General features: G+C 43.2%; 8 protein-coding genes and 1 long non-coding RNA gene across 24 annotated transcripts; 5 read left to right on the top strand and 4 right to left on the bottom strand.

Moving 5' to 3' along the window:
• The first annotated feature begins 22,826 nt into the window (after positions 1-22,826).
• On the top strand, positions 22,827-25,166 carry PATE1 (prostate and testis expressed 1). The gene is made up of 3 exons (XM_046015955.1): positions 22,827-22,898; positions 24,085-24,298; positions 25,033-25,166. The coding sequence occupies exons 1-3, from the start codon at positions 22,827-22,829 to the stop codon at positions 25,164-25,166; spliced, it is 420 nt and encodes a 139-aa protein (XP_045871911.1).
• Positions 25,167-46,274: 21,108 nt separating this feature from the next.
• PATE2 (prostate and testis expressed 2) lies at positions 46,275-47,757 on the bottom strand. Its single transcript, XM_046015954.1, has 3 exons — positions 47,646-47,757; positions 46,731-46,859; positions 46,275-46,411 (listed from the first exon to the last, which is right to left on the bottom strand). The coding sequence occupies exons 1-3, from the start codon at positions 47,755-47,757 to the stop codon at positions 46,275-46,277; spliced, it is 378 nt and encodes a 125-aa protein (XP_045871910.1).
• A 29,538-nt stretch (positions 47,758-77,295) lies between these two features.
• Positions 77,296-79,465, top strand: PATE3 (prostate and testis expressed 3). Its single transcript, XM_046014674.1, has 3 exons — positions 77,296-77,344; positions 78,700-78,822; positions 79,341-79,465. The coding sequence occupies exons 1-3, from the start codon at positions 77,296-77,298 to the stop codon at positions 79,463-79,465; spliced, it is 297 nt and encodes a 98-aa protein (XP_045870630.1).
• Positions 79,466-119,934: 40,469 nt separating this feature from the next.
• On the top strand, positions 119,935-130,266 carry HYLS1 (HYLS1 centriolar and ciliogenesis associated). Of its 4 annotated transcripts, none has more exons than XM_046017297.1 (3): positions 119,949-120,047; positions 127,315-127,430; positions 128,979-130,266. In XM_046017297.1, exons 2-3 carry the CDS (start codon positions 127,417-127,419, stop codon positions 129,904-129,906), a joined length of 942 nt encoding a protein of 313 aa, XP_045873253.1. In that variant the 5' UTR covers positions 119,949-120,047; positions 127,315-127,416; the 3' UTR covers positions 129,907-130,266. The 4 variants fall into 4 exon arrangements, with proteins under 4 accessions (XP_045873256.1, XP_045873253.1, XP_045873257.1 ...); XM_046017299.1 differs by lacking the exon at positions 119,949-120,047 and adding an exon at positions 121,664-121,683; XM_046017300.1 differs by lacking the exon at positions 127,315-127,430 and having other exon boundaries at positions 119,935-120,047.
• Positions 123,847-132,145, bottom strand: PUS3 (pseudouridine synthase 3). 2 transcript variants are annotated; one of them, XM_046017296.1, is made up of 5 exons: positions 132,070-132,145; positions 126,368-126,792; positions 125,689-126,254; positions 124,610-124,800; positions 123,847-124,468 (listed from the first exon to the last, which is right to left on the bottom strand). In XM_046017296.1, the coding sequence occupies exons 2-5, from the start codon at positions 126,740-126,742 to the stop codon at positions 124,161-124,163; spliced, it is 1,440 nt and encodes a 479-aa protein (XP_045873252.1). In that variant the 5' UTR covers positions 126,743-126,792; positions 132,070-132,145; the 3' UTR covers positions 123,847-124,160. The 2 variants fall into 2 exon arrangements, with proteins under 2 accessions (XP_045873252.1, XP_045873251.1); XM_046017295.1 differs by lacking the exon at positions 132,070-132,145 and having other exon boundaries at positions 126,368-127,275.
• A 1,253-nt stretch (positions 132,146-133,398) lies between these two features.
• On the top strand, positions 133,399-152,509 carry DDX25 (DEAD-box helicase 25). 2 transcript variants are annotated; one of them, XM_046016129.1, is made up of 12 exons: positions 133,399-133,498; positions 134,139-134,205; positions 134,457-134,498; positions 134,977-135,112; positions 136,629-136,721; positions 136,807-136,909; positions 138,359-138,473; positions 139,482-139,659; positions 147,094-147,331; positions 148,420-148,582; positions 150,558-150,746; positions 152,244-152,509. In XM_046016129.1, the coding sequence occupies exons 1-12, from the start codon at positions 133,436-133,438 to the stop codon at positions 152,303-152,305; spliced, it is 1,449 nt and encodes a 482-aa protein (XP_045872085.1). In that variant the 5' UTR covers positions 133,399-133,435; the 3' UTR covers positions 152,306-152,509. The 2 variants fall into 2 exon arrangements, with proteins under 2 accessions (XP_045872085.1, XP_045872084.1); XM_046016128.1 differs by lacking the exon at positions 133,399-133,498 and adding an exon at positions 133,557-133,621.
• Positions 152,510-173,888: 21,379 nt separating this feature from the next.
• Positions 173,889-184,231, top strand: VSIG10L2 (V-set and immunoglobulin domain containing 10 like 2). The gene is made up of 12 exons (XM_046015953.1): positions 173,889-173,979; positions 175,439-175,789; positions 176,029-176,304; positions 178,122-178,397; positions 178,951-179,199; positions 180,119-180,379; positions 181,707-181,997; positions 182,401-182,697; positions 183,381-183,503; positions 183,806-183,830; positions 183,940-183,992; positions 184,134-184,231. Exons 1-12 carry the CDS (start codon positions 173,889-173,891, stop codon positions 184,229-184,231), a joined length of 2,391 nt encoding a protein of 796 aa, XP_045871909.1.
• A 1,054-nt stretch (positions 184,232-185,285) lies between these two features.
• On the bottom strand, positions 185,286-284,836 carry CDON (cell adhesion associated, oncogene regulated). 11 transcript variants are annotated; one of them, XM_046014872.1, is made up of 22 exons: positions 283,867-284,262; positions 282,831-282,950; positions 280,524-280,632; positions 249,107-249,234; positions 247,249-247,521; positions 245,663-245,812; positions 244,676-244,819; positions 243,753-244,040; positions 241,583-241,852; positions 234,832-235,182; positions 228,627-228,916; positions 226,741-226,915; positions 224,608-224,736; positions 221,297-221,500; positions 219,280-219,461; positions 218,605-218,710; positions 213,798-213,920; positions 210,228-210,449; positions 207,910-208,190; positions 204,722-204,801; positions 189,666-189,940; positions 185,286-189,062 (listed from the first exon to the last, which is right to left on the bottom strand). In XM_046014872.1, exons 4-22 carry the CDS (start codon positions 249,183-249,185, stop codon positions 188,899-188,901), a joined length of 3,786 nt encoding a protein of 1,261 aa, XP_045870828.1. In that variant the 5' UTR covers positions 249,186-249,234; positions 280,524-280,632; positions 282,831-282,950; positions 283,867-284,262; the 3' UTR covers positions 185,286-188,898. The 11 variants fall into 11 exon arrangements, 10 of the variants coding, with proteins under 10 accessions (XP_045870828.1, XP_045870830.1, XP_045870832.1 ...); XM_046014874.1 differs by lacking the exons at positions 280,524-280,632; positions 283,867-284,262 and adding an exon at positions 284,692-284,836; XM_046014876.1 differs by lacking the exons at positions 280,524-280,632; positions 283,867-284,262 and adding an exon at positions 284,349-284,537.
• On the bottom strand, positions 190,303-195,368 carry LOC123948238. Its single transcript, XR_006819940.1, has 3 exons — positions 195,070-195,368; positions 191,826-191,852; positions 190,303-191,733 (listed from the first exon to the last, which is right to left on the bottom strand). It is a non-coding gene; the product is annotated as an uncharacterized LOC123948238 (long non-coding RNA).
• Positions 284,837-288,358: the final 3,522 nt, after the last annotated feature.

The following is a 288,358-nucleotide window of genomic DNA, read 5'->3' as shown; positions in this document are numbered from 1 at the left end:
TTAATACTGCATTTCCTTCATTGAACGTCGTAAGAGCAATTTGGGCCTGAAGACAGAGTGACATTTAGAAAAATCTTAATGACTGAGAGGCCTGGTAACATTTAAAATATAATTTGATTTGACCCAAAATGACTTTATACCCAATTCTATGTAAAATATCAGAGAGCTTACTTCTTTGTTACCTTTAATTGTTCACTAAATGACTCAAGCTTTTTAAAAAATTGTTTTAGAGCACTAAATATCTACTGTGTTTGAAGTCTCTTGAACTGATACATACGCAAATTTAATGATCAAACCACCATTCATAATAAAAGGCAGCACTTAAATTTTTTAAAAAAATCTTTATTTATTAATTTTATTTTAGAGAGAGAGAGCAAGCATGAAAAGGGGGAGGAGTAGAGGGAGAGGAAGAGACAGAGTCTCAAGCAGACTCCCCACTACGGAGCCCCACACAGGACTTGATCTCAGTACCCTGAGATCGTGACCTGAGCTGAAACCAAGAGTCATATTTTTTTTTGAGATTTTACTTATTTATTTGACAGACAGAGATCACAAGTAGGCAGGGAGGCAGGCAGAGAGAGATGGGGGAAGCAGGCTCCCTGCTGAGCAGAGAGCCCAACGTGGGGCTCAATCCCAGAACTCTGGGATCATGACCTGAGCTAAAGGCAGAGGCTTTAACCCACTGAGCCACCCAGTGGCCCATCATTTAAATTCAGAATCTAAATTTTTTTGACCTTTTAAAAATTTTATTTTTATTATTATACAATGGCTAACAGAACATAATGAATCTAAATTTTAGATGACTTGTACATATATATATGTGCAAAATAGAAAATACTGCTTCTAAGTATTTTCTAATATGCTTCTAAGCAGTATTTTCTATTTTGCTGTAAGCCAAATTAGAAGCTATTCAGCTATACTTGTCGTTGTTCAGCTATTTCTTTTTTTTTATTTTATTTTTAATTTCATTTATTTATTATTTTATTTTATTTATTTATTTGTCAGAGAGAGAGAGATCACAAGTACGCAGAGAGGCAGGCAGAAAGAGGGGGGAAGCAGACTCCCCACTGAGCAGAGAGCCCAATACGGGGCTTGATCCCAGGACCCTGGGATCATGACCTCAGCTGAAGGCAATGCTTAACTGACTGAGCCACAGGCGCCCCTCACATGCCTAGTAAGTAGGAAGAGTAGCAACAGTTTCTGTTCATTGAGTCATTACAGTGTTCCAGGCACTGTGCTGGGATCCCTCTCTTTTAATTGCCACAGGATAATACAAAGGGGATATGTAACTTCCATTTTACAGAAGAAACCTGGAGTCAGGGTGGTAAGTGTCTCCTGGCTCAGAATCCTGCAGCAGCACGTGTACGAGAGCTGCTGCCTAGCCCGGTTCTGTTCGAAGTCAAAGCTTGTGCCCTCCACCACTTGGCTCCCCCACCTCAGTAAAGACGACACGGGAGTGAGTTAGAGCAGAGCCTGATGGCTGTGCTGAGGCAGGAAGGGAGGTCTGGGCCAGACTTAGGAGACCAGGGCTGTCGGAGGGAAGGAAGGGAAGCCAGGACTGGGCCACAGTGACAGTGGTGACAGCGTCAGTTCTCTGGGAACCCTCACGGGGCACTCATTTCTGTTTTTTATTTATTTGAGAGAGAGAGCAAGCACGAGTGGGTGGGGGGGGCAGGCAGAGGGAGACGGAGAAGCAGACCACCCCCTGAGCAGAGAGCCCAACGCAGGCCTGGATCCCAGGACCCTGGGATCACAACCTGAGCTGAAGGCAGACGCTTAACAGCCCGAGCCACCCGGGCACCCCAGGCTGCTCATTGCTAGGGTGTAGAATGAATGTGGGCACACCTCTGTCACTGACCTGCTGTGCACATTCTACAAAGTTAATGAACCTCTCTGACCCATAATTTTTTCACCTGGAAATTGGAGGTCCATAATCTCCTTGCCTGGAGGGGTTATGGGGTGATGCCTAAAATCACCAGCCCAGCATTTGCCACAGGGTTGATAAGCCCCAGCAGATGCCTGTGCTTGATAGCTACTTAAAAGCTGTGAACTCGGGCTTCACATTCACGGTGTAATGTGGGAGGTGGCTGAGGTCCGGAGAAGACAAGTACTTCTCTGGGATCTTCAGGACTCATGAGAGAGGTGGTGTGTGGTTCTGATTCCTGCAATCTTCTTCAGAATATGTGGTCTTTTTTTTTTTTTTTTAAAGATTTTATTTATTTGATAGAAGACACAGTGAGAGAGGGAACACAAGCAGGGGGTGTGGGAGAGGGAGAAGCAGACTTCCCGTCAAGCAGGGAGCCTGATGTCGGGCTCAATCCCAGGACCCTGGGATCATGACCTGAGCAGAAGGCAGATGCCCAACAACTGAGCCACCCAGGCGCCCCAGAATATGTGGTTTTTAATGCTAAGTCATACAAAAACCAGAATGTGTCCCTTCCCACTGTCCCCATCACGCCTCCTCAACCCACCCAGCCCCCAGAACGCAGAGGATGGTCTGTGGGAAGCCAGGCTCTCTCGTCAGGCCCTCCCTGCTTCTGGGACCTCTTCAGGCCTAGAGCGTCATCGACCTGGTGGGGTTTAAGATCTGAGACATTTGAGAAATGATTCGGGCACTTGGCCAGCACCTCTTCCCTGTTATCCGGCTCCCTACTGCCACAGCCCAGGAGTTTCCAGGCACATGGTCTCTTTGTTGCTTAGACTTGCTGTCATCATCTCTTTGGGGCCTTCAGGTGTCCCAGTGTAGACTCCCCCTTTTTCTCACCCCACCTAGACTTGGGTTTTGGCCTCCAGCCAGAAAAGCAGAACCAGACGGCCAGGCTGGCTGGGGCTTCCTTGGGCCCGGATGGCACTTCAAAGTTGTGTCTCGTTCCTTTTCCACCCACAGTTCGTTTCTCTTGGGCCTCTTGGCTCTTAGGAGACAGTGCGGGTGGCAGTTGAGAGCGACGGCATTTCTGGACGTTGACATTTGTTCAGGAAGGACGGGCAGGATGCCGCTGGGAGGAGATCCCCGCAAATCAGCCGAAGAGGTCAGGCTGCACTGGGGCGGGCTTGAAGGGAACGCTGTCCTTCACGTTCAAGCTGTTGCAGTAACTTTCATTACAGCAAAAGAACACGTTTTTCTCCTTGCTGGTGATGCGGGTATACTCCACACATCTTTTTGGGCAGCCCAGGATGGAATACTGATAGAAGTATTCTGTAGAGTCACAGGGAGGCCCAGGTGAGACTCGGAACGTGAGGGCATGTGGGACTGTCCCCTGAGGCAGAACCCGAGACTTGCAGCCCCTCCGTACCAGGGACAGACAGTCTCCTTCTGGGACAACTCGCCCGGTCCCCAACACGCCCACGCCCTTACAGCAAAGGACCTGCCACAGCTGTACTGTCTTAGGGTTCGGTCACTGAGTATCAGGGATGGATGGGGATTTGGAGGTCAACCGTAAAACCTGATCATTGTGTAGACGAAGACATTTGAACTCAGAGAAGGTGAGTAACATGCCCTAGACTACTGAGTGGGTTAAGACAGAGCTGGTGAGACTAGACAATTCTGACTCCAAATCTAGTGTACCTGCCCCTCCCTTTTTTTTTTTTTTTTTTTTTGCCAGAACAATCATAAAATTCGATCTCCCGTCGCCCTCCTTCTTTTGCCCTCATCTTACCGCCAGTGAAATGTTGCGTATACACTTCTTTGGTCTGGCATGCAAAGTCAGGGTATCTGGGTCGACAGGAACCAAAGTTCCTCCTGCAGTTCTTGCCAATGAATTCATCGCAGGAAGTGCAAAGTTTCCCCGTAAGATCTGGACATAATTGAGAAGCATAGGATGAGACCAAGGGATGCCAAGTCATGGGGGCGGCGGGCAGGGGTCATCACTGCGAATGTTGAGACTGAGGCCACGACCCCTGACTCTGCAGATTTCCCTCATCCAGCCTCCGGGGTCTATCCCTGCAGAACCTGGGTTTGTCAAGAATACAGGTTTTAGGAGTCCCACGGTTATCAGGAAGCCCTCTCCCTTCTTTCCAGCATCAGCCTATAGCTGTGGCTTCTGAGGGAGACACTGATATTGGCATTTCTTGCTGGTAGGGATGGGCTAGGTTGGCTGAGAGAGAAGAGCCAGGGCCCAGTGGGGGAACAGAAGGAGAAAGATCTCTCTTCTGAATTATTTATCAAGACTTGGGTCTTAGTGGAAAGAAAAGGTGACGTAGCTCTCTAGCTTGTCTATCTGTCGACCCTAGGAATTCGGCATCATCCTTCCCCTCACACTGTTCCTAGACTGAGAGTCTGGTGAAGCTCTTGGACAGCAGCTCTAGAAGGGTCCCCAGGAAGAGTTTCCATGGGGTGGGGGGAAGGGAGTTTGTAGCAGCCAGAGAGGCTCAGGGCCCAGACCCCCTCAACACTGTCAGGACTTGCTAGGACATTACTCCCCGAACCCATCATCTTGCCCCCTCTTCCTGCCTGCCATGGGACTCACCCTTTGTGGAAGGCCAGCCCAGAACCAGGAAGACTCCTGGGAACAGGAGGAATGGGAGCCAGTCCATGGATGTTGGGGAAAGGAAGGTGAGGCAGGCAATCAAGCTCCAGGAAGGGTTCGGCCATGGAGCACAAGCCAGGATGTGGGATGGAGAAGAAGCTGCTTCCTACTCTGTGAGGTACGTCCTGGACTGTGAGAGACGCAGGTCATTCACCTGGACCGGAGGCCCTGCCTCCGAGAGAGTGGGCGTTGTGCTTCCTCTCCTCGCTCCACGGCCAAGGCAGGGCCTTGGCCAAGAAAGATGCACAGGCAAAGGGTGACCTTAACTCTCAAAGGAAGGCAGGATAGCAACCACCTCATCCCAATGAAGGCAAGGGGTCTCCATGAGGCAGAGATGGGAGCCACCTTCAGATTCCTCAGTTGCTCTCTTAATTCAGCTTTCTATGTGTGATGCTACCTCCACTGAGGGGGGTACTGCCCCCTCTGAGTCCTGGCATCGGGCTTTGCCCCACAAGCGTACAAGGGCACGGCATACTCCTGTGTTGCGCTGGATTTCTTGATTCAGCCAAATCACCTAACACGGTTCTAGGATAGATTACTTCAGAGTTTCGTGGTATAGTCTGCCTAATAATCAAAATCTATCCAGAGGAAGAATTGGTCACCATTGACTAGAAGAAGGAAACAACAGTTTATGGAGGGGCAATTACATAAAGAATTGCAGGATTTGACTAAGCAGAATCAAGATCAATGGTGTTCTATAATGAGAAAAAGGTATGTGTGAAGTTCTAGAGATGGGAAGCTATTTCACAGACCAGATGCTTTTCTCAGAACACCTTTACCTGGTTTTGGTATTAGGGTAATTCCAGCTCCATTAAAGGAGTTTGGACAAATGAACTCTCCAATTTTCTGGAAGGCTTTTTCTGGAATTAGTAGTATACCTTCCTGAAACGTTTCAGAGTTCACCACGAAATCCATCTGGGTTTCCCTTGCGAGGATTTTAACTATGAAGCCACTATCTTTCATGGACCGAAGTCTATTTCTGACTTTTGGAGTGTCCTTTGGTAGTTGGAGTCCCTCAGGACTGCCATTATCTGGCACAATGAGCATCATACGAGTTTTCCTTACTATAGATTGCTTTGGTGACGACTTAAGATAATCTGTTGGCTGTGTTTGCAACACAGAGAAGGTGCTTAGAAAACTAGTCATTTTTTGGGAAAGATTTTATTTTATTTTATTATTTATTTATTTATTTTTTTTGAGAGAGAGCACAAGGAGAGGGAGAGGGAGAGGCAGAGGGAGAGGAGAGGGAGAAGCAGATCCCCACTGAACAGGGAGCCTGACACGGGACTCGATCCCAGGACCCTGACGTGATAACCTGAGCTGAAGGCAGACGCTTAACCGAGTCTCCCCCACCCCAGACGTCCCTATCGTCATTACTGTGATCTACTAAGAAAAGGAACCACTGAAGACAAAAAAAATTCTCTAGGTTAATTTTATATTATAGAATGGCAGGAATTCAAAAGATTCAAATACTAACACCCAAGAGGAATGAAAGCATTAGTATTGAACCCCAGGGGCTTTTCATTGCTCCCCTCTGCTCTTCTCTGAGCTAATATAATCTTTTAAGCAGCAAGCAATCATCTTTTCTAAGGCTGCCTCTCTACCCCGCATATGGGTAAGTGTCAGGTAAGTCTTTTCCGGCCGCTCAGGAGGCCGGCCCGTGACCGGCTCTGCCCTCTGGTGGCTGTAATGAGGAGTTGCAGCTGAAACGCGGGTGTCCTGCGTTCCGGTGGAGGCTCTTCCAATACCTCTGCCCTGCTCACAGAGCCCTTGGATGTGAGGAGCAGGCTAAGTCACACTGCGTGGGTCCCATGTGTCGTCTGGTTCTGGAGGGCCGAGGTGATTCCTCAGTTAATTCTGATGGAAGGCTTGCAGGAAAACTCTTGAGACATTGACCCTGGCTCCCTGAAGCATCTTTCCGCCCATTTCACGGGTTTGGAAATGGAGGCTAAGAAAGGTTAAGTGATTTGCGAAAGTCAGAGTACTAGGGAGCAGAGCTGTGACTGCGGCTTGGGCCTGTCCCCAAACTCATGCAGTTTTAATTAGTTAATTTATTTTTTATATTTCAGCATTATAGAATTATAATTGACAAATAAAATTGGAAAATATTTAAAGTGTACATCATGGTAGTTTGACATATATTAAATATCAATATTGACATACATATATATATAGATAAATATAGATAGATATTTACATACACACATTGTGAAAGAATTTCCCTATCCCCCATTTAGATAATTAATAGATCCATCGTCTCACGTATTTATCTTTTTGGCAGGGCAGAGGGGGAATGTGAGAACATTTAAGTCCTATTTACTATCTTGGAAAATTTCAATTATACAATACAATGTTGTCAACCAGAGGCTTCCTGGCTTACATTAGATTTTCACACCTAATTCATCTTATAGTTGAAAATTTGTACCTTTTTACCAACCTGTCTCTCTTTCTCCCTGCCCCTGGCAACCACTTTTCCAGCCTCTGTTTCTAGAAATTAGATATATATTTTTTTAAGACTCCACATATAAGTGGTACCATGAAGTGTCTGTCTGGCTTATTTCACTCAGCATAATGCTCTCAATTTCCATCCTTGCAGCTCTTTCTTTTTTTTAAAGAGAGAGAGAGAGAGGGAGGGGAAAGGGGGAGAGAGAAAATCTCCAGCAGACTCCCTGCTGAGCATAGAGCCTGATGAGGGGTTTGATCTCATGATCCTGAGATCGTGATCTGAGCCAAACCAAGAGTCGGACATTAGACTGACCGTAACTCCCAGGTTCCCCAGCATCCATGCAACTTTTATTTTTTTTTAAGATTTATTTATTAGAGAGAGCAGGAGAGGGGCAAAGGGACAGGGAGAGAATCCTTAAGCAGACTCCCCACTGAGTGCAGAGCCCAGTCCCAGGAGATCACAACCAGAGCCGAAATGAAGAGTCCAATGCTTAACGGGCTGAACCACCCAGGCACCCCTGTCCACGCAACTTTTAATTACTATGCTGGATAACGTGTGTGCAGTGATGGGTCAGTTTCTCCGACACAGCAGGGCTCATCTCAGCATTTTTCCTATTTGCTCTACATTGGAAGCATCTGCTGTCTGAGTAGAGGTCAGTCGGTTGAATGTTGAAATATTTTGGAGCACTAAACTCTGCCAGGAAAGCCAGAAGGGCTGGTCCGTGTGTAGGAGACCAGGGAAGTGCACCTCGTTATCAAGGCGAGGACACGGGATCAGCCTGCTTTAGTTCCTGAGAGGGGAGGCAGGGGCGGGGGCATGTAGCCCATGGGGTCAGAAGATCCTCTGGTGAGCCAGGCATTCTGCATTTAAATCCTTGCTGAACCTCTTCATAGCGCTCTTGATCTTGGGCAAATTAGTAACTTCGCTAAGTTTCGGTTTCCTGAACGGTGAAGTGGAGATGTTAATAGTATCCACAACACAGGCTGGTTGGGATGACGGGATGAGTTAATACACGGAAAGCTATGCGGGCAGCTGCGGGCGGGCAGCTGCGGGCGAGCATCTCGTGTTTCTAGTTGCCTTACAGTGGGCTGGGGACAGAGTAAAGGGACGCCCCACGACGGAGACATGGTGTGAAATCTGGCGCGACAAGCAGGCTCAGGCTGAACGGCTGCATGAGATGGTGTCCCGGGGGGAGGACCGCACCGGTGGGGTTGCAGCCCGGAGTGGAGCGCTTCTGGAAGTCTCCCACCCCACTGCACTAAGCACCTTGCCCAGCTCAGGAGTCTGGGGATCAGGGATCATCCCTGTTTCCAGACAGAAGCTAAGGCTCTTCATACACAGAAGAGCTGAGATCTGAGGCACAATCGATCTGCTTCTGCTGCGTGGGCTCTTATGGTTGGGGGTTCAGCCTTGTGAGGTGCTGAAGAGGCTCGGCACCCTGAAAGGAAGACCCTCTTGAGAGGAGGGTGTGGGGACTTGCGGAGAAAGCCGAGCAGTGTGGGGACTCTTGTCTTTGGAGGACACACCCCTGCTTTGTCACACTCTGCCCCATGGGGACCGGCCACGGGCTGCAAGGCAGTCTTCTGTGTTTCGTCCTGCAGTGACCCTCTTTCTCCTTGGGGCCTTTTAAGTATGATTTCTTCAATAGGCCTCTTTGCTTGCACTCTTCTCTCTCCAGATAGGAGAAGGACTGTTGTCATTGCCCCAAGCACGAGGAGTCCCCTCCACTTCCTGGAGGGAGCCCAGGGCTCTGGCAGCGTTGCTCAGCATGGCGGTGAGGGGCGGGCTACAGCAGAGCTGAGGAGACCAAACCCCTGGGTGCCAGGGGTCAGAACAAGGGTACATTCTCTCGTTGGCTCCCAACCCCAAACCACTGGGGGCTGTGACAGGCTGGTTATTTCAGGGGTGAGGAAACAGCTCTGAGAAGGTGTGCCCCGAGGGCATGAGGACTCTCAGAGCCCCATGCTGTTGGGACCACACCCTACCATCTCTTCAGTCTTTGACATAATTTAGGGCGGTTGGGGCACGCTTGGGGGTGGGGGTGGGGTTTCAAAACCCATTACCTGGGCACAACCCGACCTTACCCCAAGCCCAAATCCCTCCCCATCTCCTCCTGTTTATGGCAAACCTACGCCCTGAGAAGATGAGGGGAAAACATGCGGCCATCTATAGCCAGAGAAGTGACTTTTCAGGGATCCAAGTCTGGGGTTTTCTAACCATCTTTGTACTCAGGACTCGAAGCGTGTGTCGGAATACAACAGCCTGCCGAGAATCTGGGGGAGAGGAGCAGTGGGGCTCTGCCCCTTTCCCAGCCCTTCATGGCTCCCTCTGGACCCCAGAACTCAGTGCCATCTCCCTAAACTGTTGCTGTGGCTAAGAAAGAAATCTGAGAAGCTGATTCATACCGAGGTGTTTTGTTTTTTTTTTTTTAAAGATTTTATTTATTTGGCAGAGAGAGATCACAAGTTGGCAGAGAGGCAGGCAGAGAGAGAGAGAGAGAGAGAAAGAGGGAAGCAAGCTCCCTGCTGAGCAGAGAGCCCGATGTGGGACTCGATCCCAGGACCCTGAGATCATGACCTGAGCCGAAGGCAGCGGCTTAACCCACTGAGCCACCCAGGCACCCTTTTTTAAGGTTTTTTTTTTTTTTAAAGATTTGGTGTTTTGTTTTTTATGATTTTATTTAAGTAACCTCTACCCCTAACATGGGGCTCGAACTCACAGCCCTGAGATCAAGAGTAGCACATTCTACCCACTGAGTCAGCCAGACGCCCCCTCCCCCACGCCTCAAGGTGTTTTTGGCACAGGACTCCCCAGGGGTATTCCCATGTATTTAATACATAGTTAGTGAAGAGCTCAACACTCCAGAATTCCGTGTTAGGGAACACACACAAACGATGGTAACTTTTAGCCCAAAGGAGTGACTGCGGGCGATGGGCCTGGTCCTGGGTCATCTGGGCCCAACCATGAAATAGTCATGAAAATAATAATGATAAAATAGTGACCACACCCTGGAAAGTCATTGTGTGTCAGGCACTGGGCTCGATTTTGTATGTATTACTTCATTTAAGTGTCATAACAATTTCATTATTATTCCCTTTTCAGGTGAGGAACTGAGGCTCAGTGGTGTTACTCTCTCAGGTAGGTGTCATTTCTTTCTTTTTTTAACTTTTATATTTTTTAAAATTTAAATCCAAGTGACCAACTGATATTACATCATTAGTTTCAGGTGTGGTGTTCAATAACAGTGTCATTTCTAGTCAGTGGTGGAGGTGGGATTCATACCCAAGTCTGCTTGATTCCAGGCTCGAACTTTTAATCACTTTGAATGGGGCGATGGCCATTTCAAGGGTTAGCAACGGCTGAGGTGGAGGTGGGCCCTTTAGAAGGATTCTCTGGGGTATCCTCTGGGCGTGTGTTGAGAGCAAAGGAGGGAAAAGCTCTATCGTGTGAATTATACCACGGGGCTTGATGCTTACTCTTTTCACGGCTTTGTCTTGTTTCTATTTTTTTTTCTTCTCCTTGCTAGTTTTACTTGACGTCTTTTAAACATTTTTGATTGATAAGTATAGGGTTTGGGTTCCAAGGCATGATTTGGCTCTCACTTTCCACAGTGAAGCTTGAACAAATTGCTTAACCTTTTTTTTTTAGCTCCATACTTTCAGAATAAAATTCTTATTTCCATAGCCACCTCATAGGATTGTTTTCAAGGTCAATCATGCAAACAGATATGCACAAGCGTGATCTCACTCTGCGCTGAAACTCTGCCCCATCACTAGCGGGCTGCCATATCACTGTACTTGGCTCAGTTAATCTCTGTGCCTCGGTTTTCAAAACAACATGTTTAAACCACTACTTGCCGCGTGGTCCACAGAAAACATCGATCCTCAGAGGACACATTAATCTGTCTGTAAAAAGCCTTGCAAATACAGATATGGAGTGTGTTTAGAAACGTAACTCCTCATTATCCTATAGCCAAGTGCACATTAATTCTAGTTACAAAAGGTTCAGCTCATGGTGTATTACCATGATTTTTCAGAAGTGCAGGCAAGTTAGCTGGGCACCGAGCTCAGGATCTCATGGGGAGAAATCCAGGGGCCAGCCAAACGGAATTTTCATCTGGAGCTCAAGGTCCTCTTCTAAGGTCATTCAGGTTATTGAGAATTTGACTCCTTGCAATTGCAAGAATGGGGTTGAGGATGAACATAAATGAATAAATAAAATAGAATGCAAAGCCAGTCCGTCCCTCACCAGTGTGAGTTTGAGAATCAGTGACTTGAAGGGTAAGATTTCTCACGGTTCCAAAATTATGTGAACCTAAGTTTCTTCTTACTTAGCTGATAATTCTTATTTTGGTATTTCTACTTGGCTCTTCTTCCTCTAATACCATAAGAAGAGCTCCGGACATGACGCGTTTTCATCTTTTGCCTCACCTCATCCGTGGATGGATTTTGATTTAGGTTCTTAGAACCTGGAACACAGGTGGTGCCTCTATATTTGGGCCCTCAGAAGTTTGTAGATTTCAACGACCAATTTTGCACCGAAGCTCAGAGTCCAAATGTAAAGACTCACAGCCCCACGTTCAGACACCAAATGATGAAGTTCTAGAATGTACGTGAGGTTTGGTGTGGAGAGGTCCAGAGCCAATGACCAAGAAAGAATTCTTGAGACATCTTTGGTGCAAAATGGTGGTTTATTAAAGCATGGGGACAGGACCCATGGGCAGGAAGAGCTGCTGCCTCTATTTTTTTTTTTTTAAGATTTTAGTTATTTAATTGAGATAGAGCATGAGAGAGAGAGAGAGAGAGAGAGAGATCACCCACACTAGTGGGGGAGGGGATAGAGGGAGAGGGAGAAGCAGGCTCCCCACTGAGCAGGGAGCCCGATGAGGGACTCGATCCCAGGACCCTGGTATCATGACCTGAACCGAAAGCAGCTGCTTAGCTGGTTAAGCCGCCCAAGAGCCCCATTTTGTTTCTATTTTACTGAGGTTTAATTATTTCATTTAGCCTGGGGTTGGGGCTCAAGATCTCTCCTGCGACCCTCCGGCATCTTGTTCTCTTGGCGGGCTTCCCTTCCCCTTTCTGGGGTATTCTCTTCACCTTCCTGAGCTTGTTTTGCCTCAGGGTGGTCACTGTGAACTTGAGCGGCAGGTTGATGGGATGGCCGGTCATGGGCAGGCATATTTACACCCACCGTGACCAGCTTCTTCCTTAGCCCCAGGCTCAGGCTGTCCCGTGCCTCAGTGTTACACTGTGGCTCCCAGTGGACCAGGACAGAGGGATTGGGATGTAGGGAATGTTTTCTTGAGCCATTGCCTCAGGGTTTCAGTTAATTTTCATTGCCCGCTCCCAGCCAAAGGTGCGAACCAAATTATGTTTAGTGAACTGTTAAACTAAACCCACATCTTCTGACCTGATGTGGGAGAGAGTTGACATGAGCTCTCCCTCTACGTGGGCATTACAAGAAATATCTGCTCATGGGCAACAATCAATTCACTTGGGTTTTGCGAGCCCCTACCCATGGCCCAGCCCCATCCTAGGCACTCTGGAGAATGCAAGTGAACATAAGCCCCCAGAATTGCAAACAATCTAGTAGAGAAAAATGAGGCTAGATGGAGGAAATATTCCCCATGCTAAAAGAGTTTTCAGTGCCCCGAAAGTATTTTTTTTTTTTTTCCAGTGGCAGCTCCCTTGAATCTTAACCACCTTTCCAACAAAGGACAGGATAGCTTTACAGAGGTGGGCGATTGGGGAGCCATATTCATGTTGGGGGGGAGGCGGGGAGTGGAAGAAGGGGAGGAAGGAATATTCGGGAAATACAAGGTACTGGGAAAGATGGAAAGAGAAGAGTGGGGGATGGGGGAGCAGACTGTGTGGAGGGTGTGATGTCGGTGTGAGATGGGATATAACATCAGTGGTCTGACTTTGGACATGTTGAATTTGATGGACATGTTGAATTTGATGGAGATGAAGAGATGGCAGAGGAGGGTTCAGGGAGGGAGCATACAGAGGGTATTAGAGCCAAGAGAAGCAGTCACTGGAGGAGATAATTAATAGGGCAAGAGGACCAAGGATGGAGCAAGCCCTATCATGTCCATAACCTCAGGTTTTTGGTGCTGAAAAGAAAAAAATAAAAACCTGAAACTCAAGGGGTGCCTGGGTGGCTCAGTCAGTTAAGCGTCTGCCTTGGGCTCAGGCCATGGTCCCAGAGTCTGGGGATGGAGCAGCACATTGGGCTCCCTGCTCAGCGGAAAGCCTGCTTCTCCTCCCTCGGCTGCTCCCTCTGCTTCTATCTCTTTCTCTCTGTGAAATAAATAAATAAAATCTTAAAAACAAACAAACCATGAATCTCAAGCCACTAGGTATGATTATCATTATTACTATTACTTCCGGCAGCGGTGCTGCTCTGGGGGTTTGGGACAGCGGCCACGCAGCCCCCCCCCCCCCCCCCCCCCCCGGAAGAGAGGATGTGCCCGATAAGCAGGCTTTGCCATCTGGCTTCTACCTGGAGCTGGGGGGTCTGCCTGAGCTGCTCACAAAGACTCGTCCTGGAGGAGTGTCCGTGGATGTGTGCCTGCGAAGGGCCCTCCGAGGGGCAGCCTGCACCAGGGACCATCGGGATCAGGGACGTGCCAAGGAGACGGTCTCCAACCTAACACGCCATAAAGCCAAGTAGCGGTGCTGAGTGGCAGGAAGTGGGACGGAAGACACGCTGGAAAGCCGCTGGCAAGGAGCAAACACCAGAAAAATGAATTGATAATTAAAAAAACCCAAGAAATTGATTCAAAACATGCCCCATTATACCTGGGACACTAGACTTTTTGGCTTTTGCAACCATTTTGAAATTATGGAGACGTGGGCACCCCGGGGGATCTGAGCAGAGAGTCCCTCGCAGACCACCTTTGGACATGCATCCCAGACTTCCGTCTGGGGGAGGAATGTTTCTGGGCCCAGGACTGGGGTGTGGAGGTATGACAAGGATCTCCCCTGTGAGCCTACATCCGCAGGAGATTTCTGAGACATGCTCTTTCGGGTCTTGGACCTGCAACATTTGGGCTTATATCTAAGTCTTTGAAATGATAAGGGCTGTTTTTCCTTTTCTTCCTGGAGCAGAAGGTGTCTTCTAAATGTACCTCTTACTCCTCCCCCACCGACCTCTGAAGGGCGCCAAGAGTTCAGTGCTCCTTGTTCCCTCTTCTCATCTGATGAAGCTTTTCACCTCTCCGCTGCTGCCCTTCTGGACTTCAGTGATCAGAAACCACCTCAGCTCAGGGCCCCGAGGAGAAGACGTTCTGTTCCTCTAACCCCAAGGGCATTGTCCCAGGCTCTTCCTGGAACACCGGTCCTGGGCTTGTCAGGAGGACATGCCACTGGGCTAGTGTGTCCACAACCCACCTCCCCCTCCACCCCGGCTGGCGCTACCTGAACCCCACTCCCGCCCCCCAGCATTATCACCCTCCTTCAGAGCCAGGATCCAATCGGACCTCCCCCCGCACTTCCGGCTCTGACCACCTCCCTGCCCCCGCACTTCCGGTTCTGACCACCTCCCCGCCCCCGCACTTCCGGCCCTGACCAGGGGAGGCGCTTCTCTCAGGGCTCCTCTTCTTGACGTCATACAATCCCCCCTTCCACAGATTTGTCATGGCGCTCCTTGCTCGGCACTTTCCCTCAGGTTGAAGTGCTTAGAACCCCCTCTCCTCCCGGCTCTTAGACCGTCTTCCTTCATCCCCCCACGCAGCTTCCGCGCCCCAGCTCTGGAATCACAGCCTTCCTTTCCTCCAAGGAGCGGAGGCAGAGCCTTCTCCAATCCAGGGCTCGTCAGACTCCGTTCCAGGGGGCTGAACTCAGTACACGCTTCCACACTGAGGAAACAACGGGCCCGGGTGAGCGACAGGAAGGCCAGGTGGGAGCGGAGAAGGGAAGGGGAGTCGGGAGAGCACGGAGGCCAACAGAGAGGACTCTGTCACTGGGGTAACGGGGAATGGCAGAGGAGGACGAGTCCACGCCAGGCTGTGTTCGCGTCATGGCTCTCAGCTGTGCTGTGGGGAGACACCGCAGTCAGAGGAGGCGTCTTGCAAGAGGAACAGTCACACCAAGACCTGAAGTTGGATGGACACTTTCTTAAGGAGGAAGTGGGGAAAGCACGTTCAAGAGAGAAAGGAGCTCCTGCCCGGGACGAGGAAGGTTCTCCACCATGTGAGCCTAGGGTGTCAACTGGGAGGGGCTGTCTACAGAGGGGCAGGCGGCAGACATCACCCCTCCGCCCTAGGAGCTTCCCGGGACCCCTCAGGCTTCCCCACAATGACCCAGGGACTCAGCTGTCTTTCTTTCCTCTCCAGACTGCCACCACCCTCTGCAGCCCGCCGAGATTTTCTCCACTTATGCCGGGCCTTGACACGTCGAGGTGTCCTCTCCCTACCTACACTTTTCAGTTTGGGAATTTTCCTGCCAATCACTTCAAACACAGGAACAGTGCAGGAGTTTTGAAAATCTTCCCACTTTCTTACAATCTGTGAAACCTGCCACCGTCTCTCCACAGTTGGCCTCGATGGCATCATGATCAGGAGGCGGACGACCTGGATTCTCCACTTGCGGGTCATGTGACCCTGTGTGTGTCCTTCAGCCTCTCTATCTTCAGTCTTTGCTCCAGGAAAAAAAAAAAAAAGTAGTATCTCTCAGGAAGAATTGCAAGGACTAAATTAGTACACATAAACTATTAAATTGCTTTTAAATGTACCTTTTGAAGAGACACGGAAGCAACATCGTGGAAACAGCGGGGTGGGGTGGGGGGGGCAGCGGAGTTCCGAAGGACAGTCCCTCCACAGAAGCCTTGAAAAGAGCAAAAATTGTCAGAATCAACCTTGTTTAAGGTTTATAGAAATGGGGAGAAAGATGAATCACAATAAGGTGGTTTAAACACGGAGAGTTTTGTGGCATTTGAAACTTAGCATTCGTCCCCGCAGACTTCATTCTTGATGTGGGTAACCTGGTTCCAGAGGAAGCAAAATGATCTTGTTGTCCAAGACTTGTGTTTGTCTTGAACTTTCTACAATTGTCTTTATTTCACCTGACTTGTAACTCTCCCCAGGCATATAAGCAGCTAAGTGGAGGGTTTTCCTTGAACACGTTGAAAGGTAAAGGGACAAGCTCTGGTTACTACCTGGCAGGAAACATTAGGGTTAAGACAAACAGCAGACATGCCAAAAACCAGGGAGGAAAATCTGGGGAGAGAGTAACTTTGGGGAATGAGCTTCAAAGCACCCTCCCACATGATGGGGGGGGTGTCTAGAAAACCACAGAAACTTCCAGAAGAGGAAAGACGTGAGAAGAACCTAAGACTTCACATCCCTCTGATCTGTAGGCTCAGTGCAAGCAGGGATATACAGAATGGATTCATGATGCCAGTGGTTGGAAAGGCAGGACATGCTACCCTTTGTTGGTCTAATTCTGGTATTAGAGACATTATCCGAGCACTTCAGTACTCAAGGCCATTCTGATTCCCCATGGCTGTTACTGTCATTACTGCCTGATTTTAATCCCTCCACCTTGAGGATGGGCTGCTAATCAAAGCTTCTACAGGACAGAAATTTGGACCCATGTGACCCCATTCCTTGTCCTCAAAACTGAAAACCTTCTATGAGCTTTTAGATCAAAGTGTGGAAAAAGATTTATCCTTCCCTGGGGCTTGGGATTTCTTGTTAGTGAGCCTTTAGCACCTGGGGGCAGCATCAGGGCCCTACAGAAATCATATATGAACAATGCAAGGAAGAATTATAATGAGACTCATGCACAAAACACCTTTTGAATCCATTTTACTAAGGTTAGATTGTGCATGTTGAAATGAACTCATTCAAAATGTAGAGTTCAGTGAGTGTTGACATATGTGCTCCACTATAGCCACCGCCCTCGTCAAGCTGTAGGACATCTGCATCACCCCAGAAAACATCCTCAAGCCCCTTTGCAGGCAAAACCACTATCTGACCTCCTACCCTTGAACCACTGATCTGCTGTCTCTAGAAATGTCACTAATTGTTGACTGCATCTAAACACTTGGGTCTAGATAATGTTTTTTATCCTAGAGGAAGGAAAAATATGTATGTTCACACGAGAACCTGAAAAAGACTATTCATAGCAGCTTTACTTGTATTAGTCTGGATTAAACTGGGGGGGGGGGAAACTCAGATTTTCTTCAATGGGCGAGTGGATAAAGAAGCCGTGGTACGTTCATATGATGGATTACTATTCTGCAATAAAAAAGAATTTGATACACACAGCAACTGGACAGCTCTCAAGTATATTATGCTGACCAGAAAAATCCAGTCTTAAAGGATTGCGTACTATATGATTTCATTTTTGGAACACTGTCTGAGCGATAACATTATGGTGATGGGGAAGAGGTCAGTGGTTATCAGGCTCTGGAGTTGGAGTGTCTGAGTGTAAGGGATGGGGATGGAACCGTTATACATCCCGATTTGGGTGATTATTTCAAAAATCTATACCTGTGACACATTTTCATAATAGTATACACCAAAAAGGGGCACCTGGGTGGCTCAGTGGGTTAAGCCTCTGCCTTTGGTTCAGGTCATGATCTTAGGGTCCTGGGACCGAGCCCCACATCAGGTTCTCTGTTCAGCAGGGAGCCTGCTTCCTCCTCTCTCTCTGCCTGCCTCTCTGCCTTCTTGTGATTTCTTTCTCTCTCTGTCAAATAAATAAAATCTTTTAAAAAAATAGTATACACCAAAAAAATGAGTACATATAAAAACATGAAATTTGAATAAGGTCCATAGTTTACACTTGATTTTAGCCAAAACGCAAGAAGCCTTTTGTATGAATGAATGAGGGACATAGTTTGGTTAATAGTATTGTACCATATCTATTTCCTGGTTTGTAGAATGAATTATGGTTATTTTTAATGTTTCGCTGGGAAAGATGGATGAAAAGTACACAGACACTCCCTATTATATTTAGTAACTTCTTGAGATTCTTTTCTTTTTAAGATTGATTTTATTTATTTAAGAGAAGAGACAGAGACAGCATGAGTGGAGGGGAGGGGCAGAGGGAGAAGGAGAAGCAGACTCCCCCCTGAGCAGGAAGCCTGGCATGGGGCTCGATCCCAGGACCCTGAGCTGAAGGTAGACACTTAACCAACAGAGTCACCCAGGTGCCTCTCTAAATGCAGATTTGTTGATGGCATTACTGTTGCCTAAAAATGTCCTTATTCCACTTTATTCCTGAAGAACCTTTTCCTCTAGATATGGAATTCTATGCTGGCACTGCTCTATTTCCAGTGTATTGAAGATTTCATCCCCCCAATTTCTAGTTTCTGTCGTTCTGATTGAGAATTCAGCTGCCAGTCAAACACTCGTTTGCAGCTATTATGTTAGTTGTCTTCTGATTACTTTTTAACATTTTATCACTGTCTTGGACTCTCTGAAATTTCACTGTAATGCTGTATTTGAAGTTTTGTCTTGCTTAGGATTTTTTCAGGCTTCTTGAAACTCTTGAGTTGATGATTTCCGTTGGTACTGAAAAGTTCCCAGCCCTAAAATTCACACAATGGAATATGACATAGAAAAAGACATGAGGCTTCCTACAAGAACAAGAACAATTCCTAGGATGCGTACCGTTTGATTCCATTTATATCAATATTCAAAAAACAAAACAAAACAAAAATATAGTGTGGTGGAGTGCCTGGGTGGCTCAGTCGGTTAAGTGTCTGCCTTTAGCTCAAGTCATGATCCCAGGATCCTGGGATGGAGTCCTGCGTTGGGCTCCCTGCTTAGTGGGGAGCCTGCTTTTCCCTCTCCCTCTGTCCCCTGCTCGTGCTCTCCCTCTCAAATAAATAAATAAAATCTTAAAAAATATATAGTGTATAAAACTATAAAACCAAACAATGGTTAAGTTCCATAATGAGAAAGGATGTTTCCCACTAGATGAGGAAAAAGGAGAATGTAGTTAGGGAGGAGCCCTCGGTGTGGGGAATTTTCTGTGGTTTTGGCAATATTTGATTTCATGACCTGGCTCATGGTCAGTGATTTAAGATACGCACTTATGTTTTTGACACTTTCTGGTATGTGTATTTTATTTTTTTCATCAGTATAAAATATAAACTCTGCACACATACACACTCCCTCTCACTCGTTCTATCTCTCTCTCTCTCTCTCTCTCTCACACACACACACACACACACACACACACACACACACTCACACACGCACAGGAAATAAGGGGGAAATCTGGCCAACCGGTCAGGGACAGTCTCTGAACCCAGAGAGATTATTTTTGTAATCTGAAGGATTCATTTAAATAGTATGTCACAAGGCAATACAGAGAGCTTTGTGTCACCATGGGAGTGCCCGAGGTTTTGCAAAAAGGTCTCTAAGCATGGCCTCTGTGTTTTGATGACTTTCCCATGGAAAGCACACAAGAGGATTCCCTAATTTCTCCTTAGCTGAGGTCACCCTTTGAGTGAGTTCTCCCAGTGAAAGATAGGTTTGTTGAAACAGTGTGTTGAAAGTAGAGGAGTTTTTTTTTGTGTGTGTGTGTGTGTTTTAAGCTGTAAACCATAAGAGGAACAATGGGTAGATGAGTGGTTATGTCTGTTCCCTTGGGTCCTAGCCTTGCCCTTTTAGTCACATTGATGTTCACGCTCTCTTCTCCATCATAGGAGGGAACCATCTAGGGAACTGTGGATATATTGAACAGAAAGCCTTGGGGATCGTGAGTCTCATGATAGAAAAGATAGATAGATAGACACGTAAAGTCTCCCCAGATACACTCCTTTTATGTTCTTTCTTGGACCTGCTCATAGTGTCTTTTCCTGTTTTCACATCCCTCCATAGAGGAGAATGTCTCTGATTTCATCTCGTCTCAGTTACCAAAGGCTGTGCTGGTCACTGGCCTGAAGGAAAAGAGACAGGCTGTTCTGATCGGACCATTTTCACAAACGCTGATTTAGAAGAAACTGTCCTGTCCCTGCTAGATCACTGGAACAAGTCCTGTGGGTGCTGGGAAGAGCCCAGGACCCTGAGGCCATTGGTGCTACACCAGAACAGTAATTGGAATTCTTCACTTTGTTGAGACGCCTCTGTGTGGGATCTGCCTCTGTGGAGGTCTTATTCCTCAGATGCCGGCGGTATTCACCTGCGGTCCCATGAACCTCTTCAAAAAGGCTATTATATTGAGTGTCTGGGTGGATCAGTTGGTTAAGTAACTGCCTTAGGCTCAGGTCATGATCCTGGAGTCCCAGGATGGAGTCCTAGGCTCCCTGGGCTCCCAGCTCCACAGGGAGTCTGCTTCTCCCTCTGACCTTCTCCCCTCTCATGCTTTCTCTCTCACTCTCTCTCTCTCAAATAAGTAAGCAAAGTCTTTAAAAAAAATAAAATAAATTTCAAAAAGTCATTATGTGAAAATATCTTAATTACCAGTGATTTTCTGGATATTGTGGCTGTATTCGCTGTGCAGAGTAGATCCATTTCTTTTAAAAATAGTGGTAACTTGGGGGACCTGGGTGGCTCAGTGGGTTAAGCGTCAGACTCTTGATTTCTGCCTAGATTGTGATCTCAGGGTGCTGGGGTGGAACCCCGTGTCATGCTCTGCACTCAGTGATGGGGGGGTCTGCTTGGGGATTCTCTCTCCTCTGCCCCTCCCCCTCCTCATGCACGCACGTGCTCGCTCTCTCTATATAAACATCTTAAAATCTTAATCTTAAAAAAATAAAAATAATGATGCCTTAGAACTGGAAAGTGAGTTTCCATTCAAAAAACATCATTTTGTTTTTTCTGACTTACATGAAAACACTGGAGAGGCAAACCAAAAATGCTAGTCCATAATCAAAACATAATCAAAACAAAATAAAAAAAAACAAAAATCATAAACAAAAAACATAATCAAAACAGCTTCTAACCAGACACATAAAGACACAATTAGGCACCTACCTTGTCGCTCTCAGAGTTGAGTGGTTGGGCTACTCTTCTGGACTAACAGGTGGGCCCCCAGGAGTCTGTGGTGGTTAGAAGGGAGAGCGTCATGAGCAAGAGATTGTGACAGACTTACATAAACCCTAGGGCAATCGGCAAAAGGGATTCATTCCTGAATACTGTTAAGTGACAGGTCTGAAATATATGACATAACATGAATTATGTGGGCTGCTTTAAGAGGATCAGAAAAGAACTAGGGGCACTGAGAAAAGGAAAGAGGGGGCCCAGTAAGAAAATCAGGTATCATGGGCTATTCACGCTGGAAGGATGATTTTGAGGAGACTTTCAGAGATAAGTAAGTCAATAAAATAGGGCTCAGCTGTAAGCTAGGAGTCCAGGTGGATCACTAAGGCTGGGAGAGGAAAATTCTGCTTGAGGAGAAGTGGTAGAACCGTAGCACAGGTGTGTCATCAGGAGAAGAGACAGTTTCTAATGAGGCGGAGGAAGAAAGCATTTCCTCCTTTCTTGTGGGCTGCCATTAGCCAAACAATGAAATATGGAATTCCTAGTAGGTAAAGAAGGGAGAGCTCAAAAGGTCAGAGAAAGGAACGTAAAGACGGAAGAGAAGATGCTGAATTCCAGAACAATGGGAGGAGGGAAAGGGAAAGATCTGTTTGTAAATATGCAGAACACAAGAATCAGTGATGTCGTGTGTGTGTGTGTGTGTGTGTGTGTGTGTGTGTGTGTGTGTGTGTAAGGAACACATATTTAATGGTCTTATTTCAAAGCTTCACCAGGGTTCTAGGTGCCCTGGGGAAGCAAGTTAACTAGTTATACTAATAACCTCCAATATGTCATGGAGAAAATCTCCTCCATACACATATCACTCTTATTGTTCCCCATGTCTCCAGCCAACATCTGGCTTAGAACACGACCCACTATGCTTCTGTAGCCCTAAATTGTGCCCCATTGCAATCTGCTTCCTTCTGGTTGCTGTTTCTCTCCCTCTATTGTTTTGCCCTAAGCACGGGCGCAGACGTTTCCCTCAATTCCTTTTGATGACAGCAGAGACGAGGCTTCCACCTGTTAAAGGTATAAGAACAACTGAAGGAAACTACCAGAAAACTTAAAATGAGATACTAGGTGTGGCTGTTTCTAGAATCCACCGGCTCAATCCCCTCCATGGGACTTGTACCTCTAGCCACCTCTCTGACCGAATACCTAGTCCTTCTCAGAGTTGGGGTAACCCCCGCCCCCCTGTACCTGGCCTGGCACCAAGTGGGAAGGACCAGCTTCCCTGGCTCCAGGAGGAATCTCAGACCTCTGTTTCCTAACAAAATCTCTCTTAGTACCTGGGAAACTTCAGGATGGGAAGCAGATTCCTCCTCAGCTCTTCAGGGTCTGCTTTGTCTCCGGGTGACTGAGTGTGAAACTGGGAATCCTCTGTCGGTGTCCCGGAATCTTACCTTCCACCTCTCTTCTCCACTCCTCATATCTATGCCTTTTTAAGGGTCTATGCTCAATGCCCTTTCTGCATTGCCATGATTTGCGCTCATAGACTCTTTTCAGCTTTAATGAGCACCTTGGCATAGGAGACTCTGAATCGTAACCACCTAGCTCTGACTTACCCTCATATTTTCCCACAGTGTGGTATCATGAAAAAAAGAAAAAAAAAAGCACAGAACATGGCATCAACCATCTTGGGTGGTCAGACTGGAATAAATCAGGTCCAGGGAACTTTCGGGTCCCTTTTCTCCCCAGTTCTCCAAAAAGAGAATCTACAGAGTCACTGATTTCCCTAGGGGTGGAGTACGCCTTTCCAGCACCTTCCATGGTGTCCCCACCCCTCAACCCTCCCGGGGAAGCCCAGCCTGGCAGAGGTATAAATAGGCACCTGGCAGCTTCCTGCCCTAACCCACTCCTTTCTCTTTTCAGAATGGACAAGCCCCTGCTTTTGGGACTCTCCGTCCTGCTCGGCTGCATTAGGAGTGAGTCTTTGGGATTGGCGGTTGGTGTGGTGTGTCCAGGGTAGGGAACAGGTTAGAGCTCCCATGACGGAGGGAGGGATTCCGAAGGGAGCCACGTGATCGCTCTAATACCATGCCTTTCACCTCCAACGCCTAACATCCCTGGGACCTTCACCAGAGGCTTCATCTCCCCCTTAGAGGCGGAAATAGGGGGATTATAAAGGAATTGAGAAGATTTTCATGGCAGCTCTGAGGCAGGGTTTGTAAAATGAGGTCTGCAGAGCACGTATCTTTCCCCCCAACAGTGCTGTCTGGGTCACTGCATGACAAGGAGCACGCAAGTGAGTAGAAACAGATCATGGTGTGGGAGGGGGGAGATGGGAGGAGGGAGGAGAGAGGAGATGAGCCAGGCAGAGCGGGCACTGGGTGTTGAAAGGAACCCAGAGACAGACCTTGAGTTTCTGTACTCAGCAGCCTCTTACAGCAGGATGGGTTGGGCTGGGGGTTGATTTGCTGTTTGACAAAACAACAGGAGCTGCAGGTGACCAGGGGACAGGGTGAGTTTGCTCAAGGGCAAGTCAAAGGGAGAGGCGGGAGTGGATATTGACTTTCCGGGTACCAGTTGGCTAGACCTACCCGGTGGCAACTTTGTGAATTTCAGACACTTTTCCCCTTTGTCAGCTTCCAGGCACAGGTAGCTAAGCAAGCTGCACGGGTCAATTACAAAGAAGGGCACCAGAGGGGCACGGGTGTGTTTATCTTTCTCCTGTGGCCTGTGCTCTAGGCCCCAAGAAGGTGAAGGGAAATGAAAGAAGGAGGAGGTGCAGAGATGCCAGGAGGCAGGTGCCAAGGCTTTGGAGGGACAGAAAGAGCCTAGACTGGTCCCAGGTGAAAAGCACGGTCGGACCCCATGTATTATAAGCATCACAGGGACCCTGTAAGAGTCTAAATCTCGGATGAAATTGCAGATCGCTTTTGTTTCTCCTTGCCAGTACAGTCCAGGAAATAGTTATCAAGGATGCCCATTATTCCAGTGAGTATGAAGAGGACCTGATTATCTCCATCTTGACTTCTTTCTTTTCCTTGCCCCGCCCCCTTTCTTTCCCCTCCCACTCCCCCCCCCCCCCCACCAGCCCAGTCTCCCCAGACTGTAAACTCCATTCCCTCTCCTGGTGTAGCCTCTCTTAACAGAGGCAAATGCCTGTAGTTCCTGGGTCTCTGTGAAAGCCTTCTGGACTCCGAGCTCGGAACGGGGAGGTGGGCGTTCTCGTGGCAGCAGGAGCTCGCTTCTCACTTCTGCTCCTGGTTTCCCGGCCGAGGACAGACCTGGTTCAGTGCAGGATGTGCCACCTGCAGTTTCCAGGAGAAAGGTGTTCCAGAGGCAGAGGAGTGTGCACTGCTACAGAAGACGAGGGCTGCGTGACTGGGAGGATTTCCAAGAGTAAGTTGGGGGACGGGGGTGCGGGAAGCTGAACGGGAGACATAGGTGCCATGGAACAAAGCAGGGACCTTATTTTGCCCCAGGCAGCCCCAGCCCTGGGATGCTTGATCTCTCTACCCCTATCACAAGCCATAATGGAAAATAGATGGAGGAGTTCCCCCAGGGGTGGGGATCTGCAGCTGCTGAACCAGTAATGTGAGAAGCCTGCAGAAAGCAGGGAGACTGGGTGGGGAGGAGAGGGGAGGCAGACAATATGGCCAGTGGAGACCAGGTGCTTGTTGGAGAGGGGATTCCAGCTCCTTGTCTGTCCCTGCCCAGACCTCCATGGGGTGGTTTTAAACTGTGAAGATAGAAGGACCAGTGTCAGCAACAGACACGAGCTAAATGGCCCTCTCGGTTTTCCTGCAGTTCGTGCTAAGCAAAACCTTGGCATTTATACCCCTGACTTAAACCAGTGTTAAGATTCTCCACCGAAACATCCAGCTTTGGAAATCCCTCCGTTACTGCTGTCACCCCCTCCCCACCCCCAAGAACTTTTGCAAACCCTTCTGCCACTGCTTTCCTTCTGGGAAGTCCTTACCTGGCAACATGTTGCAGTTCTGCCTGTTTGGATAACAGAGACTTGACCTACCTACAAGGCTGTTCTGGTCTGCTGGTACGGTCTGCAAAGAAGTTTCTTTGCAGAAGCCTTTTTGCTAACCTGTTCCCCCCCCCCCCCCCCCCCCGCCCCGCAGAAGATGGGACTCTGTGGTTAACCTTCATGGGCTGCCTGAAAAACTGTGCTAATGTGGACAATATAACATGGAGTGTCTACTTGGTGACGTTCAGGTGCTGCAGGGCCTCTGACTTATGCAATGAAAACCTGTAGAGGTTGCGTGTCCTCTGAGGGCTCCAACCTCTGGATGACATTATTGTCTCAGCCTCTTCCTGAGGATTTCCTGGAAAGCCACTGTTTCGGATCGCAAGCACATGGTTCTGCCTTCTGCCTGTGTAAGAAAAAGTCCTCTTCTTTTCTAGATTTTCCATCTTGGTCCCTGGTGGTTGTGGTGATGGAGTAGAGGGAAACGAAATACTTTGAGAGCAAGACCAGTGTGTCCCGCAGGTTCTTACAAAACCTAGTGCTTTCACTGTGTACCAAAGCTGCTTCAGAATAAGAAGACAAGAGATGTACGCGTCTGACTCATGATTTTTAGCTCTAGTCAAGATCTCAGTGTGTTGAGATCAAACCCTGCCCTGGGCTCTGGGTTGGGCGTGGAGCCCGCTTAAGATTTTCTCTCTCCCTCTCCCTCTGCCCAGCCCCCATCACGTGCTCGCTCTTTCACTCAAAGAAAAAAAAAGAAGAGAAAAAAAAGTAAAAGAATGAGACTGAGAATAGGTCAGTTCTTTTCCCGACTTTTTGCCTTCCTACTACAGTAGGCTCTTTTCTTCCCTTTTCTTTTTTCTTTTTTTCCTTTTCTTTCTCTTTCTTTCCTTCTTTCTTCCTTGTGTTTTACTCTCTCAGTATTATCCTTCTTATCATACTCCCACTAAAGCCCATGACCCTGGCCTCTCGGGGAGGGAAGTAGCAAAATGAAAAGAGATAGCTTGGGTCTTCTTGAATTTTGTTCATGAATGCTATTCCCAGAGTGAGGAGAAGGGTAGAGTGTAGAAAGGAATTTGCATCAGGAATCCAGAAGAAAACAAGCTTTTCTGCCGTCCAGGAATGAGACTGTCTTTGAGGTCGGGAGTCGGAGAAGAGGAGAGGGCATCTAGAGGGGTCTGGAGGTAGTAACTTGCACCCTGCTTGCCTGGCAACCTCACAGGAAGGCATCAACCCCTAGATATGGGACAGCTGCAGGATACTGCTAAGGAGATGAGACCAGAAGCAGCCACACAGATATTCCCATGTGTCTAGTGTGCATGGAAGAGGCTGGAATTGGTGGGATCTGAGCAAGCCATGTGAGTCTGGCCACTGGATGTGTCAACAGTAATCTCTGTACAGAGCCATGCCCATGAGCAGATGCCCCCGCCCCCGACTTCACGCACACTCAGGCTTTCTACCCTGCATGGTTCTAGCACCCTGGGAAAAATAGGAGTGGGAAGGAGCATGCTCACAGATGGAGACTGATTTCTAACAAACTGGTAGGAGGAGCCCTCTTTATTTGATTATAAAACATAAGCTCATTTTCCTATTTTTGTTGAACTGATGATAATTTGTAACTGTCACACACATTTTAATGTTTAGATTCGATCAGGAAGAGTCGCTTCAAGCTCGCTGCTGTCTCCTTTCAATATTCTTCATCCTTCTTGGAACATTTCCTTATATCTGCCTCAGCCAAATGTTCAGGCTCATTTCGCACTTTCCCTCTAGGAAGCCCTGCTTCTTTTCAGTGGGAACGTTATTTAGAAACCAAAATCTGGGCGCTAGGTATGCACGTGGCCGCTGGAGTGTCACTGCCCTTAGGGCTTCGTCACGGCCGAAATTGAACACACGTCTGGATGTACACATGCAAGTGTGCGCGTGCGTGAGCAGCCCTCCCCCCACACATGCGCACTTCCACCTAGAATTGATTCTAGTTTTTCTTTTTTCTCTTCCCATATCTATAAATCCTTTCTACAATACTGAGAAACTGGGCTCCTATCATCCTCAATACATTTCTTGTTTTGTTATTCCTCTCCGTACAAGACTGAACTCCCATTGCTACCACCCGCCTTGGACTCCAGCATCCCCCTCCCCCTGCAGATTACTCCAATGTCATCCCCACATGCAAATACCCTTCTGGCAACTTTCAGGGGCCATATCTTTTTTGGGTCACCATGTGCCCCATTTACATCTCAGCATTCCTTACCAGCCTGCCACGGCTGTCCACCACACAAGCTGCCCTCCTCACACAGCTTGGACTCCAATGACCAACACTAGACCAAGTGACACTTGCTCAGTCCACTCAGTCACCAACCGCCGTGTTCGCCCCCATCTACCACCACACCACTCTGCAGGGACACTCTCCTCACCAGAGCAGACTCTGACAACCTGCACCACAGCACGTGGATGTCGTCCTCACCCACTTGGGCTTCCAACAGCCCATGTTGCCCCTATACCCAGTAACCTCCATCATGGGGATCTATCTTGCTCAGTCCATCTAAAAAGCCATCTAAAATGGCTTTTAGACTGAATTCTTAAAGAAAGAAGCTGAACATTTAAAAAAAAAAATCTTTTTCTGGGGCACCTGGGTGGCTCAGTCAGTTAAGTGTAGGACTCTTGGTTCCAGCTCAGGTCATGATCTCAGCGGGGAGTGTGCTAGAGAGTCTCTCCCTCTTCCCCTCCCTCCACTCGTGTATGTGCACACCTGAGAACTCTCTCTCTCTCTCAAATAAATAAATCTTTAAGAAGTTTTTTCTGTGCTGCTTTTTCATAGTTTCTATCATTTCCCTCATTTCTTTTAGTTCACTTTGAAATCTCACATTGAGTTTCTATCAATTTTGCAGCCATGTTTTTCTGGCACCCTTCTGTTTTCTGTAGTTATGGTGTTCAGTGCACTTGTCTTGTAACATTACATGGGGTTTATGTGCAGTTCTTTTATGTCAGACATGTTTAAATTAAATGTGTTTTTCCAGAAAGATCCCTATGTTGGGTCTGGCAGTGGACGGAGTGGGAGGGGGTTCCTAGCTTCATTTCTTCAAGGCAGTAAAAGGGAAGTACTTAAAATTTTTCATTTCTCCAGAGCAACCTCTATAGTGATTTCCAAGTGTTGCTACCTGCAATCTCCTCTTCCACCAACATTCGAAATTTGTCTTATAACCTTCGCCTGGATTTCCGGCTCAACTTCGCTTCTACTGACTGTTCCTTTCTTCCTTGGAATGGAACTCTATGTTTGTGGGAGGAATTTCAGTGGCATATTTTCGACGTGTCTGAGATCCTTGAGGGCTGAGGCCACCCGAGCAGATCTTGCTAGCAGATGGCACTTTGCTTTTGCTGTCCTAGCTCTTCTGCCTTACTGATGAGAGGATTTGTAGAGGTTTATAAACCACGCTGCTGTCTCTCACTTGTCCCAACTGAAAGACCACAGTCCTACCTTGATGGTCCTAAGCAAAATTTAAAATCAGCCCACGAAGTTGGAGGCAGGTGTTCTCAACTTCCAGACTCGTAGGCTTTCCCCAGTCATGGCTTACACGTGTTCTTCCAGAGGCTACTTCCTCCGCCTGAGGGCCAGTATCAGTCTGTGACAGAGTTACAACTACCCAAAGTGCCGGAGGAACAAGTAATGTTTATGTTTCCGGTTTTTCTTCATCACCGTGAGTCTCTGGAGAGACTCCAGAATAAATCAGGCAATCCGTATGTCTGTGTTGAATACTTACAGAACACATTTTCAAATATTCAGCAGTTTTTTTTAGAGCTCCGTCCATGGGAAAACATGAGATCAAACAGTGAGCCCCAGATCCTATAACATGTCCGTGTAGGGTATATCATATCTCTGTATGAGGTTCCGGGGCCGGCCTCCTGGTATTTCAGTCCAGTCATGACTGGTGCAAAATTTGTGAGCAGAACAAAAGTTCTGTGGTGTGGTTTTCTGAGAGCTTGTCGATCATGAACACATTTCTATTGGGTTTCTAGGATTTTACACACATTTCTATGAAGGAAACCCTGTTTTCCTACGATGGAGGAATAATCCTCCAGATTTCTAGTTCCATACAATTGGTTTGTCTTCCTTCGATCAATTTTTCCTGTCTCAGTCTGTCTCCGAGTAAGGAATCCAAGGAATCTTTGGCCAGAATGAGTGTTCTGGACCAGAATCTGGAACTAGGATCCATGCTCAGAGTCTGTCTTTCCTCATTGATTCTTCTATGTCCTATCTTCTCCACCTCCAACCACCACCACCAATTGCAAAGAACAGAGATGTACTCCACTTGGGCAAGAAAATTAGGAGGTGATGGGGTATTGTAAATGGGGCAATAGGGGAGTCAGAATCTCATGGAAATCCAAGACGGGAAACATAATAGTACGGGCTCCGAAAGATTGGACCTGGAGGGCCAGTCTGGGTATGATGAAGCACTGGGGGCTTTGCCACAATGTTTTATGAAGCTTTACTTCACTCATTGTGCTAGTGAGTCTCCAGCTGCCTGTATAGTCTTCCTACTACTGGTTACCTTCTCCACCATCTGTATTGTTTCCCTTCTCTAATGTGAAGTTTCCAATTTTGACTGGTTTGGGACCATTCTAGGCACTAACCATACATCACAGTAATTCCCCCGTGAGTCCCTTCCTTGTTGGAAACTACTGCCAGGATCTCCATTCCTTCCATATCAACGAATTAACCAGCCCTGAATGGACGTGTCTACCATATATTTTACTTCTCAAGATGCTAAAGTATAATACGCCTGCTAATGTGACACAATTTGGGACAAGCATATTGCAAATATTTCAAAATTAATTTGTATTTTAAAATGTTTTATTATAGCTATGCAAATCCAATGTGGTAGAGAACAATAAGCATTTATAAGCCTGGATCCGGAGGGGAATTACTAAACCTGGGATAATATTATATTTGTATACACAATTATTCAGATAAAAAAATAAATATAATAGTTTCTGTAGATTCTAACACATAGGAAGGCAAATGGGGCAAAAGAAAAGTTTAACCTAGAGTGAGTGAACAATAATTTAGGGATTCATTTTTGTTATTTCAGAGCTTATTATTTTGGTTAGAACACTAGAGTGAAGTTTGAAACTTTGATCTCGCCTTGACATAATCTATTGCAGGGTTGTGCCAATAAATACTCAGTTTTTTATCAATGGGTTCATTGAGTGCAAGGTAAAATTTAAATCTTTTTCAGGACTGGGTGGTACAGTATTCCTCACATGCCAGGAGACAGAGTAGTTGGCCAACAATGAGGCCCTGTACTTATCCTGATGGACTTGGCTATGGCCATGAAAGCAAGAGAAGATCGTTGGAAACATGGTAGCTGAGGGCTATGTGTTAGGTGGAACTGTGGCGCGTACAGTTTCCCCAAATGGTGGCAGGCACAAAGACTCTCTTGTCTAGTTCACCGACTCTTCTTTCTGTGGAAGTTTGAATTCCTCACTTCACGTTTACTTTCTCAAGCCTTTGTTTAATAGAAGCCCTTCCTGCCCTTCACCAAATACCTCTAGCCTCCCTCCCCAATTTTTCTTCTAAAATATCTTGTGATTTCCTTTTCCTATTTCTATCCAGAGTACTTTCTTTTGATCTTTACTCAGAAGTTATACCAGAAAAATACTCTGTTCCCTTTGCCAGAGATTTCCCCCCAGGTTTAGCGTCAGAACTTGAGGACAGTTACAGATCACCAAGCAGTATCAAGTGATAAAGACAGGGGAACCCGAGAAGAAGGCAGAGATTGGGGGTTCCCATTTTCCTCTTAATGAAAGCACTGACACAGGAAATATGGAGCTCCCATGGGTAGATCTACTAGAACAGATCGGAGAGGAGGGTCTGGATTTTGAAATAACGTACAATGATGTTGCCATGGTGTAAGGGAAGGGCAAAGATTGCTGGCAGAGATAGTTTAAGTTCATCCACCATTTAAGTGTTCTGGTTGGATGTCATCATGCATAGTGTAATCTGTATCTTCTCCATATGGCACTGACCTTTCCAAATTATCCTTTCCAGTGTTACACATGGATTTATCATTGCAGCAATATGTTTCTTTCAGTAAGTCATGGTATACTTGGGTCACTCCCTCTTGACAAATTTTACAAGACAGTTTTGTAAGATGAAACAGGTATCTCCCTAAAGAGAGAGAAAAAGCAGATGTGATCACCTTGCTTATTCACACATCTTCTTGGTAATAACGTCTCTCCAGAACCTCATTGGTTTCCTGTGGATAGGAATGAACCCCAAATCTGTGCCTGTGTCTCAGTCTCATCTAGGTCTCTCTGGACAGGATCAGACAAGAGACATCTGCTTTCCACATAAACTCTACCCCTGGTTGGTGTATGGAAAACTCCTCTTTCCCCAGTATCTCCCATGGTCCCAGACTCCAGGGAAGGCAAGCACCACTGATGATGTTTTGTGTCTCCCTTTAACCCCTGCTTACCTGTAACTCGATTCCCATAGTAATAGTGCTCTGTGGTACAACTCCTGTTGTACAGCAGGAAAAAATTAAACTTCCAGCAGCGTTTCATTTTACTACGGCATTTGAATCCATCAAAGAAATCACATTCATGGCAAAACCGAATCCCTAAAGAAATAGAAGAAAGACTGAAAGCAGGGCACTAGGGAAAGGAATTAGGCTTCAGAAGCCTACCCACTATCAACATTTATACCGGTGAGGTGTAGACCTCACAAGAGGGAAACTGACACCCTTCCCAGTTCCTGCCTGGGGTCCTCACTCCCTTGAGTGGGTGACAGCTATGAATCCAGGGATTCAAGCCTCCTCCTCACTTCATGCAAGGCTGGGGAAGAAAAAAGACACAGAGCAGTGAGTGAGGAGAGTGGAATATTTCAGGGAGGGTAGAGAGACGATGTTGAAAAAATCAGGAGTATCCCCTCTCATTGCGGCATTATTTATCCAAAAACTGCAAACCAACTGCGCCATACACTTCGAATCTGGGCCATGGTCCTCTGTGAAAAGAAGAAGAAAAATTCTCCTTGAGCCATTGTACAGCAGCCCAAAAGTCAAGGTTAGAAACCACCTCCCTTTTCTCCCCACATAGGCTCTCGCCACCCACCCCTGCCTCCCTCACCAGGCTTTACCTTCATCATGGTCCATGAAGACCACTGTGAATGTGCCCAGCAGAAGCAAGTGCAACAGTCTGGAGCCCATTCCTGAGTCAGTCCCAGTGGGAGGCTCCAGCTTTATTTATTCCCATCACCTGCCCTCAGGCATCCCACTAGATCACGGAAACATAAATTTCAGATTAAGCCTCCTGAATCCTCTCTACAATGTTCCCAGGAGAGGGTACATTATGTCTGCGTTTGCATGCCTCTAGATACTCAGAACTCAGCCCAACCAGACGCCCCCTTTCATTTTATTAGATCCAGCGTGAGGTACTCATTAATGCTGGTGGAGAATCTCTCTCGCTAGTACCTCTTCACTTCCCCCGTAGTTCTGGATGTTGGCCTGCAAAGAGTGTGTCTGACCCCACGTCCGCAAGACAGCTTTTCCCATACGATAGAGCTGGGATCACTGAGCATCTGTGACGGAGCTGCTCAGGCCTTTCAGGTAGAAGCATCCTGGACACTGGCCTCAGGGCGACCTCCAACGGTACTACCCCCCCACCCCCCACCAAAGTGGGTCAACAGGACCAGAGCCTGGGACTCCAGATGTGGTCCGCCTGCCCAGCGTAGCAAGCTTCCAAGAGACGGATCGGACAGTTCAAGAAGCGGTGAAAAGGTTTAGATCTGTGTCCCTTGATCTTTATTCATTAATTTGTCCAAAGGACACAAAGACCAGAAATGATTACCGTGGGAGAGACTTACATGGAGAGTGACGGGGAGAGAGGAAGACGTATTTGGATGAGTCACTAGAAATGGAGCGTGAGGGAAGGAAAGGAGCAGGGAGGCCTGGAAAGGAGTTTTCCCATCAGTTCTCTGCCTTTGCCTCCCTCCCTGCAGATGGCGCCCACAGGTGTCCCTCCCTCTTTCATCCACGAAGTGTAGTTGATTAGTGAGGCTAGCCAGTGCACTCCCAGCAAACACGAAATATCTGTATGTATGCGCAAAGTTCCCTGACTGCGCTCGCCCTGTCCCTTTCCTGTTTTCTCCCACGTGTTTGGCCTAGTTTGTCATTTAATGGCTTTTCCTTATTTATGTTTCTTGTGTCTTGCCCTCTCAAGGACGAAAGTGCCATGAATGCAAGATTTTTCTGTGTCGTGTCCACTGCTCTCTCCTTGGCACCTAGAAGGATGCTTGCATCTCTCAGATAATCAAACTCTCTGATGAAAACACGAGTGTATTGTGTTGGACTTACCCTGAGAGGCACAAAGGAACGGTCCCGCCATACGGACAGCCCCTAATTCCCAGACTGCAGGATGACCGTCCTTGTCTACCTCGCGGTTGGTGGCCACCACACAGAAGACAGGCATGGATAATGGCAGCTTCCTGTCTTGGGGAAAGAGTGAGCGTGGGGCCCATTTATCTTGAGTGGGCTCATTCCCAGAACCAGACGCACGCTACCCCAAGTGTGATCCCCCACATAATCTTCCCTCCACATCTGGGATGGAAGGCGAAGGGTGCTACCAACTTACCATGGGATCTTAAACAAGTTTCACCCTTCTTTGTGCCTCTGGGACCTCACAGGTGGGAACAAGGACTGCCAGAGGTACATCAGATGGAGGTGTTGGGACTTAAGAAATTCACATATGGAGCGGCGCTGGGGGCTCAGTCGGTTAGGTGTCTGCCTTCGGCTCAGGTCAAGGTCTCATGATCCTGGGACTGAGGCCTGAGTAGGGCTCCCTGCTTGCCAAGGGAGTCTGCTTGTCCCTCTCCCTCTGGCCCTACCCACCAACACATGCACGCGCGCTCTCTCTCGTAAAGAAATAAAATCTAAAAAAGAAATAAAAACTCATGTATGGATAATGGTCAGGAAGACCCTACTTGGTGTCAAACCTTCTTCGGGCATGTTATGCACTTGATTTCTTTGAATTTTCTGAACAAGCACGTAGGTTAGAAAGAATGGACCTCATCTTCCAGTTGAAGCCACGGGCACTTGGAGGAGAAGTATTTTTCCCCTGAGAACAAGGTGCCTACCTGTTGGACTGGGTGGGCCGTTATCTTTCCATTTTACCATGCTGTTTCCTTCTTTTTATAATCTGGAGATGGGTTCCCAGGCCTGGGATGACTGTGGGGAGAGACAAAGGAAGAACAGGTAAGAAAAAGTCTTTCTCCATAAAAAAAATTAAGTAAAAAAAGAATCTCTCTCTGCTGGCAGAGAAAACATTCACAAATGAACTCCCCCTAAAACTAGGGCGTCCCATAAGCCTGGTTGGGATCTAAGACTTATGAGCCACTGTCCAAGTAATTCCCATAGGGACCACATTCGTGTGTCTTGCATTTGGGCAGTGAGAGACACAGGCACCAATCCATGGACAGAAGTTCAGAGGGTCTGAATTGGGAGACCTAGCTTCTGCTGGGAAACAAAGGACCCCGTGTTCTCACAGGAAGGATGCTCTTGCACCAGGATCTGGGCAACCAGACATTAAAATCGGCACTGAATCCCAAAGTTTGTGCAATGTATCTCTCTCCTGTGTTCATCAGGCAGCTTTGAACAACATTCTACGTGGAAGAAAAGGAACAGAAATTGTGGAAATATGCCAAACTACTAAGAAGTACATAAAACTCCTTCGTGCTTCCAAATCTGAGGAAAACTGTGGACAGGTGCCATACCTCCATGCAAGAATTCTTCTGTGCAGATACCACAGGTTCGCGTTCATAACTGTCATGGTTGACGTGGTATGTGTGAGTCTGTGATTTGTTATTGTGGGAAGGGCTCCTGTCACCGAACCTGTCTTCCCCTCTAGAATGCGAGGCCCAGTGATGGCGGGAGATTCCGGAGCTGGTCTCCTGGTCAATCCCTTTAAAATGGTGAACACCCGAGTCTGCCTTCCAGACTGCGCCAGAAGCTTTGGCCGCTGCTTAGCCCCTCAACCCCTCACCTGAGGATCTCCGTGTGGGCCCCAGACTGACCTTGGACACCTGTGGCCACCTGTCCCTCCCACAGATAGAGACGATGTGCCCTGTAGCCATCTTTTCCTCCCCGCTCCGTGTCTGAACCCCTGGAAGCAGGTTCCCAGCCCTCCCCCGTCTCGGGGCTGAGAGTCTGCACCTTCTCCTCTTCTCCTCTCCTCTCCTGGCTCCTATTCAAAGCCTTTCCACTCTGCTGCCCCTTCCTCCATGGGAGGTTGTAGGACATGCTGTCCTGCTCCTGCGCTGCCCAGAGGCTCACCCTGGACCCATGCCCTATGTCTGCAGATGGAGGAGAACCACATTCGGCTCCTTTGTAGTCAGTCCCAGGGTGGGTTCCCCTTGTCCCTGTAGGAGGACACGTGAAAGGGCAGGGGATGCGGGGGAAAAAGAAAATAGAAACAGAAGCCATCTCTGCCCCACCCAAACCCAAAGAATATTCCGTGCATTCCACAATAACCTCTTCACTAGTTCTGCCAACCTCCAACAAGCACTTACTTCTCCTATAGTACTATAACTGGTTCTCAGTACAATGTCATTTCCACACTAGGCCCTGGTTCAAATCAATCATCTTCTGCCCAAAATGCCCAAAAAGGCATTTTTGTTTTGTTGATTGTTTCCTTTGCTGTGCAGAAGCTTTTGATCTTGAAAAAAAAATGGGCAGAAGATATGAACAGACACTTCTCCAATGAAGACATACAAATGGCTATCAGACACATGAAAAGATGTTCATCATCACTAGCCATCAGGGAGATTCAAATTAAAACCACATTGAGATACCACCTTACACCAGTTAGAATGGCCAAAATTAGCAGGACAGGAAACAACGTGTGTTGGAGAGGATGTGGAGAAAGGGGAACCCTCTTACACTGTGGTGGGAGTGCAAGTTGGTGCAGCCACTTTGGAGAACAGTGTGGAGATTCCTCAAGAAATTAAAAATAGAGCTTCCCTATGACCCTGCAATTGCACTGCTGGGTATTTACCCCAAAGATACAGATGTAGTGAAAAGAAGGGCCATCTGTACCCCCAATGTTTATAGCAGCAATGGCCACGGTCGCCAAACTGTGGAAAGAACCAAGATGCCCTTCAATGGACGAATGGATAAGGACGATGTGGTCCATATACATGATGGAGTATTATCCCTCCATCAGAAAGGATGAATACCCAACTTTTGCAGCAACATGGACGGACTGGAAGAGATTATGCTAAGCGAAATAAGTCAAGCAGAGAGAGTCAAGTATCATATGGTTTCACTTATTTGTGGAGCATAACAAATAACATGGGGGACATAGGGAGAGGGAGAGGAGATGGGAGTTGAGGGAAATTGGAAGGGGGGGTGAACCATGAGAGACTATGGACTCTGAAAAACAACCAGAGGGTTTTGAAGGGGTGGGGGATGGGAGGTTGGGGGAGCCAGGTGGTGGGTATTAAGGAGGGCACGTATTGCATGGAGCACTGGGTGTGGTGCAAAAACAATGAATTCTGTTATGTTGAAAAGAAATTTTAAAAAAAGAAGAGAATATGAACATTAGAAAAAAAATCTTTAAAAAAAAGGATACTCACTGGGTTTGACAAAAGAATAGAAGATATCAGTAAGACCATTACCACAGAGACAAAAGAGTTAAGAAAGAATCTATCAGACATGAAGAGCACAATAAATGAGATTGGAAATGAGCCTGATGCAAGGAACAGCTGACTGAAAAAGTAGAAGAACTAATTAATGACCAGGAAGACAAAGTAATGGAAAGTAACGAAACAGAACAAAAGAAAGAATTATGCAACATGAGAATAGACTTAGGGAACTCAGTGATTCCATCAAACATAAAAACATTCTTATTATAGTAATCCCAGAAGAAGAAGGGAAAAAAGAGGGCAATTATTTACTTGAAGAAACAATATCTGAAAACTTCCTTAATATGGGGAAGGACACAGACATCCAGATCCAGGAGGCACAGAGTACTCCCATTGAAATCAGTAAAAGCAGGCCAAGACCAAGACATACAAGATATGTGTCCTGAGGCAAGGGAAATAAAAGGAAAAATAAACTATTGGGATTATGTCAAGATAAGAAGCTTCTGATAGTGAAGGAAGCACTCAACAAAATTAAAAAGGCAGCCTACTGAATGGGAAAAGATATTTGCAAATGATATCTGATAAAGGGTTAGTATCCAAACTGTATAAAGAGCATATAAAACTGAACACCACAAAAATGAATAATCCAATTTAAAAATGGGCAGATGACATGAATAGACATTTTTCCAAAGAAGACATACAGGCGGCCAGCAAACACATGAAAAGATCCTCAACATCATACATCATCAGGGAAATGCAAATCAAAACTACCATGAGATATCACCTCACTCCTGCCAGAATGGCTAAAATCAACATAAGAATCAATAGGTATTGGTGAGGATGTGAAGAAGGAATGCTCTTGCACTGTTGGTGGGAATGGAAACTGGTGCAGCCACTCTGGAAAAGAGTATGGAGGTTCCACAAAACGTTAAAATTGCACTACTAGGGATTTACCCAAAGAATACAAAAATATTAATTCAAAGGGATCCATGAATCTCGATGTTTATCTACCATAGCCAAGATGTGGAAACAGCCCAAGTGTCCTTCGATGGATGAACGGATAAAGAAGATGTGATTGGGGCACCTGGGTGGCTCAGTGGATTAAGCCGCTGCCTTCGGCTCAGGTCATGATCTCAGGGTCCTGGAATCGAGCCCCGCATCGGGCTCTCTGCTCCACGGGGAGCCTGCTTCCTCCTCTCTCTCTGCCTGCCTCTCTGCCTACTTGTGATCTCTCTCTCTGTCAAATAAATAAATAAAATCTTAAAAAAAAAAGAAGATGTGATACACACACAGTGGAGTTTAGTCACAAAAAAGAATGAAATCTTGCTATTTGCAGCAATGTAGATGGAGCAAGAGAGTACTATGCTTCATAAAATGAGTCAGGAAAGACAAATGCCATATGATTCCACTCGTATGTGGAATTTAAGAAACCAAAGCAAAGAGCAAATGAACAAATGAGCAAAAGGGAAAAAAAGAGAAGGAGGCAAACCAAGAAACAGACTCTTAACTACAGAGAACACACTGATGGCTACCAGAGGGGTGGTGGGTGGGGGGATCGGGGAAATAGGCGGTGGGGATTACGGATGCCACTTGTGAGGAGCACCAGGTGTTGTATGGAAGTGTTGAATCACTATATTGTACACCTGAAATTAACTTTAACACTGTATGCTAACTGGAATTTAAATAACAACTTTTTAGAAAGCCACAAAGCTCACTGTTCTTTCCAAAAGTCAGTCTTTCTAAAATAAACTTCTCAGAGTGTTGCAAGCCTGTGGTTAATATCCAGAGCTTGAAAGAAGTTGATTTTGGCCATTGTTGCTAGTGTTCTCATTGTTTTTATGGAGAATCACACTATTGGTGATTCTTACTCTACCAGTCTGGAAGTCCTTCTCAGGACAAGCTTCTGAAAGAAGGAGAAAAGAATAACATTTTATTTGCCAGTTTGGTTAACTTTATAGCCTCCTTGATGAGAAGGTAAGATATTCAATATAAATAAGAAGTTTTATTTATTTTCTTAAAGATTTTATTTGAGAGAGAGCAGAGCAAAGAGGAGATGAGCAAGAGAAAGGAGTTGTGAGAAGCAAGAAAGCCATGTTTTAGGCAGAAGGGACAAAAACCGGTGGGAAGATTTATCTCAGACATACCCACAACAGGCTGACCTTCTACTTTCCAGCGTGGGGGAACAGCCAATATGTAGTGCACAGAAGCAAGAACTCAGGGTGCCTGGGTGGCTCAGTTAAGTGTCTGCCTTCAGCTTGGGTCGTCGTCCCAGTGTCCTGGGATGGGGCCCTGCATCAGGCTCCCTGTTCAGCAGGGAGTCTACTTCTCTCTCCCCCCTCAACTGCTTGTGTTCTCTCTCTCTCTCTTGCTCTGCTCTCTCAAATAAATAAATAAAATCTTAAAAAAAAAAAAGAGAGAGAGAGAATCTGCCATACAACTGAAGAGCATTCACTGAACATGGTATGTGTTAATTTGCCATTTGTTGCTCCAAAATTTCAAAAGGAAAATAATTCATATATAACTTGGAGGTTTTGAGTCCTGTGAAATAATATTTTCTGCAATGCCATATTCTCATAAGTTATAACTATTAAATTCCCACTTTATAAAATATTTGTCAAGTGAAAAGAAACTACATAATCCAGCTATTGATCGGTTTATTGTGATGGCTTCTTATTGATACCAAAGAAATGTGACTTTAACCTCAATAGATTGTCAAGAATATCTCATATATTACTTGTCTGGAAAATCAAAGTAGTTGGCTCTTATAAGAACTATATTAATGCTTCCCAAAAAATTAGTTCAAGAATGAATGTCTTATTTTCTGGGTTACTGGGCAATTTAGTGGAATTGTTAATGAAAGGGATTCTCAGACCAATATTGAATGCATTCTGGCAGTGCCTTTGCAAATTATTTGTTCTCCATAGAAAATTTCAATATCTGGGGGTGCCTGGGTGGGTCAGTGGTTTAAGCATCTGCCCTTCGGCTCAGATCATGATCCCAGGGTCCTGGGACTGAACCCTGACTTGGGCCCCTCCTGCTCAATGAGGAGTCTGCTTCTCCCCCTCCCTCTCCCCTCCCTCCTGCTCATGTTCTCTCTCTCTCTCTCTCTCAAATAAATAAATAAATTTTTCTTATTATGTTCAGTTAGCCAGCATATACTTACCAAAAAAGAAAGAAAGAAAACTTCAGTATCTGTAAGACTCAGTTTCTGCATCTGGGTCATAAAGACAATGAAACTACCGAAGTGTTTAGGGAGGTTGAGATGAGATGTATGTATATATTGCTAAGCACCTGAAAAGTGCTCGAAATATTCTTAATTATTACCTGGCTCTTAGAGCAATGTCAATGATATCAAGGTTGGTGTGAGTTGGCTTTACACATACCTACAATGATAAATGGAACTGAGGAAAAATTGTGGTAGTTCAAGGGCTTTGTATTATTGACTCATATTTCATCGGTACCTTTGCTATGCATGTGACATGAGTGATGACTTTTTATCTGTTTTTAATGAGCCTAGCAGATTGCCAGTAGCATTATAACTCAAAATAAAGCTAAACAATCTTCTATTTTGATGTCTCAGATTCACTGAATAATATAGTGTTATCCCATTTAAACTCTTTATATTCATTATTTAATTTTAAAAATAAAAATCAAGCCACACACAGACTGCTCTGATTTGTGGGGGCAAGCCACACATGGACTTCCCTGATGCATCACACTCTGGGAGGGCTCCCGGGGAACCTACCTGTGTTCAGATGGGCCAGCTCCGTAGCTCGCTGCTTCTACCCGCACCTGCTGCTCTCCTATTTCTATCCCCTCTAGAACTGGTATGAGCAGGGGGGCACAATGCCCATTTAAAAAAAGAAAAGAAAAAGAAGAAACAAGAAAGAAGGACAAAAATATAAAGTACCGGGGCACCTGGATGGTTCATCGGGTTAAAGCCTCTGCCTTCAGCTCGGGTCATGATCTGGGAGTCCTGGGATGGAGCCCCACATCGGGCTCTCTGCTCGGCAGGGAGCCTGCTTCCTCCTCTCTCTCTCTCTGCCTGCCTCTCTCCCTGCTTGTGATCTCTCTCTGTCAAATAAGTAAATAAAATCTTTAAAAAAATTTAAAGTACCCATCATATTACTGTTATAGGAGTTTTTTGGTCAAATGATTCCTTATTATATTTTTCATCTCTCTGTTGAGAGTCCCTACTCTTCATTCATGTGTGTCTTTTGCTGTAGGTTTTTGAGGTTATTTATAACAGGGCTTTTAAATTCCTTGTCTGTGAATTCCAACTTGGGTTGTTGCAAGGTTTTTTTATATTGATTTTCTGAAACTTTTCCCATGACTTCACTTCCATAGGAAAAGAAAATAAACTTATGCCAGAAAAGTTTATCACTCCATGTTTAAAACTACATAATACATTAAAAATGTACAATTTTCTACTATTAAAATTTGATAAGTAAAAGAGCTGATTGATAAAGAGGTAGTAGATTTTTAAATGAAAATGGGATCAAACTAAAAAAAATTATTTTGATTTTTTGAACATACTGTAACATGTTTTCAAATTAATAAGTTTGTATTGATAATTCTATCACTTCTAAGGATGCATGGTATTTCAGTATATGGATGTATCATATTCGATTTGGGCAATCCTGATTGTTTTTACTTTTTCACTTTTATTACAACACTGCTGTGACGCTTGTTTCCTCCATGTGCATTTTCTTTATCTTGCTTCATTCTTTCCCCAACATTAAAATTACTTTCTCATGATTTGTTTTTAATTGGGGTATAATTGATATACAAAATTACATTAGTTTCAGGTGTAAAATATCATGATTCAATTCTTGTATATATTGTGAAATGATCACCACAATAAGTCTAATATCCATCACCAAGTACACAATTTTTTTCTTGTAATGAGAACCTTTAAGATTTACTCTGTTAGCAACTTTCAAATACGCAAAAGAGTATCACGAACTACAGTCACCATTCTCTACGTTAGATCTCCATGATTACTTGTTTTGTAACTGGAAGTTTGTAGCTTTTGATTCCCTTTACCCATTTCATCTATCGCCTACCCTCCATCTCTGGCAACCACCGATCTGTTTTCTTACTCTCTGCATCTATGAGCTTGTTTTGTTGTTGTTGTGGTTTTTCTTTGTTTTGATTTTAGATTCCACATTTATGTGAGATCATGTGATATTTGTCTTTCTCTGTCTGACTTCTTTCACTTAGCATAATGCCCTCAAGTTCCATCCATGTTATTGTAAATGACAAGGTTTCATTCTTTTTTATGGCTAAATATTTCATTTGTATATATATATATATATATATATATATATATATATATATATATATCACAGCTATAGATATAGATGTATGTATGTGACTAATAAAGTTTCACAATGCCCACTTAAGGAATTATGGGCTCTTGGTGTTGCCAGTTGTTCCTGATTGGCCCTTTTATGTATGTGAATGTATACACACAGACACACAGACACACAGACACACACACACACACCCATTTTGTATGTGGTCAAATCTGTCAAACTTGTTTTGTGATTGATGTTAGGATTAGAAAAGCTCTATTGCTAGATTATATAAATATTTATAATTGTTTTTAGTATGATAGTGAGTTTAGAATAGGAGAGCACTTGGGGATTGTGTAAATGTTATATCCAATTCCAGCTGTGTCATTAACTAGTTGTAACAAACTGTATTTTCCAAAGATGGCTGCAGCAATTTCTCCCATACCACAAACTCTCCTACAACTTTGCTACTCTTCAATCACAAAGTGGAACTTGCACACGCTTATGACTCACCTATAGCCAACAGAATGCTCCAGAAGTAATGATGCATGACTTCCAAAGATAGCCCATAAAATGTGATACAATTTCCACGTTGTTAGAATACACACTTTTCTTTAGAGCCCTAAGCTTCTGTTTAGGAAGTCTGGAGTCTCCATGCTATGAATGGGCCCAAGAAACACGAAGGGTCGGTATGGAGGTATTCCGACCATCAGCCCCCGGTGACATCACAACTTTTACCAGGGTCAACTGTAAAGACGTGTGAGTGAAGACACCTCAATATCATTCCAGTGTCCAGTTCTTGAATCACCTCCTGACTCTGAGTCTTCCCAGTTGAAGTCACAGACATCAGGGAGCAGAGACAAGTTATTCCCACTCTACTTTCTGAACTGTGACCATAGTGCCAGTCAATACAATAGTATTTTTATTCAGGAGTGATAACTGGAAAACCATGTGACACTTGTCAAATTATTTGTCCATACTTGTCAAGTTATCCAGTGAGCATCTGGGAAACCCATTTTTTCTTCAGGTTTCTCATCTATTAAATTGTCTTACAATAATAGCTACTTCCTAGGGCCTTGTGAAGATTAAATGAGATCATACATGAAATGTACTTAACATGTGTCTAGCAAACTCTAAAAGGTCAAACAGTAATAGTCATGACAGTATTTAAAAGTCAGGTTTTTTGTTTATTATGCTTAAATCTTTTATATATGTGAAATTTATTTTGGTCTAATGTGTAAGGGTGTATGAATTATTTACCAGTCAGCTCCAAGTTAACACTTAGATTAGTAGTCAAATTACCACCTTTTATTTATTTTTATTTTTTTAAAGATTTTGTTTATTCATTTGACAGACAGAGATCACAAGTAGGCAGAGAGGCAGGCAGGGGTGGGGGCAGGCTCCCCGCTGAGCAGAGAGCCCTATGCGGGGCTCCATCCCAGGACCCAGAGATCATGACCTAAGCCAAAGGCAGAGGTTTAACCCACTGAGCTGTCCAGGTGCCCCAAATCACCACCTTTTAAGATATATGTGAAGAAAATTCTCCTGCATCATTATATGCGCAGATATGAGAGAAGAACGTGTGTGTATCAGAGGAGCGATACTTGGGGGTGGTATCACGTGGATAAAGAAAGTTTCACCTAGGTCTTACTGTGTTCATTTGGGTAAGTTGGAAAATGGAACTAAGAAGAAAATCCCAAAATGGGACGAGCCAAAAGATAATCTCCAAGTTTAGAGCATTTTTATCTAGGCGGTAAGGAAGCCCAGCAAGAAAGAGTCTACTTATTCACAGGAGGAGTGCATTTAAACCCTACACTTACATGTCACTCCTAGGTGTCAAAATGTAACTTCATTTTCTAACCTAACTTCATCTTGTTTTAGAGTTCCATTCCTAGTGATGGTGGAAAACATTTGGTCTTCTCAGCTCACAGTTTTGGTGGCAGGAAGGGGGTGGAAACAGAAGCAAAAGATGTCAGGCAAAAAGTGTTAACAAGAACATGGTCTCAGCTGGAGATGGGATTTAGTCAAATCTTGTGGAAGAGCTCTGGAGCACATAATGTGCCCCAGACTTAGTCCCATTGTGATGTAAGGAGTCAGCCTTTTATTGGGTGAGGTCTGTGCTCATGTTGGGAGCTTAGCATCTGGGCAAGGCAACTCCCATTTAGCAGAGGGCAAATCTGCAGAGTAGTAAACAGCTCTGAGTTGCCCTGAGCCAACACTCAATGCAGCTGGATGGCAGAAGCACTGGTCAGCTAGGAGGATTGGGGCAGGGCACCAGAACCAAATGAAGGTCATTTACTACATTAAAAAATTTTTTTTGATGCTCTGATCCTGAGAATGCCAACATTTGCTCTTGGGCCGTTGAGGAAAGATTTTATAGTTAGAACCCTCTTCTTGTTCAACAAAGCCAAGCTTTGTCCAAACAATGATGCACAAATATTTTTAAAGTCTCTTTCGAGACCCAATGCAAAACAATGATATCTCTCTCTCTCTTTTCCCCTAGACAGGTATCTCCCATTCCCAATGATTCAACGGGTAAGTGAGCCCATATACAAGTAGGAATAAAAATATGTTTTTTCCCTAACTCAAAATATCCATGTTACTTTGGCTTTTCCAATCTGCTTGTCCATTTTTAAAAGGTTGTCTTCATGTCTTTCTTCATTCTGGCTCCATAAAATCCCAACTGAGAATTCCTCAGAAAGGAACATATTCTCAGACACAGAGAGCATACCAAACGACTTGAGTAGAGGGGTGGTTGGTTTATCGTTACACATTTCACGTGGCCTAATGAGGGAGGAAAAAGCTTATGGAAATCTGGGACCAGGAACTTCAGTGTGCCTCATAAGGAGAGAAATGCCAGAGTTATTCTGTACCCAAGGAAGCTTCACCACCTTGGCCACACTCCACCATCAGTGCTACTCCATTCCTCTCCGCCTGTTCACTCCACTCAGTGTCTGGGGGCTTCTCTTCCCATCACTACTAACTTCTGTTCTCTGATACCCTTTGTTTACTCATAACTTCATCTTATCTGGGAACTAACTACAACCCTACCCATGGCATCTCTGTTCGTTTTATTATCTTCAACTACCATGCCATCTGCTTTATTATTCACATTTTCCCCTTCATTCTTTTTCACCCCCTTCATTCTTATAAGGAGCGCTGGCCATCCTTGCACAAGGTCTCCATTCCCAATTAAATCACCTAGTTCAATCTGGTCACGTGGCCAGCCACGGCCCTGATAATTCAAGCCAATTTCACCCACACCAAATTCTCTCTCAAATCTTAGTTTCCACGGTATTATGCTGAGTGAATGAGTGAAATAAGTCAATCAGAGAAAGACAATTATCATATGATCTCCCTGATATGAAGAATTTGAGAGGCAACATGGGAAGTTTGGGGGGTAGGGAAGGAAAAAATGAAACAAGATGGGATCGGGAGGAAGACAAACCATGAGACTCTTAATCTCACAAAACAAACTGAGGGTTGCCAGGGGAGGGGGGTAGGGAGAGGGGGGTTGGGTTATGGACATTGGGGAGGTTATGTGCTATGGTGAGTGCTGTGAAGTGTGTAAACCTGGCGAGTCATAGACCTGTACCCCTGGGGCTAATAATACATTGTATGGTGTTTTTTTTTTAAGATTTTATTTATTTACTTGACAGACAGAGATCACAAGTAGGCAGAGATGCAGGCAGAGAGAGAGGAGGAAGCAGGCTCCCCACTGAGCAGAGAGCCCGATGCAGGGCTCAATCCCAGGAGCCTGGGATCATGACCTGAGCCGAAGGCAGAGGCTTTAACCCACTGAGCCACCCAGGCGCCCCTAATACATTATATGTTAATAAAAAATTAAAAATTTAATTTAAAAATCTTAGTTTCCACAAACAGAAAGGTCCCTACGATTTCCCTTAATGCCTCATCCCTATGCCTGTCCAATTTTCTTTCTGCTTGAGATTCCTCTCCTCCAAGAGCTCTGAAGAAAGATATGGCTCATGGTGCCAACAAATTGGGAAGCCAGAGTTTTCCTCTTTTATCTCCATAACCCATGGGTAAAAGGAGAGCACCAGGAGATATCAGGGCTAATCCAAAGAGAATCTCAACTCCAACCAGAAGAGTGGATATAGATGAGCATAAAGTATGATCACAGAGTTCTCAGTACAAGTTTGGGATTTCCAATTCTTTGCATTATCAAATAACCAGTTCCACACTCAATCCTATTTGTGGCAACTCTCTTTCCATCATAAGGAAATCAAACTGCCAGATGTGAGCAACAGGTATTTGCAAAAGGTCAGCCTGGTCTAGTCCTCCATCATTAATGAGACTCACTACTCTCCACTCTCTGTCCTTATGACTTTCACCAGCTGGCTTTCTCACTCTCTACCCTTGGTTGGAAGAGGAGATCCAAGTACAGGTTTGGGGGAAGAGATAAAGGGAATGGAGAGTTGAAGAATGAGCCAGTCCAGGGAAGCTGCTGAGCTAGGCCCCCTTAGGGAGGTTGCAATAGTTACTATGTTTGCAACAGATGAGCTCTGTCCTTTTTTCAAAACTCAGGAAGTTGAAATCCTCGCAGTTGGTCATACATGACAGTTTAGAATAATAGTACATACTCCGCCCTGAGGACATGAAAGAGAGAGAACACAATTATAATGACTCCACTTTCTCCTATCATGTTCCGAGGAATAACCTCTCCTCAGAGCTTCAAGAGCCGTTTGCTAAGCCCGAATGAGCTACAAGGCCGAGTCTACTCATGATTGACCAGACAATGGACTGTATTTCCCCAAATGATAAGAGACGTCAGCCTTTCCTTTACTCAATATTGTCTTGGGGAATAATCCATTTTTGCCCTCCCCTCTACAGGACCGACCTGTCTTCAGCCACCCACTCCCCCATGCACAGGTGGTTATCTCTCGGCCACTCTCTACCCCACGTTACCTTTTCTTGTAAGGAAGTAAATGTTCTCAACAGCACAGGACTGTTGGTCCTTTAGGGTGCAGATCTTCATGGTGTCATAGCACAACCCAAGATGGTATTTTCCACATTTATAGCATGTGTTGGTAATCTCTGCCAGACACAGAAAGAGCTCTTTAAAGGATGGAGTCTGAAGAGTCTCCAGACCTGTGGGTTTCTCTATAGGAACTTACTATTGCCTGGTGGTTCTGAATCTTTCTTTGGCCATTGACTCCTGTGATAATCTTGTGAATAATAACTTATACAGACATGAATCAATTATTGTATGTGATCTCAAAAGATCAGAGTTCCCAGGAAATTTATCTTTGGGCCCCTTATTTTTTTTAAGGTTTTATTTATTTATTTATTTGACAGAGAGAAAGACATCACAAGTAGGCAGAGAGGCAGAGCAGAGAGCCCAATGCAGGGCTTGATCCCAGGACCCTTGGGATCATGACCTGAACTGAAGGCAGAGGCTTAACCCACTGAGCCACCCAGGCTCTATGGGCCATTATTTAACCTGATGATCTCATACAGTCATAGGGGAAATGAAGCAAAGAGATTTCAGCTTCCTTACTCCAAAAAATAGACTAAATTAGTCCAAAACGAGATAAAACTCCCAAGGTTGTTGAGTAAAAATGGATTACAGCCCTCTCTGAAGTTTGAGAGGTTTTGCTCTTCAACATGTCACAAACGACCTGTTTACAAAGGATTGTAGACTAGTCATAGTTGTACCTTTCAGTTGTTCCTCCAATTCACCTGAGGGAAAAAAAAGAAAAGCCTTCTTTGTCATAATCTCATACACATCTGCCAAAGCCCGAAGAGCCAACTGTGGAAACTTCCCCTTCCCCCGCCCATCTCTTAATCAACAACAGCTCTCCCTCTAACTTCAGGACTTACCCTTACTTGAGCAGACCAGAAGGACTATCCCCAGCAGAAACACAACAAACATCCTGGAACTTTTGTCATGTACAATTTCCCGTGGGAAGCACTGGTTGATCTCCACCAGCATCTGTCCTTGGGCTATTCATCCAAATCACATAATCATAAAATTTCAGGGACAGACAGTAACTCAATGTTCCCAGAACTAAGCCACCAATTTAAGTCTCACTACCCCAAAGGGATCTATTTTTTTTTAAGATTACTTATTCATTTATTCGAGAGAGAGAGGGCATGAGCAAGGGGGAGGAGTGGAGGGAGAGGGAGAAACATATTCCCCACTGAGTAGAGAGCCTGATGAGGTCTGGGTTTGAGGACCCCAAGATCATGACCTGAACCGAAGGCAGATGCTTAACCAACTGAGCATCCCAGGCGCCCACCCTGTCCCCACAAGGCATCTATTTAAAAATTGCCCTGAATGATAAGATCAATGGTACAATTTATATAATTTATAATATAATATAGAATTATATAGAATATATTATGATATATAATATATAATATTGTTATGTTATATATATAACATATAGTATTTATATTATTATATTTATGTTACTTTACATATTATCACATATAACATAATAATCTATATTATAATCTAGAAATAATATGTACCATACTCTAATATATAATATACATCATGTATATAATTTCTAAGCCTTGTGCTTTGCAAGTAGAATCAAGTTTCTCTCCTACATTTTACCTTCCAGGTATTTCAAGACAGGATTTGGACATCTAGTTCTTTTTATCTCTCTTCACTAACCTGGTCACTCTCCTCAGAACAATTTCAGATTTGTCTCTATCCAATGGAGACTGAGACACCAGGAACAAAGCTCAGACTCCAGGTGTAGTCTGGATGTGGAGGTGGGAGCACTGGAGTATCCCTTTCGTGGTGGAGGAAAGGGAAACTTCAGGAAAAGGGTGAGGGAAAGGTGAAATTTGTCAGGTTTGCCCTCAGGTGTTACCAACTAACTGACTGATATTTTCATAAATAATTTCTAGGGATATACCAAATGCCAGTATCCCAGGAAGAGAAGAGGCCAAGCAGCCAGGACATGACTCGGTGGCCTCATGGAGGCTAAAGTCTAGTCAAAGACATCAAAAGGACACCAAGCGCAGTTGGCTAGGAACATCTAGGTGAGGGACATTCAAATGTGACTGCCTGACCAGGGAAGCTTTTCGAGAAGAAGGGGGGTTGAGCAGGACTTTGAGGGCTTGCAATGTGTTAGGTGGAAAAAGTGAGTAGGGACAGGCACCCAAAGGAACAGATATGTCAAGAGTACCGAGATGTCAAAGAGCTGTCACACGGTGAGGAGAGTGGGTCATGTGTCTGCAGAGACACAAGTGAGCCAGAGACTCCGGCACGGAGACACAGCTTGGTAGACATGATGGCACGTGGGTGAGGAGAAGGGCTCAAGGGGACACTGCACTGGTCTTGCTGCTGAGACTCCTCATTTGTAGGATGAAGTTTCTTGCTCACTACAGTTCGAGATGTCAGTGAAAAAAGCCCTTTCCCAGAGTTGGGAAACCTATGAAAGTACGAGCTCCTCTGCACCAATTCTGAATTCTGGAAAGGACGCTTCCCTCAATCCCAAATCCTGACTCTGCTGTTTGCCAACTTTGTGACTTTGCGTGAGTTCCTGATGTTGAGACTAACTGTCATCTCTCATAGGATTAGTATTAGGATTATATTCAAGTTTGTGAAAAAAAAGAAGCTCATATTTGTTAAGGCCCTGGAAACTATCAAGCACTAACTGCCTGTGCAGTGCTTACAGTTCCATGGGCCCTTTCGCTAGGGTAGGCGTCAGAAACTTCCATTATCAGGAGTCATATACAAGAAGGACATCTGGTTAGGCAAGGCATAGGGTAGTGGCTAGCTGTGGTTCTGGCATTCGAGGGGCAAGAGCCTGGCTGTGAGGGGGGTACCAGGAGCATCCAGTCAAGGGTTAACTTTCAATAAGATGGACATTTGGCTTTGGGTATTCAAAAAGGTGGGAAGTTAGTAACCATCTCTTCTAGAATGGACCTTGACGATAGAAAGTCAGATTCAGAACTAGCTCTAATTTGCCTTGCGCAAGTGAGCAGCAAGGACCAAGCTGAGTACTGACTCACTGAGACTGGGTGAGAATTGGGTCCATTCTTACAGCTTAGGGTATGCTCCGTATGCTGATGACATGCGGTTTAACAACTCTGTCTCAGACCCCTATTCTGACTTCCAGACTCCCGTCTACAAACACTCCTTCCACTTCAGAAGGCTCAAGTACCATAATTTTAGGCTACCTCAAAATGAAACCATAATCCTTCTGGTTCACTAAATCTGCTCCTACTTCATTGTTTAGGGGTTCAATAAACCTGGGAAGAATTCCTTATAGATCCCTGTGCCTCACCCTCAAAGAGAATCTAACAGGAAGTCTTATCCATTCTACCTACTAACTTCTCACATGGGTTTGTTTTTCTCTGTCCCGCCGCCACTACTCTAATCCAATCTGTCTTCATCTCTTGCCCCGTCCAAGGCAATTTTCTTTTCTTTGCCTGTCTGCTTCTATTCTTGCCCAGTTATAGTCAATTCTCTATAAGGGAGTCAGACGGCGCTTTTACAGGTCCTAGATGCTGCACGCCTGCTCAAAACCTTCCAGTGACTTTTCATCACACTTGGAAGAAAATCCAAAGCTCCTCCCACGGCCTGCAAACTCTTCCTTATTCTGAGCAAAGCCACTCTCCCTCTTATTTCCTACCACATTCCCCTTGCTCACTCAAATATCACTGCCTCAGTCCTGGTAAATCTTTTTTTTTTTTTAAGATTTTATTTATTTACTTTAGAGAGAGAGAGAGAGGATGCACATGCACAAGCCGGGGGAGAAGTAGAGGGAAAGGGAGAAGCAATCTCCCCACTGAGCAGGGCGCCCACTGGCCGCACGGGGCTTGATCCCAGGACCCTGAGATCATAACCTGATTCCAAAGGCAGATGCTTAACCGACCGAGCCACCCAGGTGCCCCTTAGTCCTGATATATCTTTAGAAAATGTCAACATCCCTCTCCATCCTTTTTCTTGCTTTACTTTTTAATAACAATTCTCACTACCTGACCTTTCACACCTCTTTGGTCACTTGTTTGATTCCTTGACTAGAACAAAGCAAGGACTTTGATTTACCACTGTACCCCAGCATCTGGAGGCTTGGAATGTAGGAAACACCCCCCAAATATTTGTGGAACATCCATTCTTGCATTCATCAGGCCATTCTCACAGAACAACCAGGTTAATCAGACTGATTTTCTTAAACTATAGTAAGGAGATGAAAACAAGGCTCTTTCTTTTCTTTTTTTTTTTTTAAGATTTTATCTATTTATTTGACAGAGACAGATACAGCAAGAGAGGGAACACAAGCAGGGGGAGTGGGAGAGGGAGAAGCAGGCTTCCCGCTGAGCAGGGAGCCCAACGCGAGGCTTGATCCCAGGACCCTTAGATCATGACCTGAGCTGAAGGCAGACATTTAATGACTGAGCCACCCAGGTGCCCCCAAACGAGGCCCTTTCTAAGTTCCAGCTAGGATCTGAAGGTATTTGTAGGTGGCAAGTATTTCTACATTTCAGAGTGAAGTGTTGTGCTACTTATGCAGATTTACAAAGGAAATAAATGACAACCAGTTTCAATGGACCACCTAGATGGTATAAAGAAATAAACACTAATGTGTCAAAGATAACAGGAGAGGAGTTTTTATAGTCTTGGGGGGGGGGATGCATTTCAACTTATGGCTCAAAATATACAACCATGAAAAAATTTCATGTTTGGCTACATTAAAAAACTTTCTGAAGCCGGGAGTGGGGTGGGGAACTAACCACTAACTCATAAGCAAAGTCCAAATAACAAATAAGCAACAAATTACAAAATATTTGCAACTCCGAACTCAGACTGAGGGCTAGCTCTTCCTGTTATACAACAAAATCCTAAAAATGGACTAGAAAAATATTAACAATTCAATAAGCAAGGTAGATGGATAATGCTAACATTCGCTCACAGAAAAAGGAATACAAATGGTTCTTCAGCATATAAAATGTGCTGAGCCTTACTCATCATTTGAGAAAGGTGAACTGAAACTAAACTCAGATATTATTTTAACATTACGGATTGGCAATCATCGGAATCTGTTCCGATAACACCCAATTTAGGGGTGTTACACTCGTACACTGTACGAGTAAGTGAACACATCAGTGAGGAGGAAAATGACACAGCAACTATCAAAATTATCCAGATCTAGTGATCTTACCCAAGTCCCTCTGTGGAATTAGCCTTGCACATCTGTGAAAAGCTGAATACACATAGTTCTTTACAATTTGATAATTGCAAGACTGAAAACAACTTATACTGATCTCATTTACATGTGACATCTAAAAAAAAGGAAGTCAAACTCATAGAAATAGAAAATAGAATGGTGGTTTCCTGGGGCTCAGGGTGGGAGAAATAGGGAGGTTGGTCCAAGGGTACAAGCTTTCGGGTATAAGATGACATTCTGGGGGTCCACTAATGCAAACTCACGGTTCAGTTAAAGACATTCTTGTGTCTGCGTATTCCCGAAAGTTCAAAACCGGATCCACAGACTTGATCAAACTCAGATTCCATCTCTTTGGCAAGATAGTAGGTGACGTGTTGTTGTTTAATCAAGGGACAGAATATGTCTGGGCTCCTCTCTATGTTAGCGGCCATTTATGCTTTTTTTTTTTTTAAAGATTTTTATTTATTTATTTATTTGACAGAGAGAGAGAGATCACAAGTAGGCAGAGAGGCAGGCAGAGAGAGGAGGAAGCAGGCTTCCCGCGGAGCAGAGAGCCCGATGCGGGGCTCGATCCCAGGACTCTGAGATCATGACCTGAGCCGAAGGCAGAGGCTTAATCCACTGAGCCACCCAGGCGCCCCCCATTTATGCTTTTTATTTAGATCCATAATTCATCAGGTTTTCAAAATGGTGATATTTATTTTTTTTCAAGTTTTTATTTAAATTCTAGTTGGTTCACATACAGTGTCATATCAGTTTCAGGGGTAGAATTCAGTGATTCAACACTCCCATACATCACCCGGTGCTCATGACAAGTGCCCTCCCCTCTGGTAACCATCAGTTTGTTCTCTATGTTAGGGTCCGTGATCAAAGGAACGAGACTGACACAAAGCGAAAGTCAAGCAAAGCTTTATTTCGCGCCATGCATGGAAAATCAAACCAACCAGTCGGGGCCGTCTCTTACAAAGAGACAACGATGACCAGGACACCGACCCAGACTACTTCCCTTACAGGATGATTCCCCCTACCCGACGACTCCCACTACCTGACAACAGCCACTACCCCATGGCTCCCCTACCCGACCACGGCACTCCTGGCTGCACTGCTCCCCAACCAGGATGCTCCTGCAGCGCTACTCCCTGGCTCATGAGGCCACTCCCCCGCGACGCTCATGACGCTCCCTGCAAGGCCGCTCCCAACGATGCTGCTCCCGACGACTAGGCTTCCCCTGTGATGCTGCTCCCGATGCTGCTGCTCCAGACGCTGCTGCTCCCAACGATCCTGACAATCCCTACGCTATCACTCCTACACTACCTGCCTCACAGACTAACCTTTATAGAGGTGGTTGAGCCCAGCCCACACACAGGTGGCCAATGAGACTGCAACACATAGGGAAAACTGCACAGTCAAGCACGGTCAGGAATACGGGTGCCCAATTGAATTTCAATCCACCATAGTAAATATATGTGCGCCCCACCGATTGGACATCTCCATCCGGCTGGCCCGCCCCTACATCCAGGGCCTGCAAGCAAGATCCTCCAGGAGGGGCAGGGTCAATCCAAGCCCACAACAAAAGGGCTCCCTCTGGCCAACCAGGCCCTTACACTCTATAGTTAAAAGTCTCTTTCTTGGTTTCCCTCTCCTCCCCCCTCCCCACATCCCAAACATGTTCACTTGTTTCGCTTCTTAAATTCCACATATGAGTGCAATCATATGGTATTTGTCTTTTTCTGACTTATTTTGCTTAGCATAATACTCCCTAGCTCCATCCATATCATTGCAAATGGCAAGATTTCATTCTTTTTATGGGTGAATAATATTCCTTTTGATTATAGATACCACATCTTTGTATCTCTTCATATGCTGATGACATTTGGGCTCTTTCCATAATATGGTTATTGTAGACGATGGGCTGCCTGTATCCTTTCAATGACTATTTTTGTATGCTTTGGGTGAATACCTAGTAGTGCGATTGCTGGATCATATGATAGTTCTGTTGTCAACATTCTGAGGAATCTCCATACCAGTTTTTACAGTAGCTGCACCAGTTTGCATTCCAAAATGGTGATATTTAACCTCCTGACTCATTTTTTGTTGTTAGCAGGAATAATTTCATAGAGACGTTTTCCTCATCTACTATTTGGTTATCCAGTGGTTCCATTCGTATGGCTTCTGATTACTCCCCAAAAGTAACCAATTTTTTTCTAATATCATTTTGAACTCATGAATCCAAATATATTTTATCAATCTCAATATACGACATTTCTTATCATTACTAAAGCTTAAATGATCACATCTTTATGGAATCCATTTGAAGTTGTCTCTGTTTGACCCTTGTGCTGTTTGATAATTATCCTGTTACGTGGAATGAAAAGATGTCCCAGTTATCTTGTACGTTGATTGCCCCAGACTCGAAATTCAAGAAATTCTGTACTTTTGTAGTCAGAGAGGCTATTTCAAGACCAGAATCTTCTTACTTCTGAATTGGTCATTATTCCTTTATTATTCCCTTATTCCTAAAAATTTTCTGGGAATAAATAGATGTCAAATGCCTTGTGAGTACCAACTGATATTTCTAATTCAAATACTTTACTTCTTTTATTTTATATCTCTTTTGTTTCACACTGTAAATTCTGGTTCTCAAGGACACAGAATAAAATTAGAATTATATATAACATACGTAGCATAAAATTATATCTATATGAATTGTAATATTGGCATATACAAAATAGAATATACTTATAATCAAATAGAGTTAGAATATTCCATAATTAATTATTTGCTTTATCCCACATTACACATACAACAGTCTAAACATAACAATATTAATACTACCACCACCAATTCTGGTTACTAAAATAGATTCAGAATTTTGCATATGCTCTCCACTTTTCAACCATCATTTAATGGTTGTATTTCTTCGTAGTGATTTTTTTTTTAAAGATTTTATTTATTTATTTGACAGAGATCACAAGTAGACAGAGAGGCAGGCAGAGAGAGAGAGGGAAGCAGGCTCGCTGCTGAGCGGGTAAGAATCAGAAGACTTACATTTTGATGAAGTTAAATTTATAATCTTTTTCTTCTGTAATTTGTGCTTCCAGGTTCTGTTATAGAAATCTTTGCCTACCTGCATGTTGTGAGTATTTTCCCCAATGTTTTCTTTTAGTAGATTTATCATCTTAATTTGTACATCAGTCTAAGATCCATTTGAAGCTATAGTTAGTTTAATTTCTGTACAGTGTATAAAGAAAAAGTTACATCTTTTGCCATATGGATATCTAGTTTTTTTAATTGATTATATTATATCTCTATCCTGGCCTAGAGCCATTACATGCTATCCTCTCTGGCTTTTAATTTTCATTGAGTCTTTGTTCTACTAGCAGGTTAACACTGATACTCCACCAGTAATCCATATGTTGAGCTCTCGCTAGTCATTTCCTTAATTTGAAGCATTTTTTAATGGATTCTTTAGAACTGGCTTATGGGATTGGTAATTCTGAAATTCCTGTATGTTCAAACACTGTATGTTCTTTGCACTTGAAAGTGAATTTTGCTAAGTACAGAGTCCTTGGTTCACATTTTCTTTCCTTACATACTATAAATATATTACTTCCTTCACAAAGTACTGATTAACCATTGTAAGTTATGGACATTGACTTAAAAGCTCAAGAGATATGTTTTTCCTTTTTTTAAAATTTGGTGATTTTACAAGAGTATGTCTTGATGTTGAGTCTTCTAAGTTGCTAGCACGAACAACAAAGTGTGCTGTTTCAGTGTAAAGTTTCAAGTCTTTTAAAAAATTTTTTTAAAAATATTTTTATTTATTTATTTGACAGACAGAGATCACAAGTAGGCAGAGAGGCAGGCAGAGAGAGAGGAAGGGAAGCAGACTCCCTGCTGAGCAGAGAGCCCGACTCAGGACTCAATCCCAGGACCCTGGGATCATGACCTGAGCTGAAGGCAGAGGCTTTAACCCACTGAGCCACCCAGGCGCCCCAAGTGTCAAGTCTTTTAAAGTCATTTCAGGAAAGTGTTTTATTATGATTATTAATTTTTAGTATTCTGTTCTTTTTCCTTGGTTTTCTTTTTTTTAGGAGCTCCTATTATCTGTATATTGAACTTTATTTTATTTAAAAAATTATAACCTTTTATTTTTAAAAAAGATTTTTATTTATTTATTTATTTGACAGAGAAAGACATAGCAAGAGAGGGAACACAAGCAGAGGGAGTGGGAGAGGGAGAAGCAGGCTTCCCGCTGAGCAGGGAGCCCAATGCAGGGCTTGATTCCAGGATCCTGGGATCATGACCGAGCTGGAAGCAGATGCTTAACCACTGAGCCATCATGCGCTCCCCAAATTAAAACCTTTTCAAATCTATAAATCTCTTCATTTCTTTTAGATTTAAAAATATCTACCTTTTTCACTTTTTACTTCTCTTAGGTCAATATTTCACTATTTATGCTTCTATTCTTCAACTTTGGTTAGTAGAGATGGTGCACCATGGGTCCTGAGCATCACAGTGTCTTCCTTTTGGGTATGCCAAGATACAAGGCCTTGGCCACGCTTTTCTCAGGCCATTGCTCAAGGTTGTTTTCGCAGAGAAAAATGTTGAAGATTGAGGTAACATCTTTCCCAGGACAAAGAGCAGACTTGTTTCCACTTAGCATATAAATGGTTGATTCCTCAAGCTCAGTGTTCCCCAGCTGTGACAAAAACCCATGGGCGGGGGAGTAGCATCTACCTGGGGCTCTGCTACACAGACTGCCCTGTGGGCCTCAGGGACCTGAGCCACATGGCACTCTGATTTCTGCTCTCACCATGAGAATAAAGTCCTTTGTCAACATCTTGCTCCCAGGAAAATGGGCGGGGGGCTGCTGCAGAAAAAAAAAAAAATAAGTAAACATGTAGACTACAAAAATCCCACTTTTAGGATCATAGTATAAAACTGTAAGCTTTTGAATCAGCACACGGACTAAAACTAGAAAAGGCCTTTGTCTCTGACCCAAGAGTTTTGTTTCTCCTCCCAGCTTCTCTAAAACAAGAACAAACCAGCTTGTTAGCTTGCAAGTAGGGTAAAATCCCAGACCCTTCACTGTTCTTGACAGCCTAGGAGATGAGGATGAGATCATGACCGGGGACATGGCTTTATGGAAGATGGACAATGGCACCCACAGGATTGGGTTAAGAGAAAGAGAAGACGTCTTGGGGTCCAGCAGCAGGTGCTCTCACCTCAAGTGGGGGGAGGTAAGGAAACCCCCCTTCTCCTAGATGTTTGCTTACTTTTCTATTGCTGCACAACAAACTACCACTCACACAGTGGCTTAAAACAGCACAGATTTATGATCTCAGTTTCTGTAGGTCACAAGTATGGGCACATGGGGTGGGATTCTCTACTTAGGGTCTCACCAGGCTAAAATAAAGGTATGTGGTTCTCATCTGAAGCCAACAACCAGTGAAGAGCTCAATCTGTCAGCCACCAGATGAGCGAGCTTGGAAAGGGGTCCTCCCCAAGACGAGCCAGGAATGACTACAGCCTGGCCAACACTTCATTATGTCTGCGAAAGACTCTGAAGCCAAGGACCCCGCTGAGCCACAGCGATTCCTAACCAAAAACCTTCAAATAATACATTTTGTTGTCTAAGCCCCTAAGGTTTGGGAATTTGGCTATGCGGCAATAGGTAGTGAATATATTAGCATGTACGGGGACAAAGGGAGAAGACTCCAGAGACTGGGAATTATGTAGGAGTGAGAGAGGCAGGTCTAATAGCGAGACAAGGTGCCAGAGAGGGAAAAGCCTCCCACTGCTCCAGCAGCCCCTGCAGACAAGCTTCTCTTCCCTCTGCGTGCACCACACTCCTGAGCAGACAGCAAAATCTCCTTGCAAGGGCGTGTGCGCACGAACATGTACACGCATATGCGTGCGCGTGCGTACGTGCATACGCGGGTGCGTGCGTGTGTGTGTGTGTGTGTGTGTGTGTGCGTTAAACAACATGGTCTTTTTCCTATAGGGGAAAAAAAGCACCCGGATTCAAATGGCAGGATTTGGGTAAAACTTGCAGTGGGGCCCAAACAAGGCAGCTGGGCGGGAAGCTGTTGCAGCTAGCGGCGGTCCACTCTCCGCCTCTGAGCCCGCCACACTAATGGCCTCTTTGAGCTTCGGGCACTGGGAGTGATGATTGTCAGTTGGAGCTTCTGGCAACAAAGAAGCAACAGCCACCGGGAGATACTCCTTGAAGATTTGGATTTGTCACCTCCTTGACACGGCTCTAGCCCTTCTGAAAGGCAGCTCCTGGCCTGCTCCAGAGGGCTCATGAAAACTGAAGCCCCATCCAAGGGAGCCTCGTGATGTATTTTCTGGCCTGATACTCACATGGGGGAGTGAGTCAATTCAGACTCAATAACTCGGTAGGTGGGCAGGCCCCCTGTAGGCCTCACTCATCAAACGAAATGGTATATTCCTGAGACATGGGAGATATTTTCTCCTCAACTGTGGCTGACCTTTGCATTTTTGTGATTTTAAAGAATTTTTTAAAGAATTTTAAGATTTTTAAGAATCAGAAGACTTTTGACTTTTAAGAATCAGGAGACCTTTGTATTTTTGTGATTTTTAAGAATTTTTTAAAGAATTTTAAGGTGTTTTTTTTTTTAAGATTTTATTTATTTATTTGTCAGAGAGAGAGAGAGAGAGAGTGAGCACAGGCAGACAAGAGTGGCAGGCAGAGGCAGAGGGAGAAGCAGACTCCCTGCCAAGCAAGGAGCCCGATGCGGGACTCGATCCCAGGATGCTGGGATCATGACCTGAGCCGAAGGCAGCCGCTTAACCAACTGAGCCACCCAGGCGTCCCAAGAATTTTAAGATTTTTAAGAATCAGAAGACTTACATTTTGATGAAGTTAAATTTATAATCTTTTTCTTCTGTAATTTGTGATTCCAGGTTCTGTTAGAGAAATCTTTGCCTACCTGCATGTTTCGAATATTTTCTCCAATGTTTTTCTTTTAGTAGATTTATCATCTTAATTTGTACACCAGTCTAAGATCCATTTGAAGTTATATTTAGTTTAATTTCTGTACAGTGTAAAGGAAAAGTTACATCTTTTGCCATATGGATATCGAGTTGTTCCAGCACAGTTTGCTGGAAAGACTACTAATTTAATAATTCACCATTAAGAGGATTTTTATAGATACTCTTTATCTTTTTTTTTTTTTTATATATTTTTTTTTCTCATTTTATTTATTTTTTCAGCGTAACAGTATTCATTCTTTTTGCACAACACCCAGTGCTCCATGCAAAACGTGCCCTCCCCATTACCCACCACCTGTTCCCCCAACCTCCCACCCCTGACCCTTCAAAACCCTCAGGTTGCCCCAACCTCCCACCCCTGACCCTTCAAAACCCTCAGGTTGTTTTTCAGAGTCCATAGTCTCTTATGGTTCGCTTCCCCTCCCCAATGTCCATAGCCCGCTCCCCCTCCCCCAATCCCACCTCCCCGCAGCAACCCCCAGTTTGTTTTGTGAGATTAAGAGTCATTTATGGTTTGTCTCCCTCCCAATCCCATCTTGTTTCATTTATTCTTCTCCTATCTCCTACCCCCCCATGTTGCTTCTCCATGTCCTCATATCAGGGAGATCATATGATAGTTGTCTTTCTCCGATTGACTTATTTCACTAAGCATGATACGCTCTAGTTCCATCCACGTCGTCGCAAATGGCAAGATTTCATTTCTTTTGATGGCTGCATAGTATTCCATTGTGTATATATACCACATCTTCTTTATCCATTCATCTGTTGATGGACATCTAGGTTCTTTCCATAGTCTGGCTATTGTAGACATTGCTGCTATAAACATTCGGGTACACGTGCCCCTTCGGATCACTATGTTTGTATCTTTAGGGTAAATACCCAGTAGTGCAATTGCTGGGTCATAGGGTAGTTCTATTTTCAACATTTTGAGGAACCTCCATGCTGTTTTCCAGAGTGGTTGCACCAGCTTGCATTCCCACCAACAGTGGAGGAGGGTTCCCCTTTCTCCACATCCTCTCCAGCATCTGTCATTTCCTGACTTGTTCATTTTAGCCATTCTGACTGGTGTGAGGTGATATCTCATTGTGGTTTTGATTTGTATTTCCCTGATGGCGAGTGACGTGGAGCATTTTTTCATGTGTCTGTTGGCCATCTGGATGTCTTCTTTGCAGAAATGTCTGTTCATGTCCTCTGCCCATTTCTTGATTGGATTGTTTGTTCTTTGGGTGTTGAGTTTGCTAAGTTCCTTATAGATTTTGGATACTAGCCCTTTATCTGATATGTCGTTTGCAAATATCTTCTCCCATTCTGTCAGTTGTCTTTTGGTTTTGTTAACTGTTTCCTTTGCTGTGCAAAAGCTTTTGATCTTGATGAAATCCCAACAGTTCATTTTTGCCCTTGCTTCCCTTGCCTTTGCCGTTGTTCCTAGGAAGATGTTGCTACGGCTGAGGTCAAAGAGGTTGCTGCCTGCATTCTCCTCAAGGATTTTGATGGATTCCTTTCTCACATTGAGGTCCTTCATCCATTTGGAGTCTATTTTTGTGTGTGGTGTAAGGAAGTGGTCCAATTTCATTTTTCTGCATGTGGCTGTCCAATTTTCCCAGCACCATTTATTGAAGAGGCTGTCTTTTTTCCATTGGACATTCTTTCCTGCTTTGTCGAAGATTAGTTGACCATAGAGTTGAGGGTCGATTTCTGGGCTCTCTATTCTGTTCCACTGATCTATGTGTCTGTTTTTGTGCCAGTACCATGCTGTCTTGATGATGACAGCTTTGTAATAGAGCTTGAAGTCCGGAATTGTAATGCCACCAACTTTGGCTTTGTTCTTCAATATTCCTTTGGCTATTCGAGGTCTTTTCTGGTTCCATATAAATTTGAGGATTATTTGTTCCATTTCTTTGAAAAAAAATGGATGGTATTTTGATAGGGATTGCATTAAATGTGTAGATTGCTTTAGGTAGCATAGACATTTTCACAATATTTATTCTTCCAATCCAGGAGCATGGAACATTTTTCCATTTTTTTGTGTCTTCCTCAATTTCTTTCATGAGTACTTTATAATTTTCTGTGTATAGATTCTTAGTCTCTTTGGTTAGGTTTATTCCTAGGTATCTTATAGTTTTGGGTACAATTGTAAATGGGATTGACTCCTTAATTTCTCTTTCTTCAGTCTTGTTGTTGGTGTACAGAAATGCAACTGATTTCTGTGCATTGATTTTATATCCTGACACTTTACTGAATTCCTGAACAAGTTCTAGCAGTTTTGGAGTGGAGTCTTTTGGGTTTTCCACATATAGTATCATATCATCTGCGAAGAGTGATAGTTTGACTTCTTCTTTACCAATTTGGATGCCTTTAATTTCTTTTTGTTGTCTGATTGCTGAGGCTAGGACTTCTAGTACTATGTTGAATAGCAGTGGTGATAATGGACATCCCTGCCGTGTTCCTGACCTTAACGGAAAAGCTTTCAGATTTTCTCCATTGAGAATGATATTTGCGGTGGGTTTTTCATAGATGGCTTTGATAATATTGAGGTATGTGCCCTCTATCCCCACACTTTGAAGAGTTTTGATCAGGAAGGGATGCTGTACTTTGTCAAATGCTTTTTCAGCATCTATTGAGAGTATCATATGGTTCTTGTTCTTTCTTTTATTAATGTGTTCTATCACATTGATTGATTTGCGGATGTTGAACCAACCCTGCAGCCCTGGAATAAATCCCACTTGATCGTGGTGAATAATCCTTTTAATGTACTGTTGAATCCTATTGGCTAGTATTTTGGTGAGAATTTTTGCATCTGTGTTCATCAAGGATATTGGTCTGTAGTTCTCTTTTTTGGTGGGATCCTTGTCTGGTTTGGGGATCAAGGTGATGCTGGCCTCATAAAATGAGTTTGGAAGTTTTCCTTCCATTTCTATTTTTTGGAACAGTTTCAGGAGAATAGGAATGAGTTCTTCTTTAAATGTTTGGTAGAATTCCCCTGGGAAGCCGTCTGGCCCTGGGCTTTTGTTTGTTTGGAGATTTTTGATGACTGTTTCAATCTCCTTACTGGTTATGGGCCTGTTCAGGTTTTCTATTTCTTCCTGGTTCAGTTGTGGTAGTTTATATGTCTCTAGGAATGCATCCATTTCTTCCAGATTGTCCAATTTGTTGGCGTAAAGTTGCTCATAGTATGTTCTTATAATTGTCTGTATTTCTTTGGTGTTAGTTGTGATCTCTCCTCTTTCATTCATGATTTTATTGATTTGGGTCCTTTCTCTTTTCTTTTTGATGAGTCTGGCCAGGGGTTTATCAATCTTATTGATTCTTTCAAAGAACCAGCTCCTAGTTTCATTGATTTTTTCTATTGTTTTTTTGGTTTCTATTTCATTGATTTCTGCTCTGATCTTTATGATTTCTCTTCTCCTGCTGGGTTTAGGGTTTCTTTCTTGTTCTTTCTCCAGCTCCTTTACGTGTAGGGTTAGGTTGTGTACTTGAGACCTTTCTTGTTTCTTGAGAAAGGCTTGTACCGCTATATATTTTCCTCTCAGGACTGCCTTTGCTGTGTCCCACAGATTTTGAACTGTTGTGTTTTCATTATCATTTGTTTCCATGAATTTTTTCAATTCTTCTTTAATTTCCTGGTTAACCCATTCATTCTTTAGAAGGATGCTGTTTAGTCTCCATGTATTTGGGTTCTTTCCAGCTTTCCTCTTGTGATTGAGTTCTAGCTTCAGAGCATTGTGGTCTGAAAATATGCAGGGAATGATCCTAATCTTTTGATACCGGTTGAGACCTGATTTGTGACCCAGGATGTGATCTATTCTGGAGAAGGTTCCATGTGCACTAGAGAAGAATGTGTATTCTGTTGCTTTGGGATGAAATGTTCTGAATATATCTGTGATGTCCATCTGGTCCAGTGTGTCATTTAAGGCCTTTATTTCCTTGTTGATCTTTTGCTTGGATGATCTGTCCATTTCAGTGAGGGGAGTGTTCAAGTCCCCTACTATTATTGTATTATTATTGATGTGTTTCTTTGATTTTGTTATTAATTGGTTGATATAGTTGGCTGCTCCCACGTTAGGGGCATAGATATTTAAAATGGTTAGATCTTCTTGTTGGACAGACCCTTTGAGTAGGATATAGTGTCCTTCCTCATCTCTTATTATAGTCTTTGGCTTAAAATCTAATTGATCTGATATAAGGATTGCCACTCCAGCTTTCTTCTGATGCCCATTAGCATGGTAAATTGTTTTCCACCCCCTCACTTTAAATCTGGAGGTGTCTTCGCGTCTAAAATGAGTTTCTTGTAGGCAACATACTGATGGGTTTTGTTTTTTTATCCATTCTGATACCCTGTGTCTTTTGATTGGGGCATTTAGCCCATTAACATTCAAGGTAACTATTGAGAGATATGAATTTAGTGCCATTATTAGCCTGTAAGGTGACTGTTACTGTATATTGTCTCTGTACCTTTCTGATCTACTACTTTTAGGCTCTCTCTTTGCTTAGAGGACCCCTTTCAATATTTCCTGTAGAGCTGGTTTGGTGTTTGCAAATTCTTTCAGTTTTTGTCTGTCCTGGAAGCTTTTGATCTCTCCTTCTATTTTCAATGATAGCCTAGCTGGATAGAGTATTCTTGGCTGCATGTTTTTCTCGTTGAGTGCTCTGAATATATCATGCCAGCTCTTTCTGGCCTGCCAGGTCTCTGTGGATAAGTCTGCCGCCAATCTAATATTTTTACCATTGTATGTTACAGACTTCTTTTCTCGGGCTGCTTTCAGGATTTTCTCTTTGTCACTAAGACTTGTAAATTTTACTATTAGGTGACGGGGTGTGGATCTATTCTTGTTGACTTTGAGGGGGGTTCTCTGCATCTCCTGGATTTTGATGCTTGTTCCCTTTGCCATATTAGGGAAATTCTCTCCAATGATTCTCTCCAATAGACCTTCTGCTCCCCTCTCTGTTTCTTCTTCTTCTGGAATCCCAATTATTCTAATGTTGTTTCGTCTTATGGTGTCACTTATCTCTCGAATTCTCCCCTCATGGTCCAGTAGCTGTTTGTCCCTCTTTTGCTCGGCTTCCTTATTCTCTGTCATTTGGTCTTCTATATCACTAATTCTTTCTTCTGCCTCATTGATCCTAGCAGTGAGAGCCTCCATTTTTGATTGCACCTCATTAATAGCTTTTTTGATTTCAACTTGGTTAGATTTTAGTTCTTTAATTTCTCCAGAAAGGGCTTTAATATCTCCAGAGAGGGTTTCTCTAATATCTTCCATGCCTTTTTCGAGCCCGGCTAGAATGTTCAGAATCGTCATTCTGAACTCTTGATCTGACATATTACCCATGTCTGTGTTGATTAGGTCCCTAGCCTTCGGTACTGTCTCTTGTTCTTTTGTTTGTGGTGATTTTTTCCGCCTTGTCATTTTGTCCAGATAAGAGGATATGAAGGAGCAAATAAACTACTAAAAGGGTGGCAAAGACCCCGGAAAAATGCGCTGTAACCAAATGAGAAGAGACCCCAAATTGTGGGGGGGAGAAAGGGGATAAAACAGCTTCTGAAAAAAAAAGAAAAAAAAAAAAAAGAAAGAAAAGAATTTAAAAAATAAAACAAATAAAAAAATACAAAAAAGAAAGAAAAAGTATATATATTTAGATGAACTAGTCAAAAAATGTTAAAAAAGAAAAGGGTAAAAGTTTTAAAAAATTTAGCAGAAGAAGAAAAAAGAAAAAAGAAAAAAAAATTGAAAAAAGAAAAAAAAATTGAAAAAAGAAAAAAAAATTGAAGTAGCCGCAAGACTAAAGAATCATGGGGAGAAAGCCATGAGTTCCGTGCTTTGCTTTCTCCTCCTCTGGAATTGCTCTGCTGTCTTAGGAATTGAATCTGCTTTCTTCTTGATAGATGAACTTCGTCCTGGCTGGATATTTTGTTGATCTTCTGGGGGAGGGGCCTGTTGTAGTGACTCTCAAGTGTCTTTGCCCGAGGCGGGATTGCACCGCCCTTACCGGCGGCCAGACTAAGTAATCGGCTCGGGTTCGCTTTTGGGAGCTTCTGTTCCCTGAACGCTTTCCGTAGAGTTCCGGAGGACGGGAATGAAAATGGCGGCCTCCCAGTCTCCGGCCCGGAGGAGCCAAGAGCCTGGGGCCCCACTCCTCAGTGCGCCCCCAGAGGACAGCACCCAACCACTCCCGTATCCCCAGCCTCTAGCCGCGCTCGGAGCTCACCCAGCCCGCGACCAGTTCAAGGTAACCCCGAGCTGAGAGTTCAGTCCTCGGCTCTGTCTTGGCAGCCGGCTTCTCCGTTCTAATAGCTGCGAGCTCTCCGACACTCCGACACCCCCGATCCTTCTGTGACCCTGCGGGGCCTGGGGCCACGCTGGCCCCGCGTGGGCTTCACCCCGGTTTAGCCCCTGGAGCAATGTCCCTCAGTGGAACAGACTTTTAAAAGTCCTGATTTTGTGCTCCGTTCCTCCGCCGCTTGCCGGGAGCCGGCCCCTCCCCCCGCGGTCTATCTTCCCGTCGTTTTAGATTCACTTCTCCGCCAGTCCTACCTTTCAGAAAGTGGTTGATTTTCTGTTTCTAGAGTTGCTGTTCTTCTTCTCTTCGCTCTCCCGTTGGATTTGTAGGTGTTTGCAATGTTTAGATAAGCTATCGAGCTGATCTCCTGCTACCTGATGTAGTCTCAGGCTGCTACTTCTCCGCCATCTTGACTCCTCCCCCGATACTCTTTATCTAATTTAAAAGTTCTCTTCTACTGTTATCTGATGATAATTTTATTATAAATTGATATTCCATTTTATCATCATAGTTTTATTTTTCTTCTTCCACGAATGTGGACAATTAAATTGATTCCTTCCTCTAATGTTAAACAACTCTTGTATTCCTGAAGTAACTCTACCTGGTCGAAGTAGATTATCCTTTTTGCATGTTATTGAATTAAGTTTGGTAATGTTTGTTTTGGAATTTTGCATCAGGGTTTGAGAAATCGTCTGAAAAAATTTTCTAACATTCTTATCGTGTCAAGGTTATCTTGGATCCATAACACTGTTAGGTTTTTTCCCTTGATATTTGAGAGGACTCACTGGTAAAGACATTGGGGACTACGATTTCCTTAGCAGTTATAATTATGGATCCAATTTCATCAGTAATAATATTTCTTCTTTTGACAGTTTTCACAATTTTTTTTCCAAAAATGTTGTGTTTTGTGAAATTGCTAAACTTGTCATTATAGATAGATTGTTATACTATCCTCTTTATTTTCTTTCCAATGTCTGCTGGAAAGGTAGTGATATATACCTTCTTTATTCCGTTACTCTTTTTTTAGTTTTTTGCATTTGCCTTTTTACAAATCTTGCTTTTAAAACTGATTATTCATTTATTTTAGTTGAAGTAGAGTTGACATGCAAATGTTGCATTAGTTTCTGGTGCACAGTGTAATAATTTGACAGGTTGATACATAATGCCAGCTTCACCAGGGTGTAGCAGCGACCACCTGTCACCATACAGCGCTATTACCATACCATTGACCAGCCTGTGCTGTGCACTAGATCCCGTGACTTATATTCATTCTGTGACTGGAAGAATGCACCTCCCACGTCCCTTCACCCATTTCGCCCACCTCTATTCCTGATATGCTTATGTTTTGTTTTCTCTCCATTTTTATTCATTAAGAATGCGATTTTCAAGGAAACACATTTAGAATTTGTTGATTTTGTCTTTTGAATATCTACCTCTGCTCTTCTCTTTCTTTTCTTACATTTTTGCCAGGTTTGATATGCTCTCCTTTGTCTAGCTCCTTGAGGTAAATATTTAGATCGTTAGTGTTCTGTATTATTTCTTTACTACTATATCCATTTTAAGACTATCAACTTTCCTTTTCGTCCTGTTTTAGCTGCTTCCCACAGTATGAATGCCACACGTTCACGAGCACTCACTTCAAATTATTTCTAGTTTCCATTATAATTTCTTCTTTCATCCGCCAGTAATTTAAAGGTTCCTTTTGTTCCAAACAGTGGGGATATTTTCTAGTTTTATTTTTGTAATTGATGCATTTCTTAATTCCACAATGGTCAAAGAACATCCTGAATTATTTCAATCTTTTCTGAATTTTTACATCTTGATTGATCATCCAATTTTGGTAAACATTCAACATGCGCTTAGGAAGAATATGTACCCTGCCTTTGTTACATGCACTATTCTGTATATGTCAACTGGTTCAAGTTTTACCACCCAGATAACCTGTATCCTTACTGATTTTTATATGATGGTTCTATTGGCTAGTGAGAAACGTGTAATAAAATCTCCCCTAATGAGATACCTCATAATGAGATGAGAAATAATATCTAACTCCCTTATTATTCCTGCCATTCTTCGGTTTTCTACATTCTGATGACATGTTGTTAGGTGTACAAATACTTTGAATTATGATATCTTCCTGGTAGGTTAACTTCCCTCTCATTATGAAAAGTCTCTTTTCATCTCCAGTAAGGTTTCTCACCTGAAAGTAAATTTTTTGGATATTTGTGTAACTATGCCAGGTTTCTTTTTCTGAGTCGGGGTTTTCATGATATGACTTTTTAAAATCTTGTACTTTCAACCCTCCTCAATCTTCTTGTTTTTGATAGAGCTCATAAGTAGCACACGGTTGGGTTTTTGAAAATACCATCTGACAATCTTGGACTATTAATTAGAATATCTAATCTTTTTGGATTTAATTCAGTTACTGGTGTATATAGAAGATTTTCCTTAGCACCTATTTTTTTTTTTCCTATTTGAACTGTTCTAGATTCTTCTAAAATTTTTTCCTGGACTTCTTTTGGATTTCTCAAAAATATTTATTATTTCATTGTACTTATTTATTAGCTATACTTTTTATTTAAACTCCTCTCTAAATTGTTACCTTGATATTACTGCTTATATCTTTGACTTATTACAGAAAACTGCCAATTATTACCTTTCCCACTTCACCAGTAATACTAGGACCTTAGCACACGTTCATGTAGGCCTACCTGGCTTTTGTTTTGTTGTTGTAATTACTGAAACACGACACCGCCAAGGAATAATCAGTGAGACTGGAAGATATGCCAAGAGTAACTTCCAAAACTGAAATGCAAAAAGAGAAAAAAAATGAAAAAGATAGAACAGAATAATCCAGACTGTGAGGCAAATAGAAAGGGTATAACATACATATTGGGAATACTGGAGGAAAAGAAAGAGATAAAGGAATGGCAGAAATATGGCGAGTAATGACTGAGAATTTTCCAAAATTAATGAGAAACACCAAACCACATATTCAGGAAGATTAGAGAGCACCATGCAGGATTTTAAGAGATAGTAATAAGAGACAGCTGCTCCATGGGCCACAATTCTCAGCCCTTCTTCCCTGCGGTCCACAGTGTTCCTGTGCTCCCCCAGTCTTGGAGATGCTCAAAGCGCAGCAGAAGGTGGCTCTACAAAGGGTATCCCAGACCTCGGCTCCCGTGGTGACCACCGTGATCATCACAGAGATAAAGGGGGCGTTATAGACTTTTAAATGTGTCAATTTTCCAGGAAGACATAACAATCCTCAGGGTGCATGTGCCTTGCCACAGAGCATCACAGGCAAAAACTGCTAAAACTGCAAGGGGAAATAGATGAATCCACCGTTATCATTGTAGATTTCAGCACCCCTTTATCATTAATGGGCAATCCAGTAGGCAGAAATTCAGGACATAGCTTAGTGAATAGCACCAATCCACACTTAGATCTAATTGACATTTATAGAATATCTTATCTGTTGGATAAGATAATGGAGATAACAGAGAGAATACACACTCTTCTCAAGCTTGCATGAACCATTCACCAAATAGACATATTCTGGGCCGCAGTACCTCACTACCCATATTTAAAGAATACTAGTCTATATAGTGTATGCTCTCAGATCTCAATGAAATTAAACTAGAAATCAGTAACAGAAAGATAGCTAGAAAAAACAATCCTCAAACACTCGGAGATTAAATAACATACTTCTAACTTCCTTATGGGTCAAAGAAGAAGTCTCAAGAGAAATTTAAAATATTTTGAACTAAATGAATTCAATTCAAATGTCCATCAACAAATGGATAAACAAATTGTGGTATGTCCATAGAATAAATATGTCCAGGCAATATAAAGAGATAAACCATTGACTCAATAGTGTGGATAAATCACACAAACAATATGCTGACTGAAAGAAGCCAAACCAAAAATAATCACTTGCTGTGTGATCTCAATTTATAAAATTCCAGGACATGCAAACTGATCCAAAAGTACCAGAAAGCAGCTTAGTGGTTGCCTGCAGATGCTAGGAGGAGAGACGGAGATGGGAGAGAGGCATTACAAAAGAAATTATGAAGGGTCACATGGAAATCGCTAGACCTGATGAATATGTTCGCTGACTTGATTTGGGTGATGATTTCACAGGCATGAACATGCCAAATATTATCAAACTGCAGACTTTAAATAAGAGCAGTTTTTTGGATATCAATGATACCATAATAAAGCTATTACGAAGAAAAATATTTTAAAATAAAACATAATGTATTTTTTTTTTTTTAGATTTTATTTATTTATTTGACAGAGAGAGAGATCACAAGTAGGCAGAGAGGCAGGCAGAGAGAGAGGAGGAAGCAGGCTCCCTGCGGAGCAGGGAGCCGGATGCGGGACTCGATCCCAGGACCCTGAGATCATGACCTTAGCCAAAGGCAGCGGCTTAATCCACTGAGCCACCCAGGCGCCCCAATGTATTTTTAAAATCATCGAGGGACATATGGACATTTTATACTCCAGATATGTTACAAATTAAAAATGTTTTTTAAAAAAATTGAACTACAAGAGGGGAAAGAGTTTTGTCCTCAGACAAATGAACCCATCTTCAGCACTTCTGTGACATTTTAGATATGATTTATACCAGAAATATAGAAAGCATAAAACATTGTGGGGGCACCTGGCTGGCTCAACTGGTGGAGCATGCGACTCTTGATCTTGGGGTTGTGAGTTCGAGTCCCACATTGGGTGTAGAGCCTACATAACATAAAATAAAAAAATTTTTTTTAAATATGAAATAGTGTGATTCCTGGACTCAACATTAATGTCATGAAGATAGAAATGACTTTCAAAAGATTTCTGGGGTATTTCCAGATGACCACAGATTTCTGCTTTCAAGTAAACTGACACAGAATTTTGTATTTCAGTTCCATTCTGGCAGAGCTTTTCCCACAGCACTTGAACATTTGCAAGGGGAAAAAAGGGGAGATACTGGTCAAAGAGTACAAACTTAGAGTTAGAAGATGAGCAAGTTCTAGGAACGTAATGCACAGCATTGTGATTTCATTACTTGAAAGTGGCTAAGAGAGTAGATGTTAAATGTCCTCACCACTAAAAAGAGATGGCGATGATGTGTGACACAATAGAGTCATTAGCTAAGGCCACCATACTAGTTAGCTAACTACCACCATTGGGTTGTATCCTGTTGCACTATCTAAGTTTATCAAATCAACATAGTATAGACCTTAAAGTTATGCAAAGTTAATGTTAATTATATCTGAATAAAGTTGAGGGAAAAACATACATTTGCAAGGATACTGGCCTCTACCTTCTTCATTTATATTGGCAGTTTAGCCAAGAAAGCTTTGATTTTTTTCAGTAGCTCCCTAGCAATAAGTTCAGGACTATATATGCAAACATATATCACATTCAGATGGTTAAGTATCTTTGGAATGAGCCACGCCATGAATAAAGTCCTCTTTTTCAAAATGTTCCAGGGTAGGTTTGCTTTTTCTTGAATAAATAAACAAATAAATAAACCTTCTTTATCAAAATCGGTACTAAAGTTTGCCCTGTCAAAAGCCAGAGAACTTCTGTGTGTTAGAGAAGATTTTCTTATTTTCCAAAAAAAATATTTTTTATTTTTTAAAAGATTTTATTTGTATATTTGGCAGACAGACAGAGAGCCCGATGCTGGGCTCAATCCCAGGACCCTGAGATCATGACCTGAGCCAAAGGCAGAGGCCTAACCCACTGAGCCACCCAGACGCCCATCCACAAAAATATTTTTTAAATGTGATGATTTAGAAACTTACTTTGGATAAAGTTGATGACTCTTTCAGCTGATGACAGAATTTCTTTCAGAGTTTTTTGAATAGTCTGTTGTCTGTTGTGCATGTCTGTCATAAAATCGAGTGGCTAGGATGTAAAGAGATTCATTTCTCAAAGAAGTAGGAAAACCAAATGGTTACCAAGCATTGTAGGAGTTCCATCTGTGAAAAGGGAAGAGAAGCTTTTGTTTCAAAGTTCTGCATGATAGCGCGCCTGGATGGCTCAGTGGGTTAAGCCTCTGCCTTCGGCTCAGGTCATGATCTCGGGGTCCTGGTATCGAGTCCTGTATCGGGCTCTCTGCTCAGCAGGGAGCCTGCTTCCCCCTCTCTCTCTCTCTGCCTGCCTCTCTGCCTACTTGTGATCTCTGTCAAATAAATAAATAAAATCTTATAAAAAAAAGTCCTGCATGATAAAACCACCTTTTTATAAAAAAAAAAATATTTTATTTTTATTTATTTGAGGGAGAATAAGTGAGAGAGGGCATGAGAGAGGAGAAGGTCAGAGGGAGAAGCAGACTCCCCAAGGAGCTGGGAGCCCGATGCGGGACTTGATCTCGGAAGTCCGGGGTCATGACCCAAGCCGAAGGCAGTTGCTCAACCAGGTGCCCAAAACCACCTTTTTACCATTGCCAAAAAGTCACTGATTTTTGCAATTGCCAAGAGACTCATGATTTAAGAATTCTTTGACAGCTTCAGCATGCACAGAGCAAGCAAAACCAAAAGGAAAAGGGAAACTGGCAACATTGAAAAAGGTTCCTTTAGTTTCATCCACTGTAAAATGAAGGAGTATGGCAAATGTGCCAATTCCTCAATGGCTGCTTCAAATTTTTAAAGAAATATCAAGTATCCTATTTGAGAAGGAAATGTAGTATGGATTTTTTTTCCCTTTGTTGCAGTCCACAAATCAGTGCCAACATGGTTCACTAAAGTTTATCCAATATAAGTGGAGCTGCTTTCCATCCAACAAGCTGGTAAGAAAATGTATGGAAGCCCCAAGAAAACGGTTTTGTAAAATGGCATAGCTCCATTTAGAAATGTGCCAATTCTTTTTTTTTTTTTTTTTAAGATTTTTTAATTTACTCATTGGGGAAAGAGAGAGTAGGCATGGGGATGGGGGGCAGAGGGAGAGGTAGAAGCAGACTCCCCACTGGGCAGGAGCCTGATGCAGGGTTTGAACCCAGGACCCCGAAATAATGACCCGAACCAAAGGCAGATGCCCAACCCACTGAGCCACCCATGTGCCCCAGAAACATGCTAACTTTTTCTTTTCTTTTCTTTTTAAAAAGATTTTATTTATTTATTTGACAGAGAGATCACAAGTAGGCAGAGAGGCAGGCAGAGAGAGAGGGGGGAAGCAGGCTCCCTGCTGAGCAGAGAGCCCGATGTGGGGCTCGATCCCAGGACCCTGGGATCATGACCTGAGGCGAAGGCAGAGATTTAACCCACTGAGCCACCCAGACGCCCCCATGCTAAGTTTTTCAAACTGAGCTTTCTTATTGGGAGAAATTCATAATTTTCTGGACAGACAGAAGTGAGATGCACTTTCATTTTATCTGGCTTCACACTTGCATTCATGAGAATATTTACACACACATACACACACAAAAACCACTATGGCCTTTGTGTTCTAGTAAGTTCAGAGATGCAAATGAAAACATCTAATTGCTGTTCTTTCACTTCTATTAGTACTAGCCTTGGATACTGCTAACATTTTGCAGTTTGTTGCCAACATTAAATATGGAAGGAAATGATAAATTTCCTTTAGACTGTAGGAGCCAAAAGCAGGCCACCCCAAGATGGGCTACTTTGGCGTGAAGATTATTTTGAGTCAAAAAGCAATCCATCAGTGGCTCCTGGGTGGCTCAGTTAACTTCTGCCCTTGGCTCAGGTTATAACCTCAGGGTTCTGGGATCATCAAGCCCCATCTCAGGCTCCCTGCTCAGTGGGGAGTCTGCTTCTCCCTCTCCTTCTGCTCCTCCCCCCAATTCTGCTCTCTCTCAAATAAATAAATAAAATCTAAATTTAGAAAAGCAATTAATTACAAGCCAGCAGATTCAGGAAAAGTTCTTTACCTACCCCTCAACTGCCTAAAAGAATTTAGATGCAGGACCTGCTCCAGGAAGAGAGCTATCACTGTAGATAAAAGTATAGTATAAGAACTAGGCATGGTAGATGGGGAGGAACCTAGCCCTCTATATCACACTGTTTCTGAGTAGCCCAGCAAACCTCTGTTTACCAAATATTTGCTCTTTATTTTTTATGTTCCAGTAAATTGCATTCCTTTCCTCTGAAGTCCCAGACCCCTATCCCCTTCTCCTTAGTTTGGGTGGACACATATACCTTATATTGCCTGCCTGTCTTTGGGATTTCCATGTCTGAGTGGATTCCCCATATGTATGCTATTAAATTTGATTTTTCTCCTGTTTATATGTTTCATGTCAATTTGATTCTTAATTGGGCCAAAAGGACCTTGAAAGGGACAGAAATTCTTGCTCCCTGACAAGAGGTTAATGAAGAATATTAAAATTTTCTATCAAGGTTCATAGAACCCACGAAACTAAGAAGACACTAGACCCCATATTAATAAATTTTGTTCAGGAATGAAGATAAGGTACTAACAAAAATCTCTTACTCACATGTATAAGATCAGTCCATAAACCTGAAAGGGTTTTGTTTTTTTTTTTAAACTTTTCTTTAGGCACTGGGACTTTTCATCTAAAACATTAGATTATCAGCAATATTGCGAATGAAGTCAGAATTTTATTTTTATTTATTTATTTATTTTTAAATTTTAATTAATTAATTTATTTTTTTCAGCGTAACAGTATTCATTGTTTTTGCATGGAGCAATATGTGCCCTCCCTACTTTTTTTTTTAAAAGATTTTATTTATTTATTTGACAGAGAGAGATCACAAGTAGACAGAGAGGCAGGCAGAGAGAGAGGGGGGAAGCAGGCTCCCTGCTGAGCAGAGAGCCCGATGCGGGACTTGATCCCAGGACCCTGAGATCATGACCTGAGCCAAAGGCAGCAGCTTAACCCACTGAGCCACCCAGGCGCCCCTGTGCCCTCCCTATTACGCACCACCTGGTTCCCCCAACCTCCCACCCCCACCCCTTCAAAACCCTCAGGTTGTTTTTCAGAGTCCATAGTCTCTTACGGTTCGCCTCCCCTTCCAATTTCCCTCAACTTCAGAATTTTAGTGACATTGATCTATACTCGAACCACATCTGGGCTTCTTGCTAGACCCTGCACCACCAGGGTGTTATGAGGGCTCCGTGGAATGATCTAAGTAGAAGCGGCTAGCCTCGTGTATAGCACATAGCAAGCACTCGATAAATGTTGGTTTTGTTCTTCTTTCCTTCACCTCTTTTCCCACCAGCAATTGGATATGTGAGGGTGACTTCCCTGGGACCCGCAAACAGGCTCCTCTCCACCAGATTTTTGAAACAATCATTATCTCACACTCTAGTCTCCATACACACTCTGGAAAGCCACTGCTTGGGAGCCCAGGAACAAAGTAGCCAGCTTCTGACTCTGTGCCAAGGTCCGTGTCCCAAAACAAAGGGCAGAATTTAGAAGCACAAGTTAAGAGGTTGCTCATCTGTGGTATCATCAAGAGCTCAGTTACCTACCCTGAAGCCAAGAGAGACCATGAATATGAGGACACAATGTTCTGCTTTCTCTTCCTCAGACCAGGGCAAACGGCTTCTATGCTGAGCAGGTGGCTGTCTTGTCACAGAGTGTCTGTATCAGTGGGAGAGTGGAGAGTGGTATCATGTGAGGTTTATCCTTCATTCATTCCCTCCTTCGTTGAGCCGTCATGGTTCGGCACATCATCATGTACCAAGCAAACTGCTCGGTAAGGAGAACAGAACTTAGTACGCATCCTCATGATTCACATTATGAAATCTTAGAATGTTGAAGTTATAAGGGACCTAAGAATGGTTGAAGTCTAACATCACAGATAAATGGCTCGCTCAAGATGCCATGAATTACACAGTAATCCACCAAAGGTCTCCAGACTCCTAGGGAAATCCTCTTTCCATTGTACCACACTGCTCCTAGTGGGTTCTAATAGTTATTCTTTCCTATGTCATGCTAAATGAAGAAGGAAATTGTTTTCAAGAGAAAATCTGATGGATGAGGTACTGGGAGAAGATGAGGAGAAAGAGGATCCCAGTGTTTGGGCAGAATTGCAAAATTTCACAATCCTAACCTGAAAGAATCTAATAGAAAAGAGATTCAAAACTCAGGGGGCCTTTCAGAAAGCATCTGCCAAGGAAGAAGAGTAGACACTGAAAACCAACTGCAGCTTAACCTAGAATGTACTTTGCTTCCTTGGCTATGATTTTAGAGTCGTCCTCTTTAAATAGATACAGCAGAGAAAAATGGGTGTCAAATAAAACTCTCTGATAGCCTTGTAAACCCAAGCACCAAAGGCTCAGGGTTTTGCCTTCTTGATAAGCCTTTGGAAAGTCCTGAAAAATGCCATCCGGTTTCTAAGATGCTCTCTGTGGAACCAATTCCCTAAGGCTTTTGGCCCTCTTCTTAGGCAAAGATGGGCTCCATCATATTGGGTGGTCATAGAAAAAGAATACTGTAAATTCTGTGCCATTTGTACTAAGATCTATGTCATCCAGTCTTCACCTGATGTCTAAAAATGTCAGACTTGATTTTTTTTTAAAAGATTTTATTTATTTATTTGACAGAGAGAGACACAGTGGGAGAGTCAACAGAAGCAATGGGAGAGGGAGATGGAGAAGCAGGCTTCCTGCTGAGCAGGGAGCCTGATGCAGGGCTTGATCCCAGGACCCTGAGATCATGACCTGAGCCGAAGGCAGATGCTTAATGACTGAGCCACCCAGGTGTCCCTTGGTATGTTTTAATGAACACATTGTTCCTACAAGAAAGAACATGCCATGAAATTAGCTCTGTATGGAAGATTCCTAATATTTCTAGCCAAGGTGCTATCAGCTCATAGGCAGGTTTAGGAACCCTAGAATGCCAAGACTAGTTTTGTTTCCTGCCACTTTACCTGTCGTGAACCTTTACTGAGTTAACTTTTAGAGAGTCATAACTAAATCATAGGAGAAGCCAGCTGGTTTACAACTTGGTAAAGATCGTGTTGTGTGATAATCCTAAGAGGGACTTCATAGCCCTGCAGAATAAACAGTCTCTGGCTGTGGAGAACAGATTTCTGCTAAGGTGTAGGGGTCCTAGGCTGAGAATCAGAAGTTCTAGGTTGAAGGTCCAGCTTGATCATAGATTATACATCATTTTATCTCTTTCACTCTGTTGTTTCTCCCCCAAAGGGTAAGGAACTACATGAACTTTCCTGACTTATCCATTACTCTACTTTCACAGATGGGACTGTGCCTGGCACACAACAGTTCCCAGTAAATGTTTGCTGAATGTATGAATAAATCTCCAAGAGGGCACCTGGGGGGCTTAGTTGGTTAAGCATCTGCCTTGGGCTCAAGCGTCATGATCCTGGGTTCCTGGGATCGAGCCCCACATCAGGTTCCCTGCTCAGCAGTAAGTCTTCTTTTCCCTCTTCCTTTCCCTCTGTGGTCTCTCTCTCTCTAATAAATAAATAAAATCTTAAAAGAAAAATCTCCAAGAGGTATTGAATCAAGGTGGTATCAAGTGTGGTCTCCACTCACTATGTAATCATGGGTAAGATGTTAGACCTCACCAAGCCTGTTTTCTCCTCTGTAAAATTAGGATAAGAATGATAATATCATAACTATAATAATAATTACTAGGAGAAAGATTTTATTTAAAAAAAAAAGTTAACTTAGGGGCGCCTGGGTGGCTCAGTGGGTTAAGCCTCTGCCTTCGGCTCAGGTCATGATCTCAGAGTCCTGGGATCGAGCCCCGCATCAGGCTGTCTGCTCAGCAGAGAGCCTGCTTCCCTCTCTCTCTACCTACTTGTGATCTCTTTCTCTGTGTGTGTGTCAAATAAATAAAATCTTAAAAAAAAAGTCAACTTATAAGCCAGAAAAAAAAGTTAGCTTGATGTAAACCCCCGCATTTACTAATTATCATTATACTTGCTATGGGGTACAGAGAAAATAAACTTGAGCTTCAAGAGGAAGCCTTGGGTGATTGGTTGCCTTTAGGCATGAATAATCCTTGCCCTATCGTGCAGGTTTTGTCCCTTTAGCCTGAAGAGCCGTCCTTGCGGTTCCTGGCTTCTTCCTGTGCAAGGGACTTCTGGCTCAGGATGGACAAACACTTCTTGATGGTTTTCTTCCTTTTCTGCTTCATTGTAGGTGAGTCACAGACCTGAGAAGTGGACTCCAGAGACCGGCTATAGGGAGACCCTGGAAAATCTCCATGTACTGTAGGTACCCATGGAGGGCTAAGCTTTGACCGCATTTATGAGGGAGGAAAAGCCATTCTCCAGAATGCTCCTTCTGTTTTACAGGCCATCTTTTCTGACCTTCTCAGCATTCTGTCCTTCCTCACCAGGGGGAAGGAGAGGGGGAAAGCTCCCATGTGAGCCCCTTCCCCACCAGCCTCTGTGGCTGCCCTTTTCTCCATTCTGTCCCTACCACTCCCCATAATTCAAAATCCTAGCAAGATTTTCCTGAGGATATCCTTTCATTCATAAATCTGTATTCCATTTGCTGACAGAGCTGGTCAGTGTATAATGGATAATTTTGTAGTTTGTTTTAGTACCAGTGGCTTTTGATACCCTTATCAGGGACTTTATACGAGAACAAATGATTATAGGAAAGGAAATACTGGATGCTCTAGAATCAGAATTTTTTTTAAAATGCTTCGGCTGCTGTCTTAAATTTTCTGTACCTTTGATTGCTTATCTGAGAAATGGGGAAATAGTTACAAAGCTTTTGTCATGATTAAATCAGATACAAAGTGAGAGAGCATGGCCCGAATGAGATGCTCAATAAAGGCTACTTTCCTTTCGCATTTGGGCTTTTTGCTTGTTTCTTTTATTAACCTGTATTTCAATGAGCTCACCCCACCATGCCATGTCACTAACTAGTCATAATTCATGAGGACTTTACACAGATTCAGTTGGAAGATTACGGAGTATATTCCCTAACAATATGTAAGCAGCAAATGTTAGCAACACTAGCTTGGGTAAAATATTTTATTTTATATTTTCTTTCTTTATTTTTATTGTGTTATGTTAGTCATCATTAGTTTCTGATGTAGTGTTCCAAGATTCATTGTTTGCCTGTAACACCCAGGGCTCCATGCAATCTGTGCCCTCCTTAATTTGGGTAAAATATTTTAAAGCCGTCACCCCCATTATTATACTCCTGCCTGCCTACAGTGCTGTCAGGTAGGCCATCATTAATAGAACCATTTTAAAGTTGGAAAAAAACAATGCCATGGAGGCAAAGTCATTGCTCTAAGTTACCTCAGTTAAAAGGACTGAAATAGGGACCAGAAGAATCCTTTTCTTCTCACAATGGCATTTCTCTTGGATATGAAGTTGGTAAGAGCTCCCAACTGTTTACTACATGCTCTTTTCCCCACCACCAGCTCTTCATCCACCCCCTGTGCCCCACCTTCAGCTCCCACAATCCGGTTGAGATAATTCCAGGTCCTTCCCAAGTTCCCCTGGTCTCGCTCACTGCAGCTCTCCACTCTCCAGCAGCGACACCACTGAAGTGCATGACGTGCCACCTTCGCACACGGACAGATCGCTGTAGAAGAGGCTTTGGTTTCTGTGTTGCTCAGAAGCATGAGTCCTGCATGACTTTACAGATCTTCCAGGGTGAGTTAGAGGGTCAGGGGAGGTACTGTGAGATTCTTGGACATTCTTAGGAGAGTCAGCAATTTCGTATCTCAACTCAGGCTAATCCAGAACAGGAACCGAAGAGCAGAATGTCCCTGAGCTCAGGTCCCTGTGCACGCAGACAGAAGTGGTTGGGGGAAGATGAGATAGGAGGAAGAAGAGGGGGGTTCTTTGTTCCCAGTAAAACTAACCTAACAGATCTGAACTCTGAAGATACTAAAGCACTAGTTGCTGATCTTCTACCAGGAATAGGAATGAAGCAGCTACCTCTGTAGCTGGTTGATGGTTGTTAGGGACCTCAGGCAAACAACCATGAAGGGGGCCAGTGATTTCTATGTCTCCCTGCCTCTGTTCTTTTGGTATGTAGAAGCTGTGAAGCCATCCCTTAACCTACCCTGATGCCTAATTACATTTTCAGACAGGACTAGTGCTAGGTTTGACCCGTTTTTACAGAACTTAGATCACTGCATTATTTTCTATGTTCTTTCTTATTACAGATAACATTCTGCAGTTATCATATATGGTGTGTCAGAAATTCTGCAGAAATTTGACTTTTGATTTCAACAATCGGACTTACATTCATGAGTGTTGCAAGCAAAATTTTTGTAACCTCAAAATCTAAAATATTGGCCCTCCAGAGGTCCCACTTTAGAATGATGTCAATGTTTCTCCCCTTTCATGCTCTGTGCGCCCTTGCTTTCCTGCTTACCCATCCTCGACGTACTGCAGCTCTCTTCCCTTCAAGTGTCATCTTTCCTGATGCTTCCAGCTTGGTTTCTACCTTAGTCAGAGGATAATGATCCAGAACAACAGATTTCTCCCATGACAGGGAATGGCATTACCATACTCCAAGAAGCCTGTCCCAAGAGTCTCCATACAGCAAAATTTAAAACATGACTGTTCCCAAACCTTATGATTAGCTTAAATTAGTTGAGGCAGACTAGAAACACTTCAGCTGAAAATTTCACAAATATTTGGATCTAAAATTCCCATTTGTTGCTTACTATAATTAAGCAGAAATAGCGGCAAAATGGATGATGGACAGCTGAGATTTTCCTCTATGGACACATTATTTTCCAAAGTAGACAGTGTTCTCTTCAAACTCAGTTATGATTTCCTTGGCCTTTGCAGAGTGCATCCATTTACAATGTCAGTACAAATCAGAAAATAAGGAAATTCCTGTTTCTGTGATAGTCACAGCTCGCACATGGCCTCTTGTAGGTCTGTCAAGATGTACAGTCAAGATACATCACAACTCTCCCTCGTCTCCTAATCTTTCCCTGTTCCTTTCCTCTTTTGCTATCCACTTCCACTATCACCTCCCCAGTCACCCACACAATTGCCGTACAAATCCTCCCTCTCTGAATACTCAAGTCACTTTATGGGTACTTTTTGTGACTCTCTCAATGAATCATTTCTCTGTTTGTCTTCTTTGTCCCAGTATGTTACAGATCACAGCAAGAACAGATTTTGTGTCTCACTCATTTCTACTGCCTGTAACTGGCCAGTGAAAAGTGTTCTGTGTTTAACTGAAGGGCCAGTAAGGTTGATGAAATTTTCCTTGTGCATCTGTTTAGTTTACAGGACTTATGATGCTTTTATGCTTTTTCAGGCTGCATACTTATCTTCTTGAGTGTACTAGGAAAGGTAATTTCTACTCCCTGCCAAATAAAAAATGTTCACTATACCATGTGTTTTCCTTGAAGGTATTATGCAAAAGACATTTCTTTTTATGGAACCCTTCAGTATTCAAATACCTTTAAAGATTTTTTAAAATTTATTTGACAGAGAGAGAGAAAGAGAGAGAGAGAGAACAAGCAAGCACAAGCAGGAGAAGTGGCAGAGGGAGAGGGGGGAGAAGGTTCCCTGCTGAGCAGGGAGCCTGACATGTGGTTTGATCCCAGGACTCTGGGATCATGACCTGAGTCGAAGGAGACGCTTAGTGACTGAGCCACAGGCGCCCCACCAACAATTATTTTTTATGAGACTCTTCCAAAATTCATTAGCTAATCTTATTTCAAAATTCATAATCAACATTACCGTAATAAAATAGAAATGCAAGTTTAGAAGGGGTAATCTGACCCAATTCTATAGGAAACATCTGAAGGCATAGGTTTTCCTAGTTTTAATGATGTGAAGATTGATCACATAAATATTTTTGTTCTCAGATTTATTTTATACAATATAAAGTTCCCCTTCAATCTTTTATCTGACAGTTTTAGCCTCCATTGATTATTATTAACTAGATCCAATATTCATTATGAGTTGAAATATAATTACTTTATCTTCTTTTGGAGGGGAGGGGCAGAGGGAGAGAGGATTTTAAGCAGCCTCCACACCCAGCACAGAGTCCAATGTGGGACTCCCATCTCTCAACTCTAAGATCATGACCTGAGCTGAAATCAAGAGTTGGATGCTTAACCAAATCAACCACTCAGGACGCCTAATTACTTTATCTTCTTAATTGAAGTATAATTCATATATAATAAAATAAACCTATGCTAAGAATACAGTTTGCTGTGATTTGAGAACTACATAAACCTATATAACCACCATCCCAGATGAAACACAGGACATTTCCATTAACTCAGTAAGTTTCTTCAGGTAATCACCCACTCTCAAAGTTACTGTTCTTCTATCACCATCATATAATTTTACCTGTTCTTGAATTTATGAAAGTATACACAGGTTTCTATCACTCACCAGATATTTTTTAAGATTAATGCATGTTTTTGTTTACCTCGAGTTTCTTCTTTTTTTGTATACATACATGATATTTGTATTATGTATACATACATATACATACATAATACATATACATACATAATAATTTGTATACACACATAATATACATACATACATATATGTACACATACATAATAATTGTATACATACATAATAATTTGTACACATACATAATAATTTATTAAATCAGTTCTTGTGTTGATGGACATGAAGTCGTTTTGAGGTTTGGACTACTGTAAATAAAGCTACTACAGACATCCTTGTGATAAGAATTTTGGTGGACATATACTCATTTCTCTTGAGTATGTAAATAAAGTAAAATTTACAAGTCATAGGGTAGCCATATAGGCATATACATAATTTTGAAAGAACTTGCCAAATAGCTTGTGAAATTGGTGATACAATATATAGTTCTACCAGCACTTATATGAGAGTTCCACATACCTCCCATCACCAATTATTATCAGTCATTTAAATTTTAGCTATTCTAGTGGTTGTAAAGGATACTTTGCATGTTCCTGATAATTAATGGAATTCAGCTGTTTTATACACTGCAGTTAGAAAATAATTCATGCATGTTTCCTCCTAATACTTACATTTAAATTAACACTCAAATTCTCCATTTGGAATTTATCCTCGTAAGAAATTGATCCAATTTAATGTATTTCCATATAGCTATTCGATTAACTCAACAACATTTATTTAAAAGTTCGTATTTTGGGGGCACCTGGGTGGCTCAGTCAGTTAAGCAGTTGCCTTTGGCTCGGGTCATGATCCCAGGGTCCTGGGATTGAGACCCACATCAGGCTCCCTGCCCAGTGGAGAGTTTGCTTCTCCCTCTCCCTCTGCCTGTCCCTCTGCCTACTTGTGCTCTCAATCTCTCTTGTCAAATAAATAAACAAAATCTTTAAAAAATAAAAAAATAAAAGTTCATTTTTTTCAACTAATTTGAGATGCTCCTTTCATAGTACATTGCATTTTTATTAGCACTAATACTAATTCTGGGTCCTCTACAGAGTTAAATTTTTCTATTCATTACCTCTATCTTATAACATGCACAAAGAAAAAATTCAAACTGGATTATAAATTGAATATGAAATTTACACAATAAAACTAGAAGAAAACATAATATGCATTTATAACTTTGGAAGGGGCAAAGGTTACTTACTTAAACATAACCTAAAAAGCAAAACCATTTTTTAAAAATGATAAATTAGACCACATTAAAATTAATGATGTCCGGGGTGTCTGGGAGGCTCAGCCATTAAGCATCTGCCTTCTGCTCAGGTCACGATCCCAGGACCCTGGGATTGAGCCCTACATTGGGCTCCCTGCTCAGCAGGAAGCTTGCTTCTCCCACTCCCACTCCCCCTGGTTGTGTTCCCTCTCTCGCTGTGTCTCTGTCAAATAAATAAACAAAATCTTTAAAAAATAAAAAATAAAATTAACGATGCCTGTTCATCAAAATGCATCTCTAAGAGAATAAAAAGGCAAGATAAAGACTTAGAGAAGATATACATCTTCCATAGAACTTGTATCCAGAATATAAAAATAATTCTTACAAAAAGCTGAGGGAATTTATCACCACTAGACCTGCTTTGTAAGAAATGCTGAAAGAAGCTATTCAAGTGGAAATGAAAAGATGCTAATGGCATCTTTGGCTAATGGCATCAATGGCATGAAAACATACAAAAGCACACAACACGCTGCTATAGGTTGATATACAATCACCCTTAGAAAACTCCAGTAGGATGGTATTTTAACCACTTAACTGTAGTACAAAGGGCAAAGGGAAAAGCATTCATACAACTGTAGCTACTATAATTTATTAATAAATACACAGTATTAAAAAAGGTAAATAATAACATCTAAATAAAAAAGGGGGAGTAAAAGGGTGGGGCTTTCATAGAGAAATCAAAGGTAACCTGCTATCAGCTTAAACTGGACTGTTTAATCTACTTGACACTTGATCTCAGCAGTCAGACTTATATGCAAAAATAATGCAACTACAATTACTGTAATCAGTAAGACTCAAGCACAAAGCAAAAACCTATAGTAGAAACACAAAAACTAAAGAAAGGAGAGACAAAGCAAACAACCAAGGAAAATTACCAATTTACAAATATAGGCAAAGGCAGAGGGAAAAAGAAATAATATAAACACAAAACAACCAGAAAATAAGTAGTAATTGTTTTACTATTAATAATACTAGTAACAGTAGCATCAGTAAGTCTTTACATATCAATAACAACCCTAAATGTAAATGAATTGAATTCCCCAGTCAAAAGACACAGGCTAGCTGAATGGATAAAACAAGACCCAATTATATGCTGTCTGTAAGATACTCATTGCAGTTTGGCTTTTTTTAAAGACTTTATTTATTTGATAGACGGAGATCACAAGTAGGCGGAGAGGCAGGAGGTGGAGGGGGTGAGTATGGAAGCAGGCTACCTGCTGAGCAGAGAGCTCGATGCGGAGCTCGGAGTTCGATTCCAGGACCCAGAGATCATGACCTGAGCTGAAGGCAGAGGCTTTAACCCACTCAGCCACCCAGGCACCCCGAGACTCATTTCAGTTTTAAGGACACACATAGGTTCAAAGCAAAGGCATGGAAAAAGATATTCCATAGAAGTGGAAACCAAAAGAAAGCAGGGTAGCTATACCTAGATTATACAAAACAGACTTTAAACCAAAAACAGTAATAAAAGTCAAAGAAGGTTAATACATAATGATAAAGGAGTCAGTTCATCAAGAAGATATAATAATTGTAAATACATACAATCCTAACATTGGAGCACCTAAATGTATTAAGCAAATACTAACAAGGAGAAATAGACAACGATACAATAGTAGCATGGGACTTTAATACTCCACTTTCTGCGTTGAATAGATCATCCAGACAGAAAATCAACAGGTAAACAATAAAACTTAAGCCATACATAGATGAAATTGACCTAATAGACATTTATAGAACATTCTATGCAACAGAAAGAGAATAGATTCTTCTCAAGTGCACATGTAACATTCCCCAGGATAGACCATATGACAGGACATAAAACAAGTCTTGGCAAATTTAAGGAGATTGAAATCATACTAAGTATGTTCTGACCACAATGGTATGAAACCAGAAATCAGTAACAAGATGAAATTGAAAAATCTACAAACATATGGAAATTAACACATTCCAGAACAACAAATGCCTCAAAGAAGAAATCAAAAGAAAAATTAATAAGCTGACAACCAGCAGAAGCAAAGAAATAGCAAAGATCAGAATAGAAAGAAATGAAACAGACAAGAAAAATAATTTTAAACTCACCAGAATTAAGAGCTGGTTTTTCAAAAACATAAACTAATTGACAAACCATTAGCTGGACTTAAAAAAAAATAAGAGAGAAGATTCAAATAATAAAATCAGAAATGAAAGAGGAGACACTACACTGATAACACAAAAATAACAAGAATTATAAAAAAGACTACTAAGAACAATCGTATGTCAACTAATTGGTGAACCTAGGAGAAATGGATCAATTTCTAGAAACATACAACCTACCAAGTCTGAATCAGGAAGAAATATAAAATCTGAGTAGATTAATAATGAGTAAATAATAATAATGAGTCAGTAATCAAAATCCTTGAAACACAGAAACCCCAGGATCAGAGGGCATCACCAGCAAATTCTATGAAACATTTATTTTTTTTTAAAGATTTTATTTATTTATTTGAGAGACAGAGATCGCAAGTAGGCAGAGAGGCAGGCAGAGAGAGAGGGGGAAGCAGGCCCCCAGTCGAGCAGAGAGCCTGATGCGGGGTTCAATCCCAGGACCCTGGGATCATGACCTAAGCCCAAGGCAGAGGCTTTAATCCACTGAGCCACCCAGGTGCCTCTCTATCAAACATTTTAAAAAGAATTAATGTCAATCCTCAAACTCTTTCAAAAAATTAAAAAATTAAAATTAAAAAGGAACATTTCCAAATTCATTTTACAAGAGCAACAATACCCTAATACTAAAACCAGATAAAAACACTAATAGAAAGGAAAACTAATATCCCTGGCGAATATAAAAATTCTCAACAAAATATTAGCAAACTAAATTCAACAGCACGTTGAAAGGACTAATCATATAACCAAATGTAATTTATGTCTTAGATACAAGGATGGCTCAACACTTGCACATCAATAAATCTTATATACCACATTAAAATTAAAGATTGAAATCATATGATCATCTCAATAGATACAGAAAAAGCATGTGACAACAGAATTTCATGAGAAAAATATCATCAAAAAAGTGGTTAGAGAAGGAGCATACCTCAACATAATAAAAACCATACATGACAAGCCCCCAGCTAACATTATACATACAGTGAAAAATTAAAAGTTTTGTGCCCACTCTCATCACTCTTACTCAAGATATACTGAAAGTCCTAATCAGAGAAATTAGGCAAGAAAAAGAAATTGCACTACTGGGTATTTACCCCAAAGATACAGCTGTAGTGAAAAGAAGGACCATCTGTACTCCAATGTTCATAGCAGCAACGGCCACAGTCACCAAACTGTGGAAAGAACCAAGATGCCCTTTAATGTATGAATGGATAAGGAAGACGTGGTCTATATATACTATGGAGTATTATGCCTCCATCAGAAAGGATGAATACCCAACTTTTGTATCAACATGGACAGAACTGGACGAGACTATGCTGAGTGAAATAAGTCAAGCAGACAGAGTCAATTATCATATGGTTTCACTTATTTGTGGAGCATAAGGAATAACACGGAGGACATTGGGAGATGGAGAGGAGAAGAGAGTTGGGGGAAACTGGAGGGGGAGATAAACCATGAGAGACTGCTGACTCTGAAAAACAATCTGAGGGTTTTGGAGGGGTGGGGGGTGGGAGGTTGGGTGAGCCTGGTGGTGGGTATTATGGAGGGCATGTATTACCTGGAGCACTGGGTGTGGTACATAAACAATGAATTCTGGAAACATGAAAAGAAATTTAAAATATTTTATTTATTATTTGAGAGGGAGAGAGAGACAATGAAAGAGAGAGAGCATGAGAAGAGAGAGGTCATCGGTAGAAGCAGACTCCCCACTTATCAGGGAGCCCAATGTGGGACTCGATCCCAGGACTCCAGGATCATGACCTGAGCTGAAGACAGTCGCTTAACCAACTGAGCCACCCAGGCACCCTGAAAAGAAATTTAAAAAATAAATTAAAAAATTTAAAAAAGAAAAAGAAGTAAAACATCAGAAAGGAAGAAGTAAAATTATCATTATTTGCAGACGATGTAAACGTATATATAGAAAACTCTAAAAGCATAACCAGAAAGCTATTGGGAGTAAGCAACAAATTCAGTAGAGTTGAGGATATAGAATCAACACAAAAATATTAGTTCCACTACCATACTAACAACAAAAAACATTTAAAAGGAAATAAAGACAACTATTTCATTCATGATAGCATCAAAACAAACAAAAAATACTTTGGGATAATTTAAGGAAGGAAGTGAAAAATCTGTACAATGAAAACTACAAGACATTGATGAAAGAAATCGAAGACATAAACAAATGGAAAGATATCCCATGTTCATGAATTATAATATTGTTAAAATGTCCATATATCCAAAGCCATCTATAGATTCAACACAATTCCTATCAAATGCCAGTGGCATTTTTTAAAAGAAACAGAAAATCAATACTAAGATTTGTATGGAACCACAAAAGACCCTGAGCAGCCAAACCAATCATGAGAAAGAAGAACAAAGCTAGAGGCATCACAATTCTTGGTATCATATTATACCATAAAGCTAAAAAATAAGAACAGTATGGTACTGGCATAAAAACAGAAGAACAGACTAATAGAACAGACTAGAGAGCCCAGAACTTAACTCCTATGTTTATGACCAATTGATATTTGACAAGGGAGTCAAGAACACTCAAAGGAAAAAGTGTAGTCTCTTCCACAAATGATGTTGGGAAAAGTAGATAACCACATGCAGAGAAATGAAACTGGACCCCTATCTAACACCATTCACAAAAATTAGTTCAACATGTATTAAAGACTTAAACATAAGACCCAATACTTCAGAATACCTGAAAGGTGCTCAGGTGGCCAAGTGGGGTGGAATCCTAGGTGAAATAGTGTGGTCTCAGGATACTCAGGGTCACATGAAGACTAGGGGTGTTTGAGCTGGCAGAGTTCCCAGGCATTGGAGTGGGGAAGCCGGCTGCAAACAGTGAGCCCAGGAGTGGGCCCTCGGCTCAAATTTGCCGTATACTATGAAGCAGGGCATGGTCGAGTGACTGCTCTCCAAGAAGGGGCCCAGGAAGTAGCAAAATCAGTGAGAACCCTATTATTCCCCCAGGAGGAGCAGGGTAAGTTGCACTGCAAGAGTCTGCAGAGTTTGGAGACTTGAAATGGGGTCCCACATCTGAGATACAAATGCTCAGTCACAGGCTGGGTGAGCAACAGAGTGCAAATGGAGACCAGGGAGGCAGAAATTATTGCATTTCCCTGAATGCAGGCTGGGGAGTGGGGCCCCAAGTTCTTGGCTATGGGGCTAGAGATTGGGAAGTCACCATTTTCATTCTCATCCTCTAAAGCTGTGCAAAAAGCCTTCAGGGAACAAAAGCTACATAGAGCAATCCAGAGCAGATTAGTTAGCCTGGCCCCTGGCAAAAGCAGTGCAATTCCACTCGGGGTAAAGACACCTGAGAATCAAAGCAAAATGCCCATCCCCCAGAAGATCAGCAAGAACATGTGGCCAAGACCAAGTTTGCCACTCAATGAGAACATCAAAACTCCACTTCTGGGTAATATAGCATAGAGAATTCATGGCTTCCCCCCACAATTCTTTAGTCTTTCAATTTAATTTTTTTCTCTTTCCTTTTCCAACCAATTTATTTTATCAACTCTTTTTTAAAAATCTTTTTTAATTTTCATTTTTACAGTTACATTCTATCCTTTCATCATATTTATTTTTGTATATGTATAGGTTTTTCCTTCTTTACAATTTTGGGATGCAGTCTCTTCTAACAAACAGACAAATATACACCCAGAATTTAGAGTATAGCTCTGTTCTCTTCACCTGTACAATCATATTCTCTGTTTTCTTTTTTTGTTTTGTTTTGTTAAAATTTTTTAAATTTTCATCTTCACAGTTATTCTATCCTTTCAATGTATTTAATTTTATTTCTGTATATACATGTTTTTTTTCTTTAAAATTTTGAGATGTAGTTTCTTCCAAAATACACACAGGATATATTGTATTGCTCTGTTCTGTTCACCTGATTATAGTCTCTCTTTTCGAAATTTTTTTTTCTTTTTGTTTGTTTGTTTGTTTGTTTCAGGTCTCTTCTGCTTTGTTTCATGTATATGTCTCTGGGGTTGTTGGTGCCATTTTAGTATTTTGTTCTCTCCTTTACCTATTCTCTTCTGGACAAGATGGAAAAACTCACCTCAAAAAAGGGAGCAAGAGGCAGTACTGACTACCAGGGACCTAATCAGTATGGATATAAATAAGATGTTGGACTAGAGTTCAGAATAGTGATTATAAAGATATTGGCATGGGCTTGAAAAAAGTATAAAAGACACTAAAGAAATTCCTTTCTGGAAAAATAAAAGAACTAAAATCTAATCAAGTTAAAATTTAAAAAGCTATTAATGAGATGCAATAAAAAATGGAAGCTCTAACTGCTAGGATAAATAAGGCAGAAGAGAGAACTAGTGATATGGAAGACAAAATGATAGAGAGTAAAGAAGTTGAGAAAAAGAGAGATAAACAAGTACTGGATCATGAGGGGAGAATTTGAGAGATAAGTGAAACCATAAAGTGAAAAAATATTAGAATAATTGGGATCCCAGAAGAAGAGGAAAGAGAAAAAGAGAGAGACAGAAGCGAGCAAATTATAGCAGAGAACTTCCCTAACCTGGGTACAAGTAAAGGAGGCACAGAGAAACCACCTAAAAATCAATAATAAAATAAATAAATAAAAATAGGCCACTAAAATATAGGTCAATACTTTTTAAAAAATTTTTTATTGTTTTGACATATAAAATAAAAATAGGTCAACATCCCAACATGTAATAGTGAAACTTGGCAAATCTCAGAGACAAAGAAAAATCCTGAAAGCAGCTCAGGACAAGAGGTCCATAACCTAAAGGAATAGAAACTTTAGACTTGCAGCACACCAATCCACAGACACTTGGCAGGACAGAAAGGATTGGCATAATATATTCAGGGTGTTGAGAAAAATATGCAGCCAAGAATACTTTATCCACCTAGGATATCATTCAAAATAGAAAGAGAGATAAAAATCTTCCACAACAGGGGCACCTGGGTGGCTCAGTGGGTTAAAGCCACTGCCTTCGGCTCAGGTCATGATCCCAAGGTCCTGGGATTGAGCCCCACATCAATCTCTCTGCAGAGCAGCGAGCCTGCTTCCTCCTCTCTCTCTGCCTGCCTCTCTGCCTAGTTGTGATTTCTCTCTGTCAAATAAATATTAAAAAAAAAAAATCTTCCACAACAAACAGAAACTAAAAGAATTTGTGACCACTAAACCAGCCCCACGAGAAATATTAAAAGGGGTCATTTAAGCAAAGAGAGAGCCCAAAAGTAACACAGACCAGAAAGGAACATAGACAACACAGAGAAATATTAACTTTACAGATAATACAAAGGCATTAAATTCATATCTTTCAATAGTTATTCTGAATTAAATGGATTAAACGCCCCAATCAAAAGACATAGGGTATCAGATGGATGAAAAAAAAGCAAGACACATCAATATGATGTCTGCAAGAGACTCATTTTAGACAAAAAGACACCTCCAGATTTAAAGTGAGGAGATGGAAAACCATTTATTATGCTAACGGACATCAAAAGAAAGCTGGGGTGTCAATCCTTATATCAGACAAATTAGATTTTAAACCAAAGACTAATAAGAGATGAGGAAGGACACTATGTTATACTTAAAGGGTCTATCTAACAAGAAGATCTAAATATTGTAAATATTTATGCCTCTAACATGGGACTAGGCAATTAACTAAGCCAATTAATAACAAAATTAAAGAAATACACCAATAATAATACAATAATAATGGGGGACTTTAACACCCCACTCACTGCAATGGATAGATCATCTAAAAAGATCAATAAGGAAATAAAGGCTTAGAATGACACATTGGACCAGATGGACTTCACAGACATATTCAGAGCATTCCATCCTAAAGCAACAGAATACACATTCTTCTCGACTGCACATGGAACATTCACCAGAATAGGTCACATCCTGGGTCACAAATCAGGTCTCAACTGGTACCAAAAACCTGGGATCATTCCCTGCATATTTTCAGACCACGGTGCTTTGAAACTGGAACTCAGTCACAAGAGGAAAGTTGGAAAGAACTCAAATACATGGAGGCTAAAAAGAGTCCTACTAAAGAATGAATGGGTCAACTAGGAAATTGAGGAATTTTTAAAATTCATGGAAACAAATGAAAATGAAAACACAACACTTCATAACCTTTGAGATGCAGCAAAGGTGGTCCTTGTATTGCTATTGTATATAACAATATAAGTATTGCTCTTGTATATAGCAATACAAGCCTTTCTCAAGAAGCAAGAAAGTTCTCAAATATAGAACCTAACCCTACACCTAAAGGAGCTGAAGAAAGAACAGCAAAGAAAGCCTAAACCCAGCAGGAGAAGAGAAATAGTAAAGATCAGAGCAGAAATCAATGAAATAGAAACCAAAAGAACAGTAGAACAGATCAATGAAACTAGGAGCTCGTTCTTTGAAGGAATTAGTAAGATTGATAAACCTCTGGCCAGACTTATCAAAAAGAAAAGAGAAAGGACTCAAATTAATAAAATCATGAACGAAAGAGGAGACATCAAAAACATCACTGAAGAAATACAATTATAAGAACATTTTATGAGCAACTATGCCAACAAATCAGGCAGTCTGGAAGAAATGGATGCATTCCTAGAGATGCATGAACTACCAAAACTGAAACAGGAAGAAATAGAAAACCTGAACAGACCCATAACCAGTAAGGAAATTGAAGCAGTAATAAAAAATCTCCCAATAAACAAGAGTCCAGGCCCAGATGGTTTCCCAGGGGAATGCCACCAAACACTTAAAGAATAATTATTCCCTATTGTTCTGAAGCTGTTTCAAAAAATAGGAATGGAAGGAAAACTTCCAAACTCTTTCTATGAAGTCAGCATTACTTTGACCCCAAACCAGAAAAAAAAAAAAAAAACCACCAAAAAGGGGAATTACAGACCAATATCCCTGATGAACATGGATGCAAAAATTCTCACCAAGATACTAGCCAAAAGGACCCAACAGTACATTAAAAGAATAATTCACCATGACCAAGTGGGATTATTCCTGGGCTGCAAGGGTGGTTCAACATCTACAAATCAGCCAATGTGATACACTACATTAATAAAAGAAGGGGCAAGAACCATATGATCCTCTCAATAGATACAGAAAAGGCATCTGACAAAGTACAGCATGCTTTCTTGATTAAAACTCTTCACAGTATAGGGATAGAGGGAACATACCTCATTATCATAAAAGCCATCTATCATAAAAGCAAATATCATTCCCAATGGGGAAAAACTGAGAGCTTTTCTCCTAAGGTCAGGAAGATGACAGGGATGACTACTTTCACCATTGCTGTTCAACATAGTACTAGAAGTCCTAGCCTCAGCAATCAGACAGCAAAAAGAAATAAAAAGCATCTGAATCGGCAAAGAAGAAGTCAAACTCTCAATCTGGAGAGCTGACATGACAGTCTATGTGGAAAACCCAAAAGACTCCAACCCAAAATTGACAGAACTCATCCAGGAATTCAGCAAAGTGCCAGGATAAAAAATCAATGTACAGAAATCTGTAACTAACAATGAGACAGAAATAAGGGAAATTAAGGAGTCAATCCCATTTACAATCTGCACCCAAAACCATAAGATAATTAGGAATAAACCTAACCAAAGAGGCAATGGACCTGTACTAAGAAAACTATAGAACACCCATGAAAGAAATTGAGGAAAACACAAACGGAAAAACGTTCCATGCTCATGGATTAGAAGAACAATTATTTTTAAAATGTTTGTGCTACCTACAGCATTCAAAGCAATACCTATTAAAATATAATCAACTTTTTTCACAGAGCTGGAATAAATAATCCTAAAATTTGTATGGAATCAGAAAAGACCCTGAATAGCCACAGGAATGCTGAAAAAGAAAAGCAAAGCTAGTGGCATCACAATCCCAGACTTCAAGCTCTATTAGAAAGCTGTAATCATCAAGACAGCATGGTACTGGCACAAAGACAGACACATAGATCAATGCAACAGAATAGGGAACCCAGAAATGGACCCTCAACTCCACGGTCAACTAGTTTTCGACAAAGTAGGAAATAATAGCCAATGGAAAAAAGTCTCTTCAAAAAATGGTTTTGGGAACATTGGACAGCCACATGCAGAAGCATAAAACTGGACCATTTCCCTACACCATGCACAAAAATAGACTCAAAATGGATGAAAGACTTCAATGTGAGACAGGAATCCATCGAAATCCTAGAGGACAACACAGGCAACAACCTCTGTGAACTTAGCCACAGCAACTTGCTAGACACGTCTCCAAAGGCAAGAGAAACAAATGCAAAATGAAATATTGGGACTTCATCAAGATAAAAAGCATTGCACAACAAAGGAAACAGTCGACAAAACCAAAAGACAACCAACAGAATGGGAGAAGATATTTGCAAATGTCTCATTGGATAAAGGGCTAGTATCCACAATCTATATAAAGAATTTATCAAACTCAATACCCAAAGAACAAAAATTCCAATCAAGAAATGGGCAGACGACATGAACAGAATTTCTCCAAAGCAAACATCCAAATGGCCATCAGACACATGAAAAAAATACTCCATACCACTCAGCATCATGGAAATACAAATCAAAACCATAATGTAAGACCACCTCACACCAGTCAGATTGGCTAAAATTAACATGTCAGGAAATGACAAATGTTGGGGATGATGCAGAGAAAGGGGAACGCTTTTACATTGCTGGTGGGAATGCAAGCTGCTGCAGCCACTCTGGAAAACAGTATGGAGGTTCCTCAAAAAGTTGAAAAGTTACACTACTGGGTATTTACCCCAAAGATACAAATGTAGTGATCCGAAGGGGCACCTGCACCCCAATGTTTATAGCAGCAATGTCCACAATAGCCAAACTATGGAAAGAGCCCAGATGTCCATCAACAGATGAATGGACAAATTAGATGTGGTATATATACAATGGAATACTACTCAGCTATAAAAGAAATTGAAATCTTGCCATTTTCAACAAAATAGATGGAACTAGATGGTATTATGCTAAGTGAAATAAGTCAATCAGAGAAAGACAATTATCATATGATCTCACTCTCATGTGGAATTTAAGAAGTGAAACAGGATCATCAAGGTAGAAAGGAAAAAATAAGATGAAATCAGAGGGAGAGACAAACCATAAGAGACTCTTAATCATAGAAAACAAACTGAGGGTTGCTGGAGGGGCGAGGGGTAGGGACATGGGGAAACTGGGTAATAGACATTAAGGAGGGCATATGATGTAATTAGCACTGGGTATTATATAAAACTGATGAATCACTGACCTCTACCTCTGAAACTAATAATATAGTATATGTTAACTGAATTTAAGTTTTTAAAAAACAAGACAAAAAAATAAAACTGACCCACTGGAAAAAAATAATATGAAAAAAACTTCAAATGATGTAACTGGAATTAAGAATACTAAATAAGATTCTACAGGTTTACTTACCCATATAATGCTTCATTTACCTATTTTAATTAGTTTTAAAATAATTTAATTTTAACAAAGGGAAACAGGAGAACTTCTATAAATGGATAAAATAACTTTCAAGCGTTAGAAAAATAAAAATGACATTTTTCTAAAAAAGAAAAAGAAAAAAAAAAAGGAAACTAAATTGAGCAAGTAACTTACGAATTAGGAAAAAACATTTTAAGCCATGTATCAGATAAGGGGTCAATATCCAAAATCTATACAGGACTCATACAACTCAGTAACAATAAAACAACTCTGGCATCTACTAAGAACCTAATACATGCCAGGCAGCTGATATTATAATCTTATTTCTTTCTTGGAACAACTCAGTAAAGAAGTTAGCATTTTTATTTCGTAAGTAAGAAAACTGGAGTTCTGAGATGTTAAGAGAATAGTCCAGGGCCATTTGATGAGATAGGAACAGAACTGAGGTGATTCATATTGGGATCTTTGGCTCAAAACACATCACTGTCTCCATGCATTCCTAAGAAAAGAAAAGAAAGAATAAAGAAAAGAGAAAATCCCACTAAAAAATAGGCAGAACTAAACAGACGTTTTTCCAAAGAAGATTTCCAGTGGTCAACAGATACATGGAAAAGATGTTGAAATCACTAATCATCAAAGAAATCTAAACCACTGGGCACCTGGGTGGCTCAGTGGGTTAAGCCTGATGGATGCTAAGTTGGATGCTTAATTGACCGAACCACCCAGGTGCCCCTCCCAATAAAAACTTTTAATAAGGGGCGCCTGGGTGGCTCAGTGGATTAAGCCGCTGCCTTCGGCTCAGGTCATGATCTCAGGGTCCTGGGATCGAGCCCCGCATCGGGCTCTCTGCTCCGCAGGGAGCCTGCTTCCCTTCCTCTCTCTCTGCCTGCCTCTCTGCCTATTTGTGATCTCTCTCTCTGTCAAATGAATAAATAAGATCTTTAAAAAAAAAGTTTTAATAAGTTGATGATTCCAATGCTACTTAAACATTTTCAAAGTATAGATAAGAAATATTCTTTTTATTAAATAATATCCAAATCCAAATGAGTTGATGTAATATAGACCATTATAAAAAAATCTTACTTTTTTCTGGCTAACAACATAATAATAAAAAAAAGAATTGGAAGAGCTTGTCATTAAAAAGACTTGGTGATGGAAAAAATAGTCTAGTCTGACATAAAAAACCTCACTTATAAACATCAATTTAAAAATCTTTGACAAGGTAGTAGTTGACAGATTTCAAAAACAGGTAAAAGAATAACAAAATGAATTATTTCAATTCTGTTGAGTAACAAACCATTCTAAAAACTCAGTGGCTTAAAATTATAAATTATTTTCCTGTGTGTGAGAGATTTAGGTGATCCTGATTTGCTCAGCTGGGCTCTTCTGCTAATCGCAGACCAGACTCATATGTCTAGTGGGTAGCTGGAGACTGGTTGATTTAGCCTGGCCTTGGTTAGGGTAACTGAGCTCTGCTCTGTATGCTCATCTTCTCCTAGGACCAATAGACTAGCTTAGACATGTCTTACTCATGGCAATGGAAGAAGCATAAGAGAGCATTGTGTAAATTTAAGGTGTACAATGTGTCATTTGATACATTTATATATTACAATATAATTGCCACTGAAACATTAGCTAACACGTTTGTTATGTCACATTTTATCATTCTTTTTTTGTGGTAGGAACAATTAAGATCTAGTCTCTCAGCAATATTAAAGTTTATAATACAGTATTGTCTAATCCGTGAAATCACTAATTTTGCATTAGATGTCCTGGATTTATTTATTTACTGATTTTATGTTTGTATCTTTAAACAACATCTCCTCAATTCATCCACCCCCTAGACCCACATAACCACTTTTCTTACTCTGTCTCTTCTCACTAGTTTGGCATTTTTAGATTCCACATGTAAGTGAGATCATACAGTATATGTCTTTCTTTGCCTAATTTATTTCACAAAATGCCACCAGGTTTCCTGTTGGGGTGCCTGTGTGGCTCAGTCAGTTAAACATCTGCATTTGGGGTGCCTGTGTGGCTCAGTCAGTTAAACATCTGCATGATCACCAGGTTCCTGAATCAAGCTCCAGTTGGGCTCCCTGCTTAGTGGGGAGTCTGTTTCTCCCTTCACCTCTCCCCCTGGCTCATGCTCTCTCCCTCTGTGTCAGATAAATAAATAAGTACAATCTTTTAAAAAATGTTTAAAATGAAAATGAAAAATAGTTTCATCCTTTGTTACAAGTGGCAGAACTTCCTTCTTTATCATGGCTAACAATATTCCTGTATGTGTTGAAGGGGGTAAATATCACATCTCTTATTTTTCCATTAACCTGTTGAGGAACACAAATTATTTACATAGCTTGGCTGTTATAAATGATACTGCAATAAACATGGGAGTGCGTATATTTCTTTGATATCCTGTTTTCATTTCTTTTGGATATATACCCAAGAGTGGAGTTGCTGGACCATATGGTAGTTCTAGTTTAAAATTTTTAAAGACCTCCATGCTGTTTTCGATAGTAGCTGTACCAATTTACATTCCCACTAATGCTGCCTAAGAGTGCCCTTTTTTCTCCGCATCCTCAACACTTGTTATCTGTATTTTTCTTAATGATAGCCCTTTTAACAGGTGTGAGGTGATAACTCATTGTGGTTTAGATTTCTTTCTTTTTTTTTAAAGATTTTATTTATTTATTTGACAGAGAGAGAGATCACAAGTAGGCAGAGAGGCAGGCAGAGAGAGAGGAAGGGAAGCAGGCTCCCTGCGGAGCAGAGAGCCCGATGCGGGGCTCGATCCCAGGACCCTGAGATCATGACCTGAGCCGAAGGCAGCGGCTTAATCCACTGAGCCACCCAGGCGCCCCTTATTAAAAGTTTTTATTGGGAGGGGCACCTGGGTGGTTCGGTCAATTAAGCATCCAACTCTTGACTTTGGCTCAGGTCATGATCTCAGGTGTGGGATGGAGCCCCATGGTGGCCTCCATGCTGGGTGGGGGAGCCTGCTTAAGGTTCTCTCTCTCCCTCTCCCCTAATCCCCCTAAAAAAAAAGTTTTTTTTGAATTCTTCTGTGAAAACATACAGATATAGTGCTTTTCTTGGGAGGTGACAGGAGCTCTTTTATAATTTTTTCTATTTTTTATTTTTTTTTAAAAAGATTTTATTTATTTATTTGACAGAGAGAGATACAGTGAGAGAGGGAACACAAGTAGGGGGAGTGGGAAAGGGAGAAGCAGGCCCTCCACAGAGCAGGGAGCCCAATGTAGGGCTCGATCCCAGGACCCTGGGATCATGACCTGAGCGGAAGGCAGATGCCCAACAACTGAGCCACTCGGGTGCCCTTTTTTTTTTTTAAAGATTCATTTTTTTAATTTGAGAGAGAGAGAGATCAAGCACATGAGTGGAAGGGGTAGAAGGAAAGGGAGAGAATCTCAAGCTGATTTTGTCCTGAGCGTAGAGCCTGCAGCAGGGCCTGATCTCAAAGATCCTGAGATCATGACCCCAGTAGAAATCGAGATTCGTTCACTTAACTGACACCACCACCCAAGGACCCCAATTTTCTCTATTTTTTAAAACAGAAATGAGTTTCTGTAGCCTTTCTAATTCTGCTTGGGACAGTTTGGGTAAAAACTCCATTTTCCTAGAAAATTAGTTATTTCAACTAGATGTTTATACATCTGTAAACTAGATGTTTATATTCATTTGCATAGATTATACAAATTAATTTTGAAATTTAAAGCAAATATTTAAAAAAATTTCCCTTTTGGATGTTTATTTCTCCTTTGCAATATCTAATATTCTGTATTTGTACAGTCTCCTTCTTAAATAAGAGGTTAACTTTGTGATTTGCTTATTTAGATAAACTTTTTAATTCACTTGTTGTATTTATTTCCTGTTTTCTACATGTGATGGAAATATCCTAAGGTATGGGTTATACCCAATGAGTCACCTCTTGAATGTGGGCAGAACTTATGACTTGCTTCTAACCAACAGATTGTAGCAAAGGTGATGGAATATCAAGCATATTATGTCACATTATATAAGACTCGATGTTAGCAAACAGGAGAGAGACTCTCCCACTGGCCTTGAAGAAGCAGTGATGTAAATTAACTATGGGGAGAGCCACGTGGTGGGGAACTATGAATGAATGACCTTTTGGAGCTGAAAGAGGCCTCAGCCAACAGTCTGAAAGAAAATAGGAAACTCAGTTATACTATTACGGAGATGAAATCCACCAACAGGCCAAGAGAGTTTAGAAGTGAATTCTTCCTAAATTAAGTTTTCAAATGAGAACATGGCTCCTGGTCTACCCCTTGACTGCAGCCTTTGTGAGATTCTGAGCTGAGGATATGAGGATATGATTCTCCCAGCTAAGCTCTGTCTAGACTTCCAACCTATAGAAACTGCGAGATAATATGTGGCAGCCATAGAAAGCAACATGGCCATATGGAACGAATACACTACCTCTGAGTTTCTGCTTTTACTTATTGCTAGTTCTTAACTTTTTTCTGCTTACTTTGTTCGTGGTCTGCTATTTTGAATTGAGTGTTTAATTAACTTATTATTTTTAAAATTTTTGTGTATTTAATTCTATGAATTTTCCACTGATAAATGCTATAGCTGTATTTCATAGGTTTTGATATGTAATGTTCTCTGTTAAGAAATTCTGCATTTTTTTCTGTCCTGCATTTTCCTATTAAGAGCTCCTTGATAACATCTTTCTATATTTCCAGATGGTGGCATCTTTTTGGTCTTATTTTTAACTTCTACTTTATTGCATGTGGTAAGTGAATATTGCTTATATGATTTCTATTTCCTGGAATTTATCAAGTATTTCTCTGAAGGCTTGCAAAGATTTCCCAAATTTAGGTAACTGGAAAACCTCATCAGACTTCACAGAACACACTTATTCTCTAGGAACATCCTTATAGTGCATACTGAGTAGAGTTTTATCTAAAGACTAAGGATACAGTGCAGCAAAAGCCGAAGAGGACAGACAAGAATTGGGAAATCCAAGAGACATTCCATGCACAAGCTCCCAGGAGTCCTCATTTACATACAGACTGCTCTCTGTCACGGGATTGCACAAATCAAAATCCTGTGTCAGGAATCTCAGCGTCAGGGCTATTTTAAATAGAAGTTCTTAATGAGGGTGCATGCAGTTGGTGGGGAGGATGGCGTTATATCTGTAACCGTGTGATCAAGCCAGGCTGGAAAACAGTTTATTTAGATCAGTAAATAAAATGATGCTGGGAGTCACCAGGGGAGTTTCAGGCTTTAAAGAGCACATCATAAAGGTTTTTATCCTGGCCAAAATTCCAAACATGTACTGAGAAAAATATGAACCTTCTACAGTTCAGATGTAAATCAACTCTATCCTCCACAGGGCAAATATATGTGACCAATCTTTGTAAATGTTCTGTGTGCATTTGAAAAGCCAAGTTCTATATTATCTGGGTTCAGGATTAGATGTAGTTTTATAAGATCTATCTTAATAATCATGTTGTATATGTCTTCAATCCCCTTGCTAATTATTTACCCACATGACTGATGATTAGCATGCATTTCTTTTTTTCATCGTACCTCCTACAATTTCTATAGGAGAGTTGTTAAGAAAAGTCATTGCTCTGGTATTGGCTGCCTGTTTTAATAATTTATATCTTTATGGTACATTAGTACCATAGTACCATAGTAATAAAGTATATTATCTCTTTTGATGATTTTGAGCCCATAAATAGGCTCATACTCAATATGGGTTTTTAATATGTATTTTCCTATTCATTTATATTTACACATTCTGAATTGTTTTGACTTGGTCATATTTCTAAATCATCATAGAGTTGGATTTTGCTCTGTTTACTAAACTAAACTCTTTTTAATTTGGCTGATATGTTAAGTCAATGCTGTTATATTGTTTTATGGTGTTTGTAAACTTGTGTGTATCTTTTCTACTTTATGTTCTATTACCATTTATACTATCTCTTTTTCTTTTCTTTTTTCCCCTTAAGTTTATTTATTTAAGTAATCTCTACACCCAACATGGAGTTTGAACTCACAATCCTGAGATCAAGAATCCCATGCTCTTCAGACTGAGCCCACACTATTTTAGGGGAAGGGGCAAGTATTATTTAAGATGTGCATTCCTGTATGGTTTAAGATCTTTTTTTAAAAAAATTTTTTAAATGTTTTTATTTATTTGACAGAGAGAAATCACAACTAGGCAGAGAGAGAGGAGGAAGCAGGCTCCCTGCGGAGCAGAGAGCCCGATGCGGGGCTCGATCCCAAGACCCCGGGACCATGACCCAAGCTGAAGGCAGAGGCTTTAACCCACTGAGCCACCCAGGCGCCTCTGTATGGTTTAAAATCTTAAGCACGAATTTATCCTCTGTCTTCTCTCACATCAGTCATGTTATCTAGCCCTCTTCCAAACACCACTGTAGTATCTAAATTTATGTTGCCGTTATTACACAAGTCATTTTGATTGCAGCAAATTGTTTCTTTCAGTAAGTCATGGTATACTTGAACCATTCCCTCTTCACAAGGTTTACACGACAGTTCTGAATAACGATACAGAGCTCTCCCTAAGGAGAGAAAAAAAGCAAATGTGATCACCTTGCTTAATCACACCATCTTCCTAGCAATGACATCTCAGAACTTCACTGGTTTTCTGTGGACAGGAATGAGCCCCCAAAGCTGTGCCTACACGTCATCATCTCTCTAGACAGGACCAGACAAAAGACATCTGCCTCCCACTCAGGCTCCACACCAAGTAGTTTATGAGAATTTCACTTTCCCCAGCCTCTCCCATGGCCTCAGTTAACCCTCCACACCTTGACATCAGGGAAGGTGGACACGACTGGTACAGTTTTGTGTCTCTCTATAACCTGCACTTACCAGTAATGCGATCATGATAGTAGTAGTGATCTATGGTACAACTCCTTTTGTAAATTGTTAGATTGACTTTCCAGCACTTTTTCAAGCCAGTGAGGCATCTGTATCCATCAAAGTGGGCACATTGATAGCAAAATCGAACCACTAAAGAGAGGAAATTTTAAAGCAGAGCTCTAGGTTAAGTAATTCAGCTTCAGAAGCTTATCCCACTATCAAGTTACACTGGCAAGGTGTAGACCTCACAAGAAGGAAGCTGACACCCTTCCCAGCTCCTGCCTGGGGTCCTCACTTCCTTGAGTGGGTGACAGCTATTACCCCAGGGAGTCAAGCCTCCTCCCTCCTTCCCAAAGGCTGGGGACAGAAAAAAGACACTATAGCAGTGAGTGAGGAGAGTGGAATATTTCAGGAAGGGTAGAGAGACAATGCTTGAAAAAACCAGGGGTATCCCCTCTCATTGCGGCATTATTTATCCAAAAACTGCAAACCAACTACACCATACATTTTGATGTCAGGACTCGGTTTCCTATGAAGAGAAGAAGAAATCTCCTTAAGCCATTGTACAGCAGCCCAAAAAGTCAAGGTTAGAAACCACCTCCCTTTTCTCCCCACATAGGCTCTCGCCACTCACCCCTGCCTCCCTCACCAGGCTTTACCTTCATCCATGAAGAGCAGTGTGAATGTGCCCAGCAGAAGCAACTGGAACATCCTGGGACCCATTCCAGAGATGATCCTAGAGGGAGGCTCCAGCTCTATTTATTCCCATCACCTGCCCTCAGGCATCCCACTAGATCACAGAAACATAAATTTCAGATCAAGCCGCCTGAATCCTCTCTACAGTGTTCCCAGGAGAGGGTACATCCTGTCTGCGTTTGCATGCCTCTAGATACTCAGAACTCAGCCCAACCAGACGCCCCCTTTCATTTTATTAGATCCAGGGTGAGGTACTCATTAATGCTGGTGGAGAATCTCTCTCGCTAGTACCTCTTCACTTCCCCCGTAGTTCTGGATGTTGGCCTGCAAAGAGTGTGTCTGACCCCACGTCCGCAAGACAGCTTTTCCCATACGACAGAGCTGGGATCACTGAGCATCTGTGACGGAGCTGCTCAGGCCCTTTCAGGTAGAAGCATCCTGGACACTGGCCTCAGGGCGACCTCCAGCGGTACTACCCCCCCCACCCCCCGCCAAAGTGGGTCATCAGGACCAGAGCCGGGGACTCCAGATGTGGTCCGCCTGCCCAGCGTAGCAAGCCTCCAAGAGACGGATCGGACAGTTCAAGAAGCGGTGAAAAGGTTTAGATCTGTGTCCCTTGATCTTTATTCATTAATTTGTCCAAACGACACAAAGACCAAGAAATGATTACAGCGGGAGAGACTTACATGGAGAGTGACGGGGAGAGAGGAAGACGTATTTGGATGAGTCACTAGAAATGGAGCGTGAGGGAAGGAAAGGAGCAGGGAGGCCTGGAAAGGAGTTTTCCCATCAGTTCTCTGCCTTTGCCTCCCTCCCTGCAGATGGCACCCACAGGTGTCCCTCCCTCTTTCATCCTCGAAGTGTCAGTTGATTAGTGAGGCTCGCCAGTGCACTCCCAGCAAACACGAAATATCTGTATGTATGCGCAAAGTTCCCTGACCGCGCTCGCCCTGTCCCTTTCCTGTTTTCTCCCACGTGTTTGGCCTGGTTTGTCATCTGATGGTTTTTCCTTATTTATGTTTCTTGTGTCTTGCCCTCTCAAGGACGAAAGTGCCATGAATGCAAGATTTTCCTGTGTCGTGTCCCCTGCTCTCTCCTCGGCACCTAGAAGGATGCTTGCACCTCTCAGATAATCAAACTCTCTGATGAAAACACGAGTGCATTGTTGTCAGAGTTACCCTGGGAGACACAAGGGAACGGTCCCGCCACACGGACAGCCCCTAATTCCCAGACTGCAGGATGACCGTCCTTGTCTACCTCGCGGTTGGTGGCCACCACACAGAAGACAGGCATGGATAATGGCAGCTTCCTGTCTTGGGGAAAGAGTGAGTGTGGGGCCCATTTATCTTGAGTGGGCTCATTCCCAGAACCAGACGCATGCTACCCCAAGTGTGATCCCCCACATAATCTTCCCTCCACATCTGGGATGGAAGGCGAAGGGTGCTACCTACCTGCCATGGGATCTTAACAAGTTTCACCCTTCTCTGTGCCTCTGGGACCTCACAGGTGGGAACAAGGACTGCCAGAGGTACATCAGATGGAGGTGTTGGGACTTAAGAAATTCACATATGGAGCGGCGCTGGGGGCTCAGTCGGTTAGGTGTCTGCCTTCGGCTCAGGTCAAGGTCTCATGATCCTGGGACTGAGGCCTGAGTAGGGCTCCCTGCTTGCCAAGGGAGTCTGCTTGTCCCTCTCCCTCTGGCCCTACCCACCAACACATGCACGCGTGCTCTCTCTCGTAAAGAAATAAAATCTAAAAAAGAAATAAAAACTCATGTATGGATAATGGCCAGGAAGACCCTACTTGGTGTCAAACCTTCTTCAGGCATGTTATGCACTCGATTTCTTTGGATTTTCTGAACAAGCACGTAGGTTAGAAAGAATGGACCTCATCTTCCAGTTGAAGCCCAAGGGCACATGGAGGGGGAAGTATTTTTCCCCTGAGAACAAGGTGCCTACCTGTTGGACTGTGTGGGCCGTTATCTTTCCATTTTACCATGCTGTTTCCTTCTTTTTACAATCTGGAGAAGGGTTCCCAGGGCTGGGGATGACTTTGGGGAGAGACAAAGGGAGAACAGGTAAGAAAAAGTCTTTCTCCATTAAAAAAATAAAATAAAATTATAAATAATAAAAAAAAAAGAATCTCTCTCTGCCTGGCAGAGAAAACATTCACAAATGAACTCCCACTAAAACTAGGGTGTCCCACAATCCTGGTTGGGATCTAAAACTTACGAGCCACTGAGCCACTGTCCAAGTAATTCCCATAAGGACCACATTCGTGAGTCTTGCATTTGGGCAGTGAGAGACACAGGGACAAATCCATGGACAGAAGTTCAGAGGGTCTGAGTTGGGAGACCAGCTTCTGCTAGGAAGCAAAGGACCCCGTGTTCTGACAGGAAGGATGCTCTTGCACCAGGATCTGGGCAACCAGGGATTAAAATCGGCACTGAATCAAAAAGTTTGTGCAATGTATCTCTCTCCTGTGTTCATCAGGCAACTTTGGACAACATTATACATGGAAGAAAAGGAACAGAAATTGTGGAAAGACGCCAAACTACTAAGAAGTACATAAAACTCCTTCGTGCTTCCAAATCTGAGGAAAACTGTGGACAGGTGCCATACCTCCATGCAAGAATTCTTCTGTGCAGATACCACAAGTTCGCGTTCGTAACTGTCATGGTTGACGTGGTATGTGTGAGGCTGTGATTTGTTATTGTGGGAAGGGCACCTGCCACCGAACCTGTCTTCCCCTCTAGAATGCGAGGCCCAGTGATGGCGGGAGATTCGGGAGCTGGTCTCCTGGTCAATCCCTTTAAAAAGGTGAACACCCGAGTCTGCCTTCCAGACTGCGCCAGAAGCTTTGGCTGCTGCTTAGCCCCTCAACCCCTCACCTGAGGATCTCCGTGTGGGCCCCAGACTGACCTTGGACACCTGTGGCCACCTGTCCCTCCCACAGATAGAGACGATGTGCCCTGTAGCCATCTTTTCCTCCCCGCTCCGTGTCTGAACCCCTGGAAGCAGGTTCCCAGCCCTCCCCCGTCTCGGGGCGAGAGTCTGCACCTTCTCCTCTTCTCCCCTCCTCTCCTGGCTCCTATTCAAAGCCTTTCCACTCTGCTGCCCCTTCCTCCATGGGAGGTTGTAGGACATGCTTTCCTGCTCCTGCGCTGCCCAGAGGCTCACCCTGGACCCATGCCCTATGTCTGCAGATGGAGGAGAACCACATTCGGCTCCTTTGTAGTCAGTCCCAGGGTGGGTTCCCCTTGTCCCTGTAGGAGGACACGTGAAAGGGCAGGGGATGCAGGGAAAAAGAAAATAGAAACAGAAGCCACCTCTGCCCCACCCAAACCCAAAGAAGTTCGAAGTTCCCTGCATTCCACAATAACCTCTTCACTAGTTCTGCCAACCTCCAACAAGCACTTACTTCTCCTGGCCCTGTTCAGTAGGGAGCCCACCCGAGAGTGGGATCCTCTGGTCCCAGGGGTGTCCAGGAGAAGAGGGAGACTTGCTGTATTACAGGGCTCCCATCGTGCTCCCACACAGGCAGGAGGAAGGAAGTGTGAGATGGATATCCAGTCCCATTTCTTCTCTGGGACCATTTCTTCTGCATGTGACAGCAAACCTGAATCACTCGCAGGCCTGCAGGGGACACGGGATCTGGCTGACTAGCTCTCCTGGCCTGCAGTCCCCCTAGGCCTGCCTCAGACCCACGCTCCCTCTAGCCGCTGGACCCAGCCCACAGCACTGCTCTGCAGGCCTGGGTCTCACCCCAGAATCTTCTGTCCTCCTCCCCCATACTCAACTCAAATCAGCCTCCTGACCTAGCCTCCCTTCTCCCCTTTAACTGTCCGCCGGACTTTCTAACTATAGCAGCTTGGAAGGTACCATTTTCTGAAATGGGTCAATGAGTTGGGCATAGAAGCCACAGAGTCCCATGTCTTCCTTTTATGCCTAAGAGACGAGACTGAACTGAAATTCTGTCACAATGTCAAGGCAGAGAGAGATCCTGATCCGGGTCCCCTCAGCTGTCAAGTCAGGGATCATGTGTGACTGGTCACAGAAGCAAGGAACAGGAATTCGGGGTCAGACATGGACTCTGGGTCACCCCTTCTCGTTGGTTCAGCTCTTACCATGTACACCACTTAGGACCTTAATTCACCTAACATAGTTGACAGGGGATCGATTGTGGAGAGGCCGTGGGTAATGACGGGCTTCTTCACCAGGACACCCCCTAAAGCTTTCTGCGTTATCCCCTTTCTTGAGGCTCTTCCTAGATGGAATCAGCAGGATCTCAGTCACCAAGGCAGGGAGGGCTTTGCCTTGAGGCCATTCCCTGTTCCACTGCCCCAGCCTCCTAACGCCTTCCAGCCCATTGCTCTGGTCGTTGCCCAGCACATTTCGGAGTGATGAGCACAGGATAGGAGGCTCCGATCAGTCACTCCCTAACAGCCATTCTCATCCAATTTCCAGGCCTGCGGACTGAAAATTGTCCCTATTATTACAAACAACATGTTCTGCCCTAGGGCACAGAGACCATTTAAGAATCAAAACTGTTCATGCACTCTGGAGAGGCAAGTTCTATAAATTTAAAGCAGCTGCTTTGGAAGCTTTTGGTTGCATAAAAAGTCTGGATGGTCTGATAACCACTGAGTCACAAATGTTTATGTAACTGCAAGAGTTGTTCCCATTTCTACTTTTCAGATTTGTAAGGTGAGCATAACGAATCCATCTTGCTGCCTCCCTCCTTTCAAAGAGAATATTAAGAACATCGAGTCTTAAAATGTGGTTAAAAAAATATCAGTTTCAGAATTTCAGCCAAGTCTTTTTTGCAGCCATGGGTTGGCAATCGACCACCAGGGACTCTGTTGCTTGAAAAAGATAGGATCCACCGAGCAGGGAGCCTACTTCTCCCTCTCCCTCTGGCCTTCCAGCCCACTTGTGTTCTCGCTCTCTGAAATAAATCTTTTTTTAAAAGATTTTATTTATTTATTTGACAGACAGAGATCACAAGTAGACAGAGGCAGGTGGGGGTGGGGGAAGTGGGGGTGGGGGAAGCAGGCTCCCCGCTGAGCAGAGCAGGACCCTGGGATCATGACCTGAGTGGAAGGCAGAGACTTTAACCCACTGAGCCACCCAGGTGCCCCTAAATAAATCTTTTTAAAAGAGAAAAATAATTACACTAATTATAGTAGTGCTAGTAATTATGTTAATTCAAAAAATAATTATGCTAACCTCATAGGGATTTTGTGACAATGAAATTTTTTTTTTTAAGATTTTATTTATTTATTTGACAGAGAGAGAGATTACAAGTAGGCAGAGAGGCAGACAGAGAGAGAGGAGGAAGCAGGCTCCCTGCGGAGCAGAGAGCCCGATGCGGGGCTCGATCCCAGGACCCTGAGATCATGACCTGAGCCGAAGGCAGCGGCTTAATCCACTGAGCCACCCAGGCGCCCCGTGACAATGAAATTTGATGATTCATGTGAATGGTTTAGAATAGTGTCTACTACAAGAATATGTTCATTAGATGCTTATGATTAGTACAACTGACCCTTGAACAACGGGGAGGTCAGTGGTACCAACCCCCCACACAGTCAGAAATATGCATTTAACTTGGACTATCCCAGAACTTTACTACTGTTGACTGAAAGCCTATGGATAACATAATAGTTGATTAATACGTGTTGTATACTATATGCATTATATACTGTATATACTGTATTCTTACAATAAAGGTGGAAAAGAGAAATGTTATTAAGAAAAACATTAAGACGACAAAATACATTTATAGTACTATAGGTATACTTGTTGAAAAAAAATCTGTATGTAAGTGCAGTTCAAACCCGTGTTGTTCAAGAGTCAACTATACAACCAAAGAATTCCAGCAAGTGGCTAAGATCTAGTTGAATAAGTGAGTTCCAGTAGAGCTGAAGCTAACATGGAACATCAACATTTAACTGGCATAGAAGTGAAGATGTTAATACAACTCCCCTTTGCTCTCAAATAAACTTGCAAGAGAAGCCCTCTAAAGGAGGGTTTACCACATTGAGATACCACCTGACACCAGTTAGAATGGCCAAAATTAGCAAGACAGGAAACAACGTGTGTTGGAGAGGATGTGGAGAAAGGGGAACCCTCTTACACTGTTGGTGGGAATGCAAGTTAGTACAGCCACTTTGGAGAACAGTGTGGAGATTCCTGAAGAAATTAAGAATAGATCTTCCCTATGACCCTGCAATTGCACTACTGGGTATTTACCCCAAAGATACAGATGTAGTGAAAAGAAGGGCCATCTGTACCCCAATGTTTATTGCAGCAAAGTCTACGGTCGCCAAACTGTGGAAAGAACCAAGATGCCCTTCAACGGATGAATGGATAAGGAAGATGTGGTCCATATACACAATGGAGTATTATGCCTCCATCAGAAAGGATGAATACCCAACTTTTGTAGCAACATGGACGGGACTGGAAGAGATTATGCTGAGCGAAATAAGTCAAGCAGAGAGAGTCAAGTATCATATGGTCTCACTTATTTGTGGAGCATAACAAATAACATGGAGGACATGGGGAGATGGAGAGGAGAGGGAGTTGAGGGAAACTGGAAGGGGAGATGAAGCATGAGAGACTATGGACTCTGAAAAACAACCGGAGGGTTTTGAAGGGGTTGGGGGGGGGTGTGGGAGGTTGAGGAACCAGGTGGTGGGTAATAGGGAGGGCACGTATTGCATGGAGCACTGGGTGTGATGCCAAAACAATGAACACTGTTATGCTGTAAATAAACAAATAAAAAAAAAAATAAAGGAGGGTTTACAAGGAGCACAGACGCAAAGCCCGGGGAGGAGAATCGTTCCCAGATCAAGCCACTGAGGTGGTCAGCCCTGGGGCAGAGGGGCAGCCAGAGTGACAGAAGCCTCTGAGACCTGGATTAGACACTGCCTATGTTCCAAAGCAGCTGAAGACAAGCCCTTAACCACCCTGCGATCAGTATCTGGCCTGATCAACAGCAGCAGATATATTTCTGACCACTTATCTGAGAGAGAAAAAATTCTCTGTGTAGTTATTAAGGTTTGAGAAATGGTGTTAGGTAGGCAGATGAGAGAAGGCAATGCATACAGCACTGAGAAAAGTGATGGCTAATGGTTTTCACAGTAAAATATCATTATGGAAATTTAGATTTCTGAAGAGCGCAGATAATTTCTCACTGTTAATCTGGGAATATAAGGCTTAGAACTGACATCCTAGGCTTAAGCTTAGCTTTCTTTTTTTAATGTAATTTTTTATTTTCTTTTACACGGCATTGCATTGTATTTTTTCATCATAGTAAGTATACTCTATAATCCCCATTACTCATTTTCCCCATCCCCCAACTTAGCTCCCCTCTGCTAACCATCAGTTGGTTTTCTAGTTAAGAGTCTGTTTCTTAACTAGAAACAGTTTCTCCTTTTTTCCTTTGGGCATTTGTTTTGTTTCTTAAATTCCACAAATGAGTGAAATCATATGGTACTTGTCTTTCTCTAACTTATTTTGCTTAATATTCATCCCAGCTATGCCCAAAGAGACCTATGGCTGTTTACCAAGGGAACTGCACACTGCGGAAAAGGAAATATTCAAACCTTTCAGGGACTACTAGAAACTGGCTCTCAATTGACACAAATTCCAAGAGACCCGAAACATCACTGTGGCCTGCCAGTCAGAGCAGGAGCTAAGGAAGGTCAGGTAATCAATGGAGTTTTTGCTCCTGTGGGTCCCTGAACCCTTCCTGTGTTTACTTTTCCAATTTCAAAATGCATACTTGGAATAGAGATACTTAGCTGTCAGAATCTCTTCATTGGTTCCCTGACTATGGAGTGAGAGCTACTCCAGGAAAGGTCAAACAGAAGCCATTAAAAATGCCTCCACCTAGGAAAATAGTAAACTGAAGTTAAATCTCGGGAGAGACTGCAGAGATTGCGCCAACATCAAGGATGTGAAGGATACACAGAAGTGATTCCCACCACATCCCCATTCAACTCTCCAAACTGGCCTGTGCAGATGACAGATGGACGTGGATAACGGCAGTGGTTGATTATAAGCTTAGCCAGGTGGTGACTCAACTGCAGCTGCTGTACCAGATGCGGTTTCATTGTCTGAGCAACTGAACACATCCCCTGGAAGCTGGGGTGCAGCTACTGATCCGGCAAATGTTTTTTTCTCCATATCTGCCCATACGCCCACCAGGAGCAGTCTGCTTTCAATTGGCAAGGCCAGAAATACATCTTTACTATCCTGCCTCTTGAGTAAAACAACTCTCCAACCCTATGTCAGTTTTGTTCGTAGGGGATCTTCATTACCCTTCCCTTCCAGAAGGTATCACACTGGTCCTATTATAGTCATGACATAATGCTAATTGGACCTAGACAGCAAGAAGCAGCAAGTACTCCAGACATATTGGTAACACATTTGCATGTCAGAAGGAGTAAGTCCAACAAAAATTCAGGAGCCTTCTAACTCAGTGAAATGTCTAGGGGTTCAGTGATATGAGACATGTTGAGATACCTTGCAAGGTGAAGAATAAGTTCATTGTTTTATCAGGGCCCTCCTATAAGACAAAACTAGGTCCACTGGCTTGTGGGTGTCCTGGATTTTGGAGGCAACATATTCCTCATTTGGCTGTGCTAATCACGCCCATTTGCTGAGTGACCAAAAAGCTGCCACTTTTGAGCAAGGCCCAGAAAAGAAAAGGCTCTGCGGCAGTTCCAGGCTTCTAGGCCAGCTTCTCTGCCCCAGGGCCATCCGATCAGCATATCCAGCGTTACACAAGGTGGCAGAGGCAGACAGGGATGATGTCTGGAGCCCCTGGCAGGCACCTACAGGTCAAGTTGGAGCACAGCCCTCCTAGAACTTCGGAGCAAGACCTGGCCATCCTCTACAGATAACTGCCCTCCTTTTGAGAACAGCCCTTGCCCTGCTGCTGGACCTTAGTAAAACTAAACACTTGACCATGGGCCACCAAGATTCCGTAAGGTCTGAGCTGCCCAGCACAAAGTGGGTGGTATCTGACCCACCCGTTGACTTTTAATCCTTTCAAACTACATTTACACAGTTCTTCTGATTTTGATCAAAATGGTTTAACAGGGGCCTGATTTACCCTCCTGCCCAAAGCATGTTAGAAAAGGAATAGATTACAATACATGGCTCTCAAGGCATTGGATATGAGGCAATGTGATTCCCGAGGCATGGAAAATAAATGAAGTCAGCTCTAAGACAGCTCCAGCTTCTACCTGCAGAGTTCACAGGCTACAGAAATGTGCCTGAGTTGAAGAGACAAAACTGACAGTTTGGGAAGACCAAGGTGGCCAGAGCTCACAGAGGCGGGAACTAGAAGAGAGAGTACACAGAGAACTCTGAGATCTGGAGACAATCCCTCTCAAGTAGTCAGCTGGGTACTGATGGACACACATGAGGAAGCTATACAAAGCAGGCGAAAGCACCACAAAAAATCACCCTGCTTGTTTCCACAAGCCAGAGGGAAAAGAAATCCACACCAAGACACATCAGAGCTGACCTTCGGAAAACTAAAGACAAAGGAAAAAAATTTTGAGAGCAGTAAGAAAGAAATGACATTTTCAATTCAAGTAAGAGATTCCTCATCAGAAACTATGGAGGCTGGAAAGAAGAACATTTTCCAAGTATTGCAAGAGAAGAGCAATCCTGTATTCAGCAAAAATACACTTTAGGAATGAAAGCGAGAAACGAGACATTCTCAGATGAAGAAAACTAGGGAGAACATGTTGCCAGGGGACTTACCCTAGAAGAATGGCTAAAGTAAGTTCATAGGAAATGCTGTTCTTGGAAAGTCAAGAGGAAATAAAAATTACATGGATAATATAATAGACTTGGTAAGAGAATACATGGATCAATATAATAGACTTTCCTTCCCATTTGAGTGTTCAAAATTCCATTTGACAGAGAAAGCAAAAATTATGATATTGTCTGACATGGTTCTTAATGTATGAAAAAGGAAATATTTAAGACAATTACATTATAAATGATGGGTTGCATTATAAAGGGGCATAAAAGGAGGTAGGTATTCTATACTTCATTCTGACTGGTAAAATGACAACACCTGTAGACAGTGATAAGTTATGCATATATAATACCTAGAGCAACCACCAAAGAAGCTACAGAGAGTCACTCAAAAACATTACAGATAAATCCAAATGGAGGTTTCAGTTCAAGCTGGTGATGTAGTAGGATCCTGTACTCAACCTGTTCCCACAGACACACCAAATCTATAACTACATATGGAAAAAGATCCTCTGAAAGAAGGATCTTTCCTTCTAGTTTCCAAAACTAGCTGAGCAGCTCCCACACACTGGGTGAATGAGAAAAACAAACAAACCTGAAGTGGTAGGAGAAGCTGAGACATGTCACAAATGCTCCCCTCCTCACCCCCCACATAGTGACCTATATTCAAGAGGGCACTCACTAACCCAAGTTTCTCCTTGAGGAATGAAGGGTTTGAACCATACACCTGATACCCTGACTTTAAAGACCTGCGTTGAATGATAGTCCCCAAAATATCTGATTTGGAAAGCCAGTGAGGCTGGCGTCCATAAGACCCACAAGGCTATCTGAAACTGAGAAATACTTAAAGAGCTCGTGCAGACTCACCCACTCTAGAGCCCAGTGCAAAGGCAGCCAATGGCAAAGTATCAAGACATCTGGAGAAAGAGACTTACTTGCTTATCTTAAAGCATCTGCCTGATGGGAAAGCTTCTGATTTAGCATTCAGCTATGGACCTACTGAAACACACACCAAGACAGATGCCTATAGATACTCTCTTTGTGCCAATCCTCTGCCTTGCTCCAGGACATTGGTATCTCCTGGATAGAACTTGTACTGTCTTCCGGTGCCCTGATATTTGTACCTGCTGCCAAGGGGACATCTCTAGATTGCCTGGTAGCCAGTGACTTACACTCGTGGGTCCCACCGATTGTAGAAAGATTTCTTAACTGGCTACTACCTTCCCAGGGCACAGCAAAGAGGCAACAGAGTGAGCTGCTCCGTCTTTCTGTGAAAGAGACCTATAAGCTTATGTTCATAGCTATGGCCTAAGGAGCAGGCTTCTAATTAAACACATATCTAAGGGCTGACTCTAATCCTTTCCAGAGACCTTAGAGGGGAGGCACTTTCTTCCTGTTCTCCCTCTGCTGTACTATTCCAGATCATCGGTATCTCCTGGAGGGGAGTTAGTCTACTTGACTGGTATCCCCACTCTGGGATTACACCTGGTTGCCTGGCCCTGGTGGACAGAGGAACTTGTGTTCATGGTCCCACGAGACTGTAACAAATGGAGAGATAATTCTTGGGAGCTACCAATCTCAGGGCACAGCACAGAGACAGTGACCAAAGATATAAACATCAGAAAAAGATTTTAAGGAAACAGAGATAAGTGGTCAAAATTATGGTCATAAAGACCCTCACTAGGTTTGACAGAAGAATAAATGAACAAAGTGAGAATTTTAACAAAGAGATATAAACTATAAGTCACAGAGTTGAAGAATACTATAATGCACTGAAAAATACATCAGGGATCCAGGAGCACACTGGATAAAGCATTAGAAAGTATCAGTGGAACATACCCAATGAGAACAGCAAAACAAACAAAACAAATTAAAGCAAGTGAACATAGCTTAAGAGACTTATGGGAAAATACTGAGCAGGCCAACATTCATATCACAGGATTCCCCAAAGAAGAGAGTGAGAAAGGGGCAGAAAACTTATTTAAAGAAATAATGGCTGAAAACTTTCCTAACCTCAGGAAGGAAAAAGACATCCAGATCCAGAAAGCCAGAGTGTTCCAAATAAGATGAACCAAGAGACCCCACCAAGACACGTAACGAAAGTGTCAGAATTAAAGACAAGAAAATGTTAAAAGCAGTGAGAAAAAACAATTTGTTGTGTAAAAGAGAAGACTATTGGCAGATTTCTTAACAGAAACTTCACAGACCGAAAGAAAGTGGCACAATCTATTTAAAATGCTGAGAGAAAAAACCTGCCAACCAAGAACACTTTACCCAGCAAAATTATCCTTTAATATTGAAGGAGAGATAGAATCTTCCAGATAAGCAAATGCTAAAGGAGTTTATCACCACTAGACCAGCCTTGCAAGAAATGTTAAAGACTATACACTAAATGTATGATCCATAAAAGGGAAAGCTGATAAAATGGACTTAATCAAAAGGTAAAACTTTTGCTTGGTGAAAGACCCCTATTAAGGGGGTGAAAGACAGGCTACAGAGCAGAAGAACTTATCTGCAAACCACAAACAACTGACCCTTCGACAACACAGCGGTTAGGGGAACCAGCTTCCCACACAGTCGCAAATCTGCCTGTAACTTCTGATTCCCCAAAACCTTAACTAGTAATAGCCTACTGTTGGCCAGAAGCCTTAATGATAACATAAACCACTGATTAACATATATTTTGAACATTATATGCATTATATACTGTAGTCTTACAATAAAGTAAGCTAGAGAAAAGAAAATGTTAAGAAAATCATAAGGCAAATATACTTACAGTACTATATTAATATATATATAAAACAACCTTACATCATCAGTTGACCTGAATGGTCTAAATCTGTGTTGTTAAAGGGTCAACTGTACTACATACTATCTAATAATACAGTCAGTTTTTATTTGGTAGACACGGTGCTAACATGTGTTTCCCCATTTAATTTTCATAACAACCTTATGAAGGAAATCAGATTATCATCTCCATTTTAAAAGTGAGAAAATCGAATCAAAGAGAGGCTATATAACTTGCCCAAGTCACAGAACTAGGGAGTGGAAGAGTCAGAATTTGAGCCCAGATAATATGACCTCAGAGCCTACACTCTTAACTACAATGCTATACCCTTCCATATCATTAAATGTGTTACAGAAGGAATCTGAAAATTAAATAATTAGGGCTGAACTAGTGATGAGTAGTAAAAAGGAAATGGAAGTGGAGAGATCAGGCTTTAAAAGGAAATAAATGGCAGAACTTGGTAACTGTAAGATATATGAGGATGAGAAAGAGTAAAAAATGATCACTTCTTAAGTGTTGGAAGCCTGGGGAAATGATGATACCACTGAAAGGAATGCGGTATCATAAGGGTGAATCCAGAGGGAAACAAAGAATAGTATTTTAGATATGTTGTATTTGGGAAGACGAAGATACTCAACTAGAAATCTTAGTACACAGCTAAGATCAATTTTAGAAACTTGTAAAGAGGTAAGAGTTGGAAATAAAGATTTTGAAATTATCTCATATAAAATTAGTGGAAGCAATAAAACTATTAAACTCTCGGGGCACCTGGGTGGCTCAGTCAGTTAAGCATCCGACTCTTGATTTCGGCTTAGGTTATGATCTCATAGGTGAGAGACTGAGCCTCATACCGGGCTCTGCACTCAGTGGGGAGTCTGTTGAGATTCCTTCTCCCTCTGCCCCTCCCCCTGCTCGCTCTCTCTCAAATAAATAAATAAATCTTAAAAACAAAACAAAACAACTATTAAGCTCTCCAAGGGGGAGACAAAGGACCATGCTTTGGAAACCTGCAACAATTGAGAGGCAGAAGGGAGATGAGAGGAGAACCAGGACAGGGAAGTCTCAAATTGTTCACCAGATGAGTTTCAAGAAGAGAGTAGTCTTTCTTCTCTTTTCATTCTATATTCTGTCCTGGAAGATCTCATTCTCACCCATTACTTTAATAACTATCCACCCACATGTAAATATTACAAGGCCATAACTTGCATCTAACCTCTACACTCAGATTTCTAACTGCCTAATCTTACCTCCACCTGGATGTCTCAAGGGCATCTCAAATTCACCATGCCCAAAATCTAACTGTCTCTCAAAATATGGTCTTCTTCCAATATTCCCTATCTCAGAAAATAGCATCCAGTTGCAAAACCTAGAAACCTACAAATAATCGGTGACCTCTTTCATACAACAACCCCAGCTAATTCATGGTCACATCATTTAGGGTTTTATCCAGTAAATCTCTCTATCTGCCCTCTTCTTGCTTTCTTTGGCTATTAACATCCTAACCTAAGCCACAACCATCTATTACCTAGAATACTGCAACTGCCTCCAATTTGGACTTCACATAATCTTGCCCTTCTCAAATCCGTTGAAAGATGAAATTTCAAATCCACACCTGAGTATGTCATAAAACCCATACCAATCAGAGTTTCCGTAGTTCTTACAATAAAGATCGAATTCTTTGTCTTGGCCTACGTGACCTACATAATCTGGCTCTTGCCTCCCTTTCCAGTCTCATCTCTACACTGTTTCTTTGCTGTTCTTTTTTCAATTTCTTTAATCTTCCAAGCTTCTACCCCCAACAGGCCTTTGCAAATGCTTTCCCTCTGCTTAGAAATCTCCTTTCACCCCCCATCTATCCCCTCCACGACATCTCCCCTACTCACCCTTTAGCTCTTTGTTCAATGGCACTATGTTAAATCTCCTCTTTATTAGATGTTTTTGTTAGACCATTTGCCTCTCCTTAGCACTGAACACAGCTGTAATTTTATAATAACCTGTGATTGTTTGATAAATGTAATTTTCTTCAATCTAACTGGAAGCTTATTAAGGGAGGGGGATCATGTCTTTTTATTCATCATCAAATCACTGAGACACATAGTACAGCACCTAACATAGGTATTGTGAAACCAAATAAAGGATATGTCATTTAAGATGGAGCTGAGAGGCCAAAAAGGGACGGTCTCATGTCCTACCACTACTCACTGTCAATTGTAGATCCCCAATAAGAAGAGATGTACCTTGCAGCCAAAAGAAGCAGCCTATACTTGACTACCCCAGAAAAAGGAAGGAGGCTTTTCCTACATGGCTGGCAACAGCCTAGCCAATGAGAGACTGCCACCACTCAGCCAGTGAAAATCCACAATACTTCAAATTTCCAGTTTACTCCAATAAACTTTTTGCTTAAAAGAGCCCTTCCCAACTTCCTCCTTTTCTTTATAAAAGAACATTCTTCTCCTTTGTTCTGTGTACTTGCCCATCATTTTGCTCTATCTTGCATGTCCTGAGTTGCAATCCCCTGCTATTCCTAAATAAACATTTTTGGTGGCAAAAAACCTGACAGTTTTACTTTTAAGGTTAACAGTGTTCAATAAATACTTACTGAATAAATTATCAAACATTCTCAAAAAAAAAAAAAAAAAGAATGGGAAATGAGCAAAACACCTGGAGATGACCATTAAGAAGAACAGTCTGAATATAGTGATGAGGGTGGAATGCCAGCAATGAGAACAGGGACAGGCTGGACAAGAGGCTGGCAGAAGGGAGTGGGGGAGCAGCATCCAAAGAGCTGTTTTCATTTTGCTTTTCTTTAGGCCAGTGTTCTATTTCCAAGACTAAACAAGGACCAACTGCAGATGTCAGAGACCAGAGATAATGAGTCTACAGAGACCGCTACAGTTGAAGGAGTTTGAAAATGTCAACAAACAGGTGAGGTAAGCAAACATATCACAAAGGAGGGATTAACTTAAGCATGACAATATAACCAGTTGAAAGTATTATTTCAAGGCAAAGATAAAACTGCTGCTGGGTTAATAAACCGCTAATCCTAAGCAGGAAAAGCATCTGAACGAAAGCTGTTATAACCAAAAGGTAAGGAAACCATATTAAACTGTGTCAATCAACAAAATCCAGATTATGGGAAACTCCATAGGACCAACAACATGGTTCTCTCAACAAACTGCACAAGAAGGGAGGAGGAACTTATAAAAGAAACTTAAAAGATCAGCCAATCACAACACATATACTTTGTTGGATCCTGGTTCAAACAAGCAAAGTAAAGAAAAATGAGACAAGTAGAAAATTGAACACTGGCTATTTGATGATATTAAGGAAATACCTTAGCTATTTTAGGTGTGATAATAGTACTGTGGTTATGCTTTTAAAAAGTCCTTTTTTAAAAGTAATCATATTGTAATATTTATAGATTTTAGATGCCTGATACTTGCTTCAAAATGATACAAGAGGAGGTATATGGATAGTGATATAGAAGCAACAAGACTGATCATGAGTTAATAATTATTGGAACTAGAGGCACCTGGGTGGCTCAGTGGGTTAAGCCGCTGCCTTCAGCTCAGCTCATGATCTCAGGGTCCTGGGATCGAGTCCCGCATCAGGCTCTCTGTTCAGCAGGGAGCCTGCTTCCCTCTCTCTCTCTCTCTGCCTGCCTCTCTATCTACTTGTGATCTCTCTCTGTCAAATAAATAAATAAAATATTAAAAAAAATAATTATTGGAACTAGGCACTAAGTTCATGGGGCTTCCTTACATACGATTGTTTTTTATGTGTTTTTAAGTTTCCTTTATGTTTTTAAGGACACTATGGTTTTTAAGAATAGGATTTTCTTCCATATACTCAATTTTAGATGGCCTTGGTTAAGGTTTCTTATCTGGGTTCAATGGATTTCAGAGAATCATGAAGATTATTAAATCAGATCTAGGCAAAATTGGAGCATGAAGTGGTCCACCAAAACACAAGGATTGAGTTGAACAAAAGATACCACTTGAAATATGACAGGAAATAGATCCTTCAGGTTGTTATTGATTAAAGGTTTTCAAAGATCAAACTTTATCATAAAGGATAACAAGAAGATAATTGATGGTGGAGATAAGGAGCATGTTGAATGATCAAAGCAGAAGGTAAGAAAAATGACTGTGCTCTTGTTTTCAAGACAGATTAGGGAGATTTGATGTCAAAGAAAAATCATGCAGGTATAAGACGACCAAACTAGAACAAGGGATATTCACTCATGAGGAAAGAAAAGAATGTGTGGTACATATTGGAAATCTAGCCGGTAGGGTCATTCAAATCTTTACAACCTACTTTCTGCCATCTTGTTTATTCCTTTTTCTTACCCCCGCAACAAATCCAAAGTGACTTAGAGGTCGTGCAAAGGCCCCGACTAAGGGGGGAAAGTGATGGGAGAAAAGGATTAAATATTATCCGCTCCCTCTCACTGAATCCTGGGTTTAAGAAATAATATAAATTTGTCAACCGGCACCTGCCTGCTTGTGTGAAGTGGGACACAGAACGCTCAGCCTTGGAGGGCGACTGTTCAGCTACGTTTCAGGGCAATGACTAGAACAACGAGTCGTAGGGACCGCTAGGGATTTTCTTTTCTAGATCTCATCCTCAGTGATTCCCAAGGCGGGTACATATACCAAAATCATTTTTGTTTTTAAAGAATAAGATATGGGAAGGGAGTAGACGGGGGCATTCCGGAGGAAAACCGCGAGCGCTGTTCTAACAAGAAGTCAGTGTGGCTGGAGCACGGGTGCTGACGAACGTCGGTAGGGGCAGGACCCACGACAATGGGTCCGCCAGCCTTGGGAGTCTCGGAAAGCACTCAGTGCGGTCTGTGTTTTTAAACAGAACCTGCGTGGGTCAGAACCCAGGTGGACCGTCTGAAGAGGCGGATCGCTGGAGATGGCGCCAGCCGAGCTCGGAGAACCTTCCCTGCCGACGCCACCCACCACGGCAGCCGTCCGGAGTTGAGAAGGGTGGAGACGCCGTCCACTCAGGTGGATTGAACGCTAAGGCCGCCCCTGCCAAACCCCAGCTAACTAGCCGTTAACGAAGGTTACAAAGTCTCCTCCTTCCCTACCCGTGCGCCTGAAAGCGACGCAGACTCGGTTCCGGGTAACGCCCCGGTACAACGAAGGGAGAGTATTCCCGAATCCACGCCTCAGCTCCCGGGCTTCCTCCCGCCAGTCGGGGAAGGACAAGAGAAAATGAGCACCAATCAGAATGTAGACATGGAAGACGACAACCCTCACAGCCAATAGGAAGGCTAGAGGGCGGTACCGAGGCCTCGGGTTCGCTCTTCTGGTTTAAACTGCGCCTGCAGGGCGGTTAACTGAGGCCTCGGCGCGTGGGCAGGCTGTGCGCCTGCGCGAGCTACGGGACGCTAACGGAAGCCTGCGGAGCTTGGCTAGCCTGGACTCCGTGAGGCGAGCGGACCTCGGCGGGGCAGGTAAGCCAGCAGGGGCTGGAATGGGGGCGCACCGGCCCGGGAGGGCCGGCTGCTCGCTGCTCTGGAGAGGTCGGGTTTTGAAAAGCGCGGAATGGGAGTTTACACCCTGGCGGGGCTGGGAAACGCCTGAGATCCCTGCTGAACCCAGGTTTCTGCTCCCCAAGGCAGGTGTAAGCTCTGTCGTGCTGTGCCCTTGGCACGTCTGAGCCCCTCGAGGTCACCGTGGGCGCCCGCTGCCTGCCCGGTGGCTGCGGCGGCTGCATATCGGTGGCCCAGAGGGCGGCGGGGGGCGGTGCCGCCGAGGGAGCCACTTCCCCCGAGGCGGCGAGCATCCGAGGCGACAACCACGCCCGGGGCCAGGTGGGCACACGATCGTCTTTGTTGTCGTGCGGGGACCAGAGTCTTCCCAACCCCTGGTTACGCCCTTTGTGAACTTCTAGGTGTCACGGTACGTGCACCTCTCTCCCTAATGAGTTAGGATGGCGTGGAAAAATCGAAGAACCCTATAGTCCTACCCCAGGTGAAAATACACCTTTTTTCGGATTATAAAGTTATACAGCCCCATTGTTTTTAGAAATAAATCCAAGTACGAACATACTTAAAGAAAACCTAGATAATCTTTAAAATATAAGCTGCTCTATCTTCTATGTGAAAGTTTCCCCCTAAGTAAAGGGAAAGGATTATCACTTTGTATTAAAAAGAAAGAATTTACAGCTACCTGTGGGCTTTACTAAGGTTTATACTTCTTATTTACGAATATACATCTTCATACATTCAAGAAAAGGAATGAGGTGTGCGTACTTTAAATGCAAAGAAGATAACAGGTTAATCACTGTATATATAGTACATATGGCATTAAAAAAACAAGACAAAACAAAACAAAATGCTCTCAGGGCTTCTGTGTTGGAGATCTTCATAGCCCGGGCAGAGTCCTATTTCATTTTTGTCCCTGCTTTATTTAGCTCTTTAGTAGGTAGTTTTGTATTGCATGAACATTGAAATAAATGGTGTAATACTTCTCACAGACCACCATTTTATTTATATATGTATGTTACATATAAAATATATTGCATGTTATATATTCATATATAATGTGTATAATCTCGTTTAAACTTCACCACCTATTGGAATAGTTCCATTTCTCCAGTGAAGAAAGGAAGATCTACCTATCAGTTATTAGTCCCTATCTTGAGCCAGAAGCTGAAATTACAAATATTACTTCAGATAACTTAGGTACTTTTGCAAAGTTACATTTTGGGATTCATCATTGCTTCATCTATGATGATTGGACAAAGTTTATCTGTGGTAACTACCAAAAAATATCACTAAGTGCTTATTCTACTAGATTTTACTTAATATATTAAGACCTTGATCCTCTAACTCCTTTGCCTCTATAGAATCTCCCAAGCATGGCTTTTAGTGTTTTTTGTCCCGTGTATCATTTCCGTAGAGTTGATTTTTTTGTGTTTTTTTTGTTTTTAGATTTTATTTATTCATTTGACAGAGAGCGCACAAGCAAGGGGAGTGGCAGGCTTCCTGCCGAGCAGGGAGCCCAACTCAGGGCTTGATTCCAGGATCCTGGATTATTACCAGTTGCCCAAATGACTGAGCCACCCAGGTGCCCCTAGATTTGATGGTTGTTTTTTTTTTTTTCCTTTTTAAGATTTTATTTATTTATTTGACAGGCAGAGATCACAAGTAGGCAGAGAGGCAGGCAGAGAGAGAGGAGGAAGCAGCCTCCCCGCAGGGCAGAGAGCCCGATGCGGGGCTTGATCCCAGGACCCTGGGACCATGACCCGAGCGGAAGGCAGAGGCTTTAACCCATTGAGCCACCCAGGCGCCCTGAGTTGATGTTTTTTATAAATAGTGATTTCATAAACTCTGTTCTCTTTCCAGGATTTTCTTTAACTTGAAAACTAATGGCAGTGGAGGGACACTGAAATAAGGTGGGAAATTGAAAAAATGAAATGTTTTGGTTTGTCCTTACATCAGAATTAAAGGAGAAAGCAATACTTTAAGAACATTCAGGGCATTATGAAATGTTGGCAAATCAGGTTCCAAAAACCAATGACCTGATTCAAAATCTAGATGACCTGGATTGTGCAATTGGCTAGTAAGAATAGTTATTTAGTTATTTTGTACCACTATTTTCCCATCTCTAAAATGAGGATCTTTTCCAGTTCCTACTCTGCTAGAATGTAAAAGCTATGATGTGTCTTCTTCAGTATGACAAGGTCACTTGACTTTTCTTACACTATTTTACATTTCTAAACCTGAAAGTTTTTCAGTGAAGTCTTGTGTCTTTGGCCCACTCACTACTAAGCTTCTGTGGCACTTACAAAGCATCAGTTAACTCTGTACATGTTATTGATATTCTTTGTAATTGTCCCATATGTTTTCTTAGCTAGCAGCTTGAGGGTATAAACCATATTTGTATCCCTAGAGTTTTGAACCTAAGTAGGAACAATTTGTTGATTGGTAAGACTTTGAATCTCAAATATACAATATAATGCATAAATGTACAGAAGTGTTACACTCTGCAGTGATGAAAATTGAGGCAAAAGGTATGAGTTCATTTGATGTTTATTATTTTAATGGCTATAAGTTCTAATGTATCATTTTAAAAGAACTTTGAACTCTTGAGTAAATACTGGTGTTAACATTTTGAGGGTTACTTATCATCTTTGAGAACAAAGCCCCACCTTATTTTCCTGTCCCTTGTGTCTTAGATGTGCTTAAGTCTGAAACCTAGGTCTTATCCTGAAAGCCACCCTACTTTTGAACCTCAGATTTACTCAACCATAAAACCCTGTTGCTTCTCCTTTCTTAATTTCAAAATTCATCTACTTCTTTCCATCCCCCTTAATATAAATCTGGTCTAGGCCACCATCTAATTCCTTGATTATTCTAACAGGCTCCTACCTGGTACCACTGTCTTGCCCTCTTCTAATCCACACCATAACCAGAGCAGTATTTCTGCATCCCTGCTTGTATTTTTTTCCAGTGGCCTCTCAAGATAAAAATCTAAGCTTTTATCAGGAGGCCTACAGGACTCTAGAAACATGACCCCTGCTCCTTTCCTAAACTATGCTCTTGTCAGTGTCAAGCCATACTCCTGTATTTACAATTACTTGCAGGCAAATGCTGCTCTCTCTCATGCTTTATACAAACTGCATCTTCTGCTTTGGACACACTTATTCTGCTTCTTTATTCCAACTTTAACTGGCTCCCCCTTGTTCTGCAAGATTTAGCTTGGAATTCCCTTTTTAAGAGTTTTCCTTAAACCACTGTGCCAGGGGGTGGTAAACTCATTGGTCTATTTTTATATGGCCCATGAACTAAGCTAAGAATGTTTTTTTACATATGTACAAAGTTTTAAAGAAGAAAAAGATGGGGGCACCTGGGTGGCTCAGTCAGTTAAGCATCTGGTTTCTGCCCGGGTCCTGATCCAGGGTCCTAGGATCGAGTCCCACATCGAGCTCCCTCTCCCCTTTCCTGCTGTTCATGCTCTCTCTCAAATAAATAAAATCTATTAAAAAAAAAAAAGACGACTCTGTAACCAAGACTGTTTGTGACTCACAGCACTAGACCGATAAGCCTTGTAAGCTTTATTCCCTTAGGTCACTTTTATGTAGTAGTGTGCCTTTTGTAAACAAATGTACCAAATATTTAACTAAATTTCTTACTTTTAATTTCTCTCTTAAAAAATAAGACACTCAGGCTAAGCTCTTTACAAGAATTCAGATGAGTAATGAATATCTCATTGGTTTTTTTAAAAAGACAGCATAACAGACACTTACAGAATCAGGCTTTAATAAATTTGAACACAAGGCACAGGTTCCCATGTGTATGTAAAGTCTCCATTTCACAATTGCTTTTTGCATCTTCTCTTAATCCTTTTGGAGAGGAATGAGAATGTTTGAACTCTTATTCAGGCTAAACCTTCCTTTATAGGGCTTAATAGTCTTTGGGTTTGCAGGGGGATGGTTTTTTGGTTTCGTTTTTTCAAAGAACTAATCATCTGAATTTTAGGACTTGGAGTACATGCTATGTTGTATTTCTTTTCTGTTCACCTACCACTAGCTAGTTCTTGCCTCCTAGATCCTGTTAGAGTTAACGGATGCTTTTAATTTCTGTATCAACACAGACTCTCTTTGTTGGTTTCTCCAAAAGAGTATTTTCTTCCATTGTATCATCACAGTCCCTTTTGGCTTTTGTTTCTTCCTCGTGGAATAAATGTGGATGCTCGATGCGTCCCCTACGTACAAAATGCTGGATCCGGGATTCTAATCCTTGGCATTTAGGACGATCCATTAGGGGTTTATATGTGCGCATTTTCACTCCTTCTACAAAGGCACTGGTCTGCTTTATGACAGAGGGCTTAACACTTCTCCATTCTATCACTCCATCCATCTTTGGTCCTATAATATATACAATCAGATATTACATGGATGCATACCACAATAGAATCTCCTCGAAATGTTATATAACCTTCCTCCCCCCATAGCCCATATAACTTTAGTTCTAGTAAGTAATTGTATCCTAGGATTTTCCTGTCATACCTGTCCCACAGGGTACTGCAACGGAGTCCAGTCCTTGTAGCATGCTATACAACATGTGTGTTTTAACAGCATGATTAGCCCATAGTTGTTGTAGATGGGTAACATTGAACTCCTGAACCTCCCGGTCATAAATCCACTTGATATTTTCAAATTTACAATCATACAAGACTAGAGGAAATTCTACAGCCATACTAGAGAAGAAAAGAGATAAGAAACGAGAATATGAAAATACACAGCAGCCATCTAACAGCCTTGTATTTTAAGAAGAAAGTTGGGGCGGGGTAGGTAATTGGGTTAAAAGGAGGGGGGAAACTTCATCAGTATCGAGTAAAAGATAAATTAAAAAAATGACCCCTCACCTTGAACAACTTATAATTAAGAGAAAGAAAAAACAACAAACCATAGATCAACTAGTTAGGCTTGATCTGTATTAGGGTAAATTTCAGTGGTAACAGGTCACCTACAAGTGAGCTGACTTGTCTCAACCATAATGCTATGAAATTATTTTTTATATTTTTCCAAACTTGTTAATTTTCTATGGTATGAAGTAAAAAGTAGATTTCATTGCTTAGGAATGAATTGTTGGTTGATGTGACTTCAGCCTGCTCTCAAAAGAAAAGTCTGACTATTCTTCCCATCTTTCCTACCATTTCCAACACTGAAAATTGGAAAAATTCAAAAGTACAATAATGTAAAGCAAGGAAGATTTAATATGAATAGTTTGAATCCTTACCTTCAAACTTCACCAGAATCTAAAAATAATACCTCTCAGCATAAATTCAGGGGAAAAAAAATTTAGAAGTGAAAGTTACTTTATTTAAGGGGCCTGGTACCAACACCTATTTCTTACTAATGGTACAGAACAACGAGAGAAGATAAAGGTAGCCCTACTGCATGTTTATAACATTCTACAAAATAGATTAAATTCTTCATGAAGACAAAATAAGTGACCTAGTTAATCAGACAATTGTTGGGAGAGGAAGATATGTTAACCTTTAGTTATATAAAATGTTTAATATATTTAAAAATATTCTAAAGGCAGCAGTTGTTTTGGTTTTTTTGTTTTGTTTTTACCTTACCTGTACTGAGGTTTCTGGGGGTTTTTCTCTACGTTCAGGAGCTCATCAATAATCTCTGGCTTCTCCATTCCTTGGCCAATCAGAAAAAGGATAGCCATCATACAGCGGACTTGATGATAAAGGAATGCCTGGCCAATCACTTCAAACTGACATAACTGGAAAGGTTCTTGCCCTATCTCCTCATCCAGGGTCTGGCCCACTAGCTGTACTTGAGCAGACAAAATAGTCCTCTGAAAATTTATAACTCCATTGGCTACGTCCATTTTACATAAGTTCCTAAAATCATGTGTGCCAACGTACTTCTGAGCTGCATAATTCATGGTTACAATGTCTAAATCAGCCCGAGGGAAAAAATAGCGGTAAGTCCGCTCCAGACAGCTGAACCTAGCACTGAAGCTAGGTTCCACAGGGGCCCAGGCCAGCACACGGATGTCTGGAGGGAGTACCCGATTGAGAATGTGGGTATAGCGAATCTCTTTAGCAGCATTGCAGACGTCATCTTTTACATTACAATCCTCTGAAGCCCTGCCCTTCAGAAAGTGAGAACGAAGGTCGAGAGAAATCACCTGTGGAATTAAAGGAAGATGTTTGTTTTGGAGACACAATCTGAATTCTTAATATGTAACACCTAGAATATGTTGGTGTTGCTGGCTTTGAGAAAGAACATAGTGGCCCTTACCTGTCCGAAGGCACTAACTCCTTTGTCTGTTCGCCCGCACCGGTGATAGTTGGACGTCTGTCTGCTTTCTACTAGTCGAGTCTTTGTTAGAGCCTCAAACAGTTTCTCCTCAATTGTATTGTTTGTGTTCTCCTGACTGGCAAAGCCCTGGTATCCCCAGCCCAGATAGGCTATCTTTAGGGCTACATGTCTTCGACCATGAGCACTGAAATCAAATGCACGCTTAGCTTTTCCAGCTGCTAAAGAATTTTCTCTCACATTTGAATCTTTGTTATTGGCCTGCTCTTTTTTAAGCCTTTGTACCTCCTGCTCCAGTTCTTGTACTCTTTTTAGGAGTTTTTCAGTCTGGGTTCTATCTATGTCATTTTCAGCCATGATAAGACAACCAACCCCAGGAATAAAGGAATCATATAGGTCCACTCTGCCTGAAAAGAGAGTAAAAGGACACAACAGTTTCAATGTGAATTACTTTGGTGATGTCAGTATCATTCCATTATGTGCAAATAGTACCTAAAATTTAATGCCTAAAAGATATATTTTGCTTCTGTCCAGGGAGATAAGCATTGGCTTAATTATTGTGGGTTGATCATCCACAGACATTCTTCTTTTCCATCCTGTCTGGCCAGTTGACAGGCGAAAAGGAAAGGGGGGATTAAGAAATAGTCAGCTGGCGCTGTTGAAGTTTAGTCAGAATTTAGGGAAAATGTCTGTAGATCCCATTTCTCTCTCTCCTTCATTAGCTGAGATGATTTAAGGACTGATGTTACTGATATTTCTTCCTTAAAACATTTCCTTCTTATTTTTCATTATACTTGTCCAATCTTTCTAATCATAAAACTGTTCATAAAGAATATATGTCTATTCTTTTTCTACTAACTTTCCAATATTTCAGATAAAATTAGTAGCTTGTATGTTCCAACATCTAATACTCAGTTCTGTCTTTAAAGGTGCTACAGTAGACTAGCCTGATTGATGAAACTTATCAATGATTATACTTCATATTAGAAATAAAGCCTGAAGTCAAGATTTTCCCACTCTAAGCAATTTTGATGGCAGAACAAAGGTAATAAACATCACAAGACTTTTTTTTTTTTTTAAGTCAAACTGAATTTATATTTTGTAACTCTAGCAGTTAGAAGAGTCAGGAAAATGTAATTAAGATGTTGAACTTTCTGCTGCATTTCAAAAATATGGGGACGAATATACTATATCCTTAAATCTAGGACAGTGCTAGACAATCTATGACTGACAGTCACTTTAGTTATGGACTGTCTCCAAATCTCTGCTAAGGCCATGTTATCTAATTCTTGGCAGCTCATTTAATTTTTGGCCTTTGAGAGTTTCTTGTATCTATGATGATTAAAAGTTTAAATACAAAAAAAAAAAAAACTAAAAGCACTAGAAGAAAATCTTTTTTATAGTTTTGTAATGGGAAGAGCAATTCTAAGTAAGATCCTGCAGAAGCACAGAAACTTGTAGAAAACCAAAGAAATGTGACTACCTAAAATTGAAAGTTGGACAAATAAAATCAGAAGGTAAACAACAAACTTGGAAGAAAAATAATTACCGCAAAGGGCTAATTTTTTATATGTGTATCACTGCTTTTCTGATGGTTTTGGATTAAATCACTCATAATTAAAAGCAACCAAACTGCCTGAGTTAGGCTTCCACCTCAACTAGCCCAAGGTTACACAGCTAGTAAGTGCTTACTAGCTGTGTAACCTTGGGCTAGTTATTTAACTTTTCTATGTTCCATGTTACACATCTGTTGAAAGTAAATAATAAGAGTACCAGTTTCTCACAGGTGAGGGATTACATGAATTAATAAATGTTAAGCACACAGAAGAATGCTGGATATATAATGTGCCCCTCTAAGTGTATGTCTATTAAGCATTATGCCCAATGTCATGTAGTCACAAGTTTTTTGTTTATTTTTTTTTAAGATTTTATTGAGAGAAAGAAAGTGTGAGCAGGTACAGAGAAAGAGAATCTCAATCTCACCCTGGGCAGATGAAGGCCCTGATCTCGTGAGCCAAAACCAAGAGTCAGACACTTAACCAGCTGGGCCACCCAGGTGCCCCAAGTCACAAGCTTTAATGCCAGAACTGACCTGTCCTGTCCTAGGAGCTACTAAAGGTAGCAGGAACTACCAGGCATTAGAAAGTGGGAGCAAGGGACGCCTGGGTGGCTCAGTGGGTTGAGCCGCTGCCTTCGGCTCAGATCATAATCCTGGGGTCCTGGGATTGAGCCCTATGTCAGACTCTGCTCAGTGGGGAGCCTGCTTCCCTTCCTCTCTCTCTCTCTGCCTGCCTCTCTGCCTACTTGTGATCTCTGTCAAATAAAATCTTAAAAAAAAAAAAAGTGGGAGCAAATAAGAAGAGAGTGGAAATGAAAGCAGATGATGGATTCCCTGCAGCCGAGTTAATCTTCCTACAAACTGCTATCATATTACCCTGTACTATAATCTATATTTTATTTTATAACTCTTACATTTATGATTGCCTTACCCATTCTTTCTCCATCTGACTACAATAAAATAGTACACAAAAAGGGAATGAACAATTTGAGAACTGGGAATTACAGAAATCTGATTGGTATTTTTTCCTTGCAGAAGGTCATACAGTGAAGGGGAACCAATGGAGGAACTCCCGGGACCCGACGGACAAAAATGGGCCAATATGGATCCAGAAGAACGAATGTTGGCAGCCGCTACAGCTTTTACCCGTATCTGTGCAGGGCAGGGTGAGGGAGATATCAGGAGAGATGGCCAGCCTATCCAGTATGATCCCTACAGTAAAGCTTCAGTAACCCCAGGAAAGCGACCTGCTTTTCCTATGCACCTGCAGTACCCACATGTAGAAAGTAATGCCACTTCAGAAACAGTCTCCGAGGCCTCCCAAAGACTCCGAAAGCCAGTGATGAAGAGAAAGGTGCTGCGAAAGAAACCAGATGGGGAAGTATTAGTGACGGATGAGTCAATTATCAGTGAATCAGAGTCTGGTACAGAAAGTGATATGGATCTCTGGGACTTAAGACAAAGGCTGATGAGTCTACAGTTCCATGAAGACAGGGAATCCCCAGCTGACATTTCACAAAAACTTAATCTACCACATGAGTACCAAGGAATTTCCCAAGATCAGCTCATTTGCTATCTACGAAGAGAAGAAATGGGCCCTCCGGCTTATGAACAAGACCTGATTGTTGCCAGCCGACCCAAGTCCTTTATCCTCCCAAGGCTGGACCAGCTGAACAGAAACCGAGGCAAGATAGACCGGGTAGCCCGATATTTTGAGTATAAACGAGACTGGGACTCAATGAGGTTACCTGGTGAAGATCATAGAAAGGAGTTACGCTGGGGTGTCAGAGAGCAGATGCTTTCTCGAGCAGAACCCCAGCCCAAACCTCAGCACATATATGTTCCAAACAATTACTTGGTGCCAACTGAAAAGAAAAGATCTGCCCTTCGTTGGGGTGTTCGTTGTGACCTTGCAAATGGTGTCATGCCCAGGAAGCTTCCCTTCCCTCTTTTTCCTTCTTAAATATATTTTTTTTAATCTCTTTTATGGGATTGTTTGGGGGTAACCTCGTTCTTTATCTCTGTCCTTCTATTTAAATAGAAACAACTAACTTGAAAGCCCATGGAACATTACACAGTAAGGACCTCACCCATCATTGGTCTTTCCTAGGTCTTTATCACATTGGTGTCAAATACCACTTCACTTCCAAATTACCACTCGAATCCATTAATTGTAAGAGAAAGCCACAGACCTACTCTTTCCCTTTGTCAAGATAGCACTGTTTCTGTTCTATACTGTTTTTAATCTTTGGCCAATGTGAGCTGCTGTTTTTAAAGTTGCTGAGCATTAAGTTTATTCATTAAAGAATTGGGATTTTGTGAACTTGATCTTATTTTTAATAATTAATACTTCCCAAAGTAAGATAATCTCAAAACTGGCCATGACTCTGCCTCCAATCATTCTCCCCATCATACTCTCACCATGTAAATATCAAGCCAAAGGAAAGGAACAAAAAATCTCCTTTATGTACACAATCCTAAAGGAATGAAGAAAAGTAACAACATATCTCCATTACTAAAGAAACATAGTAAATTCGGAAGATTAAAATGCTTTTTAATCGATACTCAATAACCATATTATATGCCATATAGGATTCTAACCGAAGTTTTATTTCAGAATTCAATAATTTATTGCCCTCCAACTGTCTTTTCTAGAATGCAGTGATTTTTACAATTTGCCACTGAGATTTTCTTGCAAATTATGCCTGTCACTCTAAAAAAGAATTTACTAACATCTGGAACTAGATGTAGACACAAATACCAAAATGAACATGGCATATTTGGGTATGGACCAAAACACTAATTCTGTTCACCTTAAATTGGATCTATTCTTGATGCTTCTAATCCAGTGAGGAACATCTAAAATCTAGAGGTTGTGTTTTAGCACTTGAAGCCATTAGAGTGAGAGCAAAAGTAGTCAGCTTGTTCAAGGGAAAACAGCTGTGTAATGTAGAAATGAGTAACTTTGACCATTACTACCCGCTAAAATATATCTTCTCTGTAATACTTAAGCTACATCATTCATCCAGTTCCACTGCCAGACATTTATTGGGAAAGAAATTGTGACTCAAAGATAGATGTAGGATATGCTCGCTGCAAATAAGTAAAAACCGCAAACTCTCCAACAATAGTGAAATGATTAGAATATTAGCCATTGAAAATAGGGGGAAGCTAATAAAATGCAAGTTAAATGAAAAAGGCTGTAAACTATACGATCACACGTGCACATACAAAGCACAAGGGAAAATCTATAGTGGGATTAAAGGTAGTTTTTATACTTTTAAAAAACTTAAAAGCCACATTGCATCTTTATGTGCAAATTTCACCTAAGACCTACCTCCTTTATATCATCTCAAAGCCCAGTAAGTACCAACACAAAAAGTTTCCAGAGATCACCTAGTTTAACCATTATTTAACCAAAGAATTAGTCCAAAGGGCTTAAGCAAGTGGTTAAGATCTGTGGCGAAAAGAGGACTTGAGCCTACAGAGCTTCCTCCAACACACCACAGCATGCCCTAAGCCGATCTAACGCTTGCATTACGAGGAGGGAACTGGTGTGTGCGCTGAGCATCGACTGTAAACATCAGCTATGGCTGGAGTTTCAATAACATTTTTTTGAAGTTAAAAGATTTAAATCTCAAAATATTAGTAACGAAGTAAGAACGCATTTTCAACGATAAACCTTATTTTAAACCAAAGAGGGAAGGAGCAATAGCCAAAGGACCAGGAGACACGCACTTATTACCAGTAACTGAGAAACAATCGCGTGGAAAGCAACCTCCCAATTTGAAAAAAGTGGCCACGCCTCCCTCCCCACATACCACTGGAATCCCGACCTCTACTAGTATTTAGTTTTATGAGCAAACAAGGGACAGCAGAGACTTAACTCCAAGTCCAAGGGCCCTCTAAGAGTCGAACTAAATTCCTACTGTTGTGAGCTTCTACCAGGAGTTTCAAAAAGCACCAGATACAAAAACAGGGTCCTAAGCAAGATCCCACTTCCACCTATCAGTGCTTTGAAAATCAAGGTATGGGAAAGGGGAAAAAAGGTCCAGCTTTTTGTCCGTTTATCCGCTCCTCTTTGTATAACCCAGAAAATAATTCATCCCCAAGTCCCCTTACTTACCTTCCGGTTGTCGACCACGCAGCTTTTAGCGAGACCGGAAGCTGTCTCTTAGCGTCTTCAGCGCGCGCTCCCAGGGTCTCATGGGAAATGTAGTCCACCCTGTGGGAAATGTAGTTCCAAGAGACGGAGGTGCAGGCTTGACGCTGAAATCTGCCTAATATTTTCTAGTTTGGCCACTACTTCTCTACCTCCAACAAAATAGAATCTAGGGTCTATGGTAATACAAGAATAAAAGGATAAAAATTCCAGTGCGATAAAATAACGGAAAAGCAGTTTTTCAAATGTATGCTATCCTTATATGAAAATTAACATCAAAGAACCCGGCCCGATTTTACAACTTAGTAGAAAGTTATCATTGTGAGACAAAAACATTTGCTACTAGAATCCACATGGGAAGTCTGAAAAGGAATTTGATTACCCTCAAAATAAACGATTGAGGTGCCCGAGAGTGACCCAACGGAGTTGGGGAGTCTTGCTTTCAGCACCACGGAGAGATCATAACTAAGTTTTTGGTTTGTGGGTTTTTGAAGAGATGCTGATACAAATCTCAAGATTCCAGGCAGAAAAACTGAAGAAATCTAGTTCTTTTGTGCAAATTTAGCAGTCAGTAGCACAAGGAATCTATGTCGGATTATCCAGATACGGGTAGGAGGTGGAGGTTGTACCGCAAGGAAAACAGTTATCTCAAGACTGCATTAGCAAAAGGCACATACCAGAATTAAAATTAAAGCAAGCCGGCGTGTGGAAACATCATAGGTGTTAGAACAGGGACAAGAGAACTTGAACTTTACCTCCTTTCAGCATCTTTCGCATTTGAATTAATTTGCCAGCTGAAACTCACCAATTCTGACCCTCTACTTTCCTATGAAATTCTCTGGTCTTTCCGACATCATGTAGTGTATAAGCGGATATTTCGGGGAAACATGGGCAGGGATGCTGGAAGCCACGGGGCGGGAGCCGGGAGGGGGGAGGGTCCGGCCTCATCGCCCGGAGAAGGTGTTGGGTAAGGGAGGTAGGACTCCCGAATCAGTGCGGCTTACAGTCTCAAGCTGTTACTGGCTTAGTAAAGGTCAGGAGCAGGCGAGTGTTCACTACACTGGCGCCGCGTGGCGGGTTCCTGACCCCCGGCGCCCACGCGCCGCTGCCAAATTTCTGCCTCTGAATTCTCCTTCTCCCACAGCCCCCACCTCCTCTCCTGGCTCCGCCCACCTCCCTGGAGCTCGCGCGCCTGCGCGCCGCGTCGCGGGTGGTCGCGGGCGCGTCAGCCCGCCCTCGGAGGAAGCCCATTGGCCGCTGGCTGGAGCCGGGCACTGCCTCGTGCCGGGGGAGGGCGCACGTGCTGGGGGCGGGAGCTGCGATCGCGGCTATGGCGTCGTTACTTTGGGGAGGCGATGCCGGGGCGGCGGAGAGCGAGCGGCTGAACAGTCATGTAACTGCCGCTGAACTGGGGAGGGCAAGTGGGCGGGGGTCAGAACCGCACTCCGAGAGGGAAATCTGCCGGGAAGGGCGGGAGGAGAGAGCCCCGCTAGCGTGTGGAGTGGGGTGTCAAATGGTGTGTGTGTGTGGGGGGTGGGGGGGGATGTGGCAAGGATGTGGGGGAGGGCCGGGGCAGGAGACCCCGAGAGGGACGCAAGACCTTTGGTTTGAAAGGGCGAAATGAAGACCCCTAGAAGTCCCGGGAGAGAAAGGAGCTGACAGTCCCAACTAGACCTTGGAGTTTTCTGCTCTCCCAATTTGACCATTGAGCCTCGGCTAGCTTCCATCTTACCGACCACCGCGCTTTGCTACCCACCATCCCTTCCTCGTGCTGTGACCCCCAAGGACTGCCACACTTAGGTTAGAGGACTATAAAGAGGCACTTAAGGTACAGGGGCAGCCGGAAAGTCTCCTTCGATTTTTAGCGTAATTCATAGAGTTGACCTATTCCTGAAAAGAATCCAGTGTCAGAATTAATTCCTGACACGGCAAAGGAAACAGTATTTGGGTGGATCCCTCCCTGCTAGGGGGAAGCCCTGGGCTGCTTGGTGACTTGCTTCCTAATGTTGGTTGAAATTTGTGTCTTTCAATAGTTTTCAAACCTCATCCATCCCCGGAAGAACCTTCGGGGTATTAAGAGTACTACAATCCCAAACATAGGTGAGTGCTATTAGATAAAGCAGACTGGTCTCAATTAATTAAAAAAAAAAAAACATTGCTTTCCTCAGGTCTGTGGCAACTGAAATGCCTCTGGGTCCTATTAACTGTCAAGGTGCTCCCCTACCTTCCCAGTCTTTTAACCCAGCCCTTCACTGGATGACCCTTGCTGTCAGTGCATACTGTGGAGATGGTGAGAGATTATACACTTTACATTTCTGTTGGTATTTATTGTTTCTCTTCCATTCTTTTAGATGGTTCTATTAATAACACGGAAGAAGATGATGAAGATGTAGGTAGGAGATAAATTTATTCGCATGTGAACTGGCACTCATGATTTTCACAATGTGAGCAAATAATATAGTCTCAATTGGAAAAGAACCGTCTTTTGTTTTCTTTATAAGTAGTGACTATCAGAAGAAATACTAAATTAGGATTAGCCATATTTCTTTAGGGGAAGTTGAAATGGAATATTCAGGAATGGACTAAGAGTTTTCAGCTGGCAAGGAAAAATTAGTTCTGGTGGTGATAGAAGTAGGCTTGCTTAAGGTCAGAGGTTGGTATAGCAGCAGAATATAAGAAACCAGTTTCTTCTCATGTAAAAAGGAATTCTCAGTGTTACGTCATTCTAGAACCTCCTTTTAGTGGAAAGATGAGAGTAGGAGCAGTTGCTTGATATACAGTCTCTGAATGGGAAGGACCAATTTATTAGATTCATTTGGGAGGCTGGATTTTCTCCTGCAATATCATCCTTTTTAATTTTTGCTTTTCTAGTGGATTTGGCAGCTAATTCACTCTTAAACAAGTTAATCCGACAGTCCTTAGTAGAATCCAGTCACCGAGTTGAAGTCTTACAAAAGGATCCCAGCTCTCCACTCTACTCAGTGAAAACGTTTGAAGAGCTGCGGCTGTGAGTACTTTTACTCATTTATTGTGGGAAAATGCCAGAAAGAATGGTACCGAACAAAGTAATCTGCTAAAAATAAAAACTCTCAGAATCCCCTTAATGTTCTAATATTTAATATTAAAATGAGATGCATACATTTCGCATGCATTTGAAATATAATTCAGAAAGGAGCAGTAGGATACCTGAGTGTGCAGCAAATTGAGAACATCTTGATGGTAAAATATTCTAACCTTATGCTAATGGGGATAGCTAAGCTCAACACAGCCATATTGCTATTCTCCATACCGTAATACAGATACAGGGACATGATGGCCCAAATATCTTCCCTCAGCCCCTTTAGAGGAGTTAGAAGCTGTTACCTTCCTAATTATATTTTGTTTCAGACGGTATTAAAATGAATAACTTTCCCAAATTGGTTTGCTTTTTCGAGGAATCTATCAACTAGCATTAAGGAACTGCATTTTAAGGAAGAGTTACTAATAGGGACTTATGTAGAGGGGAAAAATCCAAAACCCTAATGCCCCAACAATTTCTAAATGAAAGAAGAAGCCTACCTGTGATTAACAGTTGGCAGCCAGTAATCTGCCAAGTAACCAAATGCAAAACGTACATGTCATTGAAAGTGGGAATTTTCCAACCTATGTCATTTTCTGTTCTTTCTGCCAACTATCATGAGATCCCAGGAAAGATGCATTTAAAAATGCTGGCTCAGGGGTGTGTGAGTTGCTCAGTCAGTTAAGCATCCAACCCTTGATTTCAGCTCGGGTCATGATCTCAGTATTGTGAGATCAATGAGCTGTCCATTGGGGTCTCTGCTGGGCATGGAGCTTGCTTAGGATAGTCTCTCTCTGCCTTTTCCCTTCCCCTACCCCACCTGTGTGTCTTCTCTCTCTCTCTCAAAAAAATAAAATAAAATGTTGGCTTAGAAGGATGAGGTAATATTGTGTCCTCTGCTCCTAGACAGAATTGATGTTAAGAATTACCTCAATAAAACTTTGTCTTCTCTGAAAATTGCTATTAAAGAATCAAAGATTGTCATTCATTAAAAAGAAACAGTATGGGCCTCTGGCTGGCTCAGAAGAGCATGGGACTCTTGATCTTGGGGTCATGAGTTCAAGCCCCATCTTGGGTGTAGCGATTACTTAAAAATAAAATCTTAAAAAAAAAAGAAACAGTAAATCTGTTTTCTGCTTGTGTAGAAAATAAGACTCTTCTGGCAAATTGATATACTTCTATCAGATGAGTTTTTCCTTTTTTGCTTGGTTCAACCAAAAGTTCAATGTTAGGCTTTTAATACTGTCCTCAGCCGAGGCTTATAGCATAGCTTATTATTTGAGTGGTCCAACTGTACAGGCACAATTGTGTATGTTTGGGAGTCGAGGTGTAAATTGTTTATTTCTAAATACTGAAGCCCCATTGTAGAGTGGCTTAATTTAGAAATACACCTTTTGAGTCTGTATTTCTGAGGCTACTGACCAATTGTAGGCTTTAAGTGTGGGCTTTTTCTTTTTTTTTACAGGAAGGAAGAGTTATTAAAAGGGATCTATGCAATGGGATTTAACAGACCATCCAAAATCCAAGAGATGGCTCTTCCTATGATGCTGGCCCACCCGTGAGTTTCCGGGACGGTGCTGTTCCAACTTGGTTTTTAGTCTCCGGTATGCAGTTTATGCCCAGGTGTCTCTTCTTTTCTACAGACCCCAGAACCTCATAGCCCAGAGCCAGTCTGGAACAGGAAAAACAGCTGCTTTTGTCTTGGCAATGCTAAGCAGAGTCAATACCTTGGAATTGTTCCCACAGGTAAGGAAAGGTTGAGGGAGAGAGGGGAATGCTTGCAGTGCCAGAGATATTTTAGTAGTGGGTGATATTATTGCCATGCTATGATAGCATGTAGAATAGACATTCCTTCTCAAAATCACAGAGCATTGGGCAGCAGGATGGAGCGGTGGTGGGAGCGCAGGCTTTATAGTTGGACCTGTTCCAGTCCCAGTCTCTCTGCTTACTACTAGAATGTCTTAGGTGAGTTAGTAGGTCTTCCCAAGTCTGTTTCCCTGTCTGGAAGGATAACATCTCTAAAGGTGTGGATCATTCCTGACTCTGAGCACAGTGTCTGGCTTGTTGAGTGAATGAATGCCTCATAGACTTGTCATGTAGATGAAATAATGTACCTCTTTCACACTGCACTTGGCCTGAAGTGAGCATTCACGAGTGGTGGCCATAGAGCTGTAGGACCAAAGCAGTACCCGGTCCGCCGCCTCCTGTTGCTACAGGGGAGACTGAGGCTTGGGCAGGGAAGTGTCTCGCATCAGGTCACAGATAGCCAAGAGTGACTGAGCAGGGACTGGAAGTGCACTTGCCCTTCTCTTAGTCTAGTTTCCACTTTGGGCAAGTGTCTGGTGCTCTTCCCCTGTGTCTCCAAGCTGTGCTCATCAGCTCATTTGACAAGCTGACTACCTGAGTATTGACTGCACCCCATGCAAAGGATTCCTTCAGGAAGTTTACAGTTTGTCAGCAAATAAGCTGGGGATGTGGAAGACTGGTGCCTGGCATATGAAATTTTATGCTTTTTTAGACAGGCTCACTGAAATACATATTCAGGGTTTGGTATTATGAATAAAAAATTTTCAGGAAAAGCTGTGCTTGAACCCATGTTGAATAATGTGTGTGGAAACAGTTATTAGCACTTTAGCTATGTTTTCCTGTCCTCTGTATCACAGATACTTAATTGAAGCCCATAAATGCGTTAAGTATCGCCAGTTTCTTCCATCAACGTCTTCATTCCTCAGCAATCACCAGATATAGGGGCTGGCAGTAACAAAGGGAGAATTTTAGGAAATATTCTGCCAGAGGTGTGTATAGTGGATTGGATCAATCAGGCAGACCTTTTGTAGCAGGGAAGAAGTGATAAGGGTGACACTCTAGCAGCGATTTGCCTTGCATTTCCTTCTTGATTCCCAGCTTCCCTACACCCCTGCACACAAAAAAGCGGGATCTGTGGTTCTTCCTAACTCTTTAGAGAGGAATATATAAAGGTATTTCTCTATCCTTCAGCCCCTTTTCTCCTTCCATACTCAACATTCACCTCAGATCTATCAGCTGCTAAATTGTGTTCAACTGAAAATACTTTATTCATCCCAAATCTCCCAGTTTCGCACAAAACTTACATCTCCCTGTATGAATTTTAACTGTACCTCAGATTTGCGTGATGGCTTGTGTGAGCCTTGCGATTTCCTCTTCTCTCTCTCACAGTGCCTCTGCCTAGCTCCTACTTATGAACTGGCTTTGCAGACTGGTCGTGTGGTCGAACGGATGGGAAAATTCTGTGTGGATATTCAAGTGATGTATGCCATTCGAGGGAATCGCAGTATGTACCAGTAGGCCAGGCCTGGCGGATTTTGTAATTCCGGACTCCGCCACCAGCAACCATATTCTGTACCTTCTCAGCTTTTGCGTCTCTAAAATGGGAGCCATCACAGCACCTGTGATGTGAGCTGTGACTGGAATTAAGTGAACTGATGTAGAGGCAGCACTATGTACGCGCTTGGCACGTAATAAGGATCCTGTACATGTTAGCTGCGTCATTTCCACATCCTGCAAGATGATGGCTTTTTTTGAGGCTCAGGTTTTTTGTGGGGTTTTTGTTGTTGTTGTTGTTGTTGTTTTGCAGAACAGCTTGTATGTTTAACATTTTCATTAAAGTATTACATGTGCATAGCAGGAAAAAAAAGACCTTTAAAACAGAGAAGGTCAGAAGATAAAGGTAGGAGTTGTTCTTCCTCGTCATTCAGAAACCTGTTTCCAAGGATAATAGTTTTATTCACAAGCTCCGTGGTTTGCTTTCTTTTTTCAGTTCATACACATGAGGATGTACATGTATGTATTTGTTTTTGTAGAGTGTTTATGAAGATGGGAGCATTTTTTTTCATAGTGTCTAAAAAAGTACATGTTTTGGACATCTTTCTACATTCATGGATATAATCCCACCTCATTGTTTTGACTAGCTCCATAGTATTCCACAATTTATTTAATGTAACCCATTGATAGTACTGTGCTTATTTTCCATTTGGGAATAGTTGGTAGGTCTCCCACAGTTGTGCTGCTGTTTCTGTAAGGTGATGGGATTGCTGAAGGATGGCTTTTTCACTGACCATGGGGCAGAATCCAATGGCAGGACTGTTATTACTCTAAACCTAGAAACAGGGGACTTATCCTAAAGCTCTGCAAATACAAACCCTCAATGACCCTCAGGGTTTGCACTTAGAAAATCATCACGAAATATACTTTCGCTTCACAGTCCTGTTGTGTGGTCCCAAGTTGTGGACTGTGAGGGTCCTTTGCATCTGAAGGAGTCTTTCAACCCTTTTCTCCCCAGTTCCCAGAGGCACGGACGTCACCAAACAGATTATAATTGGCACTCCTGGGACTGTCCTAGATTGGTGTTTCAAGCGAAAATTAATTGACTTGACTAAGATTCGTGTGTTTGTCCTGGATGAAGCAGACGTGATGATTGACACACAAGGATTCTCAGATCAGAGCATTCGGATTCAGAGGTAAGTTTCACATTCACCGTTTTTCTTCCTGGATCTTCCATCTGGAGGGGGAGTTTGATTCATCTGCTGCTCCCAGGTGTCTTCACGGCTTGATTCCCTACTTCCTTTGCTTTAAAAATAAACTTGGGAGTTCAGTTTTTTCACCAGCTCATTGGGCTCTTAGACTGCTATCATTTCCCCACTTCTTTAGTTTGTCTTCTTGTCTGATTGGTTTTGTTTTCACTGCAGGCCTACACATGGAACCCACCAAATTGTGCCACTAATTTTGCTGTTAAGAGCAAAAGTCTAAAGAGAATTTATTAAAGCCTGCACAGGCTGCCGTGGAGAGTAGAGAACACAGTAACTTTGAATCAGGAGCCCCATGGTCTAGTCCTGATTGTGCCTCTCATTTGTCAAGTAACTCCTGTTGTTTTCCTAGGCCTCTCTCTCAGGATCACCCAAGGGCCTTAAAATTACACATTATCGGGCCTAACCTGAGCCTTACTGGTTCAGAATTTCTGGGAGTGGGCTCTAAGGATTTGTGTCACTTAATAAATTCAAATAGTACTGAGGGGCACCTGGGTGGCACAGTGGATAAAGCATCCGGCTCTCGGTCTTGGCCCAGACCATGATCTCAGCATCTTGAGATGGAGCCTTGAGTTGGGTTCTATACTGAGTGCAGAGTCTGCTTGGGATTCTCTCTCTCTGCCCTTCCCACTCCTGCCCTGCCCCAAATAAATATGTAAATTTTTCAAGAAAAAAAAAAAAACAAGAAACAAGCAGTTTTGAAAGACCTGTAATGAAAAACAGTGCCGCTTCTAGAGAATCTCTGTTCTGGTATTAATCTTCATATGTTTAAATAGTATACTCAAATGGCTGTTTCTTAGTGTGTCAGTGTCTGCTGACTGCTAGTTTAGGAAGTGGGAATCCGGCTCTTGGGTTCCACCACCCTTCCTGCGCTTCTGTTCCCTCTGCCACCTCTCTGTGCTTACCTTGTAAGAGTTGGCTACCTTAATAGTGTTGTTATTATTAGGGCATTATAAATATTGTTCACTGTCATGCAGTGTATTACTATAATTATGTTTTTTCCTTATAGAGCTATTTCCCCTAGAATTAATAATTGCCTGTTTTCCTTCATTTGGTTAGTATGACTGGCTAGGGATACTTAATTTTTCTCTGCCTATTTCATCATACGTGTTTTAATTTCAGTGGTATCTCCAAATAGGCAAATACATTTAAAAACTCCATCAATGGGGCACCTGGGTGGCTCAGTGGGTTAATCCTCTGCCTTTGACTCAGGTCATGATCCCAGGGTCCTGGGATGGAGCCCCACATCTGGCTCCCTGCAGGGAGCCTGCTTCCCCCTCTCTCTCTGCCTGCCTCTCTGCCTACTTGTGACCTCTCTCTCTCTGTGTCAAATAAATTTTAAAAAACAAATCTTAAAAAAAAAAACAAAAACTCCATCAATGTCTTTTTTCCTGAAACTCTCCCAAGCTCTGTCCAGTTTCAGTCTGGACTGGTTGTACAGCTGTCACTATAGGTCTTGGAATCTCCCGTTTTCTGGGTGCTTTTTCTTGGTTACTGTCAGTTTACTCAGTGTTCGGGAGTATACTCTCTAGTCACTTCCTGAAAAGACTGTTAGGAATTTCACTCTCCATCTCCCACATGTCTGAAAGTGTCTTCATTGTAGCTGTAAATCTGATCTTTTGATGGACAGTTTGCTTGCATGTGGAATCCAAGTTAATTCTTCCAGTAAATTCTGAGTCAGTGTTGAAAACAAAATTTTTTTAAAATGCCATAATTAATACTGTCAGTTCCCATGTTGTTGCTGACAAGTTTAATGTCATCCTGATCCGCAAACTTTTGTAGGTAATCTGTTTTTTGTCTCTAGAAGCTTTCAGAATCTTCTGTCTCCACTGTATTCTAATATTTCTCAGTGATGTGCATTGGTTTGGGTCCTTTTCTTCTCATCCATTGTTCTAGACACATAGTGCACCCCTCCTCTTTATTTGCAAAATTTGTGCCTCCCAGATCTGGGAAAATTTCTTAGGTTATTTCTTTCCCTACAGTGACTAGCTTTTTAAAGAGCAGAATACAGTCATTGCAGACAAAAAAATATATCTATGTAATAATATAATATAGAAAAAATAGTCATACACATGTGATATTAATATAAAAATATGGAAAGTACATGTTTCTTTTAAATTATATATCACCCTATATTTTCTGTTACATAAATGCTACTATTTGGGGCACCTGGGTGGCTCAGTCGTTAAGTGTCTGCCTTCGGCTCAGGTCAGTATCCCAGGGTCCAGGGATTGAGCCCCACATTGGGCTCCCTGCTCAGTGGGAAGCCTGCTTCTCCCTCTCCCACTCCTCCTGCTTGTGTTCCCCTCTCTTGCTGTGTCTCTTTCTGTCAAATAAATAAAATCTTTAGAAAATAAATAAATAAATGCTACTGTTTAAGCAAAACAACAGAACTGGTTAACAGTGGCAATTAGTCATAATTATTAGTACAATTGGTTAAGTGAATAATATGTATGAGAAACATATAACAGTATTTTACAATGTCATCTTTGATAGCAGTTTATTTTAATCTCTTTAAATTCGTTATTGGCTACTTAAATTTTGTGCTCTGTGCCATTGTATATAATACAATAGGGCTAATTAAATAGCTCTTACCTGTGTTTAAAGACCCAACCAGCACAGTAAGCTGTTTCTACTCTTTTCCTTTCCTCTTCTAGTAATAATTCTCTGAACTACCTACAGCCGCCTTTTTTGTATGTGGTGGGAAATTTTACTTTGGACCGTAAAATTCATTTTGCTGACTCCTGCTGTTCATCCAATGTGCTGTGCTCTCACAAAAGTGTTCAAGCATGGACTGTTTAAGAGTTTACTTACTACCAACACCAGGTTTTCAAACATGCAAGCATTCGTGTCTAGCTTCCTAGAAATGTTCACATCCGCTCTCTGTCTGCAGGCTTGTTTGGTAGATCAGCTGTTTGTTATTCAGATCCCTTGTGTCTGTAAATCCACCATTTAGGTTCTCCGCATCTAAAACGTCCGTCGTTTTCAAACGCTCTGAAGTACATCAGCTACCATTGCGATTCTCAAGGAAAATGGTGGTGAAGCATGAAGGCGATTTAGGCTTGTGAAATCAAAGATGGATTCTAAGTAAGTTATAGTTTATAGCAAAGGAACAAGAAAGTCTTGTTCAACTGGGCTGCCCTTTTCTGGTGACATTTTTTAGTCCTGCAGCAGCCTTATTTCCTAAAAAATGAGTAATTTTTTTGCTACGAGTATTTTGTAGGTAACACTAGACAACTCAGGGGCAAACAGTCTCCTGAAAACAACTTCACAAGTCATCACACAGTTTTGGAGAAACAGATTTTACTACAGTCATTTACTATGATCATCTCCTCCTTCCCACCTTCAGCGTATTTTCAGATTAGAGAAAGACTTTCTTTTTGTCTCATACTTTGAAAATATGACTTTATGACTGAGTAACTTTTTAACTCCTTCCCATGGCCTCAACAGTGATAGTATCGTACAGGAAGACATCCAGGTGACTCTCCAGGTGACTCTCTCCTTCCATTTCCATACAGGTAAAAATCATACTAAGTACCTCTGCAATTTCTGAGGAAGCCGAAAGTAAGCAAAAACTTTGATAACAAAAGCTCAGTATCACAATTAAGCAAATGATTCACCTTCTAGAAGTGCTGTGCACAAAGCATGCGGGGTATTTAGGTGGCAAGATCTTTTCGTTTTCTCCGAGAAGTTTATAGACTGAGTGGAAGCTGCCAGAGTTTACATTTGCACTGTCTGCCGCACATGCAGGCAGTCGAGCAGAAGCTAGTTTGTATTTGGATGTGATATCAGCAGTCTTCTGTTTCAGATTTTCTGTGTCTCACTAAACCTTCATAGAAGTCAAGAAGATATTTTTTGTTGCTGTGATTTGACATAGCACCTGGTATAGTGTACAAAGTATGACCACTGGTAAGATCTTCCAGAATTTGCTCTCCACTGAACGTGGTAAGGCATCCGTGGTCAGAATGTCTCCATTTGTTCCCCTGCAGGACATTTCACTTGCAAGCACGGAAGCACGCGTTGTAACTTCACTATTTCCTAGAGACAGCAAGGGAGGAATGCTTAACTAATGCATGTCTCTCTGGGCAGGGTGGCCAGGCGGGTTCAGCATCCCCTGCTTCCAGCTGAGCACTATGTGCCTTCCAAAGGCAAAACAACTTTGAATTTAGAAGTGTTGCCTGTCTCATCCTGAACTTGGGAGGTTCAGTGTTCATATATACTTTCCATGTCTCCTTCCCAGCAAGCCTTGCCCTCTGTTCTTCCTTCCTGCGGGGCAGTGGCTCTGTTTCTAGTATTTACCTCTTTCACCCAGTTGAATGTGTCCTTCTGTCTGTCATTAAAATAACACAGTTGTTTGACCTTCTTTTCCTGTCTTGTCTGGATTGCCCTGGCTTTCTCTGTTCCTCTTCTGTAACTTCCTTTTCTTGTTACAGGTGTAATATGCTGCTGTTGTCTCTCTGAGAATATTAATTCGAATATTTACAATTTTTTTTCTGTTCTCAACATTGGCTCTGAATTATCTTAAGTTTCTCCTTTTTGTCTTTTTGCTCTGTCTCTCTTGTGGTGGACCTTCCCTCCTTGTATCTGGTGATTCTTGGCTAGCCTTTCATAACCTATGGTTGAGAACCAAGAAGCTTACTGGCAGCTCTGGGTGCATGGTTGGGGCTTGTGACTTGGGCAGCTCCACCTACGATGCTCTTTACTTGCAGGTTATTAGAACTATGGAATGTCTCTCATCTCCTCCCTAGGAGACATACACTTGGTTGCTGGCCTCCTGGGAGCAGGGCCAGGGAATGGGCTGCATATTCATATGCATATTTTCACTCCCTATTTTCAGCTCTCTGCTTTACTCTCACCTTCTGCTGAGGCTGGCATCCCCAAGTCTGGGATTTCTGCACAGAATAAACCTCTAGTCTCCTACTTGTACATGCCCAACTGCTTGAAATAAAGTGGGATCCAGCTATTCCTTATACACATTTTCAGCCAGATTTCTTATTTAAAATGGTTTTGGCCAGGGGCGCCCAGGTGGCTCAGTCGGTTAAGCATCTGCCTTCGGCTCAGGTCATGATCCCAGAGTCCTGGGATCGAGCCCTCCATCAGGCTCCTTGCTCAGTGAAATCCTGCTTCTCCCTCTCCCTCTGCCTGCCACTCCTCCTGCTTGTGTTGCTCTTTCTTTCTCTGTCAAATAAATAAAATTTTAAAAAAATATATTAATTTTGGCCAAAGATCAAGTGAGACTCCCTTCTTGCCATCCCTTACCAGTAAGTTGGTATATTTACGTATAACTGAGAATGAAAGACTCAGAATTCCAGGAAAGACCCAATAGTCAAAAATTGCTTTCACTTCAAGAGAATATTAAGTAATAACTAGGGATTTATGGGGGTTCCTGGGTAGCTCAGTGGGTTAAAGCCTCTGCCTTTGGCTCAGGTCATGATCCCAGGGTACTGGGATTGAGCCCCACATCGGGCTCTCTGCTCAGCAGGGAGCCTGCTTCCCTTCCTCTCTCTTTCTGCCTGCCTCTCTACCTACTCGTGATCTGTCTGTCAAATAAATAAATAAAATCTCTAAAAAAAATTAGGGATTTATGTTGCTTGTTCATTCCTCCATTGTTGATTTTCTTCTTTTGCTTAAACAAGATTAAATCATAGTATTGTCCCATAGAAATATAATGCAAGCTACTTGTGTAATTTTAAATTTTCTAATAGCCAAATTTTTAAAAAGGTGAAATCCATGTTATATTTTATTTAAATATATCAAAAAATAGCATTTAGCAAGTTATCAATTTAATCAATATAAAAATCATTAATTAAATAGTTTACATGATTTGTCTCATCCTAAGTCTTTGAAATCCAGAGTGTTCTGTAGAATAGCCCATGTTTCCTTTCCTGGTGTAATCTGTGTACATTGTCTTTTTGGCATGAAATGTCTCAAGCCTTGGGATGCCAGTCGTGGTGCCAGCTTTTTCCAGATGGAGAACCGTGATACAGTAGATGGCCAAGATGTCCCCCGTCCCTCCCCCACCCACTCCCCCCCGTCCAACACAGCAAGCTAATGCAGAATTTTCCTCGTAACTTCTAGCACACCACCCCTGCTTTCTCTGGCACCTGGTGCTCAGCTCCAAGAACTCTGAGACGTTCTGAGGGAGCCACTACCTTTGCATTTCAGTCACTGTCTGCATCACCGTTTCCATCTGTACTGCTCACGTGATGGCGTCATCTGCTTTCTCGTTTACCATGCTTTCCCGTCTTCCAGAAATACATGAGTTATCACATCCACCAATTTCTCTTCTTCCGTTCATGTTGTGGATTCGTGTCTTTCTGTCTCCTTACAATCATACTCGTGGTACGTGGGAAGCTGGGAAGGTACGGCTGTAGACAGTCTACCGTAGTTGCCCAGAAGTCCGTCAAATCGTTACTTGGAAAAGCTCCCCAGACAACCCACGCCCCAGGCTTGACGTAGTGCCTGGGAGTCACTGGACTTCATGATCTCCCCACTCTCCTTTAACACTAACACCCTATCTTCTAGATGCTCTGTCTTCTCAAAAGTGGTGATTTCTCTCTGGTGAAATCAGATTAAGTTAAAATTTGTTGATATATGCAATATGTTCAGAGAAATACATGAATCACAAGTATACAGCTGAGTGAAAAGTCAAAGAGGTTGGGTTCATGAGATAATAGCCCAGACCAAGAACTAAAAGTTTACCGGCACTCCAGAGGTCCCCTGCGGCTCCTTTCCTATATCCCCAGCCTCCGCCTGCCCCCCTCTCTGCTGCTCCTCCCCAGGGTTAACCTCTGTTCTGACTGCTGGCTTCATAGATTCATTTTGCCCATTTTTAAACTCGCTGTGAATCAGCCCTGTGTTTGCTGCAGGTTCAGCTCACAGTTTGTGTGCAGTAGCATTTCCCCTGTGTTCCCCTTTTGTTTCTATCCAGGTCCTTCCCATCCTAAAGAGAGTGTGGCTGTTCTTTTTCTCCCAAGAACTCTAACACCTGCCATTGAATGACTGACCTGTTTCCTTGCTCCCGTTTCACTTTGTGTGAGACGAACACCATGAAGAATACCTAGACGGACACTCGGGGCTCCTGACTCTGCCTCGCTTAGGAAGAAAATGGGCATGAAAATACGTATCCAAAATACATATCTGATCTTTGCTCTTCAGCTCCACACTCAGCTCGTGTGTGTCTTTTCAAATTCTTGGTGGCATAGAGGGGCAGAACACATGGCCCTTTGCACAGGGGTGGAACTTGTGGCAGGCAGCCACTCCTCCGCTGACCCCCGGTGACAGTGGGCAGGACATGCTTGAAGCCCCCTCCCCCCAGGAGAGCAACAGGGATGGCTGCGGCTGACGATGTCTTCCCTTCTCTTACAGAGCTTTACCTTCTGAGTGCCAGATGCTCCTCTTTTCAGCGACCTTTGAGGACTCTGTGTGGCAGTTTGCAGAGCGAATCATTCCAGACCCTAATGTTATCAAGTTACGAAAAGAGGAGCTGACCCTCAACAACATCCGACAGTATTACGTGTTGTGCGAGAATAGGAAAGACAAGTACCAAGCCCTGTGCAATATCTACGGCGGCATCACCATCGGGCAGGCCATCATCTTCTGCCAGGTAACCGTGCTGAGGTCTGTCCTCGCTGTGCCCAGACTCACCTGCAGGAGCGGTGGGAACAGTGACGCTAATAGGGGCCAGAGACCCAGGCACCCTCGTCTGCGCTTTGGGTACAGGAGCATATTTAATCTTCAGAACCACTTGGGACAGAAATGAATCCGTATGTTATGGGAGGAACTTAGAAAGATGAAGTTACGGAATAGGGACTTCAAGATGACGTTAAATAGAGGCCTTCCTATTTTAGAAGGATTGCTTCTGACACTTCCCCATGTAGGTTGATGTTCATTGTGGGGTTTTTACAGGTTCCCTCCATCAGATTAAGAATATTCTTTGCTAGTTCCTGACTTACTATGAGTAAAGTAGCCACTCAGTCACTCACTATTAATATTATCCTATTTTTATTTTCGTATTTATTTTTTGCTCTCCAACATGTTTCACATTCACTTCTTGGTTTTATTTTCTCTCTACCACTTAAACACTGTAAGCTCCATGAGTGCAGGACCTCCTCTGTCTTACTTTCCTAGTCCCACTAGAATTGGCACCCACTTAGCACGGGGACAGCACTGAGAACATGCTTGTAGAATAAAAGCAAGCTTGCTTCTGCCACGGCCTAGCCTTGAAAACCTTGGGCAAGTGACTTCATGTTTTTAAGCTCTTGGTTTTTTTTTTTTTTTTTAATTTTTTAAATGAAATGAGGTACCTGTTTCATCATATTGTGGTGAGAACAGTGACCGTAACACATGTAAAGATCTGAGCGAGACACCGGGAGATAGGAAGCACTCTTACAGTGCCTAAGGTTGTCTCTACTATGTTATTCCATTTTGTCATCATCCTACCATGAAGTAAGTGAGCATTTTATTTCTGCTTCATGGCTGAGAAGCCAAAGCTCCCGCAGGTTGAGAAGATACGACCCTGAGCAGCACGGAAGGTGCCCCATTCGAAGGTTCCTCTTAGGGCTTAAGGGAGAGGTAAAGCACAGCTCCCAAGCAGCCCTTTCTGGCTTCCCCGCCGTGCCTATGTGAGCATGGCAAACACAGCCAGTCTGCTTGGACGTAGGGTGCTATGCTGGGTTTTGTGTTTTCTCATAGACTCGTCGAAATGCTAAGTGGTTGACTGTGGAGATGATGCAGGACGGCCACCAAGTGTCTCTGTTAAGCGGAGAGCTGACCGTGGATCAGCGAGCCTCCATCATTCAGAGGTTTCGGGATGGGAAAGAGAAAGTTCTTATAACAACCAATGTCTGTGCTCGAGGTGTGTGTGTGTGTGTGTGTGTGTGTTCGTGTTCAAAGTCGGGTTTATTGTGTGATTTACATATGATAAATCTCACTGATTTTAACTTTACAGTGAGTTTTGACAAACATACAGAGTCATGTGACCATCACCATAATCAAAGTACAGAACACTCCCCTCTCCCTCCAGAACTTGCTTGTGCTCTTTTGTAGCCAGCCTCTTCCTTTTATCATCTGACCCCTGGCTACTACTGGTCAGATTTCTGTCTCTATTTTTGTCTCTTTCAGGATGCTGTATAAATTAAATCACATAGTAGTCAGCCCTTGTGTCTGACTTATTCCACTCAACATAATGCTTTTGAATTCATCAGTGTTGTGACTTACATCAGTAGTCCAGTCCTTTTTGTTGCCGAGTAGTAGCCATTGAATGGGTGTACCACAATTCATCCATTCATCAGTTGGGGGGCATTTAGATTATTAACAGTTTGGGGCTATTTTGAATAAAGCTATATAAGTATTCATATATAGGTTTTTCAAAGACCTGTTTTCATTTCTCTTGGATAAGTATCTAGGAGTAGGATGTCTGGGCATACGGTAAATGTAAACTGTCTTCCAGAACGACTACCTCTTTATCCCCACTAGCTGTGTTGGAGAGTTCCAGTTCCTCCGCTTCCTTGCCAGCAGTTGGTGTTGTCACTCTTTTTAATCATTCTAGTAGATGTATGTGGCATCTCATTTTGTGTTTAACTTGCGTTGCCTAATGATGTTGATCATCTCGGAGGTGTTTTTAACTTTAAAACTATTGACTACTGAGGGAAAAAAATTCTTTGTTTTTTTCAAGAGACAGTCCTTCTTACAGACTTTATCCTTCCTGTACTCTTGCCTAGACCCCATACTCAGACAGTGTGTCCTAATTCATTCTTCGTTCACCAGATAGAGGTGGGGAACTGCCAAGCTATGGAGCTCAGAACTGTGGAAGAGTAGCCTGAAAAAAGGATGAGGTCCCAGCCCCTTGGGAGCTCAGTGTCTAGATGCTTGACTGTCTAGACCAGTGCTGCTCAATAGAACTTTCCACATTGATGGAAATAATCTGTTCTGTGCTGTCCAGTTGGTAGCCACTGGCCATATATGGCTAGTGTAACCAAGGAAATGAATTTTTTTTAATTAAAGTTGGATTAGCCATACTGGATGGCATGACTCTAGACCTAGGAGGAAAGAGGGCACCAGGAGCTCAAGGAGGACAAGGATTGTGACCCAGACAACTTACTGTGCCGGAGGATGGAGGGTACTGGGGGATCACAGAAGTCTTCCTAGGGAACATTAGATGTGAAAGTTTTTGAAGGAAGGGTAGAGAATCCAGTTGGGTAAGAATTGACAGTTTGCTTGGAAAATGGCAAGACCATATGGCTGTAGCATTGGATCTGAGTCAGGAGAGGAAGAGGTGAGACTTCGGGTGCTGGGAATCTGGAATCATTTGTACTTCGTCCTGTGCAGTTGGGGCAGTTGGGTCCTGAACACAAGTGTTCTGGACGTTGTCATGATGACTGTGGTCAGAGAGATTAGAGGAGAGAAGAGGGGGACCCAGCTGGAAGTTGTTGTAATGGTGAGACAAGGGATAAAAAAGACCTGGGTGGGAGGATGGCCAGGGCATGGTGCAGAGTGGGGTTCCAGGAAGGGTAGGGGACACTAGATGGGGGGGCTGCTGGGGACTTACACAGCAGGAACAGAGAGGAGGCTGTGGCTCTGTGGGTGCTGAGAGCCCCTTTCCACAACACACACACAACTGGCTTCTACTGACACTCTTAAATCGAGCATCCTAGACCTACAGTGCAGGCACACTGCCTGACCAGAGTATCCACTTCCATGATGGAAGACCAGGTTTTATTTGTAAATTGGGACTGTTACATGAGAATTCATTCCCTTGGCAGATGTGGTTTGTGAATAGCTATGTCCTAAGGAAACAGTTGCAGGACCCTACAGTGTTTCTTCTTTTCTAGGGATCGATGTGAAGCAGGTCACAATTGTCGTGAACTTTGATCTCCCTGTAAACCAAGCTGAGGAGCCAGATTATGAGACCTACCTTCACCGCATAGGGCGGACAGGACGCTTTGGGAAAAAAGGCCTCGCCTTCAACATGATTGAAGTGGATAAGCTGCCCTTGCTCATGAAAATCCAGGATCACTTTAGTAAGTAGCGCCTCTTGCCGTGGGACCCCTGGATCCTGCTGATGTTGACACGATGACGTGTGCCACACACCTTATGCCCAGAGGCTTAGGGTAGCTCGGGGGCAGGGAGTGGGAGACTTCTAACTCACAGTGCCAGAGTTCCCACAGTGAGACAGTTGGTGAAATCATCCATATATACTAGCTGAAGAACAATCCAAAAGTCCGGTGGAATGAGTGTGAGTTCAGGTTTATGTTACTGCCCACTGGAGGACCTGGGGCAGCTTTTCACGTCCCATAAAGCACCAACCAAAACAAAGTAATAAAGTCCTTTAGGATTATATTCTGTCCCCAGCTTCCTCTCTTATTTACATTTCTCCCTTCCTCTGGCCTCACCCTAACAATTAAGATTTGTTAGTTGAATTCTGAGATCTGCTGTCCTTCCTCCAGCCCCCCATCCAAGCGAGGCAGGCTCCCCGATAACCTGCTGGGGCTCCCGGACTGGCGGCTTGCCCTCTGACGGAAACTGATGGAAACTAGAAGGGTGACCTAAACTGAGGAGTCCACCTCTCAAATTATCCCATGCCCCAAAGCCCGTGGATATGGCTGGGGAGCAGGGGAAGAGGAAACCCAAATGACCCCAAGTATATCTTCACCTTTTGGGGAAAATCGTACTTAACTTTTGTGGGAAGCAGTGGACACTGTGCTGGGGGAGTGCACAGAGGCACGTGTATGCAGTCTAGAATCAGACTGTAGCATGTCCAGGGCCCCCTCAGGGAAGCCGATAAAGCACCCTATGGTAGGAGAAGCAAGGAGGGTGAAGAAGGAAACTTACAACCCGACCGCTCTTGTGATGGTAAGCGCCATATGACCTAGTCTTGGGAAGCGACCTCAGTGGAGGAGCCTCAGCCCCTCTCCCTGTTGGAACGCTGCACCCCATGCCCCCTCACACTCACCGCCGCCCCACCCCCACACAGGTTCTCTTCATCCTTCCTAGCACGAGCAGGCCCCTTCCCATGCTCCCCTCACTTTACTCTGGCGTTTTTCCTACCCAAGCTGTCCAGACACGCATGTTCTATTGTTTGGTGCACTTGATGCTATTTTAGTCAGTACGGATAGGTTATTTTTTTTTTTTTAAAGATTTTATTTATTTATTTGACAGAGAGAGAGATCACAAGTAGGCAGAGAGGCAGGCAGAGAGAGAGGAGGAAGCAGGCTCCCTGCAGAGCAGAGAGCCCGATGCGGGGCTCGATCCCAGGACCCTGAGATCATGACCTGAGCCGAAGGCAGCGGCTCAATCCACTGAGCCACCCAGGCGCCCCCGGATAGGTTATTTTGATACCATCTCTTCCTTAACTGATCTTGAGAACATTCCTCTCTCAAGGCTTTCCATGCAAGGGGTCACAGGAACACATATCTGCGAAAGTGTCACTGTCTTCAGAAATTCAGAGTTGAGTGAGATTTCATTGATATTTCATTCAGGCCCTGGGCTCAGACTGGTTCCATTCTCTCTCCTTCTAGACAGCAGCATTAAGCAACTTGACCCTGAAGACATGGATGAAATTGAAAAGATTGAATATTGAAGACAGAACTTTGTTACTTGTGAAATATCTTAGTTTATGTGAGAATGTCCCAGTGGGTTTTGAAGGTAACTTTTCTGTTGGGCCTTTTTCAAAGTGAAACTGTTAAATATGGCAAAATAAATGTCATGGTAGCCTTAGTCTTAAGACCTGAGGTCTTTCAGGAACCAGATTGGTGTGAAGCACATGATCTTTTTGAATAAAAAAGCGAGATTATTTCTTATTCTAATCTCATTTACAGGTAAACATCTTTGTGTGGGCTCCTGGGATGTCGCGGGACCTCATTTCTAGACCTGAGCACACTGCCTCCTGGGAACACGTTGGGGTGCCACGAGATGGCAGTAGAGCCTCACTGGTTTGGGAGTGTGAGCTAGCGGGCGAAGCAGCCTGCGGGGGGGCCCCCCCCCACTCACTCCTGTCCCTTCCCCCAGGCAGGCGTGCTCAGGAAGGCGGCACACGCGTGCAAGCACGCACCTCTTAGGCGGGAGTGCAGGGTGAAAGCTTCAAAAAGTCAATTTAAAAGAAGACATTTTGCTTTTTTAATGTTTCAGCTGACCTACAGAATGTGGAAGTATTTCCTCTGCTTGGCTTCTTAATGTCTTCAAAACAGAGCAGATTTAACCCATCACCAGCCATGTAATCGCCTCTGAAAATGTGGCTTTGTTATAGGCATTTTTTCAAAACAGGTGGTGGGGGGGGGGACCCATTTGCCTTATTAAAAAAGTAACATTTCATTCAGGGTATATCTGAGAATCCCAGACGTTTTCCTATAAGTCCCATTGCGATGCTTTTCATTTCTCACATTTGCTGCTAACAAGGGAAACAGTGGGCTTGAGGAAACCGGGGAAATTGATACTCTCCCTGAAAGCTGGAGCGCGTCCGCGGCCTGCAGCTAGAGAGCCCCAGCCCTGCTCTGTCCGGCCCCAGAGAGCCCCACCCGCAGCGGTCATCCCAGCCTGGGAGGGTATTTCTGGCATATCTGTTCTGGTATTCCACGCACAGAGCTCCCTGCCTAGGTTTTATCCCCGTGAGCAGGGCTCAGAAACACATGAAAACCATCCAGCTGCCTCACTCCCCGGCAGACAGACACCAGTGAACGGGAGAGGAAAGAGATGTTACAGCCGTTCTCAGACCTCAGAGTAACAGCAGCCTCAGAAAAAGCCAGTAGGGTAACAGACTGTGCCCACGGAGGGAGGGGTGTGCAGGTCACTGGTGCAGCTCAGAGGAGGGGCCCTGAACACCAGTCCAGCTGGCTTCCCAGAGAAGACATCCTGTGTTCTTTTATGAGAGAGAAATCTGTATTGAATGATGCCTTTGGCCACGTACTCAGCATCGCTCTACACTTATCTAACATGGGCCCAGTGAGGCGACCTTCCAGGTCCAGCTCACCACCACAATTACCTGGGGAACTTGAAAAAAACATAGACTCCATCCCCCGTGCAGAAGAAGCCAGAGCCTCCAGAAATAGGGCCCAGAGGTGCAGCCCCGGGGAGCTGAGGGCATAGGGAAAGCAGTAGATAAGAAAGATCACAGTCTCAGCAGGTGCTCCGTAAATATTTGTTGAGTAAATAATTCTTTGCCATTTCTTCATTCCCTGACATTCTTCCCCGATGTTTTCCATCCAAGGTTTGAACCGCAATTATACGGCACAATATGACTGAGCATAGGAAGTATATCAAGACACCCTGTTCTCTCTATCTGAAGAGTCAGTGGGGCCGTGCACATACGCAGCTCCACACTGGGCCCTTCTAAAGGAAACTTTGCCATTGTCCTCTCCAGTCCAGATCTCCCATAGACGCTCTACCGGTTATCCTCACAAACGTCTCCAGTGATTTCCATTTGGCAACTGTTCCCACCGGGTCTGCAAATAATGGGCATTCTTTGGCCTTCCCCTTTGCCCCTCTCCTCACATTCCTTTGTCTGGACACCTAGGAGGCCGCAGAGCCGTCCTGTGTTCTATGCACATCACAGCTGTCTTAACACTAGCTGTCTGGTGTGGTGAGTCAACAATCTGAAGGCCGTTCGTTGGGGTGCGGCTCCTTGCTGGGAACTGCAAGCAATTTTCACATCTCCGTGCACAGCCTGGCCAAGGTCATCTCTCAGTTGATGCCTGCCTGAGGAAGGAGTCCATGGAGAGGCAAGGAATAACCAGATGATTTCAGTGCATCTGTGCGCTGGGTTAATCAGCTGTGTATTACTTGGCACCAAATACTAAACCAAATCCATTAAGTTGATCTTGGCCGGCATGATACTGTTAGCATATTGAAATTCACAATTACGTAGAGCAGGGCTGTGACTCCCAGTGGGAATTGTGAGCGAACACCTTGCCTGGGGCACAGCTCCTATGATGTTCGGTGCTGGATGGAAGGCAACTATGAATAATGGGAAAGGCAAACGCATTGGTCATAGTCTGGTAGGATGTCTGACAGCCCTTCTCAAGAGACGTTATTGCTTTTGGTCATGAGAAGGTGTTGATCCCCCTCAGCAAAGCTTGGTCCCAATGAAAGCCACTGGCGGTCTCTGCACATGTGATCTGCAGTGGAAAGTCTTAGAGGATTGCTGGCGGAAGGGGAGATGAGCAGGACCTTCCCAGCTCTGGGGAGAGAAAGCTGGTTGGGTCCAGCCTTTCTTCTGCTCTTGGTCCTCTGAGAGGCTCGGTCTCCTTCCCTTTGATTCAGGGAGGGACTCCACTGGAAAGAGGACCCGAGCAGAGACGACAGAGCTGTTGCACTGGAAGGTGAAATGGGAGTTCAGAGCAAGGGCCTTTCCGTGGGCCTGCACTTCTTTGCCCTCTGAGCTCGAGGGCCTTCCTTTGCTCTCTCCTGCTGTGGTATGGAGAGTCCACGCATGCTGATCCCAAAGGCATGTGGGGTCCAGCAGGTGGGCCTGTGTTAGTTTTACCACAGGACTAACGGAAGAGTTGAGTCCTCTTAAATCCTACCTCACGCCAACACTGCCCCGCCATGATGGCAGGGAACCATGTGTTTTAAAGATACTCATCACATTGTAACCCATGGACTATGAAATATCTTGGTCTTGCTTGAAATATCTCAGGCTAGAAATACCAACTTTCTGTTCTTGGAAGAATCCAAAAACGACTCATCCCAGAATTTTGTGTACTTTTTTTAACCCATGGCTGAGAGGAGAGTTAGACCTTGCCCTTCTTACTTCTGTCTGCTGACCCCGTGGCCCCCTAATGTTTTCAGTTCTAGGTTCTGCATTCTCCTGGGCTCTTAGCTGTCTTGTGCTCCCTGCTGTCAAAGGAGGGATGGGTCAGCCAGGCTCTAGCCTTCCACGTCCCTCTCTCCCACCACAGCTGTGCTGCCTGGTGCCCCTCAGAGGCAAGCTGTCAGAGTCATGGTCTTGAGACACTGCCCTCTTCCCCTAATTTTCCCTATTGCTTTATGTCTCAGTCTGCTTGGGCACCATAACAAAATACCACAGACTGGATGGCTTAACAGAAATTTCTTTGCTCACAGTTCTGGAGGCTAGAATGTCCAAGATCAAGGTCCAACAGCATTCAGTTTCTGGCAAGCATGCTTGTCTGCCTTCACACGATGTCCTCATGTGGCAGGGAGAGAGCTGGCCAGTGTACTCTCCGGTGTCTCTAATCCCATAATCCCACCACCAGAGCCCCTCCCTCTTGACCTGATTCCAAATATGGTCACACTGGCAGTAGGGCTTCAACATAAGAATTTGAGGTAGGGGTGAGGAACAAACATTGTATCCTACCTGCCAAATCACACTTTGCAATCTATCATTTTTAAATTATCCATATTGATATCCAAAACATTCCATTCACTGTCATTTAAGAATTGGGGTGAGGAGGCTCCTGGGTGGCTCAGTGGGTTAAAGCCTCTACCTTCAGCTCAGGTCATGATCCCAGGGTCCCGGGATCAGTCCCTGCATCAGGCTCTCTGCTCAGCAGGGAGCCTGCTTCCTCCTCTCTCTCTCTCTCTCTCTCTCTCTCTGCCTGCCTCTCTGCCTACTTGTGATCTCTCTCTCTGTCAAATAAATAAAATCTTTTTTAAAAATCTGGGGTGAGGTTGAAGCACCATTATCCTTTTATAATGTAGTTTCCCACCCCACCACTAAATAGCCAGCTCGTAGACCCTTCCAGTGTAAGACAGGGAACACACCAGAGATGGGATGATGCTTGGTGAAGAGAAGGGACGTTGTGTCCGGAAAACTTTCAGAGTCCCCACTGCCCATGTGGAGCTGTCAGCCCTCCTCCCACAGTTAGTCCCCTTCAACTTCTACTTGGGTTAGAGACAACCAGAAGCTCTAATGTATTAAAAAAAAGATGAGCATTGAAAAGGTGACTCCCCCACTCTTGTATTCCAGAAGAAATGAAGGAATTTTCTAAGTGAGAATCTTTACAGATCTAAAGTCTTTAGTCCTTAGAGGGAAGGGTGGGCAACTATCTCACTTCTTTGGAAATTTACCTTTGCCCATGATTTTCTTCTATTCAGTAGAATGGCTATGGGTTTCTATAGAATTTCTAGAATATATTTTTCATGAATGGGGATAATGTCTTATTTTTTTGTGAAAAAGCACTAGTTGAGGAGGGGCAAGCAGACTCCCTGCTGAGCAGGAAGCCCAACTCAGGGCTCGATCCCAGGACCCCAAGATGATGACCTGAGCCGAAGTCAGATGCTTAACCAACTGAGCCCCGAAGCGCCCCTAATGTCTTATTTTGAGCTTGATAACATGTTAGGAAGAATGATGTGGTTTCACTCAAGTCCCGTAGTTTGTGATTTGTGGAGGGAAATGACTGACCAGGACGCCCCACTTTTTGTGAGGTTTAGAGGCATGGTCAAGTATAACAGCCTCAGGCATGATTTAGAAGGCAGAGCCTGAGCAGGCTACTTTGTGAAGTAGTGAGCTCCCCATTCATGGGACAACTGTTCAATCAATCAGAAGCCTCCATTACGGTCACTTGCAATGGAGACTGTACTTCTTGTGCTTGAATTAGCTGGGAGTTTGGAATACGATGATCTCAGAGGCTCTGTGCATTCTAAAATACCATGTTTCCATGACTGCACACAGCAGAGCTATACACATGGAAGACCATGAGCCATAGAAGCCTTGCACAGAGGAAGACTGTTTTCCAGAAAGGAAAAGAAAATGGAGTGATTAAGTTCTAACTGCACCCTGTCTTAACTTGCAGATCCACTGGCCTCTTCCCCATGTGACAATCTCTCTATGCCTATCTTATCAACTCATGCAGAATGTGGATTACTTTCACTTAATATTTCTAAAAGCGATAAAACAGCAAATAAAAGTAATAGGGGGAAAAATACCAAAAATACCATTAATTCATCAGAACAATTATCTTGATGTAGTCCTTTCCATCTTAGTATGACTACTTGTAGTTAATCATAGTGCATATATGTTAGGTCTCTTTACTTGAAACACTCAAGTGTTTTTTCCTATCGCTGCATAGTCTTTGGAATTATTAAAAATGATAATTGACCAGACTATTCTGTCCAGTGAATATATCACAGTGCATATTCCTAGCTTTGTTGAACATTTATGTGGTGTCCAGTTTTTCAACATACTGTAATTATAAATAATGCAGTAAATCTTCTTGCCCATTATTTTGCATTATTTCTTGGGACAGAAGATGTTCAGTTTGAGTATTAGGTAAAAAACAGGTGCATTTTTTTTTAAAGATTTTATTTATTTATGTGACAGGCAGAGATCTCAAGTAGGCAGAGGCAGGCAGAGAGAGAAGAGGAAGCAGGCTCCCTGCTGAGCAGAGAGCCCAATGCGGGCTCAATCCCAGGACCCTGGGATCATGACCTGAGCTGAAGGCAGAGACTCCAACCCACTGAGCCACCCATGCGCCCCCAGGCGCATTTTTATGGCTTTTAGTAGATGATGGCAAATCGCTTCCAAAGGGCCAAAACCACACCAGTTTATACCGTCCCTCTGATTTTGCCTCACCTTACCAGCAAGCAGTATTTTCATTTTCAAATTACTAGGTGACTTTTTCTGGTTTACAAGATTGGATTTTTTAAAATATGGTTCATTGTCTGGGAAACATCTGTCTTTTGCCCACTCATCTTATGCGAGCTTAATGTCCTTATCAAGTTGTGTGAAATACATTCACAAATTGATTTTTCCAAATAAAGATATTAACCATTTTTCCTAAACCACATCTTCCCAGTTTGCCTCTTTTGTTTATATTATGGCTTACCCACAAAATTATCTAATTTTTATAGTGGAATACATCAATAATTTTGTGAGTTCTGATTGCTGGTTCTAGAATGTTGGCACTGCTCTAGAAAATATTTGGTCTTATTCTCCATTATTATTGTGATTTTTATCTTTAAAAGAGATATTTGACATTAATTCATCTGAAATTTATTCTGGTGTGAGGCATATCAAATCGATCACATCTTCCCTTTTTAAAAAATGTTAATAATTCCAACACCATTTATTGAGAGAGCCTTTCCTTTTTCCATTTTCTTCTGATATTTCCCTTATTGTATTAAATTTCTACACATCTGTGCACATTTTTAAAATTTTTAAGATTTTATTTATTTGTCAGAGTGTGAACGAGAGCACACACAAGCAGGCAGAGGCAGGGAGAGAAGCAGGCTCCCTGCCAAGCAAGGAGCCCAATGCGGAACTCGATCCCTTGACCCTGGGATCATGACCTGAGCCGAAGGCAACGGCTTAACCAACTGAGCCACCCAGGTGCCCCACATCTCTGCACATTTAATAGGATTTTGACCACCTACTTAATTCCAGGTTTTTCTTGTGCTGGTTCCACAGTTTTAAGTATTGTTGCATGATGTGTTTTTAAGGAGTTGTTCCTCCTCTTGGTTACTTGTTCCTCTCATTTTTCAGAAGATTACTTGTTTATTTGGAGAGAGAGAGCAAGCGTGTACTCATGAGCAGGAGTGGGAGGAGCAGAGAGAGAGAGAACCCCAAGCAGACTCTGCACCGAGCCCTATACAGGGTTCCATCTCACAACCCTGGGATCACGACCTGAGCTAAAATCTAGAGTCAGACACTCAACCGACTGAGCCACCCGGGCACCCCCTCCTCATTTAAAAAAAAAAAAAAAATCACTACCAGTTTTATTTTTTGATAGTAATTTTAGATCCATTTTATCAACTTCCAAAACACCCTCTGGATTTTGGTTTGACTACATCCATTTAGCAGTAATAATTATTCAGTCCACACATTAACTTGTGGAGAATTGACATCTTTGCCGTATTTAATGACATGGTAGGTCTTTTCTGTCTCAATGTGCAGAAGCATGCTAGGAGTGCAGTCACAGAGGGACCGGGCATGGCCTGGGCCGGGAGGCTGGGATTGCTGGAGGGCACAGGTGTTGAGAGGACTCCCTGGGCTGTACCTGGGCTGGGCCATGCAGGCCTGCATGCTGACTCGGCTGCCAGAGAGGGAGTCCAGGCGAGGGAGACCGGTGTACCCTGCGGAGGTCAGGATGCCTGCATACTCCGTCTGATACCTGGAATATTGTTAGCCCATTCTGTGCCAGGGCAAAGCCACTTTCCCTGCCATGGCCTCGGCCCCCGAGGATTCATGCAGTTGTAAAACCCTCTTCACCTCTGGCCCGTGTTGGTGGAAGACCCCACAGTGCCATTCCTGATTCACCTCTGCTAGACCACGAAGCGGGAAGGCCGAGACCCTTCTCACAGGTCCTATGGATCCCAGCACCCGACCGAGGGCCAAGCCCTCACAGGTGTTCCTTGCCGAAGGGAAGAAGGGGTGTGGGGAGGCACCGTGCAGCCCCAGTGCAGAGTAGAGTTCTGTCCTAGCTGATGCATTTGTGTGCACCGGGTCTCAGCCTGCGGGGCAAACAGAAATCCCCAGGAGAATCTGCGGCTCTCTGAAGAGCGGGTCTGGACGGTGCCTGTGCTGTTTGCAGACCTCACCTTGAGGAGCAAAGTTTTAGAACTATGTGGGAAAGTTTTAGATCTATGTGGGAATTCTTGGCTGGAAAAAAAAAAAGAAAAAAAGGTGAGTTAGGGGTGGGGGTGGCTAGACTCCTGGTGACCCTTGTGCTTTCAGTGTGTACAGACAAGAGACACAAAGTCATTTGGTACATTATCGGGATGGTAAGGTTGTGGGACTTTCTTCTTCTTATTCTTTTTTTTTTTTTTAAGATTTTTTTATTTATTTGACAGAGAGAGATCACAAGTAGGCAGAGAGGCAGGCAGAGAGAGAGGGGGAAGCAGGCTCCCCGCGGAACAGAGAGCCCGATGGGGGGCTCATTCCCTGGACTCTGGGACCATGACCTGAGCTGAAGGCAGAGGCTTAACCCACTGAGCCACCCAGATGCCCCAGGACTTTCTTCTACATGTGTGTACCTTTAGAATGTTTGCAAAGAATAAAAACTATAAAATAAATATTTTAGTGAACAGGAAAAACAAAAGTGGTTCTTCCTGCACCCACAAAGGATTAGCTAGGCCACACCACTCACTGTCCTTTCTCTGGGTGACTGTCCTCCCGAGGCATGCTTTCTTTCTGGCTAGGGCGGTTTTCAAACAGCCTGCTTGGGTTTGCTCTCGTCTGGAAGCATCTGAGGCTGTACCCCTTGCCTGAGGGGTGAAGATGCAGCCTTTAGAGATGTCAGAAAATCCCTCGTTCCTCATCTAGGGTTAACCCGCAGCCATACCCAACGACCAGTGACGCCCTCCACACCCACCGAAAGCACGAAGGAAAATCTCTGTGTTAAAAGTTTGCCTTTCTTACTGGAAGAATTTTTATTAGGCCAAAGCGTTGACAAGTTTGTCATTCCCAGAATCTGCTAACACCCTCCCTCCGTTCCCTTCAATTTTTAGTGCTTTTCCCCTCCTCATTTCTAGAGGGGAGGAAAAACTGTCTTGAACAAGCAGAAAGTTTTATCCAAGGTGTTTGGCAATGACTCCATGTGCTGGGAAAGATTTATGTCTCCGTTCTCTGGCACTGCCTAGTGTGAGCTCACTTAAAACAACTGAATAAATGAGTTCACTTTATCCTGTCAAAATGGAACTGAGGGCGGCATGGTACCCAGCTGGGGTCCACGGGGACCCTGAGGCAACGTTCATGTCTCAGTCACTTGTGCTGAGCTCAGCCGTTTTTATGTCTGTCTGAGATCATTAAAACGAGGAGGGCAGGGAGCAGAAAGACCTGTGGAATGAATGGTGTGATGGAAACACCACTCGAAGCCCACAGGGCTCAGCCAAAAGCCTGAATTTAGGGGTTCATTTACAAGACTGCCTCTCTACCCATCTTGTCTCCCCCATTAGGGCCCTGCAGACAGGAGCAAGACCCATTGGTTTGACCAGAGTTCCTTGAAGGGGCTCCCAGAGAGGGGTTTATTCGTGCTAATGGTCACAAGAGTATTTGTTTCCCTTAAGTCCTATTTTGTCATTCCTGCAGCCCTATGACAGTTAAGACTGGGCCCGTTGAGACAAGGCTTTAGTGTAGAAAAAGAAAATGGATTCTGCCTTGGGTGCATTGTCCAGGCTAGGCTCAGGTCAATCCCTTTACACAGGTTGGGGCTGAGGATGCTTTGTTATTAACTCCAGGCAGCTGCTCCCAAAGGAAGTGTGGTACTGCTTAGTCCCAGGCAGAGTGCAGCTGGCTAGGTGGAGGGCCCAGGATGGGCCTTCGGGGAAACCACTGCAGTGACCCTCCACTCTCCCCGATGCTAGGACTTGTTCTTCCTTCTAGAGTCCTCAGGCTTCAGCCAGAGGGAAGGGTGGTTTCTGTCTTAGGCTGGGAACCTGGGACTATAATAACCCCTAACAATTTCTTGGTGTTTAAAGGTGGCAGCATGTGTCCCCTAGACTGTAAGGGGACCATAAGGGTGTGGGGATTGTACCTTCCTCCAGAGGAAGAGAGGTGAGGGAGGAAGGAAGGAGATCTTCACAAGTCCTGGGAAACTGCCATGGGAACATAATAGTGCCATTTTATAAATGTGGAAGCTGACAGGTTGTGATTTGTATGTGTAAATATATCCTTAACTCTATTTGTTTTTCCTTAAAAATGGAACTAGTTTGATGTGTGCTGGTTATATTTTTCCAACATGCATTAAAGTGCAAATATGCATGAGATGAGACAAAAATTGTCACGCAAGCATCACCCTGGATGCTGCCCAGAGCGCCCTCATCCCACGAGGACAGTGGCTCTCATGACGCGGTGCAGGGCCGGCAGCATCAGCATCCCCTGAAAATGTTTCAGAAATGCAGATTCTCAGACCTTACCACAGACACCCTGAATCCGAAGCTCTAGGAATGGGGCTCAGCTAGCTCTCTTCTCAAACCTTCCAGGTGATTCCTGAGCTCACTGAAGTTTGGGAACCACTACCCTGGAGTGTTAGACCACTCAGGAACATTCTTGTTGTGTCTCCTTTGCTCTCACAGTGTCCTCATGACCGCAGAGCACACGACAGCCCTGGGATGTATAAAGCATAGATGTTAATTCTGACCCTTTCACAGCTTAGTTAAGAAAGACAAGCAGTATGATATCAACCAATACCCACATCAAGGAAGACAATGTGAAAGTTACACATACAGGTGCAGAGAGAAAATGATGACTCATTTCTCTCTGACTCCCTCTGGTCCATATTCAGAACTGACAAGTAGGACCTAGGAAAGCAGCTAGCTCCCCATGGTTTAGAGCAGTTCCATCTGGCAGAACTCTCTACAGGGATGGATGTTCAATATCGGCATGGTGCTGGGAGACAGTCCTCCACGGGTCTTTTGCATTTCTGCACATTTTTAAGAATGACTACCTTTTTCTGGACAATTTTCAAGAACATTTGTGTAGCTGACAGTCGTGAACAGTAGAGATAATGTCTTCCTCCAGAGCAAGAAAACAAAACAAAACAAAAAAAACCAGCCGGGTTCCTGCGCATTATAAAACATTTGGGTTCCCGAAAGTGGGGTTTCCTCTCTTGTATTGCTACCCACTGTGTGTACAAGTATCAGGCGGCGCTCTTCGTGAGAACCAGAGCTCAGGAAACCAGAGCAAGAAGATGCTGATACTCTGGCTTCCCATGTTGCTGTAAATAAGAAAGCCCTTTCTCTTCTGCCAGCATTGGTGAAACTTGTTAGCTTGCACCTAGGGGAAGATCTGAGATCCTGCACCCTCCTCAACACATTGTCCAACACATGTGGCTACTGAGCACTTGTAATGTGGCTAGTGTGACCAAGAAGCTGAATTTTTAGTTTGAGCTCATTTCCTCCCCTCGTTTTATTGAGGTGTAATTGACCAAAAAAGTTGTATATATTTAAAGTGAATGTGATGATCTGATCTAAGTATATATTGTGAAATGAGCACTGTGAACGAGTTAATTAACATATTAATCATCTCACATAGGTATCTTTTGGTTTTTGGGGGGGTTTGGGTTTTCTTCTTTTTTGATGAGGACTCTTAAGAACTACTCTCAGCACATTTCAAGTATAAAATACAGCATTATTAACTATAGTCGCCATGCTGTACACAAGCTCCTCATTATAAGTTATATATATTCTGAGGAATATATATTATAAGTTATATATTCTGAGGAATATATATAACTTATAACTATATATATATAATATATATAATTTATAACGGAAAGGTTGAACACTTTGATCAGCATCTCCCTATTTATCTCACTGTCCAGCCCCAGGCAACCACTATTCTACACTGTTTCTGAGTTGGACTCCCCCCGCCTCCTTTTTATAGATTCCACATATAAGATTCCATAAAAGCCATACAGTATTCGTCTTTTTCTGGCTTATTTCATTTAGTATAATGCCCTCCAGATTCATCCGTGTTGTCATAAATGACAAGATTTACTTTTTTATGGCTGAGAAATATTCTATTATATATTTAGAGTGCCTCTTCTTTATCCATTCATCCCTCGATGGACCCTTAGTTGTTCCCATATCTTGGCTATTGTGACTCAGTCTGCAGTAAACATGAAGGTACAGATAGAACTTCGAGATACTGATTTCACTTTCTTTGGATGTATACCCGGGTGTGAGACTCATTTTTTTAAAAAGATTTTATTTATTTATTTGATAGAGAGCACAAGTAGGCAGAGAGGCAGTCAGAGAGGAGAGGAGGAAGCAGGGTCCCCACAGAGCAGAGAGCCCAATGCAGGGCTTGATCTCAGGAACCTGGGATCATGACCCGAGCTGACGGCAGAGGCTTTAACCCACTGAGCCACCCAGGCACCCCAAGATTTATTTTTAAATAGCCACACGCAGCTAGGGTCTAACCTATTGGACCGCATGGCTTAGAAGGTTCAGGTCTCAACCAGCCTGACCCGGTGGAGGGATCTTCGACATTGAGAGGGAGCTGAGACTTAGAGCATTCTCTAGTTTCAGTATTTGAGTGCTGATGATTCTGTAGCTCTAGGGGGAGTAGAGTTTTTTTTATTGCACCTGGAGGGGTTTCCTGGTACAGCTCAGAGGTTAAAAGAAAGAGAAATTGGGGCTGAGTTCGAAGCTTGGGGTGGGGAAATCGTCTTGCTCTAAGATTTATCTTTTGGAAGAGGCGTGGAGGCTAGAGAGGACACGGCCACAAAAGACAAGCAGAGCAGTGGCCCTTAAAGAATTACCCAGCCCTTCCCTCCCTCCTCCCCTCGGCTTGAGAATATTCCCCCATCCACCCCTGGCTGGTCACAAACCCCTCGGGGGCCTTTTCAGCTCCGCAGGCATCTGCCCCCTTACCTCCTGGCCCAGAACAATCTCTTCTTTGATTGCTGGCTCAGGCCCTGCTGACAGGTCAGGTCATACATACCTAATCAGGAGGAGCCAGGGCCTGAGGGATGATAAACGGGGCTTCTCATTTCAATAAAGTTTGTGCAGAATATTGGAAACAGCTGTGGGCCTTGGTTGGCGGTGTCAGAGCCCGTGGGGACCTGGTGTTTGCCAGAGGAGGGTTGAAATCGGGAAACACCAGGGCGGGAGTCCAAAGGGTGCTTTGGAACCAGAAGGCTGAGAAAGCTAGGGAGCCTAGTTCAAGGCCAGCTCCTGCAGGAATCCCAGGCTTTGGGGAGGATGGAGAGCACTCTGGAATCGGAGGACTCGGGTCACACCGGGCAGGTCTGGGTTGCCCACCAGACATTTATTCAAATTTATGTGAATATGTCATTTATTTCACAGATCCCACCTAGATTTCCCTGCAAGCTGCTTTTCTCACCTAACGTCATGAAAATCTCTCCAATGTACTTTTTCTTAAATTGTGGTAAAATATATACAAAATTTACCATCTTAATCACTTTTAAGTGTACAGTTCACTAATGTTAAGGATATTCACGTTGCCATGCAATGGAACTCCAGAATTTACCTTGTAAAATGGAAACTCTGTACTCATTCAAGAACTTCCCATTCCCCTTTCCACTGCAGCCCCTGGCCGCCACTTTTTTCTTTCTTCCTTCCTTCCTTTCTTCTTTCCTCCCTTCCTTTCCCTCTTTCTCAAGATTTTATATATGTAATTGGCAGAGAGAGAGAGAGAGAACACAAGCAGGGGGAGTGGCAGGCAGAGGGAGAGGGAGAAGCAGGTTCCCCTCTGAGCAAGAAACCCAGTGCGGGGCTTGATCCCGGGACCCCGGGATCATGACCTAAGCTGAAGGCAGAGCTTAACCAACTGAGCCACTCGAGCATCCCAACCACTTTTCTATGAGTTTGACTACTTTGGAGGTTGCTAAAGTAGAATTGTACAGTATTTCTCTTTGTAATTTACTCTCTTTGGTAGTTGCATAACATTACAGCATAGGGACATACATCTTATCGTTCAACCACTACTAGTATTTTTGCCCCAGAAAAAGGTAAATGCTATCAAAAAATTTTATGTGTATCCTTGCATACTGGAGTTTGCTGCCCGTATGTATGTATGTATTTATTGATTTTTCTATAGGATAAATGACCAGAAATGTAATAGCTGGGTCAGAGAGATATGTACTTTTAGGTTTCATCCAGATCCCTTTTCCAGAAGTCTGGGTAATTCCCATATTCACAGCTGTGGCTGCTGCTTCCCCCACATCTCCACCAGCCCTGACCCTCCTCACTCTTTTGCTATTCTGATGAAGGAAAAGTGGTGTAATGCTTTTATTTTTTTTTTTAAGATTTTATTTATTTACTTGAGAGAGAGAGAGAGAGAGCACATGAGAGATCATGAGCAGGGGGCAGAGGGAGAGGGAGCAGCAGACTCCCCGCTGAGCAGGGAGCCTGATGCAGGGCTCGATCCCAGGACCCTGGGATCATGACCTGAGCCGAAGGCAGATGCTTAACCAACTGAGCCACCCAGGTGCCACGTTTTTAAAGTGTACATTTCTCTAACTATTGCCGAAGTTGTGCGCTTTTCCCTAAATGCATTGGCTGTTTACAACAGAAATACAGATGTGTCATATTTGTATGCTTTGTCCATTTTCCTGCTGACTTATTTCTCCTTTTCATCGTGTGGAGGAGCTCTGTGTGTTACTGATACCAACTCTCTATTGCTAGTAGATCCTGAAATATTGTCTCCAGTCTGTAATTTGTCTTTTGACTCCATGTGATCTTTGAATCCTTTGAAAATTTAAAAAGATACACATCTATCTCTTTCTCTCTGGCTTCTGGATTTTTTGTCTTGTTTAGAAAAATCTCTTCAAACCAGACATTGTATAAATATTCTTCTAATGTTTTCCTCGTTAAATTGTTTCAAACAGTGTTTAAAATTGTTTTAAAGATTTCCCCATGAAATTGTTTAAATATGGAGAACAACACAAAATTGTTTTACGTGTGTAAATTTAAATACATTTAAATCTTTCATCTATTTGAAATTTAGTTCCAGTAACTTGTGAGGTACAGAGATGAAGCTTGTTCTGTTTTTTTCAGGGAGCCAGGGGTGCCTACATAATTTATTAAAGAAACCATCCTTTTCCCCACTTTTATTATATATTATCCATATGTGCTGGGGTAGATTTCGGGACTTGGTTCTATTTCTGTCCCCTGGATCTATTTATCTTGTCCTTTCCCCTTAGTGTATGATTTGATCACAGTGATTTTGAGTCAGTGTTCCTCAGGCTGCTCTTACCTAAATATTTCATTGTTTTCATCGTTTCCATTACGCAAGTCCTTTCCAGCCATCACAGCTTGTGAGTATCAGTAACTTTTCAAGACAAACCAGAGTAAGTCCAGGAAAGCCTGCTCACGTGTGCTTTCAGGAACCAACCACGGCAGAGGCCAGAGGATGTTAGATGAGCACCTACTATATGTCCTGCTCTTTTCCGTAAAGCTGGGGCTGGAAGGCCAGAATTTTCCACGCTGCAGTGACTAATAATAATTTAAGGTTCTGGCTCTTCAGCTTCAGTCCTGTTCTCGATACACTGCTTTGCGAAGGTGGCCTCAAGGCCTGAGAATCCCATTTCTGCTTTGCCTGCTGTTCCCTATTCGATCCCTGCGACCAAGCCACTAGAGGGAGGCTTGCCGGCCAGAAGAGAAGGGTGAGCGTGTTTGTTCCCTTTGCGCCTGAGTGCTCCCTGTAAGCAGAAGCCTGGCCACCTTCGCCCCAGCAGCTGGCCCGTCCCAAAGTAGCAGCCGAATGCTTGCAGACTCTCCGACGCTCACGGCTTCACCATCTACCATGCACCCCACATTCCTGCTCCAGGTGCCCCTTCCTCAGAGGTCTGGGCGCAAGCCCCCGGGGTCCTTCTTTCCCACGCAGAGCCTCCTCCGCAGAGCTCTGGGTCCCTCCTCAAAGGCGTAAGGGCTAGTGGTTGCAACCTCTTCGTCTGGTTTCCCCAGGACCCTTGAGCATTCTCTGGTTACCTCATGAACAAGCGTATACCTAGTTAACAATTCTTTATCCTTTTTCCAACTGACTGGTGTGATTTCTGTCTCCTGACTGGACCCCAACTGAGATAGGTAATGGGGAATGGAAGTTTTCTGGGGGCTGAGGGCTGCTTCTCTTGGCTGCCCTGCAGGGAACACCCCTCCCTCCTCCATTCCCAGAATTATTTGGCTGCTGGTTGTCAAGGAGACGGCTGACAATTTCCAGTTTGCAGGCCTCCCTCTGGAGCTCTACAGAGACATTCTGGAAACTCCCTACTCCTTCCTCCTCCCCAGCCAGGGAACTTGGAGAATCTCGCCAGGTTTGGGGGGCAGGGCTTGGGAGCGGGAGAGGGGAGCTGACCAGGGCTGCGGATGGAGAGAGAGACAAGCGGTTTCCTTGGGCCCTGGCATCCTCCACGGACCCCCGGTGCCTGGCGAGCTCCCCTGGCCCTGCCCAGACAGATACCTACTGGGTCCAGACAAGGCCGAGTTCTCCAACCAGGCCCTGAGCCATGAAAACCTGTCCTCCTCTCGTGACTCCAGGCATAGTGGGAGCCCCATTGCTAGCTAGGGACGGGGAAGAGCCTGGAACCTTTTCTGGGGAGGAGCCTCAGCCATTCCTAAGTTCCTGTCACTGTAGCAGGGAGCAGCACACACTGACGCCTCGTGTCACGGCCCCAGCTCCAGTCTATTTCATAATAGTAACAGCAGCAACATAACAACAACAACAACGACAACAACAACAATAATAATAATGGCAGTGAAGTGGGTATGAATCTTGCTCTATTAAATTCAAATAAAGCTGTCACCATTACTGGGGCCCTGCCCCCACCCCAGATCCCCATCAGAATCTTTGAGACTTATGTACAAAGTACCAAAAACAGGGAGCCGCTTCTAAGCCGGGGTCCGTCGTGGTTGCTGCCGACCTTTTCACTGGCTGAACTTGGGGGGACTTTCCATTTCTCTGCCCTTGTGGGTCACGGGCCTGGCCTCTCGAGGTTCATCCTCTTCCAGGAACCCAGGGACCTCTGACCTGTCCCTAAACTCAGGGAAGTCTCTTCAACTGCCACCAGAGGCGTGCTCCTTACTCCTTCTTACCACTTCCACGGGGAACACCTAACACAACTTTCAGTGACTTCATGCGTCTCAAAAAATAAAAAATGTGAACTTGGGTTTGAAGCCCCTTTGCAGTCTGCTCTACAAACATCCTCGAGGCAATGCAGAACCTAAGACTTGGCTAAAGCTTCATCCATTTTTGCAGAAGTCTTGTAGGGCAAACACAAGACACCATGACATCTCATCCTGGAATGTTTCAATATTAAGAAAAGGAGAAACACTGTCTTACATCATGGCAAAACCATGATCTCACAAAACAGAATGAATAACCTTTTTCTAGTGTTGTCGTATCAAGAATCAGCCTCATTTACAGGGAAGACCTGAGACTTGGAGCGGAGAAGGAACGTGCCTGGGGTTCCCTTGACTGGTGGGCCACAGAGCCGGGATCTGAACGCTGACCTGCCTCCAAGCTCTGCTCTTTCCACACCCCCGTATTTGCATAGTGGTTTCTGCTTTGCACCTCCCCTCTGTGCACCCACTCCTCCAGCTCTTACAACAGCCCCAAGAAGCCCCTGGGCCAACGTGACGACCCCGTTTTTAACAGATTGGGAAACAGAAGCCCAGAGCAATGAGGTGTCCTGCCTGCAGTGGCGCAGGGGGTCTGGCTGTGAAAGTCTCCTTGGCAAAGCAGACGGAAGGAGGGTTAGCTAGGAGACAGAACAGGCACGGAAACCAGGCCTCATTCCCATGCCCCAGCGAGGCCTCTAGCCACCATTGGTAACCTCAACTTCAGCCTTCCCTGCCTCCCTGCCTCCCCGTCTGCCTCCCCTGGTCTGTTGGTCTCCCTTTCTTCACCCCTCTATCTAGGGCCTCATTCATTTCCTCTCTGGTCTCCAAAGAGCAGTTAACAAAGTGACTAAGCAGTGACCCCTGCCGGGCCCTCTGTCCCTCTTGCCCTCCCCCTCCTCCTCTCAGCCAGGAACACAGCAGGAGCCATGTCGCTGCGGAGCCTCTGGCCCATTTCCTCTGCAGCCCTCGGCTCATCTCCTGCCCCGGTTCCCGAGGGCCTCCGGTTGGCCTCTGACAAGGCACACATGGACACACATGGAAAAGCCATTTATTTCCAGGAACCTCTGCCTCCTCTGCTCCGGTCCAGCTGTCCCCATCCTTCCACCTTCTGCTCCCCCAAAAGCTTGAGGTTTCAGACCCAGGATGCAAAATGGTCACAAGAGGCTGGAGAAGCGTGACGCACCACTGCCCACGGTGAGGCCGAAGTCTGCCCAAAAGGGAGGCAACGGCCGGGAAACCTGAGCGTTCATTGTTGCCGGACCACTACCTCCTCAAGAGACCTGGGGAGCCCCCATGGAGCTGCCATTTCCTCTCAGAATGTGAAGTTTCTGTCCAGACTTCCTCGTGGGCCTGCGTGAGGACTCAGGGACTGGGAAGTAAATGTTAACTGGACGGATGAACAAAACTCCAACGCGGTGTAACTGAGAGAGATTTGGGGCCTTGTCAGAGAGGAAAGGGATCTAGCCGTTCCATGGGCCCCTGGCCAGCCCCGAGGGGACAGTCTTGGTTGGGGACCAGCTGGAGAATGCCAAGAGGGATGGAGCTACAAGGAGTGCAGGGGAAACGGAGGGAGTCCAAGCCCGTTGGCAAAATGTGCAATGCAGTGCTTTCGCATGGAGTGTGGAGAACACAGCACACGCCCGGAGAGAAATGGTAACTTGTATTATCATTCCGGTAGAGAATGAAAGGACTGCACATGCTGTTTCAATTTTCGAATGACTTTCATTTGGAAGAAGGTTATGAATTGTTTTGCCAAGTTTCGGTGAAAGAACTCAAGCCAGAGATTAGAAGTATGAGGGAAGCAGATTCCAGTTCACCGTACACAGAAAGCGGGCAAAAATGAACATTTGCTGAGCATACGCAAGGTGCCAGGGCTTACAAGACGCTGGATATGTGTGGTCACGTCTGATCTCTCCAACAGCTTGAAGGTGTGGTCAGTATTATGTCCACTTGAAAGATGAGGACGAGGAAGCTCAGGACCCGTTGTTTGCCCAGGGTCACGCGGCTACTGCGGTGCACACCCAATGCTGGTCAACAGGAGGGCTGAAGGGCGATCTTTCCAGAAGGCTGCTGACCTCACCCATTCAGAGCCCTCAGCCTGGTTCTCCACAATTTCCATTCAAACAGCTCAAGAGGCTGGGTCCCCACATCCATCCTTGTAACCTCTTCTCTCCTGAGCTGAGCTGAGCTGAGACAACTCTCTAGGGTTGGTCTCTCATCGTTCCTAACTGCACACCATCCCCTCTTCCTCCCTCCAGGATCTCCCAAAGCAACGAGGCAGGAGTTGATGTGAGCCCTTGGGACCCAGGTAGGCTGTGGATGGAAGCCCCACCGTGAGGGGGCCTGCATTCACCTGAGAAGGAGGGGAAGATGGGAAGTAGGCACCCAAACCTGGGGAGCCTACAGCCTCCCCTGCTCCTGGGCTTGGACACTGAGCATGCCCAGAGCAAAGCACAGAGTCAGGGTGCCCTGGCTTGGCCAATACTCTTTGGGAAGGAGGAGAAGGGAGAAAGAGAGCTGTCCTGCCATATACAACATGGAGCGTTGCACTTAGCAGATGCTCAAGAAATGTTCATTGAATTAATTGTTGACATTCTTCAGGTCAAGGTGCATAAATAACTTTAATAGGCAGGTGCTATGTATGCGTAACTTCATTTACTCTACTCAGGAAAATAATTATAGGAAGGAGGAAATGGAGGCACAGAGGGGATAAGTTACATGCTAAGATCACATGATCATGGAGAGGCAAAGCTATGTTCTGACCACTGTACTTTCCTGTCTTTCAAAAATGGAAGACCTTGCGTCTCCTGGCTCCTGAGCTCCCACAGCATCAGACACAGGAGACCTGGACCTGCTTTCCCATTTTGGTCATGCCTCCTCTTCCCTTCCAGATGGGACCGCAGCTCTGCCCTCATGGGATGAGGGGAAATGGTTAACTTTATGTGTCAACTTCACTGGGCCACGGGGTGGCCAGATATTTGGCCAAACATTATTCCGAGTGTGTCTGCGAAGGTGTTTCTAGATGAGATGAACATTTGAATAGGTGGACTGAGTAAAGCAGATTGTTCCCCCCCGGCCCCCGCCCAACCACACCATGTGGGTGGGCCTCATCCAATCAGTTGAAGGCCTGGGTAGAACAAAAAGTTGACCCTCCCCCAAATAAGAGAGAACTCCTCCTGCTTGATTGCTTTGAGCTGAGACATCAGGCTTGGACCTGGGCTGAAGCATCAGCTCTTCTTGGTCTAAAGCTTGCCAGTCTTCAGACTAGAACTTACATCATAAGCCCTGCTGGGTCTCCAGCTTGCTAACTGCAGATCTGACAGTAAATCTCTGTCTACGCACACATCCTACCAGTTCTGTTTCTCTGGGAATCCCAATACACCTTCTTCCCTGACTCTCCCTTCCAGAGTCTCCCTTACATGGGAGCCTAAATCCCAGGGACCACCTGCCGTTCTGCTCAAAGCCAAGTTAGGAGGGAACAGGGGTTTGGCATGGAAGAGCCTTGGCCGTGGTTGAATGAGAATGGGACAGGGGTCATCCACAATCCTAGGACAAGGGAGAAGCCGAGAGAGCCACAGTGGGCCCCTCTGAGCCCAGGAGGAGCCCGTGGGGCACTCAGCTCCGACAGCTCCTGTCCCAGCTGAGCCCTGATGAACCTGACACCAGACATCAGATCCCCCATCTCACTGGGATCTGGGGCTCTCACCTACACCCAACACCAGAGGATGGAAAACTGACCTCATGTCAGGTTGTCTATCAGAGACGGCCAGGGCCATGGGACAGCTGGTCTCCATTCCAGTATCAAGGGTCTGCGCCTCGTAGATCAGCTCTACTGGGGACACGAAGGAGGGCACGCCAGCTACATGCTGGGCACTGTTTGCCCGAGTGTGTGCATGCATGCGTGCAAGTGTACGTGTGTCTGTGCCAGAGAGAGAGAGAAAGAATTTTATCAAACACCTAAAAGTTTACACAACAAAAATACACAGCTTGATGAACTTTAACCTCTACCTAAGGCAAGAAATAGGACACTACTGGCACCCAAGAAGGCTCCCCTAGGCTAATATAAGGTTTTCACTTAATACCCACAATAATCGTTACAGGAAAGTAGGTATTGTTATCCCCATTTATCTGCAAAGAAATGAAAACTCAGGTTCAGAAATTTCCTGATTTCACAGTCGGTCAGTCAAGCCCTGACTTTGTGTTTGACCCCCGAGGCCCTTCCACCCTCTACCAGTTTCTCCCAATAAAACATGAGCAAAACACAAGGGGGGAGGAAGGGCATTTGAAGGTGTGTTTGAATCTCCTCGCCCCTGAGGTCTGCAGGACTGCACACCGGGCAGGTGGTTGGACTCACTGAGACTAGGGCCTTTTTCAACTCTATGCTCGGTGCCTAATTTTATGCTATCATTAAAATGAAAATGCAGGGAGCTCAGGGTGTGTCCCCTAGATCTTTCCCAGCCAGGTCTTGCCCTCCCCAACTCTGCATTATGGATGGAGTGAATCATCTGGTAAATAATTCACTTGTCATCGGGCCAGCAAAAGTAACAGGAGAGCAGGGAAAGGGTGGCAGAAAGCTGAGGTTGGCAACCCGAGCCAGACCCCCAGTCCTTCCGGGGCCTGGCTTTTGCTCTGGAGAGAGAGCACCCAAGTGTCAGGCAGGAGCCCCAGGTGGACAGCCACCCAGGGAGATGAGTCCATGGAGAGGTCCGAGGGCTCTGCACAGACCGCTCAGCCTCCTGTTGCTGACACCCCTCTGCCTTCTGCATGTAGGGGCCTCAGGTGAGTGATGCTCCGGCCACCCCGCATGGTAGACAATTCCCCACTCGCATCCTGCCATTTCTCCCGCTGCCTTCTTTGGGATCTCCCTTAAACACTTGTGCGGCCATTCAATGAAGTCCATCAGCTTTCTTTATCCGCTAGGGCTTAGCCAGCATGCCCTGAGCCACTGCTCTGTGCCAGGCAGGGGAGGCGGGGCCAGGGCCCAGAGAGCACACTAAGTTACCCTCCCAGGGCTGGGGTCATCCTGTTGGTGACTGTCGGGTAGTAAGCATGTGCGACATAGTCAGAGCTGGGCTTCCCAGCGTTCCCTCCAAAGTGGATGGTCTTCACGTTGCCGAGAGCACTTGGGAGACCAACAGTCTAGCTGAGAGATGCTAGCAGCTTGGGCCGGAGCAGTGTCCACAGAGTTGGGAAGAAGCAGCTTCTGGGTTAAGGGTTCTACTTCTTGATCAATGGGGCGCCAGAACTTTGCCCTTGCCCTCCAGCTCCATGCCTGGCTCCCCTTCTCTCTCCGGAGGAGCTGGGAGCAGTCGGGGAGAGCCTGAGATGGGCAGCCAGGGTCCACTCCCAGCTCGACCACCTACCGTGTGGCTTGAGACGAAGTGACTTCATGCTCAGAGTCTCTGGGGGATGTGATTACCGTGACAGTTAAGGTCAACAAGTCATGCGTGTGCAGGACTTTGCACAAATGCATTCAACAAACGGCTAGTGTGAATCATTCCTGCGCCTTGTCATCTGAGGCACTTACCATCGTCCGTGTGTGCTGAAGCTCAGCACGTTAGAGCTACCAGGCCACAGGGGACAGGAGAACACAGGACTCAGGCACATGCCGGGTTCCATGCTAGGTCCTGAGCAGAAAAGAACCGCATAGACTGAAAGCTCCCCGAGAGCAGGGGAGGGGTGGCTCATTTGTCCTTGTAACCCTGGTGCCTGGTATGGGGACAGGTGCCCCATAATTAGCGGCTGACAACTGCATGCTGGCTGGGCTGCCAGCGGGCTGCTGTCATCTTCCCGTTGCTGCAGTGGGTCTGGACTCTCCCTGGAATCTTTATGCAGAGACACACCTCCCCCTCCCCAGCCTGAATTGCCGGTGGCCATGCAGATCTCCCAATCTTGGGCTGATCATCAGATCGACTTCTGGATGTTTGTTGAAAATACAGATTCCTGGGCTCTGACGCCCTGGGGATGCTGACTCTGTGGTCTGGGGTGAGGCCCCAGAGTATATATTTTTATGAAGCTTCTGCAATCGTCTGATGGCACGTGGGGATGGGAGCCTCGGCTCCAGTCTGTTCCCTGATCTTGGTCAAGGACCCCCGGCCGCCGGCTCCCATGGCACAGCTGGAGAAGAAACTCCAAAGCTCGCCCAAACCCACTCCAGGAAGGAGGCCGAGGGCCCAAGGAAGGGAAGCAGGAGAGCCCAGGCCAGCCCAGACGTCCTGCATTGCTGCTCTGTCCCTAGGGCCGCCCCACCCGACCCACCGAGCCCCTGACGAAGAGGCCACGTCCATCCAAGGAGTGCTGGGTGGCTCCGTGGAGCTGGCCTGTGGCTCCGGACTGGCCCCTCTCGTGGTCTTCTGGAGCTTCACTCCCCTGGGCTCGCTGACGCCCCGGCCTGTGGCTGTCACCAATGGAATGGAGTCCAAGGTGGAGGCCGGGGCCTTGGCTCTGGGGGCCGTGAGTCTACGGAACAGCAGCCTGGTGCTGCGGGAGCTGCGGGAGGGGGCCCGAGGCCACTTCCTGTGCCAGGCCCTGCACGCGGCCGGGGGCCCGCTGCACACCACCTACTCCTACCTCGCGCTGGCCGTGCTGGGTGAGGGGCCGAGCTGGGACGGGTCTGACCCGAGTGGCCTTGCGTGCTGCTTTGCCTCTACTTGCATGTGCCTCCCACTGCCTTGGGCCGGGCCCGGGTGCCACAGGACCTTGCCCCCGGGGAGTGAGAAAACCTGGGCTTGCAAGGAGGGGAGGGCCAGGGCCCTGTGGGCAGGCCTAACCCCCAGCCGGGCCTGGGTCCGTGATAACAAATGCAGGGCCTCTCCTTCCTCTGGCCAGTGCCCGTATCAAAGCCTCGGGTGAGGCTGAGTGACCTGTCCCCCGTGGAGGGGACCTCCGTGGTAGCCACATGTGCAGTCCGGGAGGGCACAGAACCTGTGACATTTGCCTGGCAACATCGGGCACCTCAAGGCCAGGAGGAGGAGCTGGTGGAGGCGACGGAGCGGTGGCTTCGGCTAGACCCGGTCAACAGGACACACCTGGGCTGGTACACATGCAGTGCCCACAACGCCGTCAGCGGGCTGAGCAGTGATGGCGCCTTCCTTGATGTCATCTGTGAGTCACATGGGGGGTGCCTGGTCAGGGCTGGCACTTCCCCTCCCCTCTGCACCCTGCTTCCTGACACGCCTTAGGGCCCCCTAGCAGCACCCAGCCTGCCGAGCGGCTCCAGCAGCGAGAGCCTCAGGGCACTGTGGGCCCCCCCCATCCCCGGATCAGACATGGAGCTACTACAGGAGTTCTAGCCTTTTCCAGGTCGTGAGCCTCCCTTCCCAGGAAAATGCACCTACATTCGGCGTCACAATTTTACCCGTGATTATGGTAAAAGGGGTGGTCCGAGGAGTCAGCCTTTGGGTTGAGCCTGAAGGCCTCGCAGGGACCAACTGGACCCTGGGGAAACCAGAAGGAGGGACACAGTGGACAGAGAGGGCAGCAAGCTGGTCCCAAGTCAACAGTTGAGAACCTCAAGGTAGAAATCAGAAGTCTGTCTTTAAAGTACATGAAGAGGGGCGCCTGGGGGCCTCAGTCGGTTGGGCATCCGCCTTCGGCTCCGGTCATGACCCCAGGGTCCCGGGATCAAGTCCCACTTCAGCCTCCCTGCTCAGTGGGGAGTCTGCTTCTCCCTCTGCCTCTTCCCCTTCTCCTGCTCTCTCTCTCAAATAAATGAATAAAAATTTTTTAAAAAATAAAGCACATGAAGAGCAAAGGATTACTTTTCAGAACTTACAAGGAACTCCAAAACAAGCAATGAGGGAGAACCTAATACAAAAGTGAACAAATGACCAGAGTAGTTCTTTCAGGAAAGAGAACAAATAAAACTAATGAAATTTTGCAACTCAAAAAAGTAATTTAAAAATGGATTTAGAAGTTTGTGTGAAAGGAAGAAGACTAGGATGGTCTAGAGCTGCACTGTCCAACATGGCTGCCATTCCCGGGGCTCAAGCCCTGCAGATTTGCCTGAACCAAACAGGTGTGCTCTGCCTACCAAAGGCACACTGGATTTTGAAGACTGAGTCTAAAAAAACAAACAAACAAAAACCAAAAAAAAAAAAAAATCACCAAAAAATAGCTCATCAATAATTTTTATAACTGATTATACATTGAAATGATATTCTGGAGTATTGGGTTAAATACAAAATAGTATTAAAAATTATTAACATCCATTGATGCTGTTTTGCTTGGTTGGGTTTAGCCATTTTCCTTTTTTTAAGATTTGGAAATTTATGATTGGAAAATTTAAAAAGATCTGTGGAGCTGTTGGACAATGCTGATCTAGAGGATTCAAAAAGCCAGCACTCACGCTGTCTTATCTTGTGGGTGGTGGTTTGTGGGATTGCGAACTTAGGACCACGGAGGAGACAGGCGAGCAGTTCTTGGGAAAGACAGAGAAGAACGGCAGGCAGAGGATACAGTCCTTTCTGGGAGTCAGGAAGACGGGAAAGAAGGGAAGGCAGTGACCCAAAGAAGTGAGGAGGGCTGGCTCTGGGACCATGGTCGGGGCATTGTCACACACTGTGTTCTGCCCTCTCCAGTCTAGAGGAGCCAAGCGGTCCCAGGAAGCCCCTCCACCCTGTCTGAACCGGGAAGGTTGGCGCCCTACCTTTCTCCTACCTAGCCAGCTCTTGCTGTCCCCCTCCCTCAGTCCCTCTGGGAAGCCTCCCACAGCCTAGGGAGCTTGCCTTCACGGACCCTGAGCACCTACATTTGACTGGACTTATGGCCCTCAGACCCTGAGTTCCTTGGGGTCCTCGCCCACTGGTTGACATGATGGACGCATAACACAGGCTCGTTGGATGGTCAGTACAACCAAGATTATACGAGTGAGTGAAGGAACGAAAACAGGAGAGATGAGACAAGTCTTTCTTGCCCTCCAGATGGTCCAGACAATCCTGTGATCTCCGTGGAGCCACTGGGCTTCAGCGAGGAGGGTTTCTGGGCCAAGGAGAGGGAAGAGGTGACCCTGAGCTGCCTAGCCGGATCCAACCCCCCGAGTCACTACGTGTGGCTCCGTGACCACACTCAGGTCCACACCGGGCCTGCCTACACCATCGCCAGCGCCACACGTGCCCACACAGGCCTGTACACCTGCCTGGCCCGCAACAGCCGCCTGGACACCCGCACCCAGGCCAGCGCCAGGCTCACCATCTACCGTGAGTGTGTGGGCGGGGGCTGCCGTAGCCCCACGCCCTGTGGGAATCAGCTTGAACATTGTCGGGGATGGGGGTCAGGGAGCCAGACGGGGTTGCTGAGCAGGGGGAGAGGCTGTGAAATCTGTGGGAAGGGGCAGGGAGAGGGGAAACCCCTGACCCAATTTGGACCTTGATCCCCAAATGATTCTTCCCATGGCTTTGGGGACTGAACTGAGGCACAGAGAAGGGTAGAGAAATGACCATGAGGCAAAGTACACAGCAGCAAAAAGGAGACTGGGCAATGGGGAACCTACCCAGCTGGGGGCTTCCAAGGGCCCCTGGGATTCCTCAGGGGCTCCAAACTCTTGCTCACCCCCTCAGCCCCTGCCCCCTAACCTGAGAGTCCAGCTCTTCGCTCATCAGCAAAGAGGAATCCATCTTTCCCCGCCCACCCAATTCTCCCTACTTCTCCTACCTTCGCCTTGTGGCCACCAGGCCCCCAGCTGGTCCTGGGGACCACAGTGTCCCAGCAGCGACGTCTGTCCAGCCCATCCTCACCCACTTCTCCACTCAGATCCCCCTGAGGGGCAGCCCTCCTGTGCTGTGCTCGCCACCCTTGGGGCTATGACCTTGGTCTGCACCTGGCCTGGGGGGCTTCCAGCTGCCCAGCTGCAGTGGGAAGGGCCCCAGGGAGCCGGCCCTACCGGCCTCAGCAACATCACCTGGAGTCAGCCTGCCGCCCAGCTCCCCAACGGCAGCGTTTTCGTCTGTGCTGGCCAGCACCCAGCCCTGGCGCTGCCCGCCCTCTGCAGGATCACGCTGTGTGAGTAGACTCAGGACACAGCAGGGCGCTGATGTTCCAGGTGTGGGCAGGGGCCGGGGAAGCGCCCTCGAGGAGCCCTGGGATCTGGGGCGGGGCTCCAGATCAGAGACTCCAAGACTTGCCATGAACAAGGAGGTGGGCAGCACTCAGCTCAGACCCCCCTCCTGACTACTTTCCCCCCAGCCAGGTCTCCACCACTTTGCCGTGTCCTCTGCAGTTTGGGCTTGGAGCCCTGTGGCATCCGCCTGTCTCTCAGCCTCCAGGGGCAGCAGACGGTCATTGACCTTAGACTACCACCGCCCTCTTGCATGTTGCTCTTGAAATGTGCCTTTAGCTTTCTCTCTGCCTTGGAAACTTCTACCCACCACCCAAGATGAAGTTCAGATACCATCCTGTCTTTAAAGTCCTTCTGCCTGAAGCCCCCGAGAGTTTGTTTTTGTACCTGTACTCGAGCATTCATCAAAGTATATTGTAATTGCTTGGTGCCTGTTCCCATTGCTCTGGCACATGGTCAGCCCTCCGTAACTGTGAGTGAATGAAAGAACGAATGAGCGAGCGAGTAAGGCAATAACTGAAGGAAAGAGGGGCACCTGGGTGGCTCAGTTAAGCATCTGACTCTTGGTTTCAGCTCAGGTCATGATGTCAGGGTCATGAGATCTGAGCCCTGCATCGGGCTCTGCACTCAGTGGGGAGTCTACTTGACAGTCTCTCCCTCTCCCTCTGCCCCTCCTGCTTGTGCGCTCTCTCTCTTTTTCTGAAACAAGTAAATAAATAAAATCTAAAGGGAGGAAAGAAAAAGGGAGGAAGGATGGGAGAGAGGGAGGGAAGGAGGGAGGAAAGAAGGGAAGAAGGAAGAGGTAGGGCTACAAAGCCCTTTGTCCTCCTGTACAGCCATGCTGAGCCATTATTCCCTGTCCAGGGGATCCCCTCCAGAGCCCCACTTGCTGGACCACAGCCACAGTCGGAGACCAGTTCATCATGCTGAGCTGTGAGTGGCCTGGAGGCCAGCCCCCTGCCGTGCTGAGCTGGCTGGATGGGCAGCAGCAGCCCCTGGATGGCAGCAGCCCCTCGCTGGCTGTCCACCTCCTGCAGGCCCAGGAAGACCTGGCTGGCCGAGAGTTCACCTGCCGGGGCACTCACCCACTCAGGGTCCGTGACCCCCATTGCCAGCTCCAGCTGGGTGAGTCGAGGCTGGTGGCTTGGTTCTGGCCGAGGTGCGAGAGCAGCCTCTTTGGAGTCAGGAGGAGGGACCCTGGGGGCTGTCTGTGCTGGAATGCAAAGTGAGTCTGGGCCAATTCATGTCTCAGGGACTCAAGTGTTTTTGATCCATAAAATCAGGGCGTTTGGTCTTGGTCTGTGTTGTCCAATAAAAATACAATGTGAGCCATATATAGAATTTTAAATTTTCTAGTAGCCACATGTGAAAAAGCAAAAAGAAACAAGAGAAACATTTTATTGAACTCAATATATCCAATATATAATTATCTAAATGTATAGTAATTTTAAAAATTATGAATGAGGTATCCTAGTCTACTGTCCTCAGAATCTGGTGTAATTAGTTACAGCACGTGTAGGCGTGGACCCGCCACATTGTGAGGGTTCAACAGTCACATGGAGCTGGGCTATGGCTGTTGGACAGCTCCCGCCTGGCTGGCCAGGGACTCTGTCTCCCTCATTTGCATTAATTTGCATGAGAGATGCTTGATTATATTCCTGCCTTGCATCCATGTTTCAGGCACCAGAGGTCTCTACTTCTCTCACTGCCTCTATGGGTGCTGGGTCTTCTTTCTTTCTGTCTTCATCTGGCCCCACCAGTCCTATTTATTGCCAAATCAAGAAAAAAAAAAAGAGTTAAGTATTAAAGTGAAAAATGTGGGAAAAGCACACAGAGGAGCAGACACATATAACAGTTCTCACAAAATAATTCATATCTTGGTCTCTGGGCGCTCTCAGGAGACCCTCCCCTGGGAATATTTCCCTCCCTTATTACTCAGTCTCCGGGCTGGAAATTCCATCCCAGGAGATTCACGGACACCCTAAACACAGGGTGTTTAGGACTCAGTACATACAAACTAAGCACCTGCTCTGGGCCCAGCCCTGTGCCTGGGGCAAGGAACCGGTGGGCCACTAGGGAGAAGGGGGTCCCATTGGCAGGTGCTAGGAGGGAGGCGGTTAATACAGAGGTGAGTAAGGCAGGGGCCCCGGCTGCAGGAGCCGAGGCTGTAGGAGCTGAGACTGGAGCAGGGTAGCTGAGGGGCATGGAGGCACACTGTTACTGTCAGGAACGCTTGGAGCAGATGGTGGTAGGATGCGGGCATAGAATCGGAGCCTGGAAGAGGCGGCGGACTAGCCTGAGACAAGATTCACTCTCAACTCCGTTGGCCCTGTCTCCTGGCTCTCTTCCCCTCCTCATCCCCTCCAGGGCTGGCCAGTCCCTCACTGCCCAGCCTTCCCACTAGTCCGGGTGCGGCAGACCCCTCCCAGCCTCACTCTCTCTGTCCCCGCAGAAGCCCCACAACTGGCAGTGGCTCAGTCCCGGGTGTCTGTGCTGGAAGGCGGAGAGGCCTGGCTGGGCTGCGCCCTCCTGGGGGGCACGCCGCCTGCCCGGCTCCTGTGGCTGGGGCCCCAGCGACGGCAGGTGGAAGGCGGCACCTCCGGATTCACGCTGCACCCCGAGGGCGCCCAGCTCCACCTTCGTATCCGGGATGCAGACCCGGCGCGCCACAGGGGCGCCTACCGGTGCGTGGCGCGCAACGCCCTGGGCAGCAGCAGTCGGAGCGTCCTGCTGGAGGTCCGGAGTGAGTCAGAAGTCAGGTGTAGAGGGAGCTTGTGTGTGGCGAGGGGCAGGGGCCCCCTAGAGGGGAAGGCACAGGAATCTTCTGCTTCCAAATTTGGACACGTGCTCTCTGCCAGCACCGACAGGCCCTCCCCAGCCGCGATCCCAGATGGGCTTGTGTGAACGCGACTGCGACGCGCTCCTGAATGCAAGCCAGCGGTTCCCCTTGGTGTCGCAATCACCTTTCGCTCAGTTTGTAGATGAGGAAACCAGGGTGACACAGACCAGATGGGCACACTCCAATGTGGTGCCACGCTACTGGCTGTCTCTCCACAAAAAGAGAATAAAGCTGGGAGCCCGGACGCACGCACGCCTTGTGGTTGTAGGGGTTCAGGTGCCTGCGTGTGTCCCGCCCCCTCCCCCAGGATACCCAGCTCCTCCCAACGTCACCATCCGCCGCCTGACCTACGGGAGGCACCGGAGAGAGGTGCAGCTGCGCTGGGCCGTTGAGGGCCCCGGGAATCTAACGGGCTTCCTGGTGCAGCGGAGGGCCAGCGTTCCAAGCCCGGGAGCCGGGGCCTGGGAGACGGCGGCCAGGGACATCGAGCCTGAGAGCAGGGGCCGGAAACTGGGCGGCTTGGACCCAGGTGTCCGCTATGCCTTCCGCGTCCTGGCTCTGAATCACCACACGGCTGGACACCCCTCCGAGGTGAAGACACCAGGTGCTGAGGCCACGGCCACAGAGGCACTCACCCTTTCTCCCCAAGATCGAACCCCAAACCCAGGTTCCTCTTCTTCCTCACAGGGCATCCCCTACTCCATTCCTTTGGCTCCTTCCCACCCAATGCCTGCATCCCCCTGTCTTTCCTCTTCTCCACCCTCCCCTCAGGTCACGTGTGCTGCTGTCTTTCCCATCTCTCCCTGGGAGGCCCTGGAGGCCCTGGGCCTGGGGATAGGAGCCACAGTTCAGCTTGAATCAGAAGAAATGCGGATGGGGTGGGGTTTGGGGTGCTGGTGATTCAGTAAGAGGAGGGGCCCAACTCTGTGCCTCAGTCTCACCTCCTAGGGTACAGGTGGGCTCTCAGCTTCCTGTGGCTCTCTCTCCATTCTGGGAACTCCATATTTCGTGGCGTCCTTCCCCTCACCCCCAAGCTACCAAGACAATTGGCCTCTGCCTTCTATGGCAGAAATGGGGCGACTTGGCTGGGGACACGAAAGCTCTAGAGCATGAAGCATGCAGAGAGCACCTCTTTCCTTGGGAACTACTTGACCTCTGGATTCTGGGGGTCCAGTCTTGCTTTTGATTGTCCACCACGGGCCATTGCCTGCTTGCTGCTCTCGCAGCTTTTGTTGTCAAGTTCAGCAGTGGCTCCAAAGCCATGTAACCAGCGCTTTTGACCCTTAGCGGACCCCCCCTTCAGCGCCTACCCAGCAGTGCTGGGTGCGGCGGCCACAGGAGTGGTGGTGGCAACGGTGGTCTCCCTCCTGGTGTTCCAGTATGCTGCCCGGCACCCGGAGACTTTCCCCTGTGAGTGGGAAGCTCACGGGCAAGGCTGCTTGACTCCATGGGGGCCAGGTCTAGACCTATCCAAGGAGAGCTGCAGACCCCTCCCCTCCCTGCCCTGGGCAAGGTACCTCGGGTTTTCCTTAACTGCGTCCTCTCCCCAATGCTCGCTGTCCATCCGGGCTCCAACTCCCAAACTTAGGCATCTGGGGCCACCCCCTCTGGGTTCTGGGGTCTCTAGGACAGAGTCTATCTGAAAGGGAGAGTTTTTTCCCCAGAACCTATGCTGGGTTGCTCAAGTTAAGCACTTTCTTTCCTTCCTACAGGCCTTGGTCAGCTGCTGGTTCCCATGTGAGTGTAGAACCCCAGTCATTCTGGGGGTTGGGATTGTCCTCTAACTGGAAGGGAAGGCCATGGAAGTGTAGCGGTCACTAACCTCACTCTCCCACTCCACCCTCAGGGAGCAAAGCCACCAATACAGGGATTCAAGGGAAGGCCTGGAGGCACAGGCCGGTAAGCATGATTTCATCCCAAAGATGATTACTTATATGTAAGGACAGTAGTCCTGAGTTTCATGCACAATGCTCAGTCTTTGGTCCTGAGAACAATCAGGAACACCTCCACGGCATCTGTCTCCTTTGCTTGTGCCTGTAGGCATCGAATCGCCACCCACCACCTCAGGTTCGGATCCTGCACAAGAACTCACGGATGCCCCAGTTAATGTCACCATCACTGTGACTGCAACACCATGAGGTCCCACGACGGGCCCCAAATATGCATAGAGGAAACAGGTGGGAGTTGGAAAGATCCCTCTGTCACACTTGGTTTTAAGACCAAGATGGCGAAGACACCGGCTCCCACTTCCCGCCTTCGTACCCAGCCTTCACAGCAAGGACAAGGCTCAGCGCAGCAGCTCTCGGTGACCTGGTTACAGGAGACAGCCTCGCCCAGCTTGTGGAAGGGAGAGACGGAAGGATGAGGAAGACACACAACAGGAGAAAAGATGACCGGGTGTCCAAGGCCGTGTGAGAAGGATGGTTCTGGGCACGGTGCCTGGTGCGTTATGAGCAAGCTAGCCGCTTCCGCACAAAGCCTGTGAATTGAGCAGTTGCTAAATAAATCCCACCAGATGCTGTCACTGGGAGAGGGCTAGTTCCCCTGCAGTTCCCACAGGGAGAGGCTGACCCCAGCTGGGTCCCAGGTTCTCCTGCTGACTGGGTGGCTAGAAGATGGGAAGTAGGATCTGAAGGTATGTGCTCTGTTTGTTCAACTGTAGCAAGAAATGCGCCTTTCTAGAAGTTATTCCCCAAATCTCAAATTCCTTCCCCAAGAGCACAAGCTTGTTATGGGACCGGCTTCATCAGAGGGGCGGCGGGCCAGGTGGCCATCCCTGGGTCTCTGTCTCTCTCTTCCCCTTGGTGGAGGAGTATCCTGGAGCCCGCAGCAGCCAGAGGGAGGCATGGTCACTGGTCTCCAGGAGTCTGTGTCAGCATGACCAGGTGCTGCTGCTTGCCACCAAGCCCAGGGGAGCTGGCTGGCAGGGGACGGGGGCCATTCCCGCCGCACTCTGTCCGCTGCCAGCATGACTCACGGGCTCCTGTGTGTGTGTGTGTGTGTGTGTCTGAAATCGGGGTGAACACAAATGAATGCTTGTTCCACTGACTAGAAGCGTCAGGACGCCGAGCTGCCTCGGTGGGGGACTCGGATGAGAAGCAATGGCAAGAAAGCCAGGGGACGATCTTGCCAGGAATAAGTGGCGCCTGAAAGGAGATGGGAAACAGACAGAAACTGCAGTTGCTTCTTAGGTTCTCACAGATTTCAACTTTATTAGAAAAGGGATTTCAAGTTCTCTCCAGGCTCTCAGGACTGGAGCTAAGGTTTAAGGGAGGCTTATTTCAACACGGAGAATAAAACAGAACAAGGCCCCACCCCATGCCAAAGACCCTGTTGGCTTTCTGGTCAAAGCAGCCCAGACATTTTTTTTTTTAGGACTGCTTTTCTTCAGGAGGCGAAATGTCTGCCCAGGGGTTCACACAGATGGTGTTCCAGTGGTCAGCTCAGACAACAGCAAGGAGGACTCACTCCTCTCCATGCCCCTCAGGCTCCTCTCCATCTCTCCTCGCTTCCTTCCAGAGACACTGAGTCCCCCCGAGGGTGGGGGGTCTGCCTGCTCGGACACAGCCCCCCAGGGCTCAGGTGTACTCCCAGGCTCCCCATGAAACACAGGCTGTCCTAGATCCTGCTCCTTCAGGGCCCGGATCTCTGTGGTCAGAACAGAAGGGATTAACTCACGTGGCTCTGGGACATGCGATGGGGACTTTCAGGAGAGGATGGGAATGGAGGTCTGAGGAAGACGTACACCCCCCCCGACCACAAGCTAGAAGCAGCTTCATACGAACAGGGAGTGTCTGACGGTCCCCATCTACACACGCTACTCCCCAGGAAAGCAGCGTTCTCTTTTAATAGAAAGTCATATCAACCAGACAAAACCTGTCAACGCTACATCATTTAGAATATGTACAGTTCCAAACATAACATTACAACTTTCAGGGAAATAAAACATACTTTTCAATAGGATACAAAAAAACATGCATCTCAAAGCCATTACTTTAAAAAAAAAAACAAACAGAGCAACACAGGTGAAATCCAGCCATGAAGTCAAGTTCTTGGCAGTACTCTCTCCGGAATGAGCTCTCTCGGGACTGGCCTTCACAGACTCACTCCACAAAAACAACACCCAGAAAGAAATGCTTTCCTAAAAGACCACTTCACAAGGTGTTAAAACATTGCAAGTTCACTCACAACCTGTACAGCACCTATGAGCAGACGGTCGGTACGTAATGGGGGAAAAAGGACACAGTGAAATGACACACCAGGAGGGGGGGCGGAGTTTGACGCTGAAACAAAGAACCACAGAGAATTCTAAGACCAGACAGAACGTGAAGAGGCCTGACCAATGTCTTGCTCACTGAGCCCAGGGAAGATCCCATTCCCAGGCGGGGGTGGTGGTGGTGGTGAGGGCTGTCACTGGGAGATATGGGGACTCTGGGAAGACCAAGTGACAGGCACGGAGCTCCGCCCGCATGGACAGAGGGCAGCTTCTGGGCTGTGGGTTCGAGTCAGAGGAGGCATGCAGCAGGGGAGGGCGGGAGAGAGCATGCGGAACCGGGCTGGTTCCATGGCAAGAGGGAACCACATGTATTTGGAAAGCAGTCTGGAAAACTGAAAGGAGCTCGGATTACGGCTCTGGGTAAATCGGTATGAAGTGCCAGCTCTGTGGTGGGGGACTGTGTTGGAGATCTGTTGTGAGGGTTCACGAGATGCTCCTATGTCCTCTGACTTCCTGGGGAAGCGACATCAGGCAGGACTGTTGTTGGTGACTGAGTAGGTCATATAAGTTCAGAACGACTCAAGGTTAGGGGAGATGCATAACTCCTGAACGGTAAGGCAATTTTATATATATATTTATATATTTATATTTATACGTCTCAATATATAAAGGCATTTCTTATAAATAAAATACAATAAGAGGGATAACACTTAAAACAGCGTTACTAATAATATAAATAAAAGCAGTCCACAGTAAGATTGCCCTAAAGGTAAAGTCATCTTCTCTTCCTAGTGCACAAATCCCATATCCAAACTCAATCTTTAAAAGTAGTTTATGACCTAAGGCTCATGCTAGTACACCTGTGTTTCCTGAATCAAAATGACTGCCCACAAACGTCTGCTCCCCAGTTTTCTAAAACTCCCTTTGTGACAGCACGGCTGTGTCGCGGTTGGCAAAACACGGTATGTTTTCATATTCTGTGCACGAGGGCTCTGTCCTTTGCTAGTCACAGAAGTAAGGGATGCAGCTATCCCCCTGCAAAGCTAATGGCATCTACACCACGGGAAGAATAAATCCAGTATACTCTCAGTATGGCGATCTGGAATGCAGCACTTGATTCTACGGCATCCCTAATACCTGACCCTGAAATGACACTCGCTACATTCTACTCAAAGTCATTCTTGCAGAGTGACCCAGCTCAAACAGCGTACTTCGCTAACAGCTCTATTTATAAGATACGTAGGCATACAGAAGGGAATACTGATGCATTTACAGAAACAGTGGATTAACATAGTATTCTAGTCTATTTCACTGCGATTCTGAGGAACTGTGAATTTTTCTCATTTATTGCTGAAACTGCTTGACTCTACATAAAGAGAATCATTTTCTATTTTTTCCCCCCAAAGGGATGCACAGTCCAAAAACAAGCAGTCATCCATTGAAGTTTGACTCAAGCTATTAAAATAGCTATTAAATAGGAGTAGTGTTTTGTTTTTTGGGGTTTTTTTTTTTTTTTTTTGATGTGGAGAAGAAAGGCCTTCCCAAGGCAGCTGCAAATGTCCTTGTCACTCAGAGGGAGCCGTAACTGTGATTTACGGGCTCCACTAACCAAAGCTTCAGGTGTGTGTTTACAATGACGACATTCTGAAAAAAGTCAGGAAATTTCAAACCATACCCCTTTCCCTCCAAATTAAATCTTTTTTGACACTCACATCATCCAAGTATTGCTCATGCTGGAAGCTTGAAAAATAGTAATTTTCAGGTGGTGTGACACCGGGAGCACAATGGGGGTCTTTCTTTCCAAGTCTACTTTCTTTCCACTTTAAACTCATTTTGTTCCTACTCTTAGAAACAGTCAAAATGAGCCCTACAGTGACAATTTAATAAGCCAACCCAATTTTGATGCAGTGGGACCTGAGGGCGTTATCTTATTCTCTTCTAGCCTTGATCCCCTGTCTACATACCCCACAGATCTTAACCTCAACGGTGATCATGACACCGTCTGTGACTAGTGCCTGTCACTAACTGAACTAACTGTCACTAACTAAACTGAACATCATTTGTGCCTGTGTGAAGACAGAAAGCCAACAGGTCACCTATCACTTCTGTGGAAGGCACTCAAATTTGTAAGACACCTGCTATTATAAACACTAAGTTACAACCAAGCGTGACTTCAAATGTTCTCAGAAAGTCTGATAACACAATACATCAAAAGACAGCTTTCAATCTGAAAACTTCAGTTCCCTCTTAGCCAAACTGGCCAATAGGCTGGATCCTTGCAGGAGGAGCACTTATGGTCACTGAGGTTCTCAGAAACATGGAATGATCCCACCACTCTCAGATGATTGAAAACTACGCAAAACTAGGTTGCTTCCTACCGAGGGGGAGGAAGGAAGAGGGAAATTTTAAGGCATAAATAATATAAAAGGGCACACATTTTAAGATACATTCATAGGACATTACTACTACAAAAAAATAAATAATGATTTTCTCTGATTTGAATTCATGTCCTTCACACAGTCCATCCCCAGGCCTGTTTTGTGCAGTTACTGGCTTGAAGTGGGAACATGACTGGTCGTTTGCACACCCTCAGGTTTCTTGGGGTTGCTGAAGGACCCCTGTAGGGCTGTCTAAAGGAATGCCAGGAGGAGACCAGGTGGTCTTTTCAGTACAGTCCTTGGAAACATGAGGCAAAATAAGAGGATTCCAACTTAAAATTTTGTTCTCTGTTTCTGAATGGACACAGCTGTCTCCTGAAAAACACAGAGGTTTGGGAGCATTATGAAATCAGAAAGGCGGATCTTTACACAACCGTCTCACAACATTACTTTGAGCAATAAAGAAGAGAGTAATGAGTAAATGTAGAGCCCAGTTACATTGAGTTTGACTTTGAGAAAAAAAGTAGGTTTTAGAGATTTAAAATAAGGTTGAGCTCTCATGAACAGCTGTATAATTCATCTCAGGGCTAAAGCAAACCCCTTAAAACCCCACAAATAAGCATTTTAAGGAAAGGCTACAACTCCAGAAGCAATTCAAATGATAAAAGAGGCCTGTGATGATACAATACATTCTTTCAGCAACTCTACTGTTCAGGCATAAACCAAATCAAACCCCTTTGGATTTATTCTCCAAACTGTAATGGGATTAACATCCTGAGATGAAGGATATGAATAACAGAATTTCACAGAATTCCTTATACAGTCAACTTTTTTGGAGTACCCATTACCCCCCACCCAGTATTTAAGAAATATGTGACTTGATAACAGAGAGAACGTCCTGAAAGCAACTGTCCTCATGTAGGTCTTACCTAACTAAAGACCAGCTAGAAACTCAAGATTTATAATGTCACCTAGTACCTCTGTTGAACTCTGCTGTATCTTCTGTGCACTCAGAGTTGATCTCACTCCTACTGTCCTGACAGCAAGTATGCTGGGCAGGTCTCGGTGCCATGTCATCTCTGAAGTCCTCTTCAGGTGACTGGCCACAGTCGGGGACTGTGGAAGCCAGACATGCAGGCATCTTCATGTGACCGAGAGGCTTCATTTCCAAACCATCCTGAGGATAAGGTGTTACCACTGGGACCACAGGAAGGGGGCTGCTGCTGAAAGTGCTGTTAGTTTTTGTGAAACACCTAGAAAATACAACCAAAAGAAATAGGACTGTGTCTAGAGGGATTAATAGTTAAAAGACATTTATTTTGAAATATCATTTGGTATTTTGTATTCCAAGGTTCTTAAGAAAGATTAGTGCTTAAAAATAATGAAATGATTTACTATGGTGTGATATAGTAAGAACTCAAAAATTACAGTTAAAATGGAATACAGCAGGAGAATGCATCACTTAAGAATAAAACTATATATGGGGGTGCCTGGGTGGCGCAACTGGTTAAGCATCCGACTCTTGGTTTCAGCTCAGGTCATGGTCTCATGGTCAAGATCCCATGCTCATGAGACCAAGCCCTTCATCAGGCTCCATGCTGAGCATGGAGTCTGTTTAAGACTCTCTCTCCTTCTCCCTCTGTCCCTCCCCTCCCCTAATAACTAAATACATCTTAAAATAAATAAATAAATAAAACCATATGTGAGGACCTATCTCACAGGCTTCCTTTGCCTTGGTCCGTGTCTGAAGTTGTCTTCCTTTTTACAACTAATTGGTTCCTGAATATAGCACACAGAAGAAAAAGGCCATTGGCCACTGGAAGGAATAGGGGAGAAAAAGAGGAAGAAGAGAACAGAAAGCTAAGAAACCTATGGCCACATGAGAGGACTAATCTTATGAAAGCCAACAAACACACACTGCTTTGAAATCAGATAATACGTTCCCTCTCACCCTTGGAAAAAACACTACACGGATTAGACATTCAAAATCCAAGTTTTATCTTTAAATTTTTTCTTTGCATAATTAGTTGCTAGAATTTATTAGCACTGAATATTTCAATCCTGCTCTACTTTTATTTCTTGCCCTCATCTAAGATACGTGTTTTCTTTTCTTCTTTCTGTTCTTCAGATCGGATAATTTCTATTGATCTTCTAGTTCATTGATTCTTTCTTCTATTGTCTCCAATCTGATGTTAAGCTCATTCAGTAAATTCTTCATTGCAGTTAATTATATCTTTCAGCTTGGAATTTCCATTTGGTCCTTTTTATTGTTTCTGTTTCTCTGCTGCAATCCCTCATATGTGAATTCATTGTGTGTTTATCTTCCTTTAGGTGCTTGAACATATTTATAACATCTGCCTTCAGTTACTGCCTGCTAATTGTGGTATCTGTGTCACCTCAGGGTCTTTTTCTATTGACATTTTCCTCCTTAAGTATCCTATTTTCCTATTTCTTCACCCATATAGTAGCTTTTTTTACTGGCTTTTTCCTCCCCTCTAATTTTCTGGTTGTTCTCTTGGTCTTGAACTCCACCCTCTGACGCCTTCTGTTTGGGTCCTTGACCCAAGACTGGAGAATGCGCTCCAGCAAAAACCCATGAACAACTGTCAGACATTGTCTTTCAAGGTTAGATTTATTCAGTTTCTGCCTGCTTCTGTTTATTCTCCAATACTTCCAAATGGTCCAAATTTCATCATTATTACCTGTGGATGATCAAACTAGTCCATCACTAACAGAAGCTGGAATTAGAGAAATATACTTTTTATTTCCACAATTATAAGAAGATCCTCATGAAGACATTTCATTTGGTTTTGATTTGGGCGTGTTAGGTAGAAAACACACAGCACTGACTGGTAGTATGATGTAGCTAGGGAATGTTAGGGAATAAAGGTAAGAATTCTTTGGATTTCCACCTTTTTAACATGGAATGTTACATTTCTGGGGCAAATGAAAATCAGTCAAGGAAGTCCACGAAAATGTTACTAGCATCTCTGTTGGTTCAAATTATTGGAAATACGGAATGCTAGGCAGGAAGAAAGATCTGAACCTGCAAGAGAGTAAGATATCTGTCAGAAAACCAGATCCTTAATTTAAGTAAGTCCAACATTCATTTCCAATAGAGAAATATACTTACTATACCTTTAGTGGAATTCAGACACTTGTCACCTGAAATGAAAGCAAAGTAATGTGAGGCATTAATTTGCACAGAACAGTTTGAGTAAAAGATATAGGACTATATTTTAAGTTTTACTAATATAGAAGAAATATATACCTGATTCAAATAAAACCCAACTGTTTCCATGCATGTCTTAAGCTAATAAAAAATGAAGGAAGCACTAGTATAGAAGGAAGTTTGCTGGAGACAGAATCAGAGCTTTGGGCTAGACAGATCATGATTCGAGGATAGTATGGTATTCTTTGTCTCATGCTAAATCTTATTCTACTCTAAATTTTAAAAACTTCCCTGGGATGCTGGCAAAGGTGAGCACTGATCTCCTGAGTCATTTAGTAATGTCTGTGTTATTGGGTTCTTTCCTTCTTGGATTTTGTCTGGTCTCTTCCACTATCCCAATACCTAGGGAACCTGAGACTCCCCCTGAGTATTTTCAGTTCATCGGGATCAAATACAGACTCTAAGTAAGGTATTTACCCAAAATGTGGGACATGGTCAGAGGCAAAAACAAAAGAAAAATAAAACAAAAAAATGAAAAAACCCACAGAAACCCTACCTTTCTGAATTCAGGTACTACTAATGAAAATTTAATGGATATTATCCATTTATATAAATAACCTTACGTACAAAAGCCCTTTATTCTAAAAGCATTTGAACAACTTCTAAATGTCAGACACTGTGGTAGTCACTAAAAATATAAAGGTAAATATAGCAGACTTCCAACTTCCAGTCACGTGGAGGAGATGGGACAAGTAAACAAATGGCTACAGTGTGACGTGGGGTTATACAAGAAGATATAAAAGACACTGTCAGCACTCACCTGTGAAAAGGGTAATGGATGTGTGGCTGGTGAGAAAGAGTACTTTCCACGTGACCAGCTAGAGACCAGTGTCTACTCTTTCCTACGCGTTCAGACTCAACTGTCTTACTGTCAAGGAAATTACATCAGGTAGCAATTACAGAGCTAGAGAACAAGAAGGATTCTGATTTCCCCAAACCAGAAATATCTCTGGTCAGGGGAATCTATATGGCTACCATGACTTGCTGGAAATAACCTTTGAAAAATTAAATTGCTGTTTTCTGGCTATGACTGATTAGTTTCTATCACGACTCTCCTGCCAAGGACAACTACAAAGAATGGAGAAATTTTTACTTTAAATCTGTTGAAGTCATCAGAGGGCAACTACCCAAAAAAGCAAGCACGTGAACGGCTGGCTCTCCAGAGAAAAGGTAAATGTTGAACCTGAGCTTCAATACCACTTTTCCTCTTGAGGCATTTGCCAGATTCAGTGCAAAAAGAAAAGGCTGAGACATCAAGCAGAAGGTGGTGGCTACAAAGCTAAGACGCTGAGCAGGACTCCCAGCACTTTCATGGCACTGGGAAGACAGAAACTGGAGTTGCATCTCCTAAAGAGAGAAACACTTTCCGTTGGGACCCTTGAAGATTTACGCTGTACAGATAATGGTGACGTAGAAACAGACAAGGCTTTTGTAGACACCGAAGCCCAGCAGTAAAACAGTTCTGTTCCACAGTGGGGAAAAGTGATGTGCCCCTTGCCAAACTGCCTGCCAAAACCAATCCTTCTGGAGAAAGAACGCCTCCTCCAGAACCTCTGTGAGTTTTTATACACACTGCCCAGAATTCATAAAAAACTACCAAGCCTATCAAGAGAAAGGAACGAGAGTAAAATAAGTGACGCATATACTGAGTTACGAGGCAAAGACTTTGAAAGACCTGGATGCATATATTCACGAAAACAGATGACAAGACGAAGAATTTTACTACAGACCTAGACCTACTATTGCGATTGCTACACTAAAAAGTAGAATAACTGAAATTGAGAACTGAATACACGGGGCAAAGAGCTAACTGGGCACAGATGAACAGAGGTCCACAAACACAAAGTGGACGTCGCACCCCATTCAGACTGGAGTGCAGAGACAAAAAGGATGGGAAATAGAGAAGGAAGCTTAAAAGACATCTGAGGCATAGTGACAAGTGAAAAGCTCAAAACACATACAGTTGGAGTCTCTCTGAAGGAGAGAAAAGAGAATGGGACAGAAGCCATATTTGGAGACATAAGGGCTAAGAATTTGCTAAAACTGATGAAAGCTCCAGCACGGATATGAGAAGTCTTATGAACCCCAAGCTATTCAGAATAAATACAAAGACGAGTACACTTTTGGATGTGAACAATTACACTGCTGAAAGCAAAACACAATGTGAAAACCATAAAAGCAGCCAGAAGAAACAGACATTATTACTTTGACAGGGAACAGTACTAACTGCACAGATGATTCTTCACCAGAAATGACAGAAGCAATAATGTGACATGATTAAAGTACAAAAAGAAAGTAACTGCCAACCTAGAATTCAATGAACTGTAAAAAAGATCCTTCGAAAAGGAAGATGACCTGAAGACATGTTCAGACCACAATGCTGGGAGCCTCTGCGACCCTCAGACCTGTTATTATAAGAAATACAAGAAATACCAGAGCCAGTTTTTCATGTTGAAGGAAATGATTGCCAGTAGATGCGAGAAAGGATATACAGAAAGGAACCAGGAGCAACAAAGAAAGGGAGTGTCAGGAATTCTGAACAAATACTGACTTCAAGAAACAGTAACTGTAATATCTTAGAGGATTTTAAATATTTGTAGAATGAAAACCTGTGACAAAAATAACATAAAACCCTAGAGAAGGAATGGAGTTAAAATGGTCTAGGAGGGAGTAAAGAACTGAGGTAAATGGGACTCTGATTAAAGTCATAGTACCCAGCGCCACACACATAGTTCAGGCACACAGTAGGACCTTGAAAATGTTGAATTAATAAACATTAAAACATCAGATTTTGGGATGCCTGGGTGACTTAGTCGTTAAGCGTTGGCCTTCAGCTCAGGTCATGATCGCAGGGTCCTGGGATCGAGCCCTGCATTGGGCTCCTTGCTCGGGGGGGAGCCTGTTTCTCTCTCTCCCTCTGCCTGCTGCTCCCCCTGCTTGTGCTCTCTCTTTCTCTTTGTCAAATAAATAAAATCTTTTAAAAAATCAGATTTTTTAAAAAATATCCTTTTTCTTAAGCAAGTAAATTCATTATCAGGGGCAGGGAGGGATGATGACTAAACTAATTGGAAAATACCTGTAACACCTTGTTAATGCCCAGTACTAAGGTGAGACATGTCCACTAAAGGGAGAATGAACAGATACACTTACCCTCGAAGACTTTTGTATCCCTGCCATAGTTATCTGTGTCCTCGTTCAACACTGGCTCTGTTGTCTGGGTTTTCTTTTATCTGTTGGTTTCAAAGTCGTCTGACTTAAACTTCAATCTCCATGAGGGCAGGCAATGCTTAGCCTCAGTGTCAGAGAAAGTGCTTAAAACAATGAGACATACAACACACAGTCTTGTCCTTTAAAAAAACCAAAAATCCTGACAATGATGCTGTAAAATTAACTAACTGAGCTTCTGGCTTGATGCCTCATTTCTTTGCAAGAATCTGGAAGTCACACAGAGGCCCTAGAAATCCAAAAGACCAAAAAGGGTCATCAGGTCAGAAAGAAAAGGTTTCATTTAAAAGAAGCAAAGTCAAACTGTAGGAAAAAAAGAAAAAAATACTTGCCAGTATTAGAAAAACCCGGGAAGTTCCCTAAAAACAAAATTTTATAAATTAATAATTTGTTTGGGTACACAGAAGAGGAATGAAATTTCACAATGTTAACATAAAATAATGAAGACTCACCAGGTAGTAAGAAGCCTTAAATTTTTCTGTTTCTTTCCTTTTAGTTTCTTTTTTTCCTGTTCATTTCTTTCATTTAAAGCAAAGGATGAGATTTTTAAATGAAGTGTGGGGAAGCCCTGACAGTCTGAGTGTGAGGCACCTTTGTGAGGCAGCCGAGGTGAATCACACGGGGGGCAGGACCCAAGGGATGGCCAAGACAGAGGGGCCACGGCCAGCTATGATGGATGATAACTGGTCTTCTGTGCCGGAGCAAACACACAGGTTAAACACACAAGAGGTTTTAAAAGAAATGACATATATTTCACAAGAAAAAAAAAAGTACAATTTTATAGTTCCCTATTCTTTGGTCTCTATTCTTTAGCAAAGTGAAATAGAGGATAGCAGCAGCTGTTTACTTTGGTCCTGAATCGTGACTCTCCATTCACAGAACGGTGTTGACAGTAAGATCATACTTTGAGTTAGATGACCCACTTTCCAAGAGGATACACCAAACTGGTTTAAAATTTTCCAGTACACTAAATCCTAACTCCTAATCATCAGGAATTAACCATTTAGATAACCACAAACCACAGGTAAATAATTTCATTCTATCCCAGGTATCTATAGGTGTTGGCATAAAAATGGCTTCAACTTAGGCGTTATGTGCTAAGACGTAAGCATAGAGGACAAAGTATACAAAAAGGAATGGGGCACCTGTATGGCTCTGTCAGTTAAATGTCTGCCTTTGGCTCAGGTCATGATCCTGGAGTCTTGGGATCAAGCCCTTCGTTCTCCCTCTGCTCCTCCGCCCTGCTCGTGTTCTCTCTCTCAAATAAATAAAAATCTTTATAAAATAAAACTTAAAAAAATAAAAGTATCATACCTGTTCTGAATAGAATTAGGAATACAGCATGTGAAAACAATTTCATAGATTAATACCTCAACTAAAATTTCTTTTTTTTTTCCAAAGATTTTATTTATTTATTTGACAGAGAGAGTGAGACGGTGAGAGAGGGAACACAAGCAGGGGGAATGGGAGAGGGAGAAGCAGGCTTCCGGCAGAGCAGGGAGCCTGATGCGGGGGTTGATTCCAGGACCCTGAAATCATGACCTGAGCCGAAGGCAGGTATTTAACGACCGAGCCACCCAGGCACCCCCTGAACTAAAATTTCTAAAGCTGTCAGGTAATCCCATGAAAGAATATCTATAAAGACCCCAACCTACAGGCAGCGAGAGACAGAACAGGTCAAACGAGTCTATCTGCAAATATCTGACATTCACCGAGATGCTCTTCCACTGCACAGTTTACAGTTCGTGCAGTCAGGAGTTTGTAATTTCACCGCCTCAGGGTTCCCAGATAATCCTTCAATTGCAGTTGTTATTGGCTTAAGGTAGAGTGAAGGTTTTCATGCAGTTGTCTCTGACTCAATGAAACGACTTCTCTTAATTTTAAGTTTAAAAACATTGAGTAAATAGAACTCTGGGCATCTTGCCATGGACAAAAATATGTGCTAAAACAGATTCAGGTGGTCTGAGACCTGTTGGTTTACTAAGATATGTCTTCAGTTAACAGGACAGACCTGACAAACCTGTAAGACAGAAGGACTATTACAGTGTCATAAACTTGAACCGGCCATCTGAGGAGCACACACTAGGAAGGAAGAGATTGGCACAGGATTGCGCTTGGATGAGTGTGTTGCGTGAGTATTTCACTAAATGTATTTTGGACATTCCAGGAAAACTACCGAGGACCCCTAAAATATTTTCCAGCGAAGTGTTCCATTTCTGTATACCCAGCAGCTGGATATTTGATAAGCAGGATTATGAACAGAATTACTCTGATACCTGTATAAGTTTCCTCTTTGGGTTATGGCGAGAGGGCAAAGACTGGCTCTCTGTGAATCTCTTGGATGTATGACACGTACGTTCATGAGTTTGTCCTTGAGACTTCTGAAACAGTCACATCTTGGTGGTGGTCTGTTTTACTAGTCCGCTCACTTCTGTTTCCTCTTGCCGCAGTGTCTCCGTCAGTTTGCTGACCCAGGCTTATTTCTGGAGGCTCATCAGTTACTAGGCAACAGCACCCCGATGACATTCCCCCAGGGCCAGGGCTGTCCCCCACTCTCATCGTATACTCTTTACTGGATGCAATGACCCCCGTCTCAGAGTGGGAGCTGCCCTTTGGGAATAAGTTTACCAGTGATTGTCACATAACAGGTGACAATAAATGACTACGTTACTGAACATGACAAGCTCACACGCACACTATCTTACAAATAAAAGACCAAAAAACACTATCCTAACCACCTAACTCCCTGAAAACGGGCCCTTAGTCTCCATCTTATAAGTAGGAAATATAGAACTTCCCTAAAAGGACGGTGCTGAGCAATTTGAAAAATCAGACACAGGGGCGCTGGATGGCTCAGTGGTTAGGCGTCTGGCTCCGGCTCAGGTCATGATCCCAGTGTCCTGGGATCAAGCCCCACATTAGACTCCCTGCTCAGTGGAAGCCTGCTTCTCCCTCTCCTGCTCCCCCTGCTTGTGTTTTCTTTCTCTTGTTGTGTCTCTTTCTGTCAAATAAATGAAATCTTAAAAAAAAAAAAAATCATCACAGTGCTTTGAGTTTTTTTTCTTAGGGAACGAGGCAAGATTACCACAGATGGGAAAGAAACCAAGTCTTAGGTTTTGTATGTTTTCTGCCTCTGGTTTTTATGGCTGGTTTTGAAGTAGCTATGTGATCAGCCATAGGAGACAGACTGAGTTTTAACAGATTCACTTGCTGGGGGAAAGAATTAGGCATACTCAACAAGTAGTCATTTTCATACTTAACAAACCAGCCGGTAGCTCAGCTCGTAAGCCAGAATGAGCTAGGACTCTAACGAAATGTTCGCAGGCTCCTCTCTACACGCTATTTTTATCTGCATATATCTGACCCCAGTGGAAGGTTCCCAGTGAGTGAAAGAGTGTCCCCAAGCCCAGCAACACACAGGCTTTAAAGGTCGTCATCAGGCAAAACCTTGGAGATCATTCATGGTATCTGCGCTTCCTAAGGCACTAACTTTATTTCTCCTCCTGACCATCAGCCACGTATAGCTTGCGCTTTTCCCCCCAGATGGATTATATCCATTTTTCCAAGCTCATTTTTACTTGGCTACTTCCTGCCCACTTCCAATCTCTCTAGGACCCTAAATATCTTGTTCCTTCCTGATGGGACTTCTCCGTTCATCTGTGAATTCCATCAGTGTCCTCTCTACTCTTTTACAAATTATCAAGACTGATGGTAAACAGGCAGGATTTAACGTCAATCCTTTCCCATTAAGCTAGCCAAGTAACTGACAAAAACCCCAGTTGATTACATATCCAGAACCACGCCACTGCCTTTTTAAATTGAGGAGAGGAGGAGAGAAGGAGGAGGATAGAGAGCTTTTGATTTGATTAAAATCTGTAACATTCTTGAAATGCACACGGATTTCTCAATTAAGTCTTTAGTGGAGGGGATGGACTCCCCACAAAGCCACATTCTATACGCCTCTTTCTAGCTGTCCATGGTGAGCTATTACAAATCACTCTTAAACCGTGAAAAGCATTCAAATTAGCTGAATATAGTGAAGCAGGCATTTACAACATGCCACGAGAGCACGAGAATCAATAAAACTCCGCAGACTGCCGCAATGTACATTCCCTCTTACTTGTTCTCACATTTTCACATCAGTACTCCAATTTAGACAATAAAAGCAATGTTTTCTCTCCAGATAGCTACTGCCAAAACAGAGGGATGATAAAAGGGGTCTAAGGCTGGCACTGACTTAGGAGCCCATTCTTCAAAATACATTTAAGTTTCAACCCAAGAAGACAGGGCAGGACACTATGCAGCTAAGATTGCAGGGGGGGTCAGGCCCTAAACAAGACTTCCTCAGTTCTTAGGCATCTGTGGAATATAAGACCCACCCTGTGTAAAGGTGAGTTTGATGTGGGGTCTAGAAGGATGACTCCCAAGGATATGCGCTAAGGGGTAAACAGTTTCTCCTCATCTCCTGCAGTGATTCCTAGCTCAGTGGTTGCACCAAGTTACCTAGATAACCCCTTGCCTGCCCCCTCAACCAATCCGTTGTATGTTTGTTTGTTTTTTTTTAATTGGCACCTTCTAAATCTCGCAAACCTATCTACTTCTCTTCTTGTCTACTGCAACAATCCTAGCACCCAGCTTCTCCTCTGAGCTACTGCAATAGCCATCTGACTGGTCCCCTGTATCCTCTCTTGCCCCATCCAATTTATTCTCCAAACTCCATCCAGAATGTTCTAGCACAATGCTGGCCTAGTTAAAATCTCTTGCTGACTCACCACAGCTCTGCATGACCTGGTTTTGCTCACCTTTTACTTCTGGCTCCTTCACTTGTGAGGTTCCTGCCACATTAGTCTTCCTGAAGCTCTGTATGAATCCTGGCATTCTGCTTACAGATTTTGTGTACATGGTACCTTGTCTTTGCCTGGAAAGTTTTAAATCTATCCCCTCCTCTTTCACCTAGTTTTACAAATTCTTCACAGCTTCAGAGCAAAATGTCACATGCTTGGGCAGGCCGTTCTTTTCTAATACATTCTTTACTTTTCCTTTAAAACATCCTGTTTTAAGTATATAGTCATTTTAATGATTTATTTGTATCCTTTTGAAAAAAGGTATGTCTCCCCATCAAACTATAAGCTCAAAACCAGGCAGGGACAATGTCTAGTTTGCTTACTATGTCCCAGGACCTAGCTGGGTGTCCAGCCCACTACAGATTTTCAACAAATGTTTGCTGAATGAATAAATGAACACTTTTTCTTTTCACTCTCCTTATGCTATCCTACCCCTTTATCATCTCCTCAAAGACATTTCAAATAACAGCACCAGGATCTGACGCTTTATTATGATTATTATTATTATTTTAATGTAGGCTCAACACCCAGCGTGGATCCTAATGTGGGGCTTGAACTCATGCCCCTGAGATCAAGACCTGATCTGAAACCAAGAGTCGGATGCTAAACCTACTGAGCCACTCAGGTGCTCCTTCTCAAAGACATTTCAAGCCCATAAGTAAAAAATAATAAAAAAGAGACTGTCTTATAATAAGGATGTCTAATCACTTTAAATAATTATGAAATAGGGCAAAACAACACCTTAAATAACCAAAAATAATCAGCCATGGCTACTGCCTCCCTTGGAGATCTCACCCATATTTAAGGTCTATCACTTAGATGCAAATGACTCCTAAATATGTCTCATAGTCCTGATCTCCCCCCTGAACCCAACAACAGCTCTTTCATCTGTCTCCTTGGCTCCTTAGACAGCCGACTGGCACTTGGACCTCTAAATGCCCAAAACCAAATCCGTCCCTTTTTCTCAATATGTCATTTTATTAAGTTCCCCCATCTGTCCGTCCTTCCTTCCATTCTTTTTTCCAAGATTGTATGTATTTATTTGAGAGAGAGAGTGTGAGCAAACATGAGTTTGGGGGGAGGGGCAGACGGAGAGGGAGAAGCAGACTCTTCACTGAGTAGTGAGCCCAACAGGGGGCTCGATCCCAGGACCCTGGATCATGACCTGAGCTGAAGGCAGACGCTTAACCCACTGACCCACCCAGGCGCCCCTTATGTTCCTCATTTCTATGTCTATAACCATGGCAATTACCATGCCATCCATGCTTGAAACTTTCTATTCATTTTGAACCACCTTTATTTTTCTAGATCCCTATCAGTCAACAGCCAAGTCCTAAAGATTCCCACTCTAGGGGCACCTGGGTGGCTCAGTCAGTTAAGCATCTGACTCTTGATTTTGGCTCAGGTCATGATCTCAGTGTCATGAGATCAAGACCCACATTGGGGTACACATTCAGCGAGGAATGTACTTGAGATTCTATCTCTCGCTCTCCCTCTGCCCCTTCCCACCCCTCTCTCGCATAAACAAATAAGCCTTTTTTTTTTAAAGATTTTATTTATTTATTTGACAGAGAGAGATCACAAGTAGGCAGAGAGACAGGCAGAGAGAGAGGGGAAGCAGGCTCCCTGCTGAGCAGAGAGCCCGAGGTGGGACTCGATCCCAGGACCCTGAGATCATGACCTGAGCTGAAGGCAGAGGCTTAACCCACTGAGCCACCCAGGCGCCCCCACAAATAAGCCTTTTTAAAAAAAAAAGATTCCCACACTAGAACCTCCCCCATCTCTCCCTTTCTATACCCATTCCTTGCATGAAATCTAGGGTCTTTATTACAGAAACCATCAGGCTAGTCTCTTCCCTGCAATCCCACTGTGTCCTGCTACTACTAATCAAGTCTAAAGACATCTCTCAAATACAGAGCTCCCCTTCTCAAAAATCTTCCAGAGAAATACGATGCAATTAACCCACTGTTTTTCAACATTTAACCAATATCCCCACTTCTGCTTAACATAAAAAAAAAATCTCACATCCCTCCCACACCTTTATTATTGAAACATACACGCCTCGATTAAAAAATACAATATTGCTTAAAAAAAATGTTAACCATCATCTGAGCTTTCAGAGAGTCACAATCCCTGATGAGGTTACAATAACAGAATAAGGAAAAAATTTGAACCGCTGCCCGAATTACCAAAATGTGAAAGAGACACAAAGTGAGCAGACGCTGTTGGCAAATGGGCATCGACAGACTTGCGTGATACATGGTGGCCATGTATCCACATGTATCCACAAACACAGTATCCGCAAAGTGGGATAAAGCGAAGAAGCACAATAAAACGAGGCACGCCCGCGTTCACCCTTAGGTAAGCCCTCATCTAACGTAACTGATATTATGCCTCTGTGTCCACCTTAGTTCAACGGGCATTAGGAGATGTAAAGGTATTGTTAGTGATGTCAACATTCTGAAAGTGTAAATGCACTAAAATTGTGCTTCCCTTCCTCTCAGCGTTCAAAGCTTATTCCAGATTTTGCCAGTTGGAGTATCTTTAGCAAAGATAGCTGTTTTCAATTTCAAAGTCAAAAGGGTTAGAAGCTTTAAATTTAATGATTCCAATTTTCCAGAGTTGAAGGTAGGTATTTACTGATATTTATCTGGCAGATCGCTAAGCATCAAAATCACACAATGGCTCATGGGAGCGAGAGGAGACATCTGGCTAACCGTGCAGGCAACGCAGGCAAGCCAAGACTTGCCCTAAACAGGCAGACACTCATGTAGGAAAGAAGTAAATTTAAGCCAGGGACAAACAGAAGCTGATTTTCTCAGACTAAAGAGAACACACCTATGTTCCTAGGTAAGAGTAAAACCCCCACACATGAAATGCAAGAAGTCATCAACTTGAAAAATTAATAGAACTGTAACTGCCCATTGTCTTAAAAGGGAAAAAAAAAACCCACGTATATCAAAAGCCCCCAATACTATATACATATACTCACTCACACACACATTTACCCACACAAATATACAAATGACCATGAATGCAAGATGGTAGATACCTCTCATAAAAGTTCTTTTAAGGAAATGGGATGTCTTTTTGGTACCAGGAAGGTAACTTCGTCATAAAGATGTAATTAGCAGCAAATTACCAAAATCTATCATCAGAGTATGTTGGGATGATTTTACATTTCCTAGGGCAATTTTCCATTTTTCAGATAAGGAAATAGACACAGAGAGATTATGTAACTTTCCCACGATTGCAGATTTAAGCAGCAGCAAATCCTATGTCTGTCTGCTTATTCTCAAGCCCAAGGTTCTCCTGTAACATCATTTTAATGCCAATGTTGAACTGAGATCTGCCGATGGCCCCAAGAATCACATAGAAAATTACATTACATCTTTAGGCAATACCATTTGTCTCAATTAGATCTATTTGATTACTTACCAGGTGTATGAAACATCTTTAGCATGTTCCTAATAAACTGTGATAAAGCCTACAGCCAGCTCAGGACAAAAATATGGCTTCAATGTTATAAACAACTTAAAATTTAGCAAGGGTCAGACAGAATTTTAAAAATGTAACAAACAACTCAGTATACAAAATAGGCAGATAGCTCTTGCTAACACAGACACCCTAAGATGGGCTAAGTAAAAGATAAGGACAAATCTCCAGGAAGTTTTATTGCTTCTGCTATGCGACTCTCAAAACACACGCCGAGAAATGTACTGGTCAATCTGTAGTTGACCGGCTACTTCCAAGTTCTGGTTTTGGTAACTTCCAGACACAGCTCTTAACCTTGTAAATGATTTAAAAAATGTACGTCCCACTCGATTTCAATAATGAAATACCCAAACTCCAGTCCATACTTAAATTTAATGTACTAACTCTAACACAACTGCTAAACGGTAGAGTTTTAGGGCTGAGGAGGACTTCTGAGACAATGTCACCCAATACCATTGTTACGGAAGAAAAAGGACTAAGGTTTCTGAAGCACACAACTTTAATACAATGGAAAATCTGATACTCTTTTGGAGTTATTATGTATAGAGGAAGCCTGAAAGCTTCCTGCATATTGAAATGGAAATTGGAATTGGAAATGGAAAATGGAAATGGAAATGGAAATTGAAATGGACTTGTTACTCTACATTTTTCTATCTTGTGTGAAATATTGTAAGTGCACATGCCATTTAATGATTTTTTCAAATCCCCCAAATTAAAAGAAAGCTTTGAAAAAAAAAGTGAGATTTTGCTACTTAATTATCGCAAGGTTTTAAGAATTTTTTTTTTAAAAAAAAAGGTACTGAATAATCCGGTAAGAAAATTTATGAAAACACATTACTTTATACATTTATCTGTCCCCTAACATTCAAACACACTCTCATTCATAACACAGAGTGGAAAAGAACAGGTGAAAAAAGACAAAGTCTGTATATAGAAATGACTCTAAAGATTTCACAAACATCAAAACTTCTAAAGATTTCACAAACATCAAAACTTTTAATAACATCTCAGTAGGAAACATTATCTTTAATACTGTCCATCTATCTCAAGATCCCAAGGCCCAGAAAGGTGAAGATTACAAAGCAGGGCCAAAAGATTAGTAACAGCCCTCCACTTAAGTCTCCAAATTCTGAGATTTATAGCCTAGCTACTGTCAACAACCTCCTTTGGTGGAGGGGGCAAAAACAAGAGTCCTACACCATATTCCCAGCAACCCACGCAAACACAGAGCCGTGTACCTGTTGTTGTTCCGACAGTTTCGACAGTTAACGCACTCCAGTGGGTCAGTCCGGGGTACTGCTGTGTACAGTCCACCACCCTGGTCAGGGACGGAAGTACAGGGAAAAAGAGAAACACGCATTGTGAAGATACCACAGACCTGAAACTGAACAGCCCCAAATGGAAAAGCCAGGCCAGTGATAAACAGCTACACGGTCTATTTCAACCAACCCTCAAACAAGGTTACGCTGATCATTCTTTACCAACAGTTACAAGTGAGTTCCACACAACCCTGAAACTACACTTTACAAGCTGACTGCCATGTTTTTTTCCATGTATTTTTGTCCTAAAAGGAGTCAAAGAAATGGAGAAATTTAGTCACTTCCCCTTCAGTGGTTCAAATCTACTGGATCCTGAATACACTGTACATTAGAACCTCCTGTTCATTTTTACTTTTCTAGCAGTTAAGGAACGACTTCACGTGATGCCAGTTAGAGAAATGGTGGAAATCTGTTTGAATGATGTCACAAGATAAACCCATCTTCATTTTCCTGTAATTATTTCGATTAGGTCTGTTCACTTGACTCCACTAAGTTTTAAAACACGTTATATTTTTCCAGATGGAGTAGATTCTCAGCCAGCAATGACTTGGAGGGGAGGATTAATATTTTGATGTTGCTTTTGGCGGAAACTGCCCGGCAATTAAGAAAAATGCCCAGATTAACACATACCTCATTGTAAAACACTTGCTTGACATATACGATGTCAAGAGTACTCCACAACTGATGTTCAGAACTGAACCAGCCTTTCGGTCAGAGGAAAAATTCTGCTTTCAGACGAAAAACAGCAGAACCGAGTCTGATAAGGGTGGGAGAGGTTGTCACACTGCACCCAAACCCAGGGCAGTTCTTCAAGGTTAAGGAAAGTTCAGGCAATTGTTTTTCCCAGAATACTTTCCATTTCCATTCATCTGGTAATAACAGCCAGAATCTAAGCAAACCAAAAGTACTGAAAACGTCCCTCAACATTCTTGATCCAACTAGCAACAGGAATTTCTAAGAAAACATTGCGAGAAAGAATAGCTTCTGTTACGTTCAGTCTGTGAGCAGAAGCTCCAAAACTTCACAAAATGAAGTCAGCCTACGGGGTAATGTCTTACTTGAATCACCAAACACATCGAAGTTAATTCGATGATTTTTATGATCACCAGTATTTTGAAAATTTCCCCACTTCCCCCACCCAGAAAAGACAAGAAAACTAGTGAGTAAAAACCACAGATGAGAGCCTCTAAAACTGTACACCTGAAGGGGCAACTATTATTTAAATAGTAATTAATTGTTCAAAAAAACCCAAACTGCCGTGTCCGAATTCTCAAACAAACATCAGATTTATTTTTTTTCTTCTTACAGAAACAGCATGTGCTATTCAAACCTTAACATTCTCTCCTTTCATTTCTTGGACATTGTTAGTAGTTTGGCCTAGGAATGGTGACCAAAAAAGTTTACGAAGTCTGAATATAAGCCATGTCTTTCCACGTAAAATAACGAAATCATTATTCTCTTTTAGCAATGAGATGCACTCAAGCAAACTAGGTATTTTTGTAAAATACACTGAAACTAGATCGCCCAAAACCCATTAGATGCCCAGTTCTAAGATACAAATATGTATTACAGTTTTGCTCTCTAAATGCAATATTTTAATAAATCTTTGTTGAAGTTGAGGATGAAAAAACTCGGAACTTTTTCAGATGTTAGCACTTTGTGGGTTATGGCAAATTTGTCTGTAATCAGAACAATGACAAAAATTTCATTGAGTGCTTGATTACACAATGAGTGCAACCGAATGTATCACCCATTTGATTGAAAAATGACATGGATGCACAGCCAAACAGTGTAATAAATCAAACTTCTTAATGCACAGAACCTCTTTAACCAGCATAAATGTAAAATACGCTAGTCATTCTATTCCCATTTCAAAAATTAAACGGTATCACTGAGTTCTCCCTGAAATAAAGCGTTTTTCAAGGTCTATCACTCCTTGTGGCTAAAGAATACTAATATTATAAAAGGCAAAAATCCCAGGGGATCTAGGTGGTGCAGTCGGTCAAACACCCGACTTTTGGTTTTGGCCCAGGTCATGCTCTCAGGGTTGTGAACTTGAGCCCCGCATCAGGCTCTGCACTTGGGGCAGAGTCTGAGACTCCCTCTCCCTCTGCGTTTCCATTCTCTCTCTCTCTCTCTCAAATAAATAAATCTTTAAAAAAATAACAAAAAATATAAATAAATAAATAAAAGGCGAAAATCTTATAGGCAACGACCCTACCACACGTGGGACCTAACAAACAAAAGAAACTCACTATAGGTCAGAAGTCACAATCTGGTGGTCTGTGGATAGGTTCCACGTGGCCTATGCAATGCTTCCAAAAATTGGAAGTAGTTGCCAACAGGTAAAAGAATCTGGCAATTTTGCCTAGATTTATAAGATATTTTGGGAAAAAAATCAGAAAACCCAGTAACCCCAGGTGCTCAGTCCTGTGTGCCCATAACTGGCTGAGCTGCAGCTGGTCTTCTCTGGTTGCAACCACCGCCACCTGCTTTGCTCAAGTTCACGATCTACCTGGCTCCTCTAAACCCTATGAGTTTTCAGACTCTAAATAAAGCAAATTTAAAGTACTGGGTCCACTGTATGCTCAATGGTATTTCAAACTCTCAAGAATAACTTCCAGGGGTGACTGGGTGGCTCAGTGGGTTAAGCCTCTGCCTTCCGCTCAGGTCATGATCTCAGGGTCCTGGGATTGAGCCCTGCATCCGGCTCTCTGCTCAGCGGGGAGACTGCTTCCCTCTCTCTCTCTCTCTGCCTGCCTCTGCCTACTTGTGATCTCTCTCTCTGTCAAATAAATAAATAAAATCTTTTAAAAAAAAAACAACAAAAAACTTCCAACCAGTTCGTTAGTAGGATTCCACTTTCACTGTGAAATAATTTTAAAATGTAAACCAATGATTTATATATGATGATGAACATAACTATCACCTGACAATAGAACGCTTACAGAGATTATTCTGGATCACGGTGCTGCTGGTAACACAGACTATTTTTAGTCTAATAAACCCAGGTTTATATGTTGACAAAAGCCGAGTAGGCTGACCTTGTTCTTGCTCCCCGGCACCATGGGGCATAGGGAGGCTTAATTTATAATTTGGTCTCTTACATTTACTAGGTGACGAGGATGTTCAAAATCCACATGTGTCCTGGGTAGTGAGCTTGCGTGCCCGGAGTAAAGCCCTCCGTTTAAGCTCCCATTCATGACTCCACTGACTCCGTTGGGGATCTTATGGTGAAGATGGGAGCAGCCGTTGCTGAGACCACCATTGCTTATGAAGCTTCCATGAACATTCCCATTTATCCGATTTGTGCCAGGCAGAGTAGTATATTCCACCATCTGCCCGTTAATATCTGACCCCTGGTAGAGATATCCTGGAGGGTCATACTCTGTTAAGAGAGAACAAAAAGGGGGGAAAAAGTAAGATAATGAAAAAGACAATCTTCTGGCTTAAGCAGTTTTATTAATAAACCCCTAAGAAACTACAAATACACTAAAATAAAATGCCCTAAATGTGTTCACTTAAAGTCTAATTATGAGATAGGCTTTAAGAAAGTTATTGCTCTTTCCTTGTGTGGAGACAGCTAGGAACTCTGAGTTAATTAAGGCTTTGTTAGTGGGAAGAGAAATTAACCAGAGAGAAATTACCCAAGAGAATTAATAAATCATGCAAGTTGCAACCATCTGAGTACCGGCAACATTAAAAGAGAGCGTTTAAACTCCCACACACTTCAAAGTGCCGAGGGAAATTATAAAACAACAACAAAAGGCAAACGTTAAGTAGGATATTTTAAATTGTAGCAAACAACAGTTTTAAATGAAGGATGGAGCTGTGTATACATTCACTGATAATCAGGTCCTTGGTTCGCACAGCCCATGTGGAAGTGGCGGGGTACTAAAGGCAAAAGGCTAATGATTCTATTTCCTTTTATGAAAAGCACTTAAATAGTTGCCTCAAAATTCCAAATTCCAGAGGCACACCAGACATAGTTAGAAAAAGTGGAACAGCCCTTAGAAAATACAGCCCTTAAATTGTACAGGACTTGTTGGCAGAGTTTTGATAAATTCTTCAAAGGTCTTAGAGCAGGCCAAGTACTAGATGAGGTGTCTTTCCTCCTGTTACCCAACTTCTTGCACAGGTGAGTTATCGTCGGTATACCTGCTTATCTTTTCTGTTAAACTATAAGCTGAGAGGGGTACCTGGGTGGCTCAGTGGGTTTAAAGCCTCTGCCTTCAGCTCAGGTCATGATCTCACGGTGCCGGGATCGAACCCCGCATCAGGCTCTCTGCTCAGCAGGGAGACTGCTTCCCCCCTCTCTCTGCCTGCCTACTTGTGATCTCTCTCTCTCTCTCTGTCAAATAAACAAATAAAATCTTTAAAAAAACCCAGCAACTATAAGCTGTCAGGGCTGAGGCCAGGTTTAGCTTCTTACCACTGTGTTCCCATTGTCTAACACAGTGCCAGGCACATCAAAGACAATCAGTGAGTATCTTCTGAATATGACTGAATGAATATCACTGCCATAAATTTCCATCTTTGAACATATCACCAAGTCACAAAGGAAAATGACCTTAACAAGATCAAGCTTGCTCAGACGACTAGAACAGCACTTCTCTTTTAATGACTGAGGGCACACTCACACGATTAAAGTCAAGGACACGATGCCAATTTAGAAAAAGACCCAATCAAATGTTCTCCAACCCTTTCAGCCGATCACCACCATTACCACCAGCTCTCTCCCTGTCTATCTCCTAACCTCCTCCCACCAAAGACTAAAGTCTCTGCCTGATTCCATCCCCCTATCTTATCAGAGCTGGGAGAAACAAGAAAGGTGGGGAGGAGAGAAACTAGGGAAAGAAGAGGGAAAAGGGGTTCTGGGTTATCTATTTTCATATGGCACGATCATTCCCATTACCAGACACACGTAAGGGGGGAAGAGCGGCCAGACTGGAGCAGGACTGGTACATCAGGGACTGAAACAGGACCTTAGTTGAGGTCATTCCGTGCAGTGACTTAGAAAAGTGTTCCTCTGTCTCATTTCCAGCCTTTCCTACTCCTATTGCCGAGACCTGCACTAGTACAGAGGTGTTCCCGCAACAATTCCAAAGCCCATGCTTCAAGAACTCAAGCTCTTTGGTGGTCTGACACAGCCAGAGTTTCCCAGCACAGAGTCAGCTATTTACTTAGAGACCTGCCCGGTTTTGGCTTTGTTGTTTATTTCTACTGGGCAATTTTATGTGATGCTCCACTTGCTTTGGCTGACAGCTCAAACAGTCTTAAAGTCACCTCCCCTGACTGCAGAGCAGCTGACGCACTTTATACGGTGACACGAACCCACGACAGTATTAGGGATCAATATTTATTCTGGCAATATTTTCCTACCTATCTTTAGAAAAAGACAAGGAAAGAGTGATGAATGGCTTACTCTGTATGGTGTTTTGCTGGCGGTTCTTCCACAGGCACATGGCAATGAAGACCATGAGAATGAGGACCATGACACCGAGCACGCAGCCAACAATCAGATACAACATGTCGCTGCTTCTGCTGGGGCTGCTTGCAGGCCCGGCGTTCCGTCCACTTCCCGAAGCACTAGGAGGGGTACTCAAGTCTTTGATGGGATACTCAGAAGCTCCAGGAAGGCGTTTCACTAGTTGACATGCAAAGGAAAACATGATGTCAGAGTGAATACAGACTCTGTGGAATGGTTTACTCTCTGAAGGAGGTCTGGGTAGGAATGCAAAGCCAGTCTGTTTACACTTGTTACTGGGATGATCTGACCACCAGTGAGTCACAGCGGGGCTCCGAAGCTGAAAAATCTGATGTGCTGAAGTCTCGGTCCACAAATACTAGAGAAATCATCAAGTCAGAGAAACAAATGCCCTCGGCCTAACCCAAACTGCTGTCTGATTATCTATCTGCTCAATCCTATGGATGGGACCGAAACTCCTCTCTATATGACACACTCTGAGCTGAGTAAGATTCAAGATTACATATTTTATGCCTCTTTTATGTGACTGAGATGAAAGACTTGACTTTGGGCCAAACAATTCCATGCAACTCCAAAAACCTCATGCTTAACATTCAGCATTCCAAAACCATCGACCTTTGGGGTCCACATAAATGCAGTTCTTTAACCTAGTTCGTTGATATTCTGGAAAATAGGGACAACAAAAGCTACTAACAGGTGGGACTCAAACCCTATTTTCTCTGTCCTCAATAATATGTTTTTAATGCTTTAAATGCCATAGAAAGCAGCAAAGCACAGTGACCGACGCCTGCTCTCCGGAACCAGACGGCCGGGGGGGGGGGGGGGCCATATTCTGTTCCACCACTTATCCCTAGCTGCATGACCTTGACCTCCAGGAACCAGTTTCTGCATCTGGGAACTAGAGATAAAAATAAAATCTCTACAGCAAGGTTGTAATGAAGAGTAAATGAGTTAATCACATAAAGCACTTAGAACAGAGCCCGCCACATGGCAGTGTTCAATCAATTTTGTTACTATTAGCTATTATATTATATTTCCTGTTATGGCTCCAAACGACCCAGTGGAGCAGAGCGGTCCTTAAAAAATTCTACTTCAATGGACATTATGTTGGGGTTCAATTTTCTTGTACCTTTATGCAGAACAGAGCTAGGAATCCATAAAGAAGAGGCCACCTTCCAAAGGAAAGAGGCCTCCAACCCTGAGAAGTGGATGAATAGTTGGCAGAGACTCTAAAGGAAATTCCTACTTCAGGTGGGATGTTGGATTAGACAATTCTAAGGTCCCTGCCAATTCTAAAGAAAACAAATGAGTTTCTGAGGCAAAATAGACGTTGCAGATCATACATTAAAGATCACAATTACCCACGGGGAAGTCGATTGGCTTTATTCACTCTTCATTTATTCTTTATTTATTCATAATTCTACCAAGCTTGACGATTTTGCCAGTCTCTGCTAATTTCTGTGGTGGATGGTGAGTGAGACAGAGACATCAACAGGAATAAGAAGAGAAAGTTAGCCCTAAGAAGAAGAGGAGAAGAAGGAGGAGGAGCAGGTGGGGAGAGAGAGGAGAGAAGAGGGTAAGGAAGGAGGAGGAGGAGGAGCCAGAGGGGAGGAGGAGCCAGGGGGAGGAGCCAGAGGGGAGTGGGGCGGAGAGGAGGAAAGGGAAAGGAGGAGGAAGCAGCAGCAGGCAGAAGAGGAAGAAGAGGCTAAGACCATGAAACAAGAAAATTGAGATGAGAAATAAAAGAACCAAAGAAAAATCATGACAGTCTATGATCTTTAAGGGAATGGGGAAATGGCTGGCTTCAGCACCTCTGTCATTCCTGGAAAACCTTACTGAATGACGAAAGATAAGACAATCATTGTTCATAAAAAGAACCTTGACTCATTTCTTTAAAAGCAGAGATTGTGTATCCTACTTCTCTCTTTAAGCAGGCTGGGAATTGTGTCATACATTTGAGAAAGTTACTCAGTATGAACGGCTAATGTTTTAAAGAGGTGTTTTCATTTGTCAGTGACCTGAAAGTCTGTAGGTAGAACCTTTTCTTCTCCAGCAAAGTCTTCTCCTCCAGCAATTAATGAGGCATACAATTATAGACACAGCTATACCATAACACTATTTAAACAATACAGTTATTACACTGTTGTCTGTGTTTTGCCTGGCTAGATTCTTAAATGTCTTATGGACAGAGATAATGAATTTTATTTTTATTTAATTTTGCCTCAAGTATTACAACACTCCAGAGGCAAGTAAGAAATGTCTATTAATATATCACAGTGACTGGGGCAAAAAGCCCCTCAAATATATACTAACCAAAGTAAATCTAGAGGTCTGTGTATATAGAGACTTAAAGGTAGACTTAATATGTGGGTTTTGCAGCAGAAAGTCACATGACTTAGCATTAAAAGATGGAACTATGTCTTCTCTTTATAATTCCATTTTTCCGAGCCTCATTTTCTTCATTTTTAAATCAGCATCATAAAATCACCTATCGCAGGCACAAAAGGTTGCCATTCAGCAGCCTTTTCCTCCCACACTAGCAGAGTCCACTTCCATTCAGCTGTCCACTCAAACCCCACACAATTCAAGTAGGTCCTGGTCAATCATTCCATTCCCAGGGAATGATCTGGGGAGCACAGTGTGACTGAGTTCTGACTGCCGAGACTAGAAGGGTGTGGGGGATAGGTGAGGATTTGGGGAAATTTCCTCTTGTTCTTAAAAAGAGACACAAGTTAAAACAGTCCCTTTTTTTTTTTTTTAAATTAATTTATTTATTTTCAACGTAACAGTACTCATTGTTTTTGCACCACACCCAGTGCTCCATGCAATACGTGCCCTCTCTATTACCCTCCACCTGGTTCCCCAACCTTCCACCCTCCACCCCTTCAAAACCCTCAGGTTAAAACAGTCCCTTTTTTGGTCCAATTAACTGAGACTGGACATGAGTTTGTAAATAGCCACGTAGCTGTTTCTATCATTCATGTGTAGCACTGCTATCCTAAAAACAGAAGACACTGCACAATCCATGCATCGGCAGAGTCGAGAATTTCAATTTAGCATTAGCACACTGTGATGCTGAACTTAGCCACCGTGCTTAAGAAGTAGACAGTGTTATGCATAACTGTCCTGCAAGAAACCACTTAAAGCGTACAAAGCACTCTTCCTGAAAATTATACTTTTGTTTGAAGTTTTCTAATTCTCGCAGCAATTCCAATTTGCAGAAATTATCCAGCAAATATTTCTACTCTCTTCGAGCAGAGAAAAAAGAAGGGAAGTGACTTACTGAAATTCATGAATACAATTGATGCTCAAGGTAAACTAATGAGAGAAGTGCTTTAGCCAATATATCCTATTTTCTGTTGGGATGGTCTTGATGCCTACACCTAGGGAACGGTCCAAAGCAAACACTTCCTTAGGTAAACACAGCAAGAGTCCGAAGGGATAATACAGAGTTTGGAATTCCAGCACCATCCGGGGACAAAGCTCGAGTTCTCATTCCTCTCCTACCTTTAGTTTCGCAGATCATCACGTTACTAAACTCGCTTTCTCCCCCTTCATTGAAGCACTGCATTTTAATATCGTAGGAAGTTTCTGGTTGCAGATGGCCAATCATATGCCACTGCTTTGAACCTAGGATGGAAAAACATAAATGAAGTTTTACATATCGTACGACCTGCAAGGTGATCTCAAAACAAGGCTGGAATAGCATGTATCACCGTAGAGTCAGTCTGTGCAATGAAAACCATCTAAATAGATGTATTTTAGTAATACTCCCCAGATAAACAGCATTTTTTTAATGGGCCACAAAACAAAGGACAAGAGGTACACTGAATTCAAGCCATACCTGTGCGTTGGTACTAATACCCTGCTTTGTTATAAATAGTTAGTGGTGAGTCTTTCATAAAATACATGTTGGCTTTATGCATAGGTGAAGGAAAAACAAAAACCCTCATGTCCTCTGATGTCCCATTTTAGCCTAGCGAGTCAATCTACTCTGTCCACCTGACAGGAATACTGTACACGAGATCCACAAATGCCTTATCCAGGGCAAGTCACCATTTATTTACAAGACAGGTCTTAGAGAAACTCTCCATCTCACTGGACTGGACGTGACACGAACGGACAGTTCAGCATGTGCCCGAATAAATGGTTGAGAATCATCAAAAAGCAAAATCTACGAGGGGAACCTGTGGGTTCCTGTTCCCACTATTTCTCTTCTTTTGAGTCCGGGTCCCCGAGCCACACAATACTTCCAACAGAATGATTCTGTATCCACAGCACACGACCGGTGTTTCATCTAGAAACACTTCAACTGAGCACTCCTGCATGCATCGCTCTCCATGTTCACTCCCATGGGCATGTGTAATCATTAATAAACAGGGACACTTCTGCCAGATTCAGTGAACTCTTCAGGCACCTTTAACTCCTCTTAGAAAATACCTCTTCAAACTGTTTCCACAGTTCCTGAGACGCTCAACTATACCACCTACTGATTCAAGACTTAATTGAAGGGGGAGGAAAAACAAAACCGAACCAAGCATCCAAGTATAAATCTACTTGGCTGACAGGACCAAGAGCACTAGGTTCCTTTTTAATTTAACACAAGACAAAAATACTCCAAACCGGAAACACAACCCCTTTTGCAGGTCACCATCACAAAATCCCTCTTTCATAAAGACCCACAGTTTACACGAAGAGAATCTGCTTGTTCTAGGACCAAGGGACTCTGAAAGGCTTGAGAAGTAAGGAATTCTATGTCCCCTTTGTAAGTGTAAAGAGGATCCTACAATAAACTTGACTCAAAACCTTGACTCAAAGACTGGAATAGATCTACTTTGAAATTCCACAAACTTTTTCAAAGACTTCTATTTTTCTCTGTCCTTGGGTCCTTCCTTGCCCAGCCCTACCCTCACCTAACTATAAACATTCTCCCGAATAATAACCAGGCCAGATTTGAAGTTTTCCCTTCAAAGCCCTAGGCAAAACTGAATTAAACTACACCTCTGATATGTTACAAATGAGAGAATTGTTAAAAGAACACAAATCTTCTTAGATTAGGATTCCACTGTTAGGGTAATTCTTCACATGGCTAAATGACAGGAACCACAAGTAGAGAGAAAGAGTCTTTACTGATCATTGATGAATAAGACAGCTAAGTGTATTATCAGGTTGAAAGTCAACCCACCAGCATAACATGTGCTTAAAGGGGTAATTTTTTTCTCAAAGGATGTTTTAGAAAAGGTGAGAAACCAAAGCAACAGGTTTAGAGATTAGGATGCCTGCCTGATGCTTTCATTTATTTCAAACTCAACTTTATAAGACACAAATATTCATCACAAAGGCACTGTCTGCCAGAAACATTTACGGTTTATCCCAATGTGGAACTTAATTCAGAAGATAGGATAACTTAATGTCACTGCTCTTAGTGGATTCTTTAACACTGTAATTGAATTTCAGACTTTTTTCCCAAAAGCTTAAACAATTCTAAGTCAATACAGAGAAGTAATCTAAAACTTTACTCTAAAGAGAACGTTACGTGCAAAGGGTAAATACTTTTGTTCCTTGGTTTGGGAGAACAGCCCAATAGTTTAAAACTGCCACAAAAAGAATTTCAAATGCATAAGCTTGAAAATAGGGAATAAGCAAATTACACAGCACAGTGAAGCCCACTTAAACATCTAACTGCTTCGTGTACTAAGTTTATAAACAAGTTCTCTGTGAACCAGAAGGCAAAACTCACACTTGCAGACACTACTAGTGGATATAGAAGCTCCCGTCAAGTAATTTCCCAGTTCCATACACTATGTCCACACCCCACAAGCGTGCAGAAGTTCAAAGATTTAACTAGAGGGTATCCTTTAAAAACTGGTCACCGGTGGATATTTCTAGAGAGTGGAACCAGGAGAGGTAGGGAAAAGAGAGACACGGAGAAAGAGAAAGAGAGAGAGACAGAGAGAGTTGTTCCCTTTACTTATATTGACCTTGTTTAGAACTATTTTATAGCAAATGTTTAACCTCTGTTGAAAGAGTTTAAAAATCAAAGTCTGACAGCCCCACATTCCTAACCCAGTTAAACTAAAATGAAGACCTCATTAGGACTCAAATCTCGAACAATGACTAACAACTCTTAACCATTTCTTCTTCTTGGATAGCCTTTCTAGAAAGTGAAATGAGTGTACGGAAAAGTGCCCCAACTGAATAGTCTGTTGAAGTTCATGAACTGAATGGACCCACGCTACTGATACCTAGGTCAAGAAAGGAAACGGTACTGGCACCCTATCCCGCATGCTGCGTCTGGTCACTTCTCCCTCAAGACAGCAACTATCCTGGGGCGCCTGGGTGGCTCAGTGGATTAAGCCGCTGCCTTCGGCTCAGGTCATGATCTCAGGGTCCTGGGATCGAGCCCCGCATCAGGCTCTCTGCTCCGTGGGGAGCCTGCTTCCTCCTCTCTCTCTGCCTGCCTCTCTGCCTACTTGTGATCTCTCTCTGTCAAATAAATAAATTTAAAAAAAAAAAAATCTTTAAAAAAAAAAAAAAAAAAAAAAAAAAAGACAGCAACTATCCTAACTTCATAGAATACGTTAGCCACTGACAAGTCTCTTACCTCATTTCCTCAATTCTTCATGTTTAAAGCAGATTTTAGAAAGTGATTTGCTTCCTGCTTTTCCAGATGAAGAGAAATAATCACTTTTTGATTCAAAAAATATTTACTGAGCACCTACTATGTACCAGGTATTAAAACTCAGATGATAACCTTTTACCACTTTACAAAAGATAAACATTACAAGAACGCCTCAATAGTTAAGGAAGCCTAATAGAGCATATTTAAGCTAATTTATTATAAGGCTGATTCTACCAAGAACAATAGGCAGTATCTGATGTCAAGAAGTCACACAAAAATAACCTTGACCTAGGGCTGTTTTCTGACATGACCCATTTGGGATGTTAGCAATTCAAAGAGTCAGAATCTTGGAGTGCCAATAAACACTCTGAAGAAGACTTCCTCCCAAAGCAAGAACCCCTTCCAAGACACCACCGAGAAATAAGCATCCAGCTTCTACTGAACAGCTCCAACATGGGGGAGTTTCTTATTTTGTTAAAAATGCTGCATGCACAGGAGGGGTCTTCCTTAAGCTACTTCCTGTTGGCTGCCCCTCCCCCAACTGGCTGAGTTTCTCCTCCGCTGCACAGTCAGTCAGGATGTGAAGACAGCTGTCATGTTACTTGTTTATCACCCCACTTCCAGCCTCATCATCCCCAGACATTCCCTTGTTCTTTCTGGACTCCAATCGTTCCTTCAGTCGATAAATCCCCAATACCGCACCATTGTAGGGGCTGGGGACATAGCATGGGAAGCAAAGGCTCCCTGCCTACAGAGAGGCTAAGATTTAGTGAGGGAGACAAACTAGGTAAGTAATTTCATATATCCACACACACACAGACACACGCGCTCCTTACACAGCAACCGTGATGACATCTACGACAGAACCATAAAGGCCACAGTTAGAAATCACGCCCAAGGTATCTCACATACAGAGGCGGGTGTTATCTGAGGAAATGACATCGAAGCACACAACAGAAAAGTGCAGTGACCTAAATAAGACACTGGAAGAGGAGCACAGGAGGTAGCAGGAATTGCCACCTGTCATCGTCCCAAGGCAAGACAGGTCTTGGTGCACACAAGGAAACTCAGAAGGCCAGTGTGTCATGAAAGAAACACAGTGGGGGGCGGCGGGGTGGGGAAAGGGTGCACGAGACTGGCGGCCAATGTAGACAGCGGCCAGCAGACCATCTGCAGCCTTTAGACCACATGCAAAGTTCTGGATCAGATTTTAAGTGCAGGGGAAAGGCGGTTTCAGCACCCTTCACTGTCTCAGCTTGTCTTTACATATATTCCAATTTCTCAGCATCTCTAGAAGCAGATTACATGCTCAAGACGCACTCGTTCTAGTACAGACTTCAGTGTAACTGAGACTGAGACACACTTTTTCAAATACAGTAGCAGTTGCATGTGACTTTTATACCCAGGTTATCATTCATTTAAATAAAACAGAAAACAGAATTCTTTTTCAGATGAACTGCTGACAAATGGTATCTCCCCCATACTTCGGTAATGGTTTCCATGACCAAAATGTAAGCTACTGCATATATTAAATTGGAAAGATGGTCTTTCTTTGGGAAGAAGTCAAAGTAATAGTGGACATAACAGTTCATGCTTTCTCTACCTTAACCTGGGATGATAGTTCTCATAATATTTAGAAACCCCTTCCATCCAAAGTTCTTTACTGGGACTCCAGCTTGCTGGGGGACTTACCTTCTACCACATCCCTCTTGTAATCACTGTCATTATCACTATCTGTCGGCCGGTAGTAGATATAAAATCCTTGAATGGGAGTATTATTGTTACTTGATGGAATGTACTAAAAAAAAGAGAAGCAAAGATTTATAAGGACCAAAATATATGTAACTTTCAGAGCCATGAAGATTCCTTTATCCGTGTGGTAATCTTTTTCTAGCTTCATTTTGCAAACATCCTTGATGGCCATTTTGAGGTTAATTCAAAGGCAGTCAAAGGTATTAAGAGCATTTAGTTTTTTTGTTGGGCTGAGCAAAAATAAAGTAATATATTTTACAAGGTTCAGAAACAGAAAGGGACATTTGGTTCAGAAGAAATAGATCTTGAAAGGGCAATTAAGTTAACACTTGGATGAGAGCTGAAGAGACAAGTTTATTTTTAGCCCTGCCCCACTTACCCACATGTGCTTTCAGACAAGTATCTGTGCCCTTCAATTTTCCCCGACTTAAAAGTTAAAAACATTTGCTATTCGTAATATCGTGTCACCAGAAAAGTAAATTGATCATAACATGGCCAAATACTTAAAAGTTAAAAACATTTTACTAATCATAATACCAGGTCATGAGAACATTAAGTCAATTGTCAGTGTGGCTAAACAAGAATGCATCTCGATAGAGAAGACGTCCCACTCACCGTCCACTTCAGCATGATCTGGGTATCGCTGACAGCTTCGGTATACGCGATGTGAGGTCCCGTTATTGGACGGTTAGAAAAACGATTGGGGAACCCAGCCACCTGATAAGGACGAGATGCCGAGCTCCGGAAACTCTCGCCATAATGGTTGATGGCAATGACCCTAAATTTGTACGTTGAACCTTTTGAGGGAGGAAAAAAAAAAAACCCAGTTTTAATAAATGGCCATATGACAGCCAAAGGTATGACAGTCAGAACAAGACAACTGCGCTCAAGTCTCCATGTTAACAACACATCCTCTGAAGCCTATACAGTAAACTGATTCCAACCTGCCTGCCAGCTTCTGTCGGCTGGCAGCGTGTGTTTATGATGACCCAGATTCCAAGAGCTTAGGAGGAATGACCGGGAGACAATGCCACGGAAGAGGAATGACGTCTGTCACAGAAGGGGCATGTAGAGAATGGGAAAGAGCACGTTTACTCTCTTCACCGTCATGTTGTAAAGTCATAACCATCAAATACAGTATTAGTTGAAGTATCTGTGCTCAAAACTAGGGTCTTTTCCCTTTGAAAGAAACCACCGAAGCGAAGTTTAACAGGGTGAATACTCTTCGGAAGGGGCACTGTGTGGGTGACACCAGATGTCACTCTGATTGCACCAAGAATAAGATAAGAAGCAGCAGATTAAAAAAAAAAAAAAAGAAAGCAGCAGCAGATTTAAACTACAACAGAAGGCATTTATTTGCATTACGTATTAGGAACTTAAAAAAAGAAAAACTAAGGACTGTGAGCTTCTGAAGCTCTGCATCTAAAGAATAAATGAGACTACTCCAGCACGTTCCCTGACGGCGCAGACATAACCACTGGGCTCCCTAAGACGGTGTTTTCCACCTAAAAAATGCCATTGAGTCTCACCCTCATTTAAAACTTGTCACCTTCTCCCAACGATACCTACAGGCTCCTAGGCTCACGTTACCTGTTCAGGCAAACATAGGCATTTGCTGCTAAGTACATCTAGAAGTCCATAAACAAAATGGTCATGAAACCTAACAGATACAAGCTTCACAAATGCATCTGTGATGACGGCTTTTCTCTCCTGCGGTTTAACTACCCGCACATGGCCTCAAGATAGTGGGGTGGCAGTGGCAGGGGCGGGGGGGGGGCTCCTTCTGCTGAAATGAAACTTACAGATCAAGGAAGCCTTAGGTGTTCTCTTGTTTCCACAGCCTAATCGCTAAGTATAATGAGGCTGAGGTTCATCATTAGAGCAAACAATTTTAGTCGAATAACAATTTTCCTCTTAAAACATGTAATCATAGCAAAACACCTACACACACATACACAAAGATGACATCGCAACGCTCTTTCTAAGTTACTGACAGTTAAAGATAATCCAAAACCCAGAAAAAAAATTATAAGTAAATTATAATATGCTTATGTAGTAGAGAGAGAGTTATTAAAAAACTGGGTCTTTGAAGAATGTCTAATGATACTGGAAAATGCCTGTGATATAGGGAAAATGGGGTCACAAAACAGTATTTATGGCATGATCCTGGCATGATTTATGGTATGATTAAAAAACAAAAAAGGCTACAAAAAATATACCAAAGTGTGCACATTGCGTATCTCTGGATGGGTAGGTTTTGGGTGACTTCTCTTCTCTCTAGTTTCTTTCCTTTCAAATTTTCACAGAATAGGTTCCCATTACTTTAACAACAGAGGAATACAAAATCATTTCAAATAGGCATCTAAAGTCAGCACAGGGCGCCTAGGTGGCTCAGTCAGTTGAGCATCTGCCTTCAGCTCGGGTGGGGATCCAGGGGTCCTGGGATCGAGTCCCACGCCGGGCTCCCTGCTCCTCAGGGAGTCTGCTTCTTCCTCTGCCCCTCCCCCCACTCATTCTCTCAAACTCTCCGGCTCTCGTGCTCTCTTTCTCAAATAAATAAATAAAATGTTAAAAAAAAAAAATAATGAAGTCAGCATAGATGGCAAAAAAGGAAATGTTTGAGTATTACTACCTGGCTCTAAGCTACGAACTTCCACAGAAAGTTTGGAAGGAGGGATATCTTCAGCGGCCACCAGCCAATCACTGGTCCTCATCCGTTTGTATTCGACCTTGAAGGCAGTGATTGGAGAACCCCCGTTGGCCCGAGGAATCCAAGTGACGTAGACAGAGGTCTCCGATGCCGTGGAGATGGTAGGCCGGTCAGGTGCCTCTGGAACTAAACACGGAAACATCCATTCCAATAACCCACGGTGTCAGAGACAAGAATAACTCAAATAAACTGAAAGGGATAAATTCCTACGCAACATTTTATTAAAGGTTCATCACCAAACTTATTAGCAGAGTTAGTAACATCATCATAATTATCTTCCCGCCCTCTGTTAAAAGCTAACAAGCAATGAAATGGCCAAAAACAGGAAATAAAAGGAAGGAAAAGCAAGATATATAAGCTTGAGAATTAGCTCTAAAACACTGAAAGTTAATGGTAATGAGAATAGTGGCCATGCTACTTTGGATTCATAGCTAAACAGTGTATAAGTAATTATTACTCGGTGCCTCATGTCTGATTGTGCTTCTAATTTACAGTAAATGTTTAAAATTGGGTGTTATTTTATTTAAATGTTTTTCTTAATCCAACCAAGCTATACACACATTCAGCAGATGATCTGCAGATTATTAGATAAGTCTCTAAGGGAGCCCTGCTGTCTAGCCTGTGCCACATTCCTTAAGCAAGCCCACTCGGTCTCAACACCTCTTTAGCCCCAACACAAATACGTAAGAAAGAACACAACGACGTTGCCCATGGTACCTGTATGGAGAAAATGGCGGCATTTAAAAAACAAACTGCATACTGGATAAAAAGAGGAAAATATTCAAAGCAGGCAACTTTTGAGTGATACTTACTGTATTCCTTTCAAGTTAGAAAGCAATGGAAACAGAATGAATAGAACTGTTAGTGAATCTCTTTTTTGGTCCTAGATAACCAACAACTTCCATCAACTGATTCCCAGAAGGTTAAAACTCATCCAAGGACAAATAGCACAGATGGAACGGAAGAAGGTTATTAGGGAAAAGAATCTCTACACAGGAGAATCATCAAGATCTAAAAGAAAAAGCGTGTGACATAAAACAGAGACAAGTTGGAGTTTAAAAATCAGAATGTGCGGGCGCCTGGGTGGCTCAGTGGGTTAAGCCTCAGCCTTGGGTTCAGGTCATGATCCCAGGGTCCTGGGACCGAGTCCCACATCGGGCTCTCTGCTCAGCAGGGAGCCTGCTCCCCACCTCTCTCTGCCTGCCTCTCTGCCTATTTGTGAGCTCTGTCTGTGAAATAAATAAATACAATCTTTAAAAAAAAAATCGGAATGTGAAGAGCAGCCACAGTAAAAAATGGATGACCTCTGAGAGCCCCAGTTTCCTAATTTGTAAAACTGAGAGGCTATTTTCCTCATTGGGTTGTTTGGAAGATTCAAGAAATCATTTCTTATGGCTATCTCTGCCCGGATAACTCCAAACTCAGGACTTCCGGAACTCAATCCATAAACTGCACCTAAAAATCCTGATTACCTACCTTGGGGGTTCTTGGCCGCCCCAGCCCAGGGTCACCTCCTTTCTCCCTTTCATTCAATATGGATTCAGTTCCCTTTGTCTGTCACCTGTGTCCTTCTGGACACAGTGACCCTCTGTCACTCCACCCATTTTTTCTCTAGCTTCATCTTTGGCTGTTCCCCCTGTCCCCCTCCTTAAAGTCCTTTAGAGTTCTTCACAGCTTTCAGGGGAAGACTGACATTCTAAGTACATTCTACAAGGTACCCGCCTGCCTCCCCCATGGTGGAGTCACTCCCCGTGGCAACCAGTCAAACCCAATCAGTTCTCTAACCTCCACATCTCTGAATGGAATACAACATGTCCATAGTCCATCTCTTTCCCTAGAACTTCCTTTCCTGTTCCTTCATCCGTCCTTGTCTTCGTGATGGTCCTGTCTTTGAGGCTTAGTGGAGGGAGCCTCTCTTACCACCACCTGCCTCCTCCACATACTCTTATGAGCCCATCAACACCGAGTGTAGATTCTCAGGCATAATGAATCAAAGTCATTATTATGGGTTCACTTGTCTATATCACCCCCTATATGGTTACTGACTCCTTGTCGAAGTCACCCTCTATGCTGTAACCCCCTGAAGGCAAGTCTGACTTTACCTTCACTGCGACAGCATTTGGTCGTATCTACCTGAGTGTGTTACACAAATCATACGGTCTTTGTTTTTCAGAGGGCACCTTTACTCAGATAAAGCTGACGGCTGAGTCAGCAATCTGCTTCCGGTCGCTGAACTGCTCCTCAGAGGTGAAAGGACTCGAGCAGGAGAAGCTCATGATACTGAAGAAGCAGGGAGGTTCCAGAAAGTGTTCAAATGTTATGACTCGCTTTTGTCTGAGACCAATTCATGACAGACTATAAAAATAGGGAGGAGAAGCCTGGACATTCTCAGAGCTCAGCAACGAAACTTGAAGCCCTCCCTAGATGTCCTGCTAACACCTATTAACACAGTCACAGAAGGTACACTATGTTGTAACTGCAGAATTGGCAAGTGTGAAATTTAAATACTAAAAAGACGTCTTTTGAAAACTGTATTGCTATGACATGTAAGAACCACTCATTGCAGGGGGCGGGGGGCACACCTGGGTGACTCAATTGGTCAAGCAGCCAAGTCTTGGTTTCAACTCAGGTCATGATCTCAGGGTCGTGAAACCAAGCCCTGCATTGGGTTCCACGCTCAGCAGAGAGCCTGCTTGTCCCTCTCTCTCCTGCTCTGCCCCTCCCCCCACAATAAATAAATAAATCTTTAAAAAATTAAAAATTAAATGATACAATTGGCAAGACAGAGCAATAAGACGGAGTATGACACTGACAAAACACAGCAATAAAACAGTATGGCATGTGATCGTTTGGTTAAAAAAAACCTAAACCTTTCTATAGGTACCACCATACATTTTGATAAGACACCAAAAAAAAAAAGAGAACTCAGACTTTCAAAGTATAAATTTGGTTTCTTTGCCAAAGAGAAAGCAGAAAAATCCTTTTTATGAGTTATACAACCTTAGTACCAGAACATTTTGAATCTGAGTGTATTAGCTTAAATACCAATCATGACAGTGAGCTACCAAGATCTGAGTATAGGGCATTAAAAAAATGGTTGAAGTAGGACCTGGAAGAGGTTATAATCCAAATGACAAACAAACACCCTCTCCCACTCCAACCCCCAAATAATTTGAAACATGTCAGGTCCACTGGTAAACAAACAAAATCAAAATGAAGATTCTCCACTTTACCTCCACTATGCCTAGAGGAATCTGTAAGGACCACTCCGAAGTTGTCCGCAGCCTCTGGAACAACGGGGCGCCGAGGGACGCCCATGGGGGGTGAGGACGCCTGCGTGTTTTTTGATGAGGTTGTTTTCTCTAGAAAAGTTAGAAGACGTATACTCATCTACTGCAACATAAACTTCTGTGTAGACGTAAAGTAAGAAAAGATACTATAAAAAACTCAACTGCGATTCAGACATTAGAGCTTCTCCGTTACGGTGTCTAAATTTCAGACCTACGTTGTAAATACTTAGCTCATCCGAGGAGTTGAACTTGAAAATTATGTTGTCTTTTTCTAATAGCCTTTTTAAGGGAAAACTAAAAGGTATCTTTCTTCATCAGGCAGACTTTCATTTATACACAGAATAAACACCACAAAGTGAAAAAAGCCAAATGAGTAGAGTAAAGGCTTTCAAACTATTTATGCGTTTTTCTTCTACCTATTTCTTAATTCCAAAGCATAAAATTCATGCTTAAAGAGCTTCTGTCTCTTTATGGGAAAATTACTATGTTGAGTTTGAAAATTCCGAGAGGCAAAAAGTGAAAATGGGTGATTATTATAAAACCGAAATATGTGCTTATTATTCAGTATTTATAATAGGTCAGATTCTATAAACAACTGTGGGCTGATTATGAAAATTAACTCAAAATAGAATTCAAATAAGAAATACTCATTCTTTTTCTAGCTAGACTCAGTCATTAGTATGAAAGGGTCTTTTCCAAAAGCCAATAAATAAATTTCTTCTCGATCATACCTCCTTTTTATTTGCTACTTCAGACTAAAATATTCTTCCGCCCCGTTCCCCTCTCCACTCACTGGTCTTTTTGTCCATTGATGGCCCAGCTATAATGGTGTCTTGTCAATCAAGCTTACCCTCAACAAGCTACCTCACAGAAAGAACAACCTTTCTTTGAACTTCTCCAGCATCTTCTATGTCTTTTACTTGTCATATTTTGGCCTCTTTGCTGACACCTGTGCCCTCCTCCAGTCTATCCTTACCCTACAGCCGGAGCCCCCTGCTGAAACACATGCAGACAGTGTCACAACTCAGCTCAAACCTTCCAGTTCTTCTAGCTCACTCAGAGTCAAAGTCAATGTCCTTGCAGGGGTGACAAAGCACCGTGTGGTCTGGCCCCTCTGTCATCTCCCTGAGCTTTCTCCCCTAAAGCCTCCTCACTTTGCTTCCGTCACAGGGGCCCCCTCAGTGTTTCTAGGGTACCTCAAGCGCGCCCCGCCCTGGGGTCTCTGCACTTGCTACTCTCTCAGCTGGGATGGTCTCTCCCCACATAACCATGTGGCCTTCCCACTTCACCCTGGACCTTCTGCTCCCCTGCTGACTGCCACTGAGGACTTCCCTGGCCACCTCGCTTAAATTGTGACAACTGCTACCGCACCCAATTCCTGTATCCATCCCCTAACTTACAACTCTTACCGCATTCATCCCTTTCCAATGTACTTATAACTTAAGTTTAAGTCTCTCCCAGCTAGAACCTGAGCTCCATGAGGGCAAGGCGTTTGGTCAATTCTATTTACGGACCGGCACACAGAAGGCATTCAGTAACATTAGCACAACTGAAATCCTGCCCTGTAGTTGCTATTTATTTATGTCTCACCCTCCTTAGCAAAGGAGAAGCCCCGTTAGGATGGATCTTGTCTTGAACATTTTGTTTTACCTACATCACCTACCCTAATGCCTTACCTATCATAAACCCTGAGAAATATTTGTAGAACACTGGAGGGGATGATGGCATAATACAACATGCATGGCCCCAAAAGGTACGATCATCAAATTATTTAGGGAATTTATATATAAGAATTTCGGGCGCCAGGGTGGCTCAGTGGGTTAAGCCTCTGCCTTTGGGTCAGGTCATGATCTCAGGGTCCTGGGATCGAGCCCCGCATTGGGCTCTCTGCTCAGCGGGAAGCCTGCTTCCCCCTCTCTCTCTGCCCGCCTCCCTGCCTACTTATGATCTCTCTCTGTCAAATAAATAAATAAAAATCTTTAAAAAAAAAAAATCTCTATGACCCAAAAGAACACTTAACTAATAAAGTGACATCTGGCCGGCCAGCTCATTCCTCTTAAGGAAGGTGATACTCACCTTTGCTCGTTCGGAAGGTGAGCATGGCGGGCTGGCCTTCACCCGCTGCGCTTCTAGCGACCATCAAAACTTCATAGAGACTAGAGGGCTCCAGTTCCGTTAAATGGAGCTCATTTTCACTTCCTGGGACTCGAACCGTGTGCCAGCTTCCCATGAGGCCAACAGCATCATCTAGCTACTCAAGAGAAAATAAGTCGTTAAAAAGGAGATTCGGGGAGGAAAAACCTTCCATTCAAATTGGAGAAAATCTTCAGTTTCACATGAATTTTGGTATGGAATATCCCCCTTGCAAGCAAAAGAAACATAATACTTCTTCATGCTAATAAATAGAAGGAGACATGGTAGCGACAAATTAGGAATTCTTAGGAATAAAAAGACTCCTGGTTCTGCTACTTACCACTAACTTATAGCCTCAAGCAAGTTATCTGATCTCCCAGAGTGTGTTTCCTTTACTCATGAAGGAAGCAATACTCGTTTCTTATTATGCTAATAGAAGCATAAAATAAATATATAATAATCTGGGGCGCCTGGGTGGCTCAGTGGGTTAAAGCCTCTGCCTTCGGCTCAGGTCATGATCCCAGGGTCTTGGGATCAAGCCCCACATCGGGCTCTCTGCTCTGCGGGGAGCCAGCTTCTTTCTCTCTCTCTCTGCCTGTCTCTCTGTCTACTTGTGATCTCTGTCAAATAAGTAAATAAAATCTTAAAAAAATATATATATATATATAAAATAATCTGTATTAATGATAATATATAATAAATTAGAATATATATGCACATATGAGTTCTGCAATTATCCATTATCCAGGTCCAGCATTCTTCCTATCTCGACACATTCCAATGTATTGGAGGAAATAAATTTTAAAAAGATCTAATCTGCTGTGTCTCAGTTAATGGAACCAGGAAATGACACTGGAGGGAAGTTTTTGTGTGGGTAAGAATCTCAATAAAAGTTTCTTTACCCGGAATCCTTAGGTTAGAAACAGTGAATAAACTTTGAAATATCACCATGTTCATTCTTCCAGATATTAAATGGGTACCAAAATGGCTTGGAGAAAGAAAAGTATTTCAACTAGGAGGGCATCTTTGGTTCATTTACTAGTCTCATTAAACAGAGGAGATTTTCTCGGGACGCCTGGGTGGCTCAGTTGGTTAAGCTGCTGCCTTCGGTTCAGGTCATGATCCCAGGGTCCTGGGATGGAGTTCTGCATCGGGCTCCTTGCTCAGCGGGGAGCCTGCTTCTCTCTCTGCCTCTGCCTGCTGCTCTACCTGCTTGTGTTCTCCCTCTCTCTCTCTGACAAATAAATAAATAAATTCTTTAAAAAAAAAAAAGAGGAGATTTTCTCACTTTGCTTTAATAGAAGCCTCTGGAAGGATAAACACTGAAAAATCAACTGAGAGGATCAAGGTTCACCCGAATAAATCATCAAACAACATCACATTCCAATACAATGAAGAAGGATAACGTGAAGTAAACATAACCATCAGACATTATGCCAGAGGACTTCGTTCAGGGTTTCTAATAAGAAACTGCTTTATTTGCTAAATAAACTGTATTTACTATCTCCGAAAGAGAAGGGATGACTTTTTAAAGAGTGGTTTCTACAGCTTTGCACCCAAGGGGTTAAAATGCTTGATAAAAAACATCAAGAAGTCACTGGGTTCTTAGAATTCCTATTTTGGGGGACATTATGCATCCTTGAATCTTACTGCTTTTGTGTAAGACTGGTAAATCCAGCATGACCGCTGGGACAGCTCTCCCAGACTCGGTCCTAGAACACTCCTGTTCTGTTTCCTGCCACTCCATAAAAGTCAAAGATAATAAGCACATGTTCCACACACAACGTTAAGGCATGTGAAGAGAAAGCTGGCAAATGAGAAGAGATTACCTTTCGATACTTCACGAAATAGGCATTGATGGGCAGCCCACCATCCTTCCCGGCTCTCCAGACCAGGTGGTACGTATCAGCTGTGTAGGTCTGCGGAGGGCTCAGAATGATGGGGGCGTCCGGGACGGCGGCTCCACTACCATTTTTCTCTGGCGCTGAATCCACTGCCCTGGGGTGCTCCTTCACTGGAAAGGAGCTCAACGATCCAGCTTCTGAACCACTTCTTTTATCATTCCGAGAGGGACTGGAAGCTGTGACCGGTCCCGCTTTTGTATTTGTTTCAAAAGGAACTGCAGAAGGATGAGAGGAAGAGAGAAGAGAGAGCTTGAGGAAATTCATTATTTCAGGGCCTGCTACACAGCCTTCTAACTGGACACACGGATAATGACAATCTGAGCCCAAGAACTAAAAAGAAGGAACATCTCAATTTGTAATTCACGGAAACAGCTAACCTCTGGGAGCAACCTCTTATTGCAAAATCAGTTTCACGATGCCGCAGTTGAGTGATCTGAAGGACGTTATTCTTTCTTGATCTACGCTAGTATTCCCTTTTACAACAATTTGCTAGGTTAACCTCGGAAGATTTTAAGTTGGAGAACACAGAGCATTAACTCCAGTTGGTAATGAAGCAATGCATTCCCTTGGGGACAAGGTGAACTAAATAGTAAGGAAAGAGTCAAGAGTGAGGCTATGACCTACTGGGCAGTCAAGAGTGAGGCTATGACCTACTGGGCAGCCGGTCTCCAAAGACAGCCCTCAGCATTCACACCCTCCGACGGTCCCCTCCCTGCTGAATGGGGGCTGAGCCTAGGATGGGCTTTGACCAATGAAGGCAGAAGTAAGACTGTGCTCTTCCAGCCTTGACTCTTAAGAAGGCCTGGTACTTCTACTCTTGTGTTGCCACATACAGACAGCCAAGCTAGTCCTGCAAAGAGACTACAGGGGTGCGGGGGAATGGAGGAAAGGAAGGGGAGGCAGCTGGGGATTCCAGCCTTCACAAAAGCACCACATGTGGGAGTGAAGCCACTTTGGCTGTTCCAGCCCCAGGTGCCGTCTGACTGTAACAGCATAAGCAAAACTAGCAAAGATGGATGAAGAGTTTACTTATTTCCAAAGCAAGCCCTCTTTCTGGATAGAATCAAAGGTCAGCTTGAAACTGCCACTCCAGTAAATAAAATAAACAAACAAACAAACAAAAAACTGCCAATCTAAAGAAAAATAAAACAAGTCAACAGTCTTAATATGACTAAAAGCATCTACAACATCCACAGAAAGGAAAAATACTTTTATTTGCACTGAAAAAATAAGTAAGTTGCATTTATCACCCCCCAAAATTTACTGAGCACATACTACATGCCAAGCATTGTGCTAAACTCTTAAGGAATATAATTTCATTAAATTCCCCAAACAACATTCTTCGGTAGATAGCACCACTCCTACTTTACAGATGAAGAAATTAAGGTTCTGGGAGATGGTGACAAGAGCTGGCAGAAAAAAGTCAGCAGGGCAGCTGTCAAAAACGAGAAAGCAGTCTAGGAAAACAAGTATGCGGCCAGCACCATGAAACCCAAGTACTAACAGCTTTCTTTCTCTCAAGTGCTATTCGTACTGGTGACAAAAACATCTCCTATGTTTGACCACTTGTGTGGAGGAAGGGAGCAGGGGAAACAATGCGAAGGGCTTCTTTTGCACAATGAGGTCAGATTCCTGGTTTAGGGAAAAAAAAAAAAGGTGGGTGTGTTTTAGGACAACCATGTCAGTTCAGGAGAGAAGCAGCAAAAAAAAACCAAAACAAAACAAAAAACCCAAAAAACCAAAAAACAAAACAAAACAAACCCCAAAACACAGCTAACAGTGTAGGGCCAGTTCTCAGTTTAAAAGAGAAAAGGTGTCCCAGACGCATCCTCCATTAAAGAAAACAAAACGCCAGAGAGAAAATCATGTAGGAGAAAACTAATTAAGTTCATGGGGACAAACTTCAAAATATTGCCTCTGGAGCTGCCCATGTTTACCTAATGAGTCAGAACACGGGCTGGCTGGGAAGGGGGTGAGCTAGTGCTATTGCTGTGGCCAGGGGGACTCGAGCAACGGGCGCGAACTCAGCTGGGGCTCAGGGTGGAGAGAATGGCTTTTATTTTTTTAATTCATTTTTATTTTTTATTTTGTTATTAAATTTTTGGTATTAACATATAACACCTTATTTGTTTCAAGGGTACAGGTCTGTGATTCATCAGTCTTAACAGAATTCACAACACTCACCATAGCACATTCCCTCCCCAGTGTCCATTACTCAGCCAACCCGATCCCTCCCACCCCCCTCCCCTCCAGCAGCCCTCAGCTTGTTTCTTGAGATTCAGAGTCTCTTATGGTTTGTCTCCCTCTCTGGTTTCATCTTGTTTCATTTTTCCCTCCCTCCCCCTATGACCCGCTGTCTTTTTTCTCAAATTCATCATATCAGTGAGATCATATGATAGTTGTCTTTCTCAGATTGACTTATTTCGCTTAGCATAATACCCTCTAGTTCTATCCACATCTTAGCAAATGGCAAGATTTCGGGGGTTTTGATGGTTCCATAGTATTCCATTGTGTATATATACCACATCTTCTTTATCCATTCATCTGTTGATGGACATCTAGGTTCTTTCCATAGTTCAGCTATTGTGGACATTGCTGCTATAAACACTGGGGTGCAGGTGCCCCTTCAGATCACTACATTAGTATCTTTGGGGCAAATACCCACTAGTCCCACCAGGAACATAGGGTAGCTCTATTTTCCACTTTTTGAGGAATCTCCAGGCTCTTGTAGCAGAATGACCTTTTTATCATTAGCAGTTTCATGGATCGCCTGGCCTGGTTACCACTGGGCAATGATATTCTGCTGGACAAGAGTTTAAAGACCACAGGCCTCAACTGATCCAGAGGCAGGAGACAAACTTGCGCTCCAGCCGGGGTCTAACCATACGAAAGTCAAAATTCCACTTCTGCTCTTTAGGATGCAGTGAGACTTTCTGTAATTTTTATTAAGAAGGAAATGCAATTCCTTCCCCTCTACTATTTCCAATAATATAACTTGAATACTCATGAGCTACTAGACACAATTTATAAGGGCTCAATGCTACTTTCAGAAGTTTTTTCACATACATTACTTCAACTTATCTTCAAAACAACTCTGTGAGGGCACCTGGATGGCTCAGTCCGTTAAGCATCTGCCTGTAGCTCAGGTCGTGATCCCAGGGTCCTAGGATCGAGCCCCGTGTGGGGTTCCCTGCTCAGCAGGAAATCTGCTTCTCCTCTACCCTTCTCCACTGCTTGCAATCTCTCTCTCTCAAACACTCTCTCAAATAAATAAATAAAATAAAAAAAAAAACAAAAACGTGAAATGGTCAGATGAGACATCTTTTTTAAAGGTAGGACAATTTTTGAATTGGAAAAGAGACTGATAAAAACACTACTTTTAATGGCAATGAATTTAATGACTCTGAATTGAAACTAATTAAACAAGGAATATAACCAAACCTGTCAAAGCCTTTCCCACTGTGACCACTCACACCAGCCACCCTCCCCGGACTGTCCCAGGCCAACTCCCACTGTAGTTCTGAGAGTTACAGCCCACTCTATAAATATTTGTACACCCAACACCTCAAAACCCAAGGTCTCTGCTAAGAGAAAAGGGGGAGAAAAGGGTACTCATCTCTCTTTGACCTTGCTTACTCCCCTCTTCACACACACACAAAAAAAAACAAAGTAAATAAGCTCTCAGTATGTTAGAATTTGATAAGGCTCAGACTCCTGTAAAGAGAAGTGGGTTGTTCTATATTGTTGTGAGCTTTGATGAACTCACCTGTATCTTGAGAACTACAGAGCAAGCAAAGGAGGAAATGCAAGGGCCACTTAGGTAGGATGTCATACTATACATGATAATGGCATTTATCAAGACTTACAATCCTCAGGGGTTGGGGGGGATCTTAGAGCTCTAGAAAATTCTAGCCTAAACAAGTTAGCTTACTATCTTCTAAGGGATTCAGATCTTTCATATTTAAAGTGAGGCAGTTAGACAAATTATCTAGTTCCATCAGCTATGACTATGGACTATCCAGTCTATGCCTCCTGCTACCCTGTATTTACATGACACAATCACTCCATCCAAGCAGCGCCTGGGCTACACCTGTCTTACAGCTACCAATTTTGAGTAGAGCCACTCTTATTTTTGCTTAGCAGAACAGATATGTACACACAGACCTGTATCCATACACACACATATTTTTATATATGTATACCTTTATGCAACACTCAACCACCTTCTTTGAGGAGTCTTAAGATGACTAAATCAGTAACTATTCCTTCCGTCCCTAACCACGACCTGGGGTAATTACCATGTACTATTCATTAGATAGCAATAATTATAACCTAATACTTAGCATTTAAAGGTTTTCTACTGCCAGACACCATTCTCAACACTTCGCACGTATGAGTTCCTTCAATTCTCACGTCCACCTGATGGGGAGGGCCTTTGCTATGTCTGTTACGCAGATGAGGAAATAAGAAGAAAGGAGTTCAACGATTTGCCCCAGGTCTCCAAGCTCCTAAGTGGCACAGCCAGGAAGCTAACCCAGCGTACAGGCTTCACCACCCCATCACCTCCACCTCTGGTACGCACAGAGGGGCACAAGAGGATAATGGAAGTCCCTGGCCTTCCCCACTTCTCCCCACCTCCAGCTTCATCTGGAGCTAGAGGGTCCCCATGTGCATATGAATGGAAATACATGTGTACACATCCAACCTCTGTCTACTTCGCCTTCACTCCTGTGCAAAAGACTGCCCCCTGTCCACTCTCCTGGCTTAAGGGTCCCGGCCCCTGGTGGTATGGCCTGCATTCTAGAGGACAGGCCATGGAGAGCGAGCTGTGTGGAACCAGACTGTGAACTAATGAAAGCAAGGAATTCCAGAGCCCCGTCCTGCTGTACGGAAGGAGGAACATGGGTGCCAGGCTCTGGGTAAGCACAACCCCTTGACCCCGTGGACTCTTTGACCTGTGGGATCTGAGGGCCCAGGCAGAAGAAGGCCACACGAAGCTCTCTAAAGCAGCAGGCCACGGCAGGGACCGCAGCTACCAAAACTAAGGGCAGTACTCTGTCTTTTGCATGACAAGTAAGGGGTCTGTCTCCACTCCACTGACCACCTGCGGGAGAAGGCTGTTCTAAGTACTCACTGACAGAAGGTTTGGATTTGAATTAACCTTAATAATATTGATACTCTATACACTAGTTCTTCAAAAACCGTATAAAGCTTTTAAGACATCCTCACCAAAAATCAGCAGAAGATCAAGAATGAATGTTATATATGCAGCCATAAAACAAAAACAAAAACAAAAATGAAATCTTGCCATTTGCAACGACATGGATGGAACTAGAGGGTATCATGCTAAGCAAAATAAGTCAATCAGAGAAAGACAGTTATCATATGATCTCACTGATAATGAGGAATTTGAGAAACAAGACAGAGGATCATAGTGGAAGAGAGGAAAAAATGAAAGACGAAACTAGAGAGGGATACAAACTATAAGAGACTCTTAATCTCGGGAAACAGACTGAGGGTTGCTGGAGGGGAGGGGATGGGAGGGATCAGGTGGCTGGGTGGTGGGCATTGGGGAGGGTCTGTGCTATGGTGAGCGCTGTGAATTGTGTAAGACTGATGAATCACAGACCTGTACCCCTGAAACAAATAATACTTGTTAATTTTTTTAAAAAAAGAATAAATGTTATACATTCCATTAGAAAGGTAACTCTGAGTAAGAGGTACTGTTTGATAGGACCACGATTCCATTTTCTCAATGCTCAAGACTCTGGATACTATACTTACCAAGGGCTCCCCTGAAAAAAAATGTCTGCAATGACCATTTTCAGTATCTTAGAAAACCAAAAGCATTAATCACGCAAAGAGGTCATAACTAGGGCTTGCTCCCAAAAGAGAGCTGTCCACAGGACAACCACAGCCCTAACAAAAAAGATCAGAAAGGGAGATTAAGGTTCATCGGTTCATGTGAAGACCAAATACCAAAAACTACAGTTCTGTATTTCACTATCAAGGCGTGCGGGGGTGGGGAATGATTGCTGGACTCATGAGAATAATATGCTTCAAAGCACTTTATCGCCTACCATCAGAGGAAGCTGATCACCTGAGAAAAAGAACGAGAAAGGCCACTCACCCACTGAGAGGACTGCCTCTGACCGTGCGCTGCCATGTTCGTTGGTAGCTTCGCAGGTGTATTTCCCAGCATGCTCCTGGGTGACAGCCTGAATGTATAGGGAGCTCACGCCAGCGCGGGACATGATGAAGTAGACCGGCTCCAGGTCAAAGCCCCCAGGTCGTAAGTGTGATTTCCGGGATTTGGATCTAAGCACTTGAGACGGATGGCTGGTTATCAACCCATGCCTGTCGTACCAACGCATGACCGGGACTGGCATTCCAGTGGCGTTGCAGGACAAAGTCACAAAGTCTCCATCCACCACCTGCGCACTGGCTGGTGATGTAATTATAACTGGCTTGAGTCCACCATCTGTTAAAAAAGTAATTCACACACACAAAAAGTCAGAACATTATTGTATCTACAATGCAAAATAACATCAACTCATCTTACTGCATGAATGTTCTCAATGTTGTGCCCAAGTAACTGTCTTCAATGTATATTTATACATGTGTTTCTTCAACAGTGGTTTTTTAAACTAAATGTTAAATCAACATTAATGTTATAATCAACATAGAACATTAGTTGCAGGGGCACAGCATCATGATTCAACACGTATATATGCTTTGTGAAATGATCACCGCAGTAAATCGAGTTAACAATTCTCTAAGCAGTGTTTTACATGCAGAACTGTATGGAGAACATATTCATTCACAGAGATAACAGCTTCTGCAAAGTCACGTGCAAAGAGTGATACAGTAATGATAGTAATAATTAAAACAAAGATAACTCGCTTCTTTTTAGTTCCCTTCTCAAATTTAGCAAGTAAAACTGCCCATAAAAAGTAGAATTCTTGGGACGCCTGGGTGGCTCAGGTTAAGCATCTGCCTCCAATTCAGGTCACAATCCCAGGGTGCTAGGATCGAGTCCCGAACAGAGCTCCCTGCTCAGCGGGTTGCCTGCTTCTCCCTCTCTCTCTCTGCCGCTCCCCCCGATTGCGCTTTTGTCTCTCAAATAAAAACATTTTTTTAAAAAGTAGAATTCTTCGTTGTAGACTCCTAGACATCTCCTACTTAGACCTCCTGTCTTCTAGGAAAAAAGGAATGTTTATAAAGGAATCTGTTGCGAGCTTTCCACTACGTAACCCATACACATCTGACCACTCTAAGTACAGAACAGGCAAAACCAAAACCTCAGGCTTAAACAGGAAAACAGTGTGAAGGAGCATAAAACAGAATAATACTCCTTCACAAAAGCGTAGTTAATTCCTGAGTGGGGGGAGGGGGGTATCTGATTACAAAAATCCTGGGAGAGAAACCAGTACTGTGTAAAAGCTGATGAACGTATTTCTTACCATATACATGAACAACACTTTTTTTCCCAAACAACGGTGACACCAACTCTTTCCTTGTGGTCCTAGGTAGGTATTCATTCTCTGGAGATTTTTTTTTTTTTTTAAGATTTATTTATTTATTCTAGAGAGAGAGAGAGCAAGAGGGAGAAGCAGAGGGGGAGGGAGAGAAACTCAAGCAGACTCTGAGTTGAGCCCAGAGCCCAACGTGGGGCTTGATCTCATGTCCCATGAGATGATGACCTGAGCTGAAACCAAGAGTCAGGTGCTTAACCGACTGCCACCCAGGCACCCCTGGAGCTATTTTAAGTGCACCTACAATGGAATATTAATTACAAATGGCTTTTTCTCCAGAGTAGCCTTTTCTTCCTCCGGCCCTACTTCCTACATTTGACAAAACCATCACTTGGTATGAATACATTTCTGAATTTTTTTTAAGATTCTATTATTAATTTGACAGAGAGACAGGGATCACAAGTAGGCAGAGAGGCAGACAGAGAGAGGAGGAAGCAGGCTCCCTGCTGAGGAGAGAACCCGATGTGGGGCTCGATCCCAGGACTCTGCGATCATGACCTGAGCCGAAGGCAGAGGCTTAACCCACTGAGCCACCCAGGTGCCCCACATTTCTGAATTTTTGCCAATCTAGTCAGTGTAACAGCTTGCCTCACTGGGCATAACCTTCATCTCCCTGAGTACTAATGAAGTTGAACATCTTTTCAACTGTGTCACCGATATTTTCCCTCCCTTGTGAAATGACTTTTGCACATATTTTTTTATCTCTTTTGTCATGGTTCAGAGTTCTTCAGAAATTCCAGATACTGTTCTTTTATTAGTTCTACATGTTACTAGTACCTTCTCACAGTGTATTGCTTTTCTTTCCATTTTTAGTGGTATCCTTTAATAACAAAGATGTTCTAACTTCAATGGAGTTGCGTCAATCTTTTAAAATCAATTAGCTCAAAGTGTCTTGAGTTTTAAAACCCAATCAGATAGACACTCTCCTGTATTTTCTTCAAAAATTCTGCCATCTCAGGGTGCCAGGGTGGCTCAGTCGTTTAAGCATCCGACTCTTGATTTTGGCTCAGGTCATGACCTCAGGGCTGTGAGATCAAACTCCACATCGGGGCCCCCGTGCTCAGGAGGAAGTCTGCTTGGGATTCCATCTCTCAGTCTTTTGCTGCCCCTCCCCCAATCCCACTCACACTCTATATATAAATAAATAAATTTATTTTCTTTTTTTGTCATCATTCCTTTCATAGATGGTACTTTAATCCACTAGGAATTTGTCTTTGTATACATTATGACTTAGGTATTTAATTTTTCTTCATTTTGACAACCAGTTATCCCGCATCAAAACTTGAAATGGATAGCCTCCTCTTGGTCAACAGCAATGTGACCTAAGTCAAGTCCTTACATGCAAATGTCTCTTTGGCAGTCTCTGTCTCATTCTTTTTTTTTTTTTTTTTTTTAAAGATTTATTTATTTGACAGATAGAGATCACAAGTAGGCAGAGAGGCAGGCAGAGAGAAAGAGAGGAGGAAGCAGGCTCCCAGCTAAGCAGAGAGCCCGATGCGGGGCTCGATCCCAGGACCCCAGGACCATGACCTGAGCCGAAGGCAGAGGCTTTAACCCGCTGAGCCACCCAGGTGCCCCTCTGTCTCATTCTAAGAGTCTTTTTGTTCCTGCACCAGTACGATATATTTTAATTACCACAGATTTTTGTATACTAATATCTGTAAAAACAAGGCCCCCATGTTCTTTTTCTTCTTCTTTTCCTATCTTAGCTATTCTTGAGCCTTTGCTCATCCATATAAATTTCAGAATCAGTTTGTCGAGATTGTCAAAATACTCTGATAGGATTTTAACTGAAATTGCACGAATCTACAGAAGAGGTTTTGAAATGACCTGACAGCTATCTAATACTGAATTTGGGTTATCCATCAACTGATTTACCTTTCTAAATTACCTGGGTCTTTTTAATGTTGCTAATACTGAAAGGTGACTTTTAAATTACACTTTCTGTTTGTTGCTGGTTATAATCATGAATTTTATGTGTCAACCTGATTGGGCTAAGGGATGTCCCGATAACTGGGTGTGTCTGCAATGGTGCTTCTGGAAGAGATCAGCATTAGAACTGGTGAACAGAGTACAGCAGACGGCACTGCCCATCATGGGTGGGCACCATCCAGTCTGCTGCGTGCCCTGTGGAATGAAAATGCAGAGGAAAGGTGCATTCTTTCTCTGCTGAAGCTGATCCATCTTCTGCCCTCGGACACCGAACATCAGCCCTTCTGTTTCTCTAGCCTTTGGACTTCGGTCAGGACTCACACCATCAGCTCCTCCTCCTCCCCACAAATACAGCACACTACTGGCTTTCCTCCTTCTCCAGTTCCATAACCGTGGGAGCCAATTCCTGTAATAAATCACCTCTTCTTTATATCTTATATATTCTATTGGTTTTGTTTCTCTGGAGAAACCTAATACACTGGCATATAGAAAGACACTGATTCTTGCTTGTTGGTCTCCCACCAGCCACCCTGCGAAATGCTTTTATTATTTCTAATAATTTGCCAGCAAACTGAGAATTCTCTATGTTGGCAATCACGGCAGTTATAAATTAATAATGATTTGGTTTCTTTCTTATCCTTTTAGAGTTTACTTTTCTTGTCCTTCCATGGTTAGAATCTCCAGCATGATGATAAACACAAGAGATTTTAAAGAGAATGTTTCCAATATTTCACCACTAAAAGTGATGTTTCTGGTAAGTTTCTGTTAGATACTTTTTATCAAATTAAGAAAATTCCCTTCTATTTCTATTCTTCTAAGAGCATGTAACAGGGATACTGAAATATGTCAAATTTTTCCGCCTCTGTTGATATAATCATATTATTTTCCTTTTTCATTCAATCAAAAGGATGAGTGACACTTTAAATTTTTTCTGACAGATTCCTGGGATAACTCCTTAAGCAAGACAGATTTCCTTTTCTTATATGTGGATGGCTTGCTAATATTTTACATAGGATTTCTGCATCTATATTCATAAATGAGACTGACCTTTGATCTTCCTTTCTTATGCCATTCCTTTGTGATTTTTAGAACCAAAATCATACTGACTGCAGAGTTCCCATTTCCTACTTTCCTCTGGAAGGGTTTGTGTAGTATTTGAAATGGCCTGGTACTTAGAAGCTTAGTAGAACTCTCCACAAAACCTGCTAGCCTGGTGTTTTCTCTGTGGGAAGATTTTAAACCCCTAATCAGTTTCCTCCTGATAGTACAGAACTATTCAGGCTTTTTAATTCCTTTTAAGTCACAGCCTTACCAAGCTGTATTTTTCCTAAGAATCTGTCTATTTCTGCCTATATTTGTAAGTTATTGGCACGAAGTTCATCACATTCTTACTTTTAGTCTCCACAAGAGACGTTTTTATTCCCATTATTCTTTTTATTCCTATTTTTATTTTTACTTTTTATTTTTTATTCCTATTATTGTTTATTCGTATTTTGCCGAAGATTTATCCATTAGATTTTACAAAGAACCAACTTTTTCTTTACGGTTCCTCTCTCCTTAATCTTCATTTTCTGTTCAACTGATTTCTGCTCCTATCTTTATTATCTTTTCCTCTGCTTTAAATCTCTTCTGTTATTTCACTTAGCTCACTAATTTTCAGTCCTACCAGTTTTCTTATGAAAAACACTTCTCTTTATAAGCATTCAAGGGCACACATTTCCTTCCAAGTTCTATTTTTGCTATATCCTACATGATTCGATCTGTGGCATTTTCATTACCAAAGTATATTAAATTTCCATTATAGCTTTTTTTTAACTCCACTACTGAGGAGTATAATTTTACATTTCCAAATACATGCCAATTAAAAATTATTTACTATTAACTTCTAAAATAATTGCACGAAGATCAGAGAATTGGCCTGCATGGCACTGACTGTTTGACACTGGAAATAGTTATAATTCATAGACAAAAGATTGATTTCCCTAATATATAAAGAACTACCAGTCCACAAGAAAGAAGACCAACAATCTAATTTTTAAAATGGACAAAAGACAATGAACAGTCACTACATAGGAAAGCAAATTCAAATGACTCATACCCGTGAAAAGAAGCCCAATTTACCATAATAGAAGAAACATAGATCCAAAGGTACTTTTTTTAACCTAGCAGATTGGCAAAGATTTAAAAAAACAAATAACACCCTGCCTTGGTGAGGATAGGAGGAGACAGGCAGTTACATGTTGCTGGTCGGTAAGAGTATAAAGACCAGTAATAATTTTTTTTAAAGATTTTATTTATTTATTTGACAGAGAGAGAAATCACAAGTAGGCAGAGAGGCAGGCAGAGAAAGAGAGGAAGGGAAGCAGGCTCCCTGCTGAGCAGAGAGCCCAATGCGGTGCTTGATCCCAGGACCCCGAGATCATGACCTGAGCAGAAGGCAGAGGCTTAACCCCCTGAGCCACCCAGGTGCCCCAACCAGTAACAATTTTGCAGAGCAACTCAGTGATATCTACCCACATTACCAACACATACCTGCTTTTATTCAGCAAGTTCATTTCTAGGAACTTATTGTACAGATATTCACACCTGTGCAAAATAATCTATGCAGAGGGACATTCACTGTTTAACTCCTTAAAATGGCAAAAGATTAGAAACAGCCATCAATAAGGTACTAGCCAAATCATTACAACTATATCATGATATACTAATAAGCAGCAACTTGAAAAAAAGAATGAAACACTCTTTAATAGGGGAAGATATCCAAGATACGTTAAGTGAAAAATTCAAGATGAAGAATACACCAACATTTAGGGGAAAAAAACAAACAGATGTTATTAAAATGCACACAGACATGTTATGTGTGAGTGATTGTAAATGCACATACAAGAATATTCAAGAAACTGATAAAACAGGGCGCATGGGTGGCTCAGTGGTTAAAGCCTCTGCCTTTGGCTCAGGTCATGATCCCGGGGTCCTGGGATCGAGCCCCCCATCAGGCTCTCTGCTCAGCAGGCTCTGCCTGCCTCTCTGTCTATTTGTGATCTCTGTCTGTCAAATAAATAAATAAAATCTTTAAAAAAAAAAAGAAAGAAAGAAAGAAACTGATAAAACTAGTTAGTTCTAAAAGCAATATGATTGGCTGGGGAATAGGAATGAGAGATTTTTACCACATGCCTTTTAGACTAGGTAGTAATTGTTAAAAAAAAACAAAACACTGAAAAAAATTTTTTTCCAGTGAGGTTGGTCAAATAATATTGCTTCATCATGGAACTAGAAAGGAACATGGGAAATAGGCATTAGTTTCGTTATGGTAATAGAATTATACCTTTTTAGTTAAAATGCTATATTTTCAACCAAAACAAAAGCTTATCTATAAAAGTAAAATGCCCTATGATTGCGGGACCCAAAGCCTACCTTTTTCAATCTCAAGTCTCCCAGTAGACTGTATGAATCCAATCCCATTATCTGCTACACACTGATACAGCCCCGAATCTTCCAGGGTCACACCGCTGATTCTCAGTCCGTTTCCCGCAGTGAGATGTCGTGGGGAAGGACGAACAGGCTGCGCATTATGGAACCAGGTACGGTTGGGAGTTGGGTTCCCGTGAACCTCACAAGTGAATTGTACTGTGGCGCCCAGAGAGACGGTCTGATCCTGTAGTCCTTTTGAAATTGAAGCATTTTCTGAAAATCAAACAAATAAATTAAACTCGAGGCCCTAAGAGGTATCTTCTGAAATTACCACACAAGACACAGAAAATCTTTCCTCTACCAGTAACTAGTTGAAAGCAAATTGCATTGTTCACTCACATTCTCCCATCTGCTGTGGTCATCAAGAAAAAATTAGAAATGTATTTGAACCTTCTTCTAATAGGATAAACCATATGTTACTAATATGTCATTGTCTCTTTTTCTAGATCTCTCAACCCACTTAATCCACACACACACACACACACACACACACACACACACACACACACCCCTTGGGCTTCTCTGAGCCTTTGTTTCAGGTGATTTGTTTAAAATAGTTTCCCTGGATTTCACACTAAATAAGAGCCAAAACAGAAGAATGCTAATTTGCAAGTTAAATTCTTTCCAGGGTCAGTTCTGCCTTAAGTTTATTTTTTTTTCTTAAAGATGTTATTTATTTAGTTGACAGACAGAGATCACAAGTAGAGAGGCAGGCAGAGAGAGAGAGAGGAGGAAGCAGGCTCCCTGCTGAGCAGAAAGCCCGATGGAGGCTCGATCCCAGAACCCTGAGATCATGACCTGAGCTGAAGGCAGAGGCTTTAAACCCACTGAGCCACCCAGGCACCCCCTGCCTTAAGTTTAGACGGATACTTTAAGATCCATCAAGTCACTTACACCTAGACAAAGTGAATCATTTACCAACATTTGTAACATACGTCCAAATTATTTGATTATGCATATTAATCTAGACCTGATTATCTCTGCACTTTAAAGCTCACCTGCCATACCCTTCCTTATTTCCTGTGTTACCTAGGTCAGGCCACTGTTGCAAAGAAACGTGTGTAGAAGTTTATAAAAACTGTCTTTACTGAAACCACTTACTACCTACTATTTCTGGCTTGCATGAAAATCTGTTTTGATGACAGAAAACATTTTCTGCTGCTAGACATGAGGTAGGTAGCTGGAAGAAAGGAAAGGAGAAGCTTTGAGATACAGTGTATATATAGAAATGTGGGTGGAAATAATGTAAATTTTATGAGCCAAATACAGTGAAAGCATCCCAAAAGGGAAAATAAAATCAAATAGTGTTTTTTTTTTAATCCACTTGACAGAGAGAGAGAGAGTGAGAACACAAGCAGGGGGAGGGGCAGAAGGAGAGGGAGAAGCAGGCTCCCCACTGAGCAAGGAGCCTGATGTGGGACTCCATCCCAGGACCCTGGGATCACAACCTGAGCCGAAAGGGACGCTTAATTGACTGAGCCACCCAGGCACTCTGAAACAGATTCCTTTTTGCAATGTCATTTTTCAGTCAGTACTCTTAATTACTACTGCCAGGTACTACACACTGATACAGCCCAGAATCTTCCATCCCCCTGAATTCCCGTCTCTATCCTCCATGCCATGAGGAAGGAAGAACAAGGTCTGGATGACATAAGCAGGGTGGGGGTAAGATTCTCACGAGCGTCCCAGGTGAAATGTTCTGTGCCACCAAGAAATGCTGTGAAACTCTGCCAAATTCAGCAGGCCTTTAAAAAAATGAAGCTTAAAAAAAAGGAAGTTCTGACTACTGGTATAGGTGTTTCCAGCTAGTCCCTGTTTCCTTGATAGTTCCCAAATAGATCTTCCACTCAAGGGCACCTGGGTGGCTCAGTTAGTTAAGCAATGGCCTTCAGCTCAGGTCATGATCCTGGAGTCCTGAGATCGAGTCGCACTGGGCTCCCAGCTCTGCAGGGAGTCTGCTTCTCCCTCTGATCTTCTTCCCTCTCCTGCTCTCTCTCTCACTTTCTCTCAAATAAATAAAATCTTTAAAAAAAAAAAAGATCTTCCACTCAAAGATCAGTTAAACCAGGAAATCAGCCTGACTTGAAAACCAGTTTAATAAGGATCATCTTACCAAGTACATTAACCATGTAAGTCACATGTTGTATGTCTCCAGACTTGTTTCCCACTATACAAGAATAGTTTCCAGAGTCTGCTGGGTCAATGCTGTCTGTGGCAAGATGAGAATACAACCTTCTCCAATTGCTTCCCGGCACAGCGTCCTGACCATCCTTTAGCCAGTGCACTTGAGAAGCTGGAACCCCACTCACCACACACTCCAGCGTGACAGGGCTATGAGAAAGGACAGCTAATGCCTGTGACAGGGTGGGGTGCAGAATGTGAAAATCCTTTGAAGAAGGGCCTGGAAAAAGAACACAAAAATTTTTTTATTATTAAATATTCACGTCTGATCTCTTCCTTAGCAAATCTGTGAGAGCCTTCCCCCTTTCCCATTTATTCTTCTTTACACTACGAGGTCCTACTTGGTAGCTAATTCATTTTTAGTTGACAATTAAAATTAAAACACTTGGTGACCCTTTAGAGCTATTTCTGAATTAGCGGTTGAGAAATTTTTGAATTTCTGACAAAGCCAGAAACCACTACTTTGTTGTGCTTTGACTATTGGTTCTATCCCAGTTCAGCTACCATAACCTGCAAGAGAAAAATACATATTTTTTCATAATTCGCAGTTAGCCACCAATTTGATTACCATGGATATAAAGTTATATTTTCTCTGTAATTTCTTTTTACCTGAGTGAAGGGTCAAGTTCTCCATATGCTTTCCACTCCGTCAATCTTAACCAAAATTCTCTTCTAAAAATTCATTATCTTTTAAAAACATGTTCAATACCATTCCGTAATGCATTTATGTATTTAATGTTTCATAAGACTCTCTTACAATAAGCAAAGAGGATGAACTCTGATTTTCCAATGTTTTATAAGGCAGGCCTCTGAGGTAACTTCTTCCTAGTTACCGTTATTCTCCCAAATACTTACGACTCACAAGAAGCTTTCGGCCAATGGGTTCAACTTTTAATTCATGTGTGACAGGATTAAAAGCTGCACATTTATATGATCCCTTGTCTTCTAAAGATACATTCAAAATCTGAAGATTTCCCGACGGAAGGATTAAGTAATTCTCTGAGGAGAGAAGGGAATGCAGTTAAGCCTCTAGAAGGTACCAACCACAACAAATGAAGGTTGATAGTTGTGCTTTAAATTCAGACGTGAGAAGAGCAGCAAATAAGCAGTCATGAAAAATGTATTAAATGAAAGAAAGGGAAAGTCGAGGCAGGGGGGGAAGAAAGTCAACAGTACTAGAGGAAAAAAAATTAAACCCAGCAGAAACATCTAACAACAGATCATTTGTTGAGAACACTGAAAGCACAGCCATATTTGGAAAAAGACACAAAGAGACAATGACCACAGCTACCACCTTGAGCAGACCTCCACCTACAGCACGGATCCCCCCATGTCCATTTATGCCTATTCTTTCATTTTTTCTCAACAAATCCTGCCAGCGAGGGCCCAGTCACAAGTGCCACAACAATCAAGAAGACAGACAAAAGCCTAACACTCACGCAGCCAACATTCCTGTGTGGGAAATGCGGGTGCCAGAGAAAGGGGTAAATAAGACACAAGCAAACAAAACTACACATAACACAATGCTGTGGGAAGAAAAAAGAAGAGGAGGAAGCAGCCAAGTAAAGGGGACAGAGAGCAACGGGGCATAATATTTTAGATGGGGGCCATGACAGAGGTCTTCTCAGAAGAAATATGTGAGCGGAGACCAGAATGACTGGGGCTGTAATCACTTACACACCGTAGCCACTCGTGCTTGTCTCCACTTCGGAGAGCAGACACAATCAATATAGCTTATGCATTATTTGTTATCCACAGTCCCTAGCACACAGAGCTCAACAGCAGGCAAATGACATTTTGTTTGTGGGCGCCACTGGTTTTTTTTTTTGTAGAAGGTCTCACCTGTGGAATGTTTCAGCCACTTTCCCCGGATTTTATAGCGCACCTCGGCCTTGGGGTTACTATCTGGTACCTTGCAGCCAATGAAACCAGTACTCTTTTCTTCTGCTGTAATAATAACATGCTTTGTTGCTGAACCGAAATCACCGAGAACTACAAGAAATAAGTAAATAAGTAGATAAGTAAATAAACGCGAACTTGAACTCTCTTCCCCAAAGGACATTTAAAAAACCAGGAGCCACAACTGCCAACGTGGCCATTGGTGGCAGCCGATCCCCCTTTACAGAGTGGTGTGATTTTTTATCTCAGAAAGTAGCTGGGGTAGGGCTAGAGCTAAGTCATGACAACCTTTTCCAGAGGTCAGTGCTTCTAGGACACTATAAGAAAAGCAAATGGCTCTTAAAACATCAGGGAGAGGGGCACCTGGGTGGCTCCCTGGGTTAGGCAACTGCTTTCAGCTCAGGTCATGATCCCAGGATCCTGGGATTAGGCCCATATCCAGCTCCCTGCTCAGCAGGGAGCCTGCTTCTCCCTCTCCCTCTGCCTGCATACTCTCTCTGTCAAATAAATAAATCTTTTAAAAAATAAATTAATTTAAAAAATCAGGGAGAACTATAAAGTGTAGTCCTTCCCATTCTGTTGGGATAAACCCTTTTCAAATTCAGTCCCTCATCAAAACTCACTTTCCCTATGCATCTTTATTCTGTGGGTAGTTACTCACATTGCAATAAAATGGTTCACAGGAACGAACCCAGGACATTGAAAAACCAAGCAGTGTATCATTTCTCTCCATCCCTCTCACTACTTAAAGTTCACTACAGATGGAGCCACTTTATTATCTCCAAGGCTGAAAGCATTCGGCCGCCTGCCACTAGGAATTCGGCCTTCCAGTGTGTGTCTTGGAGCGGTCCATGGGTCACAGCTCTACAAAAACATTTACTCTTCTCGGTTATGACAAACTCACGACTCCTGGGGAATCCAGATTTGTTCTGTAAATAGGGGTGCCCTTACAAAGACATTTTCCATTACTGGAAGCTATCACCATTTGAAAGGCAGATGGCTCAAACCTACTAAGAAAACCACCACATTCCAGATTTTCCATAAGTTCAATACTCAACATTCCTTTTGCTATGGTCAATTATTTTTTTTTTCCTGCTTCTTTAGCCTGGTTTCAATTACATAAATTAAAATCACTCGGTAATCAAGACAAATAAGACCATTAGATATGAAAGATAACGGACTGCAGGAAACAACTGAGTATCAAAGGAGACAACAGCTTTTTTGTTGCTGTTGCTGTTAAGGGCTTTTAAATATTCACAAAGGAACTCAGAATTCGCATTAGAAAACTGTGTTCCTAACCACTTAGAAGTTATTTCCATGCCCGCTGCAGATGAAGACAGGAGGTTAGGCTCACAGAGGTTCAAGGACATTTCCCCCAAGTTAAACACCCAGCAAGAGTCAAGGCTGGGATGAGAACTCCAATGCGTTTACTCCATAGCCCACGCTCGGAATTCCCTCTATTCAACAACGCAAGTGCCAATGGTAATTCTAGGAAAAAGCGGAGACATCAGAGACAAAATTCAGCTCACCTGCAGCGGATACTGTCGCAGGGCTGCTGACAATAGCACCGATGCTGTTGTTGGCGACACACTGGTAGGAACCCGAAAGGGAGGGATGAAGAGACACGATAGTCAAAGTCCCCTGATGAATCTTAATCTGTTCCGCGTTTCTATCCACTCTTTTTCCATTATGCAACCATGAGATATGAGCAGTCACAGGTTTAGCAGAACAATGTAGTACTACGGGTCCACCAAGTTTCTGGACAGCAGACAGTGGCTCAGAAATAAAATAAGGTGCCAACCCTATAAGGAAACATGCCCCACATGCCAAGGGGCAGGGGGAGTGGGAGAGAAAGGAGGTAAGGGGAGAGAGAAAGAAGAGTATATTGAATACATTTCATCTCAATCTATGTAATTACAGGTAAGCCCTTATTCCATCATACCTGTTACCATTCTTAATGCTTGTAGAAGTTCTAGGAACTTTTTTTTTTAAGATTTTATTTATTTATTTGACAGATAGAGATCACAAGTAGGCAGAGAGGCAGGCAGAGAAAGAGAGGAGGAAGCAGGCTCCCCGCTGAGCAGAGAGCCCGATGCAGGGCTCGATCCCAGGACCCTGGGATCATGACCTGAACCAAAGGCAGAGGCTTAACCCACTGAGCCACCCAGGTGCCCCTCTAGGAACATTTTTACATGCCCATTTTTGGAAGGAAAAAAGGACAACACATTACCCTAGGACTTAGTGATTAGGGTAGAAGAGAGGAGAAATCTTCTGATATAAATCAGACAATGTAACAATTCTATAAGAAGAAATGGCAAATGGCTCTTCTTATGAAGTAGCTTCTACGGAATGCAAGTTAAGAATCTGAAAAAGTGAAGCTAACTTGCAAAATAAAAAGAATTCTCTCCTACATCGGCAAGGATTTGAAGATGAAGTTATTCTATAAATAATGGCTACGGTCTTACTACTTACCTTTAATATAAAACAATGTCCAGTCATGCTGAAATACAAAGTCTATCCTTTTATTGGAATAAAGCCAAGTACAGTGTTAATTTTAAGTTTTATTTGGTGTTTAAAATAGTTTTATGTGTGACATCATTTCCTCAGCAGCTTGGGGGAGAGGGTGCATTCTCACGCTAACATATCAAAACAGATCTCCCCTGCCCACCCAAAAGGGTAAGGGGGACAAGAATACTGTTATCTGGGGGGATAAACTACTTGAAAGAAAAAAAAAAATCAATAAGTTGCTAACCCTACTTTCACAGGATATTTCACCAGAAATGAAGATTGAGGGATGTGCTTCTCTTGACTAGAACCTGAGGTGGCTTGTTGAACAAAACAAAAACAAATAAACCAGAAGATCAGCTTTTTGGCTTATAAAAAGTCATACAGTATTCTTCTCTCTTTTTTTTTTTTTTTGAAGATTTTATTATTTGAGATGGAGAGAGAGAATGAGAGAGAGAAAAGAGCATGATATTTGTTTTTAAGGCAACAAGAGGAAGAAATTTTAAGGACAATAACGGGAAGGCCTGTCAAGGCCCAGAAGCACTACCAAGAGATCCTGAAATTGCTGAATGAATCCGTTTTTAAATCATTCAGCTGGGTCAAAGAAATCTTATAAATGTCTTTGGAAACTATGATCGCCGGTGAGGATTTGAAGCTGAAGTTTGTTTCTTTACAGGATTAAGAAGAGGAAAAGTTGGGAGTCTGGACATGACCATTCTTGGGGATTAAAGGGCACACGTATGGTGGCCGAGCACGGAGTCATGTAGAGAATGGCGGAATCGCTGTATCATACTCCTGAAATTAACACAGCACTGTATGTTACTGGAATTAAAGTTTAAAATTTAAAAAAAGAACAACCCACAACCATTTTTCAGCTCTTACCTGAATTCACAGAAGGGCACAGAACCGTGAGAGTAACGAGGTACAGCAGTGTCTGTAAAGGCCAAGGATCTGGATGCATAGCGCCAGATTACAGAAGCAGGCAGGACAGACTTCTAGGCGTTGGCTCACTGAAAGACATCCAGAAAAAAGAAAGGAGGAAAAGGTCATCTACACCCCCAAAACAGGTGAAATCTTGTATCTGAACAGTCCCAGTTGTGAGCACGACGGCTGCCATTTATTTTGAAAGCTCTGTAGACAGTGTGGCAGATACAAGGCATTCGATGACCCGTATCTCCCCAATTCACACACTAATCTCTAGACACTAAGCTAACGGGAGTTTTGCTCATCCTTCCAAGGCGCTAAGAATATCTCCTATTATACAGAATCTATTGCTTTACATGAATACTTGATTCAGCTGCCTGTATGCATTTGTTAGTACATTGTACAAGCATCTAAAATTCACCACCACAAAAATGCATTCCCCCTTTACAGTCCTAAAACAGAAACAGTAAAAACAAAACAAAACAAAACAAAAACCAAAATAAAAACAAATATTTACATGCTGTTTCGTATGTGCCAGACACCATTTCAGTGCTTTTTGTAGACCCACAGACCACTATGGTGAGACTAGATGGAACTGTGGCAGGAAGGGAAGAGGGAGAACAAGTAGGAGGTAACGTAATCACTCAGGAGAGAGATGAGCACATGGTGGGTCAGACCTGTGAGTCAGCTGCGGAGGGGGTAAGGAAAGTGGCCTCAGAATATATTCTAAAGGTAGAACCGACAGAATTTGTTGAACAGGTGGCTAAAGAGTAGGACTGAAAGATGTATCAAGGATAACTCTTAGTTTTTGGTGTAACAGAATCCACAATAGCTCTGTTTACTGAAATGGGGAAGCCCAGAAAGGGGGAGATAGACTGAAGATGTTAGTCAGTCATTCTGTTTGGGAAGGTAAGTCTGAGATACCCATGAGGCATCTGAGTACTACTGTCAAAGTTGACAGGTGCATAAAGGGGTCCAGAACTGTGTGAAGTCAGAGCTGGAAACAGAGATGTCAGAAATATAGACATCAGACCCACGAAAGCCCCAGCACTAGATAAGCTCTAAGGAAAGTATGATAGGAGAGGAGAGAACAGGCAGGAACCTTGGGAGACTTCAATCTTCAGAGACCAAGCAGAGAAGGAAAAAGCCAGGGAGACCGTGAAGAAGTAGCTAATGAAATAGGAAGAAATCCAGGAGACTGTTGTGTCCTGGGAGAAAAATGGGGGGAAAAACCTATTTCTAGAAGGAGAGCATGAGCAACTATCGGAAACACTGCTCAGAAATACAGTAAGGCTTGAAGGCACCATAACGCACAGGTGATACTGACAAGAGTGGTTTCAATGGAGGAGGGACTAGCACCTGATGGTGGGTGCAGGACCGAATGGGAACAGAGGAAAGGAAGAAAGCACAGGAAATCCCTTCTAGGGCTTTGCTGTAAAAGCAGAAAAATAGGGAGAATTGCTGGAGACACACAGCAGTCAAGGGAAGGTTCACATTTGTACTTCTTTAATGCAGATATAACACATTGAGCTAAGGCTTAAAAAAAAAGGTTTCACAAAACCCAGCCTTGGTAAAGGATGTGGGTAGAAATCGCAATTATTGGGGCGCCTGGGTGGCTCAGTGGGTTAAAGTCTCTGCCTTCGGCTCAGGTCATGATACTAGGGTCCTGGGATCGAGCCCCGCATCGGGCTTTCTGCTCAGCGGGGAGCCTGCTTCCTCCTCTCTCTCTCTCTGCCTGCCTCTCTGCCTACTTGTGATCTCTCTCTCTCTCTCAAATAAATAAAATCTTTAAGAAAAAAAATTGCAACCATCTACTGCTGGTGGAAATATTGGTAAATTCTTTCTGGAGGGATTTACCATATCTATCAAAAATCATTCATTTGTGTGACAAATGCTTATGGAATACTTATTACTTGCCAGGTACTATTCTAGAAGCTAGCAAGAGAGCAATTTAAAAATATATAAATAGGAATAAGTGACACAGGCAAAAATGTACCCCATCTACTCTAGTGGGAATGGACAATAAACATGACAAATAAAATTACTAGAATTAACAATGTCTCTGCCACCTTCCAGATATGGTTCATTCCTCCTCTATGTTGCTCTACGCCCTGGACACATAACTACCAGTGGACGAATCACTCTGTTCTGAAATGTATCTGGTTACACGTCGTCCTCAAAGGCAAGAACGAGCCAGTATTTAACAATGTAAATTCTAATACGCAGCCAAAAACAGGCGCCGAAGAGACATTTTTCAAAATGAAAGGAATACCTCAATATAATGTAATTCCCAGAAGTACCTTAAAAAGTAGTATTTAATGAGACCTGTCATCTCACATGAATTCGGCATATTCTAGCTATATTTTTTAATTCCTTCATCCGTTCATTCACTCATATACATGATTTTTAAAATCAGCGAAAATATTAACAGTGCCTACTCTATGCCAGGCACCCTGCTAGGCTAGGGATCCAAAGAGTGGTTATTACGTCTGCAAATTCTCCCCCACATGCCTACTTGGCCAGGGCTGGCCACTGAATCTAGGACTACGGAATATTACTACAACAAAATGTAACCAGAAAGCTGTATGGATGACATTTTAGAAATGGGAATTCTAGGGGCGCCTGGGTGGCTCAGTGGGTTAAGCCTCTGCTTTCGGCTCGGGTCATGGTCTCGGGGTCCTGGGATCGAGCCCCGAATCGGGCTCTCTGCTCAGCGGGGAGCCTGCTTCCTCCTTTCTCTCTGCCTGCCTCTCTGCCTGCTTGTGATCTCTCTGTCAAATAAATAAATTTAAAAAAAAAAAAAGAAATGGGAATTCTATGTGCATATTCACGTATGCAAAGGTCAATTCTGCCCTTTGATAAAATCGGGTCGAAATACAAAGCAAGGACCTTAAGTGTGGCTTCTAACTCATCAAATAACGTCTCCCGAGATCTGTTTCCTTCTCTGCACCATGCGCTCCAAAATCTAGCAATCGACAATTCAAGTTCATCTGGATCACAGATCATCAGATCACGGACTGCCTGTTAATTTTTTTCTCGCTGACCTCTTTCAAAGAGTGGGAGAGGATATTCTGGTACCACTCATGGGCGGAAGAGGCCAGCTGTGTGAAAACATTTTTTTGGTTTATTTGAATTCTCACTTGGTTCAACGGCAAGGACTGACACACCACTGGTCAGCAGTCAAGGCAGAGTAAACATTCCAACAACTTGTTAACAGGAGCCGCCGTCCTGAGAGAATGAGGACAAGGAGGGGCGTTCTTCCTTTTGCCAAATCTTTCCTCAACGATTTATTTATCGGAAAGCAGTGAAACAAACAGCAGAGTCAACTTTAACCCCAGCACACGATCTGCTGAGTTACGTTACAGCTGTCCTTGAAAACTTCACAGCTCATGACTGCTACCTAAATGATCCCACAGGATCATCCGGGATGAATTCTATCTTTCCATTGGGTCCCTTGCAACGTGCTGTCAGTTGATTCTGGAGGCTGGAAAGAACTTCCGGCCGTATTGGAGGTATTTGTTGACTTCGTTGATACCCAAGCAAAGCTGGCTGCATTTGTTAGAGAACAGTGATAACAAGAACGAGGGCCTGGATTCCATTGGGAAAGGAGTCAGGTAGCTTCAAGTTACATTCGACAGCCACCAACCGTGACCTAGGTCTGATCTCACAAATAAACACTGCTGACCACAAGGAAAGTGGGGTGATGCATGAAGCAGAGTATATCCATTAGCACTCCTGGAAAACTGTTTAATGCTACGTGGCTTCCAAAAGTACTGTCTTTGCCGCCCCCTCCCAACCCCGCCAAAAAAGGAAACTCTTAGTGTTAGTGTTACTGTTATTATTGTTATTGAACTAAGAAGTTGCTGGAAAACAACTATATTTATATTTATATATAATGTAAATATTTCCGTTCCCCTGCACTGCTTCAACAAATGGACAATTTTGTTGTTGTTGTTATTTTAAGATTTTATTTATTCATTTGACAGAGATCACAAGTAGGCAGAGAGGCAGGCAGAGAGCGACGGGGAAGCTGGCTCCCTGCTGAGCAGAGCCCAATGTGGGGCTCGATCCCAGGACCCTGAAATCATGACCTGAGTCGAAGGCAGAGGCTTAACCCACTGAGCCACCCGGGTGCCCACAATTTTGTTTTTTTGATCAAGTTTACCACAACAGAGCAAGGCTCCTACTGTTCTTACATGTCTTTTTTTTTTTTTTCTTTTTTTTTTTTTTTAAAGATTTTATTTATTTGTTTGACAGAGAGAGATCACAAGTAGGCAGAGAGGCAGGCAGAGAGAGGAGGAAGCAGGCTCCCTGCGGGGCAGAGAGCCCGACGCAGGGCTCGATCCCAGGACCCTGAGATCAGGACCTGAGCCCAAGGCAGCGGCTTAATCCACTGAGCCACCCAGGCGCCCCTGTTCTTACATGTCTTAACACATATATCGCTTTTCTTCCTTTTCTTACCTACAGAATCTACCCTGGCAAGGGAGACAGCAGCCTTAATTACCTCTGCAAAGAAATTGTTACCCCGTCCTCCTCATACCCTCTCTTCTGATATGGAAACAGGGGGCAGCAGAGAAAAAGTCCACGGAAGGATCATACCCGCCCACTGCTCGGCACAGCATTTCTGGCTTCTCACTCGCCAAAGGCTGTTTGACCTCCGTTCTAGCATACACAACATCCAAATATTCTCATGCAACAATTAAAAACAGAATTCTGATTTAAATCATATCAGATGGAATAGGATTCTGAGTTAAATTACAATGTCAAGTTTCAAACTTCAGTGTTTTTCTCATTTAAAAAAATGTTAAAGCACCCAATGTAGTTAACAGGCAGATGATATTTTAAATAAAATATTCAAGTTTTCTTCACATATTCAACATGAATATGTTACTTTTACAAGTAGAAAACTCTTAACAGAAAGTTTCTATAAATATTCATTGACAAAAAAAAAACCCGCCACATATTCAGCACAGAGCAAAGGCAAGTAAACGCAATTCTACCACCTAAAGATAACAGATCAATATTCTGATGCATTTCCTTCTAATCCTTTCCATATATGTGTGTGTATATATATACACACAACTGAGATTATAACATATATGCAACAGCTTTAAATCATGCTTTATTCATTTTTTATCTAATGATCTTTTTTACTCATTAAATAAACAACCTATAACAGCCATAGATACTTTATTGAATAGATGTGCTTTAATTTTCTTAAGCACTCCCTTTTGGGTAATTAGGCTACATTTTTTTATATGGGTGTGTAGCCATGTATATTTGTCTCACTATTACAGATAATGCTGTTATAAATATCTTTGTCCATATATCTTTACTCTTCTATTTACATTTTTAGATTTTTTAAAGTGGAATTACTGAGTCAAGGAGCACAAACTTTTTAAAAGATCTTATTTGCTTATTTTAGAGGGAGAGAGAGCAGACTCCCTGCTGAGCATGGGGAACCCAATGTGAGGTTCGATCTGAGTCAAAATTCAAGAGTTGGATGCTTAACCGACTGAGCCACCCAGTCGCCCCAATAAAAATATTTTTAATACTCTTAACATATATACTGTCAAGTGGTTCTCCCCCAAAATGGCAATAATGTAAACCCTACCCCCAATAACCACCATCAGCATAGTGGGGGGAAGACTCCCAGTCATTAGAATATGGTTGACATCCTTACCCTGTGGTGAGCAAAGCATGGATATCACACATGAATTTGAGCAATTAAAGTATTTGGTAAGGCACAGAGCAACATTTACTATTTAATCTACCATGGACTTCTAAAAATAATCTTTTAAATTTAAATAACAATAACTACAACAAAGGGAGCCTGCCTGGGTGGCTCAGTGTGTTAAGCATCTGACTCTTGGTTTCGGCTCAGTTCATGATCTCAGAGTTCTGAGATCAAGCCCCATGTCAGGCTCAACACTCAGCATGGAGCCTGCTTAAGATTCTTTCTCCTTGCCCCTTCCCTCTTCCGCCCAGCCACACACACATTCTATAAAATAAATAAATCTTTTTTTAAAATAAAGAACTTTTTAAAATAAAGAACTACCAAAAAAAGGATTGGATACTGTGGACATTTATCAATCCTTGTTAGTTTCTAAACTTTCAATTGCAAAAAAACACCACAGACACAAAAATCTCTGCTTTTTACCCAAAATTTATTGTAAAGTAGGATGCAGGGTCACTGTTGTTATACCAGGAGATTTTAATTTATAAAATGCATTTCTCTAAAAATAAATTTGTATGTGAAAACTGCTGACAGGCACACTGGCAATATTTCCTGGCATTCAAAATAGTAAATTACCATTTATTTCAAAACATTACTCTCTCTTCCCTATTGCTTTTCTTGTCCAGAAAGCATTTTTTTAAGGTTTTATTTATTTTAGAGAGAGATAGAGAGAGTGCACACAGGCAGAGGGAGAGAGAGAAGCAGACTCTCTGCTGAGCAGGGAGCCCGACGCGGTGCTCCATCCCAGGACTCTGCAATAATGACTTGAAACAATGGCTGATGCTTAACCAAGTGAGCCACCATGGCGCCCCTTGTCCATAAAGCATTTAAACACCTCTACTTCCTTAAACTACTAGGGGTGATAAAAATAACTCAAGGAACTTGTTTTTTTTTTTTAATTTATTTATTTGACAGACAGAGATCACAAGTAGGCAGAGAAGCAGGCAGAGAGAGAGGAGGAAGCAGGCTCCCTGCTGAGCAGAGAGCCTGATGCGGGCTCGATCCCACGACTCTGGGATCATGACCTGAGCTGAAGGCAGAGGCTTTAACCCACTGAGCCACCCAGGTGCCCCAAGGAACTGGATTTTAAATTGGGTTTGTTCTTGTCTTACTATTGGACTTCAGCAAAGATGTGATCAATTCCCTATGTGAAAACTTGGAACTCCTGAGGCTTATCCACTCACTGGTCTCCGAAGAAATTAACAGGACCATGAGGAAGTTCTACCTGCTTCATATCTTCAGAGGAAGTTAATGGCCAACATAATTCTATTATTTTCACTGCAGTTCTGAGCTGCTGGTTTAAGTGAGATGTTCCCAAGAAAGCACCTGATAGTACTATCTCTCCAGGGAAAAGACTAATAGGGTACAAAAAGCCAAAACTAAAATAGAACAGCGTGGTGTAGTACACCATTAAAAATCAGGGCACGACTCTTTCCTCCATGCTGTAAAAATCACTGGAAGGCTCCCCACTTTTGCATGGGATGAGTGCTGCGCCCTGAGTCCTAGCCTGATGTTCCTAAAGATGACTGGTATATGTCCTTAGTTATCCGGTCTCCTTGAAGCTCTCCTTCACCTCTACACAGAGGGCAATCTGTCTTATGTAACTTATTGCACTTCTATGCCAGCCCAGGCTTAGCAGCATTTCTATTGGCAAAAGCAAGCTAAAGGTATGCCTCGTCCTAGAATAAGAAAGGAAATACTTCCCTAACATTTACTTAACTTATTGTTCAGGTTGTGAACTTAATGCTTTTATAACCTCTTTTCAACATGCTGCCAGAATAATCCTTTGGGAAAAGTCTTTCCTGAATTTCTAGATTTGATTCCTTTGTTTTTGAAGCAATGCCTTTGCTTTCCTAAGGATGATCAAAGCCGTCCCTCTGAATTATCTCCCTCCCTAGACCCCTATATCAAACTTTCTTAGAGTTTTCTTTCAGGTTTAGGGAATAACCGTGATTAATCTGTGAATAAAAACTCCACCTGGGATCCATGCAGGTCTTCAAAACAGAGAATTCTCTACGTTTCCTTTTTAAAAACCATCTTATTCTGCATGACACAGTAATTTCCTTCTTTAAGAACAAGACTGGCTTCTCTTTTCAAATAATCTATTCCGTAACATGCTATTTCTCCTGTTGATTTAAAAAATAAATCTTCTGCAGTAACTAAACAAAAGAAAAAAATAGAATATGTCTACCTAAAAATTTTTGAATAAACGCTCTCAAGATTAATTCAGCACCATTTCAATGAGGGAAGTCAAACATACCCTTTTTTTTTTTTTAAACTCATTGAGCTACCTTGACCTTAATCACATCGAATTACAAATCTCATAAAAGTTTTCTTCATTCTGAATATTTGGATAGTTGAGCTAAGAAGTTAAACTGTTTTCTGCGTGGGCTTTCAAAGAACCCTGCTTTTTCTAGAAGATACACAGTCCATTAATTCCATACACAGGGCATCTACTTTGGGCAAGAACCTATGGGGTGGGGGTACAAAGATTAAGGAAGACGACGCAGGCACACTTCCTGAGCTAAAGGATACTGCAGTCTAACGGAGAAAAGAGGGTATGCACATAATTAGCTTTGGAATGAAGTGTCATCAGCACAAGGGGAGTGTGAAATATATTGAGAGGAATCTATCTTGTATGCACTGGTCTTCTGGGAACTCAGCCACAGGCAGGCCCTCTGTCTCCCTGCAGCTCGGGCTCAGGTAAGGGAAGTGACAGCTAACCAGGCGGACCAAACTCGCCTCACAGAACAATCGGTCTTTTCACCACAAGGGCTCCTGCAGTCATCCCACTTTCTGGATGCCTTTTCTTTATCGGGCATCACCATTTTTCCAATCAGAAACGAAAATGCAGTACTTTGATATTCCAGTTTCGGGCAAAGATACACCCACCAGTGTCCACAACCCCACGGTTTTCAGAAAGTCTCATCTCGGAGAATGGGAATGGCCTGCTGGATTTGAATGAACCCAAAACACAGTGCTGTGTGTACAGAAGCCCAGCGACTGGGAGGACGGAGAGCATTTTCGGCTAAGCTCTCTGTACCCCGTTTCTGGAAGTTGGGGAGCACCTCCCTGTTTAGCCTGATTTTGCCCTCAGGGGTTCTTCTGGGCTCTAACTCTGTTTCAGTTCAGCGTGAATGCAGCTCACTCCTTAAAAAGACCTGCTGTCTGAATGTTATTTTCCTGCCTCTCCACCATCTTGGGAGGAGGACTTCCTCCAGGCCCTCCTCCACCAGCCACCAGCCTCCAGTCTTCTCTTCTGTGACTGAGCACAGTAACTGCACTGCACTGTATTTAAGAACATTCTGTATTTACTCTCAAAATACTGTTTATCACCTGTACAACTTGTTTGTTTACAAGTTTGTTTTTATTGCTCAGCTGACTTGTTTTTCTACCTGGATCAGGCTATCTTGGATCAGGATGGAATCCGTCATGACTTTTTCCCATCAACATCCATGGAAATGGTTTTCCCTAAGAAGCAACACTTTAGGAAGTAAAGGTTATGCAGAGTTACAGTAGCTAACGGGACGGATGGATGAACCACTGGAGAAGGCACGAGTGTAAAGGAAACACAGAAGGGTCACTTCACCCGGACTGAGAGAGTTGAAGACGACTTCTCAGGGAAACACTGATCAGGTGAATGTGGATGCACGAGTCTGGGGCAGGAGGGAGGAAGGGAGGGAGAAAGAGCAAGGGGAGCTGGTGCTCCAAAGAGAAGGAGCTGTGTGTGCAAGAATTAGAAGAAGCAAGGGAGTACGGCTGCAGAGCCGAGTACGAGGAGGAAAAAAGGCAGGGGGGCGGGGGGGAGAAAATTGGCACGGTTGAGCAGAAGCTACAGCATACAGAACAATATAAGTCAGGTCAGGGTATTTGGCTTTTATCCTGAGAGGGAGTATTAATGGCTTTTAAGCAGGCAAGGGACAAGATCTGACTTGTGCCTTTGAAAAAATCACTTGCGCTGCCTTGTGGAGCACGGCTGACAAGAGGAATGGAGGTAAGAAGGCCCTGGGGAAAGAGGATGGGGCCTGCACTAGAGAAATAGCAGGGGATAGACTTAAAAGGTTAAAATTTTTTTAAGACATGGACATATGTAGCAGATGTTATTAAAAGCTGGCACCGATAGGCCTTGGATGGTGAATGATCGGGGCCGGGAAAGAAACGGTCTCTGAGACAGACATCTTTGGAATAGATCAGCGTCCACTTCTGTTTGCCCACGGCTCCGACCTTAAATAAAGGAACAAGGCTGCTGTCCAGATTTCTACTTGGACAAGTGAGTGCGGGACATGCGGCCACCGAGTACAGGAAACACACGAGAAGCAGCAGGGCTTTCCACGGTTTGTCGTCGTCGTTTTGATGGCGGCAGGGAATGGAGAGCACGTCCTTCAGGCACAGAGAAAATGGGCTGAGTTGGCCATAAGTGGAACTCTAAGAAAGAGATCAAGGAGGCCAGCAGAAAGAAGTCTGAAGTGCTTCTATGCGACTTGAAGGGAAAATAACAGACAAAACTCTTGCTCCCTTTTCAGGAGGGAAGAATCCTTAAAAAAAAAAAAAATCCACCACACTGGAAGGCGTAGCGATGCCTCATTGGAAACAATCCACGTGATCAATACCATTAATAAAGCCTTTTAAAACAAAGAAGAAGAGGGGGATGAACTTGGGATGAACCCTCAGATTTCTTAAAAATTAGTTTCAAAATGTCACTGAGTCTCATATGCTTCTACCTTTTTTTTTTTTTTAATTTAAATTCAATTAGCCAATGTGTAGGACATCATTAGTTTCAGAGAGTTGAGTAACTCATGGGTATAGCACCCGCTTTGGGGTAATCAGACCCATCCCTCTAACGGCTGACTCCCTTGCAATCCCTCCAGCTTTTGATCCGAGCAGTCCTCCCAGGGTCCCCATAAGGCCTCGAAAACGGAGACTAACAGCTGCCGCACATCTCTCAGTGATCTCACTGCAGGAGTGGGTAGGGGCAGGAGGAGGGTGAGGACAAAGCAGCGAAGTGCCATCGGGAGTCCAGTTGCAACAAAGACACCATCGACCAGTCAGCACGTTCATCTACGGGGGTGATCCTCCTCCCTTCAGAAATGAAAGACTCCCTCAGAGCAGTCAGTCATGTGCAATGACAGTGATGCATGCGCCGACCTGCCAAGGAGCTGGCAGGCGGTGGGAGGAACAGATAAATCTTCCAGGCGCGGAGCTGGAGGCCATCGAACAGCCAGGTCCACATCCGGGACCTGGGGCGTCCCCCCTCCACCAGGACTGGGACCCTGCCAGGGACACCCAGCTCTTCCCAGGGCCCGGCTGATGGGCCCAGAAGGGCCGCACCCTCCTTCCCAGTGACTCCAACAGACCTCACACCCCTCCCCCCACGTCCCCCAGCCTCCGTCGCGTCAGCCGAGCCTACGGACGGGTCCTGCTGCCTGCGGACGGCATTTCCGTTCACTGTGGACCGTCAGAAGCAGAGGAAGAAAATGGAAGTGACTGGGAGTTATGGCACCAAAAAGGCCAAATGAGCAAAGAAATAATCAACTCCACATGAGCCGCTTGGGCTCCAACACAATGAAAAGGGCCTAGGACTAACCCCAGGAAAGGTCACTGGGGTCAGAGGTCACCAGCAGAAAAAGGCAACAGTGAGGGGCTCAAGGAGTCAGTGTGGTCCTAATTACACACCAAAAGAGAAGGGGGTCTAAGTGCGGAGTTAGGTTCTCTATTCACAATATGTGTGTGTTTGAAAAAAAAAAAAAGCCAAGTGTTCCTGTTCCACCATCTTTCAAAGAGACTATTTCTTCCTGCTTCTAGAACACAGGAAACCAAAAATCACGGAGATAAGATAATTCTGGCAACCACCGTGAGCTGGACGGGCGCATTACGAGTATTTTAAAACACAGCTGCGGACAAACAGCGAAATTCTACAAAGTGACTTGGCAGAGATTATTAAAAAGACAAAACATAGCCAAGTTTCAAGAGGATTATTTTGCAGGCACCAAAGAGGCAGCACTTGCCACAGGTGAACACTCAGTAGATTTTTCAAAGTTGCCACTGGCATTGGTTTCACGGGGAAAGAAAAAAAGTAACAGCGTTTTGGTAACCATGAAACAAAAGTTAGCTAAGAGCATTAGATTTTAAGTTTGCTAAGAACTAGTTAAACTTGAACAGACTGATTTAAAAAGACCCAGACAGACATTTGACTAATTTTTTTTTTTTTTTTGGATTCAGGATGGAATATGAAAACATTTGAAAAGGGGCTCTAGATAAGTGTTAGGTAATAAATTTAATATAGCTGTTGTTATGTCCAGTGCATTGCTGAGACCTTACCAAATGAAACAAAGTTCTCCCTGGATGTTCCAAAAGACTCACCCTCCCTGGGGTTCGGTTTGGATTTCATTTTAATTGCAAGGAAATAAAACCTCAAGGAGAAATTCATTTCCATGCAATGGATTCTAATGTTTACAGTCAAACATTTGGGGGAAAGCAAAATAAGAAAAAATGAGAAACCTAAGAAAAAAATCTATGCTGCAAAAAACTTGAAATGGATGCTGGCTGAGCACAGGACTGCCATCACAATGACTTTTATACTCTGCTACCTGCCCAGCTGGAAGCTTCCTAGAGACCTGGGACAGAGTGACCCGGGTTTCGAAGAACTTCATTCTGCCTTTAACCATGGCTGCATAAAATCACTAAAGGAGTCTGGATTTCCTAGCTGCCTATGCTTTCTGTTCAGCTGGTGACAGGAACTAGGTCAGACACAGTTCCATCGCAGCTCTCACAGAGTCTAAGAGAGGCCGTGCCCTGATCCTGGGGCTCTTCACGCACACTCCCAAATGGACACACAAGTCAATCGAGTTGACTGTGTAGTCAGTACCTAATCACCCCAGACTGTTAAGTCTCTAGATATGTAAAAATATGCACTGGCCTGTAGGAAGAAAACCTGCACCCCAGAAAACTTTGCTAGGCAGTTAGAGTCAAAGAAATGTTCAAGATACAAGGACCCAGTGGACTAGAAAATGGAAAAATCAATTAAGATCACGGTATCTTTGCAAACACAGCACAATATCACCAGTCATTTTAATCCAGCTGGGAGAGCTGAAGGTCCGGCCGGTCTCCCAGAAATGCAAAGCCTGCGGGAACAACTCTGCTAGGCTGAGTGTGTAGCAAACAACAGTGCCTGCCTCTGCATTACGCGGAGGCAACAGGAAACAGGAGGGTCAAGACCATTCAAGGACACGCTGAAACACGTGACATGCACGCACACACGCACGCACCTGATACACTACTGGGGAAACCACAGGAGACTGGCCCAACTTGGAAGACACAAAAACTTACCCCATTGATAACTCCTCTATGCATAACTTCCCTGAAAATCCCTTGTTAACTATTTTCAGTGTCAATGTATACACCTGATTCTTACTATGTTCTTATAATCACACCTGATTTTTAACACCACAGTGTTTTTCTTTCTTAAGATTTTATTTATTTACTTGAGAGAGAGGGAGAACACAAGTAGGGGGAGAGGAAGAAGCAGGCTCCCTTCTAGCAGGGCTCGATCCCAGGACCCCGGCCAGGATCATGACCAGAGCCGAAGGCAGATGCTTTGACTGAGCCACCCAGGCGTCCCCAAAACTACAGTGTCTTAACTCCAACATTATCAACCAACTTATTCATTAATGGATATTTCCCAACAAATTAAGAACACCAAGAACTTTCTTACAGTGCTTTAACTAGTTTCGCAGTGTCTTGGTGCAGTAACAAAAATGTGAGATGGAAGACGCAGCTCACAGACTCTAACTTCGATATTTAAGTTCTGGCATATTTCTTAAAATCTTTTATATTACATAGGAAATTATATTCAACATTTCCTATGTATCCAACATTAGTCACACCTTCTATCCGCAGAATACATTTTGTATGTTGCTACATCTATATACCCTAGTAGCCAAGCTCTTCCTGGAAAGATTTGTCATCACTGGCTTCTATGAACAACATGGGGAGGTTTTTGTCTTGTTTTGTTTCGGTTTTTTGGTGAGATTTACAGGACCGTTACAGTTTCATTCTTTACATAATGACATAATTAATGTGAGTCTTGGAATTTTAAAAGTGCTATGGGTTGGGACGCCTGGATGGCTCAGTCGGTTAAGCATCTGCCTTCAACTCAGGTCATGATCCCGGGGTTCTGGGGTCGAGTCCTGCATTAGGCTCCTTGCTCAGTGGGGAGCCTGCTTCTCCCTCTGCCTGCTGCTCCCCCTGCTTGTCCCCTCTCTCAGTCTCTCTGTCAAATAAATAAAATCTTTGAAAAAGAAAAAAAAAAGAAGTGCTGTGGGTTGTATCCTTTGCTTAATACTCTAAAATCTCTTCATTAGAACATTTTCTAAGCCAGATTGTGAGTGCAGTTGAATCTATAGCCCCAAAACACACAAAAAAAGCAGTTTCTCATTCACTTACCCAAAGAAAATGTACTGTGTACTTATATTCAAGGTAACTGGGGGAAAAAAAGAAGGGCGGGGGGCAATAAAGTAGAACAAGACAATAGAGACACCATGATCTCATTTCCTAAGACTCTGACATCTTTAACTCTTGGGTTACCCACAAACAATAGCATTTAAAACTGTTTCTGAGGCAGAAAAAAGATTCAAAAAGTGGCAGTAGCCCTTATTTTAAAAATGGTATTTTTTTAATGTTATAAAATGTTTTAACATATTAACATATATGTTAAACATATTTTAAAAAAAGAAGTTAGTGTTCTAAATGGATATATTTCTTTTTCCTAGAGAATGTCAGTCAGGTAGAACATTTACTAATTTAGTGTGGCTTAGGTTCCGTCTCTAAGGAAGGAAAAAAACCTCCATAATTTTTTCCAGCTTTATGACAAACATTTTACAAGTGCTATGTTTAGGTGGGGAAAACACACACACACACACACACACACACACACTTAAAAGGTCAGGCGCACCTCTTACACAAGTTTTGCCTCATCTTTGGCAAACTCCAAAAAGGACTATACGTAATGAAAGAGGGAATGGCAGGAAAATCCATCAAAGGTATCCAAAATCAACACAATTTCGGCTCTCAAAATTAAGTCAAAAGCATATAGTTCACTTCAGTTTGCAAACAGAAAAGAGAATATTTGTGTAAACTCAAAAAAAAAAAAAAAAAGCCAAGTTGAAAAGAAAAAAAAAATGAGACTAGTTTATGATTTCATTGTAAAAACTTGGGAGAGGTGGCCCCTTTACTTTATAGTAAAGTAAAACAAAACAAAACAAAACCCCTGTGGAAATTACCCTAGCAAACTTTCTTGCATTGTGAAAGCACCATCCACCATTTGACAGTCAAATTATTTCTCAAGGACTCACAGGTCCCAGAAACACAGTCAGAAAGAGGTAAAAGGTGTGAGCAACATGCCAAACAATGGAAAAGACAGGTCTTCTCATGAAAACTTCATATTTACCCTAAAAAAAGGAACCACTGCTTATGAAGAAAATGGCATTACCAAGCTAAAAACTTGGTCATCAAGCTTTCCAAGAACTGACGTTTAAAACATTTCATTACACTACATAACCATCTCCTTTTTCTCTTCCTAGCTTCCCTGCCAACCTAAGTAAGTACACCTTAAGAGTAAAGGCCCAGATGGCAGGTGTGGGTGTTCCAAAACATCAGATATTATTTTGTTTATTTGAATTACATTCTTTGCCTGAACAGCCTCAGGGCGCACATAAAACATACTACTAATTAAAATAACCAACAGCAGTACTAATAAAACATCTAAAAAGCAGCCTTTATATAGCGAGATTTTTTAGGTGCTTGCCTCCTGACCTCAGCACATGGAACAATAAAGGTGCACTTAACACTAAGTGAGGCATTTCCATTTCTGCTGGAGAAGGCTAAAAAGCCAACTTTCACTGCTGCAAGGAAGAGAACCCTTCCTGATAATGAGGCATCATCAACACCCGGGCATAAATCTCACAGATGGACAAAACAGCTAGCATGAGAAACCCCGAAGAAGCCATATCCCAGGATGGACAACTTGCATACAGAGAATTTGCTAGATTTAATCTACAGCAGCAGTTCCCACACATCTGGATGTCAGTAACCAGGAACACTGAAAATTAATATATGTCCCACATAAGCTTGCCCACAATTTGCCAAGTAAGAATACTTTTTAAAAAAAATTCTAAAGACTGTCATCTGTGGTCACTGTCTCATTAGTACAGAACAAACAGGTAGGCAAAACACTGTTTCAGAATAAATGTGGCTTTAGGAAGTCATTACTGCCATGTTTTTTGGTTGGTCGTTCCTCATGTTACTCCAAATATAAAATCTTCATTATAAACTGTGCTACTCCTGGGCGCCTGGGTGGTTCAATGGGTTAAGCCTCTGCCTTCGGCTCGGGTCATGGTCTCGGGGTCCTGGGATCGAGCCCCGCATCGGGCTCTCTGCTCAGCGGGGAGCCTGCTTCCCTCTCTCTCTGCCTACTTGTGATCTCTGTCTATCAAATAAATATATAAAATCTTAAATAAATAAATAAACTATGCTGCTCTGAAAATCAATGTTGAGAAACAACTAATCAGTAGACCTAAGGTTTCATGGTCTTAGATCGGTATGTTTAATATTATATGGTATTACACATATTACATATTATTCATTTGGGTACATATATTATAGATGCATGTATTATATATATTAATTATTATCATGTATCATATGTTATACACAGTTATATAATTATATATTATAATTACATGTATCGCAACAGCTCAATACATTTGGTTTCAAAATAGGCTAAATCATGTGCCCCCAATGGACCATAAACACAGACATCCTGAAGCTTTTCATCTTAAATGTCAAACAACAAATGTCCCTAAAGCAGCATGTCTAATCTTCTTGGTATTGACAGGTTTCTGCCACTCAAAGATCCTCAACTGGTCCCAGGCTGCGATCCCTACTCTTCAGTAGAAACATTCCTCTTCAGGGCGCCTGGGTGGCTCAGTGGGGTAAGCCTCCACCTTAGGCTCGGTCATGATCTCGGGGTCCTGGGATCAGGCCCTGCATTGGGCTCCCTGCTCAGCGGGGAGTCTGCTTCCCCCTCTCTCTCTCTGCCTGCCTCTCTGCCTACTTGTGATCTCTGTCTATCAAATAAATAAAATCTTCAGAAGATAAAAAAAGAAGAAGAAAGAAACATTCCTCTTCAACATAGGCCAGACTTATAGACCTTGCTGGGAAACTGGCATTTGAGAGGCAGGAAATTGACACAGACACCCCTACATTCAACTAAAAAAATTCCATGACTCTCTCTTCACACGCCACTCTAAAACCCCATGCTTTTTAAAACGTCTTTCCTTCTTCAGGAATGGCTTTGATTTTCATTTTAGTCTGACCTCCCCTAGGTTAAAACTATAGCCAAGGAGGCGTCCTAGCAGAGGAAGTACAGAATTTGATTTTCATCTGACTCTTCGTTCGGTGGGAAAAAAGAACGAGGTTGGAGATTTACCAGTCACATAAATGGTTCCCACCCAGATCTGGATTGAAGGAAATGAACCAAGTCTATTTTGTTCACGACAGTCTATCCAACACCTGGGAAGTTTCTTGTACAAAATGAGTGTTGAATAAATGTTGTAAAGGGATAAATGTACATTGAGAGAAACCCAGCAACGTTCCCTGGGACTTACAAAGTTATTTCACAAATGACTAATGTACATTCTGGTAAGCCAAAAGAGATAACATGAGAATGGTCCTCGCCTTACTGAGCAACAGTTTAAGAGAATCAGCACTAATGGTCTATGACCTGTTCACTGAGTTTATCTGGTCTTCGATAGAAGCGAACTCCCATATTTACCTATGTTTTACTATGCAAATTTTAAAATCAATAACTAATAGCTATGTGCTATATAATTTAATAGGTACTTAACCCAAATGACGAACAAAGGGCATGACCCAGGATTACAGAAAAGCCACAGGCAAAAGAAAAAAGAGTTTAAATAGCAGCCATTATCAAAAAGAAGTCCTTTTAAACCTGAAAGAAAAGGATACCACATACAACACCAAAAGCACTCTGACTTTGCTCACACACAGAAATGACCCAGTAGGGTCTGCAAAGCATTCACAGTGATCTCGAAAGTCCTGAAAGCACAGGACCAATGGTGGTAAGTGAAGTCTCTGCTTTTCAGAATGTTATAAGGATTTGTAGCTAAAATAATGGACTCTTCACACATCTATGACAGAGACTGGCATTACAGACTAAAATATCTGGGTTTCTATTGTACATAGTCATGTTTCCTGCAATGTGGTATGAATTTTTATAAGGGCAAGTCATGTAAACAAAATCCTACCACATAAAGCATTATTAAATTTAAAAAATAACTCTCAAGGAGGAATTTCAAATATACTTAAAGAGTAATAATGGCCAAGTTAACTGGGTCAACCCACAAATAGTTTTATAAAATTATCAAGGGCAACCCTCTTGGGTCCCCTCCCTCCTTGGGAAGCTTTGTGCTATCATTTTGCTGTCGCTCAATAAACCTTGCTTTGGTGCCCAACCCCCACCTCCAAACTATCAAGTCAATCTGTCCCATCTTTTCATAACACTTTTTCAAGTTCCAAATTTGGAAAATAAATACCTAAGGAAAACAAGCACATTTTTAAAGCCAAATGCCACAATGTTAATTTATACATGCCCGTGAGTTAGATTAGACACTCCCTGTCAATATCAGACAAATCAACTTGCTGATTTGTTTGTATAAATAAGTAAGTTCATCTTTATAAGTATTTATAAAATTGGGATTTCAAAAGACGGTCCAAGTATTTAAGTCAGAGTTACCAGAGAAAGACTCAAGAGCTTCAGTCTTCCTCTCTGTCGGCTTCCTGCCCCAGCACCAGAGAGCAGTGGTCCATTGCCAGGGATAAGGGTAGGTCCCTTGGAAATGGTAATAAGGAGGCGGGCTCTTTGTGCAGCCTGAAAAACCTTGCCAAATAGTTCCAATATTTCACCACACCCCTGCCTCTTGATTCCACTAGGCACTAGGGAATAAGTGGTTTGTGTGGAAATACATCCATTTGTACATCTTACCAAACAGCTGTCCTAAGAGATTAATTATTCCAAAAAGTAACAACAACCACCATTTATTAAGTGTATAGGCGAAAGATTTTACGTGTATTTTACTGATCTTCACAACAATCCTAAAGATAGGTATTGTTTCCATTTTACAAATGAGGGAACAGTAAAGAAAGCTCTGATCGCCTGCCCAGGGTCCCACAGCTAATAAATGGCAGGGGTAACGTCTGAACCCAGGGCAATCCCGGGCATATGTTTACCCCTTTCTACACACAGCGTCCTGAATGAAAGAGATGCCTTGAGTACAAATCTGTTCTTATGTCCACTGACTTCCGTGTGAATCCACAGCCACTTCTCATTCCAGAGGGATTCTCAAGCCTACCAGGTTTTAGCTCTTTTTCTCCATCTTAATCTGCAGATGGGTTGCTGGAGACATGAAAATTATTTTTTATGAATTTCACTGTTTCTGTCCTGCTGTAGCTCAGTTCCCGTAGGCTTACTGTGGGTCATCAGCCAGACAATGAAGATGGGACAAAAGATACCGGTGCCCAACTGGAATTCGTTTTTTTTGGATCAGGTCTATGACATGGGAAGGTCAAGTGATGTCACAGAATACAGCGGACAAAGAAAGTTTTGGAATCAGTGAGAAGAAAAGCAGATGTGAATTCTCTTCTAGCTCACGGCAGCGTAAGGGCGACAAACTTGAAAAGCACGTGACACAGCAATCAGCCTTACACATTACGAACACACTTATTACAAAGATCACAAATTACTCTGGTTCATCAACAATAAGTATTAATACACCCACACATTGCATTCAGTGGGTTTGAAAGTTCCCGGTACCACACAGAACAGTGCACTTTCAAAGTGACTGTCCACAAAATATCGGGCCGGTAGTTAGAAACAAGGTCATTATTTAAAAAAAGAAAAAAAATATTAATTGTGCTTCAATCAAAAGGGCCAAATCAAATAGGCAAGAGAATTACAAAATAAGCATAACTATCCTTCTATATTAAACAATACTGATAATCTAAAGAAATTTCAAGGACTTTTAATGTTTCGACTGTCTTGGTTTTGTAGTTATGTATTTATTTTGTAAATTTTAGTTTTCTAAAAATTTTGCATCTAGTTTATTTTGTGTATACTTGAGATTAGTAATAAAAATAATTTAATCAATATTAGTTTACAAGAATGTTTCCCTGTGAATGAGTCATATATTATCCAAGTTTGAGCATTAACCCCTTTTTAGCAAAAATATAAGCCATTATCATCTTGGTTAAGACACTCTGTTAACTGACCAAAAACCAGCTATTTCCTTGCTCTCACACATCCCTACAAATCTGAGCTGAGAGTGGGGGTGAGGGATAGGACAAGAATTATAGTTTCAAACACAAGATTCACAGTTCCCCAAGTCAAAACAGTTAAAAGAATCCTATAAATGCTACCTACCTCCATAGCCACCAAGACCACTACCCTAAGAAAACTCTATAAATGCAATACAGTCAAGCTTTATCCTCTACATTATAGGCCCCAGAAGGAATATCTTAAAGTCTGTGCGTTTGCAGAGTTGTGACCCAACGTCTTCTCCTGCAAACACACTCAGTATCACTATAGACATTATTGTGCTTCCCTGAAAACCTGGATTCCAGCGACAAAAATCCAAAACTTAGGCCAACCTGTGTGGTAGAAGAAACACACAGAATTCTCAACACTTAACTGATTCTACAACTCCTGTCTCCAATTCTTTGGATCCCCCTCCACTGCTAACCCCCAGACTTTGCAACAGTCACTTGAGGGCAACAGACTCACCCTGGCCAGCTAGAAACAACACAGGGGAGCTGCCGGGTGGGGCGGACAACAGTGTGCATAATCGGCCCACCTCCAAGTCAAATATTTGCATCTGATGATTCCATGTCTATCCTCTTTCTTTCTGGAAATAGGGGGGGAATGGCACTTTATTGGTGTTCTTTAACCATCCCAGTGAAGGGTTTATTTGTTCTGACCATATGTAAGCCCAAAAGGAAAGACTGTAAAAGGACATAAGATTCAAGCTCATGCAATATACATATAAGAATTCTAGAAAGCACTGAGATTTCCCATAGATGACAACACTTGTTGGGAAAATCATCAAGAGAAAAGTGAGCAGAGGGTTCCAAGAACAGGTAGCCCTTTCTTCTCAGAACATGTCAATAAGGATAGGTATGAAATACATCTCTCACAAAGCGAATTTTATTTTCCTGGCAATTAAACTGATATGATTATATTGAGTTTGGGGAGATAGAAAGGAGAAAGAGGAGATTACAAAGTTACAAAATTAAATATATGGAACAAGAAAGTCAAATGCTGGAGATTCACAGAAATTTACCCAAAAGATGCCCCCCGTTAGCTCTCTTTGCTACACACCAGGTTCTAATCTTCACTATGCACCAGGTTCTAACCAATCCAAAAACAGAAACACATCATCAGTTCTAGTTTATTCCCACATCTGTACTTCCCAGAATTTAACCCCCACTCATTTGATTTTGATTCAACGGTCTAATTCAGTGACGTCACAATAACATCCTATTTTGTGACTATAAACCCTCAACTCAGAGACAGCAAATTCTATCAGAGCAGCAACTCTCACCCTCCAGGAGCACCTACCATACACTCACTGATCACAGGATCTGAACATTAAATGAGATAGCCCAACAGCCTGGGAAGCTCTCATCCATTCCCATCATGCAGGTGAAGAAATTAAAGCACAGGGAGGTTGTGTCACCAGACTGTAGTGGAATCTGGTTTTGACACCTTGAGCCTACCCTCGTCCAAACCCTGATGATACCAAACCTGAAAATTCCCAGGTTAAGAAAATTCCATTTACAGAAAACTAATTCGCTCTCCATTCAACTGCTTTGTTATTCGGAAAACTGCATATGCTAAGTTTACTTGAAACGAGGAGTACGGGTGGGGGAGAGGCGTGGCAGTCCAGTACTGACTGGCTGCTAGGCAGCATATGAATGACATGAAACAATGATCCTCTGGAGTTGGGTTCAGCACCATACATAGAATCCTGGTTTAAAGCATCCCAAGACCACTGGGCACATTCAAGTCACACTTGCTATCAATCTGTTGGGAATGAGAATAAGAAACGCAGCGAAGAAATGAGCCACAACACTTCCCAGCCCAAATACGCTATGACAATTGTCCAAACCATGTTTATACGGTTAGAGAGCAAGGGGTTGAAAAAAAATTAACATTAAAGCTGAAGACTTTTTCAACTAACTCAATTTGATAAGAGAACAAAGAGGAAAGTTCTTAATGGATCAAAACTACCACTAAAGAATACCAAAGAAACAACAAAGAAAACCACCTTTAAAAGATGTTAAAAATATGAAGTAGGAACTTCAAAATTTCAAGAATTGAATGTAAAAGCCAAATTAACCTGCTAACGTGAAAATATTATTTTGAAGCCATTTAATCATGACCTTAAAAAAAAAACATACAAATGAATACCTATTAATCACTACAGACAAAACTACATTATAGACTTGGCTTATACTTGGTAATTAGAGATCTGAACAAGTATGCATTCTTATTTAGTTTTTCTCCTTTAAAAAAAAAAAAAGACTTACAGACAAGTTTCATCAATCATTAAGAGGGCTTGGTTCTGATATTATATGAGCTCTGTCAACTTTAATCAAATTGCTTGCCAGATCGGAGATAAGTAATGACTTGCTTAGGTTAAGCAAGGCCAGAGTTTTCCTTCTGTAGTATATACATCTCCAGAGTGAAAATAAACAGCCTCACACCTCTTACTGGGAGCTGGTCTCTGTTGGTTATTAAAGCTCCCTCTTCACTCCAATGAAGGAGGAGGGGCAGGATTTGACTTTAGGAATATCTACGTTTCTTTCTTTCCTTCCCAACCAGGTCATCAAAGCCATTTTTAAATCGTTTCATTAAATAGCTAACAAGGGGTTTGATTTTCACCGAAATGACCCAAATTGGCTGTGACCAAATGCTTTAGCATTCACATGTGTTTCAGCCAACATGACACACTGATACAAAATGAAAAGGAAATAACCAGTAACGGGCCAAAGCAACATTAGAAGGCTCACTGAAAACTGCAAAGCTTGCATTCATTTTCCTACATATCCAAGAAACAAACAACCAAATTATCTCTCAATATCACCCGTCGTGTTTTGGATACAAGGGTATCATGGAGTAACTGTTAAGAGAACATATCAATTTAGATTTTATATTCATTCCATAATCAAAGACACAAATATAAAATGAGATTTATTTCTAAAAAGCTCCCTTTGCTATTTGGTTTATTTTACATAGACTTGGAAAGGGCTTTCGAACTTCATTTTCACCTGGGACATTCTATTACAAAATTTCTAGGCACACAAGTACCTGCTCTAAAGAAATGTACTAGAAAGAAGCATCTCTGTGGCTAGAAATAAAAATAAAGTGACCTCTATAAAAGAAAGACTTTAAAAATCCAAGATGCCTGGGAATCAATTGCACGTTAGGCAAAATTCACTTCCGTAACTTCCCTTAGGTCAAAAGAATGTATAACACAGAGTCTGTGGCATAGAAATGTCAAAGAGAAAAAAAATAACCAGTTTAGAAGTATTTTATTCTATTCCTAAGCACAGACAAGTGTGCAATTATAACCCACTTAAAGCTTAAAAAGAAAGACTACAGTTTCAAAGAATCTCCTTTCCCAACATTCCAGAGATTTTAAAGATCACCTAACTTTGAGCTACAATAAAACTCTCCTATCTGATACTAATGCTCAATCACGTATTGTATTCATGGTTTCCATTCTCATGAAAACTTTACTACGTCATATATTTAAGCAGAAGAGCAAACACACACCAAAAGTGTAAAACACTCTGCCAAGTACAAAGGGCTGTATAAAAGTTATTTAAGAAATGATGACATCAGAGACAGGAGAAAATTATTCTGTGTATGGAATAAAAAGAACCATGAGACCGGTGTAGTCATTGCTGGGACCGGCCACTCCTCTGCAAAGAGCTAAGTGAGTGGGGGCGGGGGGGGGGGCACATACACCCACTTGTGTTGTGCGTGCAACACCAGACGGAACAGTACTTTGCTTTCCCAGTCCTCTGGAGGCACCATTCTTGAACGTCGGCGGGGTACCCAAAGAGACAGGACTCCCTGTCTGCAAAAGCAATCCGCCAGTCCTCCGTCACCACGCTCCTCACTGTTAACTGCCCCAGTATATCAGCCCTACGTTCGCTCCGGACAAATCAGACACAAAAGAGGTTAGTATTTCTCAGTGAATTAGAAGGAACTTTTACAAGTAAATGGGGACTTCATTTCCAATGTCAAGTGGAAGGATTTTTTTTTTTTGCCAGATGACTCACATTTCTGCATGAAGGGGGGAATAATTTCATCAACCCAGAAATGAATGAAAAACTCAAAACTCAGTTTCTCTTTCTTGTGTGTTGAAGGCCTCGGGAGTTTGTTGGATAGGTAGTATCTATCCGTTAGTGTGATCACGACTAATTAAGTATTCTGTATCTAAGCACAGCTAGCTAAGAAAACATGAATCTGATCTTTGTCTTACAGGGTTAATCATGTCCTTACCTTTTCCGATTAGCTGCTATCTCAAAGAGAGATCCCAAAATAAGTGAAACATTGACAATTTTTCTTTAAAACAATTTACGCTATTTTCCTGTGGGGTGGGATACAGCCCAGACTTGGAAGGGCCACATTTAGAAATCCACTTTGGGAGCTGACTACAAGAACCCCTACTGACAACAGTAAGATGTATGTAGTCAAATCCCAGAGCTAAAATGTATTTGATGCCACAGAATGCTGATATCAATCTCTGTACAAGCTGTATTGTATGATTAAAAACCCCACTGTGGCTGCTGTCATAGTAACAAATGTGAAATTATTTTAAGACCTAACCACTATGACAATAGCTCTTTTAAAACGCATCCTCGAACACAAAAGAAGTAACAAATAATGACAACTGTGTTTGCCAGCCTAATAGGAGACCACAGTTAACAACCCATCTTATAATGACTCAAAATGGGCTTTAGTTAGCCATGGGATTAAAAAAAAAATTAGCACTAAAACATATGATGAAAATTATATGAAAGACCTATGTAGGTCTACAGTCAAAACATGAGTATTGCGATTTCTTTTAAAAGAGAAATCCAACTAAAGCACAAATCTAAAACAAGATGACTAGCGCTTGGAATTGGAAATGCAGGGTAGGATTTTGATGTTTTTATTTTAATCTCAAAAAGGATTTGACGATTAAAAGAGAAAATATGCCTAACTATCAGTAAATAGGAATCAAAAGATCGGATGAAGAGATCAGAACCATTCTAATCTGACTATAATATGACTTAAAAACAGGTAAAGTAAAAGTAGCCACTTAGAAGCAGGTTTGGGGGCGCCTGGGTGGCTCAGTCAGTTAAGCGTCTGCCTTCAGCTCAGATCATGATCCCAGAGTCCTGGGATCAAGCCCCGTATCAGGCTCTCTGCTCATCAGGCAGTCTGCTTCTCCCTCTCCTTCTGTGTGTGCATGCTCTCTCTCTCTCCCTCTCTCAAATAAGTAAATCTTCAAAAAAAAAAAAAAAAAACTTTGAAATATACTTTAACCCATCAGAACTATAGTTCTCCTTACTATAAAAGTTTTCATGGAGAAATAAAATGAGCTTGTTTAAGAAGGTGATCACAGTGAGGTGAACCCACAAGTTAAATCACGGAGAGAACGTAGCAGTTAGACTTTAGTATGGTTCTACTCAGGAGTCTAATGACCTATCAAGAATGATGAAAGTATCTTCTCAGTGCTTAGTAGTCCCTGGGTCAACAGACCTACTGCTCAGCTCAAGCTGAAATCCAGTACAGGCGCTGTCATTAAATCATGGGAAGCACCTGGGGGGTGTGGTCTGGTAAATGTCCACCTCTTGGTTTCAGCTCGGGTCCTAATCTCAGGGTCCTGAGACTGTGCCCCTCATAGGGCTCTGCACCCAGTGTGAGTCTGCTTCTCCCCCTCCCTCTCTCTCAAATAAATAAATCTTTAAAAAAAAAATCATGATAACATCTAAAAATCTAATTTCACAGTAAGAGTGAACAGGGTAAAACAGGCAGGAGGAAACACTATATCCAATCAAACTGAACTAACTGGTAACATGTTGTTATTTTACACTGGTGATTATAAAAAGGATTAAATAGCACCTTTCTACAAAACTGTACTGTCGCATTTGTAAGCACTCCCAGACACGTGACAATTTTATAAGCCGATCATCAAACTTTTTCAACTACTGCAAGTGAGGTCCTAGCAAGCCAAATGATGGAGTTTAACTCCATTTAACAGATGAGGCTTCCTCATACCCACCCTGATGCTCGTCTAGTCACCAAATTGAGAGGAACAGTTTAAATGCCTGAAACCGAGGGGACGGATAAACAGCATGTCTGTTTCAGCTGAAACTACGTTCACTCCCTAATTCTTATTGCCTGTTACTCGCTGTGTTGTTATTTTGTTATACGCACACCCTGAGGCCAAAACCATGAAAATGAGCCAAAATAAATGGACAAGAAAAATGTCTTATCCCTAGCTTATGATGCTATTTTTGTTTTTATTGGAATAAAAGAGGTTGCCAAATTCTAATGTCACTAGAGTAATTTCATGGCCTGATAAAAGTAGTATTTTATCCATTAAACATTCGTCCCCCTTACCAAATTTACCTCCAACCAGCCAGTGTGTACAACCACTCATTGAACAGATATCACCATTATAGTAAAATAGAGAATACTAATTACTTTTACTCTGATACCATAAAAAGTCAGTAACTGTCAGGCATTTCCCTGGCAAGAGACAAAAGCCAGAATGCACTTTTTAGTACCTATATACCCAAGAGAACACCTGCAATGCTGAGTATCTTAGAAACAGACAGGACTTAAAATCAGCTCTTTGGACACCAAACGTTGCACAGAAGAGAAATACACATTTTAAATGTAAAAAAAAAAAAAAAAAAAAAAAAAAAAATTGTTTAAAACTTTATCCATTTACAATTTAAAAAAATTTTTTTCAAGAAAAAAGTAAAATTGCTATAACATCATGCATGAATTCCAATCACAATGTGACATTTAACGATTTTTTATCTAAAGCATTATCTTCATTATTTGAAGCTGTGCTTACCATGCAGAATCACTTTTTTAATTTTTTTGGTCTCACATTCTGAATCTCCTCTCATCCCTCTGCCAAACTGTAAAAAGAATGCTGGAGGGGTAAAAGGTAGCAGCAACGAGAAGAGAGGACTGAGACCTGCTGAGAGCTGCGGAGGGCACAAAGGGTTCATGTGCGTAAACACAAAACCATGAAAACTCCATCTACTATTCTTTTCTGCTTTATAAAATAGGGAAGATACTATCTTAGTGACTCAGGATTCTACACTCCCTTCAATTATTCTAAATATCCATTATTAAATATTATTAACATATATTTATAGATACAAGATGTGTACATGGTTGGATTAAATAACTGTGGACCTCAGAAAATGTCCAAAATACAGTTTTATTGATGGCATAAGTCACTAGCATCGGCCTTTCCCCCTCAAATTATCTCTCTTTTGAAATTCAAGTATAGAGAAGTAGGGTGGAGAAGAGATAGCAGACAGCAAAGATGTATACTAAATCACTTTGTACGCTTGTTGTAGGAATGAAGAGATAGATAACTGGGCCAGTGAAGGGACTCAAGGAAATTCTCACTGTGCCCCTCCATCAAAAGAGAGCAACTACTATCCTTTGACAGCATTAGTGTTTCTGACACTTATATACTTAGAATATTGGAAAAGTCCCTATTTTCTCTTTAAGAAAGACAGAATATCTGACATTTACTTATTTATGTTAAATGAAGAATTATATTAGAGTAAAAAGAGCTGACGAGTAGAGGCAGTCCTCAACTTTAAACTAGAGCTGGTCTGAGAAAATTTATTTCTTCAGTGGCTGTTTGGGACTTTGTAACATATTTTTCTCCCTCCAAGATTACACATGGATTGGTTATGTAAAATCACTCCTTCAGAAAAGCCCATTGCATGGATTCTCAGTACTCTAAGTGCCATTAGAAGTCATGCAGTTCAATCTCTCACCCAAGGAAGAAATGGCTTCCACAGTGTCCTCAGCAAGTGTCTAGTAAGAGGAGCTCAAGTCCCCTCAAAAGAGCATTTTCTATCATGAGGCAGTCCTATTTGTCACAGTTCTTCCTTCTTTTGAACCAAAATCTGCATCTTTGGAGCGCCTCTATGGGACAAAAGATGAATCACGGATCACTATTTAAACTCTCTCCACCTCCCCGTAATCTGGGCCACTGGTGGTCTGATATAAGTAGAAAAGGGGACAACTTGTCTCTCTGGAGTGCGGGGAACCCATCCCTGCACATGGCTGTTGGTGAAGAACGACCTCGTGTCAAGGAGTATGAAATCATAAGATTGAATAAAATTACAAGAGCTGCAAAATACAATGTCTCCTGAGAGAGAAGTGGCTTGTGTTCAAGCAGAACATCCAGAAAATCCTCCCTCAACATTTCCAAGAACAGAAATACAAGCTATTTACCTCAACCACAACCCCCTCCAAAATTTAAGAAACAAACGAGTGGCCTTCTAAATCAGTGACCTCATCTCGTAGCCTTGCTTCACTGTTTAGGTGAAATAAATTTTATTTAGCACATGAGGGAATTCCAACAACATGGACAGAAATTTTAAACATCTAGGCATTGTCTGACATTGTCTGACAGCAAGGAAGAAGCCAAAACCTTCTCCCTGAAGGGGGAAGAAGAACAGTCCTGTTCTTCAAAAATTTTCCGTAGCATAACAACATCTTAGCTCCATTTTCTTTCCTTTAGGGTGTTTTTTGTTTTTTTTTTTTTCTTTTTCAAAAGAACATTGTGTTGTTCTGTTCTCTTCTAAAAGAGTATCACGCTAATGCCGGGCCAGTTGTTTCTTGTGTACATTTCTAAGTATTGATTATGGATTAAATGCTAAGCACGAAAGATACAAGCTACCTTAGATGGTCCTTCTTCTCTGCTTTAAGGTTGGTCTCTTCCTTCCCTTCTAATAACACACACACAAAAGGGGTGCCTGGGTGGCTCGGTCCATTAAGTGTCCAACTCCTCATTTTAGTTCATGTAGTGATTTCCAGGTCTTGAGCTCGAGCCCCGTGTCAGGCCCTGAGCTCTGTGTGGAGCCTGCTTAAGATTCTTTCTCTCCTTTCCCTCTGCCCCATCCCCTCCCCACTCACACACACCCTCTCTCGGAAAAAAAAAAAAAAAAAAAATTAAACAAAATATTAAATACTAAAACACACACATACAACAACACAGTTATTAATGGATTTGCTTTATATAATTGTGACTAGGAATAATTATACTACTTTTACCCAATTTTAGGTACAAAAATAAGGTCATGGTAATTTTTCTAAGCTAGCCACTAGGATCTGATTGTCAAATAATTTAGGAAGAAGTGCTATTTTCTTTCTTCCCAGTGGCCACATACCCAATGTGCCGATAAAATTTACTACAAATTTCAAAACACACCAAAGATGCTATAACAATTTAAAAAGCTCAAATTACTACCGTACACAATAACACAGATGAATTTTATAGACACAATGAGCAGTACAAGAAAACAAATATAAAAGAGTATATACCATATGAATCCATTCTTATAAATATAGTTTGAGAACAGCCCAAATTAATGTCTGGTGGGACTAGTTAGAACAGTAACTGCCTGCTGGGGGAGGCCGGGTGGTCCGGGAAGGGGCACCAAGGAACCTTCCGAGGTGAAAGAAATATTCTGGATCCTGAGCTGGGTCATAGTTACCACACATATGTGCATATGTAAAACCTCGCCTAGCTGTTTGCTCATGTACATTAACTGTATACTCATGTACATTCTTATATTATACAATCAATTAGAAAAATGCAATATTGTATTATATTACACAATCCATTATAAAAATGCAACATTTCAGTTCAACTGCAAAATTAAGAAAATGGTACAACTATACAACTATACAACTATAGTTGTATGTACTACTTCCAAGAATTCCTTACTAGTTAGTACTTCAAAGAAATTACGCTGGATCAGAGTAATAGACTAATGTGTACGGGAAAAGTTACTAAAAGTAACAGCAGCTAACCCTCAGAGCCGATTTGGTATATCTAAGCAATTCACTTTCATCATTCCATGAGGTCCCCACAACAAGTGGTAAGAGATACTATTGTTATTCCCATTTTACAGATGAGGAAACCAAGATTTCGGTCAAGTTCACTGCCCCGGTTCACAAAACAAACAAACAAACAAAAACAGCAAGCCAGTCTCTTAACATGAATATGTAGCTGAAAAGCAAGCTATATGTGTCAACTTTTTCATTCTGTTTCTAGTACGGTAATCTAAAAATAAAATCGACCAGGCAGCTATAAGCAACAAAACAGAAAGCAGACTAGATCTCAGTTCAGTCCTATAATCCGGCTATTTCTTTCCCTCTGAATTCAGATACAAGGGACTACCATTCCTTGATTCTGTGACTGCAAGGCACGTTACTGGCTGTCCAGAACTGAAGTCCCATGCACATTCCAGCTGGTATGTAGCAGAACAAAATGTGTTTTGGGGTAGTTCTTTTTTTTTTTTTATGATCTCTGGCCATCAAAATATATCACACGGCCAAAGAGTCTGAACCACTGTGAACCAAGACAGGCACACTGCTGACTTCCGTGTTTACTCCAACTCATTCAAGAGTCCTTTCAGTGTGGCGGCACTAGAAAAGGGATACCCGGGAGTAAGGTGGGAAAGACTTCAACGTGGTCTCTAAAAGGCTTCTTTATTTTCCCAGCACTCTGCATGATGACAGTTTGGGAGAGGACTACATGTTGGAAGGGGGGGAAAAGCACTGTGACACGACATGATTTTAATCGGAAACAAAATATACCAAATTAACCATCGAAGAAGCTACAGCATTCTGCATCAGTTGAAAACTGGTACTGGAATTCACATTCGTGTTTAACTCTTCTCAGAATATGAAAATCAATTAACAATACCATCCAAGATTCAGAACTGCTCCTCCTGGAAAAGTACACAAGCAACAAACTGGACTAATATTCTGAAAAATGTTTGTATCCAAAAATTATCTGGGGCAGCTGTGGGTGTGTGGAGGGGGGTGGCGGGCTAGGGAGGAAGACACACTCATGTTTCCAAAGATTTTACACGAATATATTTTCATTTGCTTGTGGCTGCTAGCAAGTCTGCAAAAGCAATGCCTTGAAAGATACTAAAAATCAGAACTCTCAAAAAGACAGCAGGAAAGAAACATACACCTCCCATGAATTTGAATTCTATAACAAGGTAACAAGAATGCAATAAAAGGATATAAAAACAAAAGAGCACACTAAAATGTGCCTAATCAAATGAGGCTTTCATCTCTGTAAAGCTCTGTAAAGCTTCCCATAAAAGTCTGATTTTGCACTCAGTTTAAAAAGTTACTAGAACAATACATCGGTCCTTCCAGGCAAGACCAAACTGTAACACAACTTTACATATTTATCAAAAGATCATTCGGAAAAGACTTACCAAGGCTGCAACGTGTATATGCTTGTGCTTCGGAGCGAAAGCAGAGAAGCGACTTTCTGTACTGAGAGTGGCGCTCGGTTCAGTGCAAGCAACACATCCCCACGCAGTCCTGCTTGGAGGAAAGTCCTGACTAGCAATCTGCCTTCGGGTTAGGCTTTTCTCTTACAAGATAAGCTGTTAAATCATGCCTTGATTTTAGATCTGCTAACATATGGAGTCTTCCAATGTAGCCTCTCTCCGCCCCCCTCCCTCCACCGCCCCATCACCACTCAGCTCCACTCCCTCTCCACACACACACATACACACATACAAAAAAGGCACTGCAGGGCAGAAATTCCTCAGGTGCTCGCTAATGGAATTCCCAGGGTCCTGGAGCCGCTTCGGGGATCAAGAGATCTCATAGCCCCTGCTGGGGTAAGAAGCAGCGAGTCTGTTCCATTTAATCAAATACAGAATGAATTTTCAGCTCTATTCACTAGCTTGTCTCCCGGGCTCTCAAAAGGCACCAGGCAGCTAGAATCACACACATGTGGCTCTTTTAGGCAAGTATAATTAGTTTGATTTTAAAAGGCCACATTAATAATATCACCTCAGGACCATTATTCAGGGGACAGATGACAATGATACTGTATTTAAGCCTGACAGTGGGGGAAAGAGCACAAACAATGACGGAAAACTTGAAGGATTAAAAAAAGAAAAAAAAAAAAAAACCAACAAACCCGTTTTTCGCTTAATTGTAATCCAATATTTTTAAAATGACATGAAGGCTATTCTGTATATGATCTTATAATTTTAACCGAAGAAGAATCAAAGCCCTCCTCCTCAGTCTCTTAAAAGTGAATGAGGGCCATATACACAACAAAAATGTATAAAAGGAATGTTTATAAATAAATGGAATGTTTACATGCAATATAAAATCTTGAATAAAAACAATAAAACCTTCTCTAATTCAATCCAAGTTAATAAAACTTCTGGGGGAAAAAAAAAGCACTCGTCAAAAAATCACCATAAAATCAAGTCCTGCAAAGCAACCTATTTAGCAACCAGACTCCAAATTCTCTTTCTAATCTAATTAGTCTCTATTAAGTAATAAGATCATATATCTAAAGAAAGACTACCTGTGTAGACAACTCATCTGCTCCCCTGATGCGCTGTCTTACATATTCTCCTGCACAGTACAAATGCTAATTACAAGGCCATAGCTAATGTAATTACACGTTATAAATAACCAATTTTTCAATTAGTTATTTTTAATTTCTCACCCCAGACTAATTTCACTAAGACAATGCTGAACTCCTGATCATTTCCCCAGGATATGCTCAGACACAATCACCAATTTTTGGTCTAAATTTGTGCAAAAGAAACATTTCTAGAGAGGAAAATTTTTACTTCAATGTCTATCTTGACAAACCCATAAATGAAATCATCTAGAAAGCTATGACAGCATAAGGGCAAAGTGGGAAAAAGAAAAGCAGAACTAGTCAACATATTTTACCTGACCTCCTTAGAGCAGAGGCCCATGACAGACGTTTCTATTCCCACACAAAGCCTCCATCTCTATATATACCTTGCTGATTTGCAGGGGGGAGGGGTCCTATCTTTAAGTGAACTTAACTCCTTTCTTGCAAAGAAGGCAAAGGGTAAGACTGATTCAGACGCCAAACTACACAGGCTAGATCAGTATGCTCCAAGTCCTAAGGGTTCTTTGTACTTCCCAGCTTGAGGGTCAGAGCTGTTTAAGTACTTTCCACAGAAGAGGAGGTTCATGAGAACCATAGCAATCAATCAAAGCATCCCAAGTGACTTACTACACAAACAATAGCACAGTACCTCTAGTAACTGATTTTCCTGGTTGACTAAACTATTCAAACAAAGACAGATTTGCAAATACTATATCCGAGGTTTTGCATGAAAGTTAAACAATATACACTTGTGTGTTTTTCATAGAAATATAAATGTTTCTGCTCTACCCACTGCCAAGCACACACCCAGGGCACGTCTTTACAAAATGAAACAGGTTTTCTCCATCCTTCTCATATAACTTCAAGTATGAGGCAGTTTATTTCAACATGTGCATAACAGAAACTACAGTATTTGGTGCCTCTCTGCGTTCCTAAGAATGCTTTCTAGTTAAGCACTAATTTTAAATTTCCAGAAATTTTTTTTCATCTTGTCCTAAAAGTTGAACAATGCCCCCCCATTTTCAGCTAAAATAGACTACTTATTTTAAATGAGCTATAAAATGTCACAGAACGCTTAGAATTGCGCTGAGAATAAACCCACTTATTTTTCAGCTCCCCTCCCTACCTTTTCCTCCTTGACACTGCCCTTCAGGTATGCCAAGCAGTCAGCTGGGAGTCGGAGGGTAATGGTATCAGTGAGGCATGGAAACACGACTGGCCTCTTTCATTTTTGCTGGCCACTGCCCTGAGAATGAATCTCATGTTAGCTTTTGGTTCAATTTTGTTTCTCACAGCATTTGTTTTAAGACATAAGGGCTCATTTTCTGTTAGTGGTGTTCCCTAAATTCTAGACCTCAATTGGAAAGCAGCCTGCCCTTAAAGCACCTGCCACCCTCTGATAGTCCTGACCAGGAAAGGAAGGCATTCTGGAGAAGAGCTCCTTCTGGAAAGCCTTCCACCTGATTTGGTGGGGTTAGGGAGAACAATGAAGGCAAGGGCGAGAGAGTCTATCTATCCTCCTCAGTGATTTATTACTGAAATCCCTAGATGTGGAGAGAAAGCAACAAAGGTCTGTAAGCTGCGGACTGAAATAAATAGCGAGCTGTAATGTATTTAGCAAATGATAATACAATCCACAGAAAGCTTTACAGAGGAGAAGGAAAAATACACTCCCTGGGGCTGGGAAGTCACTGAGTCTGTGAAGGCAGAGAAAGATACATTGTGCAGGAAATTTCTCTTGCTTCTCCCTACACATAAATCACTGTCTCTCGCAGGCGCTCTGCGGGATGGAGGTTGAGAGAGGCGAAGAATCCCGCTCCCTTGGGAAAACGTGCTGGCGCCCCTTACTCCCGGCTATGCTGGATCTCACCTGCCCCAGCGGATCACCGTCAAAGAGATTTAAGCGTGTTACTGACACCTCACCCCGCCTCCTCCCACGAGGTGGCTCAAAGTCCCGGAGGATCCGGAGCGCCGGAGCTCCCCCGCTGGGCATCCGTCAGCTGCCCTTCCCAGACCCTGCACGCAGCCCGGTACCCCTACGCCCTCCGGGGCGCGCCGGCCTGCTCTCCCGCGGACCTCCCGCGCCCGAGCCGCGTGGCCTCCAAGCCCGGGGTCCCTGGACCACCCCTCCCTCCGATCCTGCGGTGGGCCCACCCCCGCACCTCTCGGCGGGGCAACCTCAGTCCCCGGACCTCCTGCGCGGCAGCCGGCTCCGAAAGCCACCCCCAGGTCATCCCCCGCACGCTGGCGGCGGCTACGGCGGTGGCGGCTGCGATCCGAACGGGCCCCTCCATGCACCGAGCACGGCAGCAGGAGGGCGCGGCGCCTCGCACGCCGGGGCGGGGACGCAGGGGCGGGCTGGCGCGGGGTCCCCGCTCTCCTTGCACGAGCCGCGCGAGCAGGGCACCCGGTACTCAGGGGAGGGAGCTAGGGGGGCGGAGCCACCGGGGCGCGCCCCCGCGGCCGCGCTCCTCTCCGCGAAGGAGCGCGGGCGCGTCACCGGCGGGCGCGGGGCCAGCGAGGAGCACGCGAGAAGCGGGAGGAGGGAACCGGGCCGCAGAGGCCGCAGCGCCCCGCCGGCCCGCGCCCCGCCGGAGGGTGCGCACGCAGCCTGCCAGATCAGCGGCGGGGGGATGGGCCGTACCAATCTGCCAGGGGGCAGGGGGGCGCTCTGTGCAGGACCTTCTCCCAATCCCCTTCCTGCTTGCTCTACGGGAAAGCCGCCCAGGAAGGTCGAGTCCGGTCTCTGCTTTGGTTTAGGATGGTGAGGATGAGCTGCCTTAGCAACTCACGGAGACTCCACAATGCCTTCGCTCACTCTGTCCTCACCTCGCTTCCCCCGGAGAGGCGGCATTTCTGGCCGGTCCGCGAATGGTCTCCACGCTCCCCTGTTTGCCCGCCCAGGCCCCGCCCCTCGCCCCGCCCCTCGCCCCGCCACCTAAGTTCTCCGTGGAGCCCGCGAGTCCAGCCCTTCTCTTGGCTTCTACCTAGTATGTGCAGTCTTGCTTCCAGCTTCCCGCCGCTTGTGGCTCCTGAGGCTTTCCAACACGTTCAGTGTTTAGTTCTTTAGACAGCTTCATCCCGCCCTGCATTCACATACACGCGAGCAGGTAACAAAGCTCAGTGACCAGGAAAGGCGCAGGGTCACCTGGTGAAGCTAACGTGGCCTTTGGTCCCAGAGTCTCCCCATCTCGTCCTTTGGACCTGCCTCAAGTTCTTTGATCTCGCCGAACTTCAGTTGTTCAAACAGAAAAAAGAGAAAAATAATTTCTATGTCAAGGTTGTTGTGAAGCGTTATACTTAACGAAAAGCACCTGCCACTCACTGGGTATTCAAGGACTGTGACTTCTTTATAATAACTTGAACTAGCATTCTTTTCTTTTCTTTTTACCATCATTGTTACTTATTATTACTTTAACTACAAAAGGAGTCCTAGTGATACCTGAAGTTCAAAAACCCTCACTACCGGGGTGCCTGGGTGGCTGAGTCTGTTAAGCTACCAACTCTTGATCTCAGCTCAGGTCTTAATCTCAGGATGTGAGTTCAAGCCCCTAATTGGGCTCTTCGCTGGGGGTGGAGCTGACTTAAAAAAAAAAATAAAAATAAAAACCCTCAGTACTGAACTTCAGAAAAACATGCCAGTCTCCCTTACCCTCTTACTTGAATTCCACAAAGAAATGCTTTGAAAGTGGTGGTGGACAAACAATTTGGTCTTCTGCTGTTACTATGTCCAGGTCTTTGTGAAACCATTAGAGCCTAAGAAAGTCAGCTGGAGGGCAGGGTGAATGAGAGGCAACTCTAGTTTGCTTTCCATTGTCCCGTTTTTTATTTCCAATCACAAATCTGCATGTTTTTAACTTAAGGTATATTAAGTGATTTCTCATTCAGCAAATAAAACAACCACTGAAGGTTTAACCTAGAGAGTTTTGTATGACTAGGAGGGAAGTCTTTCAGGTTTCTCGTGGCTACTCTGCAGGAATCCTAGCTGTCCACCACCACAGCGCTTACACTGTAAACACTTCTTGGTTCCTCTCTGGGTACCCCCATCTCACGATGCCGTTTGACTATCACTATGCCTCTAGTTGCTCATAATCAGATGGAGAAATAATCAGTTTATTGATACTCTTTGTTGCAAAAAATAATGTTTCTTGATACTGACTACTCTCTGCCTTGTTCATAAAGTGGGAAAATCATTTCATATATAAAATAGTATTTCATTAATGGGTCATGCATTTATTTGTTCAACATTTACTTTCAAAATACTTATCGGGGGGGTGCCTGGGTGGCTCAGTGGGTTAAGCCTCTGCCTTCTGCTCAGGTCATGATCTCAGGGTCCTGGGATGGAGCTCCTCATCGGGCTCTCTGCTCAGCAGGGAGCCTGTTTCCCCCTTTCTCTCTCTGCCTGCCTCTCTGCCTACTTGTGATCTTTCTCCCTCTGTGTCAAATAAATAAAATTTTTAAAAAGAAATTAAAAAAATAAAAATACTTATCGGGCACTTACTCTATGCCCCTGCTAGGCAAAGAGGTATATAGAGAAATATGACATAGCCCCAAGGTTCAAAGAGCTCACCATGTAATTGTGATCCAGACACATAAATGGGCAAGTATGCTGAGATGTCTTCAGTGCAATCAACGGGGGGGCTGTGGGAGTCAAAGGCAGTGTTGCTAATACTGCCTGGAGTTCGGGGGAAGGGAAAGGTGGCTTGTCAAGAATGGCTCCCAGAAAAAAAACTGACCCATGAACTAAGTCTTAGAAGATAGTAGGAGTTAGTCAGGTAAAGGTGAAGGAGTAGAAGGGCATCTTGGCAGAGGGGGGCATGATGAATAAAGGTATAGAAGTGAGAAGCAAGGCAGCCCACAGGAACTGCAGACTCTACCCTGTGGTTGAAGTTTAAGGTGCTATGTAGGGACTGGTAAATGAAAGCACTGCAGAATGAAGCTAAAGCCACATCACAGAGGGCCATGCATGTCATGCCAAGAAGATGGGACTTTTTTCTGTAGGCAATGGGGACACAATGCAAGATCTTAAGTGGGAGTGGATATGATATGGTTTGTGTTTAGAAACATCATCTAGCTAGCAGCAGTGATGAGGACAGAATGAGGGAGCCAAGTCTGAGATCAAAAAATTGGGAAGCTTCAGAAGCCATCCGGACTGTCCAGTTGGATCAAGAGACTACACTAGGACCACAATAAAATAAGAGAGAAAAGAATAACAGAGAAGAGAGGGGAGGTTCCATAAACAAGAAGAAAGTTTGGCAGGACTTGGAAACTGCATGTGGAAAGTGAAGAAGAGAGGGAACTCAAGGATGACACCAGCCTCCTAGCTTGAGGGGATGGTGGTCATGCCCCTACCCCCATGGTGCCTGAGAAGATCATAATGTCCTACATGAGATACAGGTTTTAAGGAAACAATGGTGTGTTCAATTTTGAGCCTTCTGAATTTGAGGTCCTTGTGGAACCTCCATGGACAGGTGTCCACAAGATTGATAAGTCTAAGCGGGAGATAAAAACTTGAAAGTCATCAGCATGGAGTATATTTATGCTGTGAAAGTAGAAGCGATCCGCTCAGGAAGACTATGGAAACCTCTAAAGTTGTGGCCAAGCTTTAAAATTCCAGTATCTAAAGCCCTCAGTTATCCTAATGAATTTGGAGGGAATGTTGCTTACTAAATTCAAGGTGTATAACATAAAGAAGATGCTTGAGGAAGGTGGTGAGGGTTTGGAATAGCCATTAGGAAAAATGAGAGGTGAAAATTAGAAGCTGAAAATCAATCACAGGAGTAAGGAGTGATGCTGAGAGCCTGGCTGAGGTTGGGTATCATGAATTCGTAGTGGAGGCATGTGCATGATGGCTTGATTTTCTCTATCAAAGTGTAACCACTCAAGTGTAAAGGGAAAAGCTAACACTGATCCAAATTTGGAGCTTTGCTGGGTGATGTGTGAGAAGGAGAATAATCCAAGGTATGGTAAGAAAGTAATTTAAATCATCAATCCTAGGATCCACAGTGTGAGCTGGAAAGGAATGATTACTAAAATAAGATGTCAAAAGAAAAAGAGATTTCTGTGAGGGAGGTTAAAGAGCAGTTACAGGATTGAGGAGTGAAAAATCCACCAGGTCTTTGGTTATGATCACCATTTCCAAAGTGGAACAGTTCCGGGTAATGATTAGGTCTAGGAGGCTAATGGTTGCTGGTGGAGGAAGTGGTGTAGAGATTTCAGCTTAACCTAATTTATGGGATCAGGGCTGGAGAGATGGGGAGACAGTGACGAGACCGAGAGAAATGTTAAGAGAAATACCATGAGCCAAGTGCCCACGCCCACAATGAATAGAAGGTTGACAGATGCTTAAGTGACACAGATGTACATTTCATGACTTTTAGGCCTGAACTGGCTGCTTTTATAATTCAAAATAAATGTTAAAACTGGTTCTCTAAGAGTAACATGATAGACTGAGGAGAGTCAAGCCGACCTACATCAAATTCTCACTCCATCTCATTGGACTTGGCCAAGTTGTTTAAACTCTTGGAGTCTTCTTCTCGTCATTTCTGAAAGTGAGATGGTATTAATACCCCTTAGAGGGTTGATAATATGACCTCCTTTCATAGTGTTGCTAGAGAGATTAACTGAGGTAAAAACATGTAAATACTTAGTGCC

This window comes from Meles meles, chromosome 8 (assembly GCF_922984935.1).
Source record: "Meles meles chromosome 8, mMelMel3.1 paternal haplotype, whole genome shotgun sequence".
Lineage (NCBI taxonomy): Eukaryota > Metazoa > Chordata > Mammalia > Carnivora > Mustelidae > Meles > Meles meles.
Note: the sequence above shows the minus strand (reverse complement) of the source record. Positions and strands in the feature narration are given on the sequence as shown.

Coding starts and splice junctions, on each gene's coding strand:
- PATE2 (XM_046015954.1), bottom strand. CDS start 47,757: ATGCTGGTGGAGATCAACCAGTGCTTCCCACGGGAAATTGTACATGAC. Junction 46,860..47,645: donor TCTGGTCTGCTCAAGTAAGG/GTAAGTCCTGAA, acceptor TGTGTCTGGCAG/AGATTACCAACACATGCTAT. Junction 46,412..46,730: donor TTACTTCCTTACAAGAAAAG/GTAACGTGGGGT, acceptor TCATGTCCTCAG/GGCGGAGTATGTACTATTAT.
- PUS3 (XM_046017296.1), bottom strand. CDS start 126,742: ATGGCTGAAAATGACATAGATAGAACCCAGACTGAAAAACTCCTAAAA. Junction 126,255..126,367: donor GAGTTAGTGCCTTCGGACAG/GTAAGGGCCACT, acceptor TTAATTCCACAG/GTGATTTCTCTCGACCTTCG. Junction 124,469..124,609: donor TGCAGTACCCTGTGGGACAG/GTATGACAGGAA, acceptor TATATATTATAG/GACCAAAGATGGATGGAGTG.
- DDX25 (XM_046016129.1), top strand. CDS start 133,436: ATGGCGTCGTTACTTTGGGGAGGCGATGCCGGGGCGGCGGAGAGCGAG. Junction 135,113..136,628: donor ACGTTTGAAGAGCTGCGGCT/GTGAGTACTTTT, acceptor TTTTTTTTACAG/GAAGGAAGAGTTATTAAAAG. Junction 138,474..139,481: donor TGCCATTCGAGGGAATCGCA/GTATGTACCAGT, acceptor TTTTCTCCCCAG/TTCCCAGAGGCACGGACGTC.
- PATE1 (XM_046015955.1), top strand. CDS start 22,827: ATGGACAAGCCCCTGCTTTTGGGACTCTCCGTCCTGCTCGGCTGCATT. Junction 22,899..24,084: donor GTGAGTCTTTGGGATTGGCG/GTTGGTGTGGTG, acceptor TCTCTGTGAAAG/CCTTCTGGACTCCGAGCTCG. Junction 24,299..25,032: donor GACTGGGAGGATTTCCAAGA/GTAAGTTGGGGG, acceptor CCCGCCCCGCAG/AAGATGGGACTCTGTGGTTA.
- PATE3 (XM_046014674.1), top strand. CDS start 77,296: ATGGACAAACACTTCTTGATGGTTTTCTTCCTTTTCTGCTTCATTGTA. Junction 77,345..78,699: donor CCTTTTCTGCTTCATTGTAG/GTGAGTCACAGA, acceptor TCCACTCTCCAG/CAGCGACACCACTGAAGTGC. Junction 78,823..79,340: donor GACTTTACAGATCTTCCAGG/GTGAGTTAGAGG, acceptor TTCTTATTACAG/ATAACATTCTGCAGTTATCA.
- CDON (XM_046014874.1), bottom strand. CDS start 249,185: ATGCATCCAGATCCTTGGCCTTTACAGACACTGCTGTACCTCGTTACT. Junction 221,501..224,607: donor TTCCTCTAGGCATAGTGGAG/GTAAAGTGGAGA, acceptor TTCCGTGTTTAG/TTCCAGAGGCACCTGACCGG. Junction 189,941..204,721: donor AACTGTCGGAACAACAACAG/GTACACGGCTCT, acceptor TGTATTTTCTAG/GTGTTTCACAAAAACTAACA.
- VSIG10L2 (XM_046015953.1), top strand. CDS start 173,889: ATGAGTCCATGGAGAGGTCCGAGGGCTCTGCACAGACCGCTCAGCCTC. Junction 178,398..178,950: donor CGCCAGGCTCACCATCTACC/GTGAGTGTGTGG, acceptor TTCTCCACTCAG/ATCCCCCTGAGGGGCAGCCC. Junction 179,200..180,118: donor CCTCTGCAGGATCACGCTGT/GTGAGTAGACTC, acceptor TTCCCTGTCCAG/GGGATCCCCTCCAGAGCCCC.